At 33.6% G+C, this 219,238-nt stretch overlaps 16 protein-coding genes across 19 annotated transcripts in view; 8 read left to right on the plus strand and 8 right to left on the minus strand.

Annotated features, from left to right (window-relative positions):
* Asx (transcriptional regulator additional sex combs) overlaps positions 1-787 on the plus strand; it is a 4,775-nt gene extending 3,988 nt beyond the window's left edge. The window contains exons 6-7 of the mRNA XM_077430107.1: positions 1-64; positions 137-787. The exon at positions 1-64 is cut by the window's left edge and continues 44 nt beyond it. Of these exons, the coding sequence (XP_077286233.1) occupies positions 1-64; positions 137-487 (415 nt within the window). The 3' untranslated portion in view covers positions 488-787. The remainder of the gene's footprint in view (positions 65-136) is intronic.
* A 535-nt stretch (positions 788-1,322) lies between these two features.
* On the minus strand, positions 1,323-4,914 carry LOC143911272 (dnaJ homolog subfamily A member 2-like). Its single transcript, XM_077430108.1, has 2 exons — positions 4,535-4,914; positions 1,323-3,385 (listed from the first exon to the last, which is right to left on the minus strand). Exons 1-2 carry the CDS (start codon positions 4,601-4,603, stop codon positions 2,237-2,239), a joined length of 1,218 nt encoding a protein of 405 aa, XP_077286234.1. The 5' UTR covers positions 4,604-4,914; the 3' UTR covers positions 1,323-2,236.
* Positions 4,915-7,801: 2,887 nt separating this feature from the next.
* On the plus strand, positions 7,802-9,844 carry l(2)k14505 (ATP synthase mitochondrial F1 complex assembly factor 2 homolog l(2)k14505). Its single transcript, XM_077430109.1, has 6 exons — positions 7,802-7,943; positions 8,018-8,211; positions 8,305-8,415; positions 8,555-8,735; positions 9,423-9,538; positions 9,642-9,844. Exons 1-6 carry the CDS (start codon positions 7,868-7,870, stop codon positions 9,777-9,779), a joined length of 816 nt encoding a protein of 271 aa, XP_077286235.1. The 5' UTR covers positions 7,802-7,867; the 3' UTR covers positions 9,780-9,844.
* A 29-nt stretch (positions 9,845-9,873) lies between these two features.
* On the minus strand, positions 9,874-13,064 carry mTTF (mitochondrial transcription termination factor). Its single transcript, XM_077428891.1, has 6 exons — positions 12,617-13,064; positions 12,345-12,523; positions 12,165-12,261; positions 11,936-12,089; positions 10,398-10,548; positions 9,874-10,295 (listed from the first exon to the last, which is right to left on the minus strand). The coding sequence occupies exons 1-6, from the start codon at positions 12,939-12,941 to the stop codon at positions 10,014-10,016; spliced, it is 1,188 nt and encodes a 395-aa protein (XP_077285017.1). The 5' UTR covers positions 12,942-13,064; the 3' UTR covers positions 9,874-10,013.
* Positions 13,065-14,770: 1,706 nt separating this feature from the next.
* ergic53 (lectin, mannose binding protein ergic53) lies at positions 14,771-18,391 on the plus strand. The gene is made up of 12 exons (XM_077428786.1): positions 14,771-15,120; positions 15,913-16,067; positions 16,148-16,320; positions 16,392-16,507; positions 16,643-16,813; positions 16,899-17,008; positions 17,082-17,210; positions 17,372-17,503; positions 17,581-17,666; positions 17,733-17,900; positions 17,966-18,082; positions 18,161-18,391. Exons 1-12 carry the CDS (start codon positions 14,967-14,969, stop codon positions 18,195-18,197), a joined length of 1,548 nt encoding a protein of 515 aa, XP_077284912.1. The 5' UTR covers positions 14,771-14,966; the 3' UTR covers positions 18,198-18,391.
* A 572-nt stretch (positions 18,392-18,963) lies between these two features.
* Positions 18,964-22,482, minus strand: Non1 (nucleolar GTP-binding protein 1). The gene is made up of 14 exons (XM_077428785.1): positions 22,150-22,482; positions 21,609-21,883; positions 21,393-21,528; positions 21,212-21,313; positions 21,045-21,137; positions 20,824-20,973; positions 20,582-20,742; positions 20,370-20,505; positions 20,122-20,296; positions 19,943-20,052; positions 19,744-19,862; positions 19,527-19,660; positions 19,256-19,446; positions 18,964-19,176 (listed from the first exon to the last, which is right to left on the minus strand). Exons 1-14 carry the CDS (start codon positions 22,195-22,197, stop codon positions 19,021-19,023), a joined length of 1,986 nt encoding a protein of 661 aa, XP_077284911.1. The 5' UTR covers positions 22,198-22,482; the 3' UTR covers positions 18,964-19,020.
* A 2,339-nt stretch (positions 22,483-24,821) lies between these two features.
* On the minus strand, positions 24,822-32,608 carry LOC143910736 (putative gustatory receptor 28b). The gene is made up of 5 exons (XM_077429334.1): positions 32,585-32,608; positions 29,249-29,635; positions 25,163-25,231; positions 24,999-25,088; positions 24,822-24,932 (listed from the first exon to the last, which is right to left on the minus strand). Exons 1-5 carry the CDS (start codon positions 32,606-32,608, stop codon positions 24,822-24,824), a joined length of 681 nt encoding a protein of 226 aa, XP_077285460.1.
* A 9,595-nt stretch (positions 32,609-42,203) lies between these two features.
* LOC143910495 (uncharacterized) lies at positions 42,204-48,034 on the minus strand. Its single transcript, XM_077428994.1, has 6 exons — positions 47,865-48,034; positions 44,095-44,278; positions 43,728-43,853; positions 43,536-43,617; positions 43,311-43,369; positions 42,204-43,226 (listed from the first exon to the last, which is right to left on the minus strand). Exons 2-6 carry the CDS (start codon positions 44,248-44,250, stop codon positions 42,495-42,497), a joined length of 1,155 nt encoding a protein of 384 aa, XP_077285120.1. The 5' UTR covers positions 44,251-44,278; positions 47,865-48,034; the 3' UTR covers positions 42,204-42,494.
* Positions 48,035-55,465: 7,431 nt separating this feature from the next.
* Positions 55,466-59,012, plus strand: LOC143910486 (presequence protease, mitochondrial). The gene is made up of 2 exons (XM_077428981.1): positions 55,466-55,619; positions 55,871-59,012. Exon 2 carries the CDS (start codon positions 55,902-55,904, stop codon positions 59,010-59,012), a length of 3,111 nt encoding a protein of 1,036 aa, XP_077285107.1. The 5' UTR covers positions 55,466-55,619; positions 55,871-55,901.
* A 500-nt stretch (positions 59,013-59,512) lies between these two features.
* LOC143910738 (uncharacterized) lies at positions 59,513-67,019 on the plus strand. Its single transcript, XM_077429335.1, has 4 exons — positions 59,513-59,929; positions 61,830-62,055; positions 62,138-62,458; positions 66,511-67,019. The coding sequence occupies exons 1-4, from the start codon at positions 59,513-59,515 to the stop codon at positions 67,017-67,019; spliced, it is 1,473 nt and encodes a 490-aa protein (XP_077285461.1).
* A 911-nt stretch (positions 67,020-67,930) lies between these two features.
* On the minus strand, positions 67,931-83,914 carry RYa (RYamide). The gene is made up of 5 exons (XM_077429055.1): positions 83,815-83,914; positions 70,516-70,696; positions 70,356-70,440; positions 68,737-68,958; positions 67,931-68,456 (listed from the first exon to the last, which is right to left on the minus strand). Exons 2-5 carry the CDS (start codon positions 70,670-70,672, stop codon positions 68,426-68,428), a joined length of 495 nt encoding a protein of 164 aa, XP_077285181.1. The 5' UTR covers positions 70,673-70,696; positions 83,815-83,914; the 3' UTR covers positions 67,931-68,425.
* A 14,306-nt stretch (positions 83,915-98,220) lies between these two features.
* On the plus strand, positions 98,221-146,227 carry gem (transcription factor CP2 like gemini). Of its 4 annotated transcripts, XM_077429056.1 has the most exons (21): positions 98,221-98,487; positions 112,881-113,251; positions 117,987-119,246; positions 132,600-132,699; positions 132,776-132,893; positions 133,147-133,255; positions 133,338-133,523; positions 133,695-133,809; positions 133,888-134,032; positions 134,117-134,218; positions 134,298-134,414; positions 134,501-134,674; positions 134,757-134,876; positions 134,992-135,053; positions 142,755-142,834; positions 142,912-142,969; positions 143,061-143,151; positions 143,979-144,094; positions 144,187-144,261; positions 144,336-144,456; positions 144,549-146,221. In XM_077429056.1, exons 3-21 carry the CDS (start codon positions 118,676-118,678, stop codon positions 144,729-144,731), a joined length of 2,643 nt encoding a protein of 880 aa, XP_077285182.1. In that variant the 5' UTR covers positions 98,221-98,487; positions 112,881-113,251; positions 117,987-118,675; the 3' UTR covers positions 144,732-146,221. The 4 variants fall into 4 exon arrangements, with proteins under 4 accessions (XP_077285182.1, XP_077285183.1, XP_077285184.1 ...); XM_077429057.1 differs by lacking the exons at positions 98,221-98,487; positions 112,881-113,251 and having other exon boundaries at positions 118,676-119,246; positions 133,338-133,376; positions 133,467-133,523; XM_077429059.1 differs by lacking the exons at positions 98,221-98,487; positions 112,881-113,251; positions 117,987-119,246 and adding exons at positions 125,096-125,352; positions 132,096-132,351 and having other exon boundaries at positions 144,549-146,227.
* Positions 100,266-101,474, plus strand: LOC143910739 (putative inactive tRNA-specific adenosine deaminase-like protein 3). The gene has a single exon (XM_077429336.1). It carries the CDS (start codon positions 100,266-100,268, stop codon positions 101,472-101,474), a length of 1,209 nt encoding a protein of 402 aa, XP_077285462.1.
* Positions 118,042-118,298, plus strand: LOC143910547 (uncharacterized). The gene has a single exon (XM_077429060.1). It carries the CDS (start codon positions 118,107-118,109, stop codon positions 118,296-118,298), a length of 192 nt encoding a protein of 63 aa, XP_077285186.1. The 5' UTR covers positions 118,042-118,106.
* Positions 146,228-147,793: 1,566 nt separating the features above from the next.
* On the minus strand, positions 147,794-177,714 carry spab (space blanket). The gene is made up of 6 exons (XM_077429125.1): positions 177,610-177,714; positions 168,484-168,718; positions 155,626-155,767; positions 150,019-150,120; positions 148,774-148,910; positions 147,794-148,675 (listed from the first exon to the last, which is right to left on the minus strand). The coding sequence occupies exons 2-6, from the start codon at positions 168,646-168,648 to the stop codon at positions 148,547-148,549; spliced, it is 675 nt and encodes a 224-aa protein (XP_077285251.1). The 5' UTR covers positions 168,649-168,718; positions 177,610-177,714; the 3' UTR covers positions 147,794-148,546.
* Positions 177,715-183,381: 5,667 nt separating this feature from the next.
* Positions 183,382-207,735, minus strand: flz (transmembrane serine protease filzig). The gene is made up of 8 exons (XM_077429337.1): positions 207,468-207,735; positions 190,358-192,873; positions 190,144-190,285; positions 189,889-190,075; positions 189,630-189,814; positions 188,652-188,767; positions 188,454-188,573; positions 183,382-183,546 (listed from the first exon to the last, which is right to left on the minus strand). Exons 1-8 carry the CDS (start codon positions 207,733-207,735, stop codon positions 183,382-183,384), a joined length of 3,699 nt encoding a protein of 1,232 aa, XP_077285463.1.
* Between the last annotated feature and the right edge of the window lie 11,503 nt (positions 207,736-219,238).

The raw sequence follows: 219,238 nt of genomic DNA on the forward strand, positions 1-219,238 counted from the left end.
CCAAAGAACTTCGGGAGTGGCTCCGAGAGCTTCGAGTGCCCCGCCTTCAAACAATCCCAATATGGTGATTTGTAATTGCATGTTTTGTAAGTGTGAAGTGTTCGTTTAAATTATTAATTGATTGTAATTATTTTAGATTCAGATGTGTATTGGAAGCAATAGAACTCAAAGCCGTCCGTCAAGTGCTACAGAATCTCAAAATATGGAGGATGCGCCTTCACAATCCCACAGTCCGAGTCCGGCCACCCAGGCGGTGTCCAGACGGCCGACGTGCTACGCCGACGATTCGCACTTTCTTGCCACGATGGATCCGACTCGGTGCCCCGACGCGAGTGTCTACCCGAGCACTCACAAGGAGACTCTGCCGAGTGATTCGGCTTGCGTCTGCAACCTGCGTGCAATGATAGTGTGTAAAAAATGTGGGGTGTTCTGCCATGACGATTGCATCGGTCCTTCGAAACTCTGCGTAACCTGTCTCGTCAGATAAACTGTAATTATGTGCTTACAATAGATACAAAACATTTAGTGATATTGAAATGCTATCGTATGTTTCTGAAGTAGTTGTAAGGCTTTTTGTATATACTCACACAAGACACAACATAATTTATATACTATGTATGTATCTATTAAAGGTTCACTTAATCGAATTCAGCAATACGGCGGTCGAGCGGATATCCGGTCGATCCATTATTATTTATCTAATGTAATCATTTGGTTTGAGTTATGAACGACGGATGGGTAGTCATCTGTCCAACAATGTAGTCGGACAATAAATTAATCGATGCCTTTTTTTCGTATCATATTTTCTTTAATGGTTTATATATATATATATATATATATATATGTATTTCTAATTTATTAAGTTTATAATATTTGAAAATTAATCTTTAAATTATTTTATAATGGATAATTTAAAACTATTTTGAAGATTATTATGTTTTCAAGATGACAAATTTTTGAATTACAAAATATATTATTACTGAGTATCCCGAATGAACGTGTAGCAACTAATATCTCAATAGGAAAATGTGATGCAAGAGGTCTTTACTAATTTTAATTCGCTTTTCGGTACCGGTGGTCACCAATTACCCGACTTCTACGATTGAATGTAGTCGTATGGAATTTGTATCTGCTTAAAAAAAAACTCACAATTAGAAACCTGTAAATATTGATAGATTTTAGTTATCATATACATTAGATATGTTTCTTTTTTCAAAATTAGAAGATACGATCAAATGTTACGTTTGAATGCAATCGTTTGCATCCAATGCAAATTATAATATTTATGTTATCGTATATATTATTTTTTATAATTTGGTTTAAGTTGCAAAATATTTAATAGTGAAATTATTGTTTAAAATCACCAGTTTGTTTAATTGGAAGTAAATTATTTTTTTGAAGTGCTGTATGTGTTTTGTTATCGCAGTCGAGAGTTCGTTCTTGAATTGAATCAAAGAAATCCATTACATAATGTTTGGAATGGGCACCTTTTCAAAGCTTTGTTTTTGTATTGATCGTTTGTCAGCGTAAAATTTTGCATGTGCCACGAAAATACTACAAGAGGAAAAGTGAATTATAAGAATTGGTTTGTTTTGATCAAATATCAAATAACTAGTGGAATTTGAAAAAACAATAAGGTAATGTCAGAATTTTAATCGTACGATAATTGGTGAACTAAAATTAAGGAAATAATAACAAGACACTGATTTGAAAATGTGCCTAAAGATTGACTTAAATGTATTTTAGATATTAACAAAATAACAATCATAGTTAATTATTCATATTTTTGAACAAACTATAAGAGCGTTATAATTGTTTTTTATTTAATATTACACTATTATTCATAATCGTATTTTATTTTTGATGAATACAATTGTCAAAATTCTTGTCATTTTTAATGTCCACTCCATAAAAGTGAGGTACAAAGAGGAAAAAACTGCAGATTTGCAATAGCGGTCAGTATATTGTAATGGAAGGATACTGAGGTAAAATTAATTACATTTCTAATCATAAAATAAAATGGTGTAGGAAATGAATGAACAAACTTCTGATTCAAGTATTTATTTTTATAAGTGATGAAATATCAAGAGGTATTTATGAAATAATAATTTTAATTACAATTTAATGTGTTACCACTTTGGAAATTGATATAATTTTCATTTAATTTTGAATGAGTGCGCGATATCAATACCTAAAATCAAATTCTGCGTTGACGTTATAATTTGGACGGTCTATTTTACTGCTGATTGCATTGAAGACCGGGTCCGCCGTGACCGTGCAGCTCATCGTCATAATTGTTGTACGCTTCTTCCCTTCTGTCGTCGGAATATTCACTTAGATCCACCTCTTCGACGTTATCTCCGATGGGCATCACGAAGGGCGGACGAGGCGGGAAGAGTTTCTCTAAGCATTGCAAAGTTTCCTCAGATTGAAAATTGTTGTCGGGGAAAGTAATCGCGAATTCTATGTATAGATTTCCTTTTTCAAAAGGATTTTTGAAGTGCGGCATCCCTTCGCCCTTAATACCTTTAATGTCTCCAGGTTTGATTACATTGCCCGGCTCGTTCTTTATGAGCAGGTCACGTCCATCGAGATGTTTCATGATGTAACTAAATCCACAGAGGGCTTCTGTTAAACCGACAGTGTGAACCATGAACAAATCGTCTCCCCTGCGTCGAAATTGGCTATGACTTTTCTGCTGCAGCACAATGATGACATCACCCGGCTGCATGTCGGGCTGCTGATCACCTTCGCCTGCGAAGCAATACTTATGCGAGTCTTTCATTCCCTTATCAATATGCACTTCAATAATTTTCGTCTCGTTAATGACTTTCTTTCCCTTGCAAGTCCAACAACGATCCTTTTCGTTGAAAGTAGACCCTTGTCCGTGACATTCAGAGCACCGACTCTGTATTTGCTGTGTCATACCTGGACCTAACATCTTATAAGTGATTCTGATGCCGTGACCTTTACAATCTTTACAGACTACAATAGCCTTAGCTTTCCCCCCGATGCCTTTGCACGTTTTGCAAATCACATTTTTGCTCAGTTCTAACTTAGAAGTTTTGCCATTGTACATATCTTCTAAAGAAACTTGCAGTGGATGAATAGTGTCTTCTCCACGTTGTCGTTGCCTCATGCCCGGACCTCGCATTCCACCCATGCCGAAGATACTGCCGCCGCCGAATATATGCGAAAACAAGTTTCCAGACATAAAATTTTCATCATAACCGCCTTCTTGCATTCCTTTTACACCATGCATATTGTAGAATTCTCTCTTTTCTGGATCCGACAGTATCTCATAAGCGTAAGTAATTTCTTTGAATTTATCACCCGACTCGGGATTTTTGTCAGGGTGGAACTCCTTGGCGAGCTTCCTGTAATTCTAGAAAAAAAAAAAGAAAAATTAATATTTAACAGAAGTAACTTTAATATCAAATACAAATATGCTTTAAATTTTTTAAGGCGATTAAAATTAAACGCTATGTACTCATAGATATTTTTATCTCTGATTCGCAGAACATTCAAATACACTTGCCAATTCATTTTGAATCAATAAAAAGTTAAAATTTATATCCAAATTTAAGCGATCTATGTAGATTCCAGGACTGTGGAGTTGGAGAATTTCAAACAGTAAAAAACCAACCGACTTTTACTTATTTTCGACGTCAACTTATAAGTCCACTAATAAATTGTAATTTAATATTTTCTTTATAAAAATTATTAATTTAATTTACACTTTAAATAAAATTGCACGCATTTTCATGTGTTTTGACCAAAATCAATCGTTTTCTTCGTCTCATATTTATTGATTTAAATGATATTTTTGTGTACGAAATTCATACACATACGCTTTGAATGGAATTACTTTTTATTTATACCTATTTCATTTCATTACCAATAATTCAATAAATTGGGTTAAATATAAATATTTAATAATATAAAAAAAAAATATATATTTTGAAAATTGCTTTTATTTTCATTTTCATTACTAATAATTTTATACGTTGGCAAGAAAAGCCGATCTTACTAAAATCGTAAAATAAATTAATAGTCAGTCGGTAAATTTTGATCAGACTCCACAGCCCTGGTATATTTCGAATACGTTTTTTTTTTTTTTTTTTTTTTAATTTTCCTTCATTCGATAGATTGAAATTGTAACCACGGCATAAACATAATGTAATACAAAGGAATTATGTAAGAAATCGGGTATTATATGACGAAATGCGATTCCATATTGACAGTAGAAGGGGCGTATATCCAAAGAGTCAGATGGTTGAAATGACAGCGAAATGTCGAATGGCGAATCGCGAAAAGCTATCTCGACTAGCGATCAATGACAGCTAGTCCCGTTATGATAGTGGCGAAGCAATTGAAACAAAATGGCACTAGATTAGTACAGGTCGAATTTGACAGACAATAGATGGAGGGGGGTGGGGGGGGAAGCGGGTAGTGAATGGAGGGTTTGAATGGAAGTGCAGGTGGAGGCGGGGGTGAGGTGGGGGAGGGGAGTTGGGGGGGCGAGGGGTCTCACTCGTTTGATATCAGCGTCGGTGGCATCGCGGCGCAGCCCCAAAACCTCGTAGAGACGATCGTCGGCCATGCTCGTTGCTCGTTGCTCACTGCTCGTCGTTCTAAGCGGGTTGGATGCTGACGAAGCGGGACGGACGCTTCAGGGGTATCTCGTCGAGTTGTGGACGCCGAATGAATGGACAATGGGGAATGGTGAATGGTGATTAGTGAATGGTAGACAGCGAGTGGCGAATGGCGAATGGCAAGCTACGACTATCCGAATGGTCCGACAGTCGTCAGCCGCACTCCCACCCCCACTCCCACTTCCACTTCCACTGAACCCGCCGGCGCGACTTACCAATGTTGCCAACGCTAATGCGAGATGCTATGCTACTTCCATACGTGTTTTCGCCGGTAGCTGGTCACAAAGTCACTAAAATCTCTATAGGTCTGTTCATACTTAACAGCATTGCACGACTCCGTTTCAAATATGTCATTTTATTACATTTCTATTCATATCTACCCACACGTCACGTTTACAGCAATTTGGCCGAGTGCAAGGCAAAATCGGCTTACTTATACATTACAGGCCATGGCGATACGGCGCAATATTGCTTACGTCGTATTGTCGAGTACTTACAATATGAATGCATACACAGTGGCGGATTAAGGTCTGTTCATACTTAACATATGATAGTAGATAGAATGCAAACAGACACCGGGAATCTAACCTTGGATGGAGAGGTGATAGAAAGAGTAAAAAGATTCAAATACCTGGGTACTTGGCTGAATGAAGAGATGGACCCAGATGAAGATCTAAGAATCCGCATCGAGATGGCTAGAACAGCATTTGTAAAAATTAAGGCGGCGCTTACAAACAAGCATCTCAATCTTCATACGCGGTTGAGATTCGCGAAGAGCTACGTCTGGACATTATTACTACACGGATGTGAGACGTGGACTCTGAAAACCAAGATGATCAGCCGCATTGAAGCTTTTGAGATGTGGGTCTATAGGCGTATGCTGAAGATTCCGTGGACCAAAAAGATATCAAACGAAGCTGTCCTCGGCATGATGGGGAGAGACAGGGAACTTGTTTCTGTCATCAAGCGGAGAAAGATGGAGTACCTCGGACACATGATACGGGGTCCAAAATACGAATTTCTCCGTTTGACAACCATGGGGAAAATAGAAGGAAAAAAATGGATTGGCAGGAAAAAGTTATCTTGGCTTCGAAACATGCGCATGTGGACCGATATGGGCGCCGAAGAGCTGTTCCGAGCCGCTGAAGACCGATGCGGATATATTCAACTAATCGACGAGGTGGTCGCCAACGTCCGGATGCGGACAAGGCATTAACAAGAAGAAGAATACTTAACAGCACTGCACGGCTTCAGCACTGCACGATCCGTTTCAAATATGTCATTTTATCAAATTTCTATTCATATCTACCTACACGTCACGTTTACAGCAATTTGGCCGAGTGCAAGGCAAAATCGGCTTACTTATACATTACAGGCCATGGCGATACGGCGCAATATTGCTTACGTCGTATTGTCGAGTACTTACAATAGCAATGAATGCATACACGTGCGTTCGTAGCTACGCGTCAGAATACAAGTCAGCAAAGATGTTTCGGCGTTTATCGAACGAAAAATTATTAATAAACGCGTTGTTGTTGGAAGAAGAAGCTCAAGGAGGCAATAAAAAAGCACGGAGGCGTTTTGATGTGCATCCCATGTTAAAAAATAGAAAAACCGAAGGAGAGTTTTGGATACTGTATAAGGAGCTTGTGGATGATGGACAAAAAATTTTTAAATATTTCCGTAAAAAATTTAATTTTTTTTTAAATATTTGCGCCAAAACCATGTCGAAAGATTGAACAGCTGTCAACTTTCACTGTCGATAATTGGTCCAAAACAGCAAAGCGGCAGACTCATGGCACGTAATTCGCGTGTATATTTCCACGATGGCCAAAAAAACGGATCGATACGTTGACGGATGTTGCTGTTAGGTATGAACAGGAAATGTCGGGTACTGATGTAAGCCTGTCGTGGCGTAAACGTGACGGTTGAAATGAACATACCCATACAAAATCTACCAAAGAATACTTTTCGTACGGCCGGATACCTGCTGAAGTCGGTACGTGCCGACTAGGTATGAACAGACCTAAAATCTCTATAAAGGTCTGACCGCACTATATGACAACCGAACGATCCTTCACTTAACAACAGTGTGCGACAGTGGCGGCTCGTGAGAATTCATAGAGGGGGGGCTGCAGAGATTAATCGGGCTGTAGTAGCTCGTTGACCATACCGGTGATCAAATACAGACAAAAATAGCATGCATATGTACTATACTGGGAGGTCTGCAGCCCTGCAGCCCATATGAACGGCAAAAAAAGCATGCATTTTTACAATTCTGGGAGGACCGTAGTCCCGCAGCCCATATAGACGAGCCACCACTGGTGTGCGACAATATTAGGTAAACCGCACCTGATTATGTCAATCATTCGTTCTATACCTCGGAGAAAAATGGACGACACGGCTATTATAGTATCTTTGATATGCGAGGAAGAAGAACAATCGAGAAAACCCAAAAGAGTATGGCTACATGCGATTTCAAAGTCACGATATGAAGAAGGAGAATAATTGTCGCAAGGCAACCAAGTGTGTGAGATCGCAAGTGCGAAATATTCCGTTAACCATTTTTGTGAGATGTACGATTATACAATAAAATAAAAAATTATCAGTTTCTGAAAACATTGAACCATAAATCATTGATAAATTAATTTTTAATGAACTTAATACTAATTTATCCTAATTTTATTTTTATTTTACACACGGTTGATGCCATTAGTACAATTATCTACTAATTTATCATACAAGATTTTTCATAAAATATTACATTCATAATGTAAGAATAATAGAAGTATTCTTTCTGTTCCACGACAAAACATCCTCAAACAAAACGGCGTATTCTTTCAATTAATGAAAAAAAGAAAAGCATGCTCCATAATATTTTTTCAGCTTCTTCAACTACTACTCATTCTGGTTGAGTCATTTTAAATGTCTTGGCTTTAAATTTGAAATAAAATGGTCACCTTAGTAATGACTATAGTAAACATGATAGATTTAGCTTATTTAAATTAATCAACAAATAGAATATATTTTGGTGTAAATTGGGTAACTTTTTGCTAAATGATTTAAATCTATTTGAGCGGAATATTTTGAACATTCTATTTCAATTTTTGAACAACCATATAAATATTTTAATTTTTTAGGGTCTTTTGAATAACTTCCTGTATTCGAATTTGACATATTCGATTGATAACCTCAAACTGTCAAATTGTACGATGTTCAAGTGGGGGCGCACGGCGTCACTGTGGGGGCGAAGTCTCGCTTGCAAATACACGAGTTATGCCAACTATGGTGATTATCAATTGACCATATTGTAAAGTTTCTTAATTAATTCACACTTATGGTATATTGTTTGAAAATTTCAGCCACAACGAAGAAATTTTTCAAAAACACCGGCATAATTTATAGCGATGGAAGATATGAAATTACATTAGATCAACGCAAACTTAAAACTCCATCTGGTAGGCCGTTCTATGTCGAAAGCGAACCCCTCGCCCTCGCAATTTCGGAAGAATGGGATTCGCAGAGGGATACAGTTCAACGGAGCTCCATGCATCTGGTGAATAAGTCTCACTGAATTGATATTTGGAAATGCAAAAATAAAAATTATGAATTTTTAATAAAAATGTATTGTAATATTTCTCTGTTATAGACATCATTGTGCAGTACGGCATTAGATAACCCGAATCATTTAACTAAGTTTGATCTTGCAAACTACTTAATTAATTATCTCACTACAGATACTTTGCTATTTCAATCACACGTAAGTTTATGTTTTGGTAGGCTTATATTTTTCATTACATTGTATATTAAATGAATATTGTCGGTCGCTTAAAGTTATGTAACATAAGATGTATGTATTTGTCTTTAATAATTTACTTAATTGATTAATTGCGCTGCAGGATGATGATGCTCTCTATGAAATGCAACAGAAAGAATGGGATCCTATTATACAATGGTTCTGTGACCGTTTTGCAGTTAATATGAAAAAAGTTAGGGGATTTGACGCTCCGACAATTGATTCAAACACTAAAAGCATTTTAACCAGGCATCTTTTGTCATATGATTTTGCAGCAGTACATGGTTATTTAAATTTTTTATTTATATACATTTTATCGACGTTTTTCATCCAGTCTTTTATTATTTAATTATTAAGAGGGCTGTACACCCAAAACCTTAATTATGTTGCCGTTCCTTTCTTCGATATATACATATATTGAGTGAATGCGACAATATATATCATCAATATATATATTGAGTGAATGCGACAATTGCGCTTCGGCCAGATAATACGTATTTTAAATCGACAAAATCGAGGTTTCGTATTCTCCAATTTTCTCCAACGAAACTGGACCAATTTTTAAAAAAATTTCATCATCGGTATGAGAAAGATATTTTCTATGCAACTGTGCGTGTATTTTTTTTTAAATCGACCGTTAAATAAGCACGCTGGACTCTTTTCGTGGGTGTAAATAAGAGACAATTTTATATGTTTGGCAGCTCCTAGCTCCTTTAAAAAACAACTAATCAAAAAAATAAAAGCACAGATGCATGCCAATGGTATCCATAGCATATTAAAAAATAATTTCTCTAGTACCATAATTGAGGAAGGGAGAAGTGTAATACGTTTGTATGGACAAGACGCTGGTGTCCAGCCCTCTTAACATAAGTTTAATTTCCTATATTTTGAGTCAAATTATCTAATGATGTCTATAACTTTAATATTCCATACAGCGATTATTTATATTCATTTGTATTTATCATTTCAAGGTTATACTTTTGGTGTGGATACATTAAAATCCGTCATTTTAATGTTAGCTGCTGTTGAAAGGCAGATCACTGCTGAAAGAGCGGTGTATTTATCAAGATTAGAAGAAGAATTTCAGGTTATTATTTACATACTTGATGTTTAGTTATAAATTTATATATATATATACATATGTGAGTTTTTGTGTAAATATTGTATTAAATGGCATTATTTTCTTTTAGTGTGGATATTGGGGTAGAGTAGAATGGTCTCATGATCTGAGTCAACAAGATTTGCAATCAAGGCTTTCAGCAGCTATGTTAATTATCCATTTTCAGTCATCAAACATTAAGAAGCAATCAAAAGGTATCAGTGTGTAAAAATGTTGATATTACAAAATATATTTATTTTATAGATTAAAAATAAAAAAATGTTATTAAATATGAAAAAATATTGTTTTTTTTTTATTATTTTAAAATATTGGTGTTTGTGTATATTTAATATTTTCTTAAATCTAAAAAAAAACATTAAAAATTTGATTTAAATATATTATATGTAAAATATAGCAATCTCGTTTTACATTACAGCAATAAGAACTTGATTTTTTTTCACGTTTAGTTATTCAATTTACCACTTTTAAGGGAATCCATTGATTGTTCAAGTAATTTTTTATCTATTTTAGAATTCTGTCTTTCCAATGTCGAGATATAAAACTCGAATTGCCTTTTAGATAAACATAAAATGTTCAGTGATTTAGGTTTTATTCCGAATACGGACTTCAAAATTTCAAGTCTCTTCTTTAAGGTTTTTAATGAATGAGACAGAACTCGCGGTACATATATTATATTACTTGCTGTGTATCCTTCAGCAAAAAAGAAGTCTACGACGCTTTCGATCTGTAAACAAAAAAATCTTTCATTGCATTTGTAAAAATGAAACACTTATTTTAAAGTTACAAAAATGATATAATTAATAAAGTTGTTAAGAAAGAAAATTGCCTTCGAAACTCGGACATTAACAATAGCTGGAATTTTATAAGACATTTCATTTATGGTGTATGCAGGACATTGCAACCGATTTGCTAAATAATTCATGTTTGTTTCATTTTCTCCAAGCAATCGTTTTGTTTCTACCGTAATATCTATTGACCTGAAATGACACACGTTTCAAAAAAGCTGTATCAGTGATTATCCTATTTTTAATGCACATGCATATGTATATGCCTCCTAATATGACAATGGTTTAAACTTTCAAGTCAAAAAATAGTTTAATTATTTAACTTCGTTAAATTTTATGAATATTTGAATATTTAATACAGTAGAACCTCGATTATCCGGATTGTTAACCGTTTGCCCGCGGCCGTCTTCTATGGAAGCTTTGCGCGGCAAGTCTGTAGCGCGGCTGTCTTCTATAGAATTTCTAAACTTTGCATGGGATTTTGAGCCTTATTTCAACTGTTTTAAGGTTCAAAATTGGTTGAATATATTACTGAGAGTTGAATGCCATCTATTCAATTTGCTTAAAATAAATATATACCAATCAAAATTAGTTTTTTGTGGAACCATACTGAAACCTCGTTTATGTGACGTCACGTCTATTGAACAATGGCGACGATACGTCTTAATTGTATGAAGAATGATTATTTGACAATTAAGCCAAAACTACGAGATAACAAAACTACATAAATGTATTTTATTGTTTAAAATAATACTTTATGTGTTAATTAACATATCTGGTTACTTGAGTAAATATTAAAATCTGTATTTAAGGTCGAAAACTCGATTGCCAAATTCGCGAAAAAGGTGCCGTGTACAGGGCTTGTTCGCCATATTTATTGCCATGGTCAAAGGGTTAAAAACAAACACAAATTTTACTGCTTTGAAAAGCATAACATAAAAATTCGACAATAAGACGGAGAAATCAGTCAGTTGTCTTCAAAATTCAATACTCAAAGGACGTTTGTTTCTTGAAAATTTGATTGTGATTTAAATATGTATTTTTAATATTACCAATATGGAAAAGAAAACGTGTTTTATTATCATTAAAAGACAAATTAGATATAATCAATGTTTTAAAAAGCGGCGTCTTCGGACGTTTTTTGTCAAATAAATATGGTGTTGGAACGTCAACGACCTCGGATATAAAAAAACAAAGTGAAAAAACTATGAAGTTGACTGATTCTTTAATGTCAGAAGATGGAAGCTCAGAGCGTAAGGTTATGAAAAGATCAGGAAATGAAGTCGAAGAGTGTATTTTTATGCGGTTCGTTCAAAGACAATCGTCTGGACAGCCAATATCTGATCCATTATTGTGTGGAACAGCTAACTTTAAGCAAAAATCCATAATTGAATTTCTTAATAAAGAATAATTTAATATTGATCTTCATGTTATTATATATGTATGTAAACGTAGACAAATAAAAATTATTCATACTGAATGATAATCGAGGTTCTACTGTATAAAATATTTAATATAATTAAAATATATACTTGCAAAACCACTGTCATATTAAAATAATATTTTAATTGATATTTACCTTTCGAGTACTTTGTTTGTACATTTCACCACCCATGGCTTCATATTCAATCTACCACATTTATGAAATAGTTCTAACCTTTGTTTAGTTAATTCTGGATTATATCGTAAAACCCATAAATCGTTTACCACATATTCAGAATTAATGTTGTAATCTGATTTGTAACAATTTTTTTTTATAATTATACATACGACAAAATATTAGATTAATATATGAAATTAAATCTCACCCAATAACAATTGTAAATTTTTTTGAAGAGTTTCAAATGGAATTGTATAAATGAAAATTCGTTTTGGCAATTGATTGGCTAATTTTCGAGGTTCAATCTAGTAATGAAAATTCATATTTATTTCATTTGAATCGTAAAATTAAATTTCGTCAAACTTTCATTAAGTCAAAAATAATTTACCTGTAATTTTTCACTTAAATAATATAATCTATTACCATGTGGTATTTGTAATGCTTCATTTTTAATATGATTATACACTCGTACTAAAGATTTTTCTTCTAATGACAAAAAGGGAAGTCCGTCATTCATATCTACAAAATGCATTTTTGATAATGTGGCAAGTTTCCTCATAAGAAGATCTGAAATGTTAAAAATATATTTTACAAAGCCTTGGTTATCGGTATCGGAATTGGTTTAAATCATTATTTATTATTTAATTTTTTGAGACACACCTGTGTTCAGCAACCACATATCTCTGTTGATTAATTGCACACTGATACTATATGTTGCACACAATTTTAATACTGATTGAATTTTTTGAATGTGGTAATTTAGAATATGCTTATTTGAATCTATTATTGATTCACACAATTCAGTATTCAAGTCTAAATGTATTGATAATTCCTTTATAATTGCAATTCTTTTAGAAGTGTCATTGGCGTTATTTCTTATGATGATATTATTATGATTGAATTTAGATGAAAAAACTACATTTTTCATATAAAAATTACAAAGATTACGACATGTGTTATACATTTTAAATTGGCGAGTTAACATGTTTAATTACAATCCATTGATTATTTAGAATGTGATAAACTTAATAACATAACCTATAAGTTTTGTGACAGTTCATGTCAGTGTCACCAACCCTATTGGTTAAGTGCTGTGTTTTAATCGATTGAAGCCTTCACTATATTATAAATATGTACTTATTTTCGAGTATGTTACTCGAGTGGGTAAAAATTTTGTGAATTTCAATCTAAAATGAAAAATTTAACTTTTTCTAAAAATGTTGTATCCACAATTGAATTTACCGTAAATTGGATTGCAATTTACCGTCAAATTTCATAAACCAGTAAACGGTAAATGATTTTTCCTACTTCGGTATACTGGTAAATGAAAAAAAAAAATCGTAGGAAAGCTGGTAAATGGATTATTTCGCAAATTGTGATCGTGCGCACGACAATCGTTGCCACAAAAATTGCGAATGCGGAATATTTAGCACTCGAGTTCTCGTTAGTACAATATTTCGCGTGTTCAATTGATAGAGTTTTTGGGTGCCAAATGTTCCGTGATCGAGATTTTAGTGGCGTGCGCGAGATTGCTTTTTTTGCGGAATAATCACCGAACTGTATGGGGGTTCCTTTTCCTAAAAACGTTAACCTAGATTGAATTAAAAATAAATCTTATGTGAATAATGTCATATAAAAGCATTAAAGTAAATTCGTAATAAAAAAACTATTTATTTTTATTTTACCCAACAATATTTATTTATTTAACGTTTGAACCATTTGAAAGTTGGATCATAATTTTATTGAAACAATTGTCTGATCACATTTATTAACATTTGGTTGGTCTGAGCTGCCAGTGAATTCATCAATTTGAAATTGCCACATTTAATACTGAAAATAAACAAATTCCAGACTACCCAATCTACAATATGCCATTTGCATTGATTTTTACTGTGATGCAAAGTTTCACCGAGGGTATGATGTTGTGGCGGCTCGCTATACGACATGGTCGAGTTTGGTCACCTTCCTACGAGTGGGGACCAACTCGGCTGTGTTCAGAGTAGCTACCTCACTCTGCCTTCAGCTATCATAAATAAAGCACGTGCATGAACATGCCAGTCGTCTCATTCGTTCATCCCCCATAACGTTAACGATCTTGCCGAGAGACTTGATATAGTTCGTGGTAAATTTACACTTAAACGTACACTTAACGAAGTGAGAGCTATTGATTGGTCATAAGTAGAGGTAGGATAACCAAGGTGCCGTTTACTGTTCAAATGTTGTAAATACATTGTTAAAGGTTTGCCGAACCTTTTTTTATAAAGGATTTACAACAATTGAACAATGAGCGGCACCTTGGCTATTCTACCTCTTGTCATAACTATAAGGCCTCATTGGATGTTGAGCGCTCCTTGCTAATAGGCATTGAACGATGAGCGCCAGCCACTCACTAGTCGACGAGCAACGATTTAGTACCTACATGTAGGTCTAAATTGAAAACTTTAGTTTTGCATAGCGAACAAACAAAAAAAACTCATCTGTATATGGCGCGAAAAAAAAGAAATAGTCAATGAATTGTATTCAGATGAAGAAGTAATTTTTTGACAGTTGTATTTGGGGTTCGGTGATTACTAGTCAAATGTGAACCGGTCACAGGACAACCGGTCGCTCTAGATCGGTCACACGTGATCACCCGTCACACTAAAACTGGTCACACCCTAAAATCAGTCAACCAGTTTTAGGGTGTGACCAGTTTTCTCGTGACCAGTTTTAGTGTCCGATCTAGAGCGACCGGTTGTCCTGTGACTAGTTCACATATGACTAGTAGTCCGTTTACCGTATTTGGGCATGAATCGAATTGTTACGAGCATGGTCGTGTTTAGGGCAGAGTTTACGCTCTGAGATACACGTCACACGTCACAGGTCCGAGCCCACAGCGGCTGCAGCTTCGGTTGCGGTTGCGGTCGCGATTGCAGTTGCAGTTGCAGTTGCAGCAGTGGCGTGAATAAGACTGAAACAACGGGTAGAGAGTAGAGAGGAGTGCAATAGCAGGTGCAGGTGTGGGTGCAACATGCAGCTGTGGTGTTTGGCCCTGTTGTGCTTCGTGTGGGTGGCGCTGGTGAGAGCGCAGCCGCCGCAGCGTCGCTTCGAATACAAATACTCATTCAAACCCCCGTATCTTGCACAAAGGGATGGCTCCATTCCCTTCTGGGAGTATGGCGGAAGTGAGTTCCTTTCATCTCTTTTCATTCTGAAGCTTTTCCCTCGTATGCATATACATATACACGTCGCTCTTTTGACACGTCGTCTGCCAGCTGCTAGTGTTGCCAGCGCGTGGCCTAGACAGAGACGGAACGCGCCAACTGCTGTGCGAGGAAGCGAGACGCAATCATATGTAAACGTCAACGAGCCGGTCAAGCGCGCACGTGCGTCAGCTTGACTTTTGGCGCCAATACTAATTTTGAATTTAAACATTTAATTATGATATTTTAAATAGACTCGATTCTCACTATGAATTGTTTCATCCGAGTTGACCGTGATAAATACTACAAAATAAAACATATTTATAAATGACAATTTTTTCATAAACTCGATTGTTATAAGAAATTGGACGCGTTTTTAAAAACACACTTTTGAAAAGTCTGAAATTATCACAAAAAAATTTTACTTTCTAAATAAGAATGTTTTGTTGAATTTGGTAAGTTGAGTAAGTCAATTTATCGTTATCATATTAGTTTTAGTCATAGATTTACTTTTTCAATCTTATCAGTATGTTTATAAAATCCCATAATATAACATACGTATACAATTGTGCTACTTTAGAATCGGACTTATAAATTTATCAATTGTTCGATTGTATTACCTGCAAAAAAATGGTTGGTATTAAATTTTATCTACACTCGCTATAAATTCGTTAAATTATCGATTATTTATACAACTTGGCGATAAATCAATACAATCTCACCAAAAAACAACGTATCACTCACTATAATAATTTATATTTTGATGAATTTCAGATGCCATCGCGTCTTCTGAAAACGTGCGCCTTGCACCATCGATGAGAAGTCAAAAAGGTGCGATATGGACCAAACAAACAGTCAATTTCCAATGGTGGGAAGTAGATGTTATGTTCAGAGTATCTGGACGTGGCCGCATAGGTGCCGATGGTTTGGTATATACCACTTGTCGTTTATGAATTTACATTCAATTCATTCCAGACAGGTTTTTATGAATAAATTTCCACGGTTTTAGGCCTTCTGGTATACTCGCGATAAAGGCGCATATGATGGAGACGTTTTTGGCTCATCAGATGGCTGGTACGGTTTGGGTGTGATTTTGGATTCATTCGATAATGATAATAAGCATAATAATCCATATATCATGGCAGTTGTAAACGACGGAACGAGAAAGTTCGACCATCAAAAGTATGTATTGTATTAAGTTTTTTTTTTGTAGTTTTTTGATTTTTATTTAAATTTCGTGTAACCTTTTTTAGTGATGGATCAACTCAGCTCCTATCCGGTTGTTTGAGAGATTTTAGAAATAAACCATTCCCGACTAGAGTGCGTGTGGAATATTATCAAAATACGCTCACAGTACTCTTCCATAACGGTGAGTAATACATATTTTAAAGAATTTTACATAAAATTAAGTTTATATTTAGCAAATGTTTAAAATATGAGCCTCAGACTAATTGCACAATGCTAAAATTTAATTATTCATGTTATGTGTATTGTTCATTTTCAGGCATGACAAACAACGAGGCCGACTTTGAAATGTGCTTCCGTTCCGAAGGCGTTATTCTTCCACCCAATGGATACTTTGGCGTATCGGCAGCTACCGGTGGATTGGCTGATGATCATGATGTAATTCACTTTTTGACTTCTTCGCTACACGTCCCTGGAACTGCTCAAGCTCGTAAGTACCTTTATTTTTTTTTCCACTGCACTCGATTGCTTAATTTTTTTTATAGATTTAATTTAAACTTAATGTAATTGTTTAGCATCACATATTACCCAAGAAGATCAGACGAAATTAAGTCAGGAATATCAAGATTATCAAAAGAAATTGGAGCAACAAAAGGAAGATTATAGAAAAGAACATCCTGATGAGGTGTTTATAGTGTTACATTTTAAAATAGTTATATTGTTATGGTTTTTATTAATTCATATTTTATTTGTTCCAGACCCGAGACAAAGAATCAGAGTTTGAAGATTGGTTTGAAACTGATTATCAACGTGAATTGAAACAAGTTTTTCAGGGACAGTCGAGCATTATAGGAATTGTAAAAGATGTAGACAAGAAAATTGATGAGGTAATAAATACCATTAGTTACCAGCAGTTTTAATGAGTATGCAAAATTTGTCTTTCCAATTTTCAAGGCTGTGGCAACGGAACGCGTTTAGCTTGATTTTAATCGTTTCGAAAGAAAATGCTTAGATACACAATTCTCACTGAACTATTTTATTATTATAGATTTTAGGAAAGCAAGTGAATTCATTGAGCGTTTTAAGCACAGTGTATCAAATGCAGCAAAGTCAATGCGCTCTACAAGGTCAACCTCAAGTACAACAAGTAGGACAAGCTCCACCTCAGCCATTACCCCAAGTATGTTTGTTTTCTAACTTGTGATATGAATAACTATAAAATGAATAAATAAATTGTAATTATTTGTTGTATTATAGATGGGCGCAATGCCGATACAAAGACACGAAGTGGAAGGACTGTTGTCGAGTCAAAGTTTGAGCATATCCGGATTAAATGAACTCAAGTTAGTACAGTCTCACACTGATTTTATCACTGTCGGTTGTGTGCTGAATGTTTCTCTCGTTTTCAGGACATACACTTTGGACGTTTCGAGAAAAGCTGATGCGATTTTACAGGCCCAAGCTCGAGCACCTACAGCTCAAGTCCAATCAGTGGGCTATGAGCCTCAAGCTGCCATCAACGAATTGCGAGACGGTGTCAACACTTTGAAACAGAACCTGGCTGCTCTCGGACAAAGGTACTTTCTTTCTATTTAAATACGGCATATTATTTGATTATTAATACATTATTATCGTTTTATAGGTTGGCTTCTCAACAAGCACAAGTATCGTGCCCTGATGCTAAATGCGTTTCATTGGGAATGGTCGCTCTCATGCTCGCTGTACAACTTGTGATTATGTTCGCTTACAGTTTATATAAGTATGCTTCTGTTCGATTGATTTGATTTAAATAGTTCCTTCAATTTCGTTTTAATGATTCATTTTTAATTCATCTTAGGGAGAAGAAAGAATCACAAGCAAAGAAATTCTACTAAGGTTGCAGTAGTGTTGCTCAATTTAGAAAATATATTGAAATGAGAACTTGACAGTGCATACTGTGTGACATGTTAGTTGTTTTTCTTGTGAAGATGACATTGTTTTTATTGATCTTGTTTTTCTTGGGAAAAGTTTATCAAATTATTATTAATATATATATATATTCCATCAGCGGCATTGTACATATGTTTATTTTTTATAGACATATACCGTAACAGTTTAAATTCTCCAACGAACATTTGGTACCGTAATACATTTTGTACATATCACCGCATCATCGTTATTTAAGTTTTATTTATCAGTGAAATAAAATTTTGTGATAGCAAGGAGTGTCAAATTTCAATATTTAAAAATGAATTTTTTATAGTGTCAAATATTAATACTGTAATATTTAAAGCGTGTAACTTGCATTTACATATGTATCGATGAGTTATTTTCTATTCCCTGTATTGTGCATTTGTTCTTAAATGTCAGCATTTCTTATTTGTTGTAAAATTAAGGTTTCCGAATGTTGGCAATTTAATTGGTGTCGTTGTTGATCTCTAATGATTTACAAGAAAATGGCGAACAATCAATGTGTATGCTGTGAATCGATACATTTGGCCGAAACATTTGTGTGAGATTTATGAAGTAATTTTTTTTTTAAAACAAATTTCTAGATAGTATTTTTTAAATTATTAAAATTATTTTTATTTACAAAACTTGTTTTATTTCAATGTAAAATAAAAATGTGTTTGGTTTGAGAAATAAAAAAACCATTATGGGTGGTGACTTAAATAAAAATATAATTTTATTGTGAATATAAAGTCGATAAAAGTACAATTAACGCCTGTCGGTTTTTCCCATACCCCTCTTTCCAGAGAACAAATGCTTGGGCATTTTATTACCAATGAAACGATCTGCCTCACCTTTGAGACCCCTGCTCTTTACTTTCTTACTTATAGCCTTTTGGCTGATTTTGTGCAACCTTGACTTCATCTGCAATAAATAAAAAAAGTATTTTTTAAATATTCATCAACCTATACAGGCAAGAAAACATTATTAACATAATACATACAGCAACATCCTTGACTCCCTGTTCATCTCTCGGCACAGTGCTAGCACTTCGTCCACGACTCAATGAACGGCCAGATACTGATTTAGACGCCTCTGATAAAGCACGAGCTTTCTTGGCAGCAGGTCCTCTTGACATGGAACGTGAACGAGCACGAGAGAAATGTGTATTCTGTGTCTCAGACATATCAACACCTATAAAAGAATGTGTTATTTAACATTCAAGATGAAAATATTATATATTACACATAAAAAAATTATCATTTCTAAATTACCGAGTTCTTCCATTTCATCGACCAATTTTGATACAGTGCGGTCTTTAGCTTTGCAGACTGTATTACGTGGCATCACCGGTTTAGTTGATTGTTTAACTATTCTCGATTCATCCTTCATGATCGCACGTTTATTTCTAAAACATTTTAATTTAAGAATCAATATAAATTGCCATTATTAGTCAATCTGGGTGAATTTGTATATTTTTAATTAAATAACCTGATTTGCAATGCCAATTCTTTGATTTCCATGAGAGTTTGATCCAATTCAATTTTGGGAACAACATACATTCCAGCTTCTTCTCTGAGTTCTTCATCCTTTTCGAGTTCTGCCAGTTTCTAAAAGGAGCAGTTTTTAGCCGTTAATTGAAAGATAGTTTTAAAAATCTACCGATTTGTTATGACTGTTTAATTCTAACCTCAAATATTTCAGGATCAATATAATCTGCAACATTGTGTCCTTCCCAAAATTCTGGTATAATATCGTATCGCTCATCTGCTGGGATCTCATAATAGCTCTTTTTCAAATCTATATAAAAGAGTCGTTATTTATTTGGTTTTTATATTACAAATGAGAATTTTATTAGCAAAAAAGTACCTAAAACGTAGTCGATGCCTTCTTCTAGTTCAATTTCTCTCTCCAAGCGACGTTTTTTGGAAGCGGCAGACTTTTCTTTCTTTTCGGCAACCATTGGAGGAATGAATGCTGGACGTGGTTTATCATCTCTTGGTGCTGGAATAGCTACATGAAGGCGGTTCAAAATACCGTCAACCTATTGAAAATGATTAAATCAGACAATGATAATCAATAATAAATCCACATCACAAGCTAGGCTGGAAATGAACCTTTTTGGTCCTCATTTTTGCATCGACACGGAAACTGAGAAGTCTTTCGCATGCTTCATTTTTTACTTCCTGTACACCTTCACCGGAAATAGTAGACATTTCCAACATTGGAATTTCAATATCTTGCTTTTCACCACTGAAAATAATAAATCAATTCATTATTGACTCTTTCAACTTATATATATTTTTAAAATTTAAATTGACACGCTTACTTTTCACTGGTCACATTACCAGCAATCCGTTTTTGGAACTCCATCATGATTTCTTTTTTATTTTGTGGCAAATCTTGTACTCGTGTCACATCAACTTTATTCAACACTACCAGTAAAGGTTTGTTGCTGAACAGAGGTCTTATGCTGTCGAATAAAGCCACCTAAAATGAGTAAAATGATTGAATAACCAACAAAATATTAATAAAGATTTAATGATACTTAGAATGACTTTATTTATTTACCTGTTCCTCCAAGCTATGACCACATTGTTCACTCACATCCATGACATATAAAGCACAAGCTCTCAAATGAGCCAAGGCTGTCACAGCCTGCATTTCAATAACATTACGATCTTCCAATGGATGATCCAATATACCAGGAGTATCCAACACCTGAAATTTTCCCGAATTACAAACAAATCAAAATAATCGAGAAAATAAGAAAAAAAAGAATAGTATTTTACCTGCCAACGAAGATATTTATAATCTGTATGACCGACGTATAAACTTTTAGTAGTGAAAGCATACGGTTGAACTTCAACATCAGCCCTTGTAATCTAAAAAATATATATAAATTTTTAATATTGACACATACTGATGAATTTTGCAGTAATATTAGAAGAAAATTTACCTTGTTGATGAAACTTGATTTTCCGACATTAGGGAAGCCGCAAATGATTATGGTTCTTGTATATGGATCTATAGACGGCAGCCGAGACAAATGTTGACGCACCTATTAGATTGAAAATTTTAATAAAAATAAAGTGTACTTTTAAAACGATTTAGGTACATTATAAAACGTTTAGATTTACTTGTTCTAAATATGTGAGATTCGCAGCTTGCCTCTTCATTATAGTAGCCATTCGGCCTAAGGCAGCCCGTTTCAACTGTTTACATCTGTATAAACTGTCTCCGTATTTAAGTAGTCGCACATATTCTTTAGAGACACTGAAAGAAAATAGTTTAAAGTAATTAAAAATAATAAAAAAAATAAGGAAATATCACAAGATTCCGGAATAATAACATACTTGTCAATAAGATGTCTGGCAGTGTTTAGCTGTCCCAAACCCAGCTTGTAGTGATCCTTATCGTAGAGGACATTCATGAGATCTGCATAGAAAGGATGAACGTCATCTAGTTTGGGAAACTCTTGAATAATACGCGACAACCGATCGTGAAAGTTCTGCTGAGTGTATTTCACTTTACGCATATAAAATCCACGGATACGAGATATCTTGTAATGTTTGTGCACAACAGTGGGAGTCTTGCGCTGGGTCTTCGATAGCATAACATCTATGAATTCCTAAAACAATCGTAATAAGACAGTGTTGAGAAAATAATTAAGTAAATGTATATCGTTTTGCACCATGCTTCTGCAAAGACGCATGGGAGTTTGTTTTTCGTTTTGGTATAGTTCATATATGTGCTACGAAAAATAAGTGAATACAATCAGTAGCATGAATACAAATTGAATTTACATCCCTTGAATGAACAGTTAGAATCGATTAGAAGTAATTGCAGGTTTGAGAGATAACCTAAAATTATGAATAAGACTGTTTTTAGTGTAACCTTGGCGCTGGGAACAACGGCTATCCTCTTGAAATTGTAGAGACTCATGATGAGGCTGTTGGCAGTTCAAGGGGTTGAAAATGTTGAGCCCGAAGGCGAGGGAGCAGCCGATTAGACGGCTTCGACCCTCACGCTCCGCCACGTGCTGCAGCGGAACGTCAAAAGAGTCATGCTTGCGATCCAAACGCTCTATTACACCACCATACATCTAAATTAACTCAAATATGTACTTTTTTGATAAATGATCCGACCGCTGCTTAGGATCCACAAAAACTATGTCATAATGCGTCGCATATGATACAAATGGCTAAATACCCATATAATTATGTAACTATACGTATATAATTTGGGTTTCAATATATGTAGATAGGGGAAACATTACAGTCGTTCATCATCCAATACTAGTTCGCCACTTAAATTCAAATTATACAATAGCGATAATAGACGATAAATCAATATATTATTATTGGGTCTACCTCACGGGCCCGAAAGTGAAACGCCCGAAAACGCAAATATCAGAAGGCAAAGATCGAAAATCGAAAGGTCAAAAAAAAAAGGGTGCATATGTATATATAATATATATGAGTGGCATGCGTTGAAATTATCTGTCTTTTTGTCATACAGCCTTGTTTAATGTGCGCACGCAGAATACGGGAGGAAAAGCCTGTTCCTGTTGTATCCTGCTCGCGCAAATTAAGTGAGTATGTACCGTTTCCCATGCACCCTTTTTTTATCTTTCGACTTAAGATCTTTCGATTTTCGATCTTTGCCTTCCGATATTTGCGTTTTCGGGCGTTTCACTTTCGGGCCCGTGAGGGAGACCAATTATTATTGTAGAGACAGGGACGTCATTTTAGTTTTTTCAGGGGCGCCAAAAGTTGACTAGTTTTTGTTTGTATTTTATTTTATCAAATGACATGCATGCTCCTGGCTAGACTAGATCTGAGACATCCATGCGAAGAGAGACATCATTGAAGGCCCAAAAGTTTCGAAGTAATGTCACAGGTTTCATGTTTTTCCACTTCGAAATCTAAGTGAACAGCGATTGTCGTACAGCTAACGAGTATAGTGTTTCCCTATTCAACAATGTTCTTATTTTTCAACTTTGAAATCCAAATTATCAACGAATTTAGTAATACTTAAGTACAACAACTATAGCGTATTTTAAGACCAAGCAATTGACAATTTTTATTTTATAAACAATTCAAGGGTTGAAAATATGAGACGAATGCTTTGTAAGTTCTTTGTTCCCTGGCCATACATTTGGAAATACCTCAATTTGTATTTTAATTAATTTGCTTTCTACGTCTGATTTATTAAATCATGGAAGATGAAAAATTTAAATATTTTATGGGGGATGAACGAATGAGACGACTGGCATGTTAATGCACGTGTTTATTATATGACAGCTGAAGACAGAGTGAGTAGTGGCTCTCCGAACCCAGCCGGGTTGGTCCCCACTCGCAGGAAGGCAACCAAACTCGACCATGTCGTATAAGCGAGCCGCCACATCACTCCCCCCCCAGCATCAGCGATACCAAAATTACAAAGAAACAAATTTTACAATAGAAAAAAAATTATTGTTACACAAAGAAAGAGAAAAAAATTATTGAGTGGGGAGAAAAAAAATTGTTGACGTGGGTCATCCGCTGTGTAGGTGTACGGAAGGTCTCTGGATACGGCAGTGTGTTGCTGGCTCGTCCGGCTGGTTGATCTTCCAAGTCCGCGTAGTGTAGTGGTGGCTGGTCAAGAGCTGTATGTCGACGCTTGCTGCTGTGGGTCGACTGGCGTTGTTTGGGTTGTACCTCCTTTTATAGTGTTTCTGGAATCACCTGATCGATGGTGGTGGTTTGTTGATGCGTAAGAAAGGAATTTGCTTTTGTCGAGGCGTAGAATTTTCTGGAATGATTGATGGAAGTGGTTGTTGATGCGTAAGCGCATGTGGTTGTTGATGCGTAAACGAGGAATGCACTTTTGTCGAGGCGTAGAATTTTCTGGAATGATTGGCGCCGTTCCGCTCGATGTAGTTTAATGGTGGCGGCGTGTTTCGACCGTTTTGGTTCCACTCGACTGGTAGGGGCGTTCCGCTTGAGTTTAATATAATGGTTGCAGGTGTGCGACGTCTGGTTTTCGGGAATGTATTCTGCGTCGCAGTAACTGCTTTGATGAATGTGAGTTCCGCAAGGAATGTGGTTTGTTGTTGCGGAATATTCTCGAATGTTTCGATGACGATGACTATGACGAGATTCCTACAATACCTATCCAGCACGACCCGAATCCTGCAAATATCCTGCAAATACGGACAGTATTCTTTAGTACATTCTATATGGACGCGCATGAATGCGTAAATGCGCATGCGCGAATGGAGTATGAATACGTCCATATAATGTACCAAAGAATACTATCCCCACTTGCAGGACACCTGCAGGATACGGGTCGTGCTGGATAGGTATGAACAGACCTTAAATAGTTAAAATTAAAATGAAATAGATTTAATTAACACAGTAATTTTTATTTTGTGCTCCTTTACTAACTACTTGTGATTACAATTATTGATAATTTATCTTATATATAAATGATAATTTATCTTATCAATATTCAATTGTATATATTGTTAATATACACTAAATGAAGTACACAATTAATAGATATGAAAGTATTAAGCAGTTCAATTATTTTATTGTACTATTTCCAGATCCTGTGCTTGCGTACTTGTTGGTATCTGGAGTTGATAACGTAAATTGTATAAGAATTATGAGATATGTTGTTGCAGCTCCAACCATCTAAAATTAAATTTTAAACAGAAGACATTTTATTTACAATAAATTCACTAAATTAATTCTGCTTACCGTAAAATATAGTGTATTATCTATTGGAAAAAAACCACAAGCAGAAAATTTCGGATTCCTATGCAGCAAATAAGTTGAAAAATGATGCAACTGAGACAAATATTTGTAATTAAATAAATGTTTTCAAATTTCATTTATAGAGTTAGGTTTTGTTAAGTTTATACCTTTCTAATGATATTTTCGTCTTCTTCTTGTATCATCATTTTATTTATTAATATTGTTGTTTTCTTGGCCTGAGAAATATAATTGAGAAAAAAGTTTAAAAAGTCATTAAAATACTGAAATTTTTACTAAAATAATGGAGTTTTAAATACAAAATGAAATACCTCTGCGATACACTTATTACATTGGTATATTGTAATAACAATATTGTTAATATGAACTAAAGTGTGATTTATAGAGAAAAAAAGAAATTCGTATAGTTTATTAGACCCGATGCCATTAAGTATCCAACCCACAGTAATCATAATGTAAAATATGTTAAGCACAATAGACAAAAATGATATAGCCATAATAACAAGTATGCTTAGGGAAAAATGATCATTAATTGCTTCAGCGACATGACATAATTCACTATAAATTTTCATCATAACATGCAATTGTAACTCTTTTACAGTGTTATAAAACGTAGGATTTTTAGACTGCTTTCGAACGAATTTGGCTTTTGATAATTGAGTATTCAGCAATTGAATGCAAGTAGACACTTCATGAATGCTCACTATGTAAGAAATAATAGCACTCACAGTTATATAGTTCGTCAAAAACATGGTAGCAGATACACGAAAAGTTACTTTCTTACTCCATTGATTTAAAACAAACAAAGTGATTATCATATAAAATGAGTGATATAATTGATTAATTATAGCTATGATGATAATACGAATTTTCACATCTTTGTAATTCCTTTGAACGGCTATTAATTTAAATAACTTATCCATTTTGGTAAAAATAGTCAAAATAATTCCAATTTTATTCTTCTGTATAAACACGTTCATATAAATGAAGATGATACAAACTAAACCAAGAGTGAGACGTAACTTGTCTGCTATTTTAAAGATACTTGCTGAATAAAGGTTCCCTATCATCATTTCTGATCTTAAAATGACCAATATGAAGCATATAATGAATGATATGAATCCAATCATCAGGTGAATTAGAAATATAATGTGGTAGGTCACTTTATAAACATCTCCTTCTTTGTATATGTGAAATGGGTTAAGCCCGATAACTTTTCCCACAAAAAATAATGGCTTTGTGGCTTCGTACATGTTTTCAGAATGTAACAGATTTTTAAAGAAACCCATGACTAAAATTTTTATTTGAAAGAGCTACTTTACAAACAAATATTGAAATGGGTAACACGTTATAATGGTAAAATCGATATTGACTCAAATTATATAAATGTACATTTACTAATTAAAAATGACAGAAGACACGAAAATGTATGTACAATACACTTAAATATACAAACATGACGCTCTAATGAAGTGTTTTCATTAAATACAATATAAAATATAAACTGATTTTATGTTTTCTAAAGATATCTGCTTTTAAGTCGATATTCGATACCTAGATTTTTTTTTAAATCAGCTTAGATTTCGATATATCAGGAGACTCAGTTTCTAAATATTCCATAGAAAAAAAATATTTTTATTTGGTGTAATAATTATTAAAAATACAAGTAATTGATATTGTTGAGTGTGTTCATTAATATACATATATATATTATTAGATATTTACCTCTAATTCACAATCATTGCAAATTTTTACAGCATACGCAATATTAATTGCGTTATTGATTCCTTGCTGGAGTGAAAAACATAGAAATGAGGTAAGTGTAATGGTGTTTCTGCCCCCCAATATAAACACTATGGTTATCAGCACATAAAATAGATTGAATACAGTTGTCACAAATGATATTCCCATAATAACTAAAATGCATTGAGCATTATATATATTCAAAATATCAGCAGCCTGGCACAATACATCATATATTTTTACAATAACAAGAAGTCTACTTTCATTCGTTTGCGCATTTAATCGAAATAAAATCGGCGGAACTCTTAATTCTTTTATATTGAACGGTTTGATATACTCAAAATTATTTTTCAACATCAAGGCAATTTGCCTATTTACTAATTCCAGACTCATAGTCAAGAAATTTATGTAACAACCATAAAAAATGATAATTGCAGTAACAAAGTAAGTGGGTGAATACACAGCTACGTTCAAATAAAATGAGGGTATATGGTTCCATGACTGGACCAGGAACAAAGTAAAAAATGTATATAAGAAGGACATAGTTTGAAAAAATATAAAACGTATAATAAAACGCACTTTAGTATTACTGTAATTTCTTGTAACTCCTATCAATTCAAACAATTTATCAATTTCTAAGTATTTGTTTAATATTTTAATATAAAAATTCCGTTTTGTAAAACAATCAATGACTGAAAATATAATAGCAATCAATCCGAGGGTCATTCTGAATTTATCTGACATTTCAAAGATTTTCGACGAGTATATGTATCCTGTGACAGTTTCATTTTCTTTTATTACAAACCAAAAACATATACTATAGAAGCCGTAAATAACAAGCATAAAAAGTAATGTTGGAAAGTGAAGTTTAGTTTTAAATTGGTGTTTCTCTTTGACTATATAAAATGGGACAAGACCATTAAATTTCCCCATAGTCATTAATATATCAAATGGCTCCCTGATGTCTTGGCAGTATGAAAATTTTCGAAAAAATTTCATTCTGTCGAAATGTGTACAACGTTAAAAGAGTCAATATATACTCAATTTTATCAGACAGATATTTACATTATTGAAATAACTGACTATTAAACAAAATTAGTCATTATGACAAAGAGCACTATTATTATTTTAGGTTTGTGACTAATTAGTTAATGACTGTACAATTTAAAGGGAAATAATGAGCAAATTAAAACATTTTGATCAATATAAATTTAATTGGACCATTTGAAATGAATTTTTTAAATATTATATTTAAAACAAACAAAAATTATTATCAAGACTGGTAATTGGATTATTAGTCACATCACGATCGCCCAAAAAACAATTTGTGGCATGAAAATCGCGAATACGGAATATTTGGCACTCGAGTTCTTGTTATGTAGTATAAGAGTTATCGTTAGCATGATGGAATTTTCGGCTGCCAGATGTTCCGTTATACATAGAGATTTTAGATACTTTTGGGCGAGCGCTTTGTGACCAATAATCACCGAACCTCAAGACTAGTGTTGTGGCCGATGAAATATCATCGCAGGGCATATTAAGCTATTAATTAAAAGAAATGTGTCAGTCCTGTGTTCGATCCGCACGCGGTCGGATTTATTTCAAATACCTTCTAAATATATTTAATTTAATATTTATATTTTATTCTTTAATATGAAAAAAATGGTTAAAATTACCTACATATAAACAATATAAAACACCAATAGGAAAAATAATTAATTGATTAATTAAATACACTTTCAATAGGTGGCGGTAAATGCTCTGAGCCTATTGCCCTAGAGGAAAAATTAGCAAAAACTAGCAAACAGTATATATAGAAGATTTTTCGGCAAAGGTCCAGCGCCGGGTCAGTTTCTGTTCAGTGTGTGAGTGTGTGTGAAAGGGGAACCGGAATTGAAAAAGGAATCCGCATCCGGATCTGAGAAAAGAATTGAAATCGATATCGAAAGCGTCGTCATAGAAAATTTAATTTTTTCGATAACGTCACGGATTCTACGAACCAAAACTTACATACGTACATACAAAGTCTCTTTTGAAATTATATATTAGATAAGCTACTTAAGAATGTTTTTGGATCTATAATCTTGATGCGTTTACATAATATTAATTTATTATTTATTAAACATAATATTAGTTTATATTATATTATATTTTTTAAATATATATTATTCATTACAAAATACTATATAGTATTCTTTACAAAATACAATATATTTTTGAAATATATAAATATTATACATAATATAAAGATTACCGAAAAATCTTCTTAATAAGTAAAACGAATTTGGAGACACCCAAAAGAACCTCATCAGTTGGTTGAAATAGATAAACACAATCTGTGAAAGATTAGGAGTTCAAAGAAAGCATATGCCTTTAGTAAAGGAAGATAAATTCTGTTGGAAGAACATTATTGAGACGCTAAGACCCCAACCGATCTTGAAAAAGGCGTAAATAAGATGAAAGAAAATCAAATACAATAATAATACACTTACCTCAATTTCGCAGTCATTACACATTGTTACGGTACACATTATATTAACAATACTAGTAAAGGTTTGATGCAGAGAAAACATCAAAAACGATACGTCTTCAATGGTTGGACTATTTTTTAAAAGCCAAACAAGCTCATTCAATATATAAAATATATTGAAAACAATAGATACAAATGATATGCCCATAACGACTAGAATACATTTAGTATAGTATTTATTTATAATATCGGCAGATTGACATAGGCAGTCATAAATTTTGATGAAAATATAAATTCTATATTCGATTACGTCGGGAGGATTTCTTGTAAAAATAACATTAATTTTGGAATTTTTTAAATTGATAAAGGTATTCTTGATTTCACCAGATTTTATGATAGCCAAGCGCAGCTGTTTATTTAACAGTTTTAATGTGACAGTTAAAGCTTTTACATAACAGCAATATATTATAATAATAGTGGTAATAAAGAATGCAGGTGTATAAATAGCTAAGCTTGTAGTTAGTGCTATTTTCGAAGGCCAAAGGGATATCAAATACGAATTTGTCAGTAAACTAACAATATTCATCAATTGGCACGAAACTGTTAAAAGGATACAGATAAATTTTACTTCGTTATAATTTCTAATTACACCAATTAACTTGAATAAATGATCGATCTGATTTAGCTTGTTCAATATGTCGCTATAAAAGTTTTTCTTCATCATACAATCTATATACAAAAGCAACGTTGTAATAATACCGACGAACACTCGAAACTTATCTGTCATGTTATATATCATAAAAATATAATTGGATTCTGTAACGGGGTTGTATTGTATCAATGAATGAATGCTGCAAGAAGTGTAAATACCAATGCATATAATTGACATAAGGAAAATGGGAATATTTAGTTTTGTGACATATTCATGTTTTGACTTTATAATTTTGAATGGAATAATTGTGTAAAAATTTCCCACTAGCAATAATGGTGCAAATGCATTTTTTATATCTTTTGCTGTGTGCATTCTTTTAAAGAATACCATATCTAATTTAAAGATACTGATAAAATGTAGAATAAAGGCTAGTGATGTCTTTATGATAATATTGGAAATATTAAATTTCAATTAATACTTTAATTTTGAATTAAAATGAGTACTCAGTTTGAACAAGCACTTAATTATAATCAAAATTAATTAAAAATGTCATTATGAGTGTCTGCCCAAAGCATGGTTTAACGGTATTAGCAAATATTTGTCTTATTTTATAATTAAAATGCAATTGAAATAGTTTTCACAATAGGTTAGTTATTTCTTTTTATATGCATTTTCGATATTGAAAATCAAATACAAAATTCATTCTATATGTATACACAGATTACCTAAACACAATCTGCTTTAGGTCATCGACTTTAGAGAGTCTTTAATTACTATTATGTATTAGATGTATTGTGAGCATTTATAAGGATTGTAAATAGGTTTTTGAGCTCTTTTTCCTATTATGCTGTAGATTAACATTAGAATAATATAATATTATGATTACTGACCAAATTAAATTAAATTGTAAAATACAAAATGATCAGTAGATCAGTAGCTATTAAAATATATATAAGATGTATTGTGAACATGCTTTCGTAATAATAAAAAGCATTTAAAAATCAAAATCAAAAATTCATTCTATAAAATATTATAGAACTACGTAATACTGGTTTGTATAATGGTTTGCCCTAGATAAAAAAAATAATAATGTTTTATAATTAGGCACTTACGTATGTGTGCAATTTAATAAACTATAAAAAAATCAAACATCGTTACAAATAAATGTTGAGTGCCCTATAATAACTGATTATAGTAAGTGTGCACATATATTATGTATGTATTTATATATTTACCTCTAATTCACACGCATTGCAAATTTTTACACCATATGCGAGGTTAATCGCGTTATTGAAGCTTTGTTGAAGTGAGAAAAAGAGAAATGAGTATAGAACGATGCCGTTCCTGCCTCCCAATATAAATACGGTGGTTATCAGCACGTAATATAGATTGAAAACAGTTGTTAAAAATGATATTCCCATAATGACGAGAATGCATCGAGCGTAATATTTATTCAAAACATCAACAGCCTGGCACAGTAAATCATAAATTTTTACAATAGCAAAAAGTCTGCTTTCATTCGTTTGCGCATTTAATCGAGACAAATTCGGCGATACTCTCGATACTCGCAATTTTCTTATTGTAAACATTTTGGTACATTCAAAATTGTTTTTCAACAGTAGGGATATTTGTTTATTTAGCAATTCCAGGCTCAAAGTTAGGCAATTTATGTAACACCCATAGATAATGAGAACTGTGGTCATAACGTAACTAGGTGTATACACAACTGTGTTCAAGTAGAATGATCTCCATAAAGAATTTTGATTCCATAACTTAACCACGTACAAACTAATCCATGAAAACACCACGTTTGAAATTTGATGGAATATATAACGCATAATAAAACGCACTTTAACATTAATGTAATTTCTATGAACTCCCATTAATTCAAATAATTTATCAACTTGTGTGTATTTGTCATATATGTTGCTATAAAAATTCTTTTTAATAAAACAATCTAAGATTAAGAATATCATAGAAAACAATCCGAGGATCATTCTGAATTTATCTGACATATCAAATATTACCGACGAGTATATGTATCCTGTGACAGTCACATTTTCTTTTATTATGTACCAACAGGACATATAATACACCGATTGTATACAAAACATAAAAATCAATGATATAATATGAAGCTTAATTTTAAGTTGAAGTTTCTCTTGAACTGTATAATATGGAACGAGGGTACATAATTTCCCAATAATCATTAATATATGCAATGTTTCTCCGATGTCTTGGTTGTACCAAATTTTCCTCAAAAATTTCATTTGTGTTAAATGATATCCACCCAAGAAGAATAAATACTGAATACTGAATTTTACTCAAGTTATTGAATTTTATAATTGTATATAATTATACACACGCTGATTAGAAAATCAATATGTTAGCATTTGCGTTATTGAAATGAAAATTATTAAAAGGTCATATCTATGTACATATACTTATTTTATGACTTACTATTAGGTAAATTAATTATTATTATCTATCATCACAGAGAGTACCATCATTACTTTAGGTTTGTAGCTAATTACTGGAAATAGAATGTACAGGCAAAATAATAGCATTTTAATCAATACAAATTCAATTTCTTAGTTTGGTAACGAATTATTTATACAATATTACACATGGAGAATTTGAATTTGCGCATTTTTGAGATTAAAAGTCAAATACAACATTCGCACTTAGAAATAAAACTATACCTACCTCTAATTTACAATCGTTGCACATCTTTACTGCAGATATTACATTAATGATACTGATAAAAGTTTGCTCTAGAGAAAAAATTACAAACGACACTTTTGCACTGTTTGAATTGAGATATAAAAGCCAAACAAGACCAGCTAACATATAGAATATATTGAAAACGATAGATAAAAATGATATAGCCATCACAACAAGGATAAATTTGGTGTAGTAGTTATTTATAATATCAGCAGATTGACATATGCAGTCATAAATTTTGATGAAAGTGTAAAATTTATTTTCTATTATGTCAGAAGGATTAAAAAATTTTGAATTTTTTATATTGAAACCTTTGATTTTACCAGATTTTTCAATTTCTAAGTGTATTTTCTTATTTAATAGTACCAATGTGAACGTCAAAGTTTTGATATAACAGCAATATATTGAAACAATAGTGGTTATTACGAAGCCTGGTGTATAAATAGCCATGCTCATATTAAAAGATGCCTTTGAAGCCCAAAGATTTACAAAATACAAGTTAATTAATGAGCACACCGTGTTCAGCAATTGGCACGAAACTGTAAACAGGATACAGCTCAATTTTACTTTGCTATGGTTTCTGATAACACCAATTAGCTTGAATAAATGATCGATCTGATTTAACTTGTTCAATATGTCGCTGTAAAAGTTTTTCTTCATCATACAATCTATATATAATAGCAACATTGTAATAATACCAAGGAACACTCGAAACTTATCTGTCATCTTATATACCAAAGAAACATACTCAGATCCTGTAACGGTATTGGGTTGTATTAATGCAAGAATGCTGCAAGAAGTGTAAATACCAATGCATATGATTGACATAAGGAAAACGCGAATGTTTAGTTTTGTGATATATTTATGTTTGGACTTCATAATTTTGAATGGAATAATCGTGTAAAAATTTCCCACGAGCAATAAAGGAGCAAATGCATTTTGTAAATTTTTTGCTGTGTAAATTTTTCTTAATAATGCCATTTCAAAACCAAAGATACTGGCAAAATGTATGAGTATGAACTATTAATGGCTCGTAAATTTTATTGAACTATTAAGTTTTAATTTAAAATATTGCTTTTATTTTGAATGAAAATAATTGTTAATTTAAATGACCACTTACTATGATTATCAGTAATCAAGATTATTGTTTTGATGTGGACCAAAGCATTTTTAGTCGCATTAGTAAAATTTTTTAGTCAATTTTGCATATACATATATACATGCATTTTACCATTTGGCGATGCGGGGTATATCCTCAATATATCCAATATTTAATCGCCATAGTTCTTTATCAACTCAAAATAAAATAAAATTATATCGCGCGCTCATATTATGTACCATTATTAACCTACGCTTCACCTGTATGGAATAACGCCTCGAATACTAACCTTTCCAAGCTCCTAGTAATACAAAATAAATCCATAAAAATAATGTATAATACACCCATATATACTAACTTGAAAAAACTGCATGCCATATATGTATAATATTCCGTTTGTTACAGACATTACTAACAAACTAACCAGTAGATTCTATGACAGAATCACTAATAACCATACTAACACACTTGTGAAGAGTCTCGGTGATTACAACAAAATGTCTATACCCTTCAGGTATAAACACAGATTACCTAAGCACAATCTACTTTAGGTTATCGACTTTAGTGAGTCTTTAATTAATATTATGTATTAGATGTATTATGAGCATTTATAAGGATTGTAAATAGGTTTTTGAGCTCTTTTTCCTATTATGCTGTACATTAACATTAGAATAATATAATACTATGATTACTAACCAAATTAAATTAAATTGTAAAATAGAAAATGATCAGTAGATCAGTAGCTATTAAAATAGATACAAGATGTAGTGTGAACATAATTTCGTAATAATAAAAAGCATTTAAAAATCAAAAAAAATTTTACCATTTGACGTTATGTTTTTAAAAATTAATATTTTTTGATATTGAAATTCAAACATAAAGAAAAAGAAAAAATAAGAGAATACACGTACCTCTAGTTTGCAGTTATTGCAAATCTTTACGATGAAAATGACGTTACAAGAGTGAGTAGCAACTTGTTGGATAGAAAAAGCGAGAAATGCAAGCTTTTCATTATCTGCGCCATCTCTGATAATCCAGGTCAGTGCATTTAATAAATAAAATATATTGAAGACGACAGACACGAAAGATATTCCCATAATTACAAGAATACAGTCAGTATGATGATGATTTATAAAATCAGCAGTTTGGCAGACATAATCATAAATTTTAATGTAGACGGTAAGCCTATTTTCAATTGTATCAGAATGATTTCTCTTCAAAATTACGGAAACTTTAGAGCTTTTTGAATTGGTCCAATTGCTTTCAACACTACTTCGTGTATGACATATCAGCTTGTTGAGAAATTCTAGACCGAGTGTCAAAAAATTTACATAAGAGCAAATTACAATGAGAATCGATGATATCACAAATCCTGGCGTAAAAATAGCTAAATTCATAATAAACGCATGTTTCAGATTCCAAAGAGACATTAAATGCAGATTAATTACTAAGAATATAATATTACTGAACAGATTTACAACAGAATATACTATTATACGCAATTTCGCCCTAGTGTAAGTCCTCACAATACTAATTAACTTAAACAATTGATCAATCTCAATAAATTTATTTAAGATGCGATCGTGGAATTTCTTCTTCGATATACAATCAATAGTAAGGATGGACTGTGCAACGATCCCGCTGATGATTCGAAAGTTATCTGATATCTTAAAGAGAAGGGGTTTCGCCGAGTCAACATCATTTATTACTGCAAAAATGGCGCAAACCATGAAAAATGTGTAGGATGTCATGAACAAGAGAAATATTGGAATATTTAATTTAGAAATGTAGCCGTGTTTTGATTTCACTATGTCGAACAAAATAACACAATTGAATTTTCCCACGAACATCAGTGGTTTCATCACGCTATGAATGTCTTTTGCAGAGAAAATTCTCTTAAAAAATTCCATATTCGTCTGACAAAATCGATAGTATGTATGTATATTTGAATACGATCTTTACATCGTATGAAAAGTGGACTGAATGCCACTCAATGGGCAATTATTATATACATAAATGAATTTTTAATTTGACCTATTATACAAATGAGCACTTACTTATTTCTTATCATTTACATCAATGCCATATCCCAAGAACGATTATTTTGGATAGTTTTGAAGAGAAATATATATATATATATATATATATATATATATATATATATATATATATATATATATATATATATATATATATATATATATATATATATATATATATATATATATATATATATATATATATATATATATATATATATATATATATATTTCTCTTCAAAACTATCCAAAATAATCGTTCTTGGGATATGGCATTGATGTAAATGATAAGAAATAAGTAAGTGCTCATTTGTATAATAGCTCAAATTAAAAATTCATTTATGTATATATATATATATCTATCATATATCATCATCATCATCATCATCATTTACAGCCATTCGCCATCCACTGCTGGATGAAGGCCTCTCCAACACGCTTCCACTCGTCTCTGTTTTGCGCAACATTCATCCATCTCACCCTGCATATTTTTCTAATTTCGTTCACCCATTTTCCTTGAGGTCTTCCTTTTACCCTTTTGCATTCTCTCGGGTACCATTCAAGCACATCTTTTGTCCACCTTTCGTCCATCCTCCTAGCTACGTGACCCGTCCATTGCCATTTCAATCTCTTCACTCTACCCACTATGTCCACTACTCTTGTCATAATTCTCACCCACGTGTTCCGCTTTCTGTCTTTCCTCGTTATAAGCGTTTCCAAGCATACAGCGTTCCATACTTCTTTGAGTGCATTGGATTTTATGTAGCATCTTGGCATTCAGTGTCCAAGTTTCACATCCATACGTCAACAATGATATCAGAGAAATTGGCAATGTCTGAAAGAAAACGATCGAACTGGAGTCACAACTATTCAGGTCTGACCAGCAGCACTACAGATATAATCAGAAAAATTCTTTTCAATCGAGGTCACCTCGTGGGATCGAGACCGGTGCCTCTCGGTGATAGGCAGAAGCTTCACGACCGAGCTATGCAGCTGACTTTTAAATTTGCCTTAAATCGATTTTTTTTACTGTCCATAGATGTCTCTATTGTATATTATGTCTGAAAAATTGTTAGTACTATTGCGTAGGGGTGGGTTCAGGATCCAAATGAAAGGCCAAAGTTGCTTCACAGCATTTATTCAACGATTCAAGAGGCCCACATGGAATAATCTGATCTAATGTGTGTATCTCCTTATAAAGGACAATTTGCACAGCACAGCTTCCCCGATCCATTCATATGTTTATTGTCTAGGCCAGTGGTTCTTAACCTTGTTGGAGGTACTGACCCCCACCAGTTTCATATGCGCATTCACCGAAGCCTTTTTAATTGGCACCCGAATCATATGAGTCGGGTGTGTGTCTTGACCTCCGCCGAACCCAGGTTAAGAACCACTGGTCTAGGCACTTAAAGGTCTACCCTGGCGAGTCTATTGTTTACGTACGCACTTGCCCAAGTCTGTGAGAACTCCAGCGTATCTTTTGGGAACTTACTGATTACTGTTAGCCCAATCTAGGGTATCTATTGTTCACCTACGAATATACTTGGACAGTGGATACTCTCTCTCATGTTCCCATGTTACAGTACTTATGTGCACAAATAATCTAACTGTATGCGTTGCCTTGAAGTAATTCCTGTCATGGTACATGTGATGTACATACATATGTATGCAGAGAAATGTTATAATAATAGAAGCGCCCTTTCGAATACATTTTTTCTTTCAATAACACGCGTACCGTTTCCATAATTACGCAATATTGTACGCGTATGCTAGCTGTCGCCATGACGCTTTCATATACGATGTTAATTGAATAATATGTTACTTAAATGATCAATTTACTTATAAAAATGTATCCCATGTTGTTTATTGTGTGTTTTTTAATACATCGTGCAATTTTTAACGATGCACTTGCCCAGAGAATTTTTTATTGGACATACGTCGACCACCAAGCATCAAATACGACTGATGCTAAAATTATTTAGGATTGTCTGTGGACAGTCGTCACTTGACAACAATATAACGCCTAAAGCCACTTCTATCATTATAATATTGTTACGTACGCCGCGGATTAAGCGAATAGAATCCCAGAGACTGTGTGACCGTTCAAGGATTAACTAAGTGCATACCGTGCGACTGGTATAAGTGGTTTCAAGTATTAGCGACAGGCTAGGTGCAAGTAAGCTAAACAATGATTGCACTTCTCATACCGTGGGAATACATATCCGAATACGTGACTATACAACAGTGGGTAAACAGATTAGACGTCCTGAGAGATCTACCCCTTATAAGGCGGTTCGTAGGCGATATCATGTCATTCTGGACTGAGCACTGCCAGTGCGTGTATCTCCTTAATCATCAATAAATGCTGTGAAACGACTGTTGGCCTTTTACTTGGATCTTCCACCCACCCCTACGCAACAATATCATCGAACATGTCAATGATGTGATCTAGATACAAATAATTTTCAACTACTTCTACCGTCTTATTGTCTAAGGTCCATGGCGGGCATGCAATACTTATTATTCAGTAATTTAGTCTTATCTATATTAACTCTTAGTCCTACTTTTCCTATAACAAATAAACTAAAAACAAAACGAAAAAGGTCTAGTTAATATGCATTGATTGATTTTGAACATTGATTCTCTATTTTCATTTTCATTTTCATGTGAACGAAAAAACAAATGAATTAAAATGGTGTTTGAGGAGAATATTTGAACGGTATGGGATTGAAAACAGTTAATTAATACTAATGCTAAGAAAGGCATATAAAAATATAATAAAATAAAACTTTAGAAAATGTGTTTGTATTTATTTTATAAATTTGCACAATTTTCTTGAGGTAAATATATTCAAAACATTCTGGTTATAAGCGAATATTTCTCTCTCTTCAATTAAGACACATTGATGACCCTTCATTTAATATTCATAATATATGAAAAACAAAAACAAGTTTGACATGCAAAATAAAATGATGGTCACAACAGCCTCGACATGTAACATAATATCCACATACGAACAATATTATGATCTTACATACGTACATGCGCACACGGCGAACAATGTGCGAGTGGAAAGTGTGCGAACGGACAAGACCATCTATCTGTATTTACGTAAATAACTACATCAAAAATACATAAGACTTTTCTGAATAAAAACTAGCACCATAAGACTTGTCTTACAAAAATATCCATTATCTGGTCTCTGAGTGGTAACAATAAGTGTTTTATACATACACACAATTTATAAAAAATATTTACATATATTTAACATTAGTTTAATATTTAATAACTCAATTGTGGCACTCTCCCTACTGATGACACGATACCCATGGTGTGAATATTTTTCAATAAATAAGACTACACGACTATTTTTATGATGCACAAGAAAAATCCACTCCGTTTCATTGTATTTTTTATGTATTACAGTGTTATATAATAAACAGTTTAAAGATTATTTTGAACATTTGTCAATAGTATGAAAAAAAAAACTAATACGATAACAATCAATTCAAATTATATTTCGTAAACAATAGATACAGATAAACGAAAATCGTACGCTATATTTAAATAAAAATTCATTTAGTGTGATATAATTTTATGTACATATATGCATTGATGAGAATTTATGTATGTATATACAATTTAAGAATTTATTACATATTTTGGACGGTCACTTTTATTTATTTTCATTCTATTTATTTTTAAGAAGAACATATGCAAAAAATTGTACTTTAATAAGTTGAATCAACTGAATACTCAATTGTATTTATTGCCTATTTTTATTGTCGGTATGTTTGTTTTTAATAAATTTAAATAATTGAGCAGCACTTTGTACTAGAATCCATAAACGGCGAGGAATCGGTCATCAATTGAAAGTCCAACATTGAAAGTGTACGAAAAACTTAGTTTAAAAACTTGTGTTTCACAACCAGATGTATATGTATACAAATATAATATCTTATGTGTATTTTTGTTGTGGACATTTCTACACAGATTCTGAACAATCATCTTTACTGAAGCAAGCTGTGAATATAATGGTTACTTTAGTTCACAATCAATCGCTCAAATCAAAACGGTTTCGAAAACAAAGATGAATTCAACCCCTGCACATGCTTCTTACACTTTTTTTATTATTTAATTTTCATTATTAAATAAGATAAATACTAGTTACTATAATTAGAATATAATAGTTATTAATATATCATCACAATATCAATCCTTACTTTTATAATGCAGTGTGTTGAGCTAGTATGTGCCAATGGTAACAAATTAGATTATACGTCTATGGGAGTCATAGGTAAATAATAACATACACATTGCGGCTACTCATAATCATCTTATAGAATGCAACTCACTTCATTTTGCAAAGATTCAAATGTGTATTTATTATTCACAGCACAGAGTATATTATTGCAAGCGAAAGATAGAAGTTAAAAAAATATAATATATTTATATGGTTAAACTTAATATAAATGTGACTAACATTTTTTAAATTTATTTTACGTATCAATGTAAGTGCGATGAAGATTGAAAGTGTTGTGCATTAAGTGAAAAAAAATTAAAAGCAGATTTTATGAAACAATTCAATGACATTCATAAAATTCAGCCAAGGGAAAAATGCATAATATACAAATATATAGACACACACATAGTGTGCATTTTTCTTTTATATAAATAAAATATTAACTGATTAGAAATATGGCAACATAATATGGCTATTACGTTAGTAAGAATGTGCTATCGATCGCAGATGACACAATACATCGACAGATCTAGCGACGATGGGCGACAAAATCAGATGTACGTATCTTAATTTATTTGACTGAATCGAAAACAAATACATCAGATAGCACATTGATACATTTGACAATTTATTGTATACATGACTATTACCGTTACATTATTTTTGGCACATAAATAACTGACATTTTGTAAAGTTATTAAAAAATATCAATATTGACTATAAGCACTTATTAATATTAGGTTTATGTATATAAAGTGACAAGTTACTTTCGATAATTGAAAATATTACGTTCGACTCGAACAATGTCCACGATCATCGTGCACGGAGGTAATTTATTTGTTTTGTAAATGAAACGAGTGTCAAAATCCACGATACGTTATATTTTAATTGTATTATAACAATTGACCCACTTAAACAGAATGTTAGATTGAAAATTGGCACATCGAGGCGTTAAAAAGTATTCCATGTTAACATAAAACCCAGTTAAAATATTATTATACCTATATAAATGGTTAACAATTAAATATTGTATACATCATGAGTCACTTTCAATACTTTTACTTTAGAATCTATAATACATATATATATTATATATAAATATAAAACATCTGCTTTCTTAATACATATATGTATGTATATATAATATCAATATTTCACTTTTTTATAATTAAATGGTTAAAATCTTAAAGCACCATCGTAATAACAATTTGAAGTAATATCACATAGCAAAATTTTAAAGTCTTCAATCCTTATTTATATTAAGTTTAGAAGACTAATAAAACATTTTTCAATTTGTCAATATAAAATATCATAACGACTGAAACACTATAAAATATGAATTACATTGAAAAATTTGTAGATTCAACATTTTAGCAACAATTGGAAATTTTGAAATAAATTAAAAATTTTCAAAAATTAACAAGATAGACGGGCGTCTTTAGCTATTTAAACAATTTACATGAAAAAATATACATAATATTGAAATATTAATGAAAGTATAACTGTTAGTAAATTGATTAATAATTTGTATTAAAAACAACAACCAGATGAATAGTTTTTAAAACAAATTAATAAAGAAACAAAACAAAAAGATGGTCATAACAGCATTAAAATCTCGTTAAAATTAAAAAAAATCGTACAATATATATATATATGGATATATTAATTAACTTATGAATTAAGTAAACAACAATACAACAGCTGATTCATATTGCTCTTCAGTTTCTTATTATACATATAACTTATTGGGTGTATAAAAATTGCGATAATAGTAATCCATATAACTGAACAGTTGCACCGATTGTTGATATGTACATTATATGAATAAAATTATCCTCTAACTGGAAGAGAAGTAATCTGTTAATTCTAAGAACTGAAAAACAATACAAATGAAAATCACCAATATAACTATGCATTTTAAACCTGTTTTAAGCATTTTATTAATCTATGCAAAAAGGACAACTTAATTTTCCTCAACAAATGTGCGGTAACTATGTAATGTATTAAAAGAGTATTATTTTGTAGAAAATAAATTCTCAAATATATGTAGAATATTTTCTTTTAAAATCAATAAATCTTGAACAATGCTACAACGCATAATTAGGATAGTTAAATTTCCCAGATTCGCTAAAAGTTTATCAGAATGAACTTTGACTTCCCTTTTATTTATAATTTTATATTAAAAGAAATCATATAAAATAAATATTAATTTGTTTTCTTAATGAACGGTATTTTATAATATATTATTGATTTATGTTTATAAATCCCCCGTTTATCGTAAATTCGCCACTACTAAAAGTGACTCGCTAGAATAAGCAAGATAAATGTGTAGCGGCTGCTCATCTCGAATATATCCGAAAAGAAACATAGCCTTTTCTACCACTTACGGGATTAAGAGAAGCCAACATGTTGAGAATATATCTTATCAATATTTATCACTTTCTTGCTCAGTTGCCACTCATGTAGTAAACATAAATAATTTGTTAGTACACAAAAGTGTAAAAACAAACATCACTGATTGCTATTCTTTTCCAAAAAGTCCATTTTCAATTTGAGTTCTATCAAAAACAGCTGCTTCTGAAGTGAAAACACTTCTTCTTTATTTTTAAGCTCCATGTTTAACGTTTTCATCCTTAGGTCATGTTCGTAAATAGCATGCTGCCTTTTAGTCAGATAGTACAACTTCTCTTCCTCGGTTGGTGATGAGTTTGAACAGAAATTATTTGCTAAATTGTTATTATTATGGTAGTTGTGGGGCGAAACTGAATCCAACATGGTAGATCGATCACAACAACCATTCTCTTGTGAATTTCCCGCACGGGAAAAATACCGTGGTTTTGGGTGCTTTTTGTTGGGGAATATTTGTGAACTTGGCAAATTTAAACGGTTCGGATAGTTAATCATATTAGAGAACGACGGCGAACTATCTCTGGCTTCTTCCGGCGGCGAAGAAGTGTCAATGCGTATATTCGGCTCCAAGTGACTCAAATTCAGCGGAACATTAGACGTCGAATCCTGGTTTATAAGACAGGGGTTTATAATGTGTTGTGTCATGTCGAGTACACTTCTCGATCTGATATCGGCGTGAGGCAACGGCGGCGACTCTTGCTTGACAATAGGCGACGAAGCACCAGGTGACTGGACAGACACAATATGGGGATGATCTCTAGAAAGTACTAGTGGCGTTGGCTCGATTGGATCCATTTCTCTCGTTTCTCGATCGGCCAAACGGTCACTGGACATCTAAACCCAAAATGAAGGCTTTTATAGATATTTCAAACTAAAATCGAAAAAAAATGAGTGTACAAAAAAAAAAAACAAATTTACATTGATTGGCAAGTGTTCATCGGTTGTGTCCATTATTCCGACAGATTCTATTCTTTCATCTGAAATGCAATAACCAGATTAAGTAATTAAAACCTATGCACACAACATATTAAAATGGGTATACACAGCATGTTTCATAATAGTTTTGTTGTGGAAACATGAAACTTACTATAATAATAAAGATACAATATTTTATAAATTATAAACAAAACGTTTTATATTTGCCTTTAACTATAGAATCGGATGGGGCATTAATGTTACGCCATAGCAATACATCTATAACTCCTGAGCTGTCTTCAGCACCGGGCTAAAATTGAAAAAATAATTTTTATTCTTTTGATATTGAAGTTAGTCAAAAGAATTATATGATTTCTTTGAATACGTGACAAAAAAACAAAAATAAAAACAATGAATAACCTCGATGTGACGCATCTTACACTTCTTTTTATAATTCTCATACCACATTTTCACTTGCGCAGGAGTTCTCGGACATTCGGCCTGACACCGATTATTTACTTCGGCACAAATCTGAGACCACACCAACTGCAACGTAAAGCAGAAATAAAACTACTGCAGTTGTGTTTAAATTTCACGTTTCCAAATGACTTGTATTTCTTTTGAAGTTGGCTATTTTTAATGCAGTTTAAGTAATTTTCATTATACAATATTGAATTACTATGTATACAGTACAAAAACTTTTACAAAATATGCACGCAATTTCATTTTTTTATATGTTTATATTCAGTACACATAGATACATTGTTAAATGTATTAAAATGATTACCTGTTTGCTTTTGTTGGCGGCATTATTGGAACGGCCCTGACGTAGAACTTCTCTATGCTGACTGATTAGTTCTAGAACTGTCTTTTTCTCCAATTCCGTAAAATTTTTGGATCGCTCCTTGTTCTTCCGGGCTCTAACGCCATTTCGGGCAGACATCTTGCTGCATTTGTATATATTTTTTGATCTATGTATACATATAAAAAAAATTTGAAGTCATTCTTATGATTAGTATTACCGATGAATTATTATCTATTCTTGTAGCAGAATATGTGTATAATATGTAGATAGTCTAGATCAGTGGTTGTTAACTTTTTCGAGGTGTTAGAACACTTTGAATTGTATAAAATGTTTGTGTAACTCATCCATCTCAAAAAGTAGCTTTCCCATTCATTCATAAGAAATAAACAAAAATAACAGAATACTTAATTTACATCAAAAGTGGTTATTATTATTTTTAAATACACACAGACAAATTTGTAATATATTTTTCGGTTTCGAAAATTGCGCCTAGGACGAACATATCTTTTTAGCAAATAAAAGTTTTTCCACATACATTTTGGCAGGCTATTTCCATTTTATTTATGTTTGAATTTTTTAAGATTAGAGTCGAAAATATTTTTTTTCATTTTTCATTCTTATAGCAAAAAAGCTTTTGCATTGAACTCACAAGTGAATTAAATACTTCCAATCAAGATCATAGGAAATATTTCCAAAACCTACAAATTAATTTCTCTCTAGAAAATCATGCATGTTTCGATTCATATTCGTTACTTGCATATCTCAAGAAAATATTTAAAATATATAAATTCATTTCGGATACATTGGTTAGCCTTAAAAATCCCAACTCAATATCAAAAGTTCACTAAGAATGCAGATTTTTATATAAATTATATATATGGGAGAAAGCAAACTGAGGCACGCAGCCCGTGATTTTTTTTAGATACTTTTACACGTAAAAATAATGAAAGTACGCGTAAGCATTCCTGAGACAGGCAGTCCCAAAAATCACCCTCTGGAGTGTTTCCCGTGACATTTTATCCCTTGTATTGACATAGGCTTGACAGTGATCGATAATGGTGATTCCTTATTTCCATGTGCTTTATTTTCCTACTCTTTTCTTATTTTAAATGTTTGAGCTTTTCTTTTTTTTTACCTATATGTGAAAATTATTAATGGTTTACTTAACATAATTATATATTTTTTACTATCAATCTATGTAACTTAATAAACTGTAAATTTTCCAAATAAATAAATAAATAAATAAATAAATAAATATTTGAAGAAATGTAGGAGAAACAAGTTGAAATAATAAGGTCGTACGAATAAACAATGAACTGGGAACGTTCTTCCTTAATTGGAAGCCATGAAGATGTGCCGTGCCGTTCCCTCAGTGTTTTCGCCTTGATACATATATATATATATATATATATATATATATATATATATATATATATATATATATATATATATATATATATATATATTTTTTTTTTTTGGTTGGAAATTTTTGATGTTTACCCCTTTGAATGCTGACCAACGCCGATCGGCGTTTTGCCAACAAGTCCATGGACCTGAAAAACGCCGATAGACATTGTATTTTGAGTGTGTACAAAGTAAATAAGAATGCTATCCGCTAAGCCTTTCCAGGTAACATTGATAAAAAAAATGCATTGAACATCATTCGTGTAATCCGTGTCAATGTTTATAAAGATTGGTTTACATTGGAATTTCTGAATTTATAACCATAGCGGAATTTCCCGCTAGAAATCCCTAACTGCTGAGTATTTTAGATTGTGGCTTGGCTTTTAGATTGTGAGCATTACATTTTAACAACAAGGCAGAAGATGGAATTGGTTTTGGAGAAATACATTCATTAATAGACTTCTCTTGTTTATTTTATTGCAAGATATATTAGAAAGTCTAAACACACCTTTACAAAACCCGAAATCCTCGGCGGTAGTTATCTAGGGTTTGTTTGGATTCGCTACAAATTTTTATACCGGCTTTCTATTGGATTTGTAAATAGTTCTAGTTGGAAATGTAGGCGAAATTTTCAGCGTGGCAGGCTTTCAAAAGAAAAAACGTTAATCTTAAGAATTAAGAAGCACTGGTCTATTTATAATATAAGCGAGAATAAGAAATAAATTTGATTTGATTAGTATCTATAGATTTTTTATATTTTCTTGATCACCATCAGTTACATAATTGTTGAATTACTAATTCATGTTTGTTTCAATAGATAAAACACATTTTGAACTATTGTATCATCGTTATTTCAGGTATAGTAAAAAAGTGATGACAAACAATGTTATAAAAATTGCACAAAATTTAGATTATGTGTTTTTATCCATATTGGGTATGTATGATAGTAGCAAAATATTTATCAAATAAATCGCCAAAAAGAATTTAAAACGTGTGTTATTTGTATTTGCATCGAATTTAACCATCTCTCTAATCAACATGTAACTCGTAATGCAAGAAAAATTTCAGTATATGACAAATCGATTTCTTATCTCATGACAATGAGTGAGATAAAATATAACAGTTGCCATTTTAATTTTGAAATCAAAAAAACTTTCATTCAATAAAAATCGAGTGATATGTATATAAAATTTACATTTTTAAATGAAAGCTGTATTGTATTTGCAATCGTTTTTTTTTTGTTCATTACCTTTGATACAATGAAATAACACTTGAAAATTATTGTATAAAACCATATTTAGATTTGAAATAGTAATAATAAAAAAACAATGGATTCACACTATCAGTATTATAAAAAAATAACATGTTTTATAAAACCAAAGCCACACAAAGGAATCAACAAGTTGAATTAGGTTTCCTTAAAAATTATCACAAATGTAAAAACAAGTAAACCGGAAAATGTGGCCAACCGTAGAATTATTTTTTCGGATTTTTTTATTATTTTACTTTTGATCTGAATTCAGTTTGGAATATATGTAGTTTGAAAATTATATTCGGTATTGAAATTTATAGTTGTTATAATTTTTTTTATATTTGATTTTCTTTGTAAAAAACCTACACTCTTTATATAAATTCTATCATATATGAAATTTTAAATCAAATAATAAGGCATTTCGATAGAAAAAAATTGTATTTATATTCTTTATAAAACTATTAATGCAATTTTAACTATTATTCTTTAATATCGTCAATAGAATATGACCTAATTAATTTGACTTGTCACATTCATACTTTCTAAATTAATGAAAATACATCGAAACGTTCATAATAATAAGGTAGAAGCGTTAGTAATATTTAAATGTGGCGTAAAAATGGCGACACATCAATAGTGGCGCGAAACATGCAATAAAACAAAAACAAGTGAAATCAACATAAATAACATTAAACAGAAGAATATAAAAATTGAAATTTTGACAGATGTAATCGGCATTACGTATTTAAGATTAAGAATACAGACGCGGACGATGGAGAAATAGTGAAAACGGTAGGAGTGAGTAAGGCGATTTGACATATCGGAATGTGACAGTTGTGACACTTGTTGAGTAGATGAGTCACGCAGGCTTAACGTCCACGGACGAAGAGTATGCGTGGATGAGGACTAGGACTGGGGTGGAGGTGTGGCCGGGGAGGGGGATGATTGAATGGACACTCCCGAAGGATCGGATCGGATCGTCGGGAGTGAGGCGAGTGGCGAGTGGGATGCGCTCGTACATGTACATGTAGACGTAGGTGTGGGTGGGGGTGGCGATGGAGGCGCGCGGGTGTCGCGGGGGCGCGCGGCGACTCACGTCAGGGGGGCGGGGGCGGGTGCAGGGCGACGCGGGGGGCGCAGGCGTCGGGGCGGCGGCGCGGGGGCGCGGCCCACGAAGGAACCCGCTTCTGTCAAACCGCGCACAACTGCCAACCAAACTCGCACCAACACTCGCACTAACACTCACACATCCGCGCATCGCACGCCACACACAACAGACAACACACTTGCAGTTGCATCACTGCTTCTGTCATGTCATATGTTCCCCCGATAATTCGAAATTTCAAACATCAACAACTTCACCTACCGTCTCCTCTCTACATTTGTGTTTAATATCCCTAAATAATTTAAATCTGGTTCTAAAAATGTAATGCTGTCGATCGAAATGTACAAGACAACACTCTAGCCTTGTTTATCACTGCCTCTAAAATAAGTATTTCACTTTTCATTTCATTCCAATCTATTAAGAGGGCTGGACAGCAGCGCCTTGTCCATACAAACGTACTATACTTCTCCCTTCCTCAATTATGGCACTAGAGAAATTATTTTTTAATATGCTATGGATATCCACCATTGGGGTGCATCTATCGTTTTATTTTTTTGATTAATTATTTTTTATATGAGCTAGGAGCCGCCAAACATCTATAAAATCGCCTCTTTTTCACACCCACGAAACGAGTCCAGCGTGCTTATTTAACGGTCGATTTTAAAAAAAATACGCCGATAGATGCACAGAAAGTATCTTTCTCATACCGATGAAATTTTTTTAGTAAAAATTGGTCCAGCTTTGGAGGAGAAAATAGTAGAATACGAAACCTCGATTTTGTCAATTTAAAATACGTTTTATCTGGTCGAAGCGCAACTGTCGCATTCACTAAATATATATCATCATCATCATCATTTACAGCCATTCGCCATCCACTGCTGGATGAAGGCCTCTCCAACACGCTTCCACTCGTCTCTGTTTTGCGCAACACTCATCCATCTCATTCCGCACATTTTCCTAATTTCGTTCACCCATCTTTCTTGCGGTCTTCCTTTTACTCTTTTGCCTTCTCTCGGGTACCATTCAAGCACTTCTTTTGTCCACCTTTCGTCCATCCTCCTAGCTACGTGACCCGCCCATTGCCATTTCAATCTCTTCACTCTATCCACTATGTCCACTACCCTTGTCATATTTCTCACCCACGTGTTCCGCTTCCTGTCTTTCCTCGTTATGCCAAGCATACAGCGTTCCATACTTCTTTGAGTGCATTGGATTTTATTTTGCATCTTGGCGTTCAGTGTCCAAGTTTCACATCCATACGTCATCACTGGCAAAACGCATTGATCAAAGATCCTTTTCTTCAGGCAGAGTGGCATTTTTGATTTAAAAACAGCATTCATCCGTCCAAATGCACTCCACCCTAATTTCATACGTCTCTTTATCTCTTCATTTTTACTACCAGACATGTCAATTATTTGACCTAAATATAAATAATTATTTACTACTTCTACTGGTTTATAATCTAAGGGGATGCTATCAGGCATGCAATAACTATTGAACATTAGTTTAGTCTTATCTACGTTAATTTTTAATCCTACTTTTCTACTTTCCCTGTCCAGCTGTGTTAGTCTGATGAGTAGGTCAGCTGAATCACGAGCAACTAGAACTATATCGTCTGCGAACCGAAGGTGACTCAAAAAGCGACCATTGATGCTTACTCCGGCTGTATCCCAATCCAATTTCCTGAAAACTCCCTCAAGCACCGCATTGAATAACTTGGGCGAGATTGTATCTCCTTGTCTTACTCCTTTTCCTATGCTAAATCTATCTGTACCTGAAAAAATTTTAACCGAAGCTGTGGCATTCTTATATATTGCAGCTAACAGTCCCACATAGGGTTCCGGCACTCCCTGTGTTTTTAGAGCGTTAAGTACTGCATTATGACTAACTGTATCGAAGGCTTTCTCATAATCGACGAAACCTAGGCACAATGGCCGTTGATATTCGTTGGCGCGCTCGATTAGTTCGCCAACTACTTGGAGGTGGTCCATTGTGCTGAAATTTGCCCTAAACCCTGCCTGCTCTATAGGTTGGTTCTCGTCGAGGATATTCTTCAGCCTTTCTGTAATAACCTTCGTGAATACCTTGTAGACCGCTGAAAGTAGACTAATGGGTCGGTAGTTCTTGATATCGCTTTTGTCGCCTTTTTTGTGTATTAAAATGATAGTTGCGTTATTCCATCCTTCTGGTATAGCTTGGTTCTGGATGCATTTGCTGAAAAGCCTAGCTAAGATATTAATTAGGGGGGGGGCCGCCACATTTTAGTAAGTCAATGGGAATATTATCTTCCCCTGGGGTTTTACCGTTCTTTGCAGTTTTTAGCGCGGCCTCTACTTCGCTAGGCAATACTGCAGGAACCCTTTGGCCGTGTGTCGATTCCAGAGCGGGGAATTGGCCGTTGTCGTTCTCGTATAGTTTTGCATAGAACGTGTAAACTCTGTCTATGATTTCTTCTCTATTCCTAATTATTACTCCGCTCTCTGATCTGATTGCGATCATTTGGTTTTTGCCTAAGAAAAGATCCTGTTTGCACTTTTTCAGGCTACGGTTATTCTTAATGGTATTTTCTATTAGCTTGCTGTTAAAATCCCTGACATCCCTGACTATTCTCTTTTTAATTTCCTTATTTACTAGATTGTATTCTTGCTTATTATTATCCCTATCTAAATTCCTTTTATGCTTAATTAGGTTTTTTGTTTCCGCTGAAATTTTGCTTAATTTAATCTGTTTCCTGAATCCACCTAATTTCTTACCTGTTGAGGTTAGAACCGAACTAATTACAGTGTTCAATTCCTCGATGTCTGCTTCTGGGTTTAATTTCCCGTATCGATTTCCAAGTTCGAGTTCGAATTCCTTTTTCCTAGATCTTAGTTGAGCGAAATCTGGAGAGTTACTGCATCCTTTTATTAATTTCCTACGTTCGCAATTTATATTAATGGCCATCTTGGCACGGACTAATCTGTGATCGCTACCTATATCTACTTTACTTAAAACACTAACGTCTTTAACGGAGTGCAGGGCATTTGTTAGGATGAAATCGATCTCGTTTCTGTCTCCTTTAGGACTCTCCCAAGTCCACTTATTGTTGGTGTTTTTCCTGAAAAATGAATTAGTGATAAAGAGCCTGTTGTGTTCTGCGAATTCTATGAGGCGATCGCCTCTGTCGTTTCTTTGGCCGGTACCAAAATTGCCTACTGCTCTTTCTGTATTTGCCTTTTGTCCTATTTTTGCGTTAAAGTCGCCCATGATTATTTTAAAGTGGTGACGGCTATTATCGTATGCGCCCTGTATTTTTTCGTAGAAGTCTTCTATTTCCTCGTCTGGGTGGCTAGATGTGGGGGCGTACACTTGGAAGATTTGACAAGTGTACCTGCTCGAGATTCTTAATACTATATAGCATATACGTTCCGATATGTCGCTTATTTCTATAATATTTCTTTCTATTCTCTTATTGATAAGAAACCCTACTCCTCCTATTCTACCATTTGGTAGCCCTCTCCAGTAGAGACAGTTACCACTTTTTAGGATTATTTGGTTTTGCTGTTTTCGTCTTACTTCACTAAGTCCTACTATATCCCATTTGATATTTTCTAATTCATTCTCTAATGCAAGCACACTTCCTTCACTCGATAACGTTCTTACATTGTACGTGGCTAAATACAGGTTTCTATTAGCTAAGCTATCATCCATCGTCACTCTTACCTTGTTGGAGGTTTGGATATTATTTTTCTCGCATTTATCCAAGATGTGTTGAGAAAAAGGCGGTACTTGAGAGAGATTTCCATTCAAGGAGTGAGTTCTTACCGCCATAGACTCTTCTCTGTGGTCAGCTTTGACAGATAGTCATCCTAGGTATCACTTGGATCACTTATGAGTTATTACATGCCATTTAACAGGGTTACTTTGTAAGTGAAAGTAGTTAGTTATGATAATAATAGATTAGCAATTGTTATACTACTTTTTTACAGATCTTTATCGTGAGACGCCTCTTTGGAGACAACGGATTTATATATGTGAGTGCGGTTTGCAATTTAATATTTTAATAATAACTTTAGTAAAGAATATAAAATTACACGAATTACTTTAATATAATTTAAATATGAAAAGAACTGATAGACAGTTGGGAAACACCGTTTCTGTTTGCTATTATTCTATTAAGTAAAGTTCGTTAAAGATTTTTTGGCTGGAAGCAATTATGTGGAAGATTTATTGCTTCTGTGGGACCGAACCTTGACTGACGAAGGACCCTTTTTTTTGTATTCAGGTAAGGAGATGTATCTCGTTCGTATATGCTTTTGCTCAGATTCGACACAAAAATTAGCACAAAATTTTTCGAAATAACTGATATAAAACCGCTTTTTACGACCGATTTGCTGTTTATTTTTACACTTAAATTATACTGGGATGCAATTAGTAAAATAAGTGAGTAGATGGTTAAGTTTTTAGATTAAATTTCGTGCAATAGCCGGGTTTAAGCGAGTAATAGCGGGGAGAACGCAGAAGCACGTCTTCCCCGCATGACACGAAAGACCGAACTCCTCAATATATATATTGATATATATTGTCGCATTCACTCAATATATACATACACTCAATATATATATCGAAGAAAGGAACGGTAACAAAATTAAGGTTTCAGGTGTACAGCCCTCTTAACAACCGAATTTACATTACCGCACTGTGAAGGTCTGTTCATACCTATCCAGCTCGATCCGTATCCTGCAGGTGTCATGCAAGTGCGGATAGTATTCTTTGGTACATTATATGGACGTATTCATACTCCATTCGTGCATGCGCATTTACGCATTCATGCGCGTCCATATAGAATGTACCAGTAGCGGCTCGTGAAAATTCATAGTGGTGGGGCTGCAGAGATAAATCAGACTGTAGTAGCTCGTTAACCAAACCGGTGATCGAATGAAAAAATAGCATGCATATGTACTATATTGGGAGGTCTGCAGCCCACAGCCTATGTAAACGACAAAAATAGCATGCATTTGTACTGTACTGGGGGGACTGCAGCCCCGCAGCCCACATGGTCGAGCCACCACTGGAATGTACTAAAGAATACTGTCCGTACTTGCAGGATTCGGGTCGTACCGAATAGGTATGAACAGACCTTTAATGAGTTTCACTTTAAATTCATTAACGTTTACTAAAAAGTTTACGAATACAACATTTTTTGATATAGATATAGGTTCGGTGATTATTTCGCAAAAAGCGATCTCGCGCACGCCACTCAATCTCGTCACACATCTTGATCACGGAACATCTAGCACCCAAAAACTCCATTAATACGCGAAATATTGTACTAACGAGAACCCGAGTGCCAGATATTCCGTATTTGTGGTAACGAGTGTCGTGCGCGCGATCGCAATGTGTGAAATAGTCCGTTTACCAGATATACATAATATGCCTGTATCGAAACAATATAGAAGATTATAATTGATCTACAGCAATTGAGAATTCACTATTTCCAAGATAACTACGATGAACGAAAACGTGATCTTGATAACGATCTTAGGAATAAGGCACACATGGGTGCCCGCAGGGAGGGGGGCAAGGGGGGGCACTTGCCCCCCCCCCCTGGATTGATTGAAAATAGTCAAATATTTAGTTGTATGAGCTACATACATCTTCCAGAAGTCCAACTGCAAGTTCAAAACCTGCTCAGTGTAGTAAAACTTTATGGAGGATGAACGAATGAGACGACTGGTATGTTAATGCACGTGTTTATTATATGACAGCTGAAGACAGAGTGAGTAGCGGCTCTCCGAACCCAGCCGGGTTGGTCCCCACTCGCAGGAAGGCAACCAAACTCGACCATGTCGTATAAGCGAGCCGCCACATCACTCCCCCCCCAGCATCAGCGATACCAAAATTACAAAGAAACAAATTTTACAAAAGAAAAAAATTATTGTTACACAAAGAGAAAAAAAATTATTGAGTGGGGAGAAAAAAATTGTTGACGTGGGTCATCCGCTGTGTACATAGGTGTACCGCCCTGAATGGTCGGTAGATTCGAGGGCGGTGACGTCGCGAGCAGGACGGTGGCTGGTCCGATGGTCGCGCCGATGCGATGCGATGCTGCGGCGGCGCCGCTCTTCCGAGGCTGATGTCGGTTGGTGGGGCGGCGGGGGCGGCAGGGGCATCGATGTGGTTGATGATACTCCGAGCTGGACTGTGAGTCGTTGTGGCTCGTGGAGGTGTTGTAGCGCTACCGCCCGTCTCGGCGTGACGACGCTCGTGGGGACGGACGGGGCCTTGATGATGATGATGATGATGGTGCTGAGGTGGTGTATGTCTTGTGGTGCTGGATGACCGTTCTATGTGTAGTGGATCGCGCATGACTCCACATCCAGCTGTCAAGATCGTCGTCTCATTCGCTCCCCCATTTTTGTAAGCACCTGTCATCGACGTTGTGGCTGGACGTCGGTAGGTAGGTAGGTAGCCGTGTCTGCTCGTTTATTGTCACCCGCGGGCCGCGACGCGTGTTGATGGCGATGGGGGCGCGGCGGGTAGCTTCTCCCGCCTGGCTCGGAGAGGCAGGGATGAGCGGCATGTTGAAATTGATCGAGGCTGCGTGGCTCGATGTCGGGGGTCACCAGTATGGAGGATGAACGAATGAGACGACTGGCATGTTAATGCACGTGTTTATTATATGACAGCTGAAGACAGAGTGAGTAGCGGCTCTCCGAACCCAGCCGGGTTGGTCCCCACTCGCAGGAAGGCAACCAAACTCGACCATGTCGTATAAGCGAGCCGCCACAACTTCACCGAGGTGATTCCGATAACTATTTCAGAGATATTTTTGAGAAAACAGTACAACTCGCACAGAAAGTGGATATTGAACTGATTATCCCAAGACACTGTGGAAGACAAAAGCATCGAAGTAATCCGGGAACCATAAGTGTTGAAGAGTACTTCAGACAAACAGTTTACATTCCATACTTAGATTCTCTAATTAACTCAATGGAGAGTCGATTTTGTGATCGATAGCGTTGCTACATCCTTCGAAATTGTGTAAACTGAATCGTCAACAGTTTAAGGATATAATGTCTACTATTAATCAGGTATACCACATTGATAATTTTGAAACTGAAGCCTTGAGTTGGTTTGATTTTTGGAAAACGCGAGAATACAAAAGTAACCAAGATTTCATCGACTTGTTACCTTTTACAAAGTTTTATCCGAGTGTCAGGATGCCTTACTAGTTTTTACGTTACGTTCACCATACAAATACGCTACAGTAAATTAAAACTACATTAGAACATTACTAAAAATATTTTGCCCCCTCTTAGAAAATTTTCTGTGGGCGCCCATGAAAGCACATGACTACATATGATATAATATATAAAACAGGGATAGAAAATAATCCGTTAGCAAGTTGAAATTCATTTTTTATATGTCAAAATTTTTATTGTTGATTGATGATTTAAATATATATTCAATAATATGATTATATTAGATTTTTGCACTTGGAAATGAATGAAAAATAGTAAATGAGAAAAATAAGCATCTTTTGGCGTACTAAACAAATCCTATTTCTATTCCTCATATACAATTCATAATGAAGGACTATCATGTTATTTGGACCAAGTGTCTATCTGACATTTACCGGCGGCGTGAATCTATGAACAACGAATATCAGATGAGGTTCGCAGAGCTATTTTAATTACACGATCGTCTTCGACATTTTTGAAGCTTAAAATCTCATCATAACAGTTGACCTGAGCAGTATTACTAGTAGGTATTAGTTTTAACCTAATCCATAGATACGACAAAAGTTTATCAATTTTATAGCGAGGTTATAAATTTATTAGGATTAGGAAAAGGATATTTTTTATTAGTATCGTTTATTTTAGAATGTATGTGATTCAGTGATCTATCGCTAGGCTCATTGCATAATTGTCGGTAGTGATTATATTTATAAATACGCGTGTTTATGTATTTATACGTTCATCGATTTTTCAATTGATTGTTATGTTTCGTTGCAGAAAGAGTGATTGAGTGAAATATAAAACGAAAATGTTGCGTTACGCAATAAACACCTCAACATTGGCCTCCAAATATATGCTGAAACAAAATCATGCAAAGTTGCATCATCAAATTAAGAACTTGACGACTAAAACTGCTGTCAGAGAAAATGTTTTTAGCCAAAGTAAAATTTTTACTCCAGGAACCGTTTACCATGGATTTATGTGTATGGATATTCAAGAAATAAAAGAATTCAACATGACGGCCATATTGTTCAAACATGAAAAATCGAAGACTGAATATTTGCACGTACAGAGAGACGACCCGAACAATTTATTTTCTATAAATTTTAGAACGACACCATTCAATTCTACGGGTCTACCTCACATATTGGAACATACAGTTTTGTGTGGTTCGAAAAAATATCCCGTGCGAGATCCATTTTTTAAAATGCTTAATCGTTCTTTGGCAACGTTCATGAATGCTATGACCGGTCCTGATTACACCTTTTATCCATTCTCGTCGCAAAATGAAGCCGATTACAGGAATCTACAAGCGATATACTTGGATGCAGTGTTTCAGCCAAATTTGAATCAATTAGATTTTCTGCAAGAAGGATGGCGTTTGGAAAATTCCGATTTAAAAAATCCGAAATCTGATATTACTTTTAAAGGTGTAGTCTTCAATGAGATGAAAGGAGTGTTTTCTGAAAATGGCGCAATATTTGGTGAAGAATTTCTCAATACAATTCTGCCTGATCATACGTATGGTTTTGTTTCCGGAGGAGATCCACTACACATACCGAATTTGACAGTGAAAGATTTGAAAGATTTTCATCAAAAATACTATCATCCTAGTAATGCCAGAATATTCTCATATGGAAATTTCCCTGTTGAACGAAATCTGGAAATATGTGATCGTTTGTATTTGAATGATTGTGTCGGAATAGATTCAGCATATAGTCGAGTCCCATCACAGCCACGTTGGAAAAGTCCAGTCGAGAAAAATATAAAATGTCGTTTTGATAAGATGGGTGCGCCTATAGAAAATCAAAATCAAATTGCGATCGGCTATCTCATGTCTGATATAACGAATGTGTATGAAACATTTGTTTTGCAGTTTTTGTCTCAACTGATGGTCATGGGACCGAATTCACCGTTCTATAAAAGTTTGATAGAACCTAATATATCTGGAGGTTACAATTCGGTTACGGGGTATGACCCTCAAATGAAAGATACGCTGTTTGTTATTGGACTGCAAGATTTGGAAGTTAACAAATTTGAAAAAGTGAAAGAAATTATGGATCAAACTCTACACAATGTAATAAAAGAGGGTTTCACTCGAACCCACATTGATAGTGTTTTACACGGTATCGAGTTGGGTATCAAACATCAGTCGACCAAATTTGGACTTAATTTACTATTTAATCTGACACCGTTGTGGAATCATGAAGGCTCTGTTGTAGAAGCAATGCAAATTGGCAATTGCCTGGATAGATTTAAAATCAATTTGAAAAATCCTAAATATCTTCAGGACATGGTTAAACACTATTTTCTAGCAAATAATCACAAGCTCACGTTGACGATGGTTCCGGACGAGTTGTACGAAGAAAACATTGCTAAGAAGGAAAATGAACTGCTAAAGACGAAAATTTCTAATATGACTGATCTGGATAAAACGAAAGTTTATGAACAAGGCTTACAACTCGCAGAAGCGCAGAAGATTCAGCAAAATATTGATATTTTACCATGCCTCACTTTAAACGACATACCGAAAGATGTCATGAAAGTTGATCTGACGAATAAAACTTTGAACGCTATACCGGTTCAGGTTTGTAGAGCCAACACGAACGATGTGACTTATTTCAGGGGAATTTTAAATATGTCTGAAATTCCAAATGATTTGAAATTATTTCTACCTCTATTCAATGCCACTGCTACTAAGATGGAAACTAAAAATTATTCATACAGAGAGTTTGATGAATTGATAAATTTGAATACTGGCGGTTTAAGTATATCAACTCATGTTGCTAATTCGATTGGCGACCCATTTCAATATGAACAAGGCGTTTTATTATCGAGTCATTGTCTAGATAGGAATCTCGAAGGAATGTTAAGTATTTGGGGTGAATTTTTCAAAAAACCGAATTTTAGAGATACTGATCGGTTCAAAATGTTATTGGATAATTATGTTTCAAATTTAACTACGGGTGTAGCTGATAGTGGGCATTTATATGCCATGCAGTCTGCTAACAGCCTAGTACTTGGAAGCAGCTTATTAAAAGAAAACTTATCCGGTATGAAACATATCGAATTCATCAAAGGTAAAATGAAATCTGAGACAACGGAGAGTATGCTGGAGAAAATGTCTACAATTTCTGATTTGTTGTTGGATCGTAGCAGACTTCGAATTGCTATTAACTTGAGTAAAATGAAAATTGGTAAAATACTGCCACATTTCGAACAGTTTTGTTTCGGACTTCCTATCGTAAAAAGTACTGAAAATTCAAAACGCAATTTGGATATGGAAAACAGCTTTCAAAAGTCTATAAATGGCTTGCACTATAAAAATAATTTTTCAGTCAATTATTGTGCTAAGTCTATCCTCACCGTACCATTTAGACATGTAGACTATGCAAAATTGAGAGTTTTGGCTAAATTTTTAAGCTCTAAATATTTGCATCCCATTATCAGAGAGAAGAACGGAGCTTATGGTGGAGGAGCTCGTATATCAAACGATGGAATCTTCGGATTCTTCTCTTACCGAGATCCTAATGCCCGAATCACGTTGGATGTCTTTGACGATACTGATTCTTGGCTTAAAAATTGCCCCAATACTATCTTAGATGATCAAGCCATATTTGAAGCTAAATTAGGAATTTTGCAACAGCTTGATGCTCCCGTAGCTGAATATAATAAAGGACTCGATGAATTCTTGTGTGGTCTCGACTCCGAGTTTTTGCAGAATCACAGAAACAATGTGCTCCAAGTTACTAAGGAAGATATTGTTGAAGTATGTGAAAAATATTTGTCCAAGGAACGACAAGATAATCATGTTATTGGAAAATGCGTTATTGGGCCAGGCGAAGCAAACGAGTCAGGCAGAGTACTTTCGAAAACTGGTGAAAAGTGGAATACAGTTGAACCAGATTTTGAAGAATAGACGAATAGAATAGAAGAATAGAATATTTGCTGTATTAGTTAGAAATTTATAAGTTTTTAAATATAAATTTGTTATAATAATTATAATTAATTTTATAAGACATCTGTTTATGCTGTTAATTTTGCATTTCTTGTATATATAATTTGTAATGTTGATTTTTGAAAATACAATGTTATATAATAATTAATTTGAATTGTTTTATTTATTGAATCCATATACGGTTTTGCACAACTGATTTTTTGAGCAATAAATCTCGACTCTTCAGAGAGAATTTCTTAACCTTTTTGTACTATGTGTCGATAGTTATATTAAATTAAACATTATTAAAGTTGTTCATATGTGTGTTCATACATATGTTCATAAAATTCTAATGAAGATAAAATACAAATGGGTATAATTATTAGAAACTATGTATGCTTTCTCTTGTACAATTACATACATCTTATTTTTATCAATATTTTCTATCTACATATATACTCTTCTTAAATTTTCCAGATGCTATGGCACTGCCAAATGAATATGTTGCATATCACGACTATTTCATTGACACTTTAAATTTCTTCGATAAATATCAATTCCTTTACAATTATTCTAATGTTGACATTCTTGTCAACGGTGTATTAGAAAGGATTCCAAAAGAATGGTTAAAATTATATGCTGCATCCTCGCCGATTGATAGAAGAAGACCTATTTCTGCCATCGAAGAGATATGTGATGAATATGATAAACTACTTCCGACAATTAATTCTGATTCCGAGAAAATGCATTCAGAAGTTACTCAAGAAGAGTTGAAATATGAACCTATTAAATGTCTTGGCTTGAAGAAATATCACGAAATTTGTAATTTATCAAATGTAATAGGCAAAGTTTGCAAGGATAACAATACCAATTTTGTGATAGATTTGGGGTGTGGATTAGTAAGTTTATTTTTCTATTATTTTTACTTTATCTACACATATACGAAGTATCAGCAGATAATTTTTTTAAATTATTTACACTACAAACTAATAATTTTGATAATCTTAGAGCCTAAAGTTACACCCTAGTCAGTAATAAATATTTTATTAAATACTTAGTATTTGATAATTTTGTTAATTTACTTATTTTTTTGTTTTCTTTTGATTACTTATTTCATGGTATCAGGACATGTACTCCCTGCACACATACCCCCCGGACGTAGACCCCCGGTTAAAACCCCCCTGGACATTAACCCCCTAAAAAATAACCCCTGCCATGGATAAAAATATATTATGTTACTATTACGATATCTGCGAATTGGGTTTGGTGCAAACGATCGACAAGCGCCAGACAGACTGAACCACAGATTAACTGGATGACTGCTTTAAACGCAATTCTCGACTTCACGAATGATAGATTCACATCAGATAACGAGTAACCTTTCGATGTGCTCAGATGCAATTATTAAAATTGAGTTGGATCTTTCTGGCGAGTTTAATAAGGCAAAATTCGGAACTAAAGTATCAGAAGCACAGAACGTATACAGGGTAGGTATGTCGGGACTTCGGGTAGATTGCGCTTAGTGCAAGTGCGAGCAGTGCGCACGCATAAGGTACACGTGTCGTTAATATGTGGTTCAGTCTGTTTTTCGCTTGTCGATCGTTTGCACCGCATTGCTGCGAATTATAACAAGAATCCGTGCATTTAAATCACTATGTGTCTTTCTTGGAGCTTGTGATGCATGACCGCCCAATATTTGGGCGCAGTATACTTGTTGTAATGCTTGTTCTTTTTGAAGATATCCAATACCAGCAGCGTGGTCTAGTGGTGAATGTTGAATTATTTCGTGCTTGATGTTACGGGTTCGATTCCCGCTAAGTCTCGTTGTTGGCCAGACCTTGGTTTGTCGAGGTCGATCGTTTCTCATCAGAATTTGCCAATTTTTCTGATTTTCATTGAAACGGTTCCTGTAAAAATTGGTGTTTCCTTCCTTTTCTTCCCAATTTTTTGTTGCAAACCTTTAGTTATTGTTATAACTTAGGTTTCGCCATATTGATCGCCATATTGATCACCATATATGTCTCTGTGGTTGTTTATCGAATATAAAAATTCGTGTTGTTACGTGAAAGTTATTCATCGTTATTTATCGCATTCATACGATGTTTGTAATATCTGACCATAGATGTCAGATATTGTTTAGATTTACATGTATATATGTAATAATTATGTGGACCAGGAAGGCGCATTTGGGGTTTACCTGTTAAGCCTTCCTGGTATATTTGTATATATGTATGTATGTAAAAATAAATAAAATAAAAAATACATTTCCAAACTGTGGGTTGGTAACATTCTATATTTGACTGGAAACTTCTTTGCCATCATTCAACAGCATTATTTTTTCTTGGGAATTCATCGTCGCTGGTGACTGAAAGTCTTATAAATTAATATTTATTCTATTTACAACAATAAATTGAAATTAAATATTGTATATAAATTGAAATTAAATATTCTCTAACCACACTTAATTTATTATTATTTATTAATTAATTATTACTATTTTAAAATAATTTTTATCCATGGTGGGTTTTTTGTACGGGGGGGGGGGGGAGGTTAATGTCGAGGGGGTTTTTGAACGCGGGTATGTGTCCTAAAACCCCTTTTCATATGATAACGTTAGGTTAAACCCCAAAAAATGGTATATTATAATAGGCTATGTTAGCTCGGCTAGTTTTATTGATATGATAATACATAATTTTAGCACATTTTTAATCTGATCCTTGCTCTTCATTTCTGATTAATAATCAACTGAAATTAATTAATTACATCCCCACTTAATAACATTTGTGTGTATTTTTTTAGGGATATTTAAGTCAAATGCTATTTGAAAAATACGGACTTCAAGTATTAGGAATCGAAGGGGATAAAACTCGTGTAATAGCAGCTATAAATCGCCAAAATAAATTTCATAAAACATCTCAAGGCAATGTTAGTTATGTTCAACACTTTATAACGATAGAATCTGCAGAGAAGATAATTGAATTTGTTCACGAGTTCTTTCCTCACTGCCAAAATTTTTATTTAATAGGTATAACATGAACGTACATAATTGATAATTGATTATTAATTAACAAAAAAAAAAAACTTGAATTACGACGATTTTTTGGTAGGTTTGCACGCCTGTGCCGATTTGACGATCGACGCCATTAAGCTATTTCTGAATTTGGAACGTTGCAAGGGATTGGTGATAATGCCTTGTTGCTATCATAAAATGAAAATGAAAGAAAATGGCGTAGAAGAATTTTTAAATATCCCGTTGAGCGATAGTCTGCGGCTGGCGTACGAAAAATGCCATGCTGTTGGATTTATGCGACGGCCATTTCTGCGATTGTGCTGCCAACGCGTTACTTGGACGGAAATTGAACAAAATACTGATTCCCGAGCTTTTCACTTGCTTAGTAGGGCCGTGCTGCAATTGTTCGCCCACAAAGGTTTGTGTGAATTTTGAATTTGTATTTTTTATTTTTACATACATATGTACATCGGGTTACCGTGAAAAAGTCGAAAATATTCGTTTATCATGCATACATATGAAAAACGGTTAGTATATATATCAGTGGCGTGCGATAAAACTGTCTCTCCCACCATTTCACTTTCGGTACCGTGAGGTAGACCCACATACATCATACGGGTTTGGTGCAAACGATCGAAAAGCGCCAGACAGATTGAACCACAGATTAACTGGATGGCTGCTTTAAACGCAATTCTCGACTTCACGAATGAAAAATTGCACATCAGATGACGAGTAACCTTTCGATGTGCACAGATGCAATTATTAAAATTGAGTCGGATCTTTCTGGCGAGTTTAATAAGGCAAAATTCGGAACTAAAGTATCAGAAGCACAGAACGTATACAGGGTAGGTATGTCGGGACTTCGGGTAGATTTCGCTTAGTGTAAGTGCGAGCAGTGCGCACGCATAAGGTACACGTGTCGTTAATCTGTGTCGTTCAGTCTGTCTGGCGCTTTTCGATCGTTTGCACCGCATCGACATTATACAGGTCTGTTACTGAGAGTTGGCGCGTTCTCGTACTCACAGAAGCGTGCGAAAGAGACAGAGTATCTTTTTATTATTGAATGCAGTGTGACAGCATGCTATTCACCTATTCACTGAAAATACACAAGCGCATTTGTTCGTGCCAACTCTCGGTAACAGACCTATATATGCCATGACAGGAATTACCCAAAGGCGACACATTCGTTTAGATTAATTTATTTACATACAAAGCACTAAACAATTTTCAAATATAAATACATACATATAATGGAATACAAATAGAGACATCTATGGACAATCAACAAATTTTTGATACACAGCCAAATTTGCGAGAAATACATTATGCACATAGGTAGTATTTATAAGATTCAATATATTTGAGATACTAATAACTTGAATTTGCGAGAAACTTAATAGGATTCATTTGATTCGTCACAACGATTAAGCTAGAAAATTCGGAAAATTCTAACATGCGACGGTAGATCTGTGCTTTTTTTAATAACCGCATCACCTCGCCAGCAGCGCATTTTGGCCGGGACTTGAACCCACGACCTATCTACTGGTATGCGATAGCTCTACCAGTGCACTACGCTTTGGAAAATATAGGAAAAATGTTAACATACTATTTTATTTTATTATGTGCTACGGACCAGTTCATAAATTGTTGTTAACGCTTCATACTAGATAGTGGGATGCGTCATAAAACCGCACTAAAATTATTTAAGTATATGGCTGCTGGGATTAACGCCATTTTTAAAGTGCCAATTGATATATAATATCATATATAATAATAAAGATGTGGGACGTAAATTTCAATTAAATTACACACATAAACATACATATATTAGATTAAGTTTAATAATTGTTTGTTAAAACGGTTTCATACGAAATTGGTACCATGAAATATTTATATTATACACCAAGTCAGTGTTTTTCACACTTTTTACGACACCTCGGATAAATTTTGTATGATACCACGATAATTCATTACACAATGGGGCATGTTACACTCTCAATATTATTAACAGTTTCACGCGTATCAAGATCGATAGTGTGATATTATATTGTTAGTGTAATAAGTTACTATATTGATAATAAGTATTGTATCCTGGCAGTTTTGAAATCCACGATACTAGAATCACGATCCGTATTGATTGTGTAGCATGCGCCAGTGTGCTCTATTAATTACCAGTTCAGCGGAAAGTTTCTGAAAGTCTGGGTCAAATTCGAACAAATCAGGCCATATTTGTTCGGAGATCTGACCGAACTGTGTGGTTTAGTAAGATCTGAATTTAGAAAACGATGACTAAATCAAGTCATCGTGATTTAGCTTTAAATATTGTATCGTGGACATGATGAGGGGTTTCCGAGATCGGAGTGAAAGACGCAGTGGGTGTGGTATAGGTCAGTGCTTCCCAATTACTTTCATGTCACGACCTCCTAAATCTGAAAGAATTAATTCCCGGCCCCTAAAAAATTTTTTTCTAGTTAAAAAGTTTATTTGGCAGTAATCATTACAATTACAATACACATATTTATATTCAACACAAAATTATAGGAACTTACTTAAAAACATTTTTTTTAAATAAAAACTAGTTAACAATTTAATGCACACATGAAACAATTTAATGCGATAGATGAGGTCGCATGTTTTTACATAACAAATCGATATCGGGTTCAATGTCAGAAATGCTAACTCGCAAAGCATCTTCCAAAGTCTCCGTGGAAAGGCATGACCTTTGCTTATTTTTTAATATAAGAAATGACGAAAATGCTGTTTCGCATAGGTACGTAGTCGCTAAAGGAATAAGAGTTACCAAGGCTTCTTTTCCAATAGCAGGATATTCTTGCTGTCGCCTTAACCAAAATTCTGAAATACTTTTTTCATTCAATTCCACTTCAAACAAATTATCTGATCTGATATCAATCAACTCTTCTTGGGCTGTTGACGTAATATGATTATATTTTAAGGACTTGGCAAATGGTGTTCTTATTCAATTGTTCCTTTCATCCTCATTCAAGTTTGGAAAATATTTTTTGACAAATAGTATTGTTACGTACACCGCGGATTAAGCGAATAGAATCCCAGAGACTGTGTGACCGTTCAAGGATTATCTATTAACGGATTAACTACATAAGTGCATACCGTGCGACCGGTATAAGTGGTTTCAAGGATTAGCGACAGGCTAAGTGCAAGTAAGCTAAACAATGATTGCACTTCTCAGAACGACTGACCCATACCGTGGGAATACATATCCGAATACGTGACTATACAGTAGGTAAACAGATTAGACGTCCTGAGACATCTACCCCTTAAAAGGCGGTACGTAGGCGATATCATGTCATTCTGGACTGAGCACTGGCAGTGCGTGTATCTCCTTAATCATCAATAAGTGCTGTGAAACGACTAAGGCTTTTTCTTGGATCCTCCACCCACCCCTACACAACAGTATCGATTCGGCGATGTGATCAAGTATAACATTTTTCACTGAAGTCGACAGTGATATTTCATTATTCGTGAGAAAATCATTCAAACACAAAAACATCTCCGTGCATCCTTGAAAGTTTTCATATAATGTGTTATTATTTAACAGACTTAAATATATACATTTCCTAAATATGTAATGTGGAAAAATATTCATAAATGAATACTTGTACTTTCTACTGAATATTTTCGCGGCCCCCGCGAGAAATCCTACGGCCCCCCAGGGGGTCGCGACCCCCAATTTGGGAAGCACTGGTATAGGTAGTTTATTGTTGTTCCGTCAACGAGTCAGCTCCGAATGAATTACGGAACAATTCCGCCGAATATTTATACACAGCGTGTACTTTCAACACAGAGAGATCATTGGTTGATGGGTCGCGAGACCCCATTGGCTGTTGTCAACAGCTTTTTTTTTACAGAGACCTTTTTGGCGCGAACGCGTGATAAGGTGATTAGTGCTAGTGGACGACGAGCACCAATCACCTAATCTCTACGTTATAATATCATTTTTACATGCGTGATATTGTTTTAGTTTGTGTACTTTTATAATCTTCACCAAGTATTAAATCGCGATATATGCCAAAAATGCATTATTACGTTTGTGTTATATATGCATGTACATATGTATATAATAGTCCTAATTTTTATATTTTTAAATCTCAATATTCAACGTTCCCCCCCCATTCCTCTCCTACCGTTCGCCTTTTTGTTTCATCGTATTGCGAAACATAATTGTAATATTTAGAGCATAATTTATCATATTTAAAACACAGCGAAACAAACTTAAAAGAGAGTATTAAACATCAGGGGGGGATTAGGTTGGTTGGCTTTGCAAGACGTCAGCTCGGGATTTGAACGTTAAAGCTCGTATGAATAATAAAAACACGACCGTTGCTAAATTTACTTCAAAATTTATCTTTTTTTTTCTTGTTTTCCAATAAATTTATTATTTATGTCCACGCATAGAATAAATTATTTCATTTTAACGCTTCATGTTTTCAGAAGGAGCCAAACTCGTGAAAAAGAAGCGCCGCGCTGTCAGTAAATCAGAATCAAAAAAGTGCAATTTCGAATCATTCCTTCGGAATGCAATTAGCGGATACGCATTGCAAAGACTTGCCGGAGCTTCTGGTGACTTCCGGTGTTCGGAAGATGAAAATTTCAATAATGACAATGCAAAAAGTGAATCAGGTACTGCGGAAGCGGAAACCACAACAACGAAAGACGAAGGAAAAATTAAGCACATTACCGACTGGGAAAATTCAACAGTCGATATTGTGACTCTTTGGAATGAATTGGGTCCGAATGAATTTTCAGCTGCGTCGCTCTTGATCGAATTGCAAGATTCTTTGCAGGCTCTAGGTGAGAATTTGGTTCTCTCGGATAAGTTGGCTTATCTCCACGAACAGAGAGAAAAATCTAAGATTCAATTTGACTTTAAATTTTTGAAAGTAACTGATGAAAATATTTCACCTAGATGCTATGCATTATTAGCTAACAAGATTGAATGAAAAAAATGTACGGTATAGTATACACGTACATATACAATAAGTATGTATGAATATGCTTGCTGCACATAATATGTGCAATGAAAACCTACATGTGATGCTGTTCTATTAACCTTTTCTTTACTATGTATTCCTATAGTCAAGACTTGTATTTTCTATTTTGTCTGCGACATATCAATGTAAAAATTTCATATGTAAATATATATATATATATATATATATATATATATATATATATATATATATATATATATATTTTTTTTTTTTTTTTCATACATGAATATATGCAGATATATTTTTTTTACCTTTGATGTTTCTGATACACACATACATCAAATTATGGTTTTGTGTGATTTTATTTTCGTTGAGTTTCACAATGTTATTTATTACGCATCCCTATAAAATGTATGTACATATATACTTACATCATTAATAAACTCGCGCTGAGTTTTTGTGAAGTGATAATACAATATTTTTTATCGAATCTGATACTTTTGCTACGAACGATTTTTTAGTATTGAAGGAAAAAACTGAATTTCATATTATTCGTATTTTTTTCTTGTATTTGAATGAATATATGTATTTAATGTTGTCATTTTGAATAAGTCTAACACTATCGAAGTTAAAATATAACTATTTGAGTGGCCTACCCTAATCAATAAAATTATTTTAAATCAGATCAGAACCAATTTTCTTTTTTACTATTGAGTTATCTGACCACGTACATATGTATACATATATACATTGTATATATATTAAATATCACTGCTTCATTTTCAGCAAATATCTTTTACTTTACTTGCTATCGATTTTCAGAAAGGTTGATGTATGTAATTTGATTTAACATGTTTTAGTCAACACGTTTATTTATTAATCATGTGTGTGTATGAGATGTGAACAAATACAAAATTTTGCAGTTTGAAGAAAGTCAAATTTATTTCTATTCTATGTTATTTATTTATATTAATAATTAAACATACATATACAGTAATTATTTTACACATACATTATTTTTCATCATTAACTTTTATTTCGGCAAATAAATTCACATTTTTTTTACTTATATAATATAACATTTTGAATTGGAATTAAATAATTACACATTATTAATAAAGCAACGGTCAGCGATTCGCTGTAACCGATGGTTTATTTAAAAGCAACGTTTGTGTGCGAATGTTAGTTTACAATGAACAAGCTGAAATTTCCCAGCCATTGAAATTTCAGCTGTGTCGATTTTTTTTGGAATTTTTATTTATTCAGTGAAAAATATTTTATACACATTATGTATAATAATGAATTTATTACTCGATTAAACATAAATATTTCGTAATACATAATATAAATATACATATATAATTAACATTGTTTTTTCGATCCTCGACGTACGGTTGTCACAATTGGCCGACTTTTTACAGTGACGAGCGCATCTGGTTCATATCCCTGAAAAACAAACGTACATATGTATATATATATATGGACATACATCTAATATATATTTTCGGAAGAGACTCTGTAAGGTTTAATGTATGTAACTACATATGCAAGGTTTGGGTTAGATTAGCCATGTTTAGTGGTCATGTTACAAATGCTGAGCGAAGCCGGGTAAAACTACTAGTTACATAATATATAATAAGGAAAATATAACAGAAATGGAATTGAATTTTCGAAACATTTTAGTGTTCATTTTATTTGCACTTTAAGATGGAACAAAAATATTTACCTAGTGCATCTATACAGGTGTCCTATTCCAAAATAGGAGCACTTCAACAATCTTTGATGCGCTATGTTTGAAAATGTGTTGTCTTCTGCGAGGTCGACTTCTAATTCACTGTCCCTTAGCGCGTCGCCATTTTGGTAGTTGCCCATACTCGCGTAAGAAGTTAATATCTCTCCTGGATCGAGTCCAGCAGCCCTTTTTCCATATCGGCTGCCCATGAAGAATCTTTAAAAATTTCGAAAAGTTATACTTACATATGTTTAGGCAAAATACTATACAATTCTCGAATTTGGAAAACAAAAAGTATTAAGATGGGATATATGTAGTACTTTTGAAAAGAAAAATCGAACAAGAGTAAACTGCCACTTCTGGTTGAGGAGTGCTTACCAAGTTTTATACATAACTTGCTATTACGCTTAAACATCTAGGTATGAAATTTCAGTTCAATAAACCAAAAGGTTTCTGAGAAAAACATAAAAAACCTCGATTCTCTAGAGTAAAAGTACTAATTTCGGTTCAGATAAAAATATTTAAGAAATATAAAGTTATAATTATTATTTTTTCTAGTACATATAAAAAAAATTTAGTCCGATTCAGTTAGTGGTTTGGGAGATAATTGAATTCAAAAACTAAAAAAAAAGGGGACACCTATAAGGGGTTGTATCATTTCCAGTCAACTTCAAAATTGGAATAAAATTTACATCGTGTCGATAAGAATTTCAGTAACCGATACTAAGTTTCAGTTCGATAGGACTAACGGTGTTCAAAAAATCCCCAAAATACACAGACACACACATACACTTTTTTTCTAGATCATGAAAAAGGGATCAGTAATCGATTCTGAGTTCTAATCAGTCAAAATATCGAGTTCGAATTTTCGCATCACAAAACTTCATCTATTGTTACTACGTACATAGATAAAGTAAAAACAATTAAATATAACTTTTATATGAATTGTATTAACTTTTTCCACGAATTAATTTTTATATCAATCAAAACCCAAGTATGAATTGTTAATTGTCTCTGTTGATAGATTTTTAATGTATTGTAATTGATTCAGGTTGTAAGTGGTTAAAAAAGTCCACTTTCAAGCATATGTGGAGTGTTGGGTTACTTTTAATATTTACTCCCTTCCTTAAAAGGATAAATAAATAGGAAGTTGATGTAATTGTAAGTCGCCATCTTAATTCGCGACCTTGCCCAAAAATCAACCCTTAAATTATTTGTCTCTAAGGAAATGTTCTCGAATCCGAAAGTCGTACGTAGAAAACATAATGGAGGCTGCTACGTTAATCAACCACGTCTGTTTAGTGTAACGCAATTTAATAGGGCTGTCAGTCTTGTGGACATCCTCATTTACTTCGTGACGTCATAAAACATACACTCTATTGTTTTACCGCGTGCGAATAACGTTAAAAGCATCCTTATGCCTATACGAATATGCTTAGTTTATATGAACATACATATGATATTTTAGAAACTTTCGCATATGGAAATTGTTGTTTGGGAAAAGCGACGTGATATTTTGAGTTTAATATGGATGCAAGAGAATTTCTGAATCCTGAAGTATCCTATTATAATTAAAAAATCTATTATTATTTTTAAATATTGACATAGCATACTTATCTGTCCTTGGTGTGACTTGTACTGTAGATCGCGGTGGTGCTGATCTTCCGTATCTGGATCCCATGTAGAACGGTCTGTTTTCTATAATTATTGTTTTTATTTTTATTTTAGATTTAGTCATATGTCCTTCGTAGCGGTGTCGTCTGAGGTACTTACGATCGTTTTTCTTTTCTTCGTAAAATGATTGAGCGTTCGCTATAGCGTACAAATATGGCGAAATGATCAGATAAACGAGGAATAGTTTTACTGGAAAACCATTTCCAAATATATTCGGTGCGTGACGACCCGACGATTGGTTGTTTGACATCTTCATATTTAATGAGTAGTTTCGATGGACCTGAAATTAAAATAAAAATACATTTCTGTCTTATAAAAAAATACATATAATATTACTCAAGAGACCTTGCATCGGAATATAATTAAGTATGATAAGTACATAGTATGCACGAGTATCTATTGTATGTATGTAGATAGGTATGTATTTCTATATAGGAATCGATACGTTTTAATTTTATTTTAGGCAACTCGTGCAAATAGCCTTCTTTTACACACAGGCGGCTTTGAGCTGGACTTCCCTTTGGTCTTTGAGAACAGCTGCAAAGCGGTAATTGGACGAGGAAAACGATACAGATTTACAAAATTTAATTCAAAGCAATGCAGTTTTATGTAGAATTTTCAAATTTTAATCCTGGAAAATTTTCGTTCGCAAATATGTTTTACGCAACGGCTTAACCTCAACCTGAACCACAAGATGTCAAAATTAGGACTTTTCGGCAAATACGTATTCCACTAAATTCAGAACGGTCGTAAAGTTTCAAAAAGTAAATACGTGTGATTCAACAGTATGACGCGAGTCCAGAGATGAATACAATTTGTTTGGGATGAAAAAGTAAAGAATGAAGTTGATTGTTGGAGTTTACTTACTATTATATAAATATTATACATACATATGTAACTATTGAAAGCACCCAAAAACGAATTGTTTACCACAATTCGTTGGTAAACAATTCGTTTTTACCTCTCTTAGCTAAATAAAGTTAAATTTTATGTACTCAATATATGAATACACATATGTAGAAAAATAGTAAGTAAATATGTATATGTACGTTTGTACTAGAACGCAACGAAGATTTGTTAGACGGATTTTTCGTATTTTAAAAGTCAATAGAACGGATTCAGAATTAGAGTTACCAAATTGTTGATCTGAAGCAACAGCACAACATTTTGCAAAACCCACTTATTATTCCAATTTAAATAACAATACTAATTAATCATTTTTTCCCAGTAGCGAGGTCGAGGTTTCAAATCCCGGCCGGGATTGAGTAATTGTTTTTATTTTTTTATTATTTATTATACCGCAGTGGCATAATCGAGTGATCCAATGTGCCACTGTGTCCATTAGTTAAACTTATTTATTTATGTAGGTTTGCAGCAATATATTTTTTTACAATAAACACGACATCTATGGCCAAACAATGTTCAGAAGTATTGTAAGTATCAACAGAGACATCTATGGTCAAAAATTGTATCAGTGAAATTCGAGATGCTGAAAACTGGAAACATGCGAGAAATGGGTAAAGGTTGCCAATTTGTTGAATCGTTTAAATGAAAATCAGATAAATTGGCAATATCTGTTAGGAAATGGCCGACTTGGAGTCACATATCCAAGGTATGGCCAGCAGCAACCGGTAGGATTGAACCCGTGACCATTTTGTAATAAAATAGGCATTCCACTTACCGTTTCTCACAAATTGGTCGCAAATTCGAATTTGTTGATAGCTAAAATTTACCTACATTGTATGTAGAATGTGTTTATGTAGGAGTTATATGCAAGTTTGACCATAGGTGTGGATTTGTGGGAAACCTTTCATGGCACATATGGTCAAATTAAATTAAACTACAACATATGTTTATATGGCCATCAGTATGGCTCGGTGGTTGCGTTTATGTTTAGCACCGAGTGATTACTGGGTTCGATCCCATGCTAATCTTTAATACTGCTGGTTAGACTTGGATATTTGTGACTCCAAGTCGATCTTTTCTTACCAGAGTTTGCCAATTTATCTGATTTTAATTGTTGAAGCGGTTCCTCAAATTGGCAAAAATCATCCTACCCGCTGTCACAAATATCTGAATTTGATTTAAGTACAATATTTTAAAAAATATGTACAAGTCTAAATCCATAGATGTCTCAATGGATTAATTCATTAATTAATTGTTAATTTCGTGTCCTTTAATTAATTAATCGTATAGGAAGTTTAATTAATTAATTAATTTAATTAATTAAACTTTAATTAATTAATTGTATTTAATTAATTGTATAGGAAGGTGCATTGGGGTCTACCTGTCGAGCCTTCCTGGTATATATGTACATAGTGGTGTCATCTCAATTTTGGAACAACGGTTTTCCAATATTTTTTCAAAAATGTATACTTTTTTTTTCGTTCAAGGCACTATCACATGAGTTCATTAAATTTTCAAGATTTGTATAATTTTTTCACAAAAATTATATGAATTTTTAGATTAAATAACGGTTTCCGGATATTTTTGGTTTTTAACAACCTATGGAAACCATTAAGGTGACACCACTGTAATGTACATATGTATCAATGTAAAAAAAAGTATTTATAAATGATGCATAAGTACGGGTGCAGATCTAATAAAATGTTTTAATTGATAATTTTTATTATTATAATGAAGGCTATGACGGTTTTTTTTAAATCAGAATGACGTCATCTATTAACGTTAAAAGTTTGACATCACACATATTCCACGGTCTCAAAACTTCTAAACCTTATTAGCGTAGTCCTGAATAAAAATGAATTATTAACCACAGTTGAAACTAAGACGAAGAAATTTCCCCGCGTGACTTTTTGAAGTAAAACGAAAAACTTAGCTAATCATGAATACGTCTTGGCGTATGTAGTTGCAAAGAAAGTAATATATATTTTTAAAGACAGTCGTTCATTATTGAATATATACTTTTTTTACTTTTCTAACGTATGAATGCATTGCGATTCAAATTGCCTGCTATTATGGTAAGTGGCGCGTCCCACCATTCGTTCGTTCTCTCATGCCCTCATTTATTATGCTCGTTGCATTTTGAGAAGCAAACGAAGCGCTATCAACTCTCGGTGATATTCTCGCCGTTTTGGAATCGCTGACGTCGAAAATTTCCCGCGCATTTTCCTCGAGCGCCAACTCCATTTTCATTATCATTAAAAAATACGCACACGCACACACAGACACACATCCCCCAGTTGCGTTGTATTTTTCCGATTGTTGCGAATTTGTAACCGAGTAAATATGACGGCTTTTGACAACTGTGTCTATATACGGCCCATCGTCAAATAACCCGATTTCCTATTTAGAATCGATGCCTTTTTTCCAATAAAGGGAAACAAATAGACTGAAGGAACGACTCCCTTTGGATTTGTATGTTTATTTTAATTAAAAAACGAATGTAATGATAAAAATAATTTAAACTTGATTTGCGTAGGTTTCAATTGTGATATATTTTTTTGTTTTTGCTGTATCGAGATTAATTAAGAATTTAGTCTGTTCCAGAATGTTTTGTAGAATCCTTTTGAGAATATTCAAACCGTATTATATTTGATACGTTTTCACATTTTGCATATTCATACGTGTTTTAATATTGAAATTTCGCAGTTTAGTCTAGTCTAGTCACTAGTCTATTTTACGGTCCTACAAAGGTTCCCGTGTTACATGCATATACATATGTATGTAAGTACAAGATTGTAAAATCTGATAAGTATCAAGTACACAAGAGTAACAATAATCCCGGTTTTCAATGTCTAAAAATTTTGAAAATGAAGAGGAAAGGGGATAAAAAATTGGTGATTGGTGAAATTGGTGATCGCCAATTTGGTGAGTAACCGTTTCAACAATACCGTTACAAATAGCAACATAACTCAAGTGGTCAGTGTTAAATGCTTTCAAATGAGGAGTCGTGTGTTCAATCCCTGGCTCAGTGTTGCTGGGTAGACCTTGAAGATATGTGACTCCAAGTCGATCGCTTCTTATTAAAGTTTCCAATTTATCTCATTTCATTGTTGAAACGGTTCCAAGCCGTTGGAACCTGTTGGCAACCTATCTTTATTTGTCGCCATTATTTGAATATAATTTATAGTATATCAAATCTATTGATCATACTAGTTGTTTCATAGATCAGTGCTTCCCAAATTGGGGGTCTCGCGGGGGCCGCGAAAATATTCAGTATAAAGTAAAAATATTCATTTATGAATATTTTTCCACATTAAATATTTAGGGAATGTATATATTTAAGTCTGTTATAATAATATAATAAGTTTTCATATAATAACACATTATATGAAAACTTTCCAACAAAAGCTTTCTTTGTGGTCAAAAGGTATTTATTAGTCAAGGATGCACGGAGATGTTTTCGTATTTGAATGATTTTCTCACGAATAATGAAATATCACTATCGACTTCAGTGAAAAATGTTATACTTGATCACATGGCCGAATCGATACTATTTTTCAAAAAATATTTCCCAAACTTGAATGAGGATGAAAGGTACAATTTGATAAGAACACCATTTGCCAAGTCCTTAAAATATGATCATATTACGTCAACAGCCCAAGAAGAGTTGATTGATATCAGATCAGATAATTTGTTTGAAGTGGAATTTAATGAAAAAAATATTTCAGAATTTTGGTTAAGGCGATAGCAAGAATATCCTGCTATTGGAAAATAAGCCCTGGTAACTTTTATTCCTTTCGCGACTACGTACCTATGCGAAACAGCATTTTCGTCATTACTTATATTAAAAAATAAGCAAAGGTCATGTCTTTCCACGGAGACTTTGGAAAATGCTTTGTGAGTTAGCATTTCTGGCATTGAACCCGATATCGATTTGTTATTTAAAAAATACCACCTCATCTATCGCATTAAATTGTTTCATGTGTGTATAGTTTTTATTTAAAAAAAAAGTTTTTAAGCAAGTTCCTATAATTTTGTGCTGAATATAAATATGTGTATTATAATTGTAATAATTACTGCCAAATAAACCTTTTAACAAGAAAAAATAATTTTAGGGACCGGGAATTAATTCTTTCAGATTTAGGGGGTCGTGACGTGAAAGTAATTGGGAAGCACTGTCATAGATGACGCTATTTTATAAAAATGAATGTCTGTCTGGCTGTGTGTCTCGAATAGGCTCCTAAACCACTGAACCGATTATGATGGAACTTTCAGAATTTGTTGTATGCATGTCCGGGAAGAGTACTGTGAAAAAAAACGGGAATGGAAATGGGAAAAACGGGAATGAGTGTCATTGCAACGCAATAATTTCAAATGCGTTCGCTGCCTGTGTTTTTCCGACATATGGGAACGGGAACGGGAATTGCATGCGTTATTTTGGCATTACATAGCATGCCGGGTTCAGCTAGTTGTATAAAACTAATTGTATTGTAATGCTTAAAAAATTGTAATTGGCCAGGAAGGCAATGAAAAATAATGAATTCAGATAAGTTGGCAAATTTTGATAGAAAATGATTGATCTATATATGTATAATACATATGTATATATTATATATCCAAGGTCTGGCTAGCAATATGGCTGGATCAGGGCTCGAACGCGTGACCCCTCAGTTGTTAGTATTTAAAAATGAATAAACATATCCCAAGAAGGGAAAATTGAAGCATAAATTATTGGAATAGTCAGAACAATTTAATTGAACGTATAATTTAGAAGCGTGTTATTCTGAATTCGCCAGTTACATATGTTTTTGATTTTTTGATTTTTAAATGCTTTTTATTATTACGAAATTATGTTCACAATACATCTTATATCTATTTTAATAGCTACTGATCTACTGATCATTTTCTATTTTACAATTTTAATTTAATTTGGTTAGTAATCACAGTATTATATTATTCTAATGTTAATCTAAAGCATAATAGGAAAAAGAGCTGAAAAACCTATTTACAATCCTTATAAATGTTCATAATACATCTAATACATAATATTAATTAAAGACTATCTAAAGTCGATGACCTAAAGCAGATTGTGTTTAGGTAATCTGTGTAGTTACATATGTATATTAGTTCTATTGTATAGATTTTAAAGCCGAGTGTACTGCACTTAGAAACTTTCGTATTTACCAACTCTTTCAAGACGTTATTGAACTGCATATGCATATGTAAGAGCATGTAGCGCAATGTTCAACGCGATTTTCGCATACGTACATACATATGTACATATGTAGGTATGTAGTACTAAATCGAAAATATCACCTCGGGCTAAATTCAGATATACATACATAGATATACGTACAAATCGAATGCAACTTGATTTTAAATTATTCGCCAGGTATAAATTTAAATTTAAATATAAATGAAAGTCGAATACGAATCAATGTGAACTGAACCGAACGTAACCTCAAAAATGATTTGAATTCGCTTTTTTTTATTTCCTTAAATTTATTCGAGCGTTTTTAAATAGCCCGAGAAATTAAAGAATAACAGCAGCGACGTTTTCCACATACGCTCGATTGAATCTTCGATGTCAGACGAGCGAACGGCAAAGGAGATGGAATGGGGTGCTAAAAGATATTGCTTCTAACAAAGGCAATACTCATCGTCGATGTGACAAATAAAACCAAATATTATTCAAAAAATTGACTTCATTTAAAAATAATATCATTATGTTCTGCGTCGAACGACCGACGCCCGGTCTAAAATTTGCGCCTTGAGACCGCCGAGTACCATTTTAACGGTTCGTTTTTGAATTGCTTGCGCGATTGTGTTGCGATCGATTTTCACAAGAATATTCTCGTCCTTATTTCGAAAGCTTATTACATGCAAATATGATACGTTGAATTGAATTTCTTCATATTTTTGTGTATACTACGTGAAACGTTTATGCGAGCCGTAGGTACGTGACATATTATACACGATAAAGCGATGAAAATTCACATACGTGGCAAAAAAAAGTATTGCGAAATATAAAAGAATAAAAGAGACGAACACGGAAACGTAAATTTAATTTAACGTGCATGTTGTGTATTTTAAATATTGATTAAATATATTTTTTAAATTTATATACAAACATTATGAGCCGGAGCGAAAAAATGGGAATTTTGAATTTACTACGATGGACCTAGTGGGAAACTTAAGTCGTTACATAAAAATTTTCATCGATTTTAAACAATGTTCTGTTGCTTTCAACCAATTGATTTATCTCGGAAAAATTAAAAAAAAAGTGGATTTTTTCTTTAGATTAGATAAATTTAGTCACCAATTTCAGATCAATTGGATCTATTATGCTTTGTTTTGACTGATTAACAAGAATTCAAAGTCGCCGATTTTCCTGAAATTCTTATAAAAAGCTTGCCACGCGCAAAACGGGCATTTGTATGGCCGAAGTGGACTTTTAAAAAAACCGCCATTTTTTACGTACCGTCGCTATCTTGATTATAAAAGTTGTTAAGCTTCCTTGGGTATTTATCTTTATTAAAATTTTCGAAAAAAAATACGAATTTTAATATATACAGCAGGCCAATATATACATATACATATGATTCATAAATTATATTACATTTTACATTACAGCCACAGCGTAGTAAACTGATGGATATTGCATACCAGTATAGAGGTCGTGGTTTTCCGGCCAAATAAACTACTGCGAGATCTTGTAGTTATTTAAAAACACAGATCGACCGTCTCCTGTTAGAATTTTCCGATTTTTCTAGTTTAATTGTTGTGACGGATCCAATAAATCGGCATATTTCTCCTCAGTTTCTTTGATTGCCATTCAATCGGCATATTACAAATTCGAATTATTAGCATCTCGAATTAATTGAATATTATAAAAATATGTTACCTACATAATGCATTTCTCGGAAATTTTCCGTGTATCAAAATTTTGTTGATTGTCTATAGATGTCTCTGTTGTATGCTATGTACTGTTATTTTTGGAAAATTATTAGTTCTAATGTACAAAAATAATCTAAACGTATGTGTAGCCTTGGGGTAATTCCTGACATGGCACATATTTTTATTTTTTATTTTTACTTACATTTATATACCAGGAAGGCCTAACAGGTAAACCCCAATGCGCCATCCTGGACGATTATATACAAACATTGATATACAATTTTTAGAATTATTTTAACAAAGCATCATAGAGACTTATAGAAAAGATTTTGATAAACTTTATTATATTTTCGGAGCATTTTGTTTCAATGAGTGAATCGTAAAATTTCGAGATTCTTAGAAACTCGACATTTGCGAAACATTTATGGACAAATTTGCAGCATTTTTATACGAATCAGCGAAATTTGAGATGCTGGAAACACGAAAATTGCGAGAAATGGGTTTAGGTTGCCAATTTGTTGGAATCGTTTCAATGAAAATCAGGTAATTTGGCAAACACTGATAGGAAACGATCGAGCTGGAGTCACAAACCAAGGTCTGGCCAGCAGCAGCTAGTGGGACTCGAACCCGTGATCAATATATTCGAAAGTATATATGGTAACACGCTGCTGGTAGTATGATGTATGTATACATTTTCTTTCTTCGTTTAATTTTTTTTAACAAAATCCATTCGCAGCAATGATAAGAGGCAATTTCTATTAAGTTATGCTTAGTGGAGAAATTATTGAATCGGATAACTTTGTATTTTTACAAACATCCGGTTGAAAATTAATTAAATACGATACAGGCGACTAATCCTTCAAATTATTCTGTTAAAACTACTTTGTTGAGCTATATGGCCTTTTAAAACTTCCACAATTTTATTTACATTGCATATCCAATATATAAAATGGGTCGTAGACGAACAGCTCCTGGAAAAACAGAAAATAGCCGGAGGAAGTTCATTAGTTACTAGTAGAAGCTGGAGTACGCACACACATCTAACAGCTATAATTGAGATTTTGCAGGCTTTTCGTTCAAGGATCGTTTTATCCTCGGCATGACCCAATCAAGACTGAATGGCTTATCCATTCATTACTTTTATAAAAAAAATCTAATTTTAAAGTACGGCCATTTACAATGATGAAGTTTGCCACGATGGGAAGTATATATAGGTACACTGAGTAAAAATTCAGATACGTTAGCAGCAGGCTTCTAGTGCGTGCCTTCAGAGATAATCAACTTATTTTGAATGTTCCATTAAGATTTATCTCTCAAGGGTGTAAACGAGCCGTTGAAGACGTTTTCACCGAGACAAAGAATGTGTCCTATCTTCGTCGTTTGAAGTTTCCTTCCTTTGATTACCGACACAAAGCTTGTAAATGCAATATCGTTTCGCGCGTGTCTCCCTTTTTTTATTTTTTTGTCCAGAAAGACGAAATCGCGTTAAATAATTCGTCAAACCGCATGGCCGGTTAACTTTAAGGACCATAACGCTTCAAGAAAATGAGATTGTGTAAAGTAATCTGTCAAATTATTCGGATGCGGGAGCGTGGGAAGTTTAAAACGTTTACTTTATATATGGTCTTGTTGCCAGAGAGAAAACATTAATCAGTATACGTACATATATGTACTAAGTATGAGTGGTATCATACAATTAGTTATGCAAGCATATAACTCATGTACATAAGTTGTGGGTGTGCCATGGTTAATGTGGAAGTTTTCCCGTTGGGGGACGCGTCCAGATAAGGAAAACTTCAATTCTTAATCAAGGCAATTATTATAAAAAAGCTCAGTTTTCATCATTGTTCGGATTTAATTAATATGGAAAAAAATACAAAGCTATAGAAAACTATTATAAAAAAATTCAGAAAAAATACCAAGAAATTTAAAAATAGATCCTTCAATTGTAAAATAATAAGATCCGTTTATTAAGCGGTTTGATGGTATTCAAATCGTAATATAATATAATAATAAATTAAAACGCATTATATTATCTAATAAATTAACAAAAATGAGTTTTAAAGTTTTAAAAGAGTTGGGCAAATGAAACTTTTAACTAAACATTAAAATAAAAATTCAATTAATTAAATGTATGTACATACATATGATGAATATATTCCCACAATTTTTTTTTGTATAAACGCCTTCTGTGTGTGACTACGGTCGCTTTTGAATTTCGCTCAAATTCCCTGAAGCCAGATTGATGTATTTGTTAGAAATATTTAATTAAAAACACCATCATATAAACACGTGGGATATTAATTTAAATTTACGATTTTTATTTCTCTGATGTAGTATTTTTTTTAATAATATTAAAAATTCGGATGTGACAAACCCATGACTTTATCTATGTATTTTAAGAATATAAGAAGGTCACAAAACAAAATTGGATATTGAACCGTACAGACACATCATGCTAATACTAATATATATGTAGCTATGACCACATTTCCAATACAAATTGAGCGCAAATGTTGGATACAAATTGAGCGCAAAAAAACGGAAACTTGCACAAGACAAAAGTTATACTTTCGGTTGTCGGATTTTGTTCAATTTTTTTTTCTTACTTAAAATCACTATCAGTATTTTACAACATAAATATCGAAAGGATAAAATAATTTAAAAGGTCAAAATAAAATAATGAAATATTGTTTAAAAAAAAAATACTATTTTCGGTTTACGAATTCTGACCAAAACAATATCAGTTCTAAATTAATACATAAATAATAAAAATATAAATTTTCAGCTTGATACGTTCAGGGGCGTGGATAGAATAGTGGCCAGACTTGGATATTTGTGACACCAAGTCGATCGTTTCCTATCAGAGTTTGTCAATTTCATTGTTGAAACGGTTACTCGATTAAATTAAACCTTCCTACTTACAATGTCACCACTATTTGAGTATGACTAATGCATAATAAAATTTATGTAGAAGTTAAAATTCATAGATGTCTCGTTAATTTCGAGTTGTTAGTGTCTCGTAATTCAACGACTTTTGCAATAAAATGCTGCATTGTTTACCTGTTAGTTCTTTCTGTTATATATGTATATAGTTAAAAAATATTAGTATAATTTTCATTTTAAATGTGCCGCAAATTCTGGAAACGAAAAAATGTTGATCTTTTTACTTAACGTCAATTTGCAATTAATGTAAATTTAAGTTAATGTATATTTTGAACTGAAGAATATTTTTTTCTTTTTTGGAGATCATATGTATGCATGTTGCGAAAATGTTTTTCCGGCGATTCCTCGTCAATATTGATGCTAGTTACGTCCAATTACGACCAGTAATGTTTCTATTTGTATTCCAATAGCCATCACAAAGTAAATATGTATTTATCGTGCTCTAAGTTCAATTATCATATATTTAGGTATTATTTTCTGTTATCTAAATACAGCTATAAATATAATGAATGTCTCTTAATACAGCTATAAATAAATGAAAATCTCTTGCGTATTTAATTTTTATATACATACATTTATATATATATATATATATATATATATATATATATATATATATATATACATAGATTTCCTCGTGTTTAAATCGATTTAGCATCAAAACACCGACATGAGAAAAATAAGCATTCATGCCTCGATTTTGAAACAAGAATTTTTGACGGAAAAACAACATTTCTCGCGTTTCCGAAAACATACATATATCCGGGGGTTTGCGGTCAAAGGCGGAAGCCGTCAGTTATTATTAAATTTTCAGCCGAGATTTTCCGAGATAATGCATTAAGGTATATTTTTTATTTGTAAATTATCCGCAGCATCCTCTCCATCGGAGAGATATGATATAACTAATGAGCGATAGTTATGTTTAATACATTGTACATACACATATTCCTCTTTCGTTCATCTCGATACACCAAATTCTAATTTATTATGAATCGAAGTGCGTAAAATCTTCGGAGATTATCTCATTTAATTTGTAATGTGAGCCGTTATACATATTTGAAAGGGGCGGCAGTTCAATTTTCAGTTCCATAAATACTATATCTGTTTGACTTATTCACAAATTGTTCACTTATTTTAATTCGATATGTTCCGGATCTTGGAAAAGCAAAATAAACGTATTACAGGCCGCAAGTATTTTTGAGCATTTTTAATTGAATATAATGTTTTGCGAAATATATCTCGAAATGAAGAAAAATGGACTGTGCCACTTTCAAATGTAACGGCTCACGTATAAAGTATTTCAATTATTATAATGATTAAGTTCAGGATTGAAATAATTGATATTAACATTAATTTTAAGGTATATATGCATGTCAAGAGCAGCCGGATGACATTTTGATAAGAAAATCACAGTTCAGGGTAATTAATGTATCGTCTATTATATTCTTATCAAATAATCTTCCTGTCAAAACTATTATGAGACATTTACTTGTAATCTGATCTGTAAATTGCAAGGAAATTTCTATCAGAAGTGTTTCAATATATAACAAGCATTTTAAACGAAAAATGCTAATTATAATTTTTCGCAGATACCATGGACGTAAAATATGTAGGCTTGTATATTTTTTTTCACGGCATGTTTTCATTTGTGAATGAATAATAATTTAATTAAAATTTTTATGTAAAAATAAAAATAAAATAAAAACAGAGTTAACGAATGTAAACAAATTTGAAAAAAAAACAAGTACATATGTACAATGAATATGAACGCGTATGAAAACATTCTCACATTTTACCAAGTTTTATTAAATACTTTCAGTCGTTCAATAAAAAAGTTTATTATATTAAATACGGTGGGTATTGAAATAAAACATTTGAACGATTTTTTAATTAAAATATAACTAATATATGTGTGTAAAGTTTAAATAAAATGCATTAATGAATCAAATTACATAGATTTATAACATGTCAGGGTTTTAATAATATATCATATCATATTTGGTTTAAAATATCATGCCAATGCATTTTAGTTACGACCCCAAAAAGTTATTACTTGTCTTAAGCAATTGCCAGATATACCCGGCGTTCCCCAGGTAAAAAACTAAGATAAGCGAAGCCAAATTCCATATGTAGTATTTGAATGTACATAGAGAGATTGAAAATGTGTTTATCCCATATACGTACATACATACATATTTATTTATGTAACATTTCAAATTAACGTTTCAACGTTTTTTTTGTATATATATACATATATACCTTAAAATATGTGAAAGTTTAGGTCTTGTCATTTGATATATTCAAAGTATATTACTTATTACAGGTGTTTCCGAAATTTTTTGGATACTGTCTCAAAATATATTTGATTAATCAAATAATATATTTGATTAATACTAGCCCCTCGATTGAAAGTACATATATTTCCGGAAAACTCAAAGACCATTTAAATTCATAAAAGTTTATTGAAGCCCCTTTTACTGGAGAAAATATGAAAATTTTGTATATATTATATCAGTTACCTCGAAGATTTTCACTATAAAATATTTGTAGAAAATTTATCCGAGTCCTAATACATCTGATTTTAAATTAATTCAGTTGAAAATGTTTTCGAGATAGATGAAAGAAATTAAGGGTGATATTTTTTGTTACCTGTGGCGCAACAGGTAGATGTCTGGTGTGTTCCGGTGAGGGTCGCTGTCTGCCACTGACTCGACAGGTGGTAGAGCTGCCGCTACTTTTATACCCCTGCCAGGACACGTATCTACCCACTTGCCCGCCCCTGACTTTTCCATTTTCACCCTTTCGGGTTTTCCCACACTGCACTGGTATTACGTGCGTCAGCCGCATATCTACATGGCTATTTTTTATACATATATTTATTATGTTTCTTCCCTTTGTGCAGATATTTAATTAAAATATAAAATTTGAATTAAAAGAAATATTCATAAAATATTCAAATCAGTCATGAAGTGTTCTGTCCGTAGCAATTATCTTTACGTGTTTAAATTTCTTATAGATCGTCTCTTAGAATCTACATACATACGTACCTACACATCTTTGAGTTTTCGCCTTTGACGTAGAACTAAATATATATGTATATTTTACAGTGAAAGCACATTTCAAGTGAAAATATATCTTCACTATTGAAAATATATTCAAGCAGTGAAAATGTACCAAACAATGAATTTACAACGTTTAAAGCCCAACCATCGAGGCATGCGGTTGGCTATATTAATACTTCAACTGGAAGCAGTACATACATAGATATATAATACACATAGATGGCCCTGACGTGTGATTTTGGTCGGAGATCTTGTCTTCACTAACTGAGGGGTGCGGGGAGTTTAACTAGCGGGGAAGTTGGGGAAAAAAAAGGCTTTTTTCCCTACGACGCAGCGGTACCTACCTACCTACCGAGAGAAACTGTGCATGCGCCATGTATTTTGCATGCGCCAAAAGGGAGACCAGTATAAAGCGTGAGGGCGGATCTAGTGTATTATACATCAATGAGTACATACTTTTATTCTAGAAAATCGAGGTTTTTTTTTATGTTTTTCTTAAAAACCTTTTAGTGTATTGAACTGAAGTTTCATATCTAGAAGTTTAAACTTAATACAAAGTTATACATATGTATATGTTACAGTGAAGGCATATTTTAAGTGAAAATATATTTTCACCAATTCAAGCAGTGTAAATGTACCAAACAATGAATTTTCAACGTTTAACTCTATAAATTAAACCCTAAAAACTCAATCTTAAATGAATAGGGCCAACCCTAACTTAACCTAACCTATCGTAACCCTTAAATAATACCAAACCTAACAATCTAAACTTAAATGAATAAAACCAACCCTGAAAATGTAACTGGTTATGATTTCACTGAAACGTCAGTTAAAATATATTTTTACTTGAAATATAATTTCACTGTGATATATACATAGCAATCATACTAATAGCGTTGAATATTGAAATGATATCGCTTTGAAAAAATAATAATCAGGTAGCCTGGGGACTTTTGGTAGCCATTCCGTAATATTACAAAGTTGTGTGTTTTTTAAATATATTTTTGCACATGCAAAAAAAACGCTGTTAGGCCAAAATCCGTGCCGTCGCGTCCTTTAGCTGACTTAATCCCCTGAAATGTTTTTGGTGATATTTTATCCTTGTATTGATATAGGTTTTACATATGTATGTATATATGTATACATATATATGTATACAGACTGTATTCAGAATACATGAGGGCTTCATTGGTTGACTTCATTGACCTCTAAGTGGTCTTATATTGACATTGATCAATAATGTTGATTTCTGTATTAGAAGAAATGTAGGAGAAACTTGTCGAAATTGTAAAATCTCATGAGTTAATAATGACATGAAGATAGGACTTCACAGCTGGAGACCATCTGCACGTCCGTGCCGTACTTTTGAGTGTGTTCTTCCCATTAGAATTTCCGTAAATGAGAGTAATAAAACGAAAAGTTTAACAACACCCTTTTTTCATCGTTATAAACACAATGAATTTTTGTAACATTGCCATGAAGTGTCGAAAAAAGTTTATGCAATTCAAAATGCTTAAAAACTGTAATATAAAATCATATATGATGGAATTGATATTGACATGAAGATACAACTCTCACCGCTGGAGTCCAGCTGCGCGTCATGTGCCGCACTTTTGAGTGTGTTCCCATTAGAATTTACGTAAATGAGCATAATAAAAGGAAAATTTTAACGAAACATGTTCTTCATCGTTAAAAAACACAATGATACGATGATTTGGAACAAGTTGCTTTCATTTTTTTTACATTGCCACGAAGTGCTTATGTCTTATGCTTTAGCCAGCAGTATGGCTCAGTGGTTGCGTTTATGTTTAGCACCGAGAGGGTACCGGGCTCGATCCTGGATATTCGACTTGGATATTTGTGGCTCCAAGTCGATCGTTTCTTATCAGAGTTTCTTACCAATTTATCTGATTTCATTGTTGAAACGATCCCCCCATCAAAATTGGCAAAAATCATCCTACCCGCTATGTCACAAATGTCTGAATTCGATTTATGTAAAGATTTATGTACAAGTCTAAATCCATAGTTAATTGTTGATTTCGTATTCTTCAGCCTCTCGAAATACAGTGATTTGTTATAAATGCTACAATGTTTGTAATTAATTGTCTTAAGGATTGGGGTCTACCTGTTAAGCCTTCCTGGTATATATCTATGTAAAAAAAAATAAAATGTCAAAAAATTCATACAATTCAAAATTTTTAAAAATTGGAAAGAAATGTAATATTACATTGTAGCATCACGTATAAAAAAAAATAAGGAAATACGATAAAGTGTCGATGTTCAAACGTTCAAAGCATTTACATTAAATATTACATAATATCTGTAGATACGTGTTTGGAAATTCATATAAAACATTCGCATTGAACGCATTCTGAATTGTAAATGTGTATTTTTTTTTATTTTTATAGCAATGTACCTATAGATCTGCTTCGATCTCATTTAAAAATCATATACATACATAGATGTCATCCTCTCATATTGCAGTGAAAATGTGATCTTTGTTAGCTGCCGTGTATCTCAGTTCTCTTTCTTTTGTTTGATGTGAAATAATATTTTCCGATTTATTATTTCATATAGTAGTACACACATTATAAAGCTTTCATGTGCTGCAATACGAACGGGAGAGTCTCCGGAGGAATCCTTTGAAATTAATAAACAACAATGGAAGTCGATAGTTTGTTGCGCTTTCACATTTGTCGAAAGTGCATCTTTATGCGGTTTGATTTTTTTTTTTAAATTCTTGTATTATACATATGGAATTATTAAAAACCATTGAAATATTTTTATGTTTATATACTTTAAATCATTCTATCATTTAATACAGAATGTTAAATTACAGAAAACATAAATATTCTGCGCGCGCACATTAATACGGGAGGAAAAGCCTGTTCCTCTTGTTCCTGTTGTATCCTGCTCGTGCAAATTAAGTGAGTATGTATCGTTTACCATGCACCATTTTTTTTGATCTTTCGACTTAAGATCTTTCGATTTTCGATCTTTGCCTTCCGATATTTGCGTTTTCTGTAATTTAACATTCTGTCTCGTCACGGAGACTGATTATTTTTATATACCGGAGGTACATAAATGCGTTCATTCTGCTGTGATTATACCAATCGAAATATAATCAGGTCTTCAAATTGGAAACCCGTACATTATAACTCATTATCTGCTCGTTTACGTATCCAATGGCAAGCACGATAAATTCCAAAAAAAAAAAAACAGCGCTGAAATTATCCATAATTTTCCTACTCCCTCGAGTGAAATATATGTATATGTAAATGTACATATTTTATTTTATTTTTATATATTTATGTATGTATATATGTACATATGTATCCTGTAAAAACTTTTTCCTGAAATGTAATCGTAAGTGAAACGTAAAAGAGGTTAGTAAAAATGGTATATTTATAGTTGGTCTAAAGAAAATTTACATTTTTTTTAATCACTAGTGGTCCTACCCGGTTTCGTTCGGAAAATGGAAATTAAATGAAAACCATAAAAAAATCATCATATGTTTTTTTATTAAATTTATTTGAATCGAACTTTAACGACCGACCAATCACAAACGTCTTTGAATAGTCCAGGCAATTAATTGGAAACGATTTTGACGATAGCCAATCAGAAACAAATTAAATACGCCGTTTCAGTTTTATATATGTATAAGATTAATTATTAATCTTACTTATATTTCATATACTCGGACGAACGTGAATACATATATACATATGTATATGCATATGTACATACATATGTACATACATATGTACATATATATGAATGCATTTATGTACATCTGTATGAATTTTTCTCATATAATACATATTGCGAAAATATTATATAACTAGTTGATTTCAACGGGTGGTTTCGAAAAGAAATTGAAACTCGAATAAAAATATAGTTCAAGATATGGAATCGACTGGTTTCGGGAAGACAAAGGCACAAAAAAATGAAAATTATGAAAAAAATGAAAAATATGAAAAAAATTAAAAAAATTAAAAATATGAAAAAAATGAAAAAAAATGAAAAAAACTGAAAAAAATTGTTCCCCATACTGGTTGATGGTTGATCATAAGAAATCGGAAATCGATTGTCGACGAAAGCCGAAGATACGCGAATGATTGGTTCCCCATACTTCTAAAGGATAATCGAATATTAAGTAATTTTAGAGCGTTTTTTCTGTCGAGGCCATAGTCTAATGGCTAGCGACCTGTTCTGGGCGAGGGGGCCTTAGTTCGATTCCGTGATTTGGAATTAATTTTATTTTTCAAATATCGCTAAAATATAAATTAATTTCAATTCAAAATATATATTTAATTGATTTATATGAAAAGAAAAAAAAATGATTCAAAACCTCGCTAAATAAAATTATTATAATTACGTATTTTTATATGGCGAGAAGGATTATTTCAATTAATGTTTAAAAAAAAAGGCGAAATGAAGAATTGGATTTGGCGTGATGCACGTGACCATTAGCTTAATTTAGACCCATATTCAGGCTATCTGGGGTGATCGGTTCGAGTCGCGACAAAGTCATCTCGTCGAAAAATGAATTTATCGATTCATTCATTATGTTCGGCGAGAGTTAGGACACACACACACACAGATTACCGTCTTTATATATATGATAAATACCTGCAGGGTACATCGTACCGAGTGTATGTATACTAAAATTTTTCAAGAATTATTTTGATACCAAACCATGAAATAATTTTGGCTTGGAAAACGTCGAAATATCAGCTAGTTTATGAACTAATAATAAAGTCAGAAGCGCAACCAGGATTTGAAAAAGAAGGATGCATGCAGTAGAAAAACAATTTGTATGTTTCGTGCAAATTTTTTGGCTTCAAATTGTGTTCAGAAAGTATCTAAAATATTGAATTACATACCATTAAGGCTTTTAAATATCTGTTTCTAATTTCATTTTTAATTGATTTCATTCGTACGTAAAATAAATATTTTGCTCAGATACAGTAAATGGACGGTTCCAGATAATTCTAGACCCCACGAGAAAAGCACATTGTGAAAATTACTTTTTAAGTTTACGTATCGAAATAAAATAAGAATTCATGTTTTTTATACTTTGTTTGTTTTTATTATTAAAAGCATACTACGAGTTGTCATTGTTTCATGTTTATTTTTAAGCATCTCATGTGTCGTTTGTGAAATTATCTCGTATGCATTTGTCATGGAACCCAAGTGCACCCTCATTATTCCCTTCAGTAAAATTATAAATAAACTTCTTATTCACATAAACAGATTATTTAATACCAGAAATACCGAAATATTTAATACCGAAATATTTAATACCGAAATTTTTATTCGAAAAATAAACAAAAGAAGCTTTTCGATTTAGAGAAGCTTTTGTTTTGGTTAAGGTTTAAATAAAACAAAAATGAACTATGAACTTGATTTCTGTATTCCATTACTCAATCTAATATCTTTAATTACTAATTTGATTTGAAAATTATAAATATGACATTAAATATTGTATATTTTTAATAATAATAATTTATATTTCTAAACTGAAATTTTTAAAACTTTTAGAACCGATGTTGTATGTATATAATATATTATACGTACATACATATGTATGTATATAATATATTATTTTTGAAATTCATATTTATCTTCTCAATTTCATATTTTTAAATTGATATCAATGGACGAGCAAAGATTTTTGAAGTTACAAATTGAGACATCCATATCTATACATAATACATGCTACAGTTGAAGTGTATCTTACAGTTGTAATATACATATTTTGACTAGTTGGAATATATTCCAACTCACCTGGTTGAAGTAGCATTTTCAGTTGTAATATATTTTGACTAGTTGAAGTAAATTCCGTCTAACCCACGTTAAAAGTTAATTAAAATAAATTCCAACTGGTCAAAGTATATTACAACTAAAAATACAGTTCAACTATAAGTTGGTACCGGACTAGACTGAGAGGTTAAGTTTTCGTGAAAACGTCATTCGACTAGCAAATTGAGTTGGAAAGTCACATTTTTGGAGTTATCGCGATACGGTACTCATTACCTTTATTCGTAATAACTAGCAAATATTAACGCATTATTGAATTCTTAAGTATTCATAAAAACACCAGAGCTGTCAAAATTCAGCTGCTATATTACAACTGGCGCACATTGTTGAAAATGTATTTTTTCTTGTAGAGCTATAATTTACCAGTTGAATTGTATTCGAATATGAATGACCTTAAACGCCAGTTGGAATATATATATAAGAACTGAAAATACACTTCGACTGTAACATATACACACATACATATATTACAATTAGATTTTCATTCAAAACTAATCATTGCGATAGACGATCACGTGAGTGACTAAAAACAGATCCCAAATTTACCCTCGTACGCTAGAAAAGCACATCTCGTTCATTCAAAGCCCTGCTAAGTTATATAGTTCAATACGATCGATCTAATGGAATCTATTTCTGAATCAAAGTCACAAAACTAGGATATACCTACTTAATTTCAAATGTACGTTTATTTATAGGAATCGAAAGGTTTCCGCGTTCGTTCATTTTCCACGAAAAAGTACACCATCGTTTTAGATGTTTTTCTTTGGATATACATATGTATGTACATATTTCTGATTTTATTATGAAATGTGGTGTTGCATGGTAACCACTATCTCTGGTTACTGTAGCGTGAATCTGGCGTCGAACTAATTAGAAGATTGGTTAGGTCGTGTTTCTGGGTAATCTTCGAGTGTTTACCAATCAGTTCGTGACATATTTTTCCCACCTGTACGTATATTAAAAACGGGTCGTTTTTCAATATAAAATTACAAGCTATTTTTGCCGGGTTACTACATATACCTATAGTATCTCGAGATAGAGTCACTCAGGGGATAATAGAGGTTAATGCTTCGTAATGAAATGGGATTGAATATGTATAACAAACAATGATGAATCAAGGTTAACTGCGAATTTTATGAAGTATGTGTGTGAGTATGTATTTAATATTTGTTTTGATTTGAGAAAGGTGGTTTTTAAACCTGAGGGAATTGCGTGGAAGAAAGTTTTGGAAAATTATTACCCAGGAATACGGAATAAATTTGTAGGTCGCTTAAAGATTATTTGTATAGTTGTTATACTTATAAAAACTGTATTTTGTATGTGATATGCTTTTTTAACGGTGTGTATGAAAGTATGTACATATATATGTGAAATATGTTTTTATATTTTGATAATCGATTTCGTCATTTTTAAAAACAATTTTATGACTTTTATCAAACACATATGTATGTCTTGACTCGAGTGAGTAATTTTATTTTATTTATCACGAAGATATAAATAGATAAAATATAAATAGCTCACATGAAAATATATAATATTTAAAAAAGTATATTTTTTTAAATTGCTTGTCGTTTTATTAATGAAAATAATTTCATTTTTGATTTTGTTCTTAATTGATTTTCCGATTGTCCTGTATATCGACAATATATGTAATATAAAGAATATAAAAAACATATATGTACCTACTAGGGTTTCTGAGCCGGGTCGACCCGGGACAGACATTCCCGGGAATGCACGGAAATTTTGTTGTCCCGTGTCCCGGGAATTCTTATGTTTAATCCCGGGAATTGGATTTAAAAAATAATTTAAAACATACAACATTTTCACGACTGCACAAAGGGAAATAATAAATAAAATTCAAAAATAATCGTTAAACATTCTCAAAAATTAAAATCGAAGACAGTAGAAGCCTAAAACTGATTTTTTTAACACAAATTTTAAATAATTCTGATTTTATACCGAACAAAACATTCTTTAAATGTTGTAATAAAAGCGAATGTACATATATCCTCCGGTGAAACGATTATGAAGCGAGTATATCCTTCTTGTATTGACGATTCCACAATGGAAGAAACTCTTTTAGATTCGGATGAAAATGAAACAATTGTGTTTGACGATGAATGAAGAATAAATAAGCAATTATCAAAGACGAATATACAAAATAACGTAAATAAAAATAACCTCGACATTAAAAAATAAATTAAAATATACATGCTGACAGGAGAAAAAACCGATAATTTAAAAGAAGAAGAGGTTAGTTTTCGTCCCTTTTAACAATAAAACCAACTTCGACCGAAACTGAAAGAGATTTTTCCATTGCTGGAAATTTTTGTACCAGATCTAGAATTAGACTTTCGGATTCTCATTTAAATATTTAAATATTATTCTTAAGAAGCTACTTTAAATAAGTTTACTTTTATAATTACATTTTTTCAAAATAATAGATATATTATGTATTGTTTTCTAAATAAATAAATATTTTTTTATTAAAAAAAAAAAAAAAAAATTGAAATTTTTTTTTTACATGTGTCCCGGGATCCCGGGAATCCCGGGAACGATCCCGGGCTCCGTCCCGTATCCCGGGAATTGAAAAAGTCCGGGAAATCAGAAACCCTAGTACTTACATACATATGTACATACATACATACATAGATTAAAAAAATCATTATAGATTAAAAAAAAAAACTAATCAAATGACATCTGAGATGACGAAGCCACTGCATTGTTCTGATTCTAAATAAATAAATATAAGTAATTAATTTCATTCAATTAATATCCTTGCCTGGTTTAATTATTTTTAGCTTGGTTTATTTGAACTTTGTTTTACGTCCTTTATATAATACAAATATGTATGTATGTATATGGCTTTTTCGTAGTAATAATCTTGTTTAATAATAGCTCAATTTTGACTTTTTTTTTTGAAAAACCACCTGATATAAATATATAAATTGAGAATTAAAGCCAGAATGTATGTATGTATGTATAAAAACATTCAGGAGAAAAATTCAGAGACAATTGATGAATATATCTCGTCAGAATTGAAAAGTCGTATAAACTACTGGCGTCAAGTCATTTATCGTATTATTAATGTAATATTAACATTGACTAAATGTAATTTGGCATTTCGATGCCATCAAGAAAATTTCGTGTCTTCTAAAAATCCTGGAAATTTTCTTTCTTTTATTAAACTTCTGGCAACTTATGATCCACTTTTGGAATCATTGATAGCCAAACATAAAGCAGGTTCTGTGACTTATTTGAGCGCGAAAATTCAAAATGAAATCATCCAATTAATTTCGACACAAATAGAAAATGAAATATTTAAAGAGATAAACGCTTCGCCTTTCTATTCAATCGTAATTGACGGTACTCAAGATTAAAGTAAAATTGAGCAAGTTAGTGTTGTTTTTCGATACATTGTTGTTCAAAAAGATCCAATTGATGTTGAAATAAAGGAATCATTCGTTGGTTTCTTTAATGTTAAAAACAGAAGTGCAGAGGGTTTAAAAATTTTTATTTTGGATTTGTTGACAAGTAAAGGACTAGATATTGCGAAATGTAGAGGACAGGGTTACGATGGTGCCAGAGTAATGAGTGATGCATACAACGGTCTATAAAAGAAGATAACTGAACTCGAACCAAACGCTCATTACGTTCACTGTGCAGCTCATAATTTAAATCTCGTCATTAAAGATACTGTATCTGATGTGCCAAAAGCTTCTTATTTTTTTGTTATAAATTCAGAAATTCCGGTGTAAACCAGTCTTTATAAACATCGACACGGATTACACGATGTAAAATGCATTTTTTTTCATACATAATTAAAATATTAAAGAAGAATATTTCGTAGCGTGTGCAGTTTGCCGCTGGTGGAAAGGGCGTATTCTGACGTAGATAAAATGCAGACAAAATACATTTTTTTTATTCACACTTAATTGACTTTCTCTAGGCTCACCAACTTTTAATCAAGCCATGCTTTTAGGAACAAAAGTGCGACAACAGTTAAGAAAGAATCTAGTAGTTTGTTTTATTCTAGAAGTTAATTTTTACAGGTATCTATTTTTTAAGTTTTGCAGTTTCAATTTTGATTGAATCCAAATCTTTTAATGGTCGCAATGTCTCAACGATGACATTAATTTATGTTCTGGGAAATAGTACTCTATATTGTTTTCGGCTAGTTTTGAACAAAAGTCTTTACATAACAATAAAGAGTTTAGCATATCGAATGTGCCATTCCATCGAGTAATATGTACAATCTATTGCGGGTATTTTAGTATCATTTTCGTTAAATTTCATAAGAGAAGGGATTCTCAACTTTTTAACCAACTCGCGAGCTTCACATATGTATACATTAAATCGGAATCGTAAACATAATCTTTGATTGCTAATTGTAAAGTATATGCCACATATTTTAATCCGATGAGATGAGGGAAATAACAGTTCTCAATGGAAGGTAGCAAGCATATTTACTTCATAATTAATATTCTCTTTCATAGTTAATATTCAGGTGTTCTTCGTCTATTTCGGTTTCTAACAAGTTGACAAATTTGGTCATATTAGCTCCATTATGTGTTGTAACAGAGTAGATTTTTTTGATATCGATATTATATTTTTCTAAAAGTTTCAAAAATATTTTTAATATACATTCCTATATGTTTAATATACATACATACATACATATATTAATATATCGGTTTGGTTTCGATTTTCGATCCGGCAAAAATAACGGTTATTCCGGTTTTCGGTTCGGTTCCCTGATCAGAAGTGTTTCCTCATTTTGAACAAGGAATACATTTTTACTAGCCTCTTCTTACTTCGCTTTTGCTATAATGAACCATAAAAGCAATAAAAACCAGCGAAACATTTCAGATTTTCTATTTATTTTGTATACTTACATTATTGGAATCGTAAATTATAAATTATATGTACATACAACTGAACGCCAAGATGCTAAATAAAATCCAATGCAGTCAAAGAAGTATGGAACGCTGTATGCTTGGCATAACGAGGAAAGACAGAAAGCGGAACACGTGGGTGAGAAGTATGACAAGGGTAGTGGACATAGTGGATAGAGTGAAGAGATTAAAATGGCAATGGGCGGGTCACGTAGCTAGGAGGATGGACGAAAGGTGGACAAAAGAAGTGCTTGAATGGTACCCGAGAGAAGGCAAAAGAGTAAAAGGAAGACCGCAGGGAAGATGGGTGAACGAAATTAGAAAAATGTGCGGAATGAGATGGATGAGTGTTGCGCAAAATAGAGACGAGTGGAAGCGTGTTGGAGAGGCCTTCATCCAGCAGTGGATGGCGAATGGCTGTAAATGATGATGATGATGATGACATATGTATAATACGTATATATATATATATATATATATATATATATATATATATATATATATATATATATATATATATATATATATATATATATATATATATATATACAGTGGTGTCACCCTAATGGTTTCCATGGGTTTCCGGAAACCCGTTGTTAAATATCAAAAGATTCCGGAAACCCGTTGTTAGAAATCTAAAAATTATACAAATCTAGAGAAAAGACCTTTTTTCGGGCACTGGGAATCATCCTTCCACCCTAGCAAGTCATACATTTTATTGCGTCGTAATTTAGCACCTAAAGAAAGCCGAAGACTCAATTTTTTTTCAAACACGTGCAAAATTCTTTGTCGAAATTTTAAACGGGCGTATTCTTTTTATTTTGGTTCTACATGATTGAATTGTTAGACTTTATTTTCATTTACATATTTAGACTTAAATTTAGTTTCAAATTTAAGAGGACAAAACATTTTAATCTTTATTATGTTAGTGTAATGTCGATTGGGAAGGAAAATTATCTGTATGTTGTATTGCATGTTATTTTTCCATTGTTAATTATTATTTACCTATTGATCTATTGCGCTTTCATTTTAAAGTTCTGTTGTTTTTATTTCATTGTATTATATACATACATACGTTAATTGCATGATTTTATGTTTATGTATATATCCGATTTCCGTATTTTTAAATCTTAGTTTGAGTTTCTCTCACGGTGCTCTCAGTTCAAAAATTTTATATCTTAACCACCGCATTTTATATCTTATTACTACTAAACAATAATTGAATTTGATTTTAAAATATCATACTTAAACTCATTAATAACGAAACGTCAGAAAAGCAACGCAAAAATATCAAATTACAGTATTGAATTCAAATTTAAAAGCTAATGGATTTACGCAAATAATTATTTTAAATATTGTAATATTCACGTAATTTATATGAGAAATTTTCACCCAAGTCACTATTACTTAAAAAAAATTCAATTTATTTAAATTTAAATTTAATTTTCACATAATGTCTTTTGAACCCGTAAAACCCGTTGTTCCAAAATTGGGGGGACACCACTGTATATATATCCAGCGGTGTCACCCCAATTTTGGAACAACAGGTTTCCAAATTTTTTTCAAAAATTTTATTTTGAAAATATATAAATGTATGTATATTTCGTCTAAGGCACTATTACATAAAAGTTCATTATATTTTCAAGATTTGTATAATTTTTGACAAAAATTATATGAATTTTTAGATTAAATAACGGTTTCCGGAAACTTTTGATTTTTGACGACGGGTTTCCGGAAATCCATGGAAACCATTAGGGTGAAACCACTGTATACATATATCCAGTGGCGGCTCGTCCATACGCACTGCGGTACTACAGCACCCCCAAGGAATTTGAGAAAAATTTAATAGTATTATATATGTACATAAATGTATGAATATTATATGAAAATATCAATATTATTTAAGCGTGTATTAAGCTCGCCCGCACACCGATACACCCAATAATGATCATACATCGGGGTAATAATATCAGAAAGTGAGGCATCGTTTATGATTTTGTGCAGTACGGTTTTCGATGGAATATGCCGAGTGGGCGAAGGAGGGGCGCGGGGGCAGCTAGAAGCTTGGTCCGTACTGCACTCCCAACAGTATACACATTTCTTGTTGCGTTCGTGTGCGCGCCGCGCGCTTGACACGCTCCTCACTTTTCGTCATTTCTTCTGAACCTTTTGCCTTTCCTTCTACACCTCTTACACTTTCTACGTTTCTACATTTCCTTCCACACGTCACTTTAAGTATTTAAGATGTTATCAAAATCAAGAGAAGCTGAGCCAATGTTTTCAAGAACTTAAATATTCTTCCGAAAATACTGATGAAACAATAACAGATTTTTTCAATTTACTGAATACATTTTTTTATTTTAGTCAGAACTTTTTCACAAGTTAATGCCGCACGTGGAAATTATTTATAACCAGATGCAATCTAGTAATATCGATGCATTTTAAATTAAAGAAAACTTAAAAAGTTTTAATAATGTCATTATACAAGTACGAGATTCTTATAGCGAATAGAAACCAAAAATATGTGATGCATATATTATCGCACATATTAAAGAATCCAAAAATATGTGCGATGTTATTATTAAGGATATAAAAGCAAGATATGCTTTTTCTAATGAATGAAAAGCTGTGATATTATTTAATAAAGAAAATTTTGAAAAGTACTGTAAAAAAATGCCAATGGAAGATCTACTACTAACCGTTGAATCATATCCAATGCTAGATAAAGACAAACTTCAAACTGAATTAGAAGTGTTTTACTCAAGGAAATAAATGCATAGTATTAATGATTTATTAATATTTTTAAAACTTAATTTGCAATCAATTTATCCAAAGTTCGTGTGGAAATAACAAAACTTATTCAAATTCTGCTTACAACTTCAACTACCTCTGAGCCGAAGAAAGATTGACGGCTTTGTCTATGCTGTCAATTGAAAAAAAAAATGATTATGAACAGTGAAAAATTTAACGAAAAGGTGATAGACCTTTTTTCAAGGAAAAAAGACAAAAGAATCAATTTTTAAATGAAATAAAATACATATAATGTTTAATTGTGATAATTTTGATGTTTATAGTAAAATATAATCCAAATAAACATTTTTTTTATTTTTAATCAACCGCAGCACCCCCAGATATCTTATTCACGAGCCGCCACTGCATATATCGCTTTAATATTGTAATTTTAAAACAACTGAAAATAATATAGTATAGTGACATCTATCGTTGAGATTTAACAGCACACAGGTAGAGGCGAAGTCGGTAAGTGTGGAATCTGCAGCGACGGAGTATTTTGCCGCGGCTACAGGTGTCCGCGGGATGTGAAGTTGGGGGCGGCGCGCCTGCCGCTCTCGTCCTCCCCGACAACGACAGCCTCCCTTCAGCCTTCAGCCGTGTCGCTCTCATTCGCTGCCACGTCGACGACTGCTTCGGTCACCGATCGCCGATCGCCAATCGCCAATCGCCAATCGCCAATCGCCACTCTCCATCGTCTCACCTGAGCCTCGAAGCCCTTCACTCGGCCGTCTCCTTCGACAGAGAATCAGGTGAGGACGTACGATAACCGACATTCGCTGTGTGCCTTATCACTATCAGTGCCACGCCACATGTTGCTCGGCGCTCGTTCAAACGCTGACATTTGCCGCCCTAACCTCAACATTTGATAACAGCTGTCATTGCGTTCTCATTTGTTTTTATCTACGACCGAAAGCGCGCTCTTTACGACCATCGCCCTTTTCTCTTTCTACGATCCCCAGATACACTCCCCCCCCCCCTGCAATCTCAATTAGATATCGTTTTGCACAATTAATCTAACCCCCATGTACTTTTTTGATAATTTAAACTAATCTGGTTACCATGTATATGTACATACATTTATATAAACAAACAAATCACATCATTCAATGAGTATCATACAAATCATATTCATAACATTCAATGTTTGTCAACAATCAAAAACAACAATGATGAGGAGGGTGGGCTAATTTTAATAATCGATTAAAATTTTCTTCTATATTGCACAAAAAAAAAAAATACTCGTGAGGCAAAATAATATCTATGTAATCTGTGGTTCGGTGATAACTGGTCACAAATTACTCGTCACAAAGTCACTAAAATCTCTATAACAGAACATCTGGCAGCCGAAAAGTCCATCATACTAACGATAACTATCATAGTAACGAGAACTTGAGTGCCAAATATTGTGTATTCGCGATTTTCATGGCAAAAATTGTCTTTGTGACCACCCCAATGTGACGAATAGTCCAATTACCGTAATCTGCGTCGAAGCGAAAGTTGAAACATAAAATTAACTAACGGAGCCATTTTATTCATAATTATTTGTTAACTGTATTTATATTGGGAAATCAACGTATTCGTTGCTTTAATATTGGTCTTGCAATGGATTACATTAACGTCTACGAAATGATTTCTTTTCCACGGTTAATTGGACTGTTGGTGAAATAGCTTTATAAATCGAAGTAATGGAGAACGTATACTCTTATGTCTATACCCTTGGGTAGTAAATTTTATTTTATCAATAGACCAACCATTAAAAAAACGACGTAGAAGATATTAGGCGATGTTGTAGTCGTATTTTTTTTTAAATTTATCTATATTTTGATTTATCGGTTGCATATTTTCGTTCAAAGATAAATCGAATTGTTTTTGGGTATTTGCATAGAAGACTAATTGTTATATTTAGATATTCGTCGATGTGTCGACTGTAAATACATACATATGTATGTTGTAACTTTGTGCGTTATTTACGACTCGGTTTCTCGCTGAAATTGAACTTCTTTTTAGTGATTTTCCATGTCGCAGATAAAGCTACGTATCTACATACAACGCAAACAAACTGTTTGTTTTTGACGCGAGCTATTCTCATTCCGTTCTCGAAAGACATGTGATTTTATACTGTATGTTATGTAACAATTTGGAAAAAAATATTACAAAGAAATCGAAGCAACAGCTACAAATTTGTCATTATCGTTGGAAGTGGTAGAACTCGTGCCGTAATGAAGGCAATTTTTTTTCAATTTTGACGCTATTAAGCGGTCATCAAATGGTCAAAGATATGACCAATAATTGTTGTAAACAGAACGATTACGCAGAAGCAATTTTCGGTGTGATTATAATCCGTTTCGATATTAAAAGTGAATTAAAAAACGAAGTTCTTATTTTGTTGACTTCCAAAACCCTGTGCGAGGACGGAAAAATCTAATTTTCGTAAAAATGGTTTACTTTCAGAATTCCGAGGATTATTCCAATTCAATTGAAGCTGGATGTCACGACGAAATATCCTCGTTTACGTTGAATTTTTTAAATGGAAGAAGAGCCTGCGACTAAAAGACAAAAAATGTTCCATCTTGATGATAGAGAATCGCTAAGCAAATATGACGATATTTTGCACAAAATTCAAGTTTCGAATGAAAATCTGATGGCAGTTCTCAATGACGAGCTTATTTCAGAATGTCAAAAGGTTGACGTATATATTGGAAGGATCGTAAATAAAACAGACATCAGCTATATTGTTAAGAGCTTAAACGAGAAGTTTCCAGTTCCTGAATTGCGTCATATCAAAAGAGTAAAGGATTCTGAAATAGTTATTACTTCAATCGACGCCTGTCAAGATGTAAAAATGAAATTGGAAAAAGAAAAATTATTAAGCTATTTTGATCTTAATAAAGATTTCCAAATAATATCAGTCGTAGCTAAAGAACCAATAATGAGATGGCAATATGACATAGCCAAAAAAACGTGGCCGTGCAATTTTCATCCAAATAAAGACTTGGAAAAAATGTACAGGAAAGAGTACTTCAGTCTCGAAGAAGTCGTTCGACACAGAAAGTACATGGCTGTTGCTTATGACGTCGGAATTATTGTTGAAAATGTTTCGAAAGAAGGCAATATAACAGTGACTGACCAAATTGACGAAAAAACAAGACATACTGAGACGCTAAAAGGATTGGAAAAAGTCAGAGGGGTTGTTGTCGTAGATCCAAATACTGATTCGATAGTATCCGTAGGGTATGATTTTAGATCAGTCCATCCGTGCCAACATCCAGTTATGGTAGCAATTGATAACGTAGCCAAGACTCAAAACGGTGGCAGTTGGTGCACCCCAGAAGTCTTAACCCAAAACGAAACATTTGAAGACGATAGTTTGGACCATCGAGGGGTACCGCCGATTATACGCAAGCGAATACAAGAAAAGTACCCTGGGTTCAAATTCGGAGCAACACCTTTCAAGTCTAAGGACAGTGTGGACCTTAATATCGAAGGAGAAGTATCTGGTCCATATCTGTGTACCAATTACTACGTGTACGCAACGAACGAGCCTTGCGTGATGTGCTCCATGGCCTTGGTTCACGCCAGGGCCAAGAGGGTGTTCTTCGGATTGGTGAACTCCTCAAATGGAGGTCTCGTCTCGAAGTGCAAGTTGCACACGTTGCCTGGTTTGAATCATCGATATGAAGTCTACACCGGATTCTTTCAAACGGAGCATTTGTGTAATGCTCAATGTTGTATGTAGTACTGATGGTACTCGAGCTGGTTTTCTCAAGTTGGAGGAAACCAGCTAACCAGCTTTATGCAATGGAAGTATCAGAATTTTGTTTGATAAATTTAAGGTAATATTGCCAGTTACGTACATATTTCGTTTCCGTTATCGGTCGTTACGATGTGTTGCGTGTTAATTTTGTAACTCTGTATAGGTTTTCTCGATCATTTTCGTTTTAATGACACTATTTAAAACCAGATTGTGGCATTAGGCATAATTTAACACCGTGGGGCGACACACTAATGTATATTTTTGTTTACTGGAAATCGATTCTTTTGATACGATGTATTTTTCTTGCAATTTTGAAATTTGTTCTCGTGTCACAGTGTAATGACTCGAATTAGGGCGAAAACACACTGACTGGTACGTGGTACGTGTTTTTTTGTTTAGATACTTTTAAACATGCGAAAAAACGAATCACCCCTAGCATACATGGTACACAGTCCCAAAAATCACCCCCTGGAGTGTTTTCGATGATTTTTTTTCCTTGTTTGACAGTGATCGATAACGATGAATCCCATATTTGAAGAAATGTAGGAGAAACTTGTCGGTTGCATATGGATATGCATAAACGTGCGACCTCCCAAACATATGCATTATGCACGTGCAAATACACCCGTAATTGGTTTGGGGAACACCCACTGTTTATGGTCACAGCGGAAAGTCAAGGACACGTGACGTCTCATACCACTCAATGTGTTTTCGCCCTTACACGCCTATATTAAGTAAGCGAAATAACAATGTGAAATAAAATAAATAAAATATCAGCTTTACTAAGTCTTGTTTTCATTTTATACCATTTACTCTTTTGAACTTTTTGGTTTATTACCCAAATGAAGATATACATTACTAAATCTATTTTTTTGTACTGAATTGGACTCCTTATTTTGGGAATACTCGACGTATCCAAAATTAGCTCATCACTTTCTTATCCCTTTTCCGTTTGATGCAAATCAAAACATTACAGAAATTTAACATTATATTAACTTCTGGTATGGAGGAGAGATCAGGAACTTATCCATATTTTTTTCTCAAATGAGAGGACTCTTAATAATTGTAGTTAGGCCGACATTATTTAAATTCTGAAGCGATGTAATTTTTTTACGTGTATGTATTTCAAAAGAAATATAATATTACAATATATACATATATGTATACGCTATTTTTTGGTGAGTGCTAAAATTTCCTATACGTATTTCCCATGCTGTACAAGCTAGTAAACGGATTATTTCGCGCATTGTGACAGTCCACACGACAGTCGTTGCCACGAAAATCGCGAATACGGAAAATCTGGCACTCAATTTCTCGTTAGTATAATAATTCTAACCAGAATTATCGATGGATGGAATTTTCGGGCGCCAGATGTTCCGCGATTGAGATTTTAGTGACAAGTGCGGAATAATCACCGAAACGTACACACTACATATACATATATGTATTAAGGATTTAGTATTCAAACTCGGAAAAGTGCATGTGTAAATTATTAAGTTGGCATGATTGGGTCAAGTGCATGTTTAAGTTGGTATAACGACCGAACGATAGTTCGTTGCGGCGCATCGAGTAATAATAATCAATCATGCACACTCGTTTTACAGATCGCTCCAACGCGAAGATTGTACTATACAGGTCAAGAAATATCAATTAAAAATACATGATTACCATGATGATTTTTACATTAAACACGACATCCACAAAGCATTTATGGAGAAATTTGCGGCAGTTATACATACCAGCGAAAAATCGAGATGCTGAATAGCTCAAATTTTTGCGAGGGAGATGGACAGAGATGCCAATTTTGCAGGAATCGTTCAGTGAAAATCAGATAAATTGGCGAACTCTGATAGGAAACGATCGACCTGGAGTAATAAACCATAGTCTGGCCAGCAGCAACCAGTGGAATCGAACCCGTGACTACTTTTTCGAAAACATTATATGCTAATCTACATATGTTGCTGGTTTAAAGCGTTAAGCGAGTTTCATTCAGTCATTAGCCTGTATCACGTATCCCTTTCAAGAATTGAATCCTTAATGTATATTTTCGGTCGACACTGACCACGATGAATCTGACAGGTTCATAAAATTCATTTTATCAATGAACTTCCCGATTTTAGCTCTTCGATGTGGAATACTCATATACTGATACATACTTAAAGATTGAAATGTTTCAGATAGGCTTGAGCGTCTGCTTGCAATTTTCGCGATTTGATAACTGTTTACGTTGTTGTCAACTGGTCTACGCGTTAAACAGGTTTTTCTTGCGTCGGAGCGCATAATTAGTACATATCGAACATGCCTTAAATGTCGAAGGTATTCGAATATCGTTTTTCTGAATTTTTCATCATTGATTCCAGTTCACTAACGCAGTTAAGGCAGCTCTCCTCGGCAAAAATCTAGACGCGTCGAACAATAGTGAGTAGATAAGTGCGAATAATCTAGTAATAACTGATTATTAAAAATCTATAATTCCAGTTCTATTGAATTAAATTTGAACACATTATCTGAAAACGCTCGAAGGTTATCGTCATTAATTCGTTGATAGAGAACGGTTTTTGAAATTCTAGTTAATTAATACAGATCGTTCATCATGCTATTGTATTATTGTACCACCGAAATAAAAGCTTTTAAAAATGTATTGGATACTGCAAAATTAATAATGGTTTAAAAAAGCAAAATTTGCATCTACATATGTTCATGTTAACATAATTGCTTTTTTTACTTTATCTATATATGTATGTATGTATGTACGTAGTAACAATAGATGAAGCTTTGTGATCATGAAAAAATTCCAACTCGAGATGTTGATTGATTCGAACTATAATCGGTCATTGATCACGTTTTCATGTTCTATAAAAAATGTGTGTGGGTCTGTGTACATATTTTGGGGATTTCTGGAACACCGTTCGTCCTATCGAACTGAAATTTAGTATCGGTTACTTAAATTTTTATCGATACGACGTAAATTTTTGTCAAATTTTTAAATTGCTAAGACCGGAAGTGGTACCTCCCCTTATACATATGTAGGTGTCCTCTTTTTTTTCACAATTCACAATTTGAAATTTATTTATTTATTTATTTACTTATTAAAATATATGGGAAGGCGGCCCACAGCCGATAGGCCCATGGGGATCGGCTTAGTATGGATGATCGGCTTAGTATGGATGATCGGCTTAGTATGGATGATCGGCTTAGTATGGATGATCAGATAAAACAATAATACTCATAGCATTAATATGATAAAAGACAAAAAAAATCACTATATAAGATATGACATGAGAGAATACCAAAGTATGCAAAGAAAAAAAAAGATAAAAGATAAAAAAAAAATACCTTGAACAGTAACATATTAAATAGAAGAAATCAAAAATATATAAAAGATATTGGGAAAGAAGAATTACAAAAAATTTAAATAAAATCGCTTGAAAACAAATGAAATTTTTTTCATGTTATATTTTTTCACAAATACGTTTTTATGCGTTTTCATTTTTATTTTAGGCATATGCTATCTCTTTCTCACGTATTTTTGTCATTGTCTGTTTGAAATTTAATTGTGCGTGCTCTTTGTTTCTCATATCAAGTCAAGTAAAATTATTTTATCATAGTTTACCTTATAGAAGTCGAACCTTTCCAGAGAATATCCTATTATATGTTGAATAAAACGGCACCAAAACTAGTCTAACTGCTCTCAACTGTCAAAGGGATAGACAGAATCTTATATCTATCAATGTACATATATATAAAAATCAATGTTTGTCTGTGGCGTATGCGTTCCTATACCATTCAACCGATTGCGATGAAACTTACAGGAGTTATTGCGTGTATGTTCGCGATGGTTTTTGTAAAAAAATGGCCCAAAAACGGGAACGGAAAAGGGAAAAACGGCAATGCAACGCAATAATTTCAAATGTTTTCGCGTGTCCACCTACGTTGTTAGGGTAAAATAAACAAACAATTGAATAATTTCAAATGTGTTTTTCCGACAAATTATCATTACTTTAATTTAATTTGATTATTAAGTATTAATTTGAAACTGAAACATTCATTTATCGAAACACATCGATCAACGGGAACGGGAATTGCATGCGTTATTGTGGCATTGCAACGTATGAAGGGTTCAGCTTTAATGTATGTACATATATAACACCAAAACTACGTCCGTAATTCGTTCCAGATTTGTCGGTCTTTAAATAATATTAATCTTTTTCAATTCAAATAAATTTAATAAAAAAACAAATGAAGATTGTTTCATAATTTTCATTTCATTTCCATTTACCGAGCGGAGCCGGGTGGCACCACTAGTCTTTTATATCTTCTATCTAATCTATAATTTGGAAAGAGACTTTGTATGTAAATATCCTTGGTCGTCGTCCGTAGATCGGTGATCATCGAACACGTGATTCGTTTTTTTTTTTTTCGATCCATGGGCGCCGATTTGTTTTTTTCGATTCAATGGATTCACCCCCGCGGGGGCGCAAGGCGAGTAGCTTCATGGGGCCCCGCCAGGGGCGCCACAAGGGGCGCAGCCCCGTGGGGCCCCAGCCTCATGGGGCGCAGCCCCATGGGGCTCAAAAGGGGGCGCCACAAGGGGCGCAGCCCCGTGGGGCCCCGGGGGGGCCCAGCCTCATGGGGCGCAGCCCCATGGGGCTCAAAAGGGGGCGCCACATGGGGCGCAGCCCCGTGGGGCCCCGAAGGGGGCCCGGGGGGCCCAGCCTCATGGGGCGCAGCCCCATGGGGCTCAAAAGGGGGCGCCACAAGGGGCGCAGCCCCGTGGGGCCCCGAATGGGGGCCCGGGGGGCCCAGCCTCATGGGGCTCAAAAGGGGGCGCCACAAGGGGCGCAGCCCCGTGGGGCCCCGAAGGGGGCCCGGGGGGCCCAGCCTCATGGGGCGCAAGCCCTAATAGGCATTAACTAAGGGGGGCGAAGCCCTAGACGGCAATTAATCATGGGGGCGCGGAGGGGCGAAGCCCTAAAAGGCAACTGATCATGGGGGCGAAGCCTTAGACGGCAGTTAATCATGGGGGCGCGGAGGGGCGAAGCCCTAAAAGGCATTAGCTAAGGGGGGCGAAGCCCTAAACGGCAATTAATCTTGGGGGCGCGGGGGGCGAAGCCCTAAAAGGCATTAACTAAGGGGGGCGAAGCCCTAGACGGCTTTGAATCATGGGGGCGCGGAGGGGCGAAGCCCTAAAAGGCAACTGATCATGGGGGCGAAGCCCTAAACGGCAATTGCTCATGGGGCGTGGAGGGGCGAAGCCCTAGAAGGCAAAGGCTCAGGGGGGTGCCGAGGGCGAAGCCCTAGAAGGCAAAAAAAAAAAATGATTTTTTTTTTATTTTTTAAAAAATTTTTTTTGATTTTTTTTTTGATTTTTTTTTTGATTTTTTTTTAATTTTTTTTTTAATTTTTTTTTAAAATTTTTTTTTAAAATTTTAAAATTTTTTAATTTTTTTTAATTAATTTTTTTTCATGAGGGCGCAGCCTCATGGGGCGCAGCCCCATGGGGCTCAAAAGGGGGCGCAGCTTTATGGGGCACAGCCTTATCGGCCGCAGCCTTATGGGGCGCAGCCTTATGGGGCGCTGTCTTATGGGGCGCAGCCTTAGGGGCGCAGTCTTATGGGGCGCAGCCTTAGGGGCGCAGTCTTATGGGGCGCCGCCCTAGGGGCGGAGGGGCGAAGCCCTAAAAGGCATTAACTAAGGGGGGCGAAGCCCTAAACGGCAATTAATCTTGGGGGCGCGGGGGGCGAAGCCCTAAAAGGCATTAACTAAGGGGGGCGAAGCCCTAGACGGCATTTAATCATGGGGGTGCGGAGGGGCGAAGCCCTAAAAGGCATTAACTAAGGGGGGCGAAGCCCTAAACGGCAATTAATCTTGGGGGCGCGGGGGGCGAAGCCCTAAAAGGCATTAACTAAGGGGGGCGAAGCCCTAGACGGCTTTGAATCATGGGGGTGCGGAGGGGCGAAGCCCTAAAAGGCATTAACTAAGGGGGGCGAAGCCCTAAACGGCAATTAATCTTGGGGGCGCGGGGGGCGAAGCCCTAAAAGGCATTAACTAAGGGGGGCGAAGCCCTAGACGGCTTTGAATCATGGGGGCGCGGAGGGGCGAAGCCCTAAAAGGCAACTGATCATGGGGGCGAAGCCCTAAACGGCAATTGCTCATGGGGCGTGGAGGGGCGAAGCCCTAGAAGGCAAAGGCTCAGGGGGGTGCCGAGGGCGAAGCCCTAGAAGGCAAAAAAAAAATTTGATTTTTTTTTGATTTTTTTAAATTTTTTTTTTGATTTTTTTTTTGATTTTTTTTTTGATTTTTTTTTTATTTTTTTTTTATTTTTTTTTTTATTTTTTTTTTAAATTTTTAAATTTTTTTTTTTTTTAATTAAATTAGCTTAGTCATGTTTAAGCGGTTTATATTATAAACACTGAGCGAAGCCGGGTAATACAGCTAGTAATATATATATATACATACATTTATAGACGTTTCGTTTTACATGTGTATAATGACGCAAAGTACCTACAGAACTAAGCGAAAATACTTTCATTTATTTTCTCATATCTTTTTATATAATTAAGAAAATTTTGACGCAAAGATTAACCTAATTTCCAGAAGTTGATTATGTAGTTATTCGTTATATTCTTAAAACTAGCGTTCATTATATTATAACGAAAAACGAGAAATTTCTGATGCATGGCATTTAGTGGATTTTGTATTGATAAACGGCAGAAAGTGCAGAATAGAGCGATGCGTGCAACTTTGAATGTGAGGAAACGTAAGAATGTTAGATGAATTGAAATGGTAGGATTTTAGAAATAGTCTTAAATAAAGTTCTTTCTAAAATTTGTATATAAGCTAGATAAGAATCTATTACCCAAATATTTTAATAACCATATCATAGAACATAGTAAGGAATAGAGATATACATAATTATAAAACTAGAAATAGGAATAAATTAATTATAGGTAGAGTTAAGAAAGCAAAAACTAGAGGAGGTGTTTTCCACAGAGGTGTTCGAATATACATACAATGCCCTTCGTGAGATCATTAGAGGTGCTAGTAACATTGGTGCTTTCTTGAGGGGTGTCAATGGATACCTCTGTGGAAGATGACGTTATTATATCATCATCATCATCATCATCATTTACAGCCACTCGCCATCCACTGCTGGATAAAGGCCTCTCCAACACGCTTCCACCCGTCTCTGTTTTGCGCAACACTCATCCATCTCACCCCGCACATTTTCCTAATTTCGTTCACCCATCTTCCTTGCGGTCTTCCTTTTACCCTTTTGCATTCTCTCGGGTACCATTCAAGCACTTCTTTTGTCCACCTTTCGTCCATCCTCTAGCTACGTGACCCGCCCATTGCCATTTCAATCTCTTCACTCTATCCACTATGTCCACTACTCTTGTCATACTTCTCACCCACGTGTTCCGCTTTCTGTCTTTCCTCGTTATGCCAAGCATACAGCGCTCCATACTTCTTTGAGTGCATTGGATTTTATGTAGCATCTTGGTGTTCAGTGTCCAAGTTTCACATCCATACGTCATCACTGGCAAAACGCATTGATCAAAGATCTTTTTCTTCAGGCAGAGTGGCATTTCACGTTATTATATATGTATGTAGGTTTAATAAAATGCTATGTTTGGAATTATATTATATTATTTTAGGGTTACTAATTATAGTTTTGTTATATTATACTTGTTAGTTTTAGTTTAAAATTGTTAATTGTGAAATAATTCATAAGCAATTTGCTATTTAATAATAATAAATAAAATAAAAATAAAATGGCAGGTCTCAAATCTCAAATGTGTCTTCTAAAATTAAAACGTATCATTCTTTCCTTTGCGTCTCGGAGACTCATTATGGCTGGAGTGCGAATATAGTTTTTGAGTTTTAAAAAAATATGGAACGTCATCGTGTCACGGATACGACATCTAAACGAGGACGATACAGTGTATGTGTGTGTCTGTCATGGGGTCAATTGTCGCGCCAATCGTTGCCGGTGTTCAATCTATGGCGCGCGTCACTCGCAATTAGCGATAAATTGTCGCATCGTAAATCAATCACAAGCGCATTTAAAACGCATTGTGCGTCTCGGTCGTTTTGGCGCCAAAATTTGCAACAGTCGGTGCGTGCGCACCACACAACGATCCCAACGCGTCTGACATAATTAGAGATTCGACCGCGAGCGGCACTAGTGTCTGCCATCGGCCTATTCGTTGGTAGTTGATGTGGCGCGAAATTTTAAATTGCGTTTCTTACCTTCAAACTAAATATCAATGGCGTGTCGTGAAATTCAGTGAAATCAATGGTGTGTCGGAGCGGGATATTCTAAGCCCGCTTTAAAGGTCAAGGAATTTGACCCTTAAAGCCCTCAACATGAGGCCACCACCCCCCCAACGAATACAGTCTAAGAGACCCTTTCGTCGGAGAACGAGACGGTTGTTCATGAATATCGCACAAGAACAACCGCACATCACTGTTCTAATAAAAAAACCACACTGTACATAACCAAGTACAAAATAAACAACAACGCATGAACACATAAAGCGCGCATGCGTTAGGATATAAGGAGAACAGCCTGTTCCCCTTTTATCCTACTCGCACACACGTAAGTAAGGCTGTGTGACAAAAACAGAGAGAATTTCACCGCACGCCACTGCTAAATATATCTATAGTCGAATGATTGTATATCTATGTATATACATATAAATAAAAAAATTGAATGTCTGTTTGTCTCGTATAGGCTCCTAAAGCAGGGATCTGGAGCAACCACTTCTGGAGCGACACCTAAGTACTTGCTCCAACTCCGCTCGGTGCTCCGATTAATTTTATTAGGAATCATCTTTATTTATTTAATTTATTAATTTTATTCATATACATATGATAAAAAATGATAAAAGTTTATTTATAGACAATTTATTTATTATTAAAATATTTAATATTTATAATTAATATATTGTTGCGTAGGGGTGGGTGGAGGATCCAATTAAAAGCCCAAAGTCGCTTCACAGCATTTATTGGTGATTAAGGAGCTAGTGCTCCGTCCAGAATGTCTTGATATGGTCTAAGTACCTCTTTATAAAGGACAGGTCGCTCAGGGCATCTTCCTCGACACGTTTGTTTACCTATTCTTATAGTCTCGCGCAGTCAGTTCTGAGAGTTCTAGCGGGAAGTGGCTGAGTGCCGGTACCGACCGCTAAGTGCATTCGGGGGTCTCCATTGTTAGCCGACAGCACTTAAGCCTGGGGATAATCCTTGAAAACCAATTATAACGGCGGCTCCTTTTAGCATATGCTACAATATACATATATCATGAAAATACATACATATTAAATACAAATAATATAACCAAACTACATAAAGCGCTACATGTCAAATGATTCCATGATAATAAACCATCAAATATTGAATTTATCATAAATTGAAAAACAATTTTTTAAATTCTGAAAGAAATGCTAATATTATATATAAAAACAAAATATCGGAGCAGTGGAGCACTACAAAATTTCGTGCTCCGGCTCCGCACCTACTCCGTGCTAAAACTCGTTGCTCGTTGCAAAGCTTTTGATTAAAAATTAAAAAAAAATTGAAGCGAACGTAAAAACAATAAATTATACACAATAATATTAATTTACAACTTATATTTAAGATAATTAAAAATAATAATAGCTTAAGTCTATTTTTAAGTGTGTAATTATTTATTTTCGAAACGTGTTAACAGAGCGAAAACTGACCGTGAACTGATTATTTGTTTCTTTCATTCGCAGTTTCAAAAAATTCGGTTTTTTTCGGTTTCGGTCATTGATGTATAATACACATAGATGGGCCCTGACGTGTGATTTTGGTCGGAGATCTTGTCTTCACTATCTGAGGGTGCAGGGGGTTTAACTAGCGGGGAAGTTGGGAAAAAAATTCCAAGCAGGCGTGGAATTTATAAATTCCGAGTTGCGGGAGCACCAGTAAATATGTATGTATGTACCTATAAAATAAAGATTGGCTTATCTATTTACTTTTTAAGTTGGTTAAATGATGGAATAAAAGGATGATGTACAATTATGTATTTAGACGCTCAAAGTTCGCACGACCGAAATCTCGTGGAAAACTTGGAATTTTCCGTGAATCGTTTTGGAAAATTTTAGTTTTAATTTTGAATCTTCCGTTGTGCTTAAACATTGGACATTTTTTAAACCAATTAACTTTTTTAAACCAATTCAACTAATTAATAAACCAATTAATATAAAATTGTCTTTATATTAGAATTAAATAAAATTCCACTTAGAGAAATCATATTTCGACTATTCTTGTGGATCAATAACATAAATTCTATTGATAACTGGCTTACCTCGATAAAATAAACGAATTTTATTCACAAGAATAATTAATTATAATTAATCTACAAGAATAGTTGAAATATGATTTTTATAAGTGGAATTTTATTTAATTCTCATATAAAGACAATTTAATATATTATCCCTATTGATTCAATTCAGATTCGTGTAATTACAAGCAAATAATAATACGAGTTTTTACCGATTTAAAATTCAGCACACTTCCAATTAACCCTTTAAACGAAAACAAAAAATAGTGTGGCCAGAACGCTATCCCAATAAACATGTTTCAATAGAAAATACTCAATATAAAATAGTATTAACAGTGGGAAAAAATACGTACTTTTGACTTTTGATTTGAACTGGACGACTACTTAGAGAGCTAAAAAGTACTACAAATGAAATATAAAGTACCCGACTATAGATTCCAATATTCATTTTGAATAGGAAATTGAAAGATTTTGAGACATCGACCGAATAACACCAAGATATAGAAAAATCGCGCGATTTAAAAACACGTATGTATATCTCCGAATCTCGAGCCAATCAACATTTTTTATTATCAAATTCATGTTCACTGGACATAGATCTATAAGAAAAGTCATATCTCGTCTCTGAACCAAAAAAAGTCGTCATTTGTCGAACAGTGTAATTTAAAGTAAAAGGATGAAGTTAATTCACAAAATCACAATTTTTTTTTATTCAGAGTATAATAGTATTAAAATCGGCACTTTATATCGCGATGATTATATTCTGCATTCGTAAGATTGAATGTATGTACATATGTATGATAATGGCAGACGGTTTTCCACGAACTTTTCAAAGTCATCGGCACGTATCCTAGGAATATCCTGGTGTTGGGCACTGGATCAGTTAACCTTTCTATCGCTATCTACGGTCTTTTGATGATTGCTACTCATATCCTCAGAATCTATTATCTAAGTATGTATTTTCATGACCATCAATTATTACTTCACATGTCAAACTGACGAATTTTTTTATAGGTCTTTTCTATAGGTATATGTATGTACTATTTTTACTTATATTGAATTATGTTTTGTTACAGACAAACTACTGCCCAAAGTTCAAGAATTGTGCCGCCTGATTATAAGACAACATTTTATCGCATAAACATATGTACCTATACATATAAATTAAGAATATTTTTGATACAGTAAAATTATATTAGAACTACCTATACCAAAGACAATTGCTACCGTTATTGTTAACACAAACAAACGAATTAGTTGCTCAATATTGAATCATTCCAAGTGGCATATACACACATATATGTACATATGTACTTATAGTAAACACACATTTATCTAGTCTGATTTTTATGGACACGTGTAGAATGACGCTCATTGAGAAGAATCAGAAAATGGTGCAGCCTTTTATTCTTCTCTGTCGATTTTAACAATATCGTTGCGTCTTAAGGTGAGTAGTTTTTTTTTTTCTGTGTGTTTTTTTCCATATCGATTTTAGGCGCTAATCTGAGCTTAAACTAAAATGACTCGATCCTTGACTGCTTTCATTCCTTATTGCTTCGTACAAAGTCATCAAACATGGGACACATTTCAATGTCAATATAATTTATTTTATATACATATATATATACTTTGTGCAATAAAAAGATGTGCGATTTGATTGATTTCAAGACTTAACGACTCTCGATTGAATACCCAATTGAATCATAACTCCACGATTTTATAAGTAAGTCTCGTTAATAATATACATTGTACATATCAACGTGTGTAACTAATTCGATTTTCGAACGAGACCACATCGTCGCTCACTTGTGCTTGCATTGTGTCTAATTTAGATAAGATATCACTATCATTGCAGCATCCGTACTTATTTTTATTTATAAATAATTTATCTGCGGTCTTTGTTCAATCGACCTGATGAACTTGCGGAATTCTGAAACGCTTTATTTATCTGATCCTCAAGGACAAACTGATCTTGGGCACCGCTAATAAACGCACACGAGGCTAATTGTTTGATGGGATTTTAATTGTAATCTGTGTACATCTCGATGGTACTAGCATTTTTTTCCTTTTGTTTGTTCTGGGCATCTGTGGATAATTGCAAAGTTTATGATATATATTTTTTTATTAATGAGAATCTGTTTTTGAATTTTCATGGTTGTGAATTTAGCTGGTTATGTTTGTTTTTGTCACGTCGTTCATGAAGTATACATATCGCTATTTACCATATCTATTTTAGGTAGTTTGAACAGTAGTGGTGTGGCATGAGTACTAACGTCGTTGTTCCGTACTCTAATATCAGATAAATCTGCTCAGTTTCGTTTTGTCATCTGTGACCCACAGACACAAGTGTTCCAATTGCGAAATACATACATACATATATACCACCACATAGCATAATACATAGGAGTGCTCGTTTCTTCATTAGAAGGGACTCGTCCGCGAGGTCAAGGGCTCGGAACTGTCTTGTCCGTATTCCAAATTAAAATATGGCCGAAAATTTTGCGGAATTTCAGCCAATTAAAGACGTTGACCTTTTTTGGCACACTCCTCCTTCCTTCAATTGATTCGCCAAATGGCGGCTATAAAATAATTCTTTAGAATAATTAAACGACGCATTACTCACTATTCTAGCACAGAAATACTCTTATGCGGATCATTCTACTTGACCTGGTCATCCTCTTCCATGGCACCGAATACTGTATCATTGATACCGTACGTTGTAAATTCGCCTTAATTTTTTGCTTTTTACTACTCTTCCACATCCTTAAATCGTAGTATATATGTACATATGTATTGGGTAACTGATTAGTAAAAATAAAACGTAGCTTTTCAATTTAAATGATTGACTTGTTGATCTGATGTATTAATTGAGATCACTGCAAGCATATCTCACTCTTCTACGCATATGTAGCATTTTTATTTATAATTAAATACTTTGTTTAGTAATTTTTTTATTGTTTATATTAAAGTTCAGTCATTTGGGGGTTGAAGTCGTAAAAATTCTATAAAATTTGTACTAAAATTGTTTTCAATGAAATTACATCAATAAATGTGTATGTGTGTGAGTTTTTTTAGCGTATTGTCCTCGTATTAAAACATCGCGTCTTCCAGTTCAATTGATTCTTGACTTTAGAGACCCAACAATTAATCAAGAATCAGGGGTACATACAATTTTGCAATGTATCAAGATTTTTTTTTAAATATATTTAAGAATTCGTTTTTGAAATATATTAAGAAAAAATATGTCGTCGGTCATGTGTTCGATCCCCACGCGGTCGATTTTTTTCCAAATACCTTTTAAATATATTTAATTTAATATTTATATTTAATTGTTTAATATGAAAAAAAAATGATAAAAACCACCTACATATAAACAATATAAAACATCTACATATAAACAATATAAAACACCTATAGAAAAATTAATTTTTTAATTAAATAAATTTTCAATAGATGGCGGTAAATTCTCTGCCAAGCGGAAACATCAGTAGCGATCAGTATATATAGAAGTTTTTTTCTTTTGTTATTGTATTTGTATATACGTTTTGGCAGTAGTTTAGCTGTGACCTAAATATGTATGTCGAATCGAAACGACTATTATAGTAAGGTTAGCGTTGTCTCAGACAAACAGACAGATACGCAGACGCAATAGCGATATTATATAAATACATATGATGTCGCATCTCTTTCCTCGATTCTAAGGGGACAAAGAGAGACGGAGCATGGTGTTAACAGCACTACGTACACACAAACGCACGCATTAGACAATTATTATATACTATAATGCGGTGTTGTTTTGAATTGCTTATAATTTCGGTAATTATTTATAATATCGGTTTTAGAAGGATTTTTTTTATACAGGGGGGCATCTCAAGGGCTTGCACTTTTTTTTGCTATATTGTCGGTTCGTGGACCAATAGTTGTCCATAACCGTCGCCATATTTAATAAATGAGTGGTGCGTACTCGTCTCACGAAGTTTATTGTCGCGCAAAGCTCGGCCCCGTCTTCACGTTCGTCAGTTTTCCCGCGCGAATTCAAAAAGCCGTCGCCGGAAACGGATACTGCGCACAGCTTCGTACCGCGCGCTCCTTTTCAGCCAAGTCTCTTCGTTTCACATACTTTTCCGCGTTGATTTTGCAAGTATTCGCTCATTCGAAGAGGCTTATTTTTTATATTTCATCGATCGATTCAAGTAAAATATACAAATGATAGTTTGCAAAATTGGAAATGTGTTATAATTTTTTTTTGGATTTTTTTTAATGAGATTTGAGGCTTAAAATATGTGCTAAAAACCTGGCGCAATAATTTTTTGCCCGCTAAAAATAAAAGATTGAAGTGTTTGAACATTCTAATTGAATCAAATGCATGACTCAATTTGCAGAGCTTGTTTATTATATCAAGACAAAAATTGCAAACAAATTTTTGATCAAAAGTGCCGCAAAATACAGACGGTCATAGAAGTGACATTATAGTGCATCTTAGTATATATTTAATTACACATTAAATTCAAACTGACTGAAAAACAATTCGATATAATTGGGTAACTTCTTAAATTTTTTGAAAAAGTACCATGTAGACATATCGTCATAAAAAGCTTGCAACTTAAGTCATTTTAAATAAAATATTTGTCAAACTTCTACAGATAGTTCTTATACTTTTCTATTATAATGGGATAGTATCGCCATTGAACAATTCAATGAATTTGCATGAAATTGCTTTTTTTTTAATTTTTTTTAAAAATTTTAAAAGCCACTCACTTTTCTATATAGGAAAAGCCAATTCGGGACCTGTTCTTTACACATTGATTAATAGTTCTTTTTATAGCTTTAAATACTTCATTTAGCAGTGTTTTATAATGGAATTGACCTATATCTGTATTAGGATATGCTTATACATGTCTGGTATTTAAATTTATACAGTTTTTTTTTATATTAAAATAAATAAATTTTAAATTTTGAATACGTGTTTCGCCAAAAGTGTGCAATTTCGATACGCGGTATAAAGAGCAGAGTAGATAAAGTTTAACGAAGCAATTCTAGCGTTCGCGATAAATTGACGAGTCAATGTATCGCGAAGCGGACCAATCGTAGTGCTGCATATGCGACGCGGCAATTAAATCAACCAATCGCGAGCGGCCTGTTTTTCGCCAGTGTGCGGTTCGAATTAGTTGGGTCTAAGTGAGCGATCGGCACAATCATTGTTTGTTCAGTTCTTCGCTGAATCTCTTGCCCCAACGACATTCGCAACTCGTCATTTGCTCAATCTTTTATACGGTTATTAGTGTGACTGACGCACGCCCCAAGTAAGGATCCAATCGCAAATATATGTACTTATTATGTTGATATTTATCTATATATGTATGTATATGTATGTAGGCTCGTCGAATTTAAGATTTTGAACCAGAGAGACTTGTTTAATTTGATTATTTCTCCAAGTGTAATGTTCGACGTGAAATGTAATTGACTTTTGAGTGTACTATCGTCGAGATGAAACAGTAGGCTAATGAAGAAACGACCGAAGAAAAAAAAGGGAGATTTTTGTTTGTTTTCAAAAATGGCATTCATACAAGTTGCCGTTAGAGGTAATTAAGATGATAACAGTATATATTTAATTAAAATCAACATATACAAAAAATCAGGATTGTTTGGTAATGTATAGTAAAATAATCTGAAACATTGACTATGACTGATTTTATTTCCACAATAATCAACTTTTTTTTTAAACGATCAACCTTATTTTCAAATAAAATTTTTGATTTTAAACATTCTAACGCTAAATACTATTAGAAATTTTTTTCCACACTCAATATTTCCATTTTGGTTTGAAAGTTATTTCAGCTCGATTCAACAACTAATCTTTCACTAAAATCGTTAATATTTTTACCATATAAATATGTTGTATCATATTAGTAATATTATATTTTTTTAAATTTTAAAATTAATTAAAACCAAACAAATTATTATAATTTTACATCACTTTTAATGAATTGAAAGTAAACAAAATGCTTTATATTAGTAGCAAACATTCAATAGAAATTTGATAATTTTATCTCTGGGCGTTTTTCTGAAGAAATATTAAATATCGATTATGTGTTCTAATTGATAAGCTCATTTTATTTTATCAAGGTTGCATCCTATTCAATTTTTATTACATATAAATGTGTTTATCGTTTTGATTTCAGGTGAGGTTTTCGCGTTAGAGGCGTAACACGCAGACTTTTGGCCGACACACACAGAGCAAGAACTTTTTCATCAAGCAAAAGTGCCTTGTAGACTTCACCCAACGAAGTGTTTTGAACCAGATGGAGATTTTGTTTCGCCGGCAAACTTCTTTGATGAGTAAATTCGTCCAGAAGCATCCGTGCCAAGTGTTTACCGAACAATCTCAATCTAATATGCTCCTCTTAACGGAGAACTCACTGCTGCACAGTCACAGGCAGAGAGAAACCACAGGAATCAAAAAATTGTACAATTCCTTCTTTGTCCTCTTTTAATTCTGCCAACGTCTATGGTGGTGTGTTACTGAGGAATCCCAAAGAATTCGATAAACCAGTGCCATAAGTGATATTGAAACCCACCGCTATATAAGGAAATTAAAAACTATTTAATTATATAAAGACTAAAGCTTATATTTTTTGATAAAAACTTTTAATTAACTTTAATATTGCATACCTCAATAGTGCCTGAAATATTTTGTAAGTGCTTGAATGCTGAAAAGACATCATTGACGTGGTTACCTATTTGCTAAATACATTCAACTGTATCGCAGATGTATAAATACGGCAAGTAAACGTGAATACTTTCAAATTGTAAAACAAACATTGGACAAATTATCCAAACTGAACATTGCCGGATTTTCAACGTCCGGATTATGGAATACCCTATTTATCAAAACTATCTTCCAATAGGAACGTTCAACAGCCCTTACTATAATTATCAAGACTTGAATAGTCCACCGCCTGGACACGGGTCCAGCGATAGCAGTATGGATACTAGCATTCGAGAGCCTTTAAAGTTGAAAGAAGTGCAAGATGAATTGTTCTCTTGGGCGGGTGACATGAGATCCTCACTAGACGAGGATAGGAGTCCTTACTCCGTTACCCAAGATCAGATGTGCTCCAATGAAAGGAACAATTCTAGGCCGGTTAAACAGGAACCATGCAAAAGTTTGACTCGCATTGAAAATTATCAAAGTCAGACGGAATTAAGCAAAAGTGATCGTGGCAAGGAAAAAGAGCAATTTGTTAGTAAAGAAACGAAGACTGGAGAGGCCGCTGTCAGAGTCGAGATGGATATGTATCTCGAGAAGCCGCAAATGGCTATCGTTGGCAACCAAATGAGTTGTGAAATAGGACCCCATGATGTTGGAACAGTTTTACCCAGAAAGAGGAAGATGGAAGGAGTTTGGCAGAGTGGCAAAGCACGCCAGATCGTCCAGCAACGTGAGTATATATCAAATTACCATTTTTTTTTTCAGATAAAATTGTATTTTAGTTCAAACACAAAATATTCGGCATATTCAACGTCAATATCTTTTTTCTCTTTTGAAATGAATTATGAATACAAAGATAATACCAGAGACATCTTTGCATATAGAGCGATACTAACATTGCTATTTGTGCGAAACTATTTAACGATCAATAGTGCTAAAGTGTTCATACAACATAAATGTCACTGACATTTATCATTAAAAATCAGGTCAATAATTGTTTATAAGAGTATGTGTATCTGTATAGTATTTATTCAGTTGGAATATCGTACTGAAGGAAAATTCGTTCACTGTCTTTCAAACGAATGTGCTAATTTTTTTTATGATTATTTAACATTGAAAATTTAGATTTGATTTAAATTATAGTCGTCACAGTAATTAAACCACGTGATTGAAGTAACTATTAAAAACATATTAAAAATTGCAAAATATTTATAATCAAAAGTTTCAAGCGCTTGTTTATAAAGATTAAATGAACTCATTAACAAAATTTATATACGGAGAAATAAAGACCGTGGTCGAAGTAAACATGATTTCATATATTAAAAATGATCTACATATATTCATATACTCAAGTTTATTTATCAAGTACACGCGCATGGCTCGTGACATTACTTTCATTTCGGAAATCGACGAAAGCGTATTGTTTGACGTCACTCGTGACGTTATCCTTGTTATTTATCTAAAAGCAGAGAATTTATAGAAACCCTTCATAGTATTTTTAATACCTATACTTTCATGGACATTTGTAGCCTAGAGATTTTCGAAAAATACGCGAAAACATTGTTGTTTTTTTTTCTTTGTTTGTTGTTTTGACGACATAATATTGGCACGATTTTGTTTTTTTAACTCATGTGTGTAGAGCGTGACGGACATCTTTATCTGCCACATTCAATATTGACCTTTTTAGGTCGAAACTTTTAAAAATACAACCGCTCTAAACTTTCTTCTCAATAGTGCCGGAATCAAAATAAAGTTACTTTGGTTCTTATTATGTTTGATCCAACTATCCATTAAGCATATTAATTTTCTTACAAAGTACACGAGTGTATATAATAAAAGTGTTTCATATGACAAGTCAAACAGCGTTATATATGTACATTGGTATGTAAGTGTATTATGTACTTAAATTTATTGTTTTGCTTCAAACCTGAAACAATACTATTTTTAAATAAAAGAATATTAATTTAAATATGTAACTATGTAAGGTCAGTGTGACCTGTAATTAAAAATGTATAATTTATGTCAAAAATATGTTCTCTTAAGCCTTTGCCCTCTTATCTAGATGATTAAAAAAAATGTCGCAGCATCAGCATGAGTCCATAAGTCGATGTGACGAGTTTTGCTCATGTGAACTTATGCTAATGTCCATTATGCGAGTGTCAATTTGCGTTACAAATTTCCAACTCGTTTTAACGCATATTTACCTGGACAACTGTTTGTTTATATTATTCCTATGCTAGGAATATTTTGTCTTAAGAATGCACTCGCAACCGTCAGGCGTTATTTAATTCTAGCAATTTTTTAAAAATTGATTTATAAATCGAAAAAAAATGAATATTCATTTTTTTTTTTAGAATAATGCAAATTTTTATACTGCACGCTATTTTAAAGCCCGCTTTAAAGGTCAAGGAATTGACCCTTAAAGCCCCCAACATGAGGCCACCACCCCCCAACGAATACAGTCTAACTATGTTCTTACATATAGCAGGTGCACGCTATATGTAAGAACATACTATGGGGGTGAAAGGAATGCAATTACGGCGTGGTTTGATGCACGACTATTTAATGTGACGCCCGGGAAGGAAGTAAAGTAGCAGCCACCAACATGGTCGAATCGGTCCCAACTCACAGAACCCAAACCTGTCCATGTCGTATGGTCCCCACAATACTTTTTTTGAATAAGCATTCAAATTCAATTATTACAAGATTTTTTTTGAATATGATATATTCAATTTAATTTTAGTCATGTATGTATGTATTTATTTAATTTTAAACGATTAATAGTGAGTTTTCTTTTTGTCTGTTATTTGATACTATTTGATACTATTGCGCCCGTGTTGATTTCGGAATGGAATTGATACACAAATTAAAATAAAGTTATGTATTATATATATAAATATAGTGTAAGGTAATCTATAGGCGCGCGTGCGTATTAATGCGCCGTTCACCTGTTCGAAAGGATGAATTAATGTGTGTATGTGTGTGTGTGTGTCACCTGTCGCTTGGCCTGACGTCGCACATGCCTGTCGTTGCTTGGTCTGACGTCACATGACGCTCCCCCCCCCCTTACTTCCCCACTACCACGCTTCCCCGTGTCTCCTTGACCACTTCACTCTGATTGGATGTGTGTTGATGGTCTGGCACAAACACACATACCCACACACATCGCGTCCGTTTTGCATATGTATATTTGCATATGTAAATTAACGAATAATTTTCACGAAATATGTATGCCAGTTATTATTTTGAAATACAATTTTCTAATGATAAACCTCCTTACGCTTAACAATAACATTCATCTGAGAGGTCATAATCTCAGACTCCAAAAAGAAATTTACTTCAAAATAATTAGAGAATCCTTTTTTTTTTAAATGGAGTGGTTAAAATTTGAAATAGTCTATCCAATGAATTAGTAACTTTTATTAAATTTAACCTTTTTAAAAATAAACGGGTTTTTGTAGATATTTTTTTTTCATTTTATCTTTTGTATTTTCTCTTCTTTTTTTTAACTGTTTATTTTATTTTCCTCTATTTTGAATTATTTATATTTCTTTTCGTTTTCGGTTTTTTTAATGTTTTTATCTTATTTGATAATTGTATAACTTGATGTATTAACCCTTTAAATGCTGACCGACGCCGATCGGCGTTTTGCCAACAAGTGCATAAGCCCGAAATACGCCGATAGGCGTTGTTTTTTGAGTATGTAACAAAATAAACAAGAATAATACCCGCTAAGCCTTTCCAGGTAGCATTGAAAAAAATGCTGTCGTGTAATTGATGAATTTGAAAACAGTCTAAGTTGGAAAAGACGGACTATAACATGGGAAATCCGTAAAGAAGCCGTACGTTTGGGACCCCTGAAATAGAATATTGATCAAATTCACGAATTGAATTTACATATTTATTCAACATTTTCACAACGATATCAAAGCATTACAATTAATAATTGTGTCAAATGTAAAAAAATACAATTTTTCGTTTTAACATACAAATGTAGGGTACACATCATATTTAAATGTCTATAAAAAATATTTTTTATAAATGGCAACATACATGCATGAGATGATAATTTTCGACTAAAATTTTCCCCTTAGTTATTTATATCACTTAAATTCGCTTCAGTAGACTCAAAAATATATTACATCTTAAATTCAAATAGTAGCGTGACGCAACACAATAAGACTATATTTTATCGAGTTCGACGATGTAAAGTCGCGTCAGGTTGCGTCGATTTTTACATACATACTGACATACATATTCGTTTATAACGCTGTATTACTTTTTTTCTGATTTACATTATCGCGTCACGCCATTACCTACACTACCTACAATCCTCGGCGGTAGTTATCTAGGGTTTGCTTGGACTAGCTACAATTTTTATACTTTTTTTTCTTTTTTCGCTGCGTTGGAGGTGGGGAATCTTCGGAAGACAGCCTACAGTCCGAACTGCAGGGTAGTGCCGGATTTTTACCGGCTAAACCCCACCCCCCGACCTCTGTGTATTACTTCAAAGAGTGGGGGCCCATTCATTCATCGTCGTTCTTTCTTTCTTTCTTCCATTCATCTCACATGCATTCTTCTCTCTCGTTCGTGCGCCTCCTTCTTGCGCATCACCGTTGACGCGAACGTGTCGATGATTACCCAAGCTTCCATCTTCTCTATTAGCTTCTAGCCCAGGTTTTCGGGTGAGGTCACTCCGATTTACTCCATTCTTTCTCTTTCTTCCGCCCAAACTGGGCACACGAAAAGGATATGCTCTGCGTCGTCCACTTCGGCTTCGCAGTAGTAGCATTTTGTTTCGGCCTCCTTTTTGATCCTGTGGAGATACTTGCCAAAGTTGCCGTGGTCCGTCAGCAGCTGTGTCAAGTGGAAACTGGTATCCCCGTGTTTCCTCTCAACCCAGTTGCCCACGGATGGGATAATTCTGTAGGTCCAGTGTCCCTTACATTCTTTGTCCCACCGCCTCTGCTAGCACCTCATCAGTTCTTGCCGTATCTCCTTCCGCCTGCGTGTCGCTGCTTCTCGGGATTCTTATGCATTGCCTCTCGAGCCGTCGAAGAGTTGCTTCCTCTCCTTCGCGAGCAGATCGATCGGGATGATTCCTGCAACCACCAGAACAGCATTCTCGGAGACAGGAAACAGAGGAGTGCACTCCTCCACAATTTTTATACCTGCTTTCTATTGGATTTCTAAATAATTTTGTTCTAATTAAGTGGACAGAAAAGACGTCAGCACTCAAAGAGCTAACAAACCCATTGAGTCCATATTAAATAAATATTATTAAAATTTTCAACAAAATACTAAATTATGATACATAGATACAAAATTGGGGCTAACTCACGGCACCGAAAGTGAAAAGGTCGAAAAAGCAAATATCGGAAGGCAAACATCGAAAATCGAAAGATCTTATGTCGAAAGATAAAAAAAAGGGTGCATGGTAAACGGTACTATGTATATATAATATATATCAGTGGCATGCGGTGAAATTATCTCTCTTTTTGTCATACAGCCTTGTTTAATGTGCGCGCGCAGGATACGGGAGGAAAAGCCTGTTCCTCTTGTTCCTGTTGTATCCTGCTCGCGCAAATTAAGTGAGGATGTACGACGGGGGGAGAGACAGTTTCACCGCACGCCACTGATATATGTATATACTGACCGTTTTTCATATGTATGCATGACAAACGAATATTTTCGACTTTTTCACTGTCGACATTTTCACGGTCACCCACAAAATTAGCGGGTCTACGTGACGAGACAGAATGTTAAACGACAGAAAACGCAAATATCGAAAATCGAAAGATCTTAAGTCGAAAGATCAAAAAAAAAATAGTGCATGGTAAACGGTACATACTCACTTAATTTGCGCGAGCAGGATACAACAGGAACAAGAGGAACAGGCTTTTCCTCCCGTATTAATGTGCGCGCGCAGATTAATACGGGATTTTCGATCTTTGCCTTCCGATATTTGCGTTTTCTGTCGTTTAACATTCTGTCTCGTCACGGAGACTGAAAATTAGCACGATTCAAACAAACCACATAAATAAAAGTACATTCCCATTTCTCACGCGATAAAATTTTTCTCAAGAAAAACTAAAAAAAAAACTACGCCCAAAATTGAGTATACTTGAAAATTTTTCTTGAAAAAATTTTCACCCCCCGCGATGAATGAAATTTATAAAATGAACATTTTTAGTAAGTGGCCGCTTTACTTTTAACCAAAGAGTTCGTGAACTAATAAAGGTTAATAACCACAGATATGTATGTATGTTGTTGTTTAATATACATATAATATTTGATTGTCGTTTTCCACACTAGAGCGAATTTCCAGCGTTTTATACGTCATAGATTGTCATGGAACATCGAAATCTCGGATTTGGTAATCTCCAACCGGAAAGTTGTTTTAAGTTCAAACATACAGCACTGTTTGTAAACTCATGGGGTGATAAGTCGACGATTCCGGTTATCGTCGCCGACCAAAGGACACCCCAGAACTGGATTCTTTTCAGTTGGAAGCACCTGCGTGGTCGACGCGAACGCACTATACTCGCACGCGGCGGGTTATCAGCCGGTCCTCTTATCAGACGACTAGACTGCCAGTCCGGTTCGCGCCGTCGACACATCTCGTCCGGTTTTCCGCTCCGACCGGATCAAACCGGAAAATTGCAACGATCTGTACGAACAATCCAAACGCGGAATAATTGTGGCGCTCACCTTGCGATGAGAGAAATTTCACGCGCGAAACGCCATCGACCACGCTTACGCATTGCCGCAACATCTTGCAACGTTAAATTAATCAGTGAATAATAAAATTAAATGAAACAATTTATTGAAAAAATGTGAGTGAGTGAACAGGGCACTTATTTTGAGATGTCAAATCGGTTCGAAGTTCATTCTGTTTGGTTGTAATTCGTCGATTGATTGAACTATTCGTATGAATATGCATGCAAAGTTTAAAGTCGTTTACATGTCGTGCCATTATCTTTCATTGGCTGACATCATTGGCGATTTGTTCTCTTTACAAAACTGAAAAATACATCATCTATTCGATTTTGGTATATAAATTTGCTTCAACAAGACGTTTTTGATCATAAAACAATTCATTTGACGATTGGATTAAGAAGTTTTAAGTTAAAAAACACTAAAAAAGTTCAAATTGAATTGCTAAATAGCAATTATCATCTATTGTTTTAATAAAAGCATGTGATTTATTTATTTGAATGTTTTCTTTGTTTAGTAAATTATCTTTTTGAAGTATTGATCTATCTTCTATCTATGTAATATATAATTTCGAAAGAGACTTTGTATGTATGTAAGTATGCAAGTATGTATATATGTAAGTATCTTTGGTTGGGAATTTCGTAAACAAAAAAAAGTTTCTATGACGACAATTCAATTATATTTTTTGCGATTCAAATAAATTTAATAAAAAGACAAATTAATATTTACTATTAGATTCGCCATGTTTAAGCTGTTTATATTAAAAATACTGAGCGAAGCCGGGTAAAACAATTAGTCTTCTATATTCAATATAAAAATCAATGTTTGTCTGTTTGTCACGTATGCGTTCCTATAGCATTCAACCGATTGCGATGAAACTCACATGAGTTATTGTGTGCATGCCTGCGATGGTTTCAGTTAAAGAAATCGCCCAAAAACGGGAACGAGAACGGGAAAACAGGAGTGAGTGGCATTGCAACGCATTAATTTCAAATGTGTTCGCGTCGCCACCTGCGTTGTTAGGGTAAAATAAACAAACAATTGAATAATTTCAAATGCGTTTTTCGGACAAATTATCATTACTGTAATTTAATTTGATTATTAAGTATTAATTTGAAACTGAAACGTTTACTTGTCGAAACACATCGAGAAGCACGAACCAAAACGCTGGATAAGTCAGAAAACGGGAACGGGAATTGTATGCGTTATTGTGGCATTGCAACGCATGCCGGGCTTAGCTAGTTTATAAAAATAACTGAAATTGCTTCAACGCGACGGATTTGCTCACAAAAAAATTAATGTAACGATTGGATTAAGAAATTTTAACACTAAAAAACTTAAAATTGAGTTTTTTCTGAGCTCTTGACCATACATAAGTTGCTAAGTAGCAATAATTATCATCTATTGTTTTAATAAAAGCGTGTGATTTACTCTTTTGAATTTTTTCATTGTTTAGTAAATTATTTTCTCGAAGTGTTAATATATTTATATAAAAAATATTCAAACGATAATATGTATATATTTTTTGTTTATTCTTGCTTAATTATGTAAGTATTCTTGTGATGATGATATATCGTATCAAAACTTGTTTACTTAGTAACAGCAAAGCTATCATCAATATAATAATTTCAAATTGCATTGACCGTATTATTAAATTATTCGTTCGTATGTATTTTACTTTCGTATCGCATAATACAATGTTTAAAAATTGGCAGTGCAGTTCATCTTGGCTGCCAGCTGATATAGCTAGTACTGTAGCACAATTATATATATATATATATTTTTCAGTAGTTTTAATGAATATACATATGTAGACAAACTCAAAATGAGAAAACTATCCCAAAAATATGTGTTTTATTCAGTTTTTAATCACTCTTTACCGCTGTGAATTAATTTGATTCCGTGAAATAATTCCAGTTCGCCGCAGTTAAAAAAAGCTAATTTTAATTTTTATAGCCCACTTGTATCTGAAAAATGTTACACCATGAGTATATTTCATTAGAATATTCGTGCCAGTGGAACTATAAATTAGTCGAAATATTTATTTCTCCATTTTGTTTTTTTTTTACATTACTATAATAATAAATAACAACAAATAATTATTAAATTATTTGTTGTTATTTATTATTATTTGCTATTTATTATTTGAAAGATGTCGCCAAAATTTTAATATTTATGTTTACTTGTCCATTATACAAATTCACAGTTTACAACTAGGGCCACCAAATTTGGTGGCCTATCCTAACTTAAACCATATACGAGTTTTGGAAGAATGTTGGAGCCCTTTAAACGTTTTTTTTCAACTTGAATCCATTAAAGGAATGACGTTTTTAATAAATTGTGATTTTTGTAATATAAAACACTGTAAGACGTTTCTTATTGCAGTAATGACTCATGCATGTTCATGAGATGACTATTAGTGCAATATTGTTGTACGTATGTACGTATCTCACGAATGAATTATCATTGACTGACCAATAAAAGGTTAAACTAAACGGCTCTTCGTTATTAAGTGCTGTACTGAAAATAGATTAGTGTTTGTTTTGGTGTTTATCGTACTCAGTAATATCGTGGGAAATTTCAGATAACATTAAAATTGATAATTCTGAAATTTTCACTGAAATCAATATTACATTTATACATACAATATTATATAAATATAAGCTACATACATATATTGTTAGTAAATCGATTGACCGTGAAATTGTTCCATATTTCAATTTCATACAAAAGAAATACATCTTGCTGTTATCTTGAGATAACAGTCTTTATATGGCACTTTAATTGCAGACTGATTTGCAGTGTATGTACACATATGTTCAATAAACGCACAGTAGTACAAGTACATATATATGTTTGTACCTATAGTATGTAGACAACAATGAACATTTTGACATTTTAGATTTATTTATTTAAATACCTAATCATATCACTTAATCATATCGTGCATAGTCTATCATTTAAAATCTATTGATTAATTTTGTAAATAATACATATGTATTGCACTAAATATAATAATATACTCATTGTGAATCTACATATATTATTATCATACGGGTTCTATGATGTTATTGTGTAGATTATTATATTTAAATATATGTATGCACTGCATTCAAAGATGATTTTTTATAAAATATTTACATACATTATTTTATTTTAAAAAATCAATACCACAGTGACTTGACAGGTAGCCCCAAAGCGTCATTGTGGTCATAATACAAATATACTACATATGTATAATGAAAGATGAATAAAAATATATAAAGCAAGTAAATATGAATATAAAATAAAACAAATAACTAATAATTTTTATTATTATATTGTTATGTAAGTAGGATATGAAAACTAGTAGGTTTTATATGGACAATTAATTACAAACGATGGGTAGCCGCCGAGAAACTACTGCATAGGGATAAACCACCGCTTTACACCAATTATATATACAGGTTGCACTTTACATCTATGCAAACCTTTTAGGGGGTTAACTCTTTGACTTATAGTACGGGATATAGTAACAGAAAGAAAAAAAAACAACCAGATAGCACCGTTTATTATTGTGTTACCAGCATAGAAGTAGAATGCATAGAATGTCAGCCTCCAAAAATGTTGCTACAAAAATTCTGCGCGGCAGAGTTTGTTCATTGTTTGCTCATTTTTTGCTAAACCGTCTCTCTCTCTCTCTCTCTCTCTCTCTCTTTTGTCTTTCTTCTGACTTTCCGTCTCTCTCTTCGATGGCTCGCTTTTAGACGATACTTTTGTTTACAATGACCATTCTATGCATTCTACTTCTATGGTTACCAGTGTATACGAGATTTCAAGATTTTTTTAAAAAGTTAAAACGCCGGACTATCTTGATAACTGTAAGACTTCTGTATTAAGATAAGTATAGCTAGATACCTTCTTAGTCAGTGCTTCCCAAATTGGGGGCCGCGGCCCCCTGGGGGCCATAGGATTTCTCAGTAGAAAGTACAAATATTCATTTATGAATATTTTTCCACATTACCTTTTTAAATAAACCTTTTAACTGGAAAAACAAATTTTTTAGGGGCCGGGAATTAATTATTTCAGATTTAGGGGTCCGTAACATGAATGTAATTGAGAAGCACTGTTCTAAATGACCTCTTCTATAACCCCCCTAAAGGTTTTCATCAATCTACAGTGCACTCTGTATAATAATTTTATCATTGGAGTTTTATACATTTCGTGTACATATATGTACATAGATATGTGGATTTCGATTTTTTTTTTCAATAAAATATTACATTTATTTATATAGTTTCTGTTATAAGTTTTAGTTACGACAGTTTTCCTAATGAATTTGAAGTTGAGATATTTTTATCCAAAACCATATGACACAACTTTTCAATCATTTGAAATTTCATTTGCTATCAATATCACACTCTTATCAGTACATTATTTTCAGGAGATAGATAAAGTATATTAAATCTGATCAGCAGGATACATACTATCTTACAATTATGTACATACATACATATGTACGTTTCACGAATTTTTGAATTTCGAAATTTGATACGGAAGATTTCTCTTCTCGTTGCTGTGTTTAATTGTGTTATAATAATATTTATTTGAAGCAATCATTTATGAAGTGGAGTTTGCACGTATAAAATTTGTATGTATAATACATATTAAATTTATCGATTTGTCACTCTTCATTGAACGCACAATGTAGTGAAATAAAATTGCGCGTATTTTCTAGGCTTTCCATTTGTAATTTCTGATTTTGTTTACTCTGGGATTTTGTTTACTTTGTGTATTTCTTACACGCGCCGTTTCCCAGTTTGGTACATTATCGCGACGGCACGTGTATTGATGCCATATCCACAAGTAATTAATGTCGATGCACTAATTTCAATTTATAGGTGGATTTTCAATGCAGGCATAAGTGCAGCACGTATTTTAATCAAAGGCGCAAATCAATCTAATGACGCAATTCGAGTTTTATAATTGACGTATGATATTTTGGTTCTTTGCACATCATCTCCTGAAATACAAGGTTTTACAAACGAAACTATCTTTCACATTTCATTTTAAATTAAAAAAAATCAAATATACTATGTGTATTTCTATTAAAAAATACATCATATTTCCCCTTTCTGACAATTCCATATAGTGCAAACTGAAAAATGTTCAAAGAATTGTTGATAAATTGATACTAGTAATTGACTTAGCTATGCTATAGATATTTACATTACTTGATGTAATATGATGAGTGTGAAAATGTTTCGCCTCGACATTTGCTTGAGTACTGACAAATTGCAAACTGACTCTACACCAGTTTTCTGATGTATTACATGTGATCAGCTTTTATTTTCAACCAATCAATGAGGCTCTCGAGTCGTATATTTTTCACATTTTTGAATATGCCACCACGTCTGGGTTTCAATACAATTTCTATTTCCACTCCGACACTGTCTCCCTTGAGATATTACTTAGACTGAGATACAGACGGCAAATAACATCATTACATTGTCATATCTTCGCATAGTAGGCAAACATGTTTATTATCAACTGTACCAAGATATGTTCATATGTATTGTATGTATCAGTTAATTGTGTAATATATAATGTTTCACAATATAATGTAATAAAACTTCCATATCTACCTGTGAGGTTTTTGTATTGATGACTGTTAATTTTTTAAAAATTGAATTATTAGTTTTTTTTAACATAATTACAATGTACATACATACATATACGCTAATTATTTTATCGCATATTGTTTATTAAGTTTCTTGGAAATGTTTTATTGTCATTAATGAAAATTTACTTCATTTTATTTACGATCCTGCATATCATTCATATGCACGTTGCTCACAAATCTTCTTTGATTTTTTTAATGATTTTATTTCGCCCGGAATCGTAAGTAGCCATAAATCTATTTTTTTATATTTACTCATTTTAAATATTAAGAGGGCTGAATACCCGAAACCTTAATTTTGTTGCCGTTCCTTTCTTCGATATATGTATATGTACATATATTGAGTGAATGCGACAATATACATATATATCAATATATGTATGTATGTATATATATATATATATATATATATATATATATATATATATATATATATATATATATATATATATATATATAAATATATGTATATATATATATATATATATATATATATATATATATATATATATATATATATATAATGAATGAATGCGACAGTTGCGCCTCGACCAGATAATACCTATTTGAAATTGACAAAATCGAGGTTTCGTATTCTCCAGTTTTCTCCTCTGAATCTGGACCAATTTAAAAAAAAATTTCATCATCAGTATGAGAAAGATATTTTCTATGTTTGTGTGGTCGTATTTTTTTAAAAATCTACCGTTAAATAAGCACGCTGGACTCTTTTCGTGGGTGTAAAAAAGAGAGGATTGTATAGATGTTTGGCGGCTCCTAGCTCCTATAAAAAATAACTAATCAAAAAAATAAAACCACAGAAACATGCCAATGGTGGATATCCATAGCATATTAAAAAATAATTTCTCTAGTGCCATAATTGAGGAAGGGAGAAGTGTAATACGTTTGTATGGACAAGTCGCTGGTGTCCAACCCTCTTATGGTTGATTTTTAACGCAGTATATAAATTAACTTCAAAGAGTTGCGTTTAATTTTCATAGTTATGTATGTATGTATGATAAGAGCGAATGATGAACCGATTATGTGATATCGCCTTGTGACCCGACCCTTCTGTATTTAAAAGCCAGTATTGACCAATTATTCATTTCATAAGTTTTGCTTTTATGCACCATTCGTAACATCAGATTATCAAAAGTGAATCTACACGAGCAACTAATTGTTTATTTTTATATCTATTCAATTCAGCCAAATTTTGAATTTGCGTTTAATGAATATTGTGAAATGATCTAATATGAACGTTTAAGTTGTGTTTAAACATTGTTAAAATAAAAGACAAAGTCGTTTTGAATTAATAATGTGTTTCTAAGTGGACGTTATGGTAGTGTGTTGTTTTTGGAATCGAACATGGGAAAAGCTATCAAAAGATTGGTACAAGAAACTGGAGCTATCGGAGCTGTTCCTTTAAGATCTCGTCAATCATCTATCTCAATGGCTGACTATAGTGAGAATATACAAACATAATACTAAAATTTTACTACATATAATCATATTTTTTGTAAATTAAATAAAATTGAATTTGTCAAATAATGTATTCATCAGTACATATTTTTGATTATTTTTTGCTTTTGGTCAATTGTTAAAAAAAAATTATCAATTTTAGATACGGTATTGTTCTAATGTATTTTTTTTTCGTATTATATTTGTAAATAGTGTGCGTTATGTCTAATCTATTTTACCTTTATGTCATAGGTGAAATAATCAACTCGGGAAGAATCACTTCTGGTTGGCATATGGATGACTTGGAAATTGACTTGTCTGGAGAACTGTCAAATGCATCGTATAACATGAAGTAATAATCATAATTATAATATTTAAAAACAATGCAATCAATAGAATGTTATTTATTTGTTTATTTTTTTACTCAGTGATGCACTATTATCGCTGCCCGTGTTCAAACAGGAAATACCATCCCCTACAAATGTATCCAGAGAACAGCCTAGTCCACCACGCACTGCTCCGTGGTTGGCTAGACAGCAGATGATGGTTAGTTAATATGTTAAAATATGTAAATGGGAATTATATTGATAAATTATTTGGCTTTTTTGACATTTGAATGATACCAAAATCATGCCGACAAAATATACATATGTATATTTAAAATCAAACAACGCTAATTTTTATAATCCCCACAAACTGTTAGTTATGTATGTTTTGAATATAAATAAATCTCATTTTACTTTAAATAAAAATGAACTCTTTAATAACTATACATATATGAAATTGTTACAATTTGTAGATAAATGGGGGCATGGGAATAAACAGCACTAATCCTAATTGCAACTCCGATCAAGCACCTGCTGCTAACCAAACAAATGGCAGTGATGGTGGTATAAATCAACAGCAAGGTAATTTTTCATTCAAATAAGAAACTTGTTCCAACTTTATATTGTACATATTTAATTTCATATATGTATGTAATTATTGTAGGCATCGTGAACAACAGTCATCAACAGAACAACCAAATAGGTATGCATAATAATAATGTGACAATTGGAAATACTCAAATGTCTCCAGCTATTGTTTCGTCGCCCATGTTGTATCAAAATGAAATACAAGCATCGATGACTACATCCCCTATTAACAATGACCAAAACGTTATGGAAGTCGCAAGTGGTAATATATCTATACACTAATAAATGGTCAACACAGTTGTCTGTTTATTTTCAATATTTGGACTTAAATGGAGCTAAATACTTGCAACTGATCTTGGAATCATTTCGACCAGATGATTTAAAATGATGTACATACTTTTAAAAGTGTTGTTTAATGACATCTCGTTTTTAGGTTTGATATCGTCCACAACCAACACGCCCTTAGACATGTATGGAAGTCCATCGAATAAATCGACACCACAGCCTTCTACGTCTCCTTCATCCGAAGGAAAATTATCAGATAATCGGTAATGACTTAATGTTTATTTTTTTATTATATGTAGTAATAATCAGTTCATATAGTTTTTCATTGTGATTTTTTACAGTTTTCAATACATACTTGCCGCTGCAACTTCGATTGCAACAAAATGTAATGAGGACACGCTCACTTATTTGAATCAGTGTCAATCTTATGAAATTAAATTCAAGAAGCTCGGAGACCTTAGTCATTTTAAAGGAAAATTATTCAAGGTTTTAAATTTTAAAATACATATGTTAAAAATAGCGTGTTAGTATTTTTAACTAATTAGCGTTTCATGTATTTTTTTCTTTCAGAGTGTAATTAGGATTTGTTTTCATGAACGTAGACTTCAGTTTGCAGAACGTGAACAAATGTCTCTGTGGCAAAGTGAACGTCCTGGTGAACGTATTGTTGAAGTAATAACCTACATTTTCCCAAATTTTCACATAATATTGAAGCTTAAACAGTAAACTGTCAATAATTTATCATTTACAGGTGGATTTACCTTTATCTTATGGTCTCATCCATGTCAATCAACCAAATGTTCAATCCATGCTCAATTGTGTTGAAATATACTGGGAACCTGTCAAAGAAGTAGGAGCTTACATAAAGGTACTACATATAAACCTCAAATGAAACTTTTTGAGTATATTTTGTATGCATATAATCTGTAAAATAATTATAATCGTATTTTAAAGATAAATTGCATTTCGACTGAATTTACGGCTAAAAAACACGGAGGCGAGAAAGGAGTACCATTCCGTATTCAGATCGAAACATTTATACCGGGGACGGTTCCTCCAGAATTGGGCATCGTTTCAATGCCCAATACTCCTGACAAAAGATTACATGCTGCGGCTTGTCAAGTCAAGGTGATCATGTAGAAATTGTGGATTTTCTTTCAAAATCAATGTTAATGACTATTTTTTGTTAAATTTAATTTGCACGTTTCAGGTTTTTAAATTGAAAGGCGCTGATAGAAAGCATAAGCAAGATCGGGAAAAGGTATTTAGACGCCCACCCAGCGAAAGAGAAAAATACCAGCCGAGCTATGACTGTACCATTTTCACTGAGGTTGGCATATTTAATTAGTACATGTTTGTTTACTTGTCAAATTTGTAATTGTCGATGTTAATTTATATTGTCATATTTATATTATCGTTGTCATTGATGGTGATATTTATTGCAGCTAACGTATGATGCTCTCTTCATACCAATGCTGTCAACGAGTCAGTACTCACCAGAACAAAGGTAAAGACTTATTTATTAATTTCTTTTCCCTATTCACTAAATTGTTAGTCTATTTGTTCTGTTCAATTATGTATGTATGTATATTATAAAAAAATGTATAAAAACCCAAATTATAATAGATCAAAGCTCATATTTACACAACCATCTAATCGTAAGCTCTTTATAATAATGAATTCGGTTTTAAATATATTAAAATATTACATATTTTAAAATTTAAATTTTGGCCACTGTATCACTTAGAGATATAATATTAAAATGGCCAAATGTCCATAGAATTATTTTAAAATTAACTCTACATAATTTAGTATGTTCATAAGATCTACATACACATGTATGTGCATGTTTCGGTTTTTTCTTTAATGAATGAGGTAAATTGGTACAAAGTTGAATCAATTTAAAAACAATTTATTTGTATCTCGCTACTTAAAACAGACATTTCAATTAAGAAGTTGACTGCCCAAAGCATGTCTTTAACGCATTAAAGATTCATTATAAAACATGCTCGTGGTCAAAATTATATTAATATCAAAAGTCATGCTGAACGCATTTAAATGCAATTTTCTTTCTGTAAATACTGCGAAATTGTATACAAAGTAACTTTTAATGTTCAACATTATCATTAGTCTTTAATAACCAAGAAAATTGAAATTCGCTTAGTTGTAGGTATATTTATATTATTTTTTTTGTTATTTTGTTGGTTTACTAGAATTTGTAATTTTCATGTTAGCCGAGTCATTCTAATATATGGATTGTTATTTTTAAAAATTAATGAATATGCATTATAACCAAAAAAACGGCTTTAACAAAATATGTAAGTCAACTAGTTTGAATTAAAATATATGTACATATGTACATACATACGTTTTAATTCATATTTAAATGGTTAAATTATTTAATACCCTCTTATACATAGTTATATGCATTGTTAACCTGATATATTATAGTTTGTTTGTACCTACACAATTTGCCATATAACGATGCGTTCAGTTTTACAATTTTACAAATCCTACCCACAATAAACCAGTTGCATTCAATCACTTCAAGGATAGATAATTGAGAGATCCACAATTATACACCTCACTCTCGTATCGTTTTGTAACTAATAAAAACCTTAAACATGAGTCAAAAACGTAAAAGCGGTGATATTTGCGATATTAATGAAAAAAGGGTCAAGCCGGAAGATCACGAGATGGTTGAAGATTTGATGTAAGTTATTTTTTTTATTGTTATACATATATATATATATATATATATATATATATATATATATATATATATATATATATATATATATATATATATATATATATATATATATATATGTATGTAGGTACATAGTACACATTGTATATTTATCATCTTCTTTAATATCTTCTCAAAATTAATTCAATGATGCGGAAATTAAATGCCGTAAAGAAGTCGAGAAAATTTATCGAAATCTAATTTTAGTCATTATTTTATTGTGATATTTTAGCCCTTTTTTGGTAAAATCGATTAAGTTGTATTGAGAAATCATTTAATTATGTTCATACTATTTTTCTTCTGGTCCCCATTCTCAGGCGTATACCGTTTCTTTAATCTAGGACTTGTCCTTTGCCATCTTGAAGGATACATTCATTTGGAAAAATTAATAATATATTTATGTATGCAGCTTGGTTTTTACGTTTGTCCCTATGAATATTTAGTGGTGTAACTGTGGTAGTAATTTCTTTGTCTCAGTTGGTTTCCTTTAGAGTTTGAGGTTAATTAGTCATTTCTTCTGCTGTTCTGCCATGTTTTGTCGAAAGGCAAAAACTACTGTACATATTTGAACACCGAGTTCTTACTTTTATATGGTGCAACTTAAGTTTTTTTTTATTGTGTAACTTTTATATGGTGCAACGATCAACACCCAAATGTTATTCAAACTAAGCATTTGAATTTTATTGTATGATTTTTCTATATATTATTATAATCCAAACACCATACATACATAGTTTGCATCGCATAGGGATGCTATTTTTTTACTAACCTCTTTTTAGCTTGCAAACGATTTGGTCGTCTGACGAAGCTTGGCTTCTTATTTTAATTTAGGACGATATTTTTTTTTGTCTGGAGGCTATTTAGATCAGCGCGAAAAATATAAATCGTACATATATTTTTCTAAAAAATCTTGTTTTTCAGTTAGTATTAGAAAATGTATTGAAACTTTTAGTGCCTTTGACAGAGTCCTTGAACTGATAGCAATATATATTTTTGTTGTCATTTGACTTTTAATCAAGCGGCCAATAATAATACGCTGGCCAAAAACTGCAGGGCTCTTTCCCACTAAAATTTCCTATTCATCTGATAATTTTATTGTATGCTTACTATAAACTATATACATATGTACATACATATATATATATATATATATATATATATATATATATATATATATATATATATATATATATATATATATCTTCAGTGTTCTATGTTATCTTCATTGTATGCTTACTATAAACTATATATATAATACATATATTCAAGGCATTTTTGGCACGGTATTTTTAATATTTCAAAAGGAATTAGACGAAACAATGCTCGCACTTAATGATAATCCATATTTATATAATTCGTCAGAATAGCAAATTTTGGCTAAGGAAAAGCTACTTTAAATTTTGTTTAAATGATATATTTCAATATAATTTTTACAAGCTTCAAATTAACTTGCTTTCGCTTTTTCGTCTGACAAAATTTGTTTTATAAAAAAAGCTCGATAAGTAGTGAAATCCAGCACCTTTTTTGTTTTTAAAAAAGCCCTGCATATATTTCATTTCAGTAGCATTTGCAGCAAGTAAATTTTTAATCTTGATTCGTATAGATCTTAGTTGACAAATATGAATCGCGTATTTTTGCAAACAAATTGTGAAATGAAGTACACATTTATCTACGACGTACATTTGGAACAACGCTTTCTTTTCTACATCGAGTGTCTCTTTCCGCATGATATAATACAGTGCAATGGGCTCGGTGATTATTCCGCACAAAGTGATCTCGCACACGCCACTAAAATCACGATCATGTAACATATGGCACGCGAACTGTCATACTAACGGCCACTCCAAGGAGAGAAATGTAATAATAATAGAAGGGCCCTTACGAATAAATAATTGTTGTCTATATTACACGGTACGTCTCTATAAATACGCTACAACGCACGGAATATAATCGGATCAATTTACTTATAAAAATGTATCCCATGTTGTTTATTATGTGTTTTTGAATGCATTGTGCAATTTTTAACGATGCTTGCCCATCTTGCGAGTAATATATACATACAGAGAAGTTTTTATCGGCCATACGTCGAGCACCAAGCATCAAATACTACTGATGCTAAAATTATTTAGGATTGTCTGTGGACAATTGTCACTTGACAACAATATGACGCCTAAAGCCACTTATATTAATATAATAGCCAGCAGCATATGTAGCTCGGTCGTTAAGCTTCTGCCTAACACCGAGAGGCGCCGGGTTCGATCCCATGAGCTGACCTCGATTGGAAAATAATTTTTCTGAGTACATCTGTAATGCTGCTGGTTAGACTTGGATATTGTGACTCCAAGTCGATCGTTTCCTATCAGAGTTTGCCAATTTTCTCTGATTTCATTGTTGAAACGGTTCCCGTTTAAAAAAAAATTGACTATACATAAATCCTTCCTACCTACTATGTCACCACTATTTGAAGTATGATTAATGTATGTTCAATAAAATTTATGTACAATTCATAGATGTCTCGTTAATTTACGAAGGAGTTTTTCAATGTCTCGTAATTCAACGATTTGTTATAAAAATGCTGCATTGGAATTTGTAATTGGCCAGGAAGGCGCATTGGGGTTTACCTGTAAGGCCTTCCTGGTATATATGTAAAAAAACGATGCGGTGCAAACGATCGACAAGCGCCAGACAGACTGAACCACAGATTAACGACACGTGTACCTTATGCGTGCGCACTGCTCGCACTTACACTAAGCGAAATCTACCCGAAGTCCCGACATACCTACCCTGTATACGTTCTGTGCTTCTGATACTTTGGTTCCGAATTTTGCCTTATTAAACTCGCAAAAAGATCCAACTCAATTTTAATAATTGCATCTGTGCACATCGAAGGGTTACTCGTCATCTGATGTGCAATCTATCATTCGTGAAGTCGAGAATTGCGTTTAAAACAGCCATACAGTTAATCTGTGGTTCAATCTGTCCAAATCCGTAAAAAAAAAAAAAATAACATTTCTCTGACTCCAAGTGCCAGATATCTCGTATTCGCGATTTTCGTGGTAACGATTGTCGTGTGCGCGATCGCAATGTGTGAAATAATCCGTTTACCAATGTAACAGTGTTGCCATAGTGCAGCGCTAGTGGATAAGGTCGTGTCGGCATCGGTTGAAGCCGTTATCAGTCCAGTGCGCACCGGTTCGATCTGGCCCTGGAGAGTGGAGACGATGGGAGGGGCCGCCTTCGATCCTCTCGTCCATCGTCACTCCACAGTCAACTGATCGGTGCTCTCCGTCGCTCGTATTTTTCACCCGTAAACACCGAACGACGCCATTACCTGGCAACACTGAACTCGCGCGCGCGCGCGCGCATAATTCAATTGTTTTACCGTGATTTCAAATCTTATAAACGTTCATCAAACTTATGTACATCGTCACGTTAATATCAAAACCCGATGCACATCATCGATACCATGCTATCACTGTGTCGATGCGATACGCGACTATCGTCGGTATACATAATCTGTGCCCCTTAAATATTTACAGATCTATTCGTTATATATTTGTATTATTACATTTTTAGTTTTTTTTTCTTTCTATTGTTATTGTGATTCGAGCTAGTCGGTGTGTGGCATTAGAATTTGAGGTTGTTCTGTGTGTGTGTGTGTGTGAAATTCTAATGGTTGCGTTGTGTACGTGTTGTTTGTTTGTTTCACGTGGTGAACAATTAATACCCACTCGTAAAAACGGATCTTAACCGGTTTGAACCGGCCGAGAACCGATGCTGCGACTGGAATTGGTCGTATTGTTAGAAAATTGGAGTTGATTGCAATCAGCGCGTCGCCCCGTCTTCGTGGCCAGAAAGAATTGACTCCTCTTCTTTTACCTCGACTTAAATTCTTTGTTATAACAATTTACATGAATTTACCATGGCGTTACGATGCTTTCGACTAGCCTATTTGAATATCCAATTTATTCCAATTGATTCCAAAACTGTAGACCGGTGCCGTTTTGGCGCTTAAAATATTGCACTGTGATGGCATGAATTTATTTACTCCCAAAGGTGGGACTTTGTTCAAAAGTTCTATACACCACTTAACCCTTTGAATGCTGACCAATGTCGATCGGCGTTTTGCCAACAAGTGCATGAGCCTAAAATACTTCGATTGGCCTTGTATTTTGAGTATGCAAAAAAATAAACAGGAATACTACTCGCTAAGCCTTTCCAAGTATCATTGAAAAACAATGCATTGAAGATGAATCGTGTAATCCCTGTCATTCATTTGTCAACGTTAATAAAGATTGCTTTACATCGGAATTTCTGAGTTTATAACCATAGCATAATTTCTCGATGGAAATCCCTAACTACTGAGTATTTTAGATTGTGAGCATTACATTTTAACAACATTGAAGGATATGGAACTAGTTTTGGAAAAATACATTTTTATTTTTGTTTATTTTATATTGTTGCAAGATAAATTAGAGAGTCTAAACACACCTTTACAAAACTCGAAATCCTCGGCGGTAGTTATCTAGGGTTTGTTTGGATTAGCTACAATTTTTATACCCGCTTTCTATTGGATTTCTAAATAATTCTAGTTGGAAGTGTTGGCGAAATTTTCAGCGTGGCGGGCTTTCAACAGAAAAGACGTCAGCACTCAAAGGGTTAAAATGCTGCTTGGTGTGGCTTAATCTAATGGTAAACGGATTATTTCACACATTGCGATCGCGCACACGACATTCCTTGCCACGAATATCGCGAATACAGAATATCAAGTTCTCATGTGTGGCTTTCGATGGATGGAATTTTCCGGTGCCAGATGTTCCGTGATCGAGATTTTAGTGACGTGTGCTAGGTTGCTTTGCGCGGAATAATCATCGAACCAATCTAATATATAATTTCGAAAGAGACTTTGTATATACATATGTACATATGTATGTATGTAAGTTTTGGTTCGTAGAATCAAGGAAAAACCTGCATACATATATATTGTTTGCTATCAATATTTTTTCTTGGAATATAGTGCCTTTATTTTAGCATTTAGCGCCATCTATTGAAAATTAATATTGTTCTTTTATATTGTTTATATGTAGGTAGGTAGGTTGATTTAACTTATTATACATCCGATGAAATTTTCATCGGGTCTTTCACTAGTAAACTTATAAAGAACTTATTTTGATTTGAAAGATTACGTGTATATCTTTTGGCCTATAGGGTTATGTATGTATGCTTGTATACCAATGAAATTATTATAATTTTTTTTTCCTATGATGCCATTAGGGGTCGCCCCTGATCGACACCTGATAGTATTAATATTTTTACATATAAATTTAAAATCGTATTCATACAGTGGTGACATAGTAGGTAAGATGGTTTCGCCAATTTGATGAGGAACCGTTTCAACAATGAAATCAGATAAATTTGCCATCTCTGAAACGATCAATTTGTAGTCACAGATATCCAAGTCTGACCAGCAGCACTGCAGAAATACTTCCGAATAAATTATTTTCAATCGTGGTCAACTCAGGGCTTGAACCCGGGAACCTCTCGGTGGTTAGTATTAACGCAACCACCGAGCTATGCTGCTAGCTATTTATACTAAAAAAGTCGAGAAGTTCTTGTGTCTGTGTTTTAATTGTATTCAATACAATTGGAAAAGTGAATTAATCAGTCCTAGTTTCGTTCATAGTCTTGTTTTGAAGTATGTATATTTGTGTAATTTGAAGCATAAAGATGGCGGCCATTTTAAGTTCACAAATTTGATTTGGTTATTAGCGTTAATTTTTTTAATGTATTTAAAATCATTTAAGTTTTATATTCGTTCATTATACAACATATAATGATAATCCAAATATCGAATAGCGACTCTTCACTGTGTCAAAGTATTTTTCAAACCAAATTTTGCGTTCTGGATATAACCAGAATTGATTAGACGAAATCTTTTGTGCTAACCACACATTGTCAGTGCTAACAAGATTTGAAATCATAGTAAAACTGCTTTCAACCGAATACAACTAAACACATACGAATATACCCAATGCTAATCAGTTCTTTCATACATAAAACGAAATATATTATATATGTAGGTACATAACAAGATCTACATACATATTCATAACTACATAGAAGTTCAACTGTGATATAGTGACATTGACAATCAGTGTTTCAAAGACCTATTTGGTAAACCCTCCGTGTATAAAGATGCCGTCCAATAAAGGATTATGTCATATCAAGTATCGTGCTCCGTCTCGTGTGGTTAGTGCGCGAACCCAACGAGTAAATAACGAGCATATGCATTTCTTGTCGATGTTGCTTCGCGAATCTCATCTCGATATGCGAGCGAGACGGAGATCAGCAAGAGTGTCGGCCAGGTCAAATGTTTGGCTGTGTGTATATTTGACAAAGATGTATCAACTTGTTATGAGTGTGTCAAATATGTACTTATATGGTCTCTTCGTTTTTCAGTGGATCGAGTGTAGCTCATCGTCCGGCAATGTCGTCGCCAAATTCTCCCCTCAATGCAGACCCTGCCAATCATCAATTAGGTAAATATGAAATACAAATCCTATTCTCGATTAGTTGAAACATATTTGTGAATTGTGTTTTTGTATTTTATGTTCAGCTTTGCACACCCAATTAGGCGAAGTGAAACTGCATGACTTATCCAGGACAAATTCGCAGTAAGCTTTCATTTTCTTTTTTGTATATTATTTTTACATACAATTGATTTTGTTAGTGGTACATACATATTATGATTTAATTTTGTTTCAGTGGCTCTTCTTTAGATTGTGAGGAAGATAACGTAATGTGCAAGAGCTCTTTGAATTGTACTCCTGAAAGTCCATCTGATATGAATTTCGAGGTATGTACTGCATTAGGGTTTCCAAGCCGGCTTAACACACTCAGCCCGGCGCATGATTTCATACATTTGCCCATGTGGCGGTACTGTCACGCGTATCGGCACTCAATTACGCGTGAAGGCATTAAATCAATTTATATAATGAGTTGTCCCTAAATCTTTAGAATTTTATAGGAATTTTAGTGTCGGTGTGCTCAATGAAGTGGAACCGTAAAATTATAGTCTGCTATAGCGCTATCCACGTGGCCACCGGTGGTACGCGCCGGGTTGAACGTGTTAAACCGAAACCGAAAAGCCGGTTTTTTGACCATCTTTCAAAAAACCGAAAACCAGCTTTTTTGGCTCGATCAACCGGCTTTTTAAGGTTTCCTTTTATTAATGTTGTTTTTCTTCAAAACTAACAATTATAAATTTCAAACATTTCTATGAAATAAAAAAAATGTGTATTGGCACCAAACTTTCTTAGAAAATAAGCGTATATTTCTTTGAACAACAAAAAAAGGCACGGCACTTAGCGGTGGCTTTGAAATATAGTAACGGACGAAGACCAGGTCATAAGTGGTTTCGAAAAGGCCATTCAGAATTTCGGCAACTCGGATTTTCATAATTTGTAGCTTTTGCGCGTTCTTCTTCTTGATAGTAGCTTATTTAAATCATTTAATTATTTGTGCGGATCTGCCATTTTATGGCTGTGATATTTGTAATAACAATATTATATATGTAATAACGATCTTATGAAAGTTCATAATATACTACATACATATAAATATAACATATGCATTTTGCCATATGTTATATTTATATAATATAATATTGTACTTTTTTTTAAGATGGATCCTTTGACTGAAGCTGCTTCGCCAATTATGGCTCGCGCTTGGTTAACAAATCATCGTTTTCCAAATACAGTTCAAGCCCTTGGAAATTTTTCTGGATCTGATATATTAAGGTTCATATTGATTAGTATAAAATTTTAAGTAAATTGCTATTTACATATACATACGTAGTACATTTTTAATTTTTTTTTCTTCTTTTAAAAAGACTTTCCCGTGATGATCTAATTCAAATTTGTGGATTAGCTGATGGAATACGACTCTTCAACGCTTTACACGCTGAGTGAGTATTCAAAAATTTCGTTTTTAAAAGTGAATACATTTTGAGATTATTTGCAAATCTATGTCTATGTTTAGGCGAGCACCGGCGAAGCTTACAATCTATGTGAAAAAATGCACAGAGACAAATTACACTGCAGTGTTTTTGCGCAATTACCATTTGGTAGAATTGAGACGTAAACTTCATCCCCTCTTACAGGTTTGTAGTTGTTTTATTACATATATAATTATATGTAAGTAAACTACCTATTCAAATAAATTTAATGTACATATTTGCAAAATTCTTTTCAGGACATTGGTGGTAATTGTTATACCCATGTTTCGACTTTATTCGTCGGTGGACCTAATGGTATTAAGATTCGTCTCACAGACGAGGTTATTCAAAATTTGAGAGCTGAATCTCTTTATCAGTTGGAACCGTCGGACGGTGGAATACTTTTAAGGCCGTCGGTATATGCGCAAAGTCCCATCTAAATGTGCCACTATTGACTCATAACTACAGTATATATTTATAATTTTGATACGTGGGCCCAATGGTAGCTTTGTGTGTAGTAAGTTTTGACCGTCATAACTTTCATTCGAGGAACTGTACTTCAACAGATGTCAATCGTTTTGTACCTGTCACTTTTGTCGAAGGTATAACACAAAGTACACATGTATACAATATCATTTGTGTAATATCTGTTGATATGCCATTGTATTAGAAGATGGCTCATTCGGATGTTTACGTGTTCTTTGTTTTATTCATGCCTTTTATAATTTCCATTACCAATTGAGATTTACTGTACATAAACAATACATACATATGTGATGTGCAATGAAATTTTTAATTATGTTTTATTCGGAGTTTACATTTTTTTTATATTTAACGTGTTAGGTGCTATTGTTACAAATTATATTTTTTATAAACGTAATGTTTTTTTATAGTTACTGACTATAGATAGCTAGTATTGTTTTTATTAATGAAAAGTTTAATATTTTTATTTTAGATAATTTGAAGGAGTATGATAGGAACAATATTGTTATTATATTGGAAAAAAAAAATATAATTTTAAATAAAATGTTGATGAACGTATAATAATAAATTGAAAGATTCTAAAGTGAGTCAATTCTGTTTAAGGAGACAGAACTCTAAAATTTGTATGACTGTTTTTATGCAAAATTAAAGCATTTTTACTGTATGAAAGTTTTTGTTAAATTATCAATTGTTTATAGAAACTATTGATAAAAGTATTTGTTGTCATTAAGATTTTTGGATTACTTCTTTAATGTAATGTATTTAAATTTTCAATGTTAGGTTTTATGCTGGTGGTTATTAAATTGTATACATACCCAATTACGGGCTATTATTATATGTGCCATTGGTATTGATAACTCATAGTATGTACGTATATACTTTTTGTCAGTTCATATATCATTTGTATTTGCTCTTTGACATTGTACCTGTGACATCTTAGTAGTTCCATTCTGAACATATGTATCATACATATGTACCAGGCATGGTCCGTTCAAAACTCGAACCGAATCTGATGTAAATGCTCTATGTAAGTTTCAAAATTCAACTGTGCACAAGGACCGCGCCTGATGTGTACATATATAGATTAATATATATTTTTAATAATTCCAAATAATAATTGTTATTATTTAAATAATGTTTTATCAAAATTATTTTCATTGAAAGTTTTATTATTATTATGATTTTCAGAGAATATACATATATATTTGACTTTTAAAATGTAATCAATTTTAAAATATATTTTCCAAGATTTTAAGTTAGACGTTAGTAAATTTTATTGTAGTTTAAAAGTTACCTTGGTTTTATTTTTCTTTTGATTTATGTTTTAATAAAATAATTGTAGTAGATGTTACCACTTTATTTAATTATGTATATTATAAAGAAAATGTTATAAATCTATTTTGTCTAAAAAATTATATATATATACTATAAATCAAATAAATGGCTTAAACCTGTGCAGCGTTTTTATATGTTTATAATCACTTCAACTTCCCGTTTGCGATAAATGAAAAAAATAAATGCAGTTATTAATTAAACTATTTATTTTAAACTTTACAGCGACTACACAGACATTGCAACTATTCTTGATTCGATTGAAAAATAGCAAATATTAAATAAAAAATATCTTAATGATGTGAAGCTTTTATTTCGATCGTCAGAAACGCACATGCTTTGCCTGTACGTATCCACGAAGCAATTTCAGCTTGAACATTAATCACAGACAGCTTAGAAATGACTTTAAAATTAAATACTTATCTATATATTTCTTTAATTTTTTTTTATTATTCAATGATATGTAGTTGAATTTTACATAATAGATTAGGTAAATAATTATTTATTATCCAACCTACGCTAATGCATTTTTCAATTTAACTCTAATGTTAGTTAATATTATAAGTATTATAAATTATAACATTTCCTTCAGATAGGCCATTCAATAACATTCCGTATAATAATATATATATAAACTTGTGTGTTTGTGTATATTCATTATATGTAAATATAATATATAGATATATAGGTATATATGTATGTATCACATAATATAATTTATAATATATAAATATACTTTAAGGCATGAATCAGATCAAATTTTTATGCGAATCGTTTATGCACATGCATCGCAGCATCAGACGGAAATATTAACTTATAAAAAATAATATACATATTTTCAATTGTTAAATTTGTTTTAGTAGGAACTTAAGTTAAAATTTGAGCCCTTCGGTTGTGTGGCAAATTGACGCACAAATACACAAGCTTTGATATTTTTTTATCATATATATATATATATAGTTATATTCCTGCAATTCCTTTTCATTTTATTTTATTTATAATTAGAAATACTAATTTTAACATTTTAATTACATTAATCTACGAATGCCTCAGCCAGTTTTGATATGTATCGATTACAGTAAAGTCTTAGTGATTTTTTTTTCTAATTTCTTTTTTTTTAACATTCAATTAAATGCTTAATATTTTAAATAACACATTGATAAGTGAAATATTTTACACGCACACAATTTTAGTAAAGTTTTTTTAAATCTAAAGTAGACCGTGAAACAATAGACTGATTTGTAAAAAACGTACGTTCAATATATATAGACGGAATTTAAGAGATTTAATATATGTATCTTTTTCATAATATATTAATTATAAAATTTCCATTGGAGCTTTGTTCCAAGAGCACCGTGATGTTGATAAACGTGAATTTTTCCTTTTCCATTAAAAAAAAAAGAATATCATCTCTGAACCTTGTTTGAAAAATTAGTACACTACGTTCAATAAACAATATTACAAAAACGCAAAAAGATATTAATCGTATATAGTGTACATTCACAAACATACAATCCGAATACGTTGCCAATGTCATATTGTGATTGGTGAATCGTTCGAAATCATTAGAATGCTGCCATCACTATATTAAAATACTATTTTCTTACATATTCAAAATGGAAATGAAAACATTAGTACCGCTCTGAAACATCACAACCTACATATATGAATAGTTTTATTTTTTATTAGTAAAGAATATATATATTATTATATTTAAAAAATGACACAGTAAATTTATAATAAACATTGAGCTGTTGACTGGATGGATAAAATGCATATTTATGATGCAAATATGTAGGTAGATATCATATAATATATATAAGTATGTAACTGTTTAATTAACAATCTGTGCAAAATCAACCACTTAGTAGTGTAGCTAGACAGGTGAAAAGAGGGTAATGTTATGATTCCCTTAAAAATATGTTTTATATATATCATATTTTTGAAACAATATCTAAAGCACACACTACTTTTGGTATCACCAAGATATGTATAGGTATATCCATAATATTATTTGGAAAAATAGTAATAAAACAGACACATCATACATTAATTCGGCTACACCACTATTATGAATAAACATAGTGATTTGCAATTAATTTATATTGGTTTTAGATTTGACCCCTTACCAATTCAAGACGAAATTTCAAAGCGCATTTATAATCGTCTTGAGATTCTGTTGATGTTTATGATATTCAAACATGTACATAGTAAGTAAGTCGGAATTATAATGCTCATTTTTCAATATCGAATCAACAATAAGCGGTTTTGATACTTTAAAATGTAATTTTACAGTTAAAGTGTAATGTTATATTACAGTAAAAGTGAAACTGGTAAGGGGTTCAATTGATAAAGTGAGCATAATGTCGGTAGCGAATGGTCGATATGCGGTGGGGGTGGCGGCATTGATTTCGAACGTTTCCTATGCAAGATGGCGGCTTTAGTGCAGCTGATGCATGTAGGAGGTGATCCGCTTCTCGCCAGCCGTATGCTGCATGTCTGTGTTCTTGATCTGATCGGTCGCCACTGGTCCGATGCACACCAGAGGATCTTTGAAGTACGAGCACACCTGCAACCCGAAATCACACGTCAACCAAATTAATTCAACATGACATTTTGGTTGTGGCTTGATTGATTCTATCAAAGCGAAAGTAAAATATTCACAACCTTTCTTGGTTGTTGTCTGTGTCGGCGCTGAACCTGGCAACACAGGCCGCGTGAAATATCACACTCGCCGGAAACGTTGCACAATTCGGCGTACTGTTTGCTCGACAACATTGGTGGTCTGCATACTCTTGGCTCTCCTGAAACATCATCCATGAAAATTTAATATGAGCTCAACGTTGATATTACCCGAGCTCGAAATATTGCGCTGCTACGAGGGCTGGACACCAGCACCTTATCCATACAAACGTATTACACTTCTCCCTTCCTCAATTATGGCATTAGATAAATTATTTTTTAATATGCTATGGATATCCATAATTGGCATGCATCTGTTCTTTTATTTTTTTGATTAGCTATTTTTTATAGGAGCTAGGAGCCGCCAAGCATCTATAAAATCGCCTCTTTTTTACACCCACGAAAAGTGTCCAGCGTGCTTATTTAACGGTCGATTAAAAAAAAAAATATGCGCACAGGTGCACAGAAAATATCTTTCTCATACCGATGATGATTTTTTTTTAAATTGGTCCAGTTTCGGAGGAGAAAATTGGAGAATACGAAACCTCGATTTTGTCGATTAAAAATACGTATTATCTGGTCGAAGCGCAACTGTCGCATTCACTCAATATATATATGTATATTGATATATATTGTCGCATTCACTGAATATATACGAAATTAAGGTTTCGGGTGTATATCCCTCTTAACAATCGCATTAGGTAAAATTAACCCGAATTCGGCAAAATGCATGGAATCGCCATTTTGAACGTCACATGTGTACGGTTCGGTGATTACTAGTCAAATGTGAACCGGTCGCTCTAGATCTGTCACACGTGATCACCCGTCACACTAAAACTGGTCACACCCTAAAACTGGTGGTGATCAGTTCAGTTTACTGGTGGTGACCAAAATTAGGATGTGACCAGTTTTCTCGTGACCAGTTTTAGTGTGACGGGTGATCACGTGTGACCGATCTAGAGCGACCGGTTGTCCTGTGACTGGTTTACATATGACTAGTAGTCCGTTTACCCATGTGTACATATGAAAATACTCTCCTGGGTAATATTACTTCTAGTCTTATTTACTGAATTTATAAAATTGAAAACTGATTGATGAGATAATGTAATATAAAAGATTATAATGATGGCAAATGTAAAAGCTTTGTAATTTTTTGTAGTATGGTATAAAACAGTTGGTAGTAATGAGCTGTTAACTGTTAACTAATTTCAAAATGGCCGTTCTACATACCTGGTGCAATGTCTTCACAGAGAAGTCCAGATTCGCAGTCATTATCGCGTCGGCACAATTCTCCTACTTTCCTTCCGTAGGCAAAGAGGCACGAGCCAGACACTGAAAGAACAAATAAAGAAGGGTTTTAGGAAAAAAATTCACAATTTCATTAAATACATATATGCCAAATGTCATAAGTCCGCTAAATGTCTGCGTTATTGTACACAGGGTGAGAAATAACAAACGATTTTTCAAACTATATTTCTTTTATTATGTAATTTGCAAAATACTAATGTTCGGTCAGCTGAAAAAAATCTGTGAAATATGAGATTTTTGCGTGCTATTTTACACTTAAATACACTGAGATAAGCACACTCATACATAGATACTATTTTTTCATAACTACATATCTCAGTGGAGAAAAACAATGTTTAGAAAATTACATTTTTAGTTTTTTTAATGACGTCAAAAATATATACGCCCAGAAAAATGTTATAATAATAGAAATGGCTTTTGGCGTTATATTGTTGTCAAGTGACGATTGTCCACAGACATTCCTAAATAATTTTAGCATCAGTCCTATTTGATGCTTGGTGCTCGACGTACATACATATGTCCGATAAAAACTTCTCTTTGCAAAGGGTAAGGGGCAAGTGCATCGTTAAAAATTGCACAATGCATTCAAAAACACACGATAAACAACATGGGATACATTTTTATAAGTAAATTGATCATTTAAGTAACATATTATTCAATTAACATCGTATATGAAAGTTTTCATGAAAGCGTCATGGCGACAGCTAGCATACGCATACGCGTACAATATTGCGTAGTACAAACATGGAAACGGTAAGCGTGTATTGAAAAAAGAAATGTATTCCAAAGGGCGCTTCTATTATTATAACATTTCTCTGCATATGCCACAATATAATTAAAACAAAAGAAAAGCAATTTTATAATTTTTAAACGTGCTGCTGAGAAATAAAATTCACCCCCGCTACAAACGAAAATTCTAAATATATTATTTTGCTGATGTAATTCTCAAGCATTTTTTTCTTATTATTTTCCAGTATCCTCGGGCGATCTTTGTCCTTTTCCTTTTTTTATTTTACATATTATAACATAACATGGGTTGCCGGAACGAGTTTACGCCGTCTTAGTTAGACGTCTTGAAATTTCTCTCGGGAAATGGTTTAAGCATTTTCCCGAGGGCTTGAATCCCGCATTCAACGTTTAATACAAAATTTTAATGAGATCTTTATTTCGCAAATATTAAATCTGCATTTTGTATACTGAATGTGTTATTTATTCTGTACCAACACAAATAACACACAATTACCTGATTCATATGCAATTATTTAAGCACATAAATAAATATGAACAAAGGAATTATACAACACAACACTCAATGCAATGAATATTTTGAAATATAACATTTATTTACCCGTACTATGTACATATATATGTACATATATATAAAGATATGTTTATCCACTATAATATGTATATATAAAAACGGGCGCGATGTTTCCATGTTTGTTCATATGTATGTATGTATGTATGTATGTGCGAGTGCATCAAAAAGGATGAAGATTTCAAAAAAACAAATTTTAGAATGTCAGAAGTATCTATATGTTGTGCCTAAAGATATTTGATAAAATAAATACACGTGAACAAGGCGCACAGCCAATCAGCATGAAGTGGTCCACGTGGACTAAAACCTTTGACCAATTAGAGCACCGACAATACATTCTGACCAATGGGTGCATTTTAAGTATCCGCTATAGGGATGTTGCGTGACGACCGATTGTGTCAAGGAGACGCGGGGAAATGAGGGGGGGTGTAGAGCAACTGACATGCGCTCCTGATATTGAGCGGGTGACCTGACTTGGAACGGGTGACGTCAGCGTCAAATGCGCTGCGTGAGAGCGTACACACATATGTACATACATAAGAGCCCTAAATTAAGAATATAACCTACACTAATCCAACTTGGATACTAAATATTTTTTGGAAATGATCGGTGCTATTTTCATCCGACCGAGTAATGCCGGTCAATTCAGCTATTGAAGTTGATAATATAATATAGGTATGTATGGATATTAAATTGTTACGTACAAATGCGATACTGACAGATTTTCGCAAAATCCATGAATCATACTTTACATCTTTTGTGTGGCGCTTTATCGGTATATCCTTCATGATTTATTACGGTTCTGTTTTAATTTTTTGAATGGATTTGGCCATTTTAGGGGTTTCAGCCACCGAGTCAATATCAATTAAGTGGGCGTAATCCCAAGTGGGAGGGTGCAATACGCCCACATCAACAATTAACCGAATTAAATTAGATGAATTCGGCACAATGATTTTCATTGACCTTCCGACACCCCCTTGTGGAAAACCTTATTTATAACTTCAATATTAAAAAGCAAACGCGTATTCGGGAATGAGCTAAAAGCCATTACCATATTTTTTTAATGTTTGTATTAGACGAATCGTAATCAAAAGTTACAGAAAAAAATGGAATATGCCAAATGTGAGTCAAACATTCTAAAGGAAAACATTCATCAAATAGGAAAAACATAGCCACGTAGCGGTGAATTATAAGGTCTCGGGATAAAACATACATACCATGTTTATTTTTATATTATTAAATGAAATATTCTCAATGCCAGTAAAAAAAAATATGATTTAAAATAATATACAGAAAAACGTGTAATATTATTTTTGTTTTAAATTTAATCAAAAAAGATCACATCAGTCGTTTTGATCAAATTCTAATTACATTCCAAACGAACTTTATTTCTCATTGTAGGCGTAACATGAAATATGTATGTACGCCTTAATTGTTCGGCTAACTCTATACAGCATAAAACTGCTGTTTTATAAATAAATAAATTGATAGTAGACTCACTAAGTAATCAACATTTCAGTCACGTAATAAAACTACGAATATATTATTACATTTCGGGGAGAAACAAATGTATTTAAGTGGTTGGGCTTGTTCACAATTGTACAGCGTAAATCGAAAGGTTACAAATCTACTTAGTCGGATCGCAGACTTGAGCTGAAATCCTAATTCCACATATCTGTATATACATATATATGTATATATGTATATACATACATACACTAACATTGTTCGAGTTTCAACTGTAACCGAGATGAGCGTGAAACAGCTCAAAAGCTTTAAAGGCTTGCTCAAAGCTCAAAGGAACAAAGCTCACTGCCGCAATTGATATTTCAACCGTCAATAATATGGGATTACAATTGAAAATAAAATAAATTGGTAGTCATTTCAAGTAAATTAAGAAATGATGACTTGTCGCATGAAACCTTTTGATCAACGTAGAGTGTAAATTATTTTATTTTATTTATTGTCACAAATCAATACACACTCGCCATTACAGATTTGCTCCAATGCGACGGGTGTACGTTAACGAAATACACAATACATAAACAATCAGAAATCAGAAATACAGTAATACATACATATACAATCAGAATATATAGCATATAATAATGGATTATTTTTAGATTTTTTTTGTATACAATTTTTATACATACAATAAATACGAAATTATAGAGATGTCGATAGAGATATCTATAGATTTCAGAATACTGTGTATAATTATTACAAATTATACACAGGCAGATTTTGTGACAACAGGATTAGATCTAATACCAATTTTCAGGAACCGTTTCAGCAATGATCAGATAAAATTGGCAAACTCTGATAGAGAAACGATCGATTTGGAGTCACAAAACCCCCAAATCTAACCAGCAGTGGCGAGGACTCGAACCTTTGACCTCAGTGATGCTAAATATATACGCTACCACTAAGCCAAACTGCTGGCTAAATTATAAATAAAAATAAAAATTATAAATATGTACTTATAATGCGCAATAAAACAAAGTTTTACATCTGATTAATATAGCACGCCATGCTATTCTTGAAATTTCTAGGACTGGGAACTAATTTTTGACACCGAATTGCGTTTTTTCAAAAATTTTCCAAGTAAGATTTCCTGTATACTAGCACAGCACATATTGGCAACTATACGTAAACAGCAGTACGGAAATTATTCTTTAGTACTATGGGGGTAGGTCGAGTGAAACGATTGTGTTGGTAATGCACGACCATTTATTTCGGCAGCCGGGAAGGAAGTGAGTGCTTACCGGCGAAGCATTGGCCAACCGATGGTTTTACGGTCAGTACCTCGGGGTTGCCACAGTACATTTCAAATAAATGGATACATTCATATTTTTCTTAATATGTACGTTGCGGGTCTACCTCACGGCACCGAAAGTGAAAAGGTCGAAAACCCGGAAGGCAAAGATCGAAAATCGAAAGATCAAAAAAAGGGTGCATGGTAAACGGTACTATGTATATATAATATATATCAGTGGCATGCGGTGAAATTATCTCTTTTTGTGGTACAGCCTTTTTTAATGTGCGCGCGCAGGATACGGGAGAAAAAGCCTGTTCATCTTGTTCCTGTTGTATCCAGCTCGCGCTAATTAAGAGAGGATGTACTACGGGGGGAGAGAGTTTTACTGCACGCCACTGATATATATACTAACCGTTTTTCATATGTATGCAGGGTAAACGAACATTTTCGACTTTTTTACGGTCACCCGTACGTGGGGTATACGTAACAGCAATAACCGACACGATATATTCACAGTATACAGCAGTACTCCGCATCGAAACGTACAAGCAGAACCGGTTTTAATTGGTCACTGTGGAAATATTTACTTATGACGTGACGTCATAGTGGCGAATGTACCCGCACTAATGAAAGTACTGTCGTATATGAAAATTTTCGAAACATGTAAGGCGAAAATGGGTGGTGCTGTATATTTATACATGTACATGTGTAGTATGAATAATAGTCTTTTCCGTGTTATTGTTGTTGACGTGCAGTGCTGGATAATATGAAACATAACTGAAAAGTCAGGGGCGTTGTGGAGATTTTGTAAAATTGAATGTATTTACTTATTATTTTTAAACATTAAGTTTATCTTAAGCAAAGAAAACGATCAATAAAGAGCAAGCAGATTATAGCTTTCTTCCGCTATATACATACATATGTATGTGTGTATGTATGTATGTATGTACTTTTATTTTTTTAGAAGAAAACCTAATCCACCTCAGTGTACCTTTTGACAACTATTCTCCTGGAGAAGTTTAGGCAATTCAATTTGTTTGGAGTTTGGACTCTCTCACTACAGACATTCTAACTACCGAACAAGAACCAAATTGAGCTATTCGTACCTAATCTAATTTAAATTCTTCTCTATTATTTTAACTAAGTTTAAAACTAGTGAAGCCTAGTTAAGACTGGCTTGAAAAGACAGCTATTTTTAAATCCCACGTGCAAAAAATGCCTCAAAGAAAACACACGTTTAAGTAAAAAAAACAAGGTCAATTATGAGACTTGAATTTAATTCAACGTCAAAGGAACATTTACTTAATTAAATCGTCGTAGTGAATTTAAAAGCTCGCTTGTTGAGCGAGATATACTAAAAAGTTTTTATATTCAACTTGATTTAAACAAAACGATGGAGATTTAGCTGAAAAAAATAAATTAAAGCAGAAAAATGTAAATGAAAATTTTATACCTCCATCAACGTTGATGCAAACAGATCCTGGACAGCAATGCTCGTTCGCGGTACAGGGCTTGCCATAACACGGCTCTTCCAGGTCTTGTTCCGATCCCTGTCCATCTTCGTTAACACTGTACCCGTCAGCTGCATTCATGCGCTATAAAATTCACAACAAAAAAATAATGTGGTTAGTAATTTTCCACAATTCTCCAGAGTTTTTTTTTTTGAACGCAACATCAAAGGCTTCAAATTATTTTTTGAAGTCGTTTCAGCATAACTGAACAAAGTGCTTACGAACAGCTCCCGCTTCTCTTTCAATACTTTTCTTCGTTAAATTTGAGAACATTCTCAAAGACGAGTAAATCAAAGGAACGCAATTCTATCGTGAAATCACGACACACAAAATTAGATTCAACCGGAATTCTTCAGAATGTCACCTTATAAATCCTGACGGATATTCCGCTAGAAATCACTCGAACTTTCTTATTTAGCTGTCGTAAGTACTGTTTTTATATAACAATGTACTGTTTGTGTAAAAATTCCGCTTGAATGAGTAGGAAGCACGTACAATGTATTAGGGTGAGAACAAGACAGATGGCTAAAAATGATATACGGAGGGAAACGTAGAAATCCTCCACGTTTATAAATAATGTTAGACATAAATAATTTTCACGTACCAAAGGTGTCATGTTAATGTTACAGAAAGCTTTAAGGTTAAAGTATAAAATACTCAACCATGTTTAAGTATCAAAATACCTACAAATGCCATTAATTTCAAAAGGTGAAAAGCTTATTGAATTTTGACACTCATAGCATACAGTTTTTTAAATATGTAGAAAAAAATCGAAAAGTTGGTTGATTGGTAAGAAAAAAATCTACCAGTTTTGTTGGCCTCGGAAAAGGGAGAAAATGGAAAGCGAATGTCTTGCGAGGGAAATTCGGGTAATAAAGTGAAAAAGTTTCGACATTAGCGAGCCACTCCGAGTTGGGAAAATTGACTAAAGGCGATTTTTGTATTTAAAACGAGTTCAAAACAGTTTTAAGTTAATTTAATGGTTGGTGGTTTAACTTTTGATATAATGAAGATGAATTCACGTTTTATAATATCTACGAAATTATCAAAAATTATTTCAATTTCAATGTCCTTATATTATATATTACAATCACAACATACATAAATGTCGTACTAAAACAAATGTGTTCTCATATCGAGGATTATATTTGACATGCTTAGTGTCGTAACAACAAGTCGTAATATGTATAATAGATGTGAGGCAAAATATCCCGAGGCAGTATGTATTACTATGTACTATACGTTTTACAATGCTATCATTTGTGAGATAAGCTCACCGCAACAAAACAAAGATATGCCGCATTGTTATAAATTAATTATCAAAAGAAAATTACGTTGAAATGCAAAAAGGGAGAAAGAGCAACTCTAAAGTTCGTACATAAAATATGAATATCCTTTGCAAAGGACTACGTTATAAAATATTCCTTAAGTAACGGAAGCTGTCGAGCTATTTGCGGTATGCTTTCCCACTCAGGAAATCACTTTGAGTTGAATAGGACCGTTGACTATTGAAGACTATGGATGAAATTGAATTTCGCCGAAAAACATTTTGATATACTTGTGTATTCTAAATATAAATAGCAAAAAAATAAATAAAAAAATCGAATTTATTTTTATGAATTGAAATTGACCGCAAAAACATTTTGATATACCGTTCTAAATATACAAAGCAAAAAATAAATGCTAACCGAGAAATCGGCATAATATTTTGATAATGCAAATTTATATTCGTCATATATAATTTTTCGTCGGTTCAATAAATTACCTCATAGAATATATTTTACTTTTACTTTTGTGATTTTTGTATTATCGATTTTAAGCCGGACTTGCCTTTTACCTATTTATAGAAAAATTTCAATTTGCTTTTGATATTCTTTCATTATATTGAGAGTATATAAAACGGAGAACAAAAGAAAAGGTCAAACAATAATATTCAAATCGTCAATTTTTATGTTGAAAATAATATCCGAAAAATGTTCTTCATCCAGTATATATTTACTTTATCTGTGTACGTAGTAACAATAGATGAAGTTTTGTGATCATGCGAAAATTCGAACTCGAGATTTTGACTGATTCGAACTCAGAATCGATCACTGATCTAGAAAAAATGTGTGTGTGTATTTGTGTATTTTGGGGATTTTTTGAACACCGTTAGTCCTATCGAACTGAAACTTGCCGTTTCGGCTTGCCGTTTCCACGAAATGATATGAACGGCCTGTATTGTGCCGCAGATATTGTGCTCAACCGCAATGATATTTGAAGCATATTTTAACTGATTCGAATTTCGTGATCTAGAAAAAATGTGTGTGCCTGTGTTTCTGTGTCTGTATGATATTTTGAACACTGTTCGTCCTATCGAACTGGAACTTAGTATAGGTTACTGAAATTCTTATAGACACGGCGTAATTTTTTTTCAATTTTTTAAGTTGACCGGAAATGGTACCTCCCCTTATAGGTGTCCCCCTATTTTAACATAATAAATAAAAAAAAGCTTATAAAACGGTAAAATAGGGTGATCTTGGAGGCTATCTCTATTTATTTTTTTCATTTAATTTGTTCGGAAAATGTTCCGTAAAAAATCCATTGTACTACTTTTTAAATAGAATTTTCCCTTTACGTTATTTAATTAAAAAATTAAAACGAAACGACAATAAGTTTGGTATATTATTTATTTTTAATTTGGAAATAACTTCAACCAAAGTAATGGCAACACCGGCTATAAAAATGTTGGGTACAATTTATTACAGAAGCATTTGAAAATATGTGAAAGATAAGGAAACAATGGCAGAGTGTTTAGAAGGTACATACGTGTGATAAACATTATTGTTTATAGTCCCATTAGAACCGCAGTAAACGGTTTTATGGCCAAATTTAACCCATTCACGAACGGCAAGCGTAATTGAACGAACCCAAACCCTACCCAGACCAACAGACAAACAACCCAGCAACAGAATGGAGATAATTTAATTTCACCTAAGGCAAATTCGAATCGAATGATACGTACATGTAAACTTGTAATGATCGTTCAATTGTTAGATATACATATGTATAATGTTAGATCACTCACTAAAAAAAAGAGCCTTGTAAAAAAGGCTTCCGTTTTCGAATGTCACTCATCGCAATACCCATTACTGTAATTACTTTATTTAGAGACCCGAGAATTTTGTTTCACGTTGTAATTATGGGAAATCGCCTTAATTTTCCCGGAGGCTATTTTGCAAAGTGTGACACTCAACTTTGTAATTCAACTTCCCTTCCCAAATCTCGGTCGTATTATAATTGGTATAATTCAAATTAGCCGGGTCGGATGACTTGCTCAGGCTACACTATGTCTATCATCTCCATTGTGAATTATTCGCGATTAATCAAGACGACGTCCACATTCAACCGTGTTTAATTTAATATTAATTAGAAAAGTCAATTATGTTGAGGAAATTGACCAATTACGCCGCTCGACAATGTTATGTCGTTATCTACGGCAATATAATTATGAATTTGAGAGAAATCAGACAAAATTAAATACAACGAAATTATCAGGCTTTCAATGGTAGTGTAATTAAGAAATTTTTCATTTCGGATTTTGTTATAACGTCTTATTGTAATTAATTTGATTGTTTTATTTTGGCATACCCTTGTTATTTTTTTTGTTTAAATTAACAATTCATACATACGTATATATCATGCATACTTACATACGTATATGTTTATATCATGCATACTTACATACGTATATGTTTATATCATGCATACGTATCATATATTGTAATATCTAAAGAAAATCAGAAAGAGAGACTTATACCGTCTCAAAAATGTTAATATTCTCCACGATACTTGGCAAAATGCATGACTTGCATATGAAAGTATTTGAAACTATCGGAAAAGTCGAGTAAAGTTTCAAACTTCTAGTAAGAAATTTGGTGGCAGTAGTGGGATCGAACCACATCAAGTATTATTTTATATTAAGTCTCACAAATAAATATTCTTCGTCTTTTTTAGGCATATTAATCACATTACATCTGATAGCCACGATGTAGTGCACTGATAAAGCTATTGGATACCACAAGAGAGGTTGTGGTGTAGGAGAGGTTGTTGAGAGAAGAGAAGTTCCGACCAAATACGCATGCTGGGGAGGTCTTGTGATAAAAATGACAGATCCAATATATCAATATCCTCCCACACTTTCTCAGAATTTTTTGAAACTTATATATGCTACCTACATAATTTATTTCCCGCAGGTTTGCCGTGTATCAAAAAATTTTCGATTTTTTCAAAAATTTGTCAATTTTCCATAGATGTCACTTTTGTATTCTATTGGATTTTATGTACTGTTGTTTGAAAAATTGTTAGTACCCATGTCCAAAAATAATCTAACGATACCTGTCGCTTAGGTGTAATCCCTGTCATGGCACATGTGTTATATACATATATGTATGTAATAAAAAATGTGAGACCCCCTTGGCTCCAAGTTTACACCTTTTCCAAAAACAAAAAGAGATTTCAAATTGAAAACTGTTGCTTTTGCACTCCGGTTAAATACTCCAACATCTTTATGCAGTGTAGATATAGTAATTGCATTTGCATTTTATCATGGTTGATTTTGCAGCTAAAAAATACTATAAATAAAATAGCAATATATATTATTATGTACGTACAACTTACAAGTAATCACGCGAGAATTTAAACACGCAATTAATTGAGTAAAAGCAAATATTTCGTAATTACGGAGCGTATGATGAAAGCATTTACGTGACATATAATATTCATTCGTACGATGACTTTTACATTGTTACAAGAAAGCATTTTAATTAAAAACCGGCGACACAACAAGAAAAAGCACTTTGAATAATATTAAAAAGATTTTTTTGTTGTTGTTGTGCTTTCCGAGAATTATAATAACCAAATTATACGGCTCGCTTCTAAAAGTATACAGGCATACATACATATGTATATTCGGCGTGAAGATTTAAGTTGTTTATTGAGTTTAAATCTCGAAATCTCATCGTGCCACCTGAAAGTTCAAATCGGCAAACATAATCTCGTAAAGTTCGCAATCGATAATCCCGACATAAAACTCAGTTAAGCTCTTCGTGCCGAATCCAAATTACAACCGCAAATTTATACATCCGAAAAAACATTATTTCAGTAAAGAAAATATTGCCCTTCGCTCGAGAGCGTTCCTTCACGATAAAAACCCAAGCTGACAGATTGGGTAATTGAAGAGGTGATGTCGGGCAATTTGTTTTCCTCGAAAAGATACTCTCACGGGCATTTTATACACTTCTTTTATAACTCTCTACGTCTTGGAAAAGTGGAAAGCTGTGTACAAGTAGAAATTTAAGCATATTTAAATATCAAGTTCGACGTTTATATCATCTACATATTACCCCGTACATTGACTTAAGACATAGGATGAGCAATGGATAAGAATTTATTTTAAATATACTAAGGTACAAACATCGTACGTTTAATAGTATATATTAAAAACACAATTTTATTAATCGATTCTTAAAACCAGCATTATAGCTCGGTAGTTGCGTTAATGCTAACCACCGAGAGTTTCCTGGGTTCAAGTCCTGGGTTGACCTCAATTGAATTTATTCGGGAGTCAGCTGGTCAGACTTGGATATTTGTAACTCCAAGTCGATCGTTTCCTATTAGAGTTCGCCAATGTATCTGATTTCATTGCTGAAACGGTTCCTCATCAAAATTGGCAAAACCATCCAATATTTTAATATGATTTCAAATTTATAATCTATAAATTTATATACGTACAAGTTTAATACCATAGGTGTCACTCGGGGACAGCCTGTAATGGCATCATGGGGTAGTGTTTTAATTATTTTATTTATATTCAATTAATGATGCAGACTCGTCTTAAAGATTGCTCCAAAACGACGAGTGTGATATGTATACAGATCAAGAATTTTTAATTATATATACATACATACATAATTACTAATTATATATTTATTGTACAGAAGTATTAAGTATTATATAAGGCAAATACAAACAACGAACAACATCAACTATGGACAAATTTGCAGCATTTATATAAATCAGCGAAAGTTGGAATACTGAATAACTTGAATTTGCGAGAGAAATAGAATCGTTTCAATGAAATCAGATAAATTGTAAAACTTTGATAGGAAACGATTGACCTGGGAGTCACATATCCAGGTTTTGGCCAGCAGCACACACCAGAGAAAGAACCCGTGACCATCCAGTTTTTTTCATTTCGCATTAATTCCAAAAAAACATTTCTGAATAAATGCGAAATGTTTAAAATTAAACGCAATAAATTAATTGATTAAAAAAAAACCTTTCGCATTTATTCTAAAATGGATCAAAAATAAAGCTTTTTGTAATATAAGCATACCTTTTGTTATTTTTTCAATTATGTTTCAATTTTTATTTTTTTAAATATAATTCTTGGTAAATATTTTTGTATTTTAATATTGTAAATATTTACCGTGGAAATCAGGTAAAAATATGTAAAAACGAAGCCTCAAATGCGACAAAATCCCATTACTCTTGAGACAATATTGTTTCGGTTGAAACGCTCTTTAAACGAGTTACATTTTTTTTTACAGACGACAACGTAGAAATATTTTCTTGTGGAAATAATGAAAAAAGCCTCTCAAAAATATGGCACTTCGTTTGAGAGCTCTTTTATATACATATATACATGTAAAAGCAATACAAAATGGACTGAAGTATAAAATTATATGTACATATATAAATTACGAAACATTTATTAAAAAAATAAAATGGAATTGAATTGATAACTCGATGATTTAGTAGGTTCGTTCCGCTGCGTAGTTAGTTTGAATGCGGGTTTATTTTCAGCAAAGTTTCGCCGACCTGGCAATTTGATGTTATTGTTCTCGCCGTTGTAATAGTGAACTCGGTTATTAACTGGGTTTTGGAATAAACGAAATTTCAATTCAAAACTTGTGCTCGCGATATGAATTCGGCGTCCATTTTTGACCCGACGACGACGCCATTGTGTTCGCTGTCTTTGTCGGAAAATTCAACGGCCGGCTGATTTATTACCCTTTCAAAACTGAAATCTTTTAGGATCGCACGGACGTAATAATAAATCGTTTACAATGAATCGTTTATATAAGAAATGGGATAAAAAATCGATTTAATGTGGGCTTTGTACGCGTATATGAGGGGTTTCAGGAATATCAATACACATATGTATATGTATGTACCGGTGGCGTGCGCTGAAATTCTCTCTCTTTTTGTCGTACAGCCTTACTTAATGTGCACGAGCAGGATACAACAGGATCAGGCTGTTCCTCTTGTATCCCGTTCGTGCACATTAAGTTAGGCTGTACGACAAAAAGAGAGAGAATTTCAGCGCACGCCACTGGTCAATATGTACATATGTAGCTCACTTCTTACCAGTAGACAGGTTGTAGGTTCAAGTCCGGCCAATTACGCTGCTGGCGAGATCTTGTTGGTTATTATAAAGACACATATCGACCGTCTCCTGTTAAAACTTCCGGGTCCATCTAGCTTAATTGTTGTGACGGATCCAATAAATCAAGTTTCAAGTTCTCGAATTGGTCGATTCTTATAAAAATATGCATACAAAAATATATATAATACATATACATATGTACATACATACTTTATTGGATACATATTTATTTACACATAACCATCGAATGTAAAATATTAATCAATTTAAATCTTCAATGGATTAAAATACACAAATTATAATAACATTTCAGTATATCAAAAGGAATATATTTTATATGCGGTTTTCTAAAAAAGTTCAATCATTAAAAAATATATATATCTACATTTATAAATATAATATAAATCCAATTATAAAATGTGGAAAAATTAATTCCCGAATGAAAATGTACAACTTCTTTTTCGATAGAAAAGACGTCCAATATAATTGTTTTTATGTACATATGTATGTACATATGTACATATGTATGGAAAAGTATTTCGTGTATTGTAAATAAATATTTGTACCTTTTTTCAAATTTTGAAGCAGAAACATGGAAATGTTCTTATTACGTAATTGGTTCGGAGTTTGATTACATTTTTTATTTGCTTTCGTTTCTTTTTATACGTTTTTTTCAATTTTCATTCGGGTATGCCATTGAAAAATTCCAAATAGATTTTTTTTCGTTTTTCTATTTTATATTACGTATGTTTTTCTATTTCTTTTGGTAAGAAATGGCAAACAACTAGAGAAAAATCTTTTTCCAAGAATTATTTAAGGTCCATCACGATGAACATGTTTTCCACAAATTAATGACCATAGTCGAGTTTATTTTCAAATAAAGAAATGGAAGTTAACTGAAAAATATAACCCTGCCCACGTAGTGGTTCATGAATTTTAATAATTCATATGAAATAAATTCTCGTGAATTGCAGACCATTTTTCAATTTAAATGGTTCAAAAGTAATCAAGGAAATAAATCGTCAGCTACGGTTTATTGCTTAAAAAAACCGGGGTAATGTAATTACATATACATACTATTGTCAAAGTGCCTACGCTGTTTTATTTTGACACATTATCAAAGTATCACGCTATTTTATCATTTCCTTAAGATAAAGTAACTGTAATTACATTATCGCAAGGTCCTAAGAAATCGCGTCATTAATGCATGCTTCTATCTACATACTTATAAAATAAACATCAAAGTTCAAATAGGAAAGGTATTAGTTTAAAACTTCCATCAGACTTTTTTACAGTTAATTTAACTAACGGACGAGTGAACATAATTTCACAAACTTTTCAATATGCAGAAGCGCATTTATTCACTTGAACAATTTTCATTGAAGTGTTTTCCACCGCAGTATGTACTTACGTATACACAGGTATATAAAATTGCACGTTATTAATATATTTCGAAGAAATAATAGAATTTCTCGGTGAAGCATCATCTGTGCATTAGAAATCTCAAAATAAAATAAGGGCAAATTCCCCTATAATGGTATTTTCCAATCTTGTTGACCCAAAACCAATGATTTCCAAGAAAATACATATATGTAACATTACGTAATCTAATATATAGTTTCGAAAGAGACTTTGTATGTAAGTTTTGGTTCGTAAAATCCGTGACATTATCGAAAAAATCTAATTTTCTATCCATTTCGATTCCTTTGTCAGTTCCAGATACAGATTCCTTTTTCAGTTCCGGGTCCCGATTCCTTTTTCAGTTCCGTATCCGGATTCCTTTTTCAGTTCCGAATTCCTATACCAATTCCGATTTCAATTCTGATTCTCGGTTCCAATTTCAGCTCCGATTCCTTTATATATATATATATATAAAAAACCATTCGTTTCTGATTGGCTGTTGTAAATTTTTTTGTTCGATTCGAGTAAATTTAATAAAAAAGTAAAATTAATGTTTACTATTAGATTAGCCATGTTTAAGCAGTTTATATTAGAAATACCGAGTGAAGCCGGGTAAAACCACTAGTGTAATATGTTTAAAAAAAATTCAACAGCCTTCTTTTGTTTTATTTGAGAATTTATTGAAGGTATAGAAATATTATTGTAATTCTTTTATTTTTCAATTTGAAAAATTCATTTATTTAATGTGGTCTTAAATTTTCAAATATTTAATATTGAATTTGTATTAAATGCTACGTAGGCGTTAAATGCGTCATTATATGATCAGATTTTACTCATCAATGTCACAGTAAAAATAGTAGAATAAATAATGGCGTCACAGAGTGACGCTTGTCACCTAATAAGCTTTCGACCCTATGACCGGTGACGCGCTCACCTCATTTTTCGTCTTTCGTAACATAAACAGCCTCCCTTGCGATTTCGTTGAAGTGTGTGTGATAGGGGAACAAAAAAATATCAAAGGCTATTCTGATGTGGACATTATTTCCAAATCGATACATTTTTGTGCGTCGACGTGCTTTCATTTTGATTTTTTTTCCGTTTTTTTTATGTTTTCCTCGTTTCCGTTGGTTGAAAATGTTTCCGGATCTTATCTGTAATATGGAGGAAATGGCTCCACCCACGACGTGCGTGAAAGGAATTGTTTTTGGGCGTAGTGGGCGGAGTGTAAAATAGGATTTGGAACATTGCGATTTGAAAAAAGTGAAAATGTCTGGTCGTATGAAACGCTTTTTCTTGAAAAATGCTTTAGATCTATTTAGAGTTCACAAGTCGCGTGGCCACACATCTAACTAAAGCTCGCATTATTCATTCCAGTGGCGTACGATGACGACGTAGCATTTTTCTCCGAAATTCTTTTATTCCCCTTTTGTCAGAATCTTATAGTATTCACTGCTTCATTCGCATGTATGACATTTACATTCAACACAACTGCTACACACCGAGAATAATTAATTTTTTTCTGATATATAATATTATATTTTATTTGGGAAGGCAAATATTTGAAAGAAACGTTCGTGCTTTGACTACCGACTTGGCCAAAAACTTTATTTGATTTTTTGGAGCGGTTTAATTAAAATTTTGTTACAAGCTTTGAACATTTTTGCCATATACATTTATATTTAGATTCAACTTTTCCTATACAAAATTTACCCAATTATCTTTTAACTTTAACATTAATTTTTGGATATGGATTGAAAAGTCATTAATGATTAACGTAAATTAAATCGTTATTTAAATCGGAAACATATGTAAGTAAAAAAATAGAACAGGGACCCCAAATTTTCAAAATGATAGAGGGCCAGATCCAGTCTGAAAAAATTTGCACATGTGTAATAATTTTGCATGCGGAATTTATACTTTACTCTTTGAATGCTGACCAACGCCGATCGGCGTTTTGTCAAAAAGTCCATGAGCCTGAAATATGCCGATTCAGAATGTTTTTTGAGTATGTAAAAAATAAACAAGAATAATACCCGCTAAGCCATTCCAGGTAGTATTGAAAAAAAATGCATTGAACATGGGTCGTGTAATCCGTGTCAATGTTTATAAAGACTGGTTTACACTGGAATTTCTGAATTTATAACCAAAGCAGAATATCTCGATGGAAATCCCTTACTGCTGATTATTTTAGATTGTAGTTTGGCATTTATGTAGATTGTGAGCATTACATTTTACCAACAATGAAATATTTCGAACTAGTTTTGGAAAAATACATTAATTAATAGACGTATTTTGTTTATTTTATATTGTTGCAAGATATATTAGAGAGTCTAAGCACACCTATACAAAACTCGAAATCCTCGGCGGTAGTTACATATGTATATACATAGTGTAGTGTTCTAGGGTGTGTTTGGACTAGCTACAATTTTTATACCTGCTTTCTATTGGATTTCTAAATAATTCAAGTTTGAAATGTTGGTGAAATTTTCAGCGTGGTGGGCTTTCAACAAAAAAAACGTCAGCACTCAAAGGGTTAATGTGAATTTTGGAATTTGAAAAGAGTCTAAGTTGAAAAAGACGGTCTATATCATGGAAAATCCGTAAAGAAGCCGTAAGTTTGGGACCCCTGAAATAGAATATTGATCAAATTCACGAATTGAATTTACATATTTATTCAACATTTTCACAACGATATCAAAGCATTACAATAAATAATGATGTCAAATGTAAAAAAAAAATACAAATTTTTCGTTTTAACATACATATGTAGGCACACATCATATTTAAATGTCTATAAAAAATATTTTTTATAAATGGCAACATACATACATATATATGTACACATGAGATGATAATTTTCCTCTTAGTTATTTATATCACTTAAATTCGCTTCAGTAGACTCAAAAATATATTACATCTTAAATTCAAATAGTAGCGTGTCGCAAGACGAAAAGACTACATAGTACATACATATATATATAGGATCCGGATGTGAAGGATTCCAAGTGAAAAGCGCAGATTCAGTCAGATCTATTTATTATAACCATGTCGTCCGGCTTGTTCTCCAACAAATGACCATAGCAACACGCATCCGGTCTCTCCCATGCATACCACACACACTTTATCCCTAGCAGTTTGGTCAACCACACATACGGCTCGTTTAAAAATCATTCCTATATATATATATATATATATATATATATATATATATATATATATATATATATATATATATATATATATATATATATTATATCGAGTTCGACGATGTAAAGTCGCGTCGCTTCACCCAGCACGTGACTTCAAAATGACTTTTCAGGGATGAAGAACACGAAGGTCAATTTTTACATACAAATTCGTTTATAACGGTGTATTACTTTTTTTCTGATTTACATTATCGCGTCACGCCATTACCTACACCGTATTGAAAATACTGCGTAGTGTAACATAATGTGTGACATGTATACAAATTTCCGCTTAATAAAAACAGGAAATATGAAAAGTGGGAAAGCGCCGGGTAAACAATGAAAACACGAAGCGGATAAATCCCCGAGGTTAAATATTCATCGTTTTTTTTTTATGTTTATACGCGTTTATACAGTTCCGGTACGCGGCAATGCGCTCCTTCGACTTATTCGACGCTTATTATAAATAAATATATGAGGGTTACGAATGAATAAACGAGATATGATTTCATCCCTTTGTGCGTTGGCGGCATACGAAATTTGCGTTTTAACATACATACGATATTAAAACGACCCACCCACGCGCGATTAACAAAAATGAGCATTAAAAATGTTTTTAGGTCTAATTTAAAACGAGCCCTCTTTAAATATACCCTTTGTTACAATCATTGTACTTTCCACAAAACAAGCCTTTGTTGCGTTGTACTGAATTGGTCAAAAAAAAAAATTCAGTGCCCATTAGAGTTAAAAATTTGATAATACTATTATTAAATTAAATTATTTACCTGTAAGTAGGGCTGCACTCTGTACTTTGACATTCCATGACCTCCATAGCCCATGTTGGCCAGCATTTCAGGGCTGAACCTGTTGAAGAGGCCGCCCCACGCAGCAGCTGGAGCCAGTACTGCAGCCATCACCACCACCAAAGCCAAGATTCTTACTCCGCACATCTTGATCTTGATATTGTATCTAGGAAACTCTTGAAAGGATGCTTGTTTTCACTCAGGAAATCCTAATTACCTGTAGAGCAAAATTATATTGATTTTTACATGTACATACGTTTATTAATCATAGTTCTAATCGCCATAAATTCAAGAATCTCCTGTAAAATTTATACCGTCAAATAAAACCGGAATAATGCTTTGAAACGATAATAATTAATTGGCCTGACAACTTACACTTAATCCGCAGTATTGCGACAAATTTACATCTGAAGCTTTGTGCGAAATTTGTAAATGGCAGAAATAAACAAAATTATTGATAATTTCAATCATATCCACATAGGAAATGTACAAGATCATTATTAATCTTTGAAATCAACGAGTATTTGTATAACAGCTCTGGTTTTTAAATTCCTCTGGCATAGTACATACATACATATATAGCTCCACGTTTGAACTCAACTGTGAATCTACTTTTTTGTGAAAAGCTATCGTTTTCGTTGACTATTTACATATAATACGTTTGATGTATTCAGGGAGTAATCCCAGTGGACCCTTCGAGTATATCTGACTTTCGACGGAAACTTTTAAGCCTCCAAACGGTCACTTGGGTCTGTGCTAGGATGCTGCTCAGCCAACTGTGCTATATTTTGTTCCCCATGGGTATACGAGTTCATAGGTATTATATATACTAATCTGCTATCGATAGGTTTAATGCTTGTTTACGTTTATAATGAAATTATGGTTACAGTTTAAAATTTGATCGAGCAACTCTTGTTATCATTTCACGCTGCAATCGCATTAGTATAATTCGAACATTAAAGGGAAAACCCTTCTATACGCGGAGAGATTAGTCGGTAGATGTCTTTTGTATGGTCTCTGACTATATCTGATACTAAAATAGACATACCGAGGCACGAATCTCTAAGCTTTGTTTCTGAGATTTTTTTATCAAATACAATTTTTGGATCTTGTTGATGAAAAGTCGTTAAATTAAAAATTAAATTTTGACGTTACAAATTGTCACAGTACATGTTTCTATAAACAAAATTCTTTTTTGTTGGCAGACAAGTACGACAAAAAACGATTTGCCAAAGACTTGTCTTTAAATTTATTGCTAAATGGGGAGACTACTACTGTACAGTTATTCCCTTTTCCTAATTCACGACGTAGAGTATATTTGGGGAAACATTTCTAAAATTTACTGGTTGGTTTGGTGAGCAGTCTTCAAATTCAACTATAATATTCCCAGCCAACTCATGTACATTAAATGCCGCTGTTTATACTCTTTTCTCTTGTGGCACGTAACAATTTTATGGCTTAAAGCATACAGGTGCACACACAGAGTGGTACGCGGTACGTGTTTTTGTTTTTAGATCTTTTTGCGCATGTAAAAAAACGCTAGCGCACCTGATCTATGCTATGACGATCCAGACCAAAATTCACCCCCTGGAGTGTTTTCAGTGATATTTTATCGTTGTATTGATATGTTTAACAATAAATGATTCCCATATTTGAAGAAATGTAGGAGAAACTTAAAATAATAAGATCATGTGAATTAACAATGACACGAAGACACGCCTATTCACAGCTGTAGTCTACCTAGGCATGTTGTGCCGTACGATTCTGTGTGTCTGCGCCTTCAAGCTCCTCAACCAAATTTCCGTTTGCTTAGATTTGTTTAATCTAAAATATATTGATTTGGTTGGGGGATTGTTAATTTGAGATCGTAAACGTATTCTGTTATTGTATTTGTTTAATATGATTTATTTTTATTTTGTCTATGTACGTAATAAAAATAGATGAAGTTATGTGATCACCAAAAATTCGAACTCAAGATTTTGACTGATTCGAACTCAGATTCGATCATTGGTCACATTTTCATACTCTAGAAAAAATGTGTGTGTATTTTGGGGATTTTTTGAACACCGTTAGTTCTATCGATCAGAAACTTAGTATCAGTGAGTGAAATTCTTATAGATACGATGTAATTTTTTTTTTCAAGTTCATTGAAAATTGTACCTCCTCTCATAGTGTCCTCTTTTTTTAAGTTTTTAAATTCAATTATCTCCCTAACGGCTATTCGAATCGGACTGAAAACTTTTTACATGTAATAGATATTGTAAATTTTATACCCCAATTTGTAAATTTAAATATTTTTTCCTAAGCCGGAAGTAGTACAATACTTTTACTCTAGAGAATGGAGGTTTTTTATGTTTCTCTCAGGAACCTTTTATTTTTTTAACTGAAATTTCATATCTAGAAGTTTAATCTTAATATCAAGCATGTTGTATTATAAAATAATTCAGTATGATCTGCTATATTTTTGTCAATGTTATAGAAATAATAAATTTCATTCACTAATATTTTTTAAATATTTTTACCGCGACCAGACCTAGTTCTATTACTTTAGAGTTTCAAGGTTTTTATGTTTTTCTCAGAAACCTTATAATGCATTGAACTAAAATTTCATATCTATGTACATGGTTTTGTTTAGCCATAGTAACGACTTGGAACTACTCTATAATATCACTACGGCAAAATTGGAAAAATAAACAAATATCATATATAGCCAGCAGTTTGGCTTAATGGTAGCGTATATATTTAGCACCACTGAGGTCAAAGGTTCGAGTCCTCGCCAAATCTGCTGGTTAGATTTGGGGGTTTTGTGACTCCAAATCGATCGTTTCTCTATCAGAGTTTGACAATTTTATCTGATCATTGCTGAAACGGTTTCTGAAAATTGGTATTAGATCTATTCCTGTTGTCACAAAAAATCTGCCTGTGTATAATTTGTTAATGTGTTAATGCACAGTAATCTGAAATCTATACATAGATATCTCTATAGACATCTCTATAATTTTGAATTTATTATATGTATAAAAATTGTACACAAAAAAATCTAAAAATAATCCATAGATGTCTCTATGATTATTATTTCAGATCGTACATGTATTACTGTATTTCTGATTGTTTATGTATTCTGTATTTCGTTAACGTACACCCGTCGCATTGGAGCGATCTGTAATGACGAGTGTATATTGATTTGTAACAATAAAAATAAAAATAAAATAAAATATATGATTTCATTTCGTATATATGAAATTTTTTTTGTAATACATATTAAAACCACTGCAATGCTCATTGGAACCCTTGGCTTACACTTCATACGAGTACGAATATAAATAATTCTGAAGGAAAGTTAAACGTAGGTAAAAAAAAGGACGACTTAAGATCTTTTTTTATGTATGGTATTTGTTGAAAAAAGTTTATGTGTGCTGAAGGTTCCGTTAGAAAATTCGCCAAAAATCTTTTAGAAAAGGCAACAAAAAAAGGTCGATAACAATTTCATGGAGTAACTTTTACAATTCATGTCATTTCGCCTGGCAAATAAAGTTGTAGCAAGTATGTACATATGTATGTATGTATATTTGTGTAATACACAAAACCCCTCCGCTGTAGTCTATGTAGTGCTTACCGTACGAAACACGTTCTCCATTTTTGAAATAATTAAATAGATCCACCTAAATGAAGTTTTTGTTTTATACACCTACATATTCCAATTAGAGTTTTGATATAATATATGGTCGGCGAACTCACCCAACATTCCCAATTTCACCTCAGAGTTCATACGTACGTAATTTACCCGTATCTCATAGTAAAATCTATATTTGTGATTTATCGAATACATTATCCCACCCATCTTTCACGCGGAGTATAATTAATACGATCACTACAGATTGTTGTAGCTGGAAATTCGTCCAACAATCGATTGAGGTTAATGAAAGGTGAGGGTGAAGGTGAATACGGCGTTCTTATCCGTGCGCCATTAACTAAATGAGCTGCTTGTTCGCAGAAACTACCGTAGTAGTTTATTTTCACAAGAACCGTACTATTATATTTCACATGAGCAACTCTACTGTTTTACATAATTATATTACACGTATAAAATGTAATAGCACGAGGCATCAGATGGCGTAATTAGCGCCGAGCTGAGCAAATATATAGTTCACGCAGTAGGCGAAGCTCGAAAGGACATCAAAAAGTCATTATGTGAGAGCAAAACCCATATATTTCGACGTAGAACTATGTATAATACATATGTATGTATATACGGGATATTCGTGACACAGAAATATGTCGCCTCTAAAACATACTGAATTAGATAGCCTGGTGACAATCAGCCCAAAAGTTACGAGACAATTATTAATTCCAATGATGCTCACAATTCAAATGTGCAAGATAATGGTGAAATAAATCTTTGTTAGAACAGCAAATCTGATATTTATATGAATCTATTTCCACAAAAAACCTTAAGCTGTCCTACGTTTTAATACATAAATTTTCTTTTTCATTGCGAGGCAAATTTTATTTTTATTAAATTTATATTTTCCCATGATGCCATTACGAGTTGCCCCTGAGGGATACCTACATGTGGTATTAAACTCGTACATTTATTACGCTAAAACCCCCCTCACACTAAATATTTATTTATTCCAAAAAAATGAACGTAATATATTTTTAGTAAAATTTTATACAAGGAAAATAACTTTTTTTAACAAATTATCGACTTTGTTCATTAAGTGTTTTGAAAAATCTAAAATGTGATTAATAAAAAATATTAAATGATGAAATTGTCATATTGTAATTGAAAATGTAAGCATACCTTGCAAAATATAGTTGAAATGTTGAAAAACGTTGACGATGTTGTGTATTTTTCTAATCGTATAGAAAATATAGACGCCCGGGGCTGGCGTATTCTGCCCCAAAGAGACCTTTACGCAGCCAACTAAAATCGAACTTCTGCATACGGTAATACGGATCGTTTTTTTCTGCTTCGACTGACACACAATACCACTTGCAAGTGCCAGAATAGCAGGCAAACTGAAGCTGGCGAAAACGGGACCATGGCAGATAATCGACTGCACCGAACTGAATTACGAACATGGCTCACCGCGTGGTGAGCGGGATAAACAAAAACTTGTTGACTTTTGACGAACAATATTAAAAAAATCTTTTCTTTTTTGGCTAAGAGAAATGTGTGGGGCAGTGTTCCGATTGTAGGTAGGATGTTTTGGCAATTTGACGAGGAACCGTTTCCACAATGAAATCTGATAAATTGGCAAACTCTGATAGGAAACGATCGAATTTGAGTCACAAATATCCAAGTCTTACCGGAAGTACCACAGAATTACAGAATCAGTGTCGGTTTTAGGGGGGGGGGCTGGGTCAGGCGGCGCTTGAGGGCGCCAAATAAGTTAGGGCACCGCTCGATGCGCTTTAAAATTAAAATTAGAGCGCCAAAAGCCATACGAAATTTTAAATTAGAGCGCCATAGGCAAAATTTTTTTCTAAGGGTATTTAGAAAAAAATGCCGGCACTGTTACGAATAAATTATTTTCAACTACCCAGGTCTTGAACCAATGAAATTTTTATATACATATATACATATATTTTTAAATTTATATTTCCCTATGATTGCGGGGGGGGGGGGTCTACCTCACGGGACCGAAAGTGAAAAGGTCTAAAAAGCAAATATCGGAAGGCAAAGATCGAAAATCAAAAGATCTTAAGTCGAAAGATCAAAAAAAAAAGGGTGCATGGTAAACGGTACTATGTATATATAATATATATATATATCAGTGGCATGCGGTGAAATTATCTCTCTTTTTGTCATACAGCCTTGTTTAATGTGCGCGCGCAGGATACGGGAGGAAAAGCCTGTTCCTCTTGTTCCTGTTGTATCCTGTTCGCACAAATTAAGTGAGGATGTACGACGGGGGGAGAGAGACTTTTACCGCACGCCACTGATATACATATATACTAACCGTTTTTCATATGTCTGCATGATAAACGAATATTTTCGACTTTTTCACGCTCACCCGATTGCGGGTCGCCCCTGAGCTAGACCTATAGTATTAATCTTTTATACGTATACATTTGAAATCGTATTCAAATAGTGGTGCCATAGAAGGTAGAAGGGTTTTACCGATTTGATGAGGAACCGTTTCAACAATGAAATCAGATAAATTGGAAAATTCTGATAAAAATCGATCGACTTTGAGTCACAAATCTCCAAGTCTGACCAGCAGCACAGCAGAAATACTATACCAGTTGGCAAATATCAAAAGTCTGACCAGCAGTTCTAAATGAATACTTACGAATTTGTTCTTTTCAATCGAGGTCAAACCGGGGCTCGAACTCGAGACCTCTCGGTGGTTGGTATTAACGAGCTACATATACATACATATATGTTGCCGGCTATTATGTGTCACGCAAGAGATGCGATGAATAATTCTATCAAAATTTAAAGGTACCGCAGATGTTGCTTATTATTTATACACGGTTTTGCAGCCTTAAGATGAAAATTGCTCGTTAATTACTCAACGTTTGAAAATTACTCCATTAGTTGGGGATGGATGGTGATGTTGTATAAATAATACAAAAGACCTCATCTGTCGACAACACGTTGAGTTGTGTCCTCCCTCCTCACTGTGGGGAGATATCGTTAAATATATGTATACATTAATGGAACAAATTGGTCGAATGATTTCGTTGTCTACTTATATAATGGATTAGCCAATACATAGAGGGTAAATACGAGTATTGTATGTGTGTTTCGGATCAATAAGCGATCGTCAACCGTTGGCCTGGGGTTTCGTATGACGTAGTCGATTTTCCGGTCAAGGAAAGCGCAGTGTGGAGCAATATGGGTCAGGGACGGGGAAGGAATGTGTTAAATACAATAGAAATTGTAAAGAGCTTTAATGCGTAGTATTAATATTTACGCGAGAATCCCGAGGGGCTTCAGCCTGAAATTATTTAAAGTTAATTAATGTGCGAGGAAACGTTTGGGATTTCTCATTACATATTTATTCTACGCTTCATCGTTTATGAACAAAGTGGTGAGTATATTATAATTTATTTAAATTTATCTATATGGAGAGGTGTGGCATGTTTTCCCATGGAATATATCATTTTGATACATTATACATACATACATATATGCTAATGTACTTTTTTTTAATAAATTTATATTTGCCATGGTTCCATTTCGGGTTTCGCTCTAAGGCGACACCAATGGCCAAATTACCACACATGTACTTCATATGAATTTATAATATTACTATCATCAATTTGAAATTATGTTCAAATAATGGTGACAAATGAGGATAGGTTGCCAGCTCTTTGGAACCGTTTCAACAATGAAATCAGATAAATTGGAGAACTCTGATAGGAGTCACATATGTATATGAGATTCAATACGAGTCTATTTGAATGAGATGAATGATTGCCAATTTTTATTGTTCTTTTCTTTCTTTTTTTTTTTGTAAGACTGGTGTGACGCATTGGGTCAACCTGTCGGGTCACATTGGTCATTATATTGGTTATTATTATTATTATTTGTATTTATTATAATAATAAATCAAATATAAAATAAAAATATTTCCAAGGTCTGGCCAGCAACACTGGGCTGGGGATTGAACCCATGGCCCCTCAGTTGATAGCATTATACGCCACTGAGCTATGATGCTAGATGCGTATATATTGCTCGTTCTCCAAAGAAAGGGTCTCTTAGACTGTATTCGTTGGGAGGGGGGTGGCCTCATGTTGAGGGCTTTGAGGTTCAAATTTCTTGACCTTTAAAACGGGCTTTAATTTAATATTGCTAGCTGTATGGCTCGGTGGTTGCGTTTATGTTAGCACCGAGAGATTACCGAGTTCGATCCCAAGCTAATCTTTAATGCTGCTGGTCAGACTTGGATATTTGTGACTCAAAATCGATCGTTTCCTATCAGAATTAGTCTATTTATCTGATTTCATTGTCGAAACGGTTCCTGCCCGCTATGTCAGAAATATCTGAATTTAATGTATGTACATACATAGATGTCTCTACAGATTAATTAATTAATTGTTAATTTCATCTTCTTCAGCCTCTCGAAATACAGCGATTTATGTAATAAAAAATGCTGCAATGTTTGTAATTAATTGTCTAGGAAGGGCGCATTGGGGTTTACCTGTTAGGCCTTCCTGGTATATATCTATGTAAAAATAAAATAAAATACAATACATGTTCTTGAAACAAAAATACCCGTACGAAATTTCAAAAAACGTTACAATGACACTTGTTGATTTATTTTTCGAAACATAATACATTATGTACTTAATAAAAGTGTATGAGTTAGAATTATTTTCAAAATAAAGTAAAAAGTATATTGTTCATAATATATACATATTAGAACTAATGATACAATTTTTATTAAATATCGCAAAAATTCGGCAATGTTTTTAATTTCTTCAAAATTTCGCCAATTAAATTTATTAGTGTTCTTGCAGTAAGATTTTTATAATCGATATCATATTCGTAAGAATTTTTAGTAGAATAAAAATTTATTTTGTTATAAAATAATTTGAATTGCTGGATTTATGTAAGCGATTCTGTCATTTTAACTGATGAGACTTTTATCTAACTTTCATCCAGAGGGAAATTTAAAAAAAAGTTTTTTTTTAAAGGCGACCATTCGTTGTCGGGAAATTTTACAACTTTCATAATATGACAGTAAGAAAATTGGAAAAATGTAACTTTTAATAATGTTAAGAATGAAATATGTGCTTTATTTTTTCATCCTGTCAAAGTGTAAACTTCATTGTGCCGTACTCCTTGAATGAAAATGCGTAGGGCTTTGGGTGGGTTACGCCACCCTTACGTTAGCGTAAAAAGGAATAGCGTAACATTGGCCCACGGGCCAATTAAACAACATATAATTTTAACTCTAACAATATACATATATTATTCCTACAAAAAAAAATTAAATCAAAACTTACTAACATACACATGTATATCAAATGAAAATGTACTAAATCGTATGTAATTTTTTTTTGAAAAGAAATAAATATCAAAAACAAAAGAAAAACCTAAAAAACTTTCAAAAAAAGTCATACAAAAGCATTGTTTAAATTTATCTTCACCTGGCAGCGCTTCTCAAACGACGATCCACGTAGCTTTCAGCAACGTGTCTCTTATGTCCCTTGAAATCTAAGGTATGGTGTCCGTCCCAAGTCTCGACACACACTGAGCCAAGGCAAACTCGCGATCTATACAAAGGGGACAGGAAACGCGCAGGCGTACAATAACTCCACCCCTAAAAACCACCCCAAAAGCCACCCACCCACCCACTCATCCACCCACCGTGCACAGATAGAAGTGAGTTGGACTCACGCCTCATCGCCACTCGCCGTACCTTCACTATTTCTATCGAAAAATTAATCGCGCCCACGCTGCAAAATGCGACCTAACCCAGGATATTTGCACGAGATACACCAAAAAATCTTACATATAAAACACTAAAGTTTGTTCGTATGTATGTAAGTACCTATGTATGTATCTACCTACGTATTTTTCGTAAATTTGTTCTGACGTCATCGAAAAAATGATTCGCTTTTTTCCCATTCAAAGGATTCGAAGATCCCGGGGACGCAGACGCCGAAGGCGGAGCCCTAAGGGGCGAAGACCCCGGGGATGTACATATAATTTTTAAGAGACTTACTATATATGTTTGTTTCTTCGTGACAGTCAATTTGATAAAAAAAAACAAATGAATATTCAAATAAATTTATATAAAATAAATCTATTCAAATAAATTTAATAAAATGTTTACTATTAGATTAGTCATGTTTAAGCGGTTTATATTACAAATACCGAGCGAAGCCGCGTAATAAAGCTAGTTGTTTTATAAATCAACGATTTTACATATAAAACATTGCAGCTTCTATACAATAGTCTGGAAATTTTACTTTTCATCTTGTTAGGTTTTAAAAGGAATGTTGTGTATATTAAATAAAAAACGCTGAGGTTGAAATGAATTCACCCACTGTGTATAAACAATGTGCATAGAATGAAATATAATGCTAGAAATTCTATTATGAATCATTCTTGTCTCCATTGTCTCGTACAATTGCTATATACATAAATATTAAAATTAGTAATATGTAATTTCGTTTATTACGGTCATTTCATATGTGTGTTTTTAGTATAAATTTTCCGCAATACTGCAGACCGACTGTAAATTACCCGGCCAAATTGTTCTTATTTTTACAAAAAAGCCTCATTTTTGCTTCATCCGAATATTTTATGTGAGAGATAGTTTCAGATTTATGCATAGCGATTTTAAAAGCGACACATTTTCTTGTTGTGATTGAAGCTTATATTATATAATATGGTGTCCCAACGAAATGTATACGGACAAAATGTCTACGGATGAAATATCTAGGGACAAAAAGTTCGACGGCACAACGTCCATCATAAAATAATCACGCGACTAAATTGTCACGGAGAAAATGTATACGTGACATACTGCTCACAGACAAAATGATTACGCGACATAATATCTACGGACAAAATGAATTTGTGACATAATGCTCATGGACAAACGTATATTGAACATACCTTAATATTTGTAATTCTGTTGATTGTGAAAAGCATTTACAATTGAGTTCGGTGATTATTGGTCACAAAGCGCTTGCCCAAAAGTCACTAAAATCTCTATAACGGATCATCTGGCAGCCGAAAAGTCTATCATACTAACGATAACTATCATACTAACGAGAACTCGAGTCCCAAATATTCCGTATTCGCGATTTTCATGGAAAAATTGTCTTCTGGGCGATCGTGATGTGACTAATAATCCAATTACCTTACAATTACCTAATAATTATAACCACCAACACTTAATTTAGTGTACTCGAAAGAAGAAATAACAGAGTGGAGCTAGTAAAAAGTTTAAAAATAAAGAAAGTGAAAAAAAATCATTATTTTCTTAGGAGTACGGAGAATTCGAGAACTCTCATGATAGAGTTTGTCATTTATGATTAAATTTCGATTAGACTGTCTTATCTAATATGTATTTATTGATATGTCAAAGGACGTGTATAGATCTTAGTCATATGAATGTTAATGTTATGTATCGCTTAGTCATTTTGTCCGTGAGAATTATGTCGCGTATACATTTTGTCTGTAACCATTTAGTCGCGTTATCATTTTGTCGTGGATGTCGTGTCGTTAGACGTTTTGTCCGTGGACGTTTCGTCGTGGAACCATAGGTATAATATACAAGATCGCGCATAGACGTAATTCTATATTAAAATTTTGAAGCAGAAATCAATGTCTTCAAGTGAAAAATTTTAGAATGCCCATTATGAGATCGGTATTAAATAAGATTTAGTTGGTAGTGGTGTGCCATAATTCGAAATCCTTATTAAAATGTCTGACTAAGTTCAAATCATATGAATAACTGATTTTAAGTATCGATGTAGTGAAATAAATAATAGTTGTGTCCATGTATGAAATGTTTAGTATTGAACTTTTATATATTGTCGCATAAATACCCATCACCTTTGTAGCGTGCGAATTATGTATACCATTAACTATGCATGGAAAAATAATCGACTGTGTGATTTGAAGTAAGACGCAAGCGACTTTAATAAAGGTCAACGTATAAAAATAAATTGTAACGATTGGGTTATTTTATTTGAAATTTAGCAATCGAGTATTTTTTTAAAACAATTTTATACGCATCATTTGTTTGAAATTTTCCCGAGTGAAATTAAGAAAGATATTTGAAAATATAATCGTTTTATTTATTTAATAATTTAAAATTACTTACATTATACTTTTGTTAAAAAAATTGTCTTAATAAAATATATGTGTACATTTATATAAATATATTTATTAAGTCTACATTTGTATAAAATCCCATTTGAGACATGTAAAGAGTAATCAAATACACAAAAATAATTGATATGATTGTGATCATGCAGGAAAATTTTTAAAAATGCAGATGATTTTTCACACGAACCACCCCACTTGTAATTTTACTACAATTCAATTTTTTGCTATACAAAATGAAACCATCCATTTATTTTTAGAATGGTAGGATAATTTTGGATGTACAGAAATATCTACATACACATATGTATGTATAGTAAATTATGCATCACGGTCATTAATGGATATTTGCCACATCTTAAAAAGGGCTTAAAATTAATCCGCACCCTTGTTAAGGATCTAACTGAATATTTCAGAGCAATCTTGATATAAACCTCTATAATATTACCCACCGTATATATTTATTAAATTTAATTAGCTTTTCTATATACATACATACATTTTTGTTGGCTTAGTAAATACTAAGTTAAGTAAAACTTTTAATTCAAATTCATAATTATACATTAAAAACGTGGACAGTCCCGTTTAAATCAAGAGGGGGTGGCTGCCCCCCCCCCCCCCCCCCAAAAGACGCCCTTGCTATAAATCCCTTATCCCTGATCTACTCTATAAAGATGAATGTTTGTTTTAAATAAATTTAGAACCATCAAACTTGGTATAGTATAAATAGACAACAGGGTTTTTTATATATTTTTTTCCAACTTTCACCCATCATACAATTCAGCAAATATTTTAATAATTTTGCAAATTTAAAAGGATAAAGTTTATTCAAAAAATCTTTTTTTATTTAATAACTAGCTGAACCCCGGCATGCGTTGCAATGCCATATTAACGCATGCAATTCCCGTTCCCGTTCCCGTTCTCGTTCCCGTTCCCATTTGCATTTGAAAAACGCAGGTAGCGAACACATTTGAAATTATTGCGTTGCAATGACACTCATTCCCGTTTTTCCCGTTTCTTCCCGTTTTTTTTTTCACAGTAATCTTCCCGGACATGCACACAACAAATCCTGAAATGCACACAACATTCATTTTTTTTTATATATAGTTATCATTTCAATCACATAAATTAATTTCAATTGAGGTCAACCTAGGGTTTGAACCCAGGAACCTCTCGGTGGTTAGCATTAAAGCAACTACAGAGCGACATTCTATACAGATAAAAATAAAATAAAAACGGGCTTTGATTCAAAAATCGAATACTGTTCATAATGAATAAAAATTCAAAACAGACAAAAATTAATAGTGCAGGACGTATCAGATGATAACTGCGAAATTTTCGCATTAGACCAGAGATACACTGAACTGGACATGAATTACAAACGAACGTAAATCATAGTTGAAAAATGTTATTCAACCATTACGCTAAGGGTGTGTTTTTTGCAGTCTAGACGTGGGCGAACACACAGCGAGCGAGACAGACATATCGAAGGGGGAAAGAGACGGCAACACGAGTTTCCGTGAATTTTCCGACACGCTATTCGCCATTCATTTATTTTCTCCCACTATTTCACTTCCATACATTCCGATTTAAAAAAAAAACAGCGCGGAAATTTAATTGCCCGTTACGAAGCGCATGGCAGAGCAATTAAATTAATTAACCCTTTGCACACTATACGTGCGGGTGGATACGTGGTTCGGCGGCGAGTTGCGTTTTAATATATTCAATTTTATAACGAAGTTTCGAGTAGAGATCTCCCCGAGAGTTCCATAGTTGTTGGCCCTTTTACGAACGGCCTCACTGGCTACATAACAAATTCATTTGAAAACGGGTCGAAAACACCTTCTACCTCGGGCAAAATTAATTTTATTAGATACCAAAAGCACGCCGTCGCCATCGGAGACTAATTAATTTATTAAAATTATCATAATTGTCCCCCGGGGCTAGCTGTGTGTATATATAATGTTTAGATAATACTGAATCTTGCATATTTTTTTTAATTAAAATAATGTAAAATTATAGCATCAACAATAAATGTATAAATTCAATTATGATTAATTTTAAATTAGCATTCCATTACGTGGAATCTACATATATGACTCCATTAACGTATTATACATATGTATGTTGTACACATGTTTAGTATACTACAGATAATAATAACAAAGTTATAGTGTTTCATATATTACTTTGTTTTGAATTGTTTTAATATAATTAGTAAATATTTTATAGAAAGTACAGTTAAAAGCGTAACAAATACAAACATACAAACGTGTCTCTAATATATAATTTGATCAAATCTGGGTGTGAAAATCAATGAAAAACAACATTCAGTTTCAAATAAATTCATTTTAAAGTCAATAATAAATAAATTAAATTACAACAGTTAAATAATACAAATTAGATAGTATTAAAGTTAAAATAAATACATATATTATTTTTAATAAATACTATATCAACATTATTAGTAAAATAATAAATAACAACAAAACTTTATTTACATTTTTTGTATCCTAAAATCTAAGATAAATGCAAGAATCAGGAATGTATACAATTTACACGGAAATAGAAAATTCTTAAAACGTACACCTATATTAATAAAATAATCAATTCCAATAAATAAAACATGAGTTTTTACACGCCATCGTCCGAAATTCATTATCTTCAGATTTCCACACATCAATTCATCTCTCTAACGTGTAATAATATCATGCAAATATCAATACGAACATAATTGTATACATACATAGCATATATATTCCTAAACCTACAATTGGCAGTCGTTTGCTGGTCATGGAATTATAATAAAAATGTGTAATTAGTAAAAAGCTAACACTATGTATAGATTAAATTTTCACTATAGCAAAAACAAACATTGAGCAGCACACAAAAAAAAAGACATATCAAACGTCAATCGCGTATATAAATCATTCACTTCACAGAATGTCAGCTGTAAAAGAGATTGAAATGTCACTCGCGTGCAAAATTTCACACTTTTTCAATACAAATCCACGGAAAAGCTCACTTTCGGTTTTTCTAGAGAACTCTCCCGTAATCAATTTCTTTTAGAGAAATTGTCAGTGCACACCAGTGATGCTGCGAAGCCACGGTTTATAGAAGGTAGTTCTCATATAGACTCCGGGTAAATAAGGTGCGGCACATTTTATCCCGTGGGAGACGGTTCCGGCCAATTCCCAGCGGCCATCGCTCCTTTGAAGAACCAGTGGTCCACCACTGTCGCCCTGAAAATGAAATAAAAATAAATTGCTTGGTAGTATTCATTTCTTTAATCTTCTTATGGAGTTCGAGATACTTGAATCAATGAAAAATATAATATAAGCGAGTGAATTAATTCGATTCGTGTACGAGGTTGAGTCAATATTTGCCTGAAATCAAATCTGTATCTTGGTGTCATATTTCTAACCAATATACATATACATATATGTATTTTTTGTCGGATATTGGAACTCAATTGGATGAATTATAATCTAAATGGAGATTATAAGTCACTTCACTATACGGTTTAACTGTACTAGTGAAAACTATGCAGAAAGTTTGCATTAAAAAACAATCAACTTCTTTCAAATATTAAGGTATATTATATAACATATGAGCCATTATATAAAAATTGACATATACACAAAGGAAGAAGCTTTATACATTAACCATGTATGTACATATGTATGAAGGAATTTTCCGACTTGTCAATGTTTTATATCCTGCAAAATGTCGATCCTCAATTTCACGAATCAAAAGTTCAAATCTTATTCCCAACAATTTATTTTTCATTTGGAATAGATCAAATGATTATCAGGATGAACCAAATAAAGTATCAAATCAAAGAAGTGGGAATAAATTTTAATTTAAAGAATTGAGCCGTTATATTTGATAATGGCGGAAGTTAAATTTTCAGTTCCAAAAACATTATTCCTGTTCAACTTAATTCACAAATTGCTATCAATAATTTTAATTCGATATGTCCAGAATCTCAGAAGAGCAGAATAAACGTATTACAGGTCCATATTATTACAGATAGAAGTACTCTTTTCCGTGCATTGCTGTTGCCTTGCAGTGCCGGATAAAAAGAATAGGCATTTACTTGGTGACTGGAACTGCTTCTTTTTAGAATGCTCGTGGGAGACTTTCGGAATGTTTCAATCTATTAAATTATATGTAAAAAAGCCTCACAAAACGATCGCGCAAGTAAAAAATGAAACGATTTCTTTAATAATGCAAAATTCAACACATAAAGCCTGAAAACACACGTGTATATTGAAAATCTTTGTTAAATTGTCTGACTGTATAAAACATTCGAGAAAACGTACCGTATGAAAATAGCCTAAGTTTATGAAAAGTAGAATTAGAGAATTATTTTCAAAATATGTGATATTTTGCAACTATATACATTGTTACGTTGGAATATGGGAGAGAGTATCCACTGTCTAAGTGTATTCGTGGTTGAACAATAGTGACCCCGGGTTAGTAAGTGCCCGAACAAAAGATACGCTGGGGTCCTCACAGAACGGGGCGAGTGCGGGTAGACCTACGTGCCTAGACAATAGACACATCAACGGATCGGGAATGCTGTTCTAGTCAACTTGTCCTTTAAAAGGAGGTACACACGGTAGATCAAGTATTCGGGAGTGAGCGGTGGTTACGTGTGGACCGCCTGAATCGTTGGATAAATGCTGTGAAGCGATGGTTACGTGTGGACTAGGGATCCCAATCGAATATTCGAATATTCGAGCATTCGTTATTCGAATATTTCATCAACAATTCGAATATTATTCGTATATACATATATTGTTTTATAAACTAAAAACACAAAATCAACATGAAAAGAGTGATGACGAAGAAGCCGACGATTATGAAGAAAATGAAATATATGTATAATGGGGATAATTGTGATGAAAGTGAAGATAATGAAGAAAATGAAATGTCTACATGTGAAGAAACGGATTTTTATTCATTAAATACGGAAATGTTTGAAGAAAATCACTTTTCGATCGATAATAATCTCTAAAACATCAGAAAAATAATACGAATATTTAAGAAGTCACCGGCGAAATATACATTTTTACAAGAAATCATAATGAAAAAAGATAATAAAAAATTTGAATTATCATTAGTAAAAACGCGGTGGAATTCAATGGCAACTATGATACGATTCATACGATTCATTCAAATTTATGCTTAGTACATATGTAATTACCTTTTTTTTAAATTTTCGAATATATTCGAATATTCGAATAGCTCTTGATTTACTATTCGATATTCGAATAGTTGAAGTCGACGAATATTTGGGATCCCTAGTGTGGACCTTCTGAATCGTTGGATAAATGCTGTGAAGCGACTTTCATTTGGATCCTGAACCCACCCCTACGCAATAACATGTATATTGGACGATTGAACATTTAATAAACACAAATCCCAGTGAAATTCGAATGTACGTACATTTATGCAATTATTCACGTTTGCTGTAAAAAATTTATTTAATCCAAATAATAATTTAAGAATTAAATTATTTCCTTCTAGAAAACAACATAAGCAATTGAAAAAAATTCGCTGTCTATGACACAATTAAGTAGCAAAACTGCAATATGAATATTCAGTAATATTCAAAAAGCAACGCTTTAATTCTATGAATTTTAATTTGATTCAAAATTAAATTACTACCAACTAGCTCAAATAAGCAGTATAACCAACTGCAAATGAATTAACCCAAGATTGCAGGGAATTAGTGACTCGCCCTCATCTACAAGGGTTTGCATAAATCGAATTGTCGCGCAAAGGGACTCTGGGGTGTTTTATTTTCTCGTTTAGTCGAAGTGGGAGGAAATCTGAAGGGGTGGGCGACGAAGAAAAGCTTTGTCTCCTCGGAGAGAGTAGCCGATTTGCATTCGCCGTAAGAAGTTCGAGACGACACTAGTTTGTTGGCACAGAGTGGGCGGCAAAAGGGGGGGCGCACGCCCACGCCAGACCGAGACCGGGGCTGGAGGGGCTTCGGGGGCAATCGAGGGGGCGAAGCCCATTGACGTCACTGGCCACCTGGGCCCCCCGTTTCCCTCTTTCATAAATAACGCATGTGTGCCGTGCGCGAGACGCTATCATAAACCGCGATAAACTGACCCCTCACACCACGGTGACGTCTCGTTAATACGAATTTCGTAGTGGCTTAATGTCTCGTGTCTTTTTTTTAAATGTATACATTTTTTCGTGGAAATTCCCAGTATAATAACGTAGAGGTTCATATGAAATCGACGTACATATGTATATATAATACTTGGAGTGGACCTGCCGCTCGTGTGTGTACCTTCTACTTTGGTTCAATTACGTTTTATGATGAATCCGTTTTATGTCAAAGCACTCGTCGACTCTTCTCTGATGAGTTTTGATAACTGTTTCGTGGGGTCGAATTCCGTAGACTATGTACAATCTTACAATTGAGTAAACGTCGTTCAATGCAAATTAGTAATCTAAATGCTAATTTTTCAAGAAATTCTTTTATAACTCTACTTCTACTACTTTTAATTCATATATCTTTACGGTTATTTTGCTTTTGAGTTTGTGAGTCTAGTCGTTTATATGCATTTGATGTTTTCTTATTTTTTTTTATTTTACGACTGAGTTTTATTTCACGATAATTAAATATTTCGGAAGTAATATGTGATCAAGATACATTGTTTTTTAATTTTTTAGAAGAAAGTATGGAAAATGCTACACGTTTCACTATTTTTCGTGTCAATAAATTGAATTCAATTCATATACATATGATCATATACATATATCTTATATATAATTTCGAAAGAGACGTTGTATGTACATATTAGTGCTTCCAATCCCGGAAGGTTTCTTCAGCACCGGGATTACGGTGCTGGGAATTTCCAATCCCGGGATCCCGGTGCTAGCACCGGGATCAAATGTATAAGAAAAAAAGTTCAATTGCATGTTTTCATATTTCAAAAACGTTCAATTGCATTTTGCAAGCTCTCCCGATGTTTCACGCAAAAAATACCGCCATATTGGGGTTCTTATTTTGAGAGTTTGGCTACATTCTACGACTGTCATTGCTCATTCCACCGTTGATCATTATATAATGTTGTTTTATGTTTTTTTTCCATATTATTTTTGTAAAAATAACATTTTTATAGAAATTTCTGCCAGCACCGTAATCCCAGTATTCAGACTAGTTTCAGCACCGGGATTCACGGTACCAGAAAACACCGGGATCCCGGGATTGGAAGCCTTAGTACATATGTTCGTTTGTTTTGTTCGTAGAATCCGTGACGTTCAATTTAATAAAAAAAACAAATCATTATAAATAAAATAAAACTATTCAAATAAATTTGAATACATGTTTACTATTTAGATTAGCCATGTTTAGGCGGTTTATATTACAAATACCGAGCGAATCCGGGTAAAACCACTAGTTATATGTCATCAATAAGTGAACCGATGACGTAATAAGTTTTTACATAATTATGTGATTTTTTTTGGTATTAAGAAAGTTTTGAATTACAAATAACATACCTAAAATCAATATTTAAATCGTTTTGGATTATTTAATGAGAAAACAACAAATTTTCTTTGATATTTCTACTTATAATATTTGTATATCATTATTTCGAGCTTCATTTTCATTTATGTATATTGATACTTAAATAATAGAATCAGCTAAACCTAAATAAACATTCATATTATACAATATAAAGTCTCAAGAGAACGATACACGACATACGAGAAACTTGTTTCAGTTTTCGTTTGACTTCCATATTAAATGTTTAGTCAACTGTGATCAGTTTCATCGTTTGCGCAGTTCATTCCATCAAATGGATGGAATTGAATGAAAACATAACTTACGATACTTCGTAAAAATATCAAGTTTCAAATAGATTTGAAATTTTTTACAAAACGTTACAAAACATATACATTTTTGCAAATTTATGTATATTATATTATAAATTTTGAGATCCATTTTCACGATAATTTTATTTCAACGTGTATTCCTAGCCATGTCACATTCTCATTGTTCCAGCTTAAGCGTGGTTTTGACGACAAAGCAATCTGGCTTTTCGAATAGATTAACACTGACAGGTGTCGGAACTCTCGAAATCTGAAACCTGCCTACGTCACAACTAGGTATATTTACCTCACAAGAGTCCTTTTGACCGTTGGCATATCCGGCGCACAAGAACGAATTCAAAATAACTTTGGTGTGTCCCGCAGCTTGGAACATCTCCTGGCACACGCTATTCTCCATTACAGGTACCTGAAAATTGCAAGAATAATCGCATGAAATCTATATCTGAGATAGATCCACATCGACGAATACAAATTTGTTACATACCTTCACTTCTTGCAGAACTGATGGTACACCTCCGCCATATTTGAGTCTTCCCCATCCCGTGACGGTCGCCATTCTTCCTGTAAAATCGGCTTCGTCGGATGGCATGCAAATGGGTACTGAAATTTCAATTACAAAATAAAATATTTTCAACGAAACAAATCGGATGAAAGTCAATTTGATAACTGATGAAATGTGGCAGTAATGAAGTTTAATGGTTCGAAATATTATCTTCGTTTTTCATCGTGCTGAAAGCGAAGATTTTGACGGTTCATATATATTTTAATTTTCAACGTTTCGGATACGGTGCGAATTCCATGTGACATATCACGTCTAACGTTGTCATAATACTTTCCGTATTTTTCCGAGCAATCCGTCAATGTAGGGGATGTCGTGAAAAAATAAATTCAATGGGAAAGTGATGCTCAGAGAAATAATAACATGAAACGTGAAAAAAATACTGTGAAACTCAAGACAGGCTAAAAAAAATGTCATCGAAACGCTATACGAGCACACACATACATACTTACATATGTATTTCTTATATTGTATGTAGATAGGTACAAGAGTGCTTTAAAATTTAGATCGAATGTCGAAATTGCAAAGTGAATAGTGTGAAGGCTTTTTTACGTTTTTAATTAAGGCTATCGCTAAAATGTAAGCCTTCATACATAGTAATGAAATTTTATTTTCTAAGGTCAGGAAAATTGGAATAATTTTCCTAAATTTGTACTGCCATCTATGATTCATAAACTTTATTACAATTTAAAAAATAAAATTTAACGTTAGATAACGCAAGATTATTATTATTGATATTAAAATATTATTCATTTATTTCAGAAATGATTTTTATAATAAATTCAAGTAAAATATTTATCTTGAGCATCTACCAATTTTCATTTACTTTTTAATTCTTAGCAATAGATGTCAGTAGTAAACTTTTTGAAAAATTTTCATTGAAAATTAAATTGATAATTTTACCAATATGTGTATCGTAGTGAATAGGACTCTCCAATTCCAAAAGAGCCAAGTCGTTTTCGAATGTAGCAGCGTCATATTGTCGGTGAACTATCACTCTGCGAACATTTTTAGACACGGATCTTTTGCTTTCCAACTCTCCCGATATGTCGAACTCGCCGAATACGGCGACGAGAGATGCCAAAAATCTACAAAACACACACATATTATCTCAAAGTACATGCCTTAAAATAAAATGACGTTGGGGTTAAATGGGGCATACCCTGGTTGACAGTGAGCTGCTGTAGTCACGTATCTGTTGGTAATGAGCACACCACCACACTTGTTCTTGGTGAAGAGACCCAACCAGGTGGACTCCCTTACCAAGACCTGCCAGGGCCACTCTCCAAACATTGCTCCTTTACCACCGACGATCCTTCCAGATTTGACCATGGGACGAACTCCGCAAACTGAAATTCAGAATTCAATTTAGTTTCCAAGTATTTGGAAGGCGTTCTGAGGAACAGAAGGGACATACGATGCCTGTAACTGCCGTCAGATACTTCGGTTGTGAAAACTTCTTCTTCTGCTGCTGCTGCTACCGCTTCAGTTACTATAGTAGTAGGAGGGATTGTGGTTTTGGGTTTAGTTGGTCTTGGTCTTTTTGTAGTCACAGTCGCCTATGGATTTTTTTCGATTGTAAAACAACATAAATTTGCTAAATTTGAAAATAAACAAATCCTCTAGCTTACCTTAGTTGGCTTCTTTGTGGTAGTTGTAGTTACCGGAGCTTTGGTGGATGATGCTCTTACGGGTTTCTTTGATGTGGTGGGTCTCCTAGTAGGTACAGTAGCTTTTGTTGGTTTTTTGCTTGTCGTACTAGAAGAGGGTCTTTTAGTTGGAGGACTGGGTTTTTTAGTAGGCTTTACTTCAGCGTCACCAACTACTGAAGCAGGCTTCTTGTTGTTATTTGGTTGAGTTATTGTAGTATTGGGAGTTTTGTCTAGAATTACAATATCGTGCAATTCTTGGAAAGTTCCTTGCAAACTGCCTACGATTTTGTTGACAAACAAACTCATCTTATCGTTCAAATCGTCATCCTCTTGAAAGAAGGCCGGCGTTGTGAATTCAACTTCTTGCAATATGGCGTCGTTGATATCCAAAGTAATACTATTATTGAAAGCACTAGGATTTGATCCAGTTGCATTCAGATTTGGATTTCGTACAGGCGGGAAGTTTATGAGATCATCTTGAGAAGTCAAATACTCGTTTTTGATCGTAGTTTGAATGTACGGTGTGAGAGTTGCTCCTGCGATATTAGCTGCTGCTGATTGATTTGTGGAAGGTTTTCTGGTAGTTGGTCGTTTATTTGTTGCTGGTTTCTTATTGGGTGATGCAGGCTTATTAGGATCGCTGACAATTACTGCAGGTTTCTGGGGCTTCGTACTTTGAGAAATTGTAGATGAAGTTACAGTGTTTGGTTTTGGAGTTATGAGAACAGTTGGTGGAGGTTTTTCAGTGGAACCAGACGGGCGGTGACCCAAGTGAATCATATTATTCGAAGTAATTATGTTATTGATAGTAACTTGTTGTATGGGTTTTTTGGCAGGCTTTAGTGGTACTTCTACGAAGTTATCTTGTGGAGCTTCTACGGCTTCTGTTTGTGGAAATTTAACAGGACTAACAGTATGCGAGTAGTCTTGAGAGTCTAAAGAACTCAAAACGATCACGGTGGGCGTTACACTTGAAAAGGTATCTAAGTTTCCACTAGAAACATCGTAACTTGGTCCACCAACACTTTGGGCATCGGAAATCGGTCTTTTTGTAGGCTCAGGACTATATACGTAACTGGTTGAAGGCGGTTTTTTAGTTGAAGTATAAGAATTTGTGTTTGGACCCCAATAATCATCGTAGGAAAGAGTTGTCGATTGGTAATTGGGGCTAATTGATACTTCAGGTATGCTTGACGTTTTAGTACCTGTAGGTTTCTTCGTGTAGAACACTGAAGTTGAGCTGTATTTATCTGGATATCTATTAGTGGAACCACTGTATGCAGGTCTTCTGGTTACAACAGGACTATAAACGTAACTAGTAGATGGTGGTTGGAATGTTGTATACTTATTCACTGAAGTGGTGATATAGTGTCCGCTTGTTGGGTATTTTACCGATGATACGTGAATTAAAGGAGATGATGTAGTTGAATAGAGTATTTCAACGGTGCTCAATTTATTTTCTGGACTTTCAGTCTTTAGAGACGATGCATCACCGGGAGCAATAGTTGATGGATGGGAATCGTTCAGCATGTTCATTATAGATTCAATTGCAGCCATTTGTGAATGGTTTTCTAAATGTGTTAGGTCTGGCTTTGAAATCGCTGGAATCAGAACGAATTGGTCTTGCAGTGGACTTTTAGTCGGCTTGGGTCTGAAAACGGGCTTTTGATAAATTGGCCTATACGTCATCTCGCCCGAAGATGGAGTGGTAGACACTGGCCTAGTGTACAAATTTGATGGTTTGGTTTGTATCGTTGACACTTGAACACTTTCTTCAGGCGTTGAAAAATCACTTGGCCTGAAAACGTCATTCGCCACAGAACCGTTCTTATTCAGAAGTATGGTGTCGGCTTCTTCGTGCGATATTGTACTGTGACTGAAAAGACCGGACGGATTAGAGCTTGAGATCATTGTGACTATGTCATCTGACACTGGTTCCGCTTGCAAAAGTGTATTAGTTATATGAGCCACACCACTAGAAGTCAATTCGTCGAACTTCTCAGTAGACGGTCCTAGATGGCTAATGCTGACTGAAAGAGTGGACGGATTCTCCACATAATGTCCATCTAGCTCTATATCTTCCTTACTGCTCGGATATTCGTGAGTTGATGTTGGATATGTACTTGTTGCTTCGGTAGTTTTTATGTAGTACACATTAGAGTTGATACCATTGGGTACATAGGGTATTTTAATGCCTCCTCCAGGTCTTAGTTCTGGATCTTGATTAGTGCCATTCCCCGGTTTGAGTAGGACAACTACTCCAGCGTCTACGGAGTCTTTGACGATACCAGGTTCGCCGAATAATTGGCAACAAGCACCGAAGAGAAATCCATCCATGCAAGCACCTACGACTTCTCCATTCCTTTGGGTGCATTCGTGATTGAACATGCATATGGCTGGACCTCTTCTCCCTTCCGATTTCTGTCTGGTGGAGCTTCTGCTCGGCGAGCAAAATCTGGGTGTGATTCGATAGCCACCGAACATTTTTCTCGATTCTGCAAATAATAATAAAAAAAAAATAATTAAATCAAATTGAATCATGTTTTTTTGTCGAAAGCGTGCCCGCAAATCACTTTCGCGGAGCCGGACGTCTTCACAGACGATTTTGTCATTACGCTGATGAAGTCATTGACATTTATGAAACTGGCAGTTTAGTGCGTAAGGTACCGCAAAACTTTCACATAATCTGCATTTAATTTTATTTGGTACGGTACACAAAAAAAAGAGAAAAAAATGACACGATCGCTTCTAAATGTGTCGCGGCCGCGATATCTGTAATTCGAATTAATAGCTAACTGTGCTGAGAGAAGCAGCGTGATGATACAAAACAATTTAATATTAAAAAGAAATACAGTTGTGCGGTGTTTTCCTTTCGTTGTGGTTCCGCTTGCGTCATATCGAAGAACGCTCATAAAACGCACCCACTTCGGCGTCGACAACATTTTGATTGGTTCAATAAATTTAATTATGCAATGATTGAGCGCTCCAATTTCGCGTCGATTTAAATACTAGGAATTCCGATTATTAATATTTATTCACTTTTCTAGTTTCGATGTATAACAATTTCAATCATAACAAGTATTAGTCCACACTGTTATACAAAATATATATACAACCATAATATATAAAATTTACCTTTAATTCCTTCTAACATGAGTTTTAAAAAAATTTTAAATTGCAAAGTCAATAAAAAATCCTCAGTAATCTATGTACTAGTACTAAGCCCGCTTTAAAGGTCACGGAATTTGACCCTTAAAGCCCTCAACATGAGGCCACCACCCCCCCCGACGAATACAGTCCAAGAGACCCTTTCGTCGGAGAACGAGACGGTTGTTCATGAATATCGCACAAGAACAACCGCACATCACTGTTCTAATAAAAAAACCACACTGTACATAACCAAGTACAAAATTTACAACAACGCATGAACACATAAAGCGCGCATGCGGTACAAAATTAACAACAACGCATGAACACATAAAGCGCGCATCTATGTACTAGTGGCCTAGTTCACGAAAATTCATACTTCCAGAAAAATCAGGCCCGTTACGAACATATGTATGTATATACAAATTTACTTCGGCTGTGCATAGTTTTAAATGTTAATCGAAATGCTGTAGCTGTACACAAAACACGTCCGACTGCACGCACGTTTCACTCGGTCTGCCAGCTTATTTCACATAATTTCACGATTTGTTTCAAGCATGAAAGAGTATTAATATCGTATCCGTCACGAACGAATGGGTGGCTTAGGTTTAAATATATATGATAGGCAGACTTAGGCGTTGGCTTGGCGCACGTCAAATAGCAAAAGACCTCTCCAGTTGGCAATAGTGAACCATTTTTTGTGCTATTTGATCAAAGGTCCAAAGTTTACTGTCAACATTTTCATAGTCTTGCTACAAAAAGGACTGACCCAAGTACACACTAAGGCGGCATCATATCAAAAAAATCTATATAGAGAAAGATAGTATAATATAAGAGCTACCCTGATCAAAACAATACTAAATAAGCCAGCAGCATGGCTTGGTGGTTGGAATTTTGCCTAGCACCGAGAGGCGCCGGATACGATCCCGTGAGTTGACGTCGATTGAAAAGAATTTATTCTTAGTATATCTGTAGTGCTGCTGGTCAGACTTGGATATTTGTGACTCCAATTCGATCGTTTCCTATCAGAGTTAACCAATTTTTTTGATTTCATTCCTTTTTTTATAGTTTTGGATCATTGCGGCATTGTAGGGAGAACCTAATTAATGCGCCACAATGGTCTACATTCTTGAAACGGTTCCTCGATTAAATTGGCTAAAAACCGTTCTACATACTATGTCACCACTATTTGATTATGATTAATGTACAATAAAATTCATGTACAAATTAAAATTCATAGATGTCTCGTTAATTTCAATTTTTCAGTGTCTCGTAATTCAGTGAATTGTGTAATAAAAATGCTGCATTATTTGTAATTGGCCAGAAAGGCGCATTGGGGTTTACCTGTTAGGCTGTCCTAGTATATATGTATATAATAAAATAAAAAGCATCGCAATCATGAAAATAACGTCGACAAAACTAACAACTAAACATCCATTCAGTCTAAAATCCAACCATACAAAACAAACAATAGAAAATGACCTAAATTGAACTAATCGAAATCTGTTGAGCGAGTTTCTTCAACTTACTTCACACCCAGATTACACGAGGGCAATTTTGAATGTATGTACATCAATTGCACAGCAAATTACACAAACACAGCGCACCTATACAGGTGTAATATACGATAATAACAACGAATGGCGTCTACGGCAAGTGCAGTTTACGAACTAATCTGTGTAACGTATTAATGACCGATTTACCTATATATGATAATGCACGCGTTCGCATCGAGATGTACTGCTTTCGAGCTGTAAATAATAACACTATGGACCACCGATAAGATGAGAAGAAGCGGTTATCACAGGTTTCGTTTAACTTTTACGACGAAACTGACCATCTACTTCGAGACGTGTTGTAACTGACAACACGTCGAATCGTCGACCTCTATACAGACTGGGATCTCCCCTAGATATCATCGTCTCGCCAGTAGGTTATTGGATCAGCATGATATGCATAGAAGATTTGATAATGGGCATATACATATATAAAAAATAGTAGCACGGCGTGAACAATGGGAACGGTTACAGCGGACACGGTGTGCGCCCGCAAACCGCGAAAGTAATGATTCGCGAAACCAAATTAAAGAAACATATAAATAAAATAGACCAAGATCTGTCCATTTATCTGTAACGTTTGCAGTTCTTGTTGTTACAACTTTCGACTTTGCGGATTTTGCACGGTCGTCGGTGACCTCACCTGCAGATTTGCATCGAGTGAGAGTACGTGCGCGCCTATTTTATTTTCGATGCAGATTTTTCTATAAGGATTTTCCGGTTCCGGAAGAAAGTGGATCAAACAACTGCTTTCTCCGCGTTAATTTTACTAGTGTGTCATGGCGTCCTCTTAAATGCTCGTAAATATCATGTTTGATGATGATGATTTAACAAAGCAATAAAGTTGAACGTTGCAATTTATCACTTTCTTGTTGCGAATTATGCTCCGGTGTTTAGTATTACGACGTGCACACATTTTTATGTATTTTATCAATGTTTGTGTAGCTTTTGTTTAAAATTTGGGTAATGATTCTTGAAAGGAAATCGTAAATTTTAAATTTTTAGAGATTATACTGAAAAACAATTATTTACTGTCGGAATACTTTTTGGTTTAAAATAATTAACTCTTTACTAAATCTATTGTACTTAATACATATTAACATGATTGGTAAAAGGCTATGCTATTTGCATTAATCTTTTGGTCCTTCTTTTATTTGAGCTCTTGGTATTTTTTGTTCTTGGCTGTTCATGAACTATGTAAATATGTATGTAGTATATTTATCACACACACAGAGTGGTACACGATACGTGTTTTTTTAGATAGTTTTGCTCGTGTAAAAAACCTTAGCACGCCTGATCCATGCCAGGCCACAACTCACCCGTTGGAGTGTTTTCCTTGACATTGATCGATAAAGGTGATTCCCATATTTAAAGAAATGTAGGAGAAACTTGTCGAATTAAAATTGTACGAATTAGGACATAATTATTACATAAGATAGGGGTGATAAACTTTTTTTAGGTCGCGTGCCAAAATTTACAAATATTTATTTGCTGAATGTCAGGCGTGGCACGGAATTTTAAAATGATGGAAAAATAGGAGCTTTCAAGATTTTTCATATTGAAAAAATTTAAACAAAATTATTAAGTTAAAGTTAAGTAAAATTAATTAAAAATATAATAATAAACATCAAAATATAATCAAAGAAAAAATAATCTTACAACAAAACTTTAAATTTGAATATAGTAATAAAAAATACAAATAAGTACATAAAAATTCAAAGCAATTATTTATTATTGAGACTTTTGCTGCTGTTTATTTGAAGCCAAATGTTTTATATCTGCTTCATATCCTGTCTTAATTCATAAGACACGCCTATTCACAGTTGGAGTCTACCTAGGCGTGCCATGCCTTACGATTCTGTGTTTCGGTGCTTCTGTGCCTTAAGTTTCATCTCTTGATCAAATTTTAAATTTCTAAATTTCGTTCATTTGAAAGTGACGGAAGTCCAACATTCAATTCCAAAAAAACTACAAGTATACAACATACATGATGTAAGAACTTCAAGATTTTTAATGAAAAATGTTTCATTAAATATATTTAACAAGATAAAAGAAAATGTATAAATGATAGATATTGTAATAAAATTGCTGCGGAGCAGCATTTATAGAAGATTCGTAACTGAGTCAACGGGAAGGCGGAAAATACCTGTCGGGCCGTAGTCTAAAGATACGAAATTTTCCTAACTATTAATCATAATATATTCTCCGTATATTATTAATCAAAATTTCACCATTTTCGTTAACATCCGGGGGGAGATTTTAATCTTCATATTCACCCAAAAGTTTCTAAGATTTTCAAATGGAATCTTTTTATGCCTTTTTTGTGTAGGCGTGAAGTTCTCCAAACTGAAATCCATCAAAACCTAAATAAAAAAAAATAACATTTACGACTGCAAAATACATTATCGGTGCAATCCGTTAGACACCATTCAATCGAAGTGTGGAGAGATCGCGAACAGACCCCATTGTAAAAAAACCATATTATGTATAATAATAACATATTATGATAACGAGTTTGCGCATCGAAATTATGGCAGAAGCGTGCAGATTATGGCACAGCAGGTAACTGCTGAGAAAGTTACACTCGTGTAACACTTGGCTCGCGCAGACTGGGTCACCGGGACAACGAGCGGCCGTGGCCCTGGGCGCCGGGACTGCACAGACTGGTTATTCTTCCCACAACGGTCTATAACCCTTCGTGGTCTGACTGTGATGTGCGTCTCGACTCCAAAGGGTTAACCGGTAATTACAATCGTACATGACGGCTACCGGGTATACTTCGGATTGTTGCTTTCAACGCCTTTTCATAGAGAGCGACGCAACCACTTATTACACGCGGAGATTGATCGGATGGTTCATTCACCAGAATGACAGCCTCCGTTGATACATTATGTAAATATACTTTAAAGATTAAGTTGGAATCTCACTTGACAGAATCTTATAAAGTTTCAACTTTAGATAACTTTATTCGGAGAATTTTCCGACTTCCCATCGGCTCAGTCCTCCCTTACGCACGAAACAATCATATTAATCTTAACTCGTTTGCCTATTTCATACCTACTTATCGCTACATCTGATACTTGCCTTTTAATAATATTGTTTCTAAGAAGGATAGAGAAGTCTTTCATCATTAAAAAAAAATCAATCTATATATGTATGTATATATAAAAATCTATATACATATATGCGTTCATATACCATCCAACCGATTGCGATGAAACTTAAATGAGTTATTGTGTGCATGCCCGAGATGGTTTATGTAAAAAAAATCGCCCATAAAAGGGAACGGGAACGGAAAAACAGGAATGAGTGACATTGCAACGCAATAATTTCAAATGTATTCGCGTCGCCACCTGCATTGTTAGGGTAAAATAAGCAAACAATTGAATGATTTCATGTGTTCGCCGCCTGCATTTTTCCGACAAATTATCATTATTGTAATTTCATTTGATTATTAAATATTAATTTGAAACATTCACTTATCGAGAAACGGGAATGGGAATTGCATGCGTTATAGTGGCATTGCAACGCATGCTGGGTTCAGCTAGTGCTTTTATAAATTTGCAGAAAAGTTACATATACTTTTATACATAAGATAATGTTAAAAAAATCACCTCATAGTGTTTTAGGAGCTAGCTGATGAAGTTGTCGAAACCCTTGGAATTTAAGTTTCTGCAAGGACCGTGAGAAATATTATAGAAGTGTACAAAAAATATCGATAAAAAAGGGGGTGCTTCAAACTTTTCGCATATATGTATATAAATTTGCTGAAATATTGATTTTTTATGTAAGATTTGTCTTCGTTTCGAACGTAACAGATCAAATTATGGATAGTTTTGGGAATGTAGCTCCTTCAATTGAAGATAAAAAGTCGTAACAAACACACGCATTGTTAGATCTGGTCTAAATGGAGTAGAGCTCGTCTCGTGTTTAGAGCAATAAACACTGTATCGATTAGAATGCGAAGACAGTTATACGCGCTCGCCATTCCAGTTTAGCTCGGCTAAAAGGGAAAGCGGCTTTGAACGCGGCCTCAGCAGCCGCGTTTAACGGTTTTACACCACACACCAATACGAGAAGTAACAGAACATCACCATCATCATCATCATCATCATCGACGAGAGAAATTGTATCTGACCTACGCTAGAACATCAATACGTAATGGAGTCGCAACCGAAACAGTCGAGAAAAATGTGAAACCCAACGCGTCGCCGTAAGAATTACGCGTTTCTCGTCCACCGTATCGGATATCGATTAAGGAGTCAGTGGGACGAGGTGTGGGAAAGCCGAGGACCAGTTCTGGGCCGCGCGAGGGGATGATGATGATGATGATGCGCTGGCCCAGAGACGGACGCAATCCGAGTGGCGATCTCGAATGGAGTAGTACATACATAGTAGCTCGACTCAACAATTGGGAACGAGTAACGGTAGACAAGCGCACGTCACAAACGCGCACTCTAATGTCATACACATGCTACACTAATTTTTATCGCATGTGAAATGTGTACATACACATATTCTATTGGTAAGTGATGGTTGGCGCTTGTCCGCACTCTGCTCCAGTTCGATTCTTGAAGTTTTGGTTCGTTTTTGCAAAGACCATTCTGCATGGTAACCTTCGACTGTGGCGAATGCAATCGTCCGACACTTGTGAAGAATGTATTTGGCGAAAGTCAGTTCCGTTACGTTACCAAAGTGGAAGAATCAATTTTGGCGATTGGAGCAGGTGACCAAACAGCGCACTTGCTTGATTCGTGACCACTTGCTCGTTTGTCCATCTTCGAGCCACTCCGGTCGTCGGGTTTAGACAAGTGTTGACAATCGATCTTGCACACTTCCACCTTCCGCCGAATTGAGGTGAAAGAATTACTATGGGTTACTCGATCAGATCGTCGACTTTCGATTTGGGCAAATGGACCGCGAACGAAATGCACAATTGCACGCACATTACTGCAATCTGTTCAGCTGGATCGGTGAAATTTTCTAAAAATTATTCTGAATGAAAGTTGCACTTTAGGATACCGATTTTGATACAAATCGGTGTTTGATACAAAATTAAAATGCTTAAAAAATCTCATCAAAAAAAAAAAAAAAAGTAATCGGAAAGAGCAGACGTTGTGCTAAATTTCACTTCAAACATTTTATGTATTGTTCAATGCATTAAGGTAGAAGCTTGTTGCCAAAAAAGAAGTGTAGAAGCTTGTTGCCTTTACTCCCGTTGGCCCATTTTGCGCCTGATCATAAAATAGCCTAGTTCCAGAGTTGTACTTTAGGATACTGATGTTGATACAAATCGGTATTTGATACAAAATTAAAATGCTTAAAAAATCTCATCAAAAAAAAAGTACCCGGAAAGGACGGACGGTGTGCTAAATTTAAATAAAAGTAGATAAAAGTAGAAAATTAAAATTAAATAAAAGTAGAAGTTTAGAAGCCGAAAAATTCCTTTACTCCTGTTGGCTCATTCTGTGCCTAACCATAAAATAGCCTAGTTCAAGTAAATCAATCACAGCTCGAAATTAAACATTTTACGTGTATAAATCATCATCATCATCATCATTTACAACCATTTACCGTCCACTGCTGGACGAAGGCCTCTACAATACGCTTCCACTCGTCTCCGTTTTGCGCAACTCTCGTCCATCTCACGCTAGGGTTACCAAATATTCGAATATCGAATATCTAATAGTAGGTTTAAATTACGTTTAGATAAAGATAATATTAAATTTTAAGATAATCCTTATCTGATACGTCAAATAGAATCAAAGGTGTTGTATATTGAAAATAAAAAAATAATTTTGTATAAAAAGTATTCGAATACACAGATTTGAGATCCGTAAATTCACAACCCACACATTTTACTAATTTCGTCTACCTATCTTCCTTGCAATCTTCATTTTACCCTTTTACATTCTCTCGGGTACCATTCTAGCACTTCTTTCGTTCATTCTTCTAGCCACGTGACCCACCCATTACCATTTTAATCTCTTTAATTTGTCCAATATATGTATCCACTACCCTTTTCATACTTCTCACCCTCGTATTCTGCTTCATATCTTTCCTCATTATGCCAGGCATACAGCGTTCCATATTTCTTTGAAAGCATTCGACATGTTTCTTTGAAAGCATTCCTTCAATTTTATTCAATTAATATTTTTTATGACACAATGAGCTGACAATCTTTATAATAAAAACAATAAATATTGAAATCGTATGCGATATATATGTATTATAAATATCTTGAAAAGGACAATTTTGAGAATCCTCATAATCTGAGGTGTACAAATTTCCTTGAAACTTATCAAGCCGTCATTATACCGTAGATTTAAGTGCATTTTTTGTCAAGGTACTAAAAGGTTTTTTTCTGGTGAAACAGATAACATGGTATTTGATGTTATCTTTTAATCATTATTTACACAAAAAGTACAATGTAAACAATTTCCATTGAACTTATTACAGGAAACTTTTACAACACTACTAATTCAAATTTATATTCAATAGAGTTTTTAGAAATGGTTCAAAATAAATTATCATATTAAGCAGAGGTGCAGTATCAGGAGGTAGATCAGATAAAATGAAGCATACCTGCAGTTGAGATGAATGTATGTATATATGTACATACATAGATACTAGATGTATCATAATCTGGTATATGTATAAGAATATTTAAGATCTGATTGAAGTCAAAATATATAAATGGTTCCTAGAAACAGATCCAAATTGAATGTCAGGTGATTATAACTAAAATGGGTAGTGTCTTTGTGTTGCGTCTGGTACCTATCAAAACATTACCTTCAATTCATCCAACACGCTATTACCAAGTTAAAGTTTAAGAAAATTGCTATAATTAATCAATTTATAGCAGCGTATCGTATATTTAAAGCGGTTCGGGCTAATGTGCACATTTAAATTACGGTCGCTGCGCTTCATCAAGTTTCACTTTGGTGGAAGAGATTCAAATTTGGGTTGCGTTATGGATTCTCGCCATTGACCTCCATTCCACAATGGCGAGCAACTACAATTGTTCCGTGGAGACGAGACCACCAAGTGAAAGGAGAAGTTGTTGTCGAGCAAACCAAATATGAGCAAAAATGTCACCAGCATGACCCGAGAAACGGAAAGTTCCAAGTTGAACCATCATTGCAGCAAAACGCATTGCATCTACACCCACAAGATCATACAGAGATAAAATCTAGCAATTTCAAACATTTCGCTTTATTTATTTCCAATATGTCAGTCATCCAAATATTACATCGACAGCTTGTGGAGCAAATAAACATTAATTTAGAAAAAAAAAACCACAATTGTATAAATACTATGTATGTACACTATCGATCATTTTATAACAAGCCTATAGAATAGCATCTGATCCGAGACGTTTTATAATACTGCATGACAGTCAGTAAAAACGTTTATCACGATGAAACAGCAAAGCTCCCAAACGGAGCAAGAGTCAATAATCGCTGTTTGATTTTTCATGGGAACATTTATGTCATGTTTACTTAAGTTATGAACTCGAAGGTGAACATTGCAGTACTTTTACAACTGGAGTTAATCCGAAACAAGGGTAAGAGTATCGGAAAAGTGGAAACTGCAGTTACGATATTTACTCTACTTATGCGACACACCTACATATGATATGTATGTATATAGTATATATATGTTATATATTCGACTTCTAGACCAGACAAGATTTGATAACAAACAAAAGATGAACGCTTGGACACCGCTAATCAAAACCACATATACAAGCGGTTTTTATCCCTACATTTAGCGCATCGCTAATTTGTTCAGGTACAGTTAAATCTTACTCACTATCCGCACTACCTATTCGATTGTCCGTTATCCGGATAATTCAAATACGTACATTCAAACATTGCTATTATGTAAGGTGCCCAGGTCTTGAGGACACTTTAGTAAACATTGATATAAAAAAAAATCGTTTAGAAACAGTCTTTATTGATCATATCGTCCATTCATTACAATTTTAATTACGTTACTTTACTATAAAAAAAACAGTTCAAAGTTCAAAAACCTTTAGAAAACTACTGAAATTTTAATACTCAACAATATTTAACGTTTCTTTGTATTTTTTTGAGTAAATCTTCATTTTTCTTCAACAAATTCAGGAACGATGTGCTATCCAGATTTATATTATAATTCCTGCCAATGTTTCAACCGCTAGTCTAGATTTTTCATTTGTCCAGATATAATTGCAAATGGAAAATGTTCGCTCTACCCGGCAAACACAATGCAATTGCAATCAAAATTTTTATATTGTCATGGGGAATATTTCGATATTTCAACAAATCAAAAATAGTCATCCATTTATCATCAATTACATCTTCTGTCCACTCTCTTTTAAAATAATTTAATTAAAAGAGGACAATTTTCCCTCGAGGAACTCCTTTGAGTACACAATTTTTGAGGAGGACAAGGTTTCGAAAAGGAGGACATCTGGTCACCGTATATTATGCAATATCACATGCGACATAACCTTAACCGGGACATAACCTCAACATTGTGTCCTAATCGATCGGAAAACGCTAATTCGCGTCTATTTGAACGTTATTTAAGGTAACATTACGGTAAAATAAAACTCTAACTTATTGGAATTGCATCATCACGTTTTTAGTTTGCTTCCCGAACAATTTCACTGTCTCAATCAGACGCACGCACGACTTTTAGACATTTTGACATTATTGTGACGTCACTAAGTTGAACGAATTATAAACATTTTGATTGAACTTTCAAACCGTTTTTGAGCAGCAATTTTGTCGTCAGGCATTGATGACAGTCAACTTTAGCTGCTTTTATAATGTTCAATAACTTTATCATGTCTCTCTCATCTATGGACTAAGCCAACTGCTTTTTACTTTCTTCTTGCCTAAACTAGTGCCCGGTACTTTCGTTAATTCTCCTCGTGTACTTATATGGAAATTTCTTCAAAAGATTTAAGCCTCAGGGCTAGGCAATCAATCACACACAAAACCCGTAATATCAACTCACAATCCAAACGTATGGATTTTAGGTCAATTAACGAAGAATTTCTTTCAGACTTGGTCATGCCGAGCCGGTGTTGTGCAAGATGGTGACTCTTTTTAGCTCAGCACTTGTCAACACCGGATCTGTGGATCGCTTTCGGCAGTTTAATATCAACAGCAATGGGTGCCAGGAGGTTAACGCGAACGCACTTTGTCCCAACTCCACTTTCCAACTATGTAGGTGTCTATCGGTTCACCCCAACCAGCCGAAAGACATCTAAATTAACGGTTTTTTGCAAATTCTCAAGGTTTGCGAACCAAAACTATACTAGCGAAACCTGATCATCGCCGTTTCATTGAAAAATGTTCAGAATGTCGACGTAATTCGAACACCGTTTTAAGACATCTGACCGCCTTAGCGACTCCTCGACATATCCGGCAGCAAAACTCACCAATGGCAATGGAACAAATGTCGAGCGACTCACTACTTCTCAAACCGCCACGGTAGCATACTTGGGTAAGTATACATATTATGTACTATGGAGTATTTTTTCTGGATTACATTGGAACTCTGTTAAATAAAATAGTTTAATGGCTAATCTTACTAATTGTTCCACCAGGACAGATTATTCAGTTCCATTAATTTTTCCCCCAAAAAATCAGTAAGTCATAAGAAAACTTTAACTCAGTAATCTTCATATAGGTAATTTAACCTTTAGTATTTTTTTTTTTAATTAACATCCTATTTTTACTGTGATATTCAGTTTAGCGAATCTCTATTATTTGTATGTATGTATGTAGGTATGCACTAGATCAAAGTCTCATTTAATTACATATATTGCATTTCGGATCAACGGAATTAGTAATTTGTTAATAATTTAAAATTTAAATAATTTTTTTGAAGAAAAAATCGTATTTTTAATTTACTTTTTTGTTTATGTCAGCCGATCATGTGAACGAAGTGCGCATGCCGCGTTTCTTTCCACGATATACGATTTCAAGAGGAGAAAAAGAGACGGAGCATGGTGAGTGAGTACTTGCACACACTCACCATGCTCCATCTCTTTCCACGATATACGATTCCAAGAAGAGACAGAGAGACGGAGCATGTAAAAGAACATTCACACGCACTCCACACGCACGTGGACACGCATTCGAAAACTATTATATAATATTGTATTATATTTATTGTAGGCAACTTATATTGGTTGTCCAACTATTCATACATACATATATCAGAAGAGGCTGTCTTTAATGACGAAATTTTATTTTGAGATATTCTGTACCTTTCTTTGATATTGATTAGCCATTTAATTATATGATAGGATAATACAAAGTCCACAATAAAACAAACGTAAGACCTGTTTTATATTGAGATTATTGTAATATGGAGACTTGTGAAACAAAATTCAATAACCAGGATATTCAATACTAAACGTGTTATCATTTCAAAATGAAATTGTGACACGCATGTTTATCGCCAAAATTAAATACAAATTCGACTTAAAATGAAATGACAAGAATGTTGATTGATTGTTTTCACTTCAGCGAGTTATTCTCGATGACAGATATGTATGCAGCATTGAATAAAATTTGACACGTTCATATGTGCAATCATGGCGAGCGGATAAGTTACACAAAACGGTGTTCACGATTATTTTAGAAAGTGCGTGAAACATTTGCAAAACGAATTAAAGAAAGTAGGTGAATTTGTAAAGTACACTCGAGCGTTTTAACGTCTGTGACATTCAATTCGCGTGCGGTGACAAATGTGTATTTTTTTTTCCAAACTCACGTGGGTTAGGTTAAGTTCGACACGAACGCGACCGAATACAATCCACTCGCGACCTACCGCAAAATCATTTCATTTAGATACAATCATATCATGACTCGTCTTTCAATGGGTATCGTTAATTTAAACATACAATAGTACTATCTTTCCTATGTCTATTTAAATAACTTTAAGCCATTCGCGATAACACAGATTAGTCAACTTCTAAATAATCATTGAACAACCAAAAACATACATATCAACTAATGAAATTTTTTTGCAACATAAAAACGATTGATATAAATAAATTATTTATTTGATCCTAAAAAAAAAATCGCTAGCATTGCACAATTTAGATTTTCATATCCCTTGGATGATTCAAATGTATTTACTTTCTCTTTAGGAATATTTGACATAATACGGCATACGATTGAGAAAAAAGTACAATGGAACATTTCCATCCCCGATAAAGGTCCATTTTTATTAGCACAGCACATACCGGCAACTGCACGTAACCAGCAAGTATGCATATAGAATGTACCAAAGAATACTTTCCGTACTTGCTGGTTACGTGCAGTTGTCGGTACCTGCTGTGCTAATATGAATACATTTAAATTGTTTTTCTACAAGAAGTACAATAAGTAATGGTTTTTTTTAGAAATAGAACTTGAGTTGTGGATGCTTCTACTTCTAATTAAAAATTCTGTTCTACATATATTATTATTGTCAACTGTATATATTATTTTAGTTTTCCGATCCGTTGTAATTGAAAGTGTCATAGGTCCACTTTTTACAATATTTAAAAATACCGAGGGCCTGTAATACGTTTATTCTGCATTGCCAAGTTTCTGGATATATCGAATTAAAATAAGTGATAACAATTTATGAATAAACTGAAGCAGAAATACTGTTTTTCGAACTGAAAATCTATCTTCCCCCACTAATCAAATATAACGGCTCAAATATCTCGCAAAACATTTAATATAACTTTTTCCGTTTTACAATATTTAAAAATTCCGGTGGCTTGTAATAAGTTTATTCTGCTTTTCCGAGATTCTGGACATAACGAATAAAAATAATGATAACAATTTGTGAATTAAGTCAAACTGAAATAGTGTTTTTGGAACTGAAAATTGGACTTCCAAATATAACAACTCATATATATCGCCTTCTGTAATTCGATATACATATAATATGTAAATTAATAAAAGTTTTATAGTACCATTGAAAATTCCGAATCCGACTGGATGCCATATACATACATACATATATGTACATATATTATATTATATAAATATAATACTAGTGTTTTTACCCGGCTTCGCTCGGTATTTGTAATACAAACAATTTAAACATGACAAAACAATCTAATACTAAACATTCATTTGTTTTTTTATTGAATTTATTTGAATCAAAAAAAATATATATTTAACGATATTGATGTCATAGTCACTTTGATTTGTTTTCGATGCTCCCAACAAACTTTTAAACCTTACATGCAAAGTCTCTTTCGAAATTATATATTAGATTATAGTTTGTGAATGACAAGGAAATCCTATCCGTACATGTGTACATACGTATATAGACTACTAGGTGTCAATTGATGGAAAAACTGCAGTCGGAAAACTCACCTCTACTGCTGCCGTGCACCGCCGTACTCCAACTGGGACCTTCGACAGCTTCCGACAGTTCCACATAATAGTTCAGTAGCACGAGAAACATCAACAACTGTATACCGACGAGGACCATATTCGTCGACTTTTTGTACACCACGCTCCTGGTCCTGAGCTGCAGCAGCCGGGGATCTCGCGCGTTTTTCCCACTGGCGACACTGGCGCGCGCCGGAAGCCCGCCACATTTCGAATTGGCGCGCTTCTTCAAACTGGCGTTTCTACTCATGTTTCTGCCGTTTCCCCGCTCACCCCTATTGACACATCGTTGAAATGCACTGATTGCACCCGACGGTGGGGCATCCACTCTCACACACAGACACACTCCACGCTCATCGTCCGACGCGTTGTTTATTTTTATTATTATCTGGGTTATTCGGTATGTTGATGGCGTCTCGGTTGAGATGGCGGATGCGAGCGTCGAGCCCGAGCCCCACAGCCCGACTGACCAACATAGCCGGCCGATATGACAGCTCGCTGACTGTCCCCGCTCTTCGTGGCTTTTCACCAACACCTGACAGCCACTTTCAACCTTTTTCTTGTGGGCGTTATCGCGCCGACTCTTCCAGCCATCGTTAGTAATTTTTTAAACTTCGAATGGTGATCATACAGCGGCAGCGATGGCTCATTTTGGAGCGCTCTTGTATAGAATTTAATTAAATTTTGGCTGAAATCGAAATATGTAACCAATTTCTTCGGCAGATTATAAAAATCGAGAGCTAATGTACGTATATGAAGTTTTAATTTATCAAAACTTCGTTAAATGGCAGTCATTACGAAAATTTCCAATGAGAATATGCACCTTTGATAAACATTAATACATGACTCCTTCCAAAATTTTCTACAAAAATCCATGACTCGATTGCGCTGGTTTTGTGCATATATGAGCCGTTACATTTGAAAGTGGCGTAAGTCCACTTTTCTTTATTTCGAGAAATATCTCGCTAAACATTAAATATAATATTTTGCAATATTTTAAAAACTGGTGGCTTGGTTACCTTATTTTGAAAGGGTTCTAAGTGTACCTGTTTTAACTGTTAGTTAGAACCTTTTCAAAGCAAGGTAACGATATCGAAATAAAAGAGTGATAATAATTTGTGTTTTTAGACAATAGTGTTTTTGAACTGGAAATTGAACTTCAGCCACTGTCAAATATAACGGTTTTACGTATAGCGAGTTGTCAAGTTAACTTGAGTTATGTGTTGTATACGTATCAACAGGCAAGTCATATAACCAGAGATCGGCGTTCAGCGTGCAAAATGGATTTAATATTGTTAATTTCTATTGTGAACCCTTTTTTTGCTCTCTAGCTCTGTAGGTTGACAATAGGCAAACCCTCTTTCCCGGAAAATAGCACTGTCGCGCCGAAACTTACTTATAACTAGTCTTAGGCGGTCGATGAATGCTTTTCAAATAACAATAGAGCGCTCTATTAGTGTTCAAAAGTAGAGGGCAAAAAAACAGTTTTTCTAAGAAATTGACAATAGTGAACCATTATTTGTGCAAAGAGCATTCATCAAAAGCCCATCTTTGCTTACAACAGTACTAATAGTACCTGAATACCGAATCTGAAACGGGAAAAAAATTGGAACGTTCAATTGAGAACATACAAAATATATGTATACTTAAAATTACGTGTATATATGTATGTATGTATGTTCATGGGCAGATATCGTTCCAACTGGGAAGGCCCATCTCCACTCCATGGAAAGGATGCGCACTAGGATAACAATAACTTATTAGCGATTAAGGTAGGCGATTATTTATCAGTAGAGAGGTGGTAGGTTCAAATCCCGAGCAGAAATGATAATTTTATTCGATTTTTACGAGTCTTCTATGGCTACAGGCGCTTTCCTGCCCAATTAATTACAAACGATAAATAATGATGTTTATACAGTATCATAGAGACATCTATGGACAAATTTGATATTATTTCGAGAAATACATAAATTTTGCGGAGTGGGTAGCCTTTATAGTATCAGTTTGGGATGATATACAAATTCCAATATTCCAATATGCAAATTCCAATATTTTAATTTCAACGAAATCAAAAAAATTGGTAAATTCTGAGGAAATGCTCGACTTGGAGTCACATATATCCAAAGTCTGGTCAGCAGCACCGGGCCAGGGGAAAAACCCAACACCACTCAGTTGAAAGCATTACACACTAGTATCTGAGCTATGTTGCTGGTTATTAATAATTTATTTATAAATAAATAATATCCAGATGAACCATATCCTCATAGAGTTCGCCAATTTTTAACTTAATTAATGTGACGGTTCCAATAAAATCAGTACCCCTTCCTACAAGCATACACTTTCTTGCGGTTTGTGATTACTATATGAACATATATCTGCATTGTACAATGTGTTTGGATATGTACACAGCTAGCCATAGTTTGGATATGTACATACATGTCATAGCACTGTGTCATACATAATATATGAAATAAAAAACATTCAAACGTTGTTTAGTACAACTTTTCCAAAGAGTGGGGTCGGGCCTTCTTAATCACTTCATCGCCATAAGCGGACGTCCAAAAGTATCCTGTGATGCTAATGAAATTGAAAAAAGTCAATATTTTTTGTTAGTTTGTGATATACCTATTCAAGAGGTAGTGTCAAGGGTTGGCACTAAACACATATAATAAAATAATCGAATCGGTTTCTACAAACGCGTAGCAATTGAGTGGTTAAATAGAACCAACTCTTTCAAGAGTACCAATTGGGGCATGTTACACTATCAATATTATCACACGATCCACGCCTATCGCGATCCATATTGACAATGTAATAGGTTAGTATCGTGATAATCAGTAATATATTCGGGCCGCTTTGTAATCCGCGTATTGATGTGTAATGGGTGACCGTGAAAAAGTCGAAAATATTCGTTTGTCATGCATACATATGAAAAACAGTTAGGATATATATCAGTGGCGTGCGGTAAAACTCTCTCTTCCCCCGTCGTACATCCTCACTTAATTTGCGCGAGCAGTATACAACAGGAATAAGAGGAACAGGCTTTTCCTCCCATATTTGGCCAGCAGTTTGGCTTAGTGATAGCGTATATATTTAGCATCACTGAGGTCATAGGTTCGTGTCCTCGCCACTGCTGGTTAGATTTGGGGGTTTTGTGACTCCAAATCGATCGTTTCTCTATCAGAGTTTGCCAATTTTATCTGATCATTGCTGAAACGGTTCCTGAAAATTGGTATTAAAAAATCTAATCCTGTTGTCACAAAAATCTGCCTGTGTATAATTTGTATTAATTATACACAGTAATCTGAAATCCATAGATGTCACTATGATTATTATTTCTGATTAATTGTTATATTCTATATATTCTGATTGTATATGTATGTATTACTGTATTTCTGATTTCTGATTGTTTATGTATTTCATTAACGTACACCCGTCGCATTGGAGCAAATCTGTAATGGCGAGTGTGTATTGATTTGTGACAATAAAATAAAATAAAATATCTACGCGCGCACATTAAACAAGGCTGTATGACAAAAAGAGAGATAATTTCATCGCATGACACTGATATATATTATACATACATATATACATAGTACCGTTTACCATGCACCCTTTTTTTTTGATCTTTCGATTTTCGATTTTTGCCTCCCGATATTTGCTTTTTCAACCTTTTCACTTTCGGTGCCGTGAGGTAGACCCATGTGTAATACCCCCCATTCAATAAATAGAATCCGATATCACCATCATCTGTAAATTTATGTACATACATATGTATATCAATCAAGCTTTCTTCCATTCAAGCGGCGAGTCCTACACATTTTATTTATTATGTGAAGTGTGTGAACCTTACCCTAGCCTTGCACTATGCATACGTACCCAAAATTTACACCTACATATGTACAATGCCTTACATTAGTGTATCTTTACATGTGGGTGCCACTGGTTTCAAACAGCAGCAGCCGTGATGCATACGCACCGGCTCTCGTGCATGGGATGCACCGACGACACCGAAACTGTGGCGCGCGACATTTAGAAAGTAGTGGCAGGGTCGAGGCGCCCCGGACGCGAACTCATCCTGAGAATTGTGGCGAAACGACCCGTTTTCAGCGACCCACTGACGACCCCGATCGAATCGCGAATGGGAAAACAAGCTCGATGAATCAGCGAAGGTATATACATACATACGTACATATATATATATATATATATATATATATATATATATATATATATATATATATATATATATATATATATATATATATATATATATATATATATATATATATATATATATATATATATATATATATATATATATATATATATATATATATATATATATATATACAATATATATATATATATATATATATATATATATATATATATATATATATATATATATATATATATATATATATTGTATATATATATATATATATATATATATATATATATATATATTGCATATATTTACATATGATTGCATATATGTAAATATATGCAATCATATGCACATATAATACATACATTCGGTTGCCCACCCCTGACCTTTTATTAGCTTAAGATTAACAATGCATTTTTTCCCAATAAAATATTCAAATAAAATCGGCACATAGACACAATGACACGATTCGTTTACATATTTTGCACAAATCATTTCTATTTATATACACATAAGGTAATTTATGCTAATTTTATATATTATCGTATAAAATAAGAGAAATGTTTAATTATGTCCTGATTTACATTTTACCGATTTCCCCGATGTAAAATTTTCTTAATATTTTTTTAAGCACGCGTCAATTTAAGCAGGATCGTATTTGAAATTTGAAAGAGAATTTAATATTTAATCAATATCAATTATTGTATTCTACATATATTGTAAAAAAACCCCGAAAAATTAAAAAAGTCGAAAAAAAAGTGTATTTTTTTTTAACTGAAATTTTAAAGAATGATATTAGGTAGGGAATTACTTATTCCGTCTCAGGTACATTTAATATATCGTATTAAATTTGTTTCAATTGCATTTTTTTTACTTTATTTATGTACGTAGTAACAATACATGAAGTTTTTTTTTTTTGGAATCTTATTTGTACCATCATATCATATTTATGTATAATATCGCTATTCTGTGTGTCTGTGTGTTTGTCTGTCTGCAGTGGCGTGCGCTGAAATTCTCTCTCTTTTTGTCGTACAGCCTTACTTAATGTGCACGAACGGGATACAAGAGGAACAGGCTGTTCCTCTTGTATCCTGCTCGTGCACATTAAGTGAGGCTGTACGACAAAAATAGAGAGAATTTCAGCACACGCCACTGTCTATCTGTCTTTCTGAGATAACGCTCGCCGTACTATAATAGTCGTTTCGATTTGACATATGTACATACATATGTACGTCACGGCTAAACCACTGCCAAAGCGTAAATACGAATACAACGACAAAAGAAAAAGCTTCTGTATATACTAATCGCTACTAATGTTTCTTCTTTTGCAGAGAATTCACCATCTTTTAAAAATTTTTTTACTAATTAATTAATTTTTCTATCGGTGTTTTATATTATTTATATGTAGGTAGGTAAGTAGTTTTTACTATTTTTTTCATATTAAACAATTAAATATAAATATTAAATTAAATATATTTAAACGGTATTTGAAAAAAATTCGACCGCGTGGGGATCGAACACATGACTGACGACACATTTCTATTATTATTTTTTTATTTAATAACTTAATATGCAAACACCCATGCAATGATATGTCATCGGGTACAACACTAGTAATAAGTAATTATGTACAATCCGAATTCATATTTTTCGAGCCCCAATTTTTTTTTCGCATTTGGACAAGGCTTGCTTTGAATACATACATATATGTACATATGTATTCTATATATAAAATACAAAGTATCTAATGAGAAAATAACATAGGTATCTATATAATATCAATCAGCATACAGCTTCGTGCAATGAAAATTAATTGGTTCAGTCGAGATCAGAACTTGTTATTCAAACAATATTCTCTCATTAATATTTCAATTTCGTCACTTGATATACATATGTAGATTAGATGTTTTGAATCATTTAAATTCAAATATAAATATTCATATAAATTCTAAAACAATCTCTAAACTGGAACCAATAGTGGGACAAACAGAACCAATAGTATTCGTAAAGATTAGGACAAATTTTATTGTTAAATTACAAAATCACACATTTTAAGCTTGAAAACTGAATACTACACTAAAATGTAAGTCGAAATGAAAATAAATTCAGAGTGAGTGTGATTTGCTATATTTTATTTTAATACTAGATCATTTTGATCCGGCTCTGTTGCGACGATTTATCTATCAGCTGAGCACGTTGTCAGAAAGAATCTCTACAAACAAAAGCACGATCGACCACCAAAAACAAATTCATAATGCAAACGGTGCAAAAAAATGGATGACATTGCAATAATCCGTGTGCAAAAACGGTGGCCGCGTTTCCGAGCAAAAACCTCTCGTTTTGCCGGGCAAAAGTGGTCCAGTTGTGCCAGCCCTGAACGTGCCGTTAGGTTTTTAGACTTTCTCCAGTTTTCAGCAACGGCTGAAAACGCCAAAGAACCGCAACCCATTTCCACTTTTCCGTATCTTGTTCATTACAATATGTCCGAGATAAATATGTTGAGCTAAATATGTAAGTACATACAAGGAATATCAATGCACTTTGTCGTACATACTTAGCATTCTGAGTGTAAATGGAGGACTAACCGTATCGGAATTTTTTTTTATTTAATTGAAATTCAAAAATCGTGTACTTGTTTTATGAACAAATAAAATAAATATGTAATTTTTATATATACCTCAAATATAATGAAATCGCCATTAAAAATGCACAATGAAAACAAATGAGAAATTCAATAAAAATTATGAAAAAAAAACAAAACCACGACAATTGTCTGAAATTCTAATATTTTTCAAAATGACTAAGCATACTTAATTTAAAAATGAAGGTTTTAAATACACATGTATATTTTAAAAATGAACTTTTTAACATATTAAAAATGCGCCGCTTATGTTAAATCTTTCATGTATATACTATTTATTATATTTGCCTTTTGGCCACTTTAAAGTAGTGTATCGTTTGAATTTTAAAGTTAAAATATAAAAATGATATAAATTATAACTTTTTTATTTTTTTGTATGAGTAGTGGCTTATCTAATATATATAATTTGGATAGAGACTTTGCATATATGTATGTATGTTACCTTCGTTCGTTGGTTCGTAGATGACAAATTCGATTTTTTTTTTTCGATTCATAGACGCCGATTCAATTTTTTTCGATTCAAAGGATTCGAAGTCCCCGGGGGCGCAGCCGCGCGAGGGCGAAGCCCTAAGGGGTAAAGCCTCTATGGGCGGAGGCTCTGGGGGTGCAGGCGCCGTTTCAAATAAATTTATATAAAATAAAACTATTCAAACAAATTAAATAAAATGTTTACAATTAGATTAGTCTTAATGTTTAAGCGGTTTATATTACAAATACCGAGCGAAGCCGGGTAAAACCACTAGTAACTTATAAACCTACTGCTAGTAATCGATTACAGAAATGGTACCTATAAATTCAGCGGTTTAACTTCTACATATAATGTTTCATTCGCTGCCAAATATATAGAATATTGTTCTGGTACTTTTCAAACTAAAACGAATCGTGCAAAATATAAAGAATGTTATATTGTATGGGAAATTTTACTATTTTCGTTTTTTAAATTCCAAAGAAACCTCAGTTTTCTTTCTGCTTTCTGCTAAATTTTATAAAAGTGTACCTTTTTAAGAACATAATAAGAAAAATACAAATTTTTATTTTAATTCAACGTCTTTCCCAAAATCCGAACGAAAAAAGCTTGTAAAAAGTTTCGATTTCTTTTAAAACGCTTGTGGAAGGGGTACCCGTGTTTCACCCCTAAAAAATCCCTAAAATCCTGGCTACGGCCGTAGCTCATCTTATAGATCTTTCCGTCATCCTACATAGTATCATTGACGATACAATTCAATCATCGAAGTTTACCTCACAGGTAATTAATTGGCTTCCTCTTAATACATGTCGCCTATCCTATTCCTATCCCCTGCGTTGTATATATGTAATTCAATACGAATTGTAATATATATATATATATATATATATATATATATATATATATATATATATATATATATATATATATATATATATATATATATATATATATATATATATATATATATGTATATATATATATATATATATATATATATATATATATATATATATATATATATACAAATATACAGAAAATAATAATGCCGATAAGGGGTCCTTCGGCTAGATACAAACAGAAGTATGCGCCTGAAACGTACCAGTATGTTTACGACTTACAGTTAGGCGCACATATTTCAGATACCACCAAACGGTTGAAAGTATCTGCGGTTTCGATAAACAGGCATTAATCCTTTCCATATAATAGAGAGTTTGACATGGTTTCCGCCGGGAATTATTTTCACTTGAAATGGAGACGCCGCAAACGCGCGTAATGTATCATTTGACATGCAAACCAAACGGTAGCCAGCTCGGATGTATGTAGATGTGGAAACCTCTCTCAGACCTACAAACCACACAAACTCACATCAATATCGAATGGCGTCATACGAGAATGGAAATCGCCATTTAATCGAACGGACCACACTCTAAATGCACTCCACCGCGTATGCGTTCGTCGATTTTCACATATCGGCAAAGGTTAACGAGACGACTCTAATCCGATTCCCAAGCGTATGTGGTTCAAGTTTACAGAATGGTAAACGATTTGGCACAATTTAGTTAATTGTGTAATTTGAGAGTTTGGATTCTATGTTCCGCATTTAAATCTTATTAAAACATTTCCGTGCTTAGCGTGTATGTACGTGTTTCTATTGGCATGCAGGCCCGCGCCTACCATTTGTACAAATGTGTGCAACGCACACAGGCGGCCGAAATATAAAGACGGCTGAAAGAAATGAGAGTCGAAAAAATTCGGTCTCCGTGGCGAGCCAGAATGTTAAATTACAGAAAACGCAAATATCGAAAATCGAAAGATCTTAAGTCAAAAGATCAAAAAAAAAAAGGGTGCATGGTAAACGGTACATACACACGTACATACTCACTTAATATGCGCGAGCAGGATACAACAGGAACAAGAGGAACAGGCTTTTCCTCCCGTATTAATGTGCGTGCGCAGTGTTTTGAAAAAATTATATTCCTTAAAAAATACGAAACAAGACATTGCACTTTTTAAAATTCATTTAGGTTGTCTTGTTGTATACTTAGGGTTGCCATACGTCCCGTATTTCACTACTCGGCCTCGTATTACAATTTGTCCCGTATTTGTCCCATTTTCTCCCTAAACTTTCCTCCAAAAACAAACTGTCGATTTCTTTAACACTGCTGTAGAATACACTGATAGGTGGTCCCAAGCATTCAAAAAATTTAATGCTTTCGATTGGATGACTCTCAAGCAAGTTCCTAAATGGGGGGGGAAATATAACGAACCGTTGAATATTTGCAAGTAAGGAACATCGATGTTGGAAACAATGAGCTTCTTTTCAACCAGTTCGTATATTTAAAAGATTATTTAAATAAAAATAATACCAACGAAAACTTGGAGACAATGCTGAAATTGAGTATGGAAGAGAAATGGCTGAAGTTTTTTAGAGATCATTTTTAATAAAACTATGTATGTGAGTATATATTTGCCATTCCAGCCCACAATGCCAATGTGGAGAGAATATTTTCCCTGATGTCAACACAATGGTCGGATGAAAGAAATAAGCTGGCAGTTGAGACAGTTGAGGAAATCTGGGTTTGCCAGTATAATTTTAAAATGACTTGCGCCCAATTTTATCATCATGTAAAAGAGGAAAACGATTTAATTAAAAAAGTTAAATCATCATTAAAATACGATTGGGCTAAAAAAGACTAATTTTTTAAAATAAACTATTACCTACCTACTTTTCCATGTTTTATGTATGTAGCACTTAAATGTCCCGTATCAATGCTTGACAATTATGGCAACCCTATGTATACTTGTGGATTGCTGTTGCAAATGACAAATTGTAAGACACTAGAACTATAATTTGGGAAAATTACGGGATAGCAGGATTGGTCCAGATAGAGCAAGGTATTTTATGTTCTATTATCTTTGCGACTGCCAGATGTATTTCTTCAAGGATGTTGATTAATGTTTGGTCATCAAAAGAGCAATATCCTAGATGTGGGATTGGGGGTAAAAACCAGAGAGATGTAATAAGAATAGAGGGGCCCTTGCGAATTGTTGTCAATTATACGCGATACGTCTCTATAAATACGCTACATCGCACGGAATACAATCGGATCAATTTACTTTATAAAAATGTATCTCATGTTGTTTATTGTGTGTTTTTGAATGTATTGTGCAATTTTTACCGATGCTTGCCCATCTTGTGAGTAATATAAACAAACAGAGAAGTTTTTATCGGACATATGTACGTCGAGCACCAAGCGTCAAATACGACTGATGCTAAAATTATTTAGATATGTCCGTGGACAGAATGTCACTTGACAACAAAAGAACACCTAAAGCCACTTCTATTCATATTACATTTCTCTGGTAAAAACACTATATTTTCATGAATGAACTTGAAAACGTTTATATAGTATCTGTTGTCGTTTGGTCCTGTTCAGAACTAAACGTTTTGGGTCTGTTTTTCTGCTTATTTTTTATTTTGATTAATATGATTTATACAAATGCTGATAAAATTAAAGAACGGCCGATTTAAGTTTGCATACAGGCGGCCGAACTCCTAGGCGCGGCCCTGTTGGCATGTTACTCAAACATTCGATGAGCATACAAACTAATAGTTTGATGTACTTTTGGATCTACATAGATAAGGATACCGAAAGAGTTTTTAGAAGTTATGTATGTAGTTGGCAAGGGAAAGATTTGTAATATGCTCAGTTGCGTTGGAATTGAGGTGGTCAGTAATGATCTTTGTCCGGTTGTGATACGTCCCTTCTTAACTGGGTGCTAGTTGGTGTTGAATTAGAAGCTGACTAGTCCCGCTGACACACTGACCTGGATTTGGGTAGCTTTTACTGTTGGTACTTTATCAATGCACTTCCAGAATTTCTCACCCTCGAAAGCTCCTTTCTGTTTTGCGATTTAAGATGACAGCTCAAAACTAAAATATAAATTGGATACATTTCTGGTTACGGTTATTGATTCTAAAAAATTATTACACTCGCTTTCAATATCAAGTGTGCAGATATGTAGAGGGGTTATCAATTAATGTAAATAATTTAGCTGCCTTGAAATGAACATAATGGCTAATTAAATATAATAACTTCAAATCAATAATTTATGTATGCAAAAATATATTATGTATAGAACGGGTGAAAAGGTGATGAGAAAGAAACATGTTCTCACCACTCGAATATATGTATGTAAGTACCATTTTATAATAATATAATAATATGTATGAGAAAAATATGTATATAGACAGAAGAAATTTACTACCATCCAAAAAACTCAATACTATCCAATTGAATTGATAATAAAACCCGTTAGTATAATGGGTTAATTTCCATCCGTATAAGGTACGAAACATATTTTTATTTTATTATTTAGTCGTAGGTAAAAAGAGAGCTTTTTATAGTCAGTGAAAGATTTCTTTCTCAATTAAGATACATAAATGCAATTAAATAAAAGAAAAAAAAATG

Source organism: Arctopsyche grandis, chromosome 4, assembly GCF_051622035.1.
Source record: "Arctopsyche grandis isolate Sample6627 chromosome 4, ASM5162203v2, whole genome shotgun sequence".
NCBI lineage: Eukaryota > Metazoa > Arthropoda > Insecta > Trichoptera > Hydropsychidae > Arctopsyche > Arctopsyche grandis.

Bases quoted from the DNA above. Each gene is read 5' to 3' on its own strand.
- LOC143911272 (XM_077430108.1), bottom strand. From the start codon at position 4,603: ATGGCCGACGATCGTCTCTACGAGGTTTTGGGGCTGCGCCGCGATGCC. The intron at 3,386-4,534 runs GTGAGACCCCTC...TTTTTTTTCTAG, and splicing joins CCGACGCTGATATCAAACGA to AATTACAGGAAGCTCGCCAA.
- mTTF (XM_077428891.1), bottom strand. From the start codon at position 12,941: ATGTTAACTCGCCAATTTAAAATGTATAACACATGTCGTAATCTTTGT. The intron at 12,524-12,616 runs GTGTGTCTCAAA...TTAACATTTCAG, and splicing joins TATGTGGTTGCTGAACACAG to ATCTTCTTATGAGGAAACTT. The intron at 12,262-12,344 runs GTAAATTATTTT...TTTCATTACTAG, and splicing joins ATTTAAGTGAAAAATTACAG to ATTGAACCTCGAAAATTAGC.
- ergic53 (XM_077428786.1), top strand. From the start codon at position 14,967: ATGCAGCTGTGGTGTTTGGCCCTGTTGTGCTTCGTGTGGGTGGCGCTG. The intron at 16,321-16,391 runs GTATGTATTGTA...AACCTTTTTTAG, and splicing joins AGAAAGTTCGACCATCAAAA to TGATGGATCAACTCAGCTCC. The intron at 17,901-17,965 runs GTACTTTCTTTC...ATCGTTTTATAG, and splicing joins CTGGCTGCTCTCGGACAAAG to GTTGGCTTCTCAACAAGCAC.
- Non1 (XM_077428785.1), bottom strand. From the start codon at position 22,197: ATGAGTCTCTACAATTTCAAGAGGATAGCCGTTGTTCCCAGCGCCAAG. The intron at 20,506-20,581 runs GTAAGCGTGTCA...TATTATTTTCAG, and splicing joins GGTAATGTGACCAGTGAAAA to TGGTGAAAAGCAAGATATTG. The intron at 19,661-19,743 runs GTTATTTAATTA...AAAATGTTTTAG, and splicing joins GAATTGGCATTGCAAATCAG to AAATAAACGTGCGATCATGA.
- LOC143910736 (XM_077429334.1), bottom strand. From the start codon at position 32,608: ATGTGCAACGATTGTAAATTAGAG. The intron at 25,232-29,248 runs GTAAGTGTATTA...TATATTTCTCAG, and splicing joins GTAATGACTGCGAAATTGAG to GCCAAGAAAACAACAATATT. The intron at 25,089-25,162 runs GTATAAACTTAA...TATTTGTCTCAG, and splicing joins ACGAAAATATCATTAGAAAG to TTGCATCATTTTTCAACTTA.
- LOC143910495 (XM_077428994.1), bottom strand. From the start codon at position 44,250: ATGTCTGCCCGAAATGGCGTTAGAGCCCGGAAGAACAAGGAGCGATCC. The intron at 43,370-43,535 runs GCAAATATAAAA...ATTGCATTTCAG, and splicing joins ATCCGATTCTATAGTTAAAG to ATGAAAGAATAGAATCTGTC. The intron at 43,227-43,310 runs GTAAATTTGTTT...TTTTGGGTTTAG, and splicing joins ATGAACACTTGCCAATCAAT to ATGTCCAGTGACCGTTTGGC.
- LOC143910486 (XM_077428981.1), top strand. From the start codon at position 55,902: ATGTTGCGTTACGCAATAAACACCTCAACATTGGCCTCCAAATATATG.
- LOC143910738 (XM_077429335.1), top strand. From the start codon at position 59,513: ATGGCACTGCCAAATGAATATGTTGCATATCACGACTATTTCATTGAC. The intron at 59,930-61,829 runs GTAAGTTTATTT...GTATTTTTTTAG, and splicing joins TAGATTTGGGGTGTGGATTA to GGATATTTAAGTCAAATGCT. The intron at 62,056-62,137 runs GTATAACATGAA...ATTTTTTGGTAG, and splicing joins CCAAAATTTTTATTTAATAG to GTTTGCACGCCTGTGCCGAT.
- RYa (XM_077429055.1), bottom strand. From the start codon at position 70,672: ATGAAGATGTCAAACAACCAATCGTCGGGTCGTCACGCACCGAATATA. The intron at 68,959-70,355 runs GTATGCTATGTC...AAATTTTTAAAG, and splicing joins GTCACACCAAGGACAGATAA to ATTCTTCATGGGCAGCCGAT. The intron at 68,457-68,736 runs GTAAATATTTTT...TTTGTTTTTCAG, and splicing joins CACCTGTATAGATGCACTAG to GGATATGAACCAGATGCGCT.
- LOC143910739 (XM_077429336.1), top strand. From the start codon at position 100,266: ATGGAAGAAGAGCCTGCGACTAAAAGACAAAAAATGTTCCATCTTGAT.
- LOC143910547 (XM_077429060.1), top strand. From the start codon at position 118,107: ATGGAGATTTTGTTTCGCCGGCAAACTTCTTTGATGAGTAAATTCGTC.
- gem (XM_077429056.1), top strand. From the start codon at position 118,676: ATGGAATACCCTATTTATCAAAACTATCTTCCAATAGGAACGTTCAAC. The intron at 133,524-133,694 runs GTAATATATCTA...TCTCGTTTTTAG, and splicing joins CGTTATGGAAGTCGCAAGTG to GTTTGATATCGTCCACAACC. The intron at 134,219-134,297 runs GTAATAACCTAC...TATCATTTACAG, and splicing joins CTGGTGAACGTATTGTTGAA to GTGGATTTACCTTTATCTTA.
- spab (XM_077429125.1), bottom strand. From the start codon at position 168,648: ATGTGCGGAGTAAGAATCTTGGCTTTGGTGGTGGTGATGGCTGCAGTA. The intron at 155,768-168,483 runs GTAAATAATTTA...TGAATTTTATAG, and splicing joins GAGTGCAGCCCTACTTACAG to CGCATGAATGCAGCTGACGG. The intron at 150,121-155,625 runs GTATAAAATTTT...TTGTTCTTTCAG, and splicing joins TTGCATCAACGTTGATGGAG to TGTCTGGCTCGTGCCTCTTT.
- flz (XM_077429337.1), bottom strand. From the start codon at position 207,735: ATGAGTAGAAACGCCAGTTTGAAGAAGCGCGCCAATTCGAAATGTGGC. The intron at 189,815-189,888 runs GTATGCCCCATT...TGTGTTTTGTAG, and splicing joins GCAGCTCACTGTCAACCAGG to ATTTTTGGCATCTCTCGTCG. The intron at 183,547-188,453 runs GTAAATATACCT...TTTCATTTTCAG, and splicing joins GTCAAAAGGACTCTTGTGAG to GGCGACAGTGGTGGACCACT.